The following is a 276,827-nucleotide window of genomic DNA, read 5'->3' as shown; positions in this document are numbered from 1 at the left end:
GGGAAGTCCAGGACAAGGGGTCACAGCTTAAGGATAAGGGGGAAATCCTTTAAAACCGAGATGAGAAGAACTTTTTTCACACAGAGAGTGGTGAATCTCTGGAACTCTCTGCCACAGAGGGTAGTTGAGGCCAGTTCATTGGCTATATTTAAGAGGGAGTTAGATGTGGCCCTTCTGGCTAAGGGGATCAGGGGGTATGGAGAGAAGGCAGGTACAGGATACTGAGTTGGGTGATCAGCCATGATCATATTGAATGGCGGTGCAGGCTCGAAGGGCCGAATGGCCTACTCGTGCACCTAATTTCTATGTAAATGGAGTACTAAGTTTTGGACTGGCAGGTTTGCTATACAACCATCACTTTTGAAAGACATTTACCATTGACAAACAAACAGCATATTTCTGAAAATAAAGCTGAGCCTCTGCGGCTTTTGCCGTCATAGGTCATTATTTCACCAGATCGTAGATTTTGTATTTTTAGACCATTTCTACATAGATACATAGACAACAGAGGCGAGAGCTGTTCATTCAACCCTTCGAGCCAGCACCGCCATTCAATGTGATCATGGCTGATCATCAATAATCAGTATCCCCGTTCCTGCCTTCTCCCCATACCCCTTGATTCCGCTTGCCCCAAAAGCTCTATCTAACTCTCTTTTGAATGCATCCAGTGAATCGGCCTCCACTGTTTTCTGAGGCAGAGAATTCCACAAATTCACAACTCTCTGTGTGAAAAGATTTTTCCTCATCTCAGTTCTAAATAGCCTACCACTTATTGTTAAAATGGCCCCTGGTTCTGGACTCCCCTGACATCAGGAACATGTTTCCTAAATCTAGCGTGTCCAATCCCTTAATAATTTTATGATTCATAAGATCACCTCTCATCCTTCTAAATTCCAGTGAATGCAAGCCCAGTCGCACCATTCTTTCAACATATGACAGTCCCGCCATTCCAGGAAATAACCTCGTGAACGTATGCTGCACTCCCTCAATAACAATAATGTCCTTCCTCCAATTAGGTGACCAAAACTGCACACAATACTCCAAGTGTGGTCTCACCAGGCCCGTGTACAACTGCAGAAGGCCCTCTTTGCTCCTATACTCAAATCCTCTTGTTATGAAGGCCAACATGCCATTAGCTTTCTTCACTGCCTGTTGTACCTGTGTGCTTACTTTCAGCGACTGATGAACTAGAATACCCAGGTCTCATTGCACTACGCCTTTTCCTAACCTGACACCATTCAGATAATAATCTGCCTTCCCGTTCTTGCCTCAAGTGGATAACGTCACATTTATTCACATTATACTGCATCTGCCATGCATCTGCCCACTCACCCAGCCTGTCCAAGTCACACTCCATCCTCATAGCATCCTCGTCACAGTTCACACTGCCAACCAGCTTTGTGTCATCTACAAATTTGCTAATGTTACCTTTAATTCCTTCATCTAAATCATTAATTGCCTTCTCCCTGGAAGGCTCCAGTCGAAGCTGCTCTAAGAAACCATCTCGGAGGCACTCTACAAACTCCCTTTCTTGGGGTCCAGTGCCAACCTGAATTTCCCAGTCTACCTGCGTGTTGAAATCTTCCATAACACCGTAGCATTTCCTTTGTTACATGCTAATTTTAACTCCTGATGCAACTTGCACCCTATCTCCAGGCTACTGTTTGGGGGTGGGGGGGGCTGTAGATAACTCCCACTAGGGTCTTTTTACCCTTACAATTTCTCAGTTCTATCCACAATGACTACATCTTCTGATTCTATGTCACCCCTTGCAAGAGACTGAATTTCATTCCTTACCAACAGAACCACCCCACCCCCTCTGCCCACCTGTCTGTCTTTTCGATTGATGCATACCCCTGAATATTCAGTTCCCAGCTCCGATCCTCTTGCAGCCATGTCTCTGTAATTCCCACAACATCATACTTACCAATTTCTAACTGAGCCTCAAGCTCATCCACTTTGTTTCTTATACTGTACGCATTCATATATAACACTTTTAATTCGGTATTCACCTCCCCTCACACCGGTTCCTATTTCACCTGACCATTCCCTCTTATCCCTCCTTGAACTTTCCATCCCATTAATTCGGGTGTCTTAAGTAACTTGTCCCATAGAAACATAGAAAATAGGTGCAGGATAGGCCATTCGGCCCTTCGAGCCTGCACCGCCATTCAATATGTCCATGGCTGATCATCCAACTCAGTATCCTGTACCTGCCTCCTGTCCATACCCCCTGATCCCTTTAGCCACAAGGGCCACATCTAACTCCCTCTTAAATATAGCCAATGAACTGGCCTCAACTACCTTCTGTGGCAGAGAATTCCAGAGATTCACCACTCTCTGTGTGAAAAATGTTTTTCTCATCTTGGTCCTAAAGGATTTCCCCTCTGTCCTCAAACTGTGACCCCTTGTCCTGGATTTCCCCAACATCGGGAACAATCTTCCTGCATCTAGCCTGTCCAACCCCCTAAGAATGTTGTAAGTTTCTATAAGATCCCCCCTCAATCTTCCCCTTACTCTCTTCCCATTTAACTCCATCCTTATACTCCCAATTTGTCAACCCCTCTCTCCTCTACAAAAGTGCACAATCTAGAACTTTCAAAGACAAACCTGTGTATCTTTTGTTTATGAAATGGATTTCATACTTTTGATAGGTGTAGCTCTGTTAGTACGGGAAAAGTGATGATTCCTTTAACAGAACTTAAATTTGCAAGACAACTTTAACACAACATGCTACTTTTATTTAGTGGTAGGTGTGGCCATTCTATTCCCTTGTCGGTATTAGTTAAGGTCCTGTCCCACTTTCACGACCTAATTCACAACCTTTTTTACTCGTGGACATTTTTCATCAGGCTAGAAAATTGCCCCGACCTACTTGATGCCACGAGTACCTACGGCTAGCATCACGACCTACCTACGACCTTGTGATGACCATGCTGCGAATATGAGTCGAGGGCACACCAAAAGGCTCAAACTCTTTAAGTTCCTTTCTTTCGAGTTAATACCAATGACCCGTTCGTGTTGTAATTTGAGTCATGCTATCAGTAGTTGTGTTTTAGCAGACAAGCTTAAGCATTCATGGGGCCTCGTGGACGGAAATCCAGGTGAGGAACGGGGGGGGGGGGGGGACACCTGTATCCCCCCCCCCCCCCCACCACATGCTTTGAGAGGTGGGGGGGACAATCCACCCCCATGTTTTGTGAAACATGTTGCAGCAAAACCGAAGCCTCTGAAGTCAAGTTGCAGCCACAGCGCCACCACAGCCTCCGAAGTCAGCCAGCTCCATGATGTTAAGTCCACAGGCTCTGCAACCGGAGCCCTCAAGGTTGATTCCAGTTGGAGGCTGCCAGCTCCTAGAATCTAGCAGCCCGGGAGTAGCTGCTGTTCCCAGGTCGGCTCACCTGCCCTGGTAATGGCTGTAGCGCACAGGTCAGCTCACCTGTGTCAGGACTGGCTGTAGCGCCCAGGTCAGCTCACCTGCGTCGGGACTGGCTGTAGCGCCCAGGTTGGCCCTGGTCTGGCTGTAGCACACAGGTCACCTGCATGCCCCGGGAATGGCTGCATTACCCAGGCCGCGAAAACTAATTTTTTTTAAATACGCCTGCTGGCCGGATGATTTTGGGTTAAGGGCCGGATCCGGCCCGTGGGCCGTAGATTGCCGACCCCAGGCCTCGTTGTGTCCCACCCATGTTTTAATAGCAATTTCCGCCCGCCTCTTTTCCCAAATGGTTCTCTTTAGCGGTTAAAGATAATTAATTGGGTAAAGAGGCCCTACAAATGTTTCAACTTTTGCTCAAACACTTCTGCTAACATCACCAAAATGAAACCAGGAACAATTAAATGGTATTAACTCGAAGGAAAGGAACTTATCTTTACATTTAACTTTTCAAATACTTGTTCCAGTGATGCTTGGTTAATGCCATAAGGGAAAGTAGAATTAGGCCAATCAGCCCATCGTCAACTCTGCCATTCAATAGCACGGTCTGATCTACAGTGCCCTCCATAATGTTTGGAACAAAGACTCATCATTCATGTATTTGCCTATGTACTCCACAATTTGAGATTCGTAATAGAAAAAAAAATCACATGTGGTTAAAGTGCACATTGTCAGATTTTAATAAAGGCCATTTTCATACATTTTGGTTTCACCGTGGAGAAATTACAGCAGTGTTTATACATACTGTAGTCCCCCCATTTCAGGGCACCATAATGTTTGGGACACAACAATGTCATGTAAATGAAAGTAGTCATGTTTAGTACTTTGTTGTATAGCCTTTGCACGCAATGACTGCTTGAAGTCTGTGATTCCTGGACATCACCAGTTGCTCGTCCATAGGCCCCAGCTACGCCTGCCTCTTTGTCAGGTACGTCAAACGATCCTTGTTTGAGACGTACCAGGGTCCCATCCCCGACCTCTACATCCGCTACATCGACGATTACATTGGTGCTACCTCCTGCACCCACACACAACTCACTAACTTCATCAACTTCGCCAACCCACCCTGCTTCCTGTAAGGACTCCATCCCCTACTCCCAATTCCTCCGTCTACGCCGCATCTGCTCCCAGGATGAGGTGTTCCACACCAGGACATCTGAAATGTCCTCATTCTTCAGGGAACGGGGGTTCCCCTCCCCCACCATAGGTGAGGCACACACCAGGGTCTCTTCCATACCCCGTAACACTGCTCTCTCCCCATCCCCCCACTCGCAACAAGGGCAGAGTCCCCCTAGTCCTCACCTTTCACCCCACTAGCCGTCACATACAACAAGTAGTCCTCCATCAGTTTCGCCACTTCCAACGTGACCCCACCACTCGCCACATCTTCCCATCTCCCCCCATGTCCGCCTTCCGCAAAGACCACTCCCTCCGTAACTCCCTTGTCAATTCTTCCCTTCCCTCCCGTACCACCCCCTCCCTGGACACTTTCCGTTGCAACCGCAAGAGATGCTACACTTGTCGCTTTACCTCCCCCCTCGACTCCATTCAAGGACCCAAGCAGTCGTTCCAGGTGCGACAGAGGTTCACCTGTATCTCCTCCAACCTCATCTATTGCATCCACTGCTCTAGATGTCAGCTGATCTATATCAGTGAGACCAAGCGTAGACTTGGCGATCGTTTCGCCGAACATCTCCGCTCGGTCCGCAATAACCAACCTGAACTCCCGGTGGCTCAGCACTTCAACTCCCCCTCCCATTCCCAATCCGACCTCTCTGTCCTGGGTCTCCTCCATTGCCAGAGTGAGCAACACTGGAAATTGGAGGAACAGCACCTCATATTCCGCCTGGGTAGCCTGCGTCCGGATGGCATGAACATTGAATTCTCCCAGTTTTGCTAGCCCTTGCTGTCTCCTCCCCTTCCTTAACCCTCGAGCTGTCTCCTCCCATCCCCCCGCCCTCGGGCTCCTCCCCCTCCCTTTTTCCTTCCTTCTCCCCCCCCCACCCCCCATCAGTCTGAAGAAGGGTTTCGGCCCGAAACGTCACCTATTTCCTTCGCTCCATAGATGCTGCTGCACCCGCTGAGTTTCTCCAGCATTTTTGTGTGTCCATTCAAATAATAATCTGCCTTCTTGTTCTTACCACCACAGTGGATAACCTGGGGTGGAAGATTGCAACCTTCACGTGGTCCGTCCTGTTTCGACTAATGCAATCAATTCGACGTGCACAAACAGAAGATCAAATGGAACAAGTTGTCCAACAACTTTAGGCTGTGCACGCCACACGAAAGAAGAAGAAGTGGATAACCTCACATTTATCCACATTATACTGCATCTGCCATGTATCTGCCCACTCACCCAACCTATCCAAGTCACCCTGCAGCCTCATAGCATCCTCCTCGCAGTTCACACTGCCACCCAGCTTTGTGTCATCCACAAACTTGGAGATGATACATTTAAGGGGTAAGTGGTTACATTGAGTGGTTGGCGTTTGGAATATGTGCTACGCTGGTGGTGAAGACAGATACGGTAATGGCATTTAGGAGGCAGATGGATACACAGGGAATGGAGGGATATGGATCACGTGTACACGGAGTAGATTCATTGAAATAACATTCTGTTTAGCATGGACATTGTGGGTGGAAGGGTCAGTTCCTGTGTCGTACTGGTCTTTGTTCTAATTTTTGCCTAATTTGCAGATTCTTTTATCATGCCCTCCACATTTGTCAAAATTATTTATCCTATAAAAGTTAAGGTGCTAGATACTGTGCCCTTGTGACAAATGACAAAATCATTCCAGGCAGCATTTCGAGTAAGCAGCAGTAGAGTTGCTGCTTACAGTTGCTGCCGGAGTCCCGGGTTCGATCCCGACTATGGGTGCTGTCCATACGGAGTATTACGTTGTCCCCTTGACCGCGTGGGTTTACTCCGATCTTTGGCTTCCTCCCACACTCCAAAGACGTACAGGTATGAAGGTAAATTGGCTTGGTTTAAGTGTAAATTGTCCCTAGTGTGTGTAGGATAATGTTAATGTGCAGGGATCGCTGGTCGGTGCAGACACGGTGGGCCAAAGGGCCTGTTTCTGCGCTGTATCTCTAAACTAAAAACAAATTCCTTAAGCATGATCCTTTCCTTCCTACCACTTGCCAATTTTATTCAATTTTACACTCTCCAATAAAATTGCGAGGTATGCCAACTTTGAGCCAGCGATGCTGGGCTGAATGGCCTCGTCCTGCACCTATTGTCTAACTTGCATGATGCTAGTTTGCGTACATGTAATCAAAATTAATTATCACTGGAGACACAAGAGATTGCAAGAGGTTGAATCCAGAGCAAAAAATAACAAACTGCTGGAGAAGCTCAGCCAGTCAGGCAGCATCTGTGGAAGAGATGGGCAGTCGTATCGGGTCAGGACCCTTCTTCAAGTTGATGAACCAGGCCCCTATTTTTCTTCCCACATCCCATCCCCTAATTCCCTCAGGTTACACAAAAAAGCTGGAGAAACTCAGCGGGTGCAGCAGCATCTATGGAGCGAAGGAAATAGGCAACGTTTCGGGCCGAAACCCTTCTTCAGACTGATCGGGGGGCGGAGGTGGGTGGGGACAAGAAAGGGAAAAGGAGGAGGAGCCCGAAGGCTGGGGGATGGGAGGAGACAGCAGGAGGGCTGAGGAAGGGGAGGAGACAGCAAGGACTAACAAAATTGGGAGAATTCGATGTTCATGCCCCCGGGGTGCAGACTCCCCAAACGGAATATGAGGTGCTGTTCCTCCAATTTCCGGTGCTGCTCGCTGTGGCCATGGAGGAGACCCAGGACAGAGAGGTCGGAGACGGAGTGGGAGGGGGAGTTGAAGTGCTGAGCCACCGGGAGGTCAGCTTGGTTATTGCGGAAGGGTTTCGGCCCGAAACGTTGCCTATTTCCTTCGCTCCATAGATGCTGCTGCACCCGCTGAGTTTCTCCAGCTTTTTTGTGTAACCTTCGATTCTCCAGCATCTGCAGTTCCCTCTTAAACCCTAATTCCCTCACTTTGGTTCTGAATTTCAATCCCCACCTTTTCTTCCCCGATTCCACCGTTCACACCCATTCATCTGTTTATTGTACAGATTTATTTGTTGTTTTGTTGCAGTTAATGTAACTAAAAAGCTGCAGCAAGTAAGAATTTAATTGTTTTGGTTCCAGTGCATTTGATATTGAAACTCTCTTGATGAGTTTTTCAACATCTGTATTTTATTATACTCTCATGGTAAATCAAGTGGTAGTTTGCAACTAACTGGGAAAAGCCAGGTGGTTACAATCTGGTATGCATTGCCTTAGAGGGTTGGGGAGACAGTTACCCTCGCCACCTTTAAGAAGCATTTAGACGAACATCATATTAATGAAGGCTCAAGGCCAAGCCCTGGTAAATGGGATTAGTTTAGATTGACAGTTGATGACCAGCCTCTTTCTGTGCTCTGTGATTCTATGAAGATGATTGCAGAGTTAAGGCATAACAGGAAACTAACAATATCTTAAAGTACACCAGTTGAAGATTATGGTTTGTGTGGAGGGCGAAATAAGTATCATTTCCTGTGTTAAGAATTAGACTCTGCTGCTTCATTGCTGGGGTGAGTGTAGATCTGAGTTAACCATCCCCAGTTTATCTGATGGCTTATTCATAGCCGCCTGCCTAATGCCAACGTTTTGCTATCAGAAGACACGTGATATTTAGAGGAATTTAAATAAATGTGTCCTTAAAGTGGATGTGCGCAAAGTGCTGATTGTAATTTTACTTTGTGTGGAAGGCAAATGGGATGTGGTTAACAATGAACATAGAAATGTACACGAACAGGTCTTCAGCACACGATGTCTGTGAAGAACATGATGCCAAGATAAACTAATCTCATCTCCTGGACATGATCTGTAGCCCTCTATCCCCTGCATATCTATGTCCCTATCTACAAACCTATTAAATGCCACTCACTATCTTATCTGCTTCCTCTGGCAGCACATTCCAGGCACACACCAAGATAATTCCATCTCAGACATTTATCCTCCAATGGGGCAAAATATAATGAATGTACTACACGTGAAAACCATTCCACATCTCTGCCAGGTGTTGGCATGTAGAGAGCCACGTTGGATGAATGGTCTTTTACTGATTAACCCATCCTACTCATCGACCACTATGCATGTGTTCCTTCATGTTCCAAGAATACAAGAGTATTTTAGCAGCACAAGATAACATACCAAAGACCAAGCTCAACTTGGAGAAAGGCACAGAAAATCACACACACAAGCTGATTTAAATGGCCATTAATTTACCGCAATTGAACACTAAATCCCTTCCATTTGGCCTATAAATTAATGTCAATGAGATTTAAAAATCATGTTTTATTGTGAATTCTTGTGTGAATGTTCTTTGGACACTTAGGCTATTTAAAATGTTAATCTTTCCTTAAGAAATGGATAGATGTTTAGTTCTAGTACTTGAATTTTGGAATTAGCTACAATTGGGTAACTAACTAATTATATGCTTTAATTTCAGGTCATCCAAGTAAGACTGTTTAATATTTGTTTCAGAATGCTTCAATCTATAATAACTGAAAATTTCTTTCAGTTCTCTTAATTTTTAATAAAGTTATGGGCTTTTGACTGTTCTTGATCTCAGCTTTTGTGTTAAGTCAATGGAAAATCAACAGGGAACAAGATGCTAATTTCCGAGTACGAAAATTGCCATAACTTTTTTAATACTGAAGATATGAAAGTGAATTAGGTGTCAAATTAAACTTCTTTTTATGCTTTATCTGATGGGATAAATTGCAGACTTGATTTTTTAAATCTCAAGATTATGTAACATTGCTACTCCTAGACTGTGGAACAGCATCCCCCTTCCCATCAGAACTGCCCCCTCCATCGACTCCTTTAAGTCGAGACTTAAAATTCATCTTTACTGTCAAGCCTTTCTTGATGTCCTCTGAGGGCTATATGTATGTATTTATGTATGTACTTAATCTATGAACCAATGTTGTATAACGTTAGTACCTCCACCAATGTAAAGCACTTTGGCCAACGAGAGTTGATTTTTTAATGTGCTATAAAAATACAAGTGACTTGACTTGATGTAACACCAAGTACAGGGAGAACATCTGGACATGTTCCTGGCTTTCCCTTCCTCAAGCTCCCAGAGATAGGAATTACCGCACACTCCTACATTCCCCCAGTCTCTACCACACCAGGCTACCAACCTGCCAGTTCATGTTCTCCCGGACATCAACATCGATGGGTCCTACAGTTCCCCCGACCAGCTTCATTCTGTGCCTTTGACACCGGCACCACTGACTCCCGTTGCCTTTATCCTTACACTGACCAGACCACTTGCCCTACCTCCCACTCTTACACCACTCCGCACTCCTCTCAGCCCCCTCCCTCCCTCCATAGTTCCTCCCCTGAGTTTTCCCCCTGCCCTCCCTTGACCCCAACCCGACATGTCTTCACCAACTCCCCAGAACGCACCCTCTCCAATGCCAAACAACTTGTCTTCAGCAGAGCACTGTTCATTGTACACTTGCACCCACACTTCAATGAGTTCCAACCACACCCCTCCACCTCCCCCTGAACACTATCTGCCAGCCTTCTACCCTCTATCTCTTTTTATTTCCAACTGCAACTACAGCATTGACGGTCCCAACTTCTCCACTCACCTTACATACTCCAACCTCACCCCCCTCCAAACACTCTCAGTAACAATTCCAATATTGTTATGGGGCAAGGGTAATGCTGTCAAAGTCTGGCAGGCTGGCCTCTATCTTGCTGAAGCCAGGCACCTCCTCGTACCTACCCCTTGACCATGACCCCACCGAACAAAAACATCAGGCCGCCATCTCTCAAACTGTCATAGAAACATAGAAATTAGGTGCAGGAGTAGGCCATTCGGCCCTTCGAGGCTGCACCGCCATTCAATATGATCATGGCTGATCATCCAACTCAGTATCCCGTACCTGCCTTCTCTCCATACCCCCTGATCCCTTTAGCCACAAGGGCCACATCTAACTCCCTCTTAAATATAGCCAATGAACTGGCCTCAACTACCCTCTGTGGCAGAGAGTGCCAGAGATTCACCACTCTCTGTGTGAAAAAAGTTCTTCTCATCTCGGTTTTAAAGGATTTCCCCCTTATCCTTAAGCTGTGACCCTTTGTCCTGGACTTCCCCAACATCGGGAACAATCTTCCTGCATCTAGCCTGTTCAACCCCTTAAGAATTTTGTAAGTTTCTATAAGATCCCCCCTCAATCTCCTAAATTCTAGAGAGTATCACAGTATCACGAGAGTATCACAGAACATCAGAGGATGAGGGGCGATCGGATAGAAATGTATCAAATTGTGAGGCAAAGACAAGGTAAATACTCTGCCTTTTTCCCAGAGCAGAAATGTCACATACTGGACGCCATAGCCTGAACGTCAGAGGGGGAAAGTTTAAAGATATGGCGGGTGCTTGGAACACACCGCCACATGGTGGGAAGAAGATGCAATAGCAACATTTAAGAGGTACTCAGACAGGCACATAAACAGGCAGGGAATATGATAAGACTATGTGCAGGCAAATGGGGATTAGTTTAGATTGGTACATTGTGGGCCGAAGGACCTTTTCTGTATTCTAAAGCCCCTGTCCCACTTTCACGACCTAATTGGCAGCCTCTGCCGAGTTTGCCCTTGACTCATACTCGCAGCATGGTCGCCACGAGGTCGTAGGAAGTCTTCGTAACTCTTCCTCATGCTCGTCAGTGGTCTCCGCGTACTCATGGCCTCAAGTAGGTCGCGGCGTTTTTTCCAGCCTGATAAAAAATGTCCACGAGTAAAAAATAAAATCGGAAAAAATGGATACTTTTTACTCGTAGGTAGGTCGTGATAGCTCGTGATGGTAGTCGTAGGCCGGTAACTGGCCCGAGAGAAAAATGTAAACATGACATCATTTTATCATGTGATCATAGAAATTAGGTGCAGGAGTAGGCCATTCGGCCCTTCGAGCCTGCACCGCCATTCAATATGATCATGGCTGATCATCCAACTCAGTATCCCGTACCTGCCTTCTCTCCATACCCCCTGATTCCCTTAGCCACAAGGGCCACATCTAACTCCCTCTTAAATATAGCCAATGAACTGGCCTCAACTACCCTCTGTGGCAGAGAGTTCCAGAGATTCACCACTCTCTGTGTGAAAAAAGTTCTTCTCATCTCGGTTTTAAAGGATTTTCCCCTTATCCTTAAGCTGTGACCCCTTGTCCTGGACTTCCCTAACATCGGGAACAATCTTCCTGCATCTAGCCTGTCCAACCCCTTAAGAATTTTGTAAGTTTCTATAAGATCCCCTCTCAATCTCCTAAATTCTAGAGAGTATAAACCAAGTCTATCCAGTCTTTCTTATAAGACAGTCCTGACATCCCAGGAATCAGTCTGGTGAACCGTCTCTGCACTCCCTCTATGGCAATAATGTCCTTCCTCAGATTTGGAGACCAAAACTGTACGCAATACTCCAGGTGTGGTCTCACCAAGACCCTGTACAACTGCAGTAGAACCTCCCTGCTCTTATACTCAAATCCTTTTGCAATGAAAGCTAACATACCATTCGCTTTCTTTACTGCCTGCTGCACCTGCATGCCTACCTTCAATGACTGGTGTACCATGACACCCAGGTCTCGCTGCATCTCCCTTTCCCAATCGGCCACCATTTAGATAATAGTCTGCTTTCCCCGTTTTTGCCACCAAAATGGATAACCTCACATTTATCCACATTATACTGCATCTGCCAAAACATTTGCCCACTCACCCAGCCTATCCAAGTCACCTTGCAGTCTCCTAGCATCCTCCTCACAGCTAACACTGCCCCCCAGCTTAGTGTCATCCGCAAAACTTGGAGATATTGCCTTCAATTCCCTCATCCAGATCATTAACATATATCGTAAATAGCTGGGGTCCCAGCACTGAGCCTTGCGGTACCCCACTAGTCACTGCCTGCCATTGTGAAAAGGACCCGTTTACTCCTACTCTTTGCTTCCTGTTTGCCAGCCAGTTCTCTATCCACATCAATACTGAACCCCCAATGCCGTGTGCTTTAAGTTTGTATACTAATCTCTTATGTGGGACCTTGTCGAAAGCCTTCTGGAATTCCAGATACACCACATCCACTGGTTCTCCCCTATCCACGCTACTAGTTACATCCTCGAAAAATTCAATAAAATTCTTCAGGCATGATTTACCTTTCGTAAATCCATGCTGACTTTGTCCAATGATTTCACCACTTTCCAAGTGGATCATTTTCCACTCAAAGCTAGTCGTAGTTGGTCTTAGGTGTGGAAGACTGAGGTCGAGGGGGGTCATAGGAGGTCGTAGACATAGTCGTAGGAGGTCTTTTACTTCAGTGAGTCAACACCACGTTGACATTTTTTTCAACTTGTCTAGGGTCTTCTAAACTTGTGGATTGGGTCGTCCAAGTGGGACAGGCCCTTAACATTGCCAAGCTCTTCAACTTCACTGGATCGATAAGCAAACCAACGTTAGTATCCTTGCCTAAGCCAACATCCTCAGAATCAAGGTCTTAAGTGCAATGTCAGCTACACTGGGCATGCTTGTCACTTGCAAACCTAACATCAGACTCCCTGATTCTGAGCTGAGAGGACTATCAGATGGATTCGTGAAAAGCTTCAATAATGGCTTAAGGTTTCCTTCTTCAAATGCAACATCTCTGGTTACTCCTGTGAAATTCTGGCCCTATGACCTCTCAAAGTCCAGTAGTCCTGACAAACACCATCATGAAGTATTTGAAAAGGCTGGTTATGGCGCACAATCACTACAACCTCGTAGGTAGCCTTGATCCATTGCACTTTGCTTACCTTCACAACAGGTTCATGATATACACCATTTACCCAGCCCTACACTCATCACGCATAGCTTAATTTTCTAACATCTAGATAACAAGGAATCTACGTCACTCAATTCACTACAGCTTCACCTTCAACACCACAATCCCAAACCCGTGGACCTAGGAGTCAGCACTGGAGTCAACACTGCCACTGGATCCATGAATCCCTGATCTATGGACCACAATCAGTGAGGATAGGTGACGAAACATCCTTCAGTGTGATTCTCAGCACCTTTCAATACATCCACAACTGAGCGCCCAGGGTCCACAACACTCAGCACTGTTGACTAGGAAATAATGCCTCACCAAATTAACTGAGTGCATAGGATGTGACCTAGCTGATGGATCAAGGTGGAGCAACAGACATTAGCTACATGAATTTTAGAGGTCACTGGACCAAGTGCCCCCTTAATGCATGGTGCAGGAAAAATGTTCCCATTGTTGGGTGAGTCCAGAACCAGGGGCCAGTCTTAGAATAAAGGGGAGGTCAATTAAGACCGAGGTGAGAAAAAACTTTTTCACCCAGAGTTGTGAATTTATGGAATTCCCTGCCACAGAGGGCAGTGGAGGCCAAATCACTGGATGGATTTAAGAGTTAGATAGAGCTCTAGGGGCTAGTGGAGTCAATGGATACGGGGAGAAGGCAGGCACAGGTTATTGATAGGGGACGATCAGCCAAGATCACAATGAATGACGGTGCTGGCTCGAAGGGCCGAATGGCCTCCTCCTGCACCTGTTTTCTATGTTTTCTGAAAGGGAGGTGAGGGGGTAGAGAGGGAGGTGGAGGGGCAGAGAGGGAGGTAGAGTCGTGGTGGAGAAGGAAGGGGGTAGAGGGAGAGGGAGTGTAGAAAAGGGGAGGGGGTGTGAGGGAGTGTAGACGTTTGAACTCTCCCTGCCCCCACCTCTCCCTCCTCAACTTCCTTTCCTTGAATCCCCCAATCCCTCCCTCACCTTTTCGAGCGGAACCGATGGAGCTGGGCTTAGCGGGTCCGAGCCCAGCGTGCGGAGCCTAACTGGTCCCAGTGTGGCCGAGTGGGCTGGAGTGCTGGATTGCCCCCTCGCGCAGAATGTGCTCGTGGAATGTGACGTCAGTCGGAATTAAAAAAAATTAGTAACCTGGGAAATATGGGTTTAAATGCGATGGAAAGATATTTATAGCGCCCGCAGGAAAAATGTCAGTAGCATGTGTAAAAATGGGACGGCTGTGGCCTAGCGTTTGGAATTAGATAGGAATTAAGGAGATTAAAAGCTGATACAACTGTGGCCCAGACACAAGACCAAAGGGAAGAGTTTTAGTATAAAATATATAGATAGGGCCAGAATTTCCCAGGATTAACCAGAGATGTTGCATTAAATTATAATGTTTTATTATTAATGTTCAATGTGTCATTCTTAATTGTTACTGTGTAGAGCAGTTACTGCGAGCGGAGCACCAAGGCAAATTCCTTGTCCAGCATCTGTAGTTCCTTCTTGAACTCCTTGCATTACATGCTTGGCCAATAAACCTATTCATTCATTCATTTGCTGAAGGAGACCATGAGACGTTATTGAAGCTTTTCACCGATCCATGAATGCCTTTGACAAGATACCACAAGAAAGGCTAGTCTGGAAGGATAGATCACATGGGATCCAGGGCAAGCAATCCATTAGGTACAACCTTGGCTTGAAGGTAGAAAAGAATGGCGATAGAAGATTGTTTTTCAGACTACAAATCAGTGGTACACGGCAGGAATCAGTGCTGGGTCCGCTGATGTTGGTTATTTGTATCGACAATTTGGATGTGAATGTAAGTAGCACGGTTACTAAGTATGTGAATGACACAAAGATTGGTAAAATAGTGGATAGTGAAGATTATTATAACAGGATTGTTTTCAACCGGGCAAATAAATGGCAGAGGGAACTTGGCAAACTATTCCATCCACCCATTCATGTTCTATATAAAAATTAATTGTTTTACCAAGTTACGTGTCAAATTTAATTGAAACTTAAAGCAGGTACACGCAGTTTTAATGGTCAACAGAAAATTAAAATGTTTTATTTATACATCTTCAAGTATGGAAAATACAGAAAGTGTATCTTCATTCCATTTCCCAGTATAGGATGGAGGATAACCCTGCCATCAATTTCCAAGGTTCCTGTTTAAAAAAGGATAAGAGGTTTACATTAGCACATACATACTTTTTGTATTCCATTCTATTTAATTCCTATGAATTATATTATTTTTAATTCAGCAGTACACACTGGGAACAAAGGAAATGCTAATTAATGACAATCAAGACAAAATGTATAGCCATGTGTATGAAAGAACTGCAGATGCTGGTTTAAATCGAAGTTAAGACACAAAATGCTAGAGTAACACAGCGGGACAGGCAGCATCACTGGAGAGAAGGAGTGGGCGACAGCACATAAGCTTGCTGAATACAAACTAAGCCTTCACAAAAAATAAACCTTTAGCCCATGTGATGTTTTGAGAATCTTGGTTGGTTCCATTGACATTGCACCAGATGAAAATTTAAAGTAATCCCTGCATTCCCTCTCTCTCCATCCCTCCAGCTTCAAAATCGTCTTGTTGAGTCTCATTGTCTGTACTCGTTGTCACCTAGACCACAGCTGACAATGGCCTGTTTCCTTTGTCATCATTGTTTTTTGGCATATTTGTTTTATATCTCTCTACATCACAGCCAATACCTCTGGTTTCCATTTCCCTTAAATCTCAGTCTGAAGAAGGGTCTGAAGGACCCGAAATGTCACCCATTCCTTATCTCTAGAAACATAGAAATTAGGTGCAGGAGTAGGCCATTCAGCCCTTCGAGCCTGCACCGCCATTCAATATGATCATGGCTGATCATCCAACTCAGTATCCCGTACCTGCCTTCTCTCCATACCCTCTGATCCCTTTAGCCACAAGGGCCACATCTAACTCCCTCTTAAATATAGCCAATGAACTGGCCTCAACTACCCTCTGTGGCAGAGAGTTCCAGAGATTCACCACTCTCTGTGTGAAAAAAGTTCTTCTCATCTCGGTTTTAAAGGATTTCCCCCTTATCCTTAAGCTGTGACCCCTTGTCCTGGACTTCCCCAACATCGGGAACAATCTTCCTGCATCTAGCCTGTCCAACCCCTTAAGAATTTTGTAAGTTTCTATAAGATCCCCTCTCAATCTCCTAAATTCTAGAGAGTATAAACCAAGTCTATCCAGTCTTTCTTCATAAGACAGTCCTGACATCCCAGGAATCAGTCTGGTGAACCTTCTCTGCACTCCCTCTATGGCAATAGAGATGCTGTCTGACCCGCTGAGGTACTCCAACTTTTTGTGTTTACTTAAAATTTTAATCTCCAGGTAAATAAAATGCTCTGGATTAGTGGTTCATTGGAACACTCATATTGTCAACCATCTTCATAATCCTGAATTTGAATGGCATTATAGTATTTCCCATCTTATTGGCATGGCAAGTCTTAATATTTAAATATTATTCATATGAAGCCTAATTCCCTCAAATTAAATTTTATATTTCACTTTATTCACAATCTATTATGGGATGTGTACATTATTGGCAAGACAAGTATTTATTAGTCAAACCTAACTCTCCTCAAAACGATGCCATGTCATCTTGAACTGCTGTAGTCATTCTTGTGAAGGTAATACTGACATCAGATGGGATGTTCCAGAATGTAGATCTGACTTGACGTTGACCTCACTCACTAAATTACACTGGTCAGTCCGTGCATTGATAATTCTTCAATCAAATTGGTGAAGGTGTTGCACTGCTGGTGATAAAGTCAGTGGCAATATTTCTCACCTATAGGTTCCTGTTCTCCTGTGTAAGGCCATTTCCATCAAATCTTTACAATAAATATGCAAATGTAATATTGGGCAGTGATTGGCTGCTGTTAGCAAGCCTCACCATGCTCTACCATCATAGAAACATAGAAAATAAGTGCAGGAGGAGGCCATTCGGCCCTTCGAGCCAGCACCGCCAATCATTGCGTTCATGGCTGATCATCCCCAATCAATAACCCACGTCTGCCTTCTCCCCATATCCCTTGATTCCACTAGCCCCTAGAGCTCTATCTAACTCGCTCTTAAATCCATCCAGTGACTTGGCCTCCACTGCCCTCAGTCACAGGGAATTCCACAAATTCACAACTCTCTGGGTGAAAAAGTTTTTTCTCACCTCAGTCTTAAAAGGCCTCCCCTTTATTCTAAGACTGTGGCCCCTGGTTCTGGACTCGCCCAACACTGGGAACATTTTTCCTGCATCTAGCTTGTCCAGTCCTTTTGTAACTTTATATGTTTCCGTAAGATTCCCCCTCATTCTTCTAAACTCCAGTGAATACAAGCCTAGTCTTTTCAATCTTTCCTCATATGACAGTCCCGCCATCCCAGGGATCAATCTCGTGAACCTACGCTGCACTGCCTAAATCACAAGGATGTCCTCCCTCAAATTAGGAGACCAAAACTGCACGCAATTCTCCAGATGTGGTCTCACCAGAACCCTATACAACTGCAGAACCTCTCTACTCCTATATTGAAATCCTCTTGTTATGAAGGCCAACATTCCATTAGCTTTCTTCACTGCCTGCTGTACCTGCACATCAACTTCCAGTGGCCAATGTACAAGGACACCCAGGTCTCGCTGTACCTCTCCCTTAACTAACCTTGAGATAATAATCTGCCCCCTTGTTTTTGCCACCAAAGTGGATAACCTCACATTTATCTATATTATACTGCATCTGCCACGCATCTGCCCACTCACTCAACCTGTCCAGGTCACCCTGCCACCTCCCAACATCTTCTTCACAGTTCACACTGCCACCCAGCTTTGTGTCATCTGCAAACTTGCTAGTGTTGCTCCTAATTCCCTCTTCCAAATCATTAATATATATGGTAAACAGTTGCGGCACTCCACTCGCCACTGCCTGCCATTCTGAAAAGGACCCGTTCACTCCTACTCTTTGCTTCCTATCTGCCAACCAATTTTCTATCTACATCAACACCCTACCCCCAATACCATGTGCTCTAATTTTAGTCACCAGTCTCCCGTGCGGGACCTTATCAAAGGCTTTCTGAAAGTCTAGATACACTACATCCACTGGCTCCCCTTCATCCATTTTACTTGTCACATCCTCAGCAGGCTGCATTACAATATGCAGTCTTCACCTATCACAGACTCGTACCTGTCTCCATAATTCAAAAAAAAAGTTTTTAAATGGTTCCTCATTTTGAAGAAAATTCAATCTGATACATGAACTTTCTTGCTGCGTGTGACTGTCCGAATATTTCTGAGCATGTTGTCCTTTTAGATTTCCAGCTAGTTTTTGTTTTAAATCGCCTGATTTAGGCTGGCATATGACGGTAGTTTGTGGAGTTTACTTTCAATAAGTGATATAGTTAACCATGATATTTCACACACATGTACTTCAAAGACTAAAGTTTCAGATCTCATTCTCAATTTGACATTGGCATTCGTTAGCGCCATAGTGCATACTCACGAAACATGATATCACATGCACTGCATTCTATTCCATCACAAGGTAATACCTTATCCAATAAGTGATTTGTTTTGAGAATTATGGTTGGTTCCATTGACATTTAAAGTAATCCCTGCATTCCCTCTCTCTCCATCCCTCCAGCTTCAAAGTCGTCTTGTTGAGTCTCATTGTCTGTACTCATTCTCACCTAGACCTCACCTAAAACAACAGTATCCAGCAGCAAACCATTTTTTCAATTAATGACGGGGATAATATCACTAACCATTAAAAGATGTACCTTCCTATTATCTTTTACAAAACTCATGGCAAAAACTGAGCATCATTTAAATTGTAATCTCAATGTTCCCCAACCATTTCTCTTTAACCTTGATTACTCCACTTTAAATCTTCTACCCTTCTCTCAAGAAACAAAGCCCCAAACTGTCGGCATTAAAATTGTTCCGCTTACAATTTCTTTTTTCTATTTCAAGAGCTTTTGAAATACAAGTGAATCTGTATTTTTACTTAGATATTACCTTTGCAAACTGGGTTCATTAGCGTGCTTTCTTTGGTTTCACACTTTCAAATATACCAGCATCCCTCATGGCTTCAAAGTCCTTCACGGCATCATATTTCTTGTAGAAGTCAGCATAGGCGTTCTTCCTGGAATCACTTACGAAAAACTTAAAGTTTTAAGAAAAAGGACAAGATTAAACTTTCAGAATTTTACTGATTTAGGAATATTTTACATTGCTATCTATACATGAATGGAAGTTAAAGCTTATTTGTAAGGCTGAAAGGTGTGTGATGGGAATCAATGGTCGTTGTCAATCAGGACAAAAACGAATAGTGATTAATGCATCTTGCTGCTGTAATTCATTCCTTGCTCTTCCTTTACAAAAACTGGCCTCATGCAGTCATTTACTTCTCTACGATACAAATCTGAAAATATTATAAGAAACGCAATGGCGAATTTGAAATTGTGTTTAATTAGATCACATCTTAAGCATCGTCATCGATATTTTGAGTTTACTCACAAACATGTCTCAGTCATTATAAGAATGAGATGAGTAACAAGACCAAATATATTAATGGGAAAAAATATCCTCCTTATTTTTTCTTGTTCCCTCATGGAAATTAGCATCACAGAAAATTCACATAAATGTTTTCATGAATATTGAAAACAATCTCAATCTACCATAAAAGTTTGCAATCCTCAGAGTAAAAGATTGTAATAATTTGCCCCACTGAACATGCACCTTTGCAGAATTGCATTATTCTTACACCCCTTTTCCCATAATTCTGAGAATGATTTTCTTATATATCAGTAGCTATTTGAATATAATTGAAATTGCTTTTAGTACACATTTATGCACCATATTTCCCTGAACATATTTTCCATGTCTCCCCAACTACTTAGCCTGGTCACCAATCCTTATTATCAAAATTCTTCTTAACTTGGAACATCTTTAGACATGAGTGAGGTGCCGGATGCCTGGTAGGTGACTAATGCTGTGCCTCTATTTTGCCAGGAAAAACCCGGTGATGTCCATGATAGGTAGATTACTGGAGAGGATTCAGAGGAATTAGATATATAGGCATTTGCATAGATAGGGACTGATTAGGGATAGTCGACATAGAGGGAGATCATGTCTTACAATTTTGGTTCAGTTTTTTTTTTAAAGAGGTAACCAAATAGGTTGCGAGGGCAATGTCGTAGACACTGTCTATATAAAATTCAACAAAGCCTTTGATAAAATTCCATATGACAGGCTGCTCTGAAAATTCAGATTGAATGGGATCCAGGGAGAGTTAGCAAACCAGATACAGATTGGCTTCATGGAAGGTAGCAGAGTGTGGTGATGGAAGAGTATTTTTTGAGCTGGAGGCTTATGGCAACTGATGTTCCTCAGGGATTGATGTGGAGCCCATTGAAGTTTGTGGTTTAAATCAATGATTGGGATGAAAATGTACAAGGCAAATTTAGTAACTTTGCTGATTATACTAAAGTGGGTGGTATTGTAGACAATGAAGATGTTTATCAAAAATTATAGCAGGTGCGATAAACTTTAATCCCACTCTTTGCCTTCTGACAATCAGAAAAATCTTCTATCCATACTAGTATCTTGCTTAGCAGCCTCACGTGCGGCACCTTATCAAAGGCCTTCCGCAAATCCAAGTAAACATCCACTTACTCTCCTTTGTTTATCCTGCTTGTTACTTCCTCAACAGATTTGTCAGGCAAGATCTCCCCCAAACAAAACCATGCTGACTTTGGCTTATCTTGTGCTTTCAAGTGTCCCAAAACCTCACCCCTAATAAAGAACTCAAAAACCTTACCAGTCACTGAAGTCAGACTGTCCTATAATTTCCCTTTTTTTTAAATATTTCTTCGTTCTCTTCTTAAACTGTAGTTATATTTGTGATGTTCCACTCCTCTGGAATGATTCTTGAAAGATCAGTACTAATAGCTCCACAATCTCTACAGCTACCACTTTCGGAACACTCAGCTGAAGTCCATCTGACTTACACACATTCAGAACTTTGATTACCAAGCCCCTTCTCCTAAGTAATAGCAACTGCACTCACTTTGGACTTTCTGGCACGTTGCTGGTGTCTTCCACTGTGAAAAAGTAGACTTCCACTGATGCAAAAACCCTATTCAGTTCTACCATTTCTTTGTTCCCCATTACTACTTCTCCAGCATCATTTTCCAGCAGTCTATTGTCCACTCTTGCCTCTCCTTTACTGTTTACATATCTGAAAAAACTTTGCCTGTCCTCTTTTACATGATTGGCTAGCTTATCTTCATTTTTCTTCTTTTTTCTCCTTGTATATATTGCTTTTGGCTGCCTTCGGTTAAAAGCTTTGTAATCCTCTAAGGTCCCACTAATCTTTGCTATCTTATATGCCTTCTCTTGCTATTCTGCTGTTTTTTTACTTGCTTTGTCAGCCATGGTGGCCTCATTCACCCCTTAATATATTTCTGCATTTGGATAGACAAAGGTTCAATATGGATGGTTTTGTACGTAGGATTTGCTTGAGATTTTTGAAGTAACTTAGAGGTTGCCAAGGGCTAGGCTGTAAACATTATCTACATGGACTTTAGTAAGGCAATTGATAAGGATCTGCATGATACGTTGCTATACAGTTAGTTCATGTAGCATCCAGGGAGAGCTAGCTACCGAAATACAAAATTGGCTACATGGAAGGAAGCAAAGGGTGGTGGTAGAAGGTTGTTTGTTTTGGACTGGAGACCTGTCACTACTGTTACGCCGATAACACCCAGATCTACCTCGGCACCAAATCCCCCCACAACCCACCCCCCCTCTCCCATATCAACTCCTGTTTGTCAGCTATAAAAACCTGGATGCAACATAACTTCCTCAAACTCAACAGCGATAAGACAGAATTCCTCCTCATAGGCTCACAAAGCCACGCTCAGCAAAATCAATAACCCCACTCTCACCATCGACGGCACCACTGTCTCCCCATCTCCCCAGGCCCGCAACCTTGGCGTGATCTTTGATTCCACCCTCTCCCTTGAGCCTCACATCCGCCATGTCATTAAAACCTCCTTCTTTCATCTCCACAACATCGCCAAACTCAGACCATCTCTCACACCTCCCGCTGCTGAAAGACTCATCCATGCCTTCATCTCCTCCTGACTGGACTATTGCAACTCACTTCTCCTTGGCATCAGCTCCACCTACATCAACCGACTCCAACTGGTCCAGAACGCAGCCGCCCGACTCATCACCCACACCAAATCCTGGCATCACACCACTCCAGTCCTCAAACAACTTCACTGGCTTCCCATCTCCCACCGGATCACCTACAAAATCCTGATCCTCACCTACAAAGCCCTCCACCATCTGGCCCCCCCATATCTCACTGACCTCCTCTCCCCCTACCAACCCTCACGGTCCCTCAGATCCACATCAGCTGGTCTCCTCTCCATCCACAAGTCCAACCTCCGCAGTTTTGGGGACAGAGCCTTCTCCAGGGCAGCTCCCAGGCTCTGGAACTCCCTCCCCCAACTGATCCGCAATTCCGTGTCCCTCACCATCTTCCAGTCCCGCCTCAAGACCCATCTCTTCACCTCTGCCTATCCTTAGCCCCACGTCCCCCTCCCTTTTCATCTGTGCATTAATTGCCTCATATTGTGTTTTGAATTGTATTCTGTCTTTACTTTGTGTACTAGTCATGTCTCTACTATTTATTTCATTCCCCTTACATGTTTTTCCTCTACCTGCTAAATTTTTGTAAGGTGTCCTTGAGACTCTTGAAAGGCGCCCATAAATAAAATGTATTATTATTATTATTACTTCTGTGCCTCAAGAATCAATGCTGGGTACATTGGTATTTCAGGTTTGTATTAACAATTTGGATGAGAATTAGCAAAGCATGATTAGTTACTTGAAAATAGACAAAAATGTTGGAGAAACGCAGCGGGTGCAGCAGCATCTATGGAGCGAAGGAAATAGGCAACGTTTTGGGCCAAAACCCTTCTTCAGACTGATGTAGGGGGGTGGGGAGAAGAAAGGAGAAAGGAAGATGAGGAGCCCGAGGGCTGAGGGAGAGCTGAGAAGGGCAGGAGACAGCAAGGGCCACTGGAAATTGGAGAATTCAATGTTTATGCCGCTAGGGTGCAGACTGCCCAAGCGGAATATGAGGTGCTGCTCCTCCAATTTCCGGTGGTGCTCACTCTGACCATGGAGGAGGCCCAGGACAGAGGTCGGATTCGGAATAGGAGGGGGAGTTAAAGTGCTGAGCCACCGAGAGATGAGTTGGGGAGACTTTCAAGGCAAATGTGTTTTTATAGAGTGGTAGGTGCATGGAGCACACTGCCACAAGAGAGGTGGTAGAAGATGATAAAATAGCAACATTTAAGAAACAGACAACCGGTTGGGGATTAAGTGATACAGACCATGTGCAGGCTGTGATTGGATTAGTTTAATTTAGCATCATGGTCAGTAGACATCGTGGGTCAATGCATTTTATACATTCAATGGATTGTTAAGATAAATACACTTTTACTGGTGTTTGTATGAAGGAACTGCAGATGCTGGATTTAATCAAAGATAGACACAAAATGCTGGAGTAACTCAGTGGAACAGGCAGCATCTCTGGAGTGAAGGAATGGGTGATTTTGCAAGTTGAAACCCTTCTTCAGACTGACATCGGGGGCGGGAGATAGATAAATAAGGATGTGTGAATGTGAGAAAATGGAAAATGAAATGGAGATCAAGGAAAATGTAGAATCATTGTTAACTGGGAGAAGGTAACAACAAAGCAGAGAAGGGTCATTTGGGTCAAAATTCTGGGGTGAAAGCTGCCCAAGCGAAATATGAGGTGCTATTCCACCAATTTCCACTAGGCCTCACTCTGACAATGGAGGAGGAGCTGGTGTTTGGAGTAATAGAAGCACGTATCAAAATGTATTACCTTGAAGAGTCCAGCTACTGAAAATGCCATAGTGAAAGCAACAGCCAAATGAAACCGCAGACGCTTGGCCAGCAGGCCTCTCATGGCAGGTTTGGCAATCGCAGAGGCAGACATGGTTAACCTGGGGGAGAAAGAACAAAACCTGCTGTAACAACCATTACTTCAAGCCAGAATAAACCAACACCACTGGCATGGCACACCTTGCCCCCGCGGGACCTGCCCTCCCTTACAAATGTTGTGAGCCGTTTTGGGCCCCAGATAAGTCATAGAGTAATGAGTGATGGGAGTAGAATTGGGCCATTCGGCCCATCAAGTCTACTCCGCCATTCAATCATGGCTGATCTATCTCTCCCTCCTAACCCCATTCTCCTGCCTTCTCCCCATAACCCGACCTGTACTAATCAAAAAACTATCCATCTCTGCCTTAAAAATATCCACTAACTTGGCCTCTACAGCCTTTTGTGGCAAAGAATTCCACAGATATACCACCCTCTGATTAAAGAAATTTCTCCTCATCTCCTTCAAAAAAGAATGTACTTTGATTCTGAGGCTATGACCTCTGGTCCTAGACTTTCCCTCTAGTGGAAACATCCTCTCCACATCCCCTCTATCCGCGGAAGCATATGCCGGCGTGGAGAGGATACAGTGGTTCACAAGAATGATCCCAGGAATGACTGTTAACCCACGATTCGCATTTGATGGCACTGCGCCGGTACTCGCTGGAGTTTAGGATGAGGGGTGGGAGGACACCTCATTGAAGGTTACAGAACAGTGAAAGGACTAGACGGAGTGGATGTGGAGAGGATAGTTGGAGTCTAGAACCAGAGGCCATAGCCTCAGAATAAAATAACATTCCTTTATTAAGGAGATGAGGAGGTGTTTCTTTAGTCAAAGGGTGGTCAATCTATGCAGTTCTGCCACAGAAGGCTGTGGAGGCCAAGTCAATGAATATGTTTTACGGCGGATATTGAGATTCTTCAACCTTCTGAATTTGTAGTCGGCAGTGGCAGTGCTCTGCATATGGCCAACTTGACATAGAAATATAGGTGCAGGAGAAGACCCTTCGGGTGTCGGAGGGTATGAAAAGGCAGGAGGGGAGAAACAGATCAGTAGGTACACAAAAAAAAGCTGGAGAAACTCAGCGGGTGCAGCAGCATCTATGGAGCGAAGGAAATAGGAAGGGTTTCGGGACGAAATGTTGCCTATCTCCTTCGCTCCATAGATGCTGCTGCACCCGCTGAGTTTCTCCAGCATTTTCGTCTACCTTCGATTTTGCAGCATCTGCAGTTCCTTCTTAAACAGAGACAGATCAGAGACACATTGATTTCACTTGCACTCTATGTGCAATGTAACGAATAAAACGTATTGTATTGTATTGTATTGTAGATCAGTCATGATTGAATGGCGGAGTGGGCTCGATGGGCCGAATGGTCTAATTCTGCATCTGTCACTGATGGAGCCGCTACCCGGGCCTTCACTTCCTGCTCTGACCTCGGCGGCCGCTCCAAGGTGACCGGCCTCGGCCTCGCCCACGGTGGCGGCGGCGGCGGCGGATCCCCGGGCGGCCATGGTGAGCGCGAGCGCTGCCGTTGCCGTTGCCGGGGGCACGTGGCCCGGGGAAGCCAACGCTCACTCGCCCGCCCGCGCGCTCCCTCCTTCACTCACCGGTCGCGTCTCCTCTCCTCCTCCTCCTCGCTCCTCAGCAAGCAGCGCCCTACCGTCTGCGCATGCGCCGACACCGCTCCGTGAGGATTTCCGCCGATGACCAGACGCGCTGTAGCCCGTCACTCACCGGAGTCCCGCCCACTCCTTGCGTCAGCTCGCACTATGAAGCCCCGCCCACCCGTCAGCTCGCACTGATAGCCCCGCCCACCACTTGCGTCAGCTCGCAATGTAATAGTCCCGCCCACCCCCTTGCGTCAACTCGCACTATGAAGCCCCGCCCACCCCTTGCGTCAACTCGCACTATGAAGCCCCGCCCACCCCTTACGTCAGCTCGCACTGTGAAGCCCCGCCCACCCCTTGCGTCATGTCGCACTGCGATAGCCCCGCCCACCCCCTTCCGTCAGCTCGCACTGTGAAGCCCCGCCCACCCCTTGCGTCAGCTCGCACTGTGATAGCCCCGCCCACCGCTTGCGTCAGCTCGCACTGTGCTGTGAAGCCCCGCCAACTCGCTCTGACGCCATCACGTCGGGTTTAACGTCACATGCACAAGTTTTGCTGAGGTTGAGGTCAAAGATCATAGAGCAGAGCTCCTCTATAATCTTTGGTTGAGGTACAGTGGAGAATCTTTGGTGGAGACCCTGCTCAAAGATCGTAGAGGGACAAGATAGACCACTCCTCGAAAAACGCGTAGTATGACGTGTGTGATCGTCGACGCCATTTTTCGAGGCATTTATTGGGCTTCCCCCACACTGTCATGGCGTCCTTATCTAAATTCCATCTCACTGCTCTGCTATCAAGTATTCTAATCGTAAATCTAAACGACCCGACCTGTCATTCTTTAGGTTCCCCAATAAAAAAGAAAGGTGAGAAAATATTTTTATTATTTTCAGTCGATATTCTGTCGTGAAAATGTTATTTTCTGTTCTCCCATCAACGGCCATTGGGAAACATTAGTCGGTACATTAGAAAGTTATTAGACTTATTTTTAATAGTTCTTTACTCACCACAATAATAAAGACAATTTTAACACTTCTGTACGTTTTTGGTTTTGTTTTGTAAGGGATTAGTCTGCACAATATGGCCCGCGGACACATCAGGTCCAGTGACCAGGAGATTTTTCGAGTCCGAGAATGGGCGGCTGTTACCCATTATATTCCTCGAACATAGGGACATAGCAAACAACACTCACATACATACAAGACATCACAAGCCCGCCGTGAAGAAGGGTGCAATCAAATATTATATAACTCTGCTCTATCATCTTTGGGTGCAATGGTGGGTCGGGGGGTTCGGTGGCGGCGGCCGCAATCAAAGATACATGTGGAGCTCTGCTCTATAATCTTTGGTCGGAATGGGACGGCTGCGCGTTATAATGTGCTATCGTTCCACTCTCCCTCTCCCCCTTCTCCCTCTCCCCCTTGTCCCTGTCCCCCTTCTCCCTGTCCCCCCCTTTCCCCTTCTCCCTCTCCCCCTTCTCCCTCTCCCCCCTTCTCCCTCTCTTCTCTCGATCTCTCTCTCCCCTCCTCTCGATCTCTCGCTCCCCTCTCTTCTCTCGATCTCTCTCTCTCTCTCTCTCTCTCTCTCTCTCTCTCCCCCTCTCTTCGCGATCTCCCTCCCTTCCCTCTCTCCCTCCCACCCTTCCATCTCTCCCTCCCTTACCTCTTCGTGAGAGTTGGCAGCTCTGCTATGCCTTGGGTCCAAAAGAGGATAGATAGAAAATACTTAATTGTCTTTGTAAGAAGATTTTAATAAGCTCTTCTACATTTAAGGTAAATTGACATATTAGAGGCAAAACACATTTTCAATATACAGGTCTCTCCACACAACTGAAAACAATTGCATTTAAGTGATATATCATCCATTGTTCAGGCAAGTAGCACTAGGTTACAATAAACTTCCTGCATATTCCAGGAATTCATCTCATAAAAATGGGAGAGGCTTAAATGCATTGTAAAATCATAAATCCATGTTGACTTGGACTAATGCTTTTACTGCTATCCAAATGCCCCATTATTACATCTTTAATAATTGACTCCAGCATCTTTCACACCACCAAAGTCAGGCTAACTGGTCTGTAATTCCCCATTTTCTCTCTCGCTCCTTTCTTGAAAAGTGGGATAGCATTAGCTATCCTCCAATCCACAGGAACTGATCGTAAATCTATTGATCGTTGGAAAATAATAGAAACATAGAAACATAGAAATTAGGTGCAGGAGTAGGCCATTCGGCCCTTCGAGCCTGCACCGCCATTCAATATGATCATGGCTGATCATCCAACTCAGTATCCCGTACCTGCCTTCTCTCCATACCCTCTGACCCCCTTAGCCACAAGGGCCACATCTAACTCCCTCTTAAATATAGCCAATGAACTGGCCTCGACTACCCTCTGCGGCAGAGAGTTCCAGAGATTCACCACTCTCTGTGTGAAAAAGGTTCTTCTCATCTCGGTTTTAAAGGATTTCCCCCTTATCCTTAAGCTGTGACCCCTTGTCCTGGACTTCCCCAACATCGGGAGCAATCTTCCTGCATCTAGTCTGTCCAACCCCTTAAGAATTTTGTAAGTTTCTATAAGATCCCCTCTCAATCTCCTAAATTCTAGAGAGTATAAACCAAGTGTATCCAGTCTTTCTTCATAAGACAGTCCTGACATCCCAGGAATCAGTCTGGTGAACCTTCTCTGCACTCCCTCTATGGCAATAATGTCCTTCCTCAGATTTGGAGACCAAAACTGTACGCAATACTCCAGGTGTGGTCTCACCAAGACCCTGTACAACTGCAGTAGAAACTCCCTGCTCCTATACTCAAATCCTTTCGCTATGAAAGCTAACATACCATTCGCTTTCTTCACTGCCTGCTGCACCTGCATGCCTACTTTCAATGACTGGTGTACCATGACACCCAGGTCTCGCTGCATCTCCCCTTTTCCTAGTCGGCCGCCATTTAGATAATAGTCTGCTTTCCTGTTTTTGCCACCAAAATGGATAACCTCACATTTATCCACATTATACTGCATCTGCCAAACATTTGCCCACTCACCCAGCCTGGGCTATCATTGTGTTACATACGTTAAATTGTACATCACTTTCACTGGTTAGCTGATATGCTGAACTGCAACCCTGTATAACTCGCGCACAGAATAATGTGAATTGTGTAAATCTTATCCCAACGGGTCCCACTTAGTCTATTGATTGTGTATAAGCTGCAAATTTTGTCCTTTGTTTGAAATGTGTAGAATGTGACATCACTTTTATTGATTATCTGATATTCTAAATTCTGCAAATTCTGCAAGCCTGTATATGTCGTGCACAAAATGATGTAAATAAAAATTGTTTTCCTGTTTAAGAAGTTCAATTGAGAATTATTTGAAATTGTGGGGGTTGATACAAAATACTGTTGACCCACAAATGTGTTGATATGAGACATTCACATTTAAAAAATCCATGTCGCAAAAAAAGCAAGAAGGTGCCCATGTTATTTGACCAACTTGCCAGATTAATTTAAATATACACAATACACAATACAATTTATTTGTCACTTGAACCTCATAGAGGTTGTTGGAGCCCCCGGCGTGCGCTAGAAAAGTGCCGCAGCCATTTAAGCCACGCCGGGCGATGATGTAAGGCCCCGCTCCAGGTCATCCTCGACCCCCGCTACTCGGGCGGAATAATTTGCCGTTGCGGAAGCCCCGAAAAGCGGTCTCCCAGCAGGGACCCGCAGGCTCCGATATTACTGTCTGCCAGGCCTGCGGTTGGAGCCTCCGAATCTCCGGGGCTCGGGTCACAGCAGCGCATGGGTACATATGTAGGTATGTATGCATTAGTTTTGCTCCTAATTCCCTTTTCAAAATCATTAATATATATGGTAAACAGTTGCAGCCCCAACACCAAGCCTTGTGGCAAAAAAATCCAGAAGATTAGTCAAGCATGATTTTCCTTTCATAAATCCATGTTGACTTGGACAGATCCTTTTACTGCTATCCAAATGCCCCATTATTGCATCTTTAATAATTGACTCCAGCATCTTTCACACCACCAAAGTCGGGCTAACTGGTCTGTAATTTTCCGTTTTCTCTCACGCTCCTTTCTTGAAAAGTGGGATAGCATTAGCTATCCTCCAATCCACAGGAGCTGATCGTAAATCTATTGATCGTTTGAAAATGATAATATATATAAATATATATGTATGTGTATATATGCATGTATGTGTATATATGCATGTATATGTGTGTATATACGTATGTGTATATATATATATATATATGTTTATATATGTGTATATATGTATGCATATAAATGTATCAATATGTATGTGCATTTGTGTATGTGTGTATATATATGTGTGTATATATATATATATATATGCATATATTTATTATTACTATATAATTATATATATAATTGCCTTTATGGTTTATGTATATCATCTTACAAGACAAATAAATTAATAGTGATGATTTAAATCAAAGTTGCTTCTGATACATGAGAATAAACTATTATCTCTAACTTGCCTCTCACACACAGACACACATTCATATAAATATATTAAATATATATACGTTAAATTTAATTTTTTGCAGTGTGTGTTAAAGCAATACAATGCAAGGGAAACTACACAAAGGAGGGGGCTGTTCCCGCTACAAGATACTTGAGGATCTTTGCTTTGGATCAAAGATTATAGCGGAGCTCTATAATCTTTGCTTTGAATCACAGCGGGTGGAATACCGGAAGTCGAGTGTCGCTGTAACAAATGGCGGCCGTGACGTTCCGTTGCGTACTACACGTCAGTCCATTGAATTTCGAAGGAGTGGTCTATCTTGTCCCTCTACGATCTTTGACCCTGCTGGCCCTGCTTGTACCAGCGTTACAACCACGCGGACACGCACGGCACACACAAGCTTTAATTACAGCCAGTAAACAATGCAAGACAGTAAAAGGGAAAAAACCCAGCACAACTGCATCAAAACACATCTCATTCATCCAAAGTGCCACATTTCTATGCTTAAGGACCATTTATTGGAATAGGGGGGTTGTACGTAAGGTCATCAGGTCAAAGGGCGTGACGCACGGAGCAACTCAATCCATATGGAGGACATGGCAGCTTCTGGCACACACTGTTAACACACGGACGCGTACCTTCGTACCTGTTAAAAAAATGCCCAAATTGTCATTTTTTGCACTATAAATATTTGTGGATGCTGTCATTGAAGGGGGGAAGGTTTGCTCGGAACCCAAACACCAAGGTGTAAGCAGCCGAAGGAGCGCATCCCTCGGGACAGCACCCATTCTCCTCCCCCTAGGTCAGCGCTGTCTGGACTCCGCCCCGTCTCCCTCTGTGGGCCGCACTGTCACGAGGCTGTGGTTCAGCAGCGCCCACACACAGGGCCGGGTGGAGTGGGGCCGAGGTCGGAGCAGGCCCGCGGTTCCAGTCAACGTCAGTTGCAGCAGAGTTGGGGACGGTGCGCTCCTTCCGCCCACCCAGAGTCACTGACCGCGCTGCATCGGCACCCCGTCCTCTTCCTCCTCTTCCCAACCTCCTCCCGACCTCCTCCCGACCTCCTCCTCCTCCTCCCACCCCGGCCGCGGGGATAGACGGCCTGGGGGTCCGCAAGTGTGCAACCAGTCCGGATGCTGGGCTAGAAGCCATAGTAAATGCTAACCTCCAGTAAACCACGTGTACTCCAGGTGGCGTTGCATGGCAACAGTACGGGTCACGGGTCGTGACCTCGGCTGCGTGCAACCTCCCTATAGAGCATAAATTCATTTTAATTTATAAGCCACAAGCAGTTTTATAAAAAAATATCATTTTATAGAATTAACCATATAAACCATATAACAATTACAGCACGGAAACAGGCCATCTCGGCCCTATGGTTATATAGAATTATGTTGTGTTTTCTGCTTCTTTGGAGACATTTCTGTGGTGTAAGAGTGAGTATCAAAATGAAAAGTCATGCATTGCTGGATGCTTATATTAAGCATGCTTGCTTGGAGATTTCAACGGTTCAAACGTCTGTGTATTGTCACGCGTACCAATTAAGGTACTGTGAAACTCGAATTACCATATGGCTATACTTTTTAAAAAAAGCAACAAGACACACAACTACATAAAAGATAGCATAAACAACCACCACAGCATATTTCCCACATTCCTCATTGTGATGGAAGGCAATAAAGTCTAATCTTTCTATTCTCCCGCGGTTGCGGCAGTCGAACCATCTGCAGTCAGAGTGATCGAAGCTCCTGCGTCGGGGCGGTTAAAGCTCTTGCGGCATGGAGCTGCTGAAGTTGGTCTTGAACCAGGGATGGCGAGCTCCACGATGTTATGTCCGCAGGCTCCCGAGCTTGGAGCTCTCGAAGTCGGTCCACAGCAAAGGCCGCCAGCTCCATGCTGTTAGACCATAGTGCGGACGGAGATACGATATGTAAAATAAAAATGGCATCTCCGTCGAGGTAAGAGATAAAATAGTTTCCCCCAACCCCTCTCCATCCCCCCCCACATAAAACAAGCTAATGAACACTAAAACATACATACATTTAGCACACACTATAAAACAACAAAGAAGGAAAGACAGACTGTTGGCAAGGCAGCTATTGCAGGCGCCACCTGGTGGTCAAATTTGGATTTAATTAAGTTGTACTGATATTTTCAGCATTGCCACTCTCAAAGTTGATCAAACCTGTACAACATATTGGGGACACCAACTGAGGTGCAATATTCCACCACTGGCTGCTCTCAGGGCAATGAGATCTTCACACCACAACATTGAACTAGGAGACGTGCCAGTTAAATACCTAACTACATTAATAGGTAGCCCCGTCCCCACCCATCACTGGTACCTCCTCTAGGCAAAAATGTGTAGGTGTTCTCCATCCAATGGTGCTGGGCTTTCACTCATTAATAGTTTATTACTGTCACGTGCACCGAGGTACAGTGAAAAGCCTTTGTTTGCATGCTATCCCGTAGAAGAAGACTATACATGGATACAATCAAGCCATCCACAATGCACAGGTAAAGGATAAAGGGTACAGCAGGTGGGTACCTCAGAATGAAGGAGTTCAAGATTAAAGTTGTCCACGAACACTCCTGCTAGCTGGTCCGCACAGTTCCTAAGGATGTCGCCAGGGACTCCATCTGGGCCATTTGCTTTCCGTGTGTTCACCCCCAGGACTCAGGCCAAACCTACTTCTGCAACAGTGCACTTGAGTCTGTCGGGGCAGATATCATTGCTCTGTTGGCCTTCTGCTCAAAGGGAGCATTGAATGCATTAAGTTCATCAGAGTGGGCCGCTCTATTGCCAGTGATGCTGCCGACTTTGCTTTGTAATCCCTTTCAAATTTCCCCAGCAAATAGAGTACCAATTCTACTCACCCACCCATCCACCAAGCAGAACAGCAGAATGCTAGTTCTTTCCCCCCTCCCTCTCAATCTCCCAAGGATAGCTGGTCCCCTACCCATGCCCTTAGCCATATCTTAGGCTCTTACTACTCTGCACCCTTCCCCCTCCAGCAACAGGCACAGGCACCATTGGTACCCTACTTCTTAACCTAACAAGTGTCTATAAATTTCTGTACCTATGTTTTACGTTACAGCCCAGTTGCATTGGGTTAGGTAAGATGCAAATATTTTTATGCAGAAACTTGAGAACATCATTTAATTTAGAGTTCAGTTTATGTGCAATATCTGAACAAAACCAAGGAACGAATAATTGACTACAGAAAGGATAAGTCAGAAGCCCATTTGCCAGCTTTCAGTGGTGGGCCAGTGGTCTGGGCGTTAATAACTCAGATAACCTGTCATCAGCCCACAACATCGATGTAATCACATGTCATGTCATGTCATATCCTGTGTGTTTGCATCATGGCCTTGAAAGACATTTCCAACACGCAATAATAGAAATGCCTGCAGGGAGTGGTGCGTTTAGACCATCGTGGGCACAGGTTCAGAAACAGTTGAAGTATTTTCTTGCAATAATCGTTTTTTTTTAACCAACCTGCACAATCCTACCTTGGTAACAGACCACTTTTTGCACCACCATGGACTTGTTTTCTAATTGTGTGTTTTTACCCCAATGTCTTTGAGTTTTTTTGCAGTCATTATGTTTTCACTGCTTTGCAGAATTTATATATACAGTAAACCCTCGTTATCACAGACAATGGTATTCGTTATTGCCGATTGTACGCTATAACCAAGTAAAGGATTATCGAGTATTAGAGTATCATTGTATAAGTACAGGTAGTAGAAACAGCAGATGTACAAATGTACACAAAGTGCTGGAAAAACTCAGCAGGTCAGGCAGCATCTCTGGAGACCATGGAAAGGTGATGTTTCAGGTCGATATCCTCCTTCAGACTCTCGGTCTGGAACTGAGCCTTGAATCCAAATTGGTTGAGACAAGGATCAGCTGAGTCATTGGTTGCGGCCTTTGAGTGGCTGGAGTGGAGGTAAGGGCCGGCGGTGGTGGCAGGCACCAGCGTACCCTGAGTAACCCCGCAGGGATACTCTCAAATTGACTGTATGAGTGCAGCGCCATTAACAGTGAAGCCTAGACACCATCCAGAAAACATAACCTGCCTGCTAGCAGTATCATCTACAGCAGCGGCCTCTACAAAAATGCACTGCATTTACTCACCCGGGCTACTTCTGCAGCACCTCCCAAACCCACCATCGCAAAGTTAATGGATACATGGGGACCCTCCAAGTTAAATACCATCGTGACATGGAAACATAGAAACATAGAAATTAGGTGCAGGAGTAGGCCATTCGGCCCTTCAAGCCTGCACCGCCATTCAATATGATCATGGCTGATCATCCAACTCAGTATCCCGTACCTGCCTTCTCTCCATACCCTCTGATCCCCTTAGCCACAAGGGCCACATCTAACTCCCTCTTAAATATAGCCAATGAACTGGCCTCAACTACCCTCCTTACTGAAGTGGAAGGTTTCCACTTCAGTAAGATTGGCCCAATTAGATTAGATGCCCTATGATTTGGACCCACCAGATATTCGCCAGGACGTGCCCTTTGCCAACGCTAATGGACAAGAGGATGGGGATTATGCCCCAAACTCTTTAGCACTTTAAAGAAAGACACAGCACTTCCAAATCATTGAGTGTTTGTTCCTCATTTTTATTTCCTTTTAATAGGAAATTATCTTTCAGAAATTAATAAGCAAATAAAAAAGGATTAAAAGATTAAAATGATTTAGGGAAAAAGTGAAAAGGAAGTTCAGAGGATGTTCTTCAGTCGAGATGGGTTTCGTTTTTTTCAGTGGTCAGCCAGTTTTAGATGGATTTTATTCCCTGCAATAAACAAAGTTACAGTCAATTTACTAGTTCGCAACTTTCTCTACCTGCTATTGCTTTCTTTTGATCATGAACATGCCCTTCCAATTGCTGAGCGGAATTCTACACTTACCAATCTCACCTAGATTGCATCCTTCATTTCTCCCAGCCAATTACAAGCCTTTAATTAATTTCAAAATATACAATTTTATTTTTTGTAATAATTTAAAAGCTGGCATCAGATATTGTGTTACACTTGATGCAGTAAATTGGAGAATATACTAATGTGAAAATTATTTTGTCCAGCATAAACAGTTACAATGGCTGAAGTTGGCAGTGGATCACTCCCATGTCCACTACCACTAGCCTCCAGCCACAGCTACCTTGCCTAAGACCCAACTACTGTTTGACATTGTTACGATTGTAGCAGTTGTTAAAGTTCTCTTGCAATAGCCATGTAACACATCCGGGTTCACAAAAATACATAAAATAATAGAAAATGCAAACGCAGTTCAATGCAGGGTATTGCAACTTCTATTCCTTCTGTATTCTGACATTTTCATTAATAAGGCAGTTTTAACATTCAAAATATACTTCAACGATGTGGATTCCTATCTTTCCTACTAAACACAAAGGCAAACGATCAAAGGTTTTATTCCATCTGAATATATTATTGCAAATGCTTTTTAAAATTTGGTTTGCAATACTCACTAAAGGTCAAGCTGACGGTGGATTAGTCAGTTGTGAAAAAAGTTTAACTTAATTTAGATCTATCATTTCAAGTTGGTTGGTGCAGTGACAACGTTTGAAGAGCCTGTAAAGAAGAAAGTTATTGTTAACTATCCAAGGAATCTAAACTATCGTTACTAGAGGCAATTATTTTTGAAGACTTAGTGTGTGTTAAATGTCTGTGCAAATGTTCTCCGGTTTGTCTTATGTAGGAGTCGGGGTCGGGGAAACTTTTTTTCAGTTTCTTACCTTGCCGGAGATGCGATTGTTTTCCGGGTCACATCTCCGGCCGATCTGCGGCCTACCATCGATGGAGCTAGAGGCCTCCTCAGACTGACCTTGTGCCCTTGCATGGGATCACTCCAACCGCGGCCTGCGGACTTACCATCAAGGGCTCGCAGTCTCGGGTGAGGCTAGTCGGGAGCTCCCAACAGCGCAGAGGCTCGACCAGCCCTGACACGGGGTCCGATCGCCGGCGCGGGGGTGCTGACAACCCCCCTGATGCAGGAGCTGATCGCCCTGATGTGGAGAGCCCGACCACCGGCTACGGGAGTCAAGATCGTCCCATCAACGGAAGGCTCGAGGGCCCCGACCATGGGAGAGCATGGAAGGGAAGAAATTTGAACTTTTTATCGCCTTCCATCACAGTGAGGAATGTGGAGGAGTCACTGTGGTGAATGTTTATGTTAAAATGTATTTTGTGGTGTTCCGTTGCTTTTTATTTGTATCACTGACTTGGTAAATGAAATTCCTCGTATGTTGCAAAACATACTTGGGTAATAAAGTATTATTGTGATTGTGATCTTTAGACACATGGGCAACCTGGTGTGTTTCCCCAATAGCAAGTCTGGGATACATTATTAATGTCCATCGAAAAGGATTGCTGGTACCCTTTCTAATCAGTGATTTGGCTTCAAAGCTGCATTTTCCAGTACATGTAGCATCGTGCCATGTTAGGAGAGAGGATGTTAGTTAGGGGTTTGATATTGGGCTTAGGCAGACTTCTCAGTCCCATGCGCATATGAGTTTAAAAATATTACCTGCAGCTGTAGATTCAGGAATGTTTTGTGGCTGGTCAACTGTGTGTTCTCTTAAAATCAGTGCCTTCTCCCTGTCCAACGCCTCCATATATTTGGAGAAAGACCACGAAAGCTGTAGAGGATAAAATGGCTTGAATTGACTTACAATTAAAAGAGCAATTTTTCATTATGTCAGAAATTAAATTGCAGTTGTCAGGAAACCTATTTACTTTGAACAAGATGAAAGTGATTACCTAAAGAGTGGTTAAGGTGAGCAGCATGAAGGGGAGACTAAAACAGGCAAAGGACAGAGAATGAAATGGACAATTAATTCGACAGCCGAGAAAAATAGGGAGGGCTCGCGAGTGGAACTTCAATTCCCAACCGGGATTGATTGGGATAAATGGTCTGACTCTATAACACCTCCGGGATGGAGGCAAAAACATAGCAAAACTTTCCTTCAGAAAATTAAAATAATTTACATTGAGTCACTAAACTAAATGATACATTGTCAAGAGGTTGGGCCCAATGTTTCCTACTTTCCACTGACATTTATATGTGGTTAAATAGTTGGTATTTACCGTTTACAAAATTAATGGTATCTTTGTTCTTGTGTGGAACCTGCAGCGTGACAAGTGTTAAGATAGTGTGTGGGAAGGAACTGCAGACGCTGGTTTAAACCGAAGATAGACAGAAAAAAGCTGGAGTAACTCAGCGGGTCAGATAGTATCTCGACAGTGAAGCTAACTGAAGTTTCAGTGAACATAGCAGTCCAGAGAATCTCTTTGTACGAGGCTTCACAGAGTACAGCCTTGACAGCTACCCTGTATTATCAGAATAAAAATCTTGTCTCTCTGTACAACCTTGGAAGTTGTTGCTCTGGACAGTCTTTCTTCGCTTGGACAAAGAGTAGGTGACCCACTCCAACCAGATTAAATAAAGAATAACATAACATGTGGCTTGCATTGGTTACTAATACCAAAATATATTAGGATTGGTATTAGAATGCAACATGTACCTTCTTTTGGTTACTAATATATAAGAATATATTATATTTCTATTGGTTATTAGCACATAGTACAAAAAGCAAAAGAAAAAACAGATATTGGAAACTTGGAATAAAACGAATGCTAAAAATGCTCAGGTTAGGCAGTTTCTGTGAAGTGTAAAACAGTTCTTGGTTGTTCTTGGTTCCTTGGTCCTCCAAAATATTCCAACTGGAATTTAAACTGGAGGTGGTGAAGGGAGGGATTAAGCCAGAAAGGGTTATTGGGAAGAAAGTGCTACTTTAAATTTAGTTGCATCTGGTTGGGTAACTATAGTTGGGTGGAGATTATTCCATGCTTTAATTGTGCGTGGGAAGAATGAATTGCTGTACACATCTGTCTTTATAGCTGGGATCACAAATTGGATCGAATGCTTCATTCAACAACCTTTCATCAGGACTTAGAGATAGAGAAAGCAAGTGTATCTGAAGTTGCTGAGTAAACATGGAAACATAGACACATAGTAAATAGGTGCAGGAGTAGGCCATTCGGCCCTTCGAGCCTGCACTGCCATTCAATATGATCATGGCTGATCATCCAACTCAGTATCCCGTACCTGCCTTCTCTCCATACCCCCTGATCCCCTTTAGCCACAAGGGCCACATCTAACTCCCTCTTAAATATAGCCAATGAACTGGCCTCAACTACATTCTGTGGTAGAGAATTCCACAGATTCACCACTCTCTGTGTGAAAAATGTTTTTCTCATCTCGGTCCTAAATGATTTCCCCCTTATCCTTAAACTGTGACCCCTTGTTCTGGATTTCCCAAACATCGGGAATAATCTTCCTGCATCTAGCCTGTCCAACCCCTTAAGGATTTTGTAAGTTTCTATAAGATCCCCCCTCAATCTTCTAAATTCGAGCGTGTACAAGCCGAGTCTATCCAGTCTTTCTTCATATGAAAGTCCTGACATCCCAGGAATCAGTCTGGTGAACCTTTCCTGTGGTAAGAATGTCTTTCCTCAGATTAGGAGACCAAAACTGTACGCAATAGTATGGGGAATGGGGAGTAAAGAAAACAAATGGGTTGCGTATGATAGGCTGGAGAGCAGGGAAAACCACATGACAAAACTGGGGGAGAGTGGTAAAGGTTGCTATTCACAGCTGATCTGTTTGGAGTGTATACAGGAGATAATGAAGAATGAGGGAAGGAGAGAACATGAAGAAGCGAAAAAAAACATGATTCAGGAACTAAAATGCAGGTAGGAGAATTAAAACATTAATGTTGGTTAATTGGTGGGATGGCACATTTATCATTTAGGAGATATTAAATGCACAAGGTCTACACTCAAGAATGAACAATATTGATATGTACAATATTTTTAACAGGTGTGTAAGAAAGAAGTGCAGATGCTGGTTTAAATCGAAGGTAGACACAAAATGCTGGAGTATGTGCAAGTGAACCTCTGCCTCAACTGGAAAGACAGTTTTTGTCCTTGGATGGAGGCGAGGAGGGAGGTAAAGGGACAGCGGTTGCAGGGAAAAGTACCTGGGGAGGGATTGGTTTGGGTGGGAAGGGACGAGTTGACCAGGGACTTCCAAAGGGAACGGTCTCTGCGGAAAGCAGAAAGGGGTGGAGATGTGGCCAGTAGTGGGATCCCGTTGGAGGTGGCGAAAATGTTGGAGGATTATATGCTGTATGCAACGGCGGATGGAGTGGAAGGTGAGGACAAGAGGGACTCTGTCCTTGTTACGAATGGGGGGAGGGGGAGTAAGAGCGGAGCTGCGGGATATCGAGGAGACCCTAGTGAGCCTCATCAATAATGGGAGAGGGGAAACCCCGTTTCCTAAAGAATTATATCTCCGATGCCCTGGTGTGGAACACCTCATCCTGGGCGCAGATGCGGCGTAGACGGAGGAATTGGGAGTAGGGGACAGAGTCTTTACAGGTAGCAGGGTGGGAAGAAGTGTAGTCTAGATAGCTATGGGAGTCAGTCGGTTTGTACTAGATGTCGGTCAATAGTCTGTTTCCTGTGATGGAGATGGTGAGATCCAGAAACGATAGGGAGTTATTGGAGATGGTCCAGGTGTATTTTTTTTTTTTGTTTTTGTTTATTTTATTAGAAGTTAATACAGCACAAAACAGTACAGTGGAACCTAATCTTAGGTGCCAACTATGTAATACCGTAATCCATTCTATGTACAACCTCTAGTTTTATGTTATGAGAAGGAAGTAAGCAGGACAAGAAAAAGAAAACAATAGAAAGAGGAAAAAGTGGAAAAATAGATGGTAGAGAGTAGAAAAACGTGAAGTGTGTATATAAAAAGAAAAAAATAAAAAAGAAAGAGAGAAAGTGGAAAGTAGAAATAGAAGAGAAGGCCCCTTAAAAGAGAATTTTTCAAATCTGTATTCGGAGATGTAGATCTATCCGCGTCATGAACTGAAATCAGCAATCTTTACGGTACCGCTGCATCACATGATTCCAAAAAGTCGATGAAAGGAGACCAACTCCTTAAGAATTGGTCATATTTATCTATTAGTCGGAGTCTCATTTCTTCAAGGCGTGCTATGTCCATCATATTCCTAATCCACATTTTAACAGTTGGTATGGTTGTATTTTTCCAAAATTTAAGTATCAATTTCTTTCCAATTATTAACCCATAATTAAAAAAAACATTTTGGTCTTTATTTAAATTGGTATCTTCTCCTATTATTCCAAATATAATCCATTCTGTTTTGGGTTCTATTCTTGACTTGAAAAGCTTTGTAAATATATCAAATATATCACTCCAAAATTTATTCAACTTTGTACATCCTACAAATGAATGTGTTATATTAGCGTTTTGAAACAAACATTTATTGCATCTGGGAGAGACGTTTGGATAAAATTTATTCAACCTCGTTTTTGAATAATATAGTCTATGTAATAATTTGAATTGAATTAAATTATGTCTTGCATTAATAGAACAGTTATGTGTATTCATCAAATACTTTTCCCATCTATCCTTCGAGATCTTTATCATTAGCTCATGTTCCCAATCTTCCCTTAATGCTTCTGTTGAGGGTGATTCTCTATTTAATATATTATAAAAGTATGATATTAATTTTTGTGAATCAGCCTTAATATTCATTGCTTCTTCTAAAGGATCTAAAAATATAGTTTGAAATCTATGTGTATATTTCTTCATAAAGTCACATACCTGTATATATTTAAAATATTGATTATCCTTCAATTTAAATTTTAATTTTAATTGTTGAAATGATAACAGTTTGTCCAGGTGTATTTGAGTGCAAGATGGAAATTAGTGGTGAAGTTGATGAAGTCAGTGAATTCTGCATAGGTGCAGGAGGTAGCCCCAATGCAGTTGTCAATGTAGCGGAGGTAGAATTTGGGGATAGGGCCAGTGTACGCCTGGAACAGGGATTATTCAACATACCCTACAAAGAGGCAGGCAAAGCTAGGGCCCATGCGAGTGCCCGTAGATACGCCTTGGATTTGGAGGAAGTGGGAGGTGTTGAAGGAGAAGTTGAGGGTAACAGCCAGCTCTGCTAGGTGGAGGAGAGTATTGGTAGATGGTAATTGGCTGGTTCTGCGGTCGAGGAAGAAACGGAGGGCTTTAAGACCCTCCTGGTGGGAGATGGTGATGCAGAGTGACTGGACACCCATTGTAAAGATGAGGGAATGGGGACTTGGAAAACGGAAGTCATTGAGGAGATAAAGAGTGAGAGGTGTCTTGGATATAGTTAGGGATGGATTGGGACAGGATAGACTCGAGTTATGTGGAAATTAGTTTGGTGGGACATGAACAAGCAGAAACAATGAGACCTGAGGTGCCAGGACAGTTTTTTTTTGTGGATTTTGGATATTTTTTACAGGTTTGACGTAGAGTTAGTGGCTCCCCTGGTGGAGAGTGTCTGGAACACACGTCACTGTCTCGAAATAAGGAGCCAGCAATCCAGATCAGAGATGATAAGAAATATCTTTACCCACAAGGTAGTGAATCTTTGGAATTCTCAGACCAAGTGGGCTGTGGAGTCACTAAGTATTAGAAGATAGAGAAGGGTAGATTTTTATAAACTAAAGGGACCAGGCGATGTAGGATGAATGCAGGAAAGCGATATCGAAGTAAAAAATCTGGCATGATCTTAGCCATCTGTGGACAGGCAGAAAGGGCCAACTGGACACGACTTTCTATACCTTAGGTTTATTTTGTGTTTTATGCTCAAAATGTGTACTAAAAACATGAATCAGGAAATAGTCAACATGCCAGGCAGCATTTGTAAAGTTCCAAACAGAATTTGCATTTTGAATTAATGACGTTACATCAGTGCAGTTATAAATGGTACTGGCTGGTTATTGACGTTGGAGCTCCACTCGGGCAGTGTGCCTGAAATGTTGTTGTAAGTAATTACAATGACAATAAAGTGTATTATTATTATTATTATTATTATTATTATTATTATTATTATTATTATTAGAGGTTGTTGATGTCGATATTGAGTCCAGACAGCTGGAATATGTATAATTGGATTCAGGTTCCTCGAGGTTACATTAGAGATGTTCGTCAAAGCAATAACTCAATCTACAATTGGCTTCTCCAACATAGATGAGACCAGATCATAGAAATAAATACAATTCGCCCACTATAGGAGACACCAAGGAATCACTGCTTCACTCTGAGTTCATGGATGATAGGAAGCAAAGAAAAGTTGAAGAACAGGTGTAGCGTCTCTAGTGGTTGCGTGGAAAGTGGTTGTAAGAAGGGGAATGGTTTTGAAAGAGGTAAAACCAGAATATTGCAGTGGGAACGTTTATTTGCAATGCAGATAGGAAGTGGGATAAGTACTTTTGAAATGAGATTCTATGATAAAAGTTATAAATAATGCTTGTTTAAATGATGAAACTTGTGGGATGAAATGTAAAAGACATATTTGTTCAGGGTAGGAGAGGGGTTGAGTTTTATTTTAGGAAATGGACGTACATTTTGGGAATCTTGTCAACTCTGATGACTAGGAAACCAGACGAGGAAAAAGGGAAGACATTTCAAAATGCAATGCAATTGGAGAAACAAGGGAAATGTAAATGAGTCCTTGTAGGATGCAAGTTGGGAAGAGACATTGTAATAGTTATGGTTCACCAAGCATAGAGAATACCCACAAAGATGTGTCAGAAAACCAAGCAATAGCAATATTGTTGTGTTATTTCTTACCTTTTGGCCATAAGTTTGAATCTACAGAGAAAATGTTAAGAAAAAATAGGTTAGCAGATTGGAATTGCAGCAAATTAACAACACACACATGTTTTTCCTGCGTTCAGGTAATGTGGCAATTGCAAATATTGTTATAGACTAAAGACAAACAGATCACTTGTGGGCGGAGCACCAAGATAAATTCCTTGTATGTGAATACTTGGCCAATAAACGTACTTACTTACTTTAATCTGTAAATATCAAAAAATAATTTTGTATCGTATTTTACAGGAAATCTAGTTCGTGAAATGCTTAAATATGTACCAGTTCAATCAACTTTAGCTCGACTGCGGATGGAAAAATCTGTCCATGATGAATCACTGATAGTAATTTTTGGATTTCTGTGCCGCTGTATATGTTAGATAGCCCAGAAACTGCTGTCAGTTCAATAGAGGATTAATGCCAAACCCCAGTAGTTTCACCATCATTGCCACTGCACAATCCCAGGACAATTGGTGCTAAGATTTAAAGCAAGTTTCTACTGGTGGATCAAGATATAAATGAACCAAAAGCTATGTTTGATTCTGAAGAAGGGTCCCGCCCAAAATATGACCTATCCATGTTCTCCAGGGATGCTGCCTGACCCGCTGAGTTACTCCAGCATTTTCTGTCCTTTTTTGTAAACTAACATCTGCTGTTCCTTGCTTCTGTGATTTTACATCTGCTTTGAGTGGAAAATGTGATAGATTTAATACTGATCTTTAGTAGCAGCATAATATGCAGGATCATATTTCAGCACCATAATCATGTATCTTCCATCAAAAGCAGAAAATATTCCACCTAGGTGGCACCAGGTGGTGGGCCACGCCCTATACATAACTTTCAGCTGAGGGGTGGGGGGGTCACGTGCCCCGGTGATGAGAAGTAGGGGTCACAGTGTGGACATGGGTTTCCATGAGTAGTATTTACCCAACCTTCCCTCCACGCATGGCCACCATGTGTCTCCTGATTATTGCTGGAGCGGAATCCGATCCAATAGAATCAGGCTTCATCTCCATACAAATCATGCCATTCCCCCCCACTTCCCAATAAACGTATTCATTCTGTTTCTCTGTACAAAGATGCGGCCTGACCTGAAGTTTCTCTTCATCATATCCTGCTTTTGTTTTCTTGTTATCCTTCCGCCCACTTCCGCCCTTCATAGACGGCTGACTTCCACTGGACCTGCTCTCCACCTCTGAGTAACGTGGATGATCGGTGTCCGCACTGCTTGGGTACCAACTGGTCTGCAAAATAAAATCCCAAAGTCATCTTCAATGAGCCACCTTTTACAGAAGCAGCAGATCGAGTGAGAGACAATAGTATACAGTAACACATTGTAATTAATGTTTAATATACCTCATAGCCACGACTGAAGAATAACAGAACACGAGGAGAGGGGGGTGGGGGCAGGGTGGGTAATAGGGTCCATTATTGCCGATTGTCCACTATAACTGAGTAAGGGGTTATTGAGTAATAGAGTATCGTTGCACTAGTGTGAGCTGATAAATGTGAGGTGCTACACCTTGGCAGGACAAATCAAAATAGGACGTACATGGTAAATGGTAGGGAATTGAAGAATACAGTTGAACAGAGGGATCTGGGAATAACCATGCATAGTTCCTTGAAGGTGGAATCTCATATAGATAGGGTGGTAAAGAAAGCTTTTGGTATGCTAGCCTTTATAAATCAGAGTATTGAGTATAGAAGCTGGGATGTAATGTTAAAATTGTACAAGGCATTGGTGAGACCAAATCTGGAGTTTGGTGTACAATTTTGGTCGCCCAATTATAGGAAGGATGTCAACAAAATAGAGAGAGAGTACAGAGGAGATTTACTAGAATGTTGCCTGGGTTTCAACAACTAAGTTACAGAGAAAGGTTGAATAAGTTAGGTCTTTATTCTCTGGAGCGCAGAAGGTTAAGGGGGGACCTGATAGAGGTCTTTAAAATGATGAGAGGGATAGACAGAGTTGATGAGGACAAGCTTTTCCCTTTGAGAATAGGGAAGATTCAAACAAGAGGACATGACTTCAGAATTAAGGGACAGAAGTTTAGGGGTAACATGAGGGGGAATTTCTTTACTCAGAGAGTGGTAGCGGTGTGGAATGAGCTTCCAGTGGAAGTGGTGGAGGCAGGTTCGTTGATATCATTTAAAAATAAATTGGATAGGCATATGGATGAGAAGGGAATGGAGGGTTATGGTATGAGTGCAGGCAGGTGGGACTAAGGGGAAAAAAGTTGTTCGGCACGGACTTGTAGCGCCGAGATGGCCTGTTTCCGTGCTGTAATTGTTATATGGTTATATGGTTAGTGGTAGAAACAAGGGACTGCAGATGCTGGTTAATACATGAAAGGACACAGTGCTGGAGTAACTCAGCAGATCAGGCAGATCTTTGAAGAACAAAGGGTTGAGACCCTTCTTCAGACTCCGGTGTGGAACTGGACCTGGTATCCAGGTGAGTTAACGGCCCCAGCCTGTTTGCGGCCGGGGGAGAGGAAAGAATCAGCGGAATAACTTGTTGCAGTCAACAGGTGGCCAGAGTGTAGGTAAGAATAAGCAGCGGCGGCAGCAGCTGGTGCGGCGGGTAAACGGCCGAGGAAGCTGCGTGGGCCGGCGGCAGGTCCTGGCCGCATGGTGGTGCGGGACCGCGGCAAGTTCGGTGGTCCTGGCCTCATAGCGACCGGAGGGGCATCTCTCGGTGCCGCAGCGGGTCTCGGGTCTCGTGGCATTCTCCCCATATCCCCTGACTCCGCTATCTTTAAGAGCCCTATCTAGCTCTCTCTTAAAAATATCCAGCGAACCAGCCTCTGAGGCAGAGAATTCCACAGACTCACAACTCTCTGTTGTGAAATAGCATTTCCTCATCTCTGTTCTAAATGGCTTATCCATTATTCTTAAACTGTGGCCCCTGGTTCTGGACTACAACATCGGGAACATGTTTCGTGCCTCTGTTGTGTCCAAACCCTTAATAATCCTATATGTTTCAATAAGATCACCTCTCATCCTTCTAAATTCCAGAGTATACAAGCCCAGCCGCTCCAGTCTTTCAGAACATGACAGTCCCGCCATCCCAGGAATTAATCTTGTGAACCTACGCTGCACTCCCGCAATAGCAAGAACGTCCTTCTGCAAATTTGGAGACCAAAACAACACACATTTAAAATTACCTCTGTCCTTTCAGTTGAGCTCTCGTCCATGAGAAATTTTCTTCTTTTTTCTTTTCCGCCAATTTGACCCTCCAAAGCTGGCAGGATGGCATCAATAGCAAGTTTATGTCGGTACTCAGAAAATGCTGGCCACAGTTGGAATAGAACAGCAAAAACAGCCATCTGAGGAATGAAGCCTCGTTATTTTTGTAATCTAGACAGTTCCAGGCAAATGTTACATATCAAAGCACCTTTGAAAATATGTGTATTAAGTCTTTTCAGTGGCAATATGGCAAAAAAAGAAAGCAATAGATACAGCACCTTTGAACAAAATATGGAGTTTAAGGTCTTTTCATATATATATATCATAGAGAGAAAGCAGATAGATACTGAAAGATAGATACATAGATATATCTGGAGATTTATATATCTATCTTTGATATATATATATAGAGATATATATATCTATATAGAGATATATATCTATATCTAGATATATATATATATCTAGATCTATCTAGATATCTATCTATCTATCTAGATATATATCTATCTATCTATCTATCTATCTATATCTATCTATCTATATATATATATATATATATATATATATATATATATAAAAACTTTTCAGACTCAAAGCTAAGACCAGAACATATGGAAAAGTTGAGCATAGGCAATGAATGGCTATAATTCAGAAAACAGTTGTAGTCAAAGGTAGTTATTTACACTCACAAGATACTGAAAGGAATGTGCCATAAGCTGTGTTCGTAGTTGTTCAACATTTATATAAACAATTTGGAATTGAGAATTGGAACAGCAACTTCAAAATCGATGAGGTGTAATCTCTGCAGAGGATTATGCCGATTTCAAAATAATATGTCGGGTATTTAGGTCTGGAATGAGGAGGAATATCTTCACTCAGACGATGATGAATCTTTGGAATTCTCTATCTCTGAAAGCCGTGGAGACTTAGTCACTGATTGTGTTCAAAACAGAGACCAATAGATGATCCCTGTGTATTAAATAAATCCACTGATGTGGAGATAGGGTGGGAAACGACTAGCCAGTGCCAACAGCAATGTTTTGAGAGGCTAGTTCTGGGGTGGGGAACCTTTTCATGTTGGAATGCCGCATTAAGTTAGCTGTAATCTAGCAAGGCCACATCCATGAAAGTTCAATTAGATATACTTCGAAATGTACATTATTTTGTTAAAATAGCCCTCATGACTTACTAATGTTATAATTGTGGCCGTCAGTCGGGGAGGATTATTTTGTTGAATCTTCATGAACTCTTTGGTATTTTAAATACGTTCATTTTAAGATAAATAATAAAAAATAATAAAAGACGAATAAAAACATATTAATGAAAATAAAAGGTACACAAAAATGCTGGAGAAACTCAGCGGGTGAGGCAGCATCTATGGAGTGAAGGAAATAGACGACGTTTCGGGTCGAGACCCGTCTTCAGGTCTGATCACGGGTCTCGACCTAAAACGTTGCCTATTTCCTTCGCTCCATAGATGCTGCCTCACCAGCTGAGTTTCTCCAGCATTTTTGTCTACCTTCGATTTTCCAACATCTGCAGTTCCTTCTTAAATAAAAATAAAAGGATTTATTCTACAAAATTTGGATTCATTCAAAAGGCCGCATTTAATGGCCTAGAAGGCCGCATGCAGCCTTAAGGCCGCAGGTTCCCCACCCCAGGGCTAGCTTAATCTGAAGATAGGTCCCTTACTGACAGGACTCTTACAAACAAGATATTTGGAGGCTTGAACCACTGATGGAAGCCATTCCATAGGTTTATCTAATTACAAGCAACAATGGATGAGGAATGGGAAGTACAAGCCACCCAGACTTTGCAAGGTTTGCTATGGAATTATGCTCTGCTTGGTTCTAATGCTCATGGAATGGATGATTCCAGTTCAATTGATTGAGTATTGGTTATCATTTGAATGATTCTAACAGGAATGTTTTGGGTCAGGGATCCACGGAAGAGTTCATAGGAAGGGTTCCTAACTCAAAATGTAAACTTGTTTCTCTTTCCACAGATGCTGCTTGAATCGGCTGTGTACTCTCAGCATTTCTGCTCTTGTTTCAAGTCAAGTCAAGTCCAGTTGAGTTTACGGTCATATGCACAACAGGTATGAGGTACAGTCAGAATGAACATTTTGCTGGCAGCAACATCACAGGCATACAGACGCAGCCAACACACAAAACAAAAATTATACAAGGCAGTGAAAAGGAAAAAGACTGTGCCAAGAACAACGCATTATTGCAAAACACAATTAGAAAACAAATGATGATAGTGCAAGAGGTGGTCTCCAGTGTTCTGTGGCTGAGGGAGTTCAAGAACTTGTTAGTTGTAGGAATGTAACTGTTCGTGAACCTGGTGGTGTGGAACTGCAAGTATTGGTATCTCCTGTCCAGTGGTAGTATCAAAGAGAGGGTTTTGCCTCTATGGGGGGCATACTTAATGTAGATGTTGCTTACATGAGGCAGTGCCTCATGTAGATGCTCTCAATGATGGGGAGGGCTGTGTCCATGAAGGACCAGGTCAAGTTAACCACTCTCTGCAACCTCTGGTGTTCCTGTGCATTGGAATTGCTGTACCATTCATTCTGTACAATGAAACTGTGGTGCACAGCACACCGGCTACCTGAGTGACCTTCATATGATTAAAGTGAATGTTGAATTTTGATGGGACCATTCAAATAAAGAAAATCTCTGGAGATGAAGGCTCCAGTGTTTTTTTGAAAGCGCACGAGAAGTCTCAAAAGTCATTGGCAAAAGGAAAGGGAGATGCTGCGAGTGACCCACTGAGAGATGACAGAGCAGCAGTGTGTTGTGGTTAGAGCTGAGACAATGGTACATGGTCATAAACATGCAGACTGCAACTACCAATATCTAGTCATCAAAACAATGAAAATCTAAGCATGTGCAGATTCTAGTAATCTGAAATAAAATCAGAAAGTAACTGGACCCCCCTCCCCATACAGAATTGATTATTTTTGGAACAACAGGAGCCTGCTCTGAGCTATCTATATTTCAAAGACATTTCCCCAATTACGGCCTGATAATGGCAAAAAAAAAACCTGATACTTTAATTTTCGAAAAATGCATCCACCCCAACGCTTAAAATGTGGATCACAAGCATGTCTGAGACGCTACATCTTGAAGATATGAGACTCGTCTTAGCAGGACAATCAGAGCAATTTTTAAAGATATGGTCTCCTTTCATTGATTCATTACAAGTATAGTATGGTGCAACACAACTCTGGAATTAAACCGATTCACAAACAGGGTGATGGGTGTGGTGAGAAATGACGCAGGTATATCAACACATGAGGGTCCCTTTTTTCTTTTTCTTTATTATTTTAGTTTTTTGTCTTCTTATCCTTGTCTAGGCTTTTACTCATTCACTCCTGGACTGCACTATCTGGTAGTCTAGGGGTTTACACATTCACTATTTCTATCACCCTCTTTCTTTCTCGCTCTTTCTCTCTTGTTCTACTTCTTTCGTGTTAAATTTTAAATGGAAGATGTACATTAAATTATTTTGTCCTGTGCCGCGGTTTATACTACTGTACATTGCTTCTAATAAAAATATTTTTAAAAAGTGCTGGAAATACTCAGCAGGTCAAGCAGCATCTAAAGAGGGAGAAACAGTTAATGTTTCAGGCCTGAGCTCCTTCTTCATAACTGGAATAGTGACTGGTACAAATGAGTTGTCTGTTGAAAAGAAGGTCGGGGAGCAATGCGAAAAAGAAAGGGATAGGATGAATCAAAATGACTTAACGGCAACAGTTTCTAGCACATTCAGCTTCTAGGTCTATGTAATGAGATGTTAATACTTTTTAAATCTCTCCCTGCACGGGAGACCCGACCTTTTCTCGTCGGGTTTCCGTTATCGTTGGGGCTGCAACGAGGAGCGGCCTCCAACAGGAAGAGACCGGGGACTGGTGCCGACGACTCACCGTCGCCGTCGCGGGGCTGGCCGAGTCCGGAGCGGGTGGAGCGGTGGAGGAGCGCTGCTGCTGCCCGACCGGAGAGTCGGAGGCTTCAACGGCAGGTGGACGGCGGCATCGGGCACCCGCGGGTCCCTGGAGGGAGACCGCTTTTCAGGGCTTTCGCAACGGCGACTTCCCCCGCCCGAGTTGCGGGGTTGAAGAGCTCCTGGAGCGGGGCCTACATCACCGCCCCCGCACGGCTTGGAATGGCCGCGGGACTCTGCGAGCGCACGCCGGGGGCTCTAACAACCTCGCACCACCCGGCGTGGCTTTAATGCCGGTGACAATCGCCATCGCCAGCCGGGGGCTGAGGGTTGACTCTGACATCGGGGGGGGGGGGGGGGGTGGGGGCTTGGACTTATGTGATGGATGTTTATGTAATATCATGCAATTTAATGATGATGTCTTGGGTCTATCATCTTGTAGTCAAGAAACGGCATATTCGTTTGCACCCAAAATCCAATGACAATTAAATGTATCCCCCCTCTCGCGTACAAAAGTAATAGGACCAGCCTCTCAAGGCGGACAGATGGTCCATGTTCCCTTTGCCTTCTGACTATTACGGACCCTCTGTTGTTATTCCACATGGAATGTCTGATCTGCTGAGTTTTTCAAACATTTTGTTGTTTTTCTATGAAACAATTAATGATGACAAGACCAAAATATGTCTGAATAATCTCCTCACTGGCATGATAAATTGGAACCTTCCCTGAAAGCATTACTGCATTAGAAAAGTGGTCTAGAATTCTGATTTCGACTCTCCTTCATAAAAAGCAGAAATTATTCTTAAGATCATGCATGCATGATGATGTCACATCATCACAGTCAAGGGAATTATTCATATTGACACACAAACACACTTAACACCCTCTCGCGCACTGAGCCTGCCAGAAGAATGGTCCATGTTCTTTACTATTGACCCTCTGTGCGTATTAATGGAATGTCAACTGCACATGTAACTGGAGGGATCCCTTGAAACAATTCCGGTGATGACAGAGGCGCGACTCTCATTCGCAGTGGCCTCTGCAGTCCGTCTGTCTTTTTATTATTTTTTGCCCTTGTTAAAAAGCAAAATTATTTTTTTTTTTTTTGCACACGGGGACAGACACACACACACACAGTGAGATGTGTGATCTTTTTAGTGTAACTACATGTGTGCTGTGTGGGCGGCGCGACTGTGTGCAGCGTGTGTCTGCAGTCCGTCTGTCTTGTGTGTGTTTGTGTGTGTTGTCAATGTAGTTTTTTTTTTGTGACGGTGTGTGTGTGTGTGTGGGGGGGGGGTGGTGGGGAAACTTTTAAAATCTTTCCCCTGCACGGAGAACCCGACCTTTTCTCTGTCGGGTCTCCGTTGTCGTTGGGGCTGAGCAACGTGGAGCGGCCTCCAGCAGGAACAACCTGGGGCTCCAGTCGCGGAGCTGCGGACCTACTCACCATCGTAGAGCTGGCCGAGTTCGGAGCGGGAGGAGCTGGTGGTGGCGCTCGGCTGCGACCCGACCCCCTGGAGATTCGGAGGCTCCAACCGCAGGTCTGGTGGACAGTAATACCGGGAGCCCGCGGGTCCCTGCTGGGAGACCGCTTTTCGGGGCTTCTGCAACGGCGACTTCTCCAGCCCGAGTTGCGGGGTTGAGGATGACCTGGAGCGGGGCCTTACATCACCGCCCGGCGCAGCTTGGAATGGCTGCGGGACTTTGCTAGCGCCCGCTGGGGCTCCAACAACAAGACCCGGAGCGCGGCCTTGCATCACCCGGCGCGGCGTTAATGGCCGCGGGACAATTACCATCGCCCGCCGGGGGCTTTGACTCTGACATCGGGAGGGGAATGGGGAGTGCAGGGGAGGGATAAGTCTTTGCCTTCCATCACAGCGAGGAGGAGATGCACTGTGATGGGTGTTTGTGTAAATTGTGTTGTGTCTTGGGTCTTTTTCTTGTGTGTATGACTGCAGAAACAACATTTCGTTTGAACCTCAATGAGGTTCAAATGACAAATAAAATTGTATTGTATTGTATTGTATTGATTAAAAGACACCATTACTAAGATCCTCTCTATCAACATTGATTGAGCAGAAACTCAAAAGAACAGCCAGATGTGGCTGAAAGATTTGGTCAGAACTTGGATATCTCTGACAATACGTGACTTGTACCCCTAAGACTTTCCATTATCTATAGGGCACAAATCAGGTGTGATGTGGAATATTCTCCATTTACCTGGATGAGTGCAATGTCAACAAATTTGGTTTAGTTTACCAACACTAAAAGCTGGAGGGTGAGCGGGTCCGGCAGCATCTCTGGAGAAAAGGAATAGGTGACGTTTTGAGTCGAGACCCTTCTCGTATATTATTTCAGAATATTATTGTCATGTGTAACAAGGCACAGTGAAAAGCTTTTGTTGCATATTATCCAAAGAAAAGACTACACAGTAAACCTTCACTATAATGGATCACACAAGGGTTCCCACTGGTGTCCGTTATCACCAATTGTCCACTATAACCAAATAAGAGGGTAAATATGTACAGAACTATTGGAAAAACAGCCAATAAACAAATACTACACAAAATACCTTGTGAGGGCGCAGTGGCGTTGTGGTAGAGTTGCTACCTTACAGCACCAGTGACCAGAGTGCAATCCTGACCTCGGGTGCTCCATGCGGCAGTGTGGTTTTCTTCCGGGTGATTGGGGGTTCTTTCCGTGTGGTAGGGACAAGCAGGTTTTTAGTTGGGTGGGTTGTGTGGGTCGCTGGTCAAGCTGCTGCCTTGTGGCGCCATGGGCGGTCAGGATGGGCCTGGGTCTCTGGCACTGTGGGATGGCGACTGCTGATGGTTTGAGGACTCCAGTTGTGCTGCAGGCCTGCACGTCTTTGTTGGGGGGGGGGGGGGAGCCAGAACAACAGGGCAAAACCCACGTTGTCTCAATGTCCCTGTCTTTGCAATGTGGGAGGACAGAGAGAACCTCTATAGTAGTTATGTGGGAGGAAAGATGGAACCACTGTGGTCGTTCTACACTACACACTGAATTGCCCACAGTGTGTAGGATTGAACTAATGTGCTGGACCACTTTCTGTTTACAGGTATTAATGCCACCTGCTGGATGTTCAGGTTCCTACAGCTTTGAGTTACCTTTCCTGTTAGGCAGGAAGTTGTCATAAACCAGGAAGCCCAGCTCAGGGACAGTACCGCATGGTGCAGACTGTAATTCTAGTGTGTAATTTACTGCCATCCCACTGCACCAGTTTGTTAGACGCATTGTCTGTGAGTAATCATGTTTGTGTAACAGCAGCTTTATACGTTATTGTGCAGGATTGCTATTATTAACAGTTAAGAATGTTTCATGTGCCCTGGCTGGTTTCTTACATAACAGCATTGTATTTAGTGGTGGCATCATAGTTTATGTTTCTATACCAAGTGTATAACGTTACTAAATATGCGGTTTCCCTTTCTGCTTGTATGTTACAGTTTCACAGTTGAATACAGTAAAGAATCAACGACATCTCGTGTCTACGGGTCTTTATTGGATTAATTGTTTAACTTGCTAGATAGCTGGATAGGGACATCCAGCGAGTCCAATATAACTAATGTACGGGTGATCGCTGGTCGGCACAGACTCGGTGTTTCCACGCTGTATCTCTAAACTAACTTAAACTAAAATTATTCAAAAACACCATTCGCTCCATTCTGGTGGTCATTCTGTGAAACAACTAACTCGGTCTGCAACAGATTTGGTCCACTATAACCAAAATCAGTTATAAATAATTCAGTTAAGACAAGGGTTTCCTGTACATGATTACAATCAAGCCATCCACAGTGCACAGACAAAGGATACAGCATACAAGGTAAAAGGTCTGATAAAGTGCAATTAATAGGAATTCAAATGAGGAGGATGGGCGGTCAGGACCACACTCTACCTGATGAGAGGGACCATTCAGTAAACTGCTGGGAAGAACATGTCCCTGAATCTGGAGTTACGTGTTTTCAACTTTCTGTAACTCTTGCCTGATGGGACAGGGGAGAAGAGGGAGTGACCTGGGGTGAGACTGGCCCTTGATTAGGCTGGTGGCTTTGCCGAGGCAGCATGAAGTGCAGACAGAGTCAATGGAAGGAAGATGGGTTTGCGTGATGGTCTGAGTTTCATCCACAACTCTCTGCAATTTCTCGTAGTCTTGAATGGAGCTGTTCCCAAACCAAGCTGGGATGCATCCCGGTTAAATGCTTTCTACATAATAACTTCCAGAAAACCTCAAAGTAGCTTCAAAGAAGAACTTCAGTAACATTAGCAAATTTGCAGATGACCCAAAGTTGGGTGGCAGTGTGAACTGTGAGGAGGATGCTATGAGAATGCAGGGTGACTTGGACAGGTTGGGGGAGTGGGCAGATGCATGGCAGATGTCGTTTAATGCAGATAAATGTGAGGTTATCAACTTTGGTAGCAAAAACTGGAAGGCAGATTACTATCTAAATGGCATTAAGTTGGGAAAAGGGGAAGTACAACGGGATCTGGGGGTCCTTGTACATCAGTCTATGAAAATAAGCATGTAGGTACAGCAGGCAGTGAAGAAAACAAATGGCATGTTGGCCTTTATAACGAGAGGAATCGAACATAGGAGCAAAGAGGTCCTTCTGCAGTTGTACAGAGCCCTAGTGAGTGCAGCGTAGGTTTACAAGGTTAATTCCCGGGATGGAGGGACTGTCATATGCTGAGAGAATGGGCTTGTACACTTTGGAGTTTAGAAGGATGAGAGGGTATCTCATTGAAACATATAAGATTGTTAAAGGCTTGGACACGCTAGAGGCAGGAAACATGTTCCCAATGTTGGGGGAGTCCAGAACCAGGGGCCACAGTTTAAGAATAAGGAGTAAGCCATTTAGAGGAAACACTTTTTCTCACAGAGTGGTGAGTCTGTGGAATTGTCTGCCTCAGAGGGCAGTGGAGGCAGGTTCTCTGGATGCTTTCAAGAGAGAGCTAGATAGGGCTCTTAAAAATAGCGGAGTCAGGGGATATGGGGATAAGGCAGGAACGGGGTACTGATTGCGGATGATCAGCCATGATCACATTGAATGGCGGTGCTGGCTCGAAGGACCAAATGGCCTACTCCTGCACCTATTGTCTATTGTCTATTGAAACTCGGGTTAAAGAAGCACACTTGGGTGGAACCCCATCCACTCCCCAAAACATTCATTCCCTCCACCACCAAAGGACAATGGATGCTGTATATTTCATCTACACATGCACTGCAGTTTCTTAACTAGTCAGCTTTACGGGAACACCACCATCAGCAAGTTCCTCTCTCAAAGTTGAACTCCATCGTGACCTGGAAATTCATTGCCTGTCCTTTTTCATCACTGGTACAAATCCTGAAACTTTCTACCCAATTGTAAGAGTATCTTGCAATTGGGTAGAAAGTCAATGGGAACCCTTGTGTGATCCTTGATGGAGACTGCGAGTGCTCGGGAGGCCCCGACCACGGGTGAACATCTGGGAAGAGCGGCGGGGAGGATGGCTGGACTATGGTACCCCTTCCTCAACTTTGGTGCCACTGTGGGGTTGTGTTGTGTCATGGACTTCTGTGTTTGTGCTTTTTTTAAATATTTTTTTTTAATATGTTTCATTTATTTATTATTTATTTTATGTTACTTGATTGTAAGGAAAATCCATTTTGTTATCTCTTATGAGATAATAACAATAAATTGAATCCAATCCAATCCATTATAGCGAAGGTTTGCAAAAACCAAGAAAGAGGCTGACCAAGGAAAACGTACAGATGGGCATAAATGCTGCTCTTACCAGTAACTCCCAGACCTCAAAGAATTATTTATAAAATAATATTTTCACTGATTCAAGATAAATATCAGACATTTGAAAGTACAGTAGTTATTATTGCTTAATCATTTTAATCAGATGCTATTATCTTGTGTATTATTTACCTTGTACTTTTGAACCTCGAGCCAAAACACCACATTATTCTCCATTAAATTTCCCTTCGGTGACACAAACCTCTGGAACTGCTGAACTGTTACTGGATTTAACAATGCTTTACGGAATGCAATGATTTCTTTCGAAGAGGTGGCCCATTTGCTTGTTATGTGCTGCAGGAAACAAATGGTGACTGCATTGGTTTATGCCATCCGACTTTCACAAAGCATTTCTCACACCAATATTCTTTTCATGAGCAAAGGTCACATCGTTTTTCAAAAAATCTACTCCTCAGCCGATTTCGTTCCCGCATCGCAAATTCGCACCATTTCTGAAGACCTTGATCTTGCATATTCTCATGAAATGGCAATTAGTTCATCTCTAGGACAAAAAACTCACCTTCATTAATTCCCGCTTCTTCCTACTTTTCTGTAACATTTGGTCTTCCACCACATCTTCCATTTGTACCTAGAGAATAGGCACCAAGCAACAAAATGTTAGGTCATGTATTTATAACTCCCAACTCAAAACAAATGATGCATTTTCCTACGTTTTTTTAAATGATTTCACACATAAAGGATATGTTTCAGCTGTGAGTCAGTTGGTATTTCCACATTCACAACTTATTTAATTGTATAGGGATTCCAAATTGCATAGTTTAGGCGTTGAGTTGATTATTGTTAAGTTTACAGTGAAAAACGTTGTTTTGCAAGCAATCCTAACCAATCAGATATACCCTACCTAAATACAATCAAGTCAAACTCAAGGACAATAGATAGAGCAAAGGGGAAGAATCAGAGCAAAGAATATAGTTCTCAGCATTGTGGGGCATCAGTTCCACAGACAAAGTCCAAAGTCTGCGATGGGGTAGAGGTGAATCATTCAGTATCCTAGCTTATGAAAGGATGGTTCAAAAGCCTGATGACGGAGGGGAACAAGCAGAGTCTGGTTGTGGGCTCTTTTGAGCTACTGTATCTTTTGCCAGATGGGAGTTGGGAGAAGAAGGAATGACTGGGGTGGGACTTCATTCATTGTGTTAGCTGCTTTTCTGAGGCAGGGTGAAGTGTAGGTGGAGTCGATGGTCGGAAATCTGACTGGTACGTGTGATAGACTGCGCTACATCGACAACCTGTTGCAATTTCTTGCGGTCATGGGCAGAGCTGTTCTAAACAAATGCAACCCAACGGTATGCTTTCTATGGTGCTTCTGTAGAAGTTTGTAAGCGTCATTGGAGATGTTGTGTTGTTGGGGCTTCTTGGCCATCACATCAATGTAGTTGGTCCATGACAGATCATAGGTAACATTAAGGCTCCTAAGGAACCTGAGGTACTTAATGCTTTGAAATGCAAGTTGCTCCTAGTGCATAGGAAATTAATGAGAAAGTGGGATAACAGAACTTGTATAAAGGGAATATTGATTGGTGGACCAAACAGTCTGTTTCCATTCTGTATTTCTAAACCAAACTATAGAATGGACACAAAATGCTGGAGTAACTCAGCAGGACGGGCAGGGTCTCTGGAGAGACGAATGGGCAATGTTTCGGGTCAAAACCCTTCTTCAGTCCGAACCTTCGATTTAAACCAGCATCTGCAGTTCTTTCCTACATAGAATCCCTCAGTTCAGTAGCTGGCCTTTCAGCCTATTGTGTGTCACATCTGTTTTGGAAAAGTAATCCAAGAAGTCTCCCTCTTGCCTTTTCATCACCATAGGAAAGTGACTTGTTCTGGAAGGCATCTTGGTCAGCATGTACTAATTGGGCTGTGGGCCAATACCATGCAAGTCTGTGATTCCATGACCTTAATAACATTTCTTAATCTAATTACTCCTTCCATGAAAGGCAACTCGTTAAACTTTCCCCTTACATTTCAAGTATTACCATCCTCTATATCAATGAACCAATTCACTCTTCATTTAGGATTTTTTAATCATAGGCATTAAAATCTCCGCTGCAGTGCACACAAGATAATTTTCAAAGTATCTCATCCCAGATATCACCTGGGATTCTGTAATGTATCTTCTCCATAAATGCTATATTCAATACACCCACTGCAGTCCAACCCAATAACGTTTTAACATCCCTGCCTTTCTTTTGCACTCATTATGGGAGGAAATCAACTTTGGCTATGTACGAAATTACCATTTTTGCTCTGCTGAGCGTTTCACCCTAAAGCCTTTATGTAAACCCACTTTCTCTTTGATTTTTAAATCCAATCTCACTTTGCCTGTTTCTGTGAATTTCTATAGCAACATTGTGCCATTGTTCTCACTCGATTGAGTGCTTCACAGTAATCAACAAAAAACATAAAACTGCAGATGCTAGAAAGCTGAATTAAAACATAATGGTGTAATGATGAACTGGGTCAAGCGGCATCAATGGGAAGAGGCAAAATTAACATTTCACGTCAATGCCTTTTACCAGATTGACTTCTGATGAAAAGTCACGAACATGAATGTTAAGTCTTCTTTCTCCACAGATGTATCCTGATCTGCTTAGTATTTCCAGCATCTTATGTTTATATTTGAGAGTTTTGGTTCAGCTAAACAAAAAATCAAATATTGTTCCATGCGACTTTATCGATTAACTAACCATGTATATTATTAACCATATAACATATAACAATTACAGCACGGAAACAGGCCATCTCGACCCTTCTAGTCCGTGCCGAACACATAATCTCCCCTAGTCCCATATACCTGCGCTCAGACCATAACCCTCCATTCCCTTCCCATCCATATAACTATCCAATTTATTTTTAAATGATAAAAACGAACCTGCCTCCACCACCTTCACTGGAAGCTCATTCCACACAGCTACCACTCTCTGAGTAAAGCAGTTCCCCCTCATGTTACCCCTAAACTTCAGTCCCTTAATTCTCAAGTCATGTCCCCTATTAATTTCACTTCTTCCAGCAATGCTTTACTGTTTCAAGTGATGTGTGCCAAGTATGTTAAGGATTTAATTTACATGTTTAGTAAAAGTTGACAAGTAACACTGCTTTACATTTAACACAATCTGCTTTAACAGGAAGGCCAGACGATGGATTACTGTACCCGTTTGTGGTGCCTCTCAGCGAACTCTTTTGAAGCCAGGAACTTGGGCAGCCATTTTCTTTCCAAACGTGCTTTTGCATAATTTTGCATCTCAGTTCCAACCACCAAAGACAACAGGTCATGCAGCAGCTTGTCCCGTCCTCCAGCCAACACCACCACCTGGAGAACAACATTAGATTTAGCATGGTTTTTGTTTATCCCAACATTTATTAAACTCAGTGCTTCAAATCCTGAAGCTGGAGATGACTTAACAAATCTTATATTACTAAATCTCTGATCTTGACCGCTTTTGGCCCACTGTGCTGCGATTTCCGACAGAACGCCGCCACCTACGGCCGTCATTTTTGGCCACCTCGCTCAGAGCCCCCCTCCGCCTTACGGGTGCAGAGGAATTTTCTCATCGATGACAAATCAGAGAGATATTAATGTATTAAAAAAATTCACCATTCTCTCTGCTGCCCCTGCTGGAGGGAGGGGAAGGGATTATAAAACCAGGAAGTGGTGTGCCTCACTCAGTCTCTGCAAGATTGATGAAGCCAAGGGTCACATCTCTCTGAGCTCTGAATAACACTGAACAAATGTCTACACAACTGTGAGTACCCTCAATGTGGTTTGAAAATGAAAATATGGTTTGTTTGAAGTAAAAAGGCACTGTCTGCAAATGGTGGCTTGGGTGCTTTGACTTGAAGTTGAAAGGCACTATTTAATGCAAATGGTGGCGGGTGATTTGGCTTGAAGTTGAAAGGCACTACCTACTGCAAATGGTGGCATGAAGTTGAAAGGCACTATTTAATGCAAATGGTGGCGGGTGATTTGGCTTGAAGTTGAAAGGCACTACTTATTGCAAATGGTGGCTTGGGTGCTTTGGCTTGAAGTTGAAAGGCACTACTTACTGCAAATGGTGGCTTGGGTGCTTTGGCTTGAAGTTAAAAGGCACTACTGCAAATGCACTTACTTCCTGTTTGCACTGCATATTGATTTTAGATAAAACGCTACCACTTATGGCTGTGATTTTTGGCCATCTTACTCAGTCCCCCCTCCGCTGAGCAGGGGCAGAGAATTCTTCCCATTAATGAAAAATAAAAGTGTTATTAGTGTTTAAAAAATGTTGAGAATCTCTCTCCTGTCAATCACGCCCTGAAAGCCACACCTTTTCCGGTGGGAGTGGGAGGGGTTATAAAACCCAGAAGTGTGGGTGTGGCTCAGGCTCTGCATGATGTGGGAGGGAAAGGTCATGACTCTGAGCTGTGAATCAACTGAACACACTGAATGTCTACTGAACTGTGAGTTTGGTGTTTTATGTGGTTTTATGGTGGATTCACCCTGCATGAAATGTATGAAGCTGCATTTGAATTTGGTGGCCTTGGACCCTGCTTGAACTGGAATGAAACTGCACTTGAATTCAGTGGCCTTGCACCCTGCTCATAGTGGTAACAAACTGCACTTGAATTTGGTGGCCTTGCACCCTGCTTGAAATGGTAGGAACATGGATTTGAATTTGGTGGCCTTGCACCCTGCTGGAAATGGAATTTCAAGGAATAGTCATGTCAACTGCCAGCCCACCAGCCGTGAGTGAGCTGCCAGCAGATCAGGCTTGCGGGACTGAGCTGCCACCCCAAGAACCCATACCAGCACTCCAGAAAGCCCCCCCACTGGTCACCAATATTGGAATTGGTGGAGAGGTGGAAAATTGCGTTGAGGGACCAACCCCCCCGTTTGAACATTCCCACTTAGTCTAGTAATTAACTAAAATAATAGCTTAAACTACTTAAATTCATTAATTAAAAATAATGAATTAAAAATTTAATTAACAAGACATACCTTTTTAATTTCACATTCATTATAGTAGGCATGAGCACTTTAAAGTTGAGTGCCAGAATCAAATACCCAACCCATCAGCTCATTACATGTTGCCTCTTTCAGGAAGTTATGGACTTGGACCCCAAGGTCCCTCTGCATACAAATGCAGTTAGGGGTCATTTCATTGAATATTTTCCCCTTACATTCGACCTGCCAAAGTGCAACAACTCACACCTGCTTGGATTAAACTCCATCTGCCATTACTCCACCAATTTCTATAGCTGATCGATATTCCGCTGTATACCTTGACAGACTTCCTCGCAGTCCACAATTGAGGAACCTCAGCAACCTTGGTGTTATCTGCCAACTTATGCCCCTGTCCCACTTAGGAAACCTGAACGGAAACCTCTGGTTTTTGTCAGTCTCCCTACCTGCTTCCACTACCTGCAACCACCTGCAACCTCCGGGAACCGCACGGAAACCTTGGGTGGGGCGCAAAGTCTCCAGAGGTTTCCGTTCAGGTTTCCTATGTGGGACAGGGGCATTACTAACCAACACATCTGTGTTTGCGTCCAAGTCATTTACTTATATCACAAACAACAGAGGTCCCAGCCCAGATCCCTGTGGAAATCTACGGGTCACAGACCTCCAGCTTGAATATTGTCCTTCCACCACAACCCTCTGTCTTCTAACAGTAAGCCAGTTCTGAATCAATATGCCAGGTCACTGTTACTTCTGTGCATCATGATCTTCTGGATCAGCCTACCATGGGAGACTTCATCAAAGGTTGTACTAAAATCCACATAGGCGACATCCACCACCCTAACCTCATTGATCAACCTTGTCCCCGCCACAAAATACTTGATCAAGTTAGTAAGACAGAACCTGCCACGTACAAAGCCATGCTGACTGCCCCCTAATCAACCTGTTCTCTTTGAAATTAGAGCAAATCCGATCCCAAAGAATCTTCCCCAATTGCTTCCTACCACTGACATGGGGCACATCGGCCACCCCCTCTCACCAACTGCCGCATCTTCCTTCGTTTTATCCCCTTAACCACCGCCACCCCCCTCCTATTCCCATCACCCTGTCCACTTGGCCTCCCCCCCCCCCCCCCCCCCCCCTCCTCCCCCCCCCCCCCCCCCCCCCCACCTCACTCCCTTCCACTGGTGTCTCCTCCACCTTCTACCTACACTCCTACAAACCTGTGCATCTTTGGAATGTGAGGGGAAACCGGAACACCCAGGGAAAACGCACACAGTCACAGAGAGAAAGTACAAACTCCATGCCAGCAGCACCCGTAGTCAGGATTGAACCCGGGTCTCTGGCACTGTAAGGCCACAACTCTACAGCAGTGCCACCCTCCCTGTACTGCCCTTAATTTAGAATTAAAACTTTCAGTCTATTACCTCTTCCTGTTGTGCCTTTGTGGCTGGGCTTGTGGGTCCAAAGAAATACTTATGATTCAGATATTTTTTGATAATGTCTTTGGACATTTCATTTCGCATTTTCTTTTCTCCCGAATAGATATTTCTATATGCCTCAACGTCCAACCAGCACTTGAGATCCATGCTGTGGGAAAACAATTCACTTTATTTTTTATCAGCAACTATGCATTAACACAATCTATTTATATCAAATTTATTAACAGCAGTTTTTATTATAAATGCATCAAAATAAATTTAAGTGCAACACTGAAGTAATTATAACACATTACCTCTAAAACTCTACACTTGGAATCATAGTGTCACAGAGTTATACAGCACGGCAACACTGAGTCTGTACTGACCATCATCCACCCATTTCACACTAATCTTACATTAATCCCATTCTTTTAAATTCTCTCCTCATTCTCTCAACATCTTCCCCAGTTTCTACCATTCACGTGGATACTATGGACAATTTACAATGGTCAATTAAGATACTAACTCAAACAAGAGCACATGGAGGAAACCCATGTGGTCGCGGGGAGAATGTGCAAACAACGCACACAGCACCCAAGGTCAGGTTTGAACATTATGGCATTATTTGCCTGGATAACATGCAAAGCAAAGATATTCACTGCATTCCAGTACATGTGACAATAATGAACCAATACCAATAAATGGACTAAAATGATGTTTTACTAAGCAAAAGGATTCTGAAACCTAGAAGACATGACATTGGCCAGATTTTTTTTCCTGTAGTGATTCCAATGATGAGTTTTGATATCCTTTATTACAGAAAAAACTTATGGACACTTACCCCGCTAAATTATCTTTAAGGAATTCCTGGAAGTGTTCAAGTTGCATGCGATTCCGTAAAAGACCTTCGAATGTGTAATCACGAAATTCCAGAGGAACCAATTTCCAATTGGGTGTGTTTTTCAGATCACCTGCAGTTTGCAGAATGGCTGATGGGATTGGAGTAGGAAAATCCTAGGACAAGTAATAACAAAGTTAAATGGGGAGATGCAGTCAATGACAAAAGGTATTATAGTAAATGTTTTGGCTCATCTACAAGAATTTGGCATTCTGAATTATATTTATCTTATTTAACCTATGTATTTATCTGTACATTGTATTCATTTCTGCAGAGAGAAGTTGTCGCAGAAAGTAAACATGGGAATAATTTGCTGGAACCCTCAAACTTGGATTGGGAATATTTGATGCACGCAAAATACATTCACTGAATATTTGGATTGAAACAATCTTTTTTAACTCTTTTCAACGTTTTGGTGGAATGCTGTTGTTTCATATTTTGGAGCTATAACAAAAGTCATTGCTGGGCACGCGAGATGTGGCTGCAATGGTGCAGGCAATGCTTCGATGGTTGAAGCATTAGACTAAATAGTGGAAGCCTTTTGCATGCCTCTCACCTGAACAAAAATCTCACCTTGCTTCATCTTGGTTGACTCCTACAGATTTTGGATTAGAGTCTTTCTCAGTTCCCCTCGTAAAGGGATTTGCCTCAGTGCAAAAGACAGATTTGGTTCTCTGACACGTTGTGTCTTTTAGGAACAAATCTCTGCAGTTTGAATAATTACCCAGTATTTTAAACTATCATCAGTCTGCTGTCTGTCTGGTCCATATATAAACTATAAACTCATTATGTTACAGCCATAAATTCTCAAAGAGTCAAGGCCTGATGTCCAAGGTACATTTTTAACAAACATGAGTTGGCAGAATTAACCTCTGCTTTAGGCATCAGCAAACTGCAGATTAGTTAATACTGTAGATTGATTAATACTGCAGCTATCCTATGTGACAATATGGAATGGAGGAAATGCATAAAACTCCATGTTTAAGTGTGATAATCAATGAAGCTTCTGCAATGGAAGTCCTAATCCATGAAATTTCACAACTGCACATTTGGACGTTTTGCCTGCAAAATCATCCCCAAACTGCAGCAACGATAATGTGCCAATCCTACCACCAGTCCGACTGATATTGAGCACAATACATATGAATCTGATGTAATTTTAACAACAAAAATGTGCATTTCTACAACACCCTGCCTGTTCAGTGCTTTGGCAATTCATTTTCCACCTCCTCATAACCTAAATTGTGCAGAAATGTTGGCCAAAGCTTTTTGAGAGCATATCGCCATCCACACAATGCTGAGAACCACTGAAGATTTTCCCTTAGCCTGCGTGCAAATGGTGATATAAACTTGCTGAGGGTTTACCTGGCAAAGTCCTTTTATATGTGGGAGGCCAAAACAAACCCCATCAATATACGAACAGTCAGCAAAGCCATTTCTGTAACAGTTATCGTTCATCGAGTCCTTGAATGTGCTTCATAGCTAAAGGATTTGAGTATAGGAGCATTCATAGCAAAAGGATTTGAGTATAGGAGCAGGGAGGTTCTACTGCAGTTGTACAGGGTCTTGGTGAGACCACACCTGGAGTATTGCGTACAGTTTTGGACTCCAAATCTGCGAAAATACATCCTTGCCATAGAGGGAGTACAGAGAAGGTTCACCAGACTGATTCCTGGGATGTCAGGACTTTCATATGAAGAAAGACTGGATAGACTTGGCTTGTACTCGCTAGAATTTAGATATTTGAGGGGGGATCTTACAGAAACTTACAAAATTCTTAAGGGGTTGGACAGGCTAGATGCAGGAAGATTGTTCCCGATGTTGGGGATGTCCAGAACAAGGGGTCACAGTTTAAGGATAAGGAGGAAATCTTTTAGGACCAAGATAAGAAAAACATTTTTCACACAGAGAGTGGTGAATCTCTGGAATTCTCTGCAACAGAAGGTAGTTGAGGCCAGTTCATTGGCTATATTTAAGAGGGAGTTAGATGTGGCCCTTGTGGCTAAAGGGGTCAGGGGGAATGGAGAGAAGGCAGGTACAGGATACTGAGTGGGATGATCAGCCATGATCATATCGAATGGCGGTGCAGTCTCGAAGGGCCGAATGGCCTACTACTCCTGCACCTAATTTCTATGTTTGACATTCAGAAGCACATAAAGACTATGCACCATCAATAATCTTAACACTTAAATTAGTGTCAGGGGTTATGGGGAGAAGGCAGGGGAATGGAGTTAGGAGGGAGAGATAGATCAGCCATTCGTGGTAGACTTGATGGGCGAGTGGCCTAATTCTGCTCCAATCATTTATGATCTTAAAACAAACATGATTAGTTAAAATGCACCATAATTTACTCTTCCCATTCTTACTTGTATCCATTCTTCTCCTTTCATATGCTACACCAGACCTGACCAAACTTGCTAGCACCTATGAAGTCAAGCGCCTGCAGCTCACTGCAGAACTGTTGGCAGTTTGCCATCCCAATGAGATTTCTTTGAGAATGCCTGGATCATTCATTTCAGCTTCAGGAACTGGAAGTATTTTAGCCAAGAGCTCTTGGCTCAAAACCTAGAACTATAACTAATCCTGGGGAAAAAAGTAACTAAAATAATGTACTGCTTCTTTGTAGCAGGTTAAATTTCAGAACGCTATAAACACTGAACTTGTGTTCGCACAGATCAGCCATCCTTTCCAAACCAACTGCACACTGATGGCTCCTCCACTGCACTCTTACTGATAAGAAAATTTAACCTATCTTATTTTGATAAAATGGTGTCTACTTGTTACTATTAATGGTGATTTCACTCATGGTCACCACTGCCACTGCTCATTCTTCACTTTCTCCAGAAAGTATCTAGCCAACCCCATATAAATATAGGAATTCAGATATTTAAAAAAATTAAGAAGTTCCATTTTATTTTCATTGATTATAATGGCTTTTAAAAAGCAACAAACTAATTACTTTCAGAAAATGGTGAAAATACTCAGCAGATAACAAAGTATCAGACAATGTTTCAGGGTATTAGCTTACATTTGTATATGTGGCATGTTTTATCTTCAGCACCTTCAATTATTTGCTTAAGATTTAAATACCTTGTGGGGGAAAACTTTCCTTTGCAGTTCCCGAAGTTTTTTGATATATATTGAATCTAAATGTCGAACCTCATCTATCAACTCCACCTACAAAATAAAAGATCTTCACATAGCGTTAATGCACAAACACTAACAGATCTGCACGATAAGCAAATTGCCAACTCGAAGAAACACATAATTGCTTATATAATTGCCACACAATCATGACTGCATGTGGCACACATCACTTAGAAACATAGAAATTAGGTGCAGGAGTAGGCCTTCGAGCCTGCACCGCCATTCAATATGATTATGGCTGATCATCCAACTCAGTATCCTGTACCTGCCTTCTCTCCATACCCTCTGATCCCCTTGGCCACAAGGGCCACATCTAACTCCCTCTTACATATAGCCAATGAACTGGCCTCAACTACCCTCTGTGGCAGAGAGTTCCAGAGATTCACCACTCTCTGTGTGAAAAAAATTCTCCTCATCTCGGTTTTAAAGGATTTCCCCCTTATCCTTAAGCTGTGACACCTTGTCCTGGAATTCCCCAACATCGGGAACAATCTTCCTGCATCTAGCCTGTCCAACCCCTTAAGAATTTTGTAAGTTTCTATAAGATCCCCTCTCAATCTCCTAAATTCTAGAGAGTATAAACCAAGTCTATCCAGCCTTTCTTCATAAGACAGTCCTGACATCCCAGGAATCAGTCTGGTGAACCTTCTCTGCACTCCCTCTATGGCAATAATGCAACCTTTGCATTAAATTATGAATCTTTCCATTTTTACATGGCACCTGTGAAGATCAATTGTTAGATTGATAAAATGGATATCCAAGTGTGAGCTGTTTGACGTTGCATGAAAGAAATAACAAGAAAAGGAGCAGGCCATATTACTTCCCAGGTTTGCTGCACCTTTGAATAAGATCATGGCTGATCTTTGTCACAGCCCCTCTTTCCTGTCTGTTTTCTGAAACCCTTGACTCCACATGGACCAAGTTTATCAATGTTGGCTTTGAATGCAAGCGATCTCCAGGATGGAGAATTCTAAAGAGTTATGACCATAAAACCGGAAATTCCTCTATCCCCATCTTCAACGGCTAGCACCATATTCTGAAATAAGGATGTGATTTACAGCAAAAAGGCAGGCTACAAAGAAAGGTACGTGTGCACCAGAATCACTGGAGAGAATTTTCAGATATTAATATAATATGTGTTTGAACTCATGTGAATGACTATGTGTTCACACACAGAGAGTGGTGAATCTGTGTAATTCTCTGCCACAGAAGGTAGTTGAGGCCAGTTCATTGGCTAAATTTAAGAGCGAGTTAGATGTGGCCCTTGTGTCTAGAAGGATCAGGGGCTATGGAGAGAAGGCAGGTACAGGATACTGAGTTGGACGATCAGCCATGATCATATTGCATGGCAGTGCAAGCTCGAAGGGCCGAATGGCCTACTCCTGCACCTATTTTCTATGTTTCTATGTTTCAAACTCAATTCTGTTGTGCATACTGGCTAAAGAACCAGGAATGCATTTGGAATGCAGTGAGTAGTCTCGATGTTGAACTCATGCTAAGATGGTGAGGGAAGCTAATTCAATTATAACTTTTAAAGTGAAATTAGCTGGAAACCTGTGGCGGGGAGTGGAGTTGTGGGAAAACGAGCTGGGGTTCAGGGCTAATCTAATTGTTCTCACACAGCTGCATGTAAGGTGCAAGAGGCCATGCAACCTCTTTCCACATGTTACAGTTCCATAACCCTTATTTCCGTCGGTAACTAAGTCATGTAAAACTTTACGCTTAAAATGGGTTCAAATGAGTGATTGGACCACATTGAAAAGAGTATAGCCATGGTATTTTTGTTCCAGTTTCTCTCCAATTGAAAATTATATCCACAGCATAAGAACATTCAGAAACGTGCAGTTGTGGTTTTTGGATGTTTGAAGGGCAGGAAATCAATTACTGCCCTCCGTCCCCCAAGAGGCCTGACACTGCGGTCTTTTGAAAAGGCCAGTGGCTTGGAGCGATCTGCCAACATGTCCACACACAATTGCTATTATCGGATATTAGGGAAGGGATCAGGAGATTCCCGCAACCAGGAGCAGTAGCACCCGTTGGCCGAGTACAGTTTATCAATTCTCCTGGCTAGGAACATATTTCTGAAGAAAGAAGAACAGGAAGTAGGAATTGTATATAAATTCCACAGACTGCGCTTTAAACTAATTATAGACCACTTATTACAAACTCATTTAAAATGATGATAGGATGTATGGTTTTACCTTTTCATATTTTGTGTTGTCCATATCAAGCATTTTCATCCAAGGAACCAAAAGCAAGATGAGTATGTGTTCTTCTAACTGATCAAACAGTTCTTCAAACGGCGGCTCCAGTTTATTATAGATGCTTTTCCTATTTTCAATATCTATTTTGACATCTGCAGGGGCCCCTTCAACTGTGTATGTAGCAAAAATGAACTAACACAGGAGAAAAAAATTCATTAAAATAATCAATTGCAGTTGAGGGTTTCCAAACAGTCAGTTCCAGTTTTCACTGAAGAAGGGTCTTGACCCGAAACGTCAGCCATTCCTTCTCTCCAGAGGTGCTGCCTGTCCCGTTTAGTTACTCCAGCACTGGGGTGGGAGATTGCAACCTTCACGTGGTCCGCCCTGTTTCGACTAATGCAATCCACCCGACGTGCACAAACAAATAGATCAAATAGAACAAGTTGACCTACAACTTTAGGCTGTGCACACCGTACGCAAAGAAAAAGACTCCAGCATTTTGTGACGATCTTCGATTTAAACCAGCATCTGCAGTTCCTCCCTCGATAACGTTCACTGATTCCCTACATCCAAATTTCCTTTTCATAATAATTATATAGGTGACCCTTGGATTGCAGAGGATAATTAAAGTTCAAAGTGGTATAAGATATCTCGTTACCTCCTTCGCAAATCTGTCAAGGAGGCAAAGAGGGAGTTCTGAACCAAACAAGAGTCCCAAGAAAACCACACGGACTCCTGTCAATTGTGACAAGGCATGCATGCTGTAAAAAGCTGCAGTGAAGTTGGACAGTATTGTTGGCAACAATGTAACCATCCCCAACAAACTCAATGCATTCTTTGTTTAAGAGGGAACTGCAGATGCTGGAGAATCGAAGGTTACACAAAAAAGCTGGAGAAACTCAGCGGGTGCAGCAGCATCTATGGAGCGAAGGAAAGCTCACTTTAAACAATGGTAGTGGAATGATGGCATCAGCTCCAACAACCTCAGGGTGTGCCCGCGGTCACTGTTGCAGACGGAAGGTCGACTTTCCCCGAGAGTAAAACCACAGAAAGCAACTGTCCCGGATGGAGTCCCAGGACTCGACCTCAAAACCTGTGCAGAGCAGCTGGCAGAAGCATTCATAGACATCTTTAACCTCTCCATATTCCATTCTGTGGTTCTTGGAAGAAGACCATCATCATCCTGGTGCCGAAGAAGAACAAGGTGGTGTGCCTGAACGACTACCATCAGCTGGCTCTGACATCCTCCATTATGAAGTACTTCAAGAGGCTGGTCATGGCACACATTAACTCCAGCCTCCCAGGCACCCTTGATCCACTGCAGTTTGCCTACAGGTCCACAGCAGATGCCATCACCCTGGCCCTACACTCATTGCTGGAACATCTAGATAACAAGCACATCTATCTCAGACTCCTATTTATTGACTAAACTCTGCCTTCATCACCATAATCCCAATTAAAGTCATCAAACTCCTGGTCCTAGGAGTCAGCACCCCCCCCCCCCCACTGCCTCAGGTTCCTTGACAGTCTGACCTTTTGACCACAATCAGTGAGGATGGGTGACACGATCCCCTCCATGATAATCTCAACACCAGTGTCCTGCAAGAATGGGTTCTCAGCCCTCTATTATATTCACAATAAACTCATGACTGTACAACCAAATGCTGCTCTAACTCTATTTACAAGTTTGCAGATGACACCGCATAATGAGCAGAGCCTTGAGCAATGACGAGCCAGAGTACAGGAAGGAGATAGAGAGCTGAGTAACATGGTCTCAAGACCATAACCTCTCCGTCAACGTCAACAAGGTGAAAGACTACCCATTGACTTTAGGACGAGAGATGGAGTACATGCCCCATTCAGCATCAACGGTGCCAAAATACTCGAGAGCCTCAAGTTCCCAGACATAAATATCACTAACAACTTGTCCTGGGCAAATGACATTGTAGCTACAGCCATGAAAGATCAACAATGTCTCTACTTCCTCAGAATAAAGTCATAGTCATACGGCATGAAAACTGGCCCTTCAGACAAACTGTGCACTCGGACCAACAAGTCCCATCTGCATTAGTCCCACCTACCAGTGCTTGGCCCATATCCCCCTAAACCTATACTATCCGTGTACCTGTCCAAATGTTTCTTAAATGTTGCGATAGTGATAATATTGGCCAAATAAATATGTCACAAAATGGAGGATCTCTGCATTTGCAAAGCCTGCTTGTCCTCTTTCTGTGAAAAGCTGCAAAGCCATGAGTCTTATGGCTCCAGGGTGTCTGCACCCTGGGAGGAAGTTAAGCACAGGGTGATGTCCAGATGTCCCCTCTATTGTTAATGTGTATGAGGGTTTTGCAGAAGAGCTGAGCTGGATTGCAAATGCATGATTAGGATTGGTTATAGAATGGGGTGTTGTAAAGTGTCGTTAATTATATTGCAGAGTGTTTGCACTGTTATCTTGTGATTGACTAAAGTGTGGAGCCTTGTTCAAATTGTTTATACTACCTGGGGAAATGTTTCTTTACTTTGGTGAACTGCCGTCCAACTAGAACTTTCTGTGGAAACAATGTAATGGGGTACTTTGTGATTGGGTTAGGGAACTGTCAATAAATGTATTATATGATCTTTATTTGTGATCGGCTTGTAGGGGTTGCCCCCGCCCCCCCCCCCCCCCATGTATTTTTGCACCACGGGACTGACACAGTATAAAAGAGGGAACACCACATGGATGGGAGTTGATCTTCTGGAAGTGCACTTGGGACTGTGTTGACTGTCTGGAGGTGTCTACTCACATGAGGCTGAAGGGCTTGGAAGAGTAGAGACAAGGATCAGACCCGCGGTTGGTTGAGTATCGTATAGGAAGTTTGTTTGTGAGTGAGATTAAGGATTAGTTGATCCAGTGCTTGACTCAGTGTTTTACTAAGGGGGTAAGCTGTAGAGAGCATAATTACAATAGTGCCTGCCTTAACTATCTCCTCTGGCAGCTCATTCCACACACACACATACATCATCCTTTATGCAAAAAATAAGAAAGTTTGGCTTGTCCCTAATCCTGGCAAATGTAGGTCCCTTGCAGTCAGAAACAGGTGAGTTGATCATGGGGAACAAGGATATGGCGGACCAATTGAATAACTACTTTGGTTCCGTCTTCACTAAGGAAGACATACATAATTTGCCGGAAATAGCAGGGGACCGCGGGTCAAAGGAGTTGGAGGAATTGAGTGAAATCCAGGTTAGCCGGGAAGTGGTGTTGGGTAAACTGAATGGATTAAAGGCCAATAAATCCCCAGGGCCAGATAGGCTGCATCCCAGAGTACTTAAGGAAGTAGCTCCAGAAATAGTGGATGCATTAGTAATAATCTTTCAAAACTCTTTAGATTCTGGAGTAGTTCCTGAAGATTGGCGGGTAGCAAACGTAACCACACTTTTTAAGAAGGGAGGGAGAGAGAAAATGGGGAATTACAGACCAGTTAGTCTAACATCGGTAGTGGGGAAACTGCTAGAGTCAGTTATTAAAGATGGGATAGCAGCACATTTGGAAAGTGGTGAAATCATTGGACAAAGTCAGCATGGATTTACGAAAGGTAAATCATGTCTGACGAATCTTATAGAATTTTTCGAGGATGTAACTAGTAGCGTTGATAGGGGAGAACCAGTGGATGTGGTGTATCTGGACTTCCAGAAGGCTTTCGACAAGGTCCCACATAAGAGATTAGTATACAAACTTAAAGCACAAGGCATTGGGGGTTCAGTATTGATGTGGATAGAGAACTGGCTGGCAAACAGGAAGCAAAGAGTAGGAGTAAATGGGTCTTTTTCACAATGGCAGGCAGTGACTAGTGGGGTACCCCAAGGCTCAGTACTGGGACCCCAGCTATTTACAATATATATTAATGATCTGGATGAGGGAATTGAAGGCAATATCTCCAAGTTTGCGGATGACACTAAGCTGGGGGGCAGTGTTAGCTGTGAGGAGGATGCTAGGAGACTGCAGGGTGACTTGGATAGGCTGGGTGAGTGGGCAAATGTTTGGCAGATGCAGTATAATGTGGATAAATGTGAGGTTATCCATTTTGGTGGCAAAAACAGGAAAGCAGACTATTATCTAAATGGTGGCCGATTGGGAAAGGGGGAGATGCAGCGAGACCTGGGTGTCATGGTACACCAGTCATTGAAGGTAGGCATGCAGGTGCAGCAGGCAGTAAAGAAAGCGAATGGTATGTTAGCTTTCATTGCTAAAGGATTTGAGTATAGGAGCAGAGAGGTTCTACTGCAGTTGTACAGGGTCTTGGTGAGACCACACCTGGAGTATTGCGTACAGTTTTGGTCTCCAAATCTGAGGAAGGACATTATTGCCATAGAGGGAGTGCAGAGACGGTTCACCAGACTGATTCCTGGGATGTCAGGACTGTCTTATGAAGAAAGACTGGATAGACTTGGTTTATACTCTCTAGAATTTAGAAGATTGAGAGGGGATCTTATAGAAACTTACAAAATTCTTAAGGGGTTGGACAGGCTAGATGCAGGAAGATTGTTCCCGATGTTAGGGAAGTCCAGGACAAGGGGTCACAGCTTAAGGGTAAAGGGGAAATCCTTTAAAACCGAGATGAGAAGAACTTTCTTCACACAGAGAGTGGTGAATCTCTGGAACTCTCTGCCACAGAGGGTAGTTGAGGCCAGTTAATTGGCTATATTTAAGAGGGAGTTAGATGTGGCCCTTGTGGCCAAGGGGATCAGAGGGTATGGAGAGAAGGCAGGTACGGGATACTGAGTTGGATGATCAGCCATGATCATATTGAATGGCGGTGCAGGCTCGAAGGGCCGAATGGTCTACTCCTGCACCTAATTTCTATGTTTCTATGTTTCTAATCACTCTAACCAACTTCTACAAAATCACCATTGTAAGCATCTAATCCAGATGCACCAGAGCTTAGTTTGGCAAAGTTGTGAATATAGTCCAGTCCATCACATAGACCAGCCTCCCCACCATTGACTCCATCCACATTTCACACGTCCTTGGTAAAGTAGCCAACGGAATGAAGAACCATTCTCATCCTAGTCAATCCCTCTTCTCCCCTCTCCCATCAGGCAGAAGATGCAAAAGCTTCTATGCACGCACCACCAGACTCAGGAAAAGCATCTTCTCCAATGTTATTAGACTACTGAACAGTCCTTCCATGAGCTACTGTGTAATCCTCATCTTCCAACCTACCTCATGCGGACCTTGATATTTTCTCTGTATCTGCAATGCCATAAAGCTGTAACACTGTATTTTGCACTCTGGTGTTTTTCTCTGTGCACTGCCTAATGTACTTGTAAATGGCTTGGTTCTACTCATGAACAGTGTGGTTTGATTTGACTGGATAGCAGGAAAACAGCTTTTTATTGCTCAGGCTTTATCTGGTGCTGGTGAGGACACATTTGGAAGATTTGAGCAGTTTTGGACCCCATATCTGAGGAAGCATATGCTGGCCTTGGAGTGGGTTCAGAGGAGGCTTATGAAAATGATCCAAGGAGTGTTTGAAGGCTCTGGGGCATGTACTTGCTGGAGCTTTGAAAGATGAGGGGGGGGAGGGTCTTATTGAAACCTGCCGGATAATGACAGGCCTACGGATAGAGTGGATGTGAAAAGGATGTTTTCTGTTATGGAAGAGTCCAGAAGGCAGAGCCTCAAAACAGAAAGACATATACCTCCAAAATGGGGATGAGAAGAAATGTATTCAGCCAGAGGGTGGGTATTTGATTGTAGAATTAATTATGGGGAGGGTTTCCAGGTAGCTTGATTTCAGTTTGAGATATTTTTTGAAATGTTAATGTCACCTTTCTTTCAGTGACCTATTTTGTTTTGGTGCAGGATGGATTTCAAACTCGCCCCCAAATTAATCCAGCAGTCTGCTCACCCTTCCATTTATGATCCGAAGATATTCCTTAACTTCAACTCACACGTTCAGAGCAGGGTCACTAAATATTGAAGCAATACATATTTCATAGCTTACTTGCGCTTGTCTCTTGAGCTTAAATGGTTGGAAGATATCCGCATAAAAAAGTGTCTGATATTCCTTCAGCTCAAACCACAAGTCCACACCATTAATCCATAGCTGCAAGGCAAGTGGAAATCGAATTAGTTCGTATACTTCAAACTGGGAATGGCTGGAGTGAAACAGTTTCTAAAATGTAGAAAAAGAGGGATCGAATGAGAAAACAATAGAAAGAGTGTGATCCTGTGGAAGGAAAGAGATACCCTTGAATCACAAGGTGGATTATGCGGAATGCTGTAGATGTGGTTGGAAGAGATGCAGGTCAATTTCACTCTCGGGTTTGTTTACATCTTTGGATAGTGTTTCTGGAAGAGGTGAAAGGACACCACAAATCTGTGCACAAATCTAAGGTTTGTTTTACTTACCTCGTTTCCTGTTTCTTTACAGAAATTAGTGAAGTAGAATCCAGTTCTGCTTTCATTGTGTAGGGCGTGCAGCAGGTCATCTATTTTGTGGTCACACAGCGCCTCATGATATTTTGTGATCTGCATCTAAAGAAATACACACAAGCAGGATTCTGTAATTGAACGTGCATTAAGCTGGTGGCAGCCTTTGTGTTTTCCCATCTTTATTTTAATTTTTAGTCTGTTTAAAAGTATGTTTTGGAGGATCTTGTTAGTATTTTCTATGTGGGGGAGGTGGGTAGGGTAAGGGGGAAACTGTTTCCCAGTCATTTCTCATAAACCCCTGTCTCATGGTGCGAGTCCACACACGAGTGATCCTGAATTTAATGGTAATCACGTTGAATTAACGTAGCGGGAACGTCGGAACTCGTAACGCTAACGGCAGGTACTCAGGAAACTTGTTAACTCGTGAAAATCTTTCAACAGGATTTCTACAAGTTAAATTTACTCTTGAAGTAAAAATTTCAAACTTTTAAACTCGTTGTAAGAACGTAGATGCCCGTGAGTTTACCGTAGTGACCAGTGAGTCTACCGTGGGAACTCAGCGGGACAGGCAGCATCTCTGGAGGGAAGGAATGGGTGACGGGATGATGTTTCCCAAATTCTGCTGCGTCTTTGTGTTACTCCAGCACTGTGTGTTCACTTCTTGTCAACCAGCATCTGCCCTTCCTTGTGTATGACATTATTTGTATCCGTGGCAGTTGATTGTCGCTCCCTTCAGTTTTCCCAGGGGGTCAGGACGGGACTGGAGTTGGGAGGGAAAAGGTGGGGGGGGGGGGGGGGGGGGGGGGTAGAGGGGGGGGGGGGGAGGGGAGTGGGAGTGGGAGGAGGAAAGGGCAGATGCTGGTTGACAAAAAGTGAACACACAGTGCTGGAGTAACACAAAGACGCAGCAGAATTTTGGAAACATCATCCCGTCACCCATTCCTTCTCTCCAGGATGCTGCCTGTCCCATTGAATTCCCACAGTAGACTCGCGAGTCGCTACGGTAAACCCACGGGGCATCTATGGGGCATCTACGTTCTTACAACGAGTTTAAAAGTTGAAAATATTTACTTCAAGAGTAAATTTGACTCGTGGAAATCTTTCATCCTGTTGAAAAATTTTCACGAGTTAACAAGTTTCCCGAGTACCTGCCATTAGCGTTACGAGTTCCGACGTCCCCGCCACGTTAATTCTACGTGATTACCACGAGTTTGATTTGTTTTAAACTCGGGATCACTCGTGGGTGAACTCGCACCGTGAGACAGGGGTTTAAACCCGTGCAGAATATGCGTGGTCCAAGCACCTATAGGTGACACTTGGGGCTCACACCCAGCATGACAACTATTTAACTTTTGCCAGATCCATTTGGGTCAAAATGCTACCAGTCATTTCTAGGATGGATCTAAAATCAAGTCAGGTAAGTTTAGGAAACAATTTTAATAATCTTCAAAATAGTATATTAAGCCCCAAAGGGCTTTCTAATTGATCAGAAAAAAAACTTGGCTAATGGTGCAGCAGGAACTCCATTATTGCCACTGTTCCAATTACAAATCTTTGTCCAAGTAGTGCATTTCAAACTATTTCACTGAATCTCAATGAAAAATGCTATAATTCAGGAGTTTAAACATTGACCTCAAACTGCTCTGGATATCTGTATGTGATTTTCCTCAGTGTAAATATATTTACATTTAATAGTTTTTTTCCCCATTAGTAATAAGTTACTTTGCAGTTCTTAAATTTCTCAAATATTTTCTGTTAGTTTTGTCTTTAGACCTTAGACATCGTGGAAACATGCCCTTCGGCCCACCAAGTCCATGCCGACCAGCGAACCCCTCACATGAGGGACAATCTAAAATTTTACCAAAGCCAATTAACCTACAAACCTGTACGTCTTTGGAGTGCGGAAGGAAAATGAAGTTCCCGGAGAAAACCCAAAGGAAGAACACAGGGAGAACATACAAACTTTTTATAGTCAGCACCCAGAGCTAGGATTAAACCAGGGCCTCTGGCACTGTCAGGTAACAACTCTATTTTTTCCCACTAAAGTACTTACTAACATCTTTAAATTGCGGAGGTCCTTTGCTTCACGCAATCCCAGATCTTCAAAAGGTTGCATAGATTTTGGGCTTTGGGTCAAAGTATCACAATTTGAAGGGAGAAAATGTCTGGAAAGAAAATTAATGATAACATAGGAAAACAAATAGCATAAAATATACCTTGAGGAATCTTTTGCACAGGTAGAAACCAGAACCAGCAGGTGTTGTATCATTTATTATTGACATTGCCTTATTTTATTGAGATAACATTATAAGAAACAGTTCACAATAAAGAGGATATGTGAAACTCTACCAGTCTGGTATGCTCATTATAATGGGGCCAAATTATCGATTTGCTGAACTATTACAGGTTTCTAATTCTCCTGTTTAAATTGGTTAAACAGTATTGTAAATACATTTCCTACTGAACACAATAAGTTTAAAGGGGCCGTGGAAAATGTGGCTCTGGTCAGTTTAAAGGGAGCACAGGAACTGGGGCCTCGTTAATTGGATAGGCATGTGGAGTCACAGCCCTGTAGAACAGAAGGACATGCAGGAACTGCAGCTCAAACAAGTTGTAAAGAAGCAGGTCAGACATTACCAAGTGAGCCAGATGCCAAAGATGCCATTGAGGTTTCCAAACATTTTGGATGGCAGATTATCAGAGTTTTACTCTATTGAGATTAAAAACATGAAACTGCTCAATCTATTTAATCTGTCCATGGAAGATTCTCTGGATCTTCGGTTCGATCAAGAGGAAGAGGTTTTGTTGGTTGAGCAGATTTGGCCGAGGACCTGTTTGGCTTCACTGGTTCTGGAGATAACCTCTTAGTTCAGGCAATTGTTACTATGTTGCCTGAGTTTTTGATCTAATTCACATTTTTTCCCTGTATCCATGAATAGAGAAGCATAACGTAGGTACATTGAAATGGAGTGCAAGTGAAAAGAAGATCTGTGTTTAATGATTTTGAAGGAGCAAGGAACTACATCATAAAATCTGTCAATAATGATTTGAGATTTATCGCATCTGCAGACCATTAGGGCGCCAAGTGTGCCTTGAAGTGATATATATCCAGTATATTTAAACAATTTGGTAGTGTCCTCGTGTTAAATCAGAAAGATGGGGTTCTTAAGAGGTTGGACAGGCTAGATGCAGGAAGATTGTTTCCAATGTTGGGGAAGTCCAGGACAAGGGGTCACAGTTTAAGGATAAGGGGGAAATCCTTTAGGACCGAGATGAGAAAAACATTTTTCACACAGAGAGTGATGAATCTCTGGAACTCTCTGCCTCGGAAGGTAGTTGAGGCCAGTTCATTGGCTATATTTAAGAGGGAGTTAGATGTGGCCCTTGTGGCTAAAGTGATCAGGGGGTATGGAGAGAAGGCAGGTACAAGATACTGAGTTGGATGATCAGCCATGATCATATTGACTGGCGGTGCAGGCTCGAAGGCCCGATTGGCCTACTCCTGCACCTATTTTCTATGATTCTATGTTCCATTCCAAAGAGTCACACACAGAAATCCAGGTTGGCATTGTTGGAGGTACAAGAAATGTATTAACGTTACATCAAACTGAAAAACACCTCTCATGATGTCTCAAGCCTCATGCCAAACTTCACACATTCTGGCCAATCTTGTCACCAATCTGCCCATGACCTTCTGAAGAAGGGTCTCGACCCGAAACGCCACCCATTCCTTCTCTCCAGAGATGCTGCCTATTATACGATACAGCTTTATTCATCCCCACAGGGAAATTGGTCTGCCAACAGTCACAACACACAACAGGTACACAAAAACTTGAAATTAAATTTAAATTAAAAGTGAAAAAAACGACAAGCGGCTGGCTGATGTGTGCACAGTGCCTTAAGTCAGAACGAACGAACAAACAAACAAATGAACACAGGCTTATCTCCTGGGCAGAGGATTCTAAACCTAGAGTGCCACCACCCCAGGTCCCCCTTTGTTCTCCCACCGTCCCTCAAGGCCGTTGCCCCCATATCGGATCCTCTATTGTTCTTCATGGCAGTCCCCCACACACCGGGTCCCCATTGTGTTCCCATCTGCCCATGACCTTGATGCTATTCTTGATAGTATCCTTTAATTCCCGTTTCTACTGATAAAAATCACCTTCAAATGCACTTAGGTATAAAGTCTATCAAAGCTTCACTGAACTACTGATAAACAATTCTCCACTCGAGCATGAAGTAACAACTCACTCCTTTTCCTCTTGGTCAATGCGAGGGGTGTCGACTGAATTCTGAGGGCAACTCTTCCTTGGAGATTGTCTTTTTATTGGAATTTTTCTTTGGGATGGATGAAGGTTGTGATTCTTAGATGGGCATTTCTGTTAATAGATGTAAATAAATATTATCAGAAATGTAATTAATATCTGAAAGCAATCCTACAATAAAAACAATTAAAATGAGCATTTCTTGCCTTCATTAGTTTTTTCCCCCATGAATTACTTCATTATCATAGGTATATTTTTATTGGGGAAATTAAAATCATACACTGGCAGGAAAAGTGTGGTCATTTTCTAGCCATTTATAATTTAATTGACATTAGCTGCAACTTAATAATATTGCATATTTTAATATATTTCCGTATGGCATTGGTCCCATTGAGTCTATGAGGACTCACAGAGCAATCCCAATGCCCCCACTATTTTTTCTTTAATCACACTCTCCAAATTCAACAGTTATAGGAGTAGAATTAGGCCATTCAGCCCATCAAGTCCACTCCGATCCCATCTACAGTGTTGCCAATTAACCATCTTTGGGACGAGGGAAGAAACTAGAGCAGTGACAAAAATCCACACAATCACAGGAAGAAGGTGAAAACTTCACTCCTGAGACCACCAGAGGTCAGGATTGAACCTGGATTGCTGGAGCTGTTAGGCAGCAGCTCTTTTAGCCTCACCATGATGTTGCACAAGGCGTTGAAATGTTGTTCCTAGCCGTTAGGGGCAAGAAATTACCCTTGAGGATTCGAACTGACTGCACACCATAATGGACATGCAGAAGATGTCAGCCCACCATTCTTAATATGGCGAGATTCAACAGTAGGATCTCATTGCAAGGATAAGCATTTGGCTTCTCTTTGTGGGAGATGTTGCTGTTGCTCTGGTTTGAGGAGGTTTTAAGATATTTTCTCCATAGGATCAAGCTGGAAAGGGTACAGAGAAGATTTATGAGGAAGTTGCCAGGACTAGGGTCTGAGCTACAGGAAGAAAAAATATGACAACCCGCAATGCAACATGTTGACATTGATTCATATGCATGAATTAACATTGTAATAATAGGTAGTTGTCCATGGCAAATAGTAACATTGATGTACATAATTTGATTTTTTTTTTAAATATAACTTCAGAAAAACTCTGAATTCCACAAATTCAAATGATACTAACCTCCTTAGGAAGGCAAACTATCTGGATTTGATCTAAGGGTGTGATAGGAAATGGGCCGACATCAGATTTAGGTCTCAGCTGACGGTCTTGCCAATCTTTCAGTATAATTCCAGCATGTCTTATTGAATATCCTTGGTTAATACAATACCGTGGTCCCCTAAAACAAAAATAAAAAACATGTGGAGATGCTAATGGCCTCGTAATAGTATAAGGGGTACATAATTGTATAAGGGGTAAGAGCGTTGTAAAAACAAGCCTGAAGGCTTTGTGTCTCAATGCAAGGGGTATTCGTAATAAGGTGGATGAGTTGAACGTGCAGATAGCCATTGATGATTATGATATAGTTGGGATCACGGAGACATGGCTCCAGGGTGACCAAGGCTGGGAGCTGAACATCCAGGGATATTCAATATTCAGGAGGGATAGAGAGAAAGGAAAAGGAGGTGGGGTAGTGTTGCTGGTTAGAGAGGAGATTAACGCAATGGAAAGGAAGGACATTAGTTTGGAGGATGTGGAATCAGTATGGGTAGAGCTGCGAAACAATAAGGGGCAGAAAACGCTGGTGGGTGTTGTGTACAGGCCACCTAACAGTAGTAGTGAAGTTGGAGATGGTATCAAACAGGAAATTAGAAATGCTTGCGACAAAGGCAAAGCAGTTATAATGGGTGACTTCAATCTACATATAGATTGGGTGAATCAAATTGGCAGGGGTGCTGAGGAAGAGGATTTCTTGGAATGTATGCGGGATAGTTATCTAAATCAACATGTAGAGGAACCAACGAGAGAGCTGGCTATTTTAGACTGGGTATTGAGTAATGAGGAAGGGTTAGTTAGTAGTCTTGTTGTGCATGGCCCCTTGGGCAAGAGTGACCATAATATGGTTGAGTTCTTCATTAGGATGGAGAGTGACATTGTTAATTCAGAAACAATGGTTTTGAACTTAAAGAAAGGTAACTTTGAGGGTATGAGACATGAATTGGCCAAGATTGACTGGCAATTAATTCTAAAAGGGTTGACGGTGGATATGCAATGGAAGGCATTTAAAGGCTGCATGGATGAACTACAAAAATTGTTCATCCCAGTTTGGCAAAAGAATAAATCGGGGAAGGTAGTGCATCCATGGATAACAAGGGAAATCAGGGATAGTATCAAAGCAAAGGATGATGCGTACAAACTAGCCAGAAAAAGCAGCATACCGGAGGACTGGGAGAAATTCAGAGATCAGCAGAGGAGGACGAAGGGCTTAATTAGGAAAGGAAAAATGGGTTATGAAAGAAAACTGGCAGGGAACATAAAAACTGACTGCAAAATTTTTTATAGATATGTGAAAAGAAAGAGATTAGTTAAAACAAATGTAGGTCCCTTGCAGTCAGAAACAGGTGAGTTGATCATGGGAAACCAGGATATGGCGGACCAATTGAATAACTACTTTGGTTCCGTCTTCACTAAGGAAGACATAAATGATCTGCCGGAAATAGCAGCGGCCCGCGGGTCAAAGGAGGTGGAGGAATTGAGTGAAATCCAGGTTAGTCGGGGAAGTGGTGTTGGGTAAATTGAATGGATTAAAGGCCGATAAATCCCTAGGGCCAGATAGGCTGCATCCCAGAGTACTTAAGGAAGTAGCTCCAGAAATAGTGGATGCATTAGTAATAATCTTTCAAAATTCTTTAGATTCTGGAGTAGTTCCAGAGGATTGGCGGGTAGTAAACGTAACCCCACTTTTTAAGAAGGGAGGGAGAGAGAAAACGGGGAATTACAGACCAGTTAGTCTAACATCGGTAGTGGGGAAACTGCTAGAGTCAGTTATTAAAGATGGGATAGCAGCACATTTGGAAAGTGGTGAAATCATTGGACAAAGTCAGCATGGATTTACGAAAGGTAAATCATGTCTGACGAATCTTATAGAATTTTTCGAGGATGTAACTAGTAGCGTGGATAGGGGAGAACCAGTGGATGTGGTGTATCTGGACTTCCAGAAGGCTTTCGACAAGGTCCCACATAAGAGATTAGTATACAAACTTAAAGCACACGGCATTGGGGGTTCAGTATTGATGTGGATAGAGAACTGGCTGGCAAACAGGAAGCAAAGAGTAGGAGTAAACAGATCCTTTTCACAATGGCAGGCAGTGACTAGTGGGGTACCGCAAGGCTCAGTACTGGGACCCCAGCTATTTACAATATGTATTAATGATCTGGATGAGGGAATTGAAGGCAATATCTCCAAGTTTGCGGATGACACTAAGCTGGGGGGCAGTGTTAGGTGTGAGGAGGATGCTAGGAGACTGCAAGGTGACTTGGATAGGCTGGGTGAGTGGGCAAATGTTTGGCAGATGCAGTATAATGTGGATAAATGTGAGGTTATCCATTTTGGTGGCAAAAACGGGAAAGCAGACTATTATCTAAATGGTGGCCGATTGGGAAAGGGGGAGATGCAGCGAGACCTGGGTGTCATGGTACACCAGTCATTGAAGGTAGGCATGCAGGTGCAGCAGGCAGTAAAGAAAGCGAATGGTATGTTGGCTTTCATAGCAAGAGGATTTGAGTATAGGAGCAGGGAGGTTCTACTGCAGTTGTACAGGGTCTTGGTGAGACCACACCTGGAGTATTGCGTGCAGTTTTGGTCTCCAAATCTGAGGAAGGACATTATTGCCATAGAGGGAGTGCAGAGAAGGTTCACCAGACTGATTCCTGGGATGTCAGGACTGTCTTATGAAGAAAGACTGGATAGACTTGGTTTATACTCTCTAGAATTTAGGAGATTGAGAGGGGATCTTATAGAAACTTACAAAATTCTTAAGGGGTTGGACAGGCTAGATGCAGGAAGATTGTTTCCCGATGTTGGGGAAGTCCAGGACAAGGGGTCACAGTTTAAGGATGAGGGGGAAATCCTTTAAAACCGAGATGAGGAGAACTTTTTTCACACAGAGAGTGGTGAATCTCTGGAACTCTCTGCCACAGAGGCCAGTTCATTGGCTATATTAAAGAGGGAGTTAGATGTGGCCCTTGTGGCCAAGGGGATCAGAGGGTATGGAGAGAAGGCAGGTACGGGATACTGAGTTGGATGATCAGCCATGATCATATTGAATGGCGGTGCAGGCTCGAAGGGCCGAATGGCCTACTCCTGCACCTAATTTCTATGTTTCTATGTAAGTGTGAAAGGTATAAATTTTGCTTGAGTTTGAGCTGTAATACTATCAATACTCCGTAATCCACAACTATTCATTTTCACCTCAGTGTTTATTCACAGAAGACGTAATAGGAATTTGAGTTGGGGAGTCAGACACATCTCTGCTGCAGTCAGTGACACAGATCTCTGGCAAACAATTCTCAAGCAGACTCTTCAAACAAGGATCCCAGCCACAATCACCCCCAAGGTATTTCAGCAGGTTGCCATTCAAAATGAATGGCTGGAAATTCCAGAAGAGATGCAACTGGTACCATGAAACTCAAAGAAACTGCAGATTTCAGAAATCTAAAATAGAGCAGAAAATGCCACAAACACTCAGCAGGTAGGTCAGCAGCATCTGTAGAAATAAAAACAGTTACCGTTGCAGTATGTAGAAATAAGGAACTGCAGATTCACAGAAGGATGCAGTGATCTGGAGTAACCAAGCAACTCAAGTAGTGAAGAACATGGATAGGTGAATGCTTCAGGTTAAAAAAAAGGTCTCAGCCTGAAATGCACCTATCCATGCTCTGTAGAGATGCTGTCTGAGCTGCTGAGTTACACCACGACTTTGTGTCCTTTTTATTTTTTATTTTTTTATTAGAAGCAATTGTACACGGATAAATCGTTCGGCATCTACAATTATACAATTATTGTACAGCTTCATTTTTTTCAAATGTTATCATAACAAACACACAGTAGATAGAGAACAAAAAACAAAAAGAAAAAAAAAAAAAAACGAGTGGCGGGCAGCCAGAATATCAGTCAGAGTGCAAGATCAAAGTTCGCTCAGATTAAAGAGATAGCACAGCAGCAAAATAAACAAATCAGACAGTTATGCCTCATCAAGCAATATCAAAAATGGTTTCCACACCTTCAAAAAATAATTTTGTGAATTCCCTTTGTTAAAACGAATCTGTTCCATCTTAGCAATAGAAAGCATTTTGTTGAGCCACCTCTTGAAACATGGGGAGACTGTGTCCTTTTGTGTAGTTACCATTTCAGGTCTGCATTCCTCAGCCATGACTTTGAGGTCCCAGGCTTGAAATGTTCATTATTTCTTCTTCTGTACCTGCTGTCTGATTAGCGGAGTATTTTCATTACTTTCTGGGGTTTTTTAAATTCCTACTGGTTCCATGTATCAGATCACAAGAGAGGGGATGGCACCAAAATTCTTCTCCACTTTTAAACTCCAATTTCAAGAAGTAGTCCTTAAAGAGTCACACCCTGACCAGCCAGCATTCAACCACTGAGCGGTGATGGTAAATGTGCGTGCTGCAGTGATGTGTTGGCAAAATCCTCATGGGGTGCAGAGGAACCCTACAGAAACTTGTATAGACCTCTGAATTAGCAGAGTGCACAAAGGTAGCTTCTTGTCTTAAATTTAACAATAGAAAAATAATAGCCGCAAGAAAAGAAGAAAAAATAAGAGACTAAGGAAAGTAGTGATGTGTAGGCCCCAGAAGTTAACAATTAATAGTTTGTGGATAAATGGAGCGAAAGAGCCCATAGAGATGTAGAAAAAAAGAGAAGACCAGAAAGGAAGAGCAAAAAAAAAAAAAAAAAAAAAAAAAATAGAAAAAGAAAAGGAAGAGAAAAAAAAAACAGAACAGGAAAAAAAAGGAAAATATCTACTTCGTATCTTTCCACATCCCTCACCCAGTTCTGAAACGGTTAATATCCAGAGATATGTTGCACCATATTCTACGTAATAAATCGATGAAAGGAGACCATATCTTTAAGATTTGTCTTTAGAGGCCACAGATGAACCTCGTCAGAACTGTGAGCAAAGAGTTACTAACATGGAAAATTCAAGACATAATTACTCCAGCTGTTGAAATGAGCTTCACATGAGGGAGCATTCTAATCCTGCTTTATAATTGGCAGTAACAAATTCCCTGATTATTGTTTATGTTTATTTCATAGCAGCAGCAGCAGCAGCAGAGAGATTGTCGACGCTGTTTTAATGGGGGAGAAACAGTGCAGACAAATTTCTGGATTGGGTAATGCAGCATTTATTTACAACAGTGGTAGGATTTAGAGGGTGAACTGAATATTTTACTGTTTAGGTCGCAATCTACAACAAATTGCTTGGGTGTCCTTCTTGTATCTGGTTTACCTATAGTACATAAAGCCACCTAGACATAGAAAAATACAGCACAGGAGCAGGCCCTTCGGCCCACTGTGTTTGTGCCAACCATGATACCCAACTAACTACAATCTACCTGTATATGATCTGTATCCCTCTATTCCCTGTCTGTTTATGTGTCCGTTTACACAAAATTATAACATATTTCTATCAGGTTGTCCCTCAGAATTTGACAATTCAGAGAAAACAATTCAAATTTGTCCACCCTCTCACTATAGCTAATACGCTCCATCCTGTCCAACAGCATCGAATACTGTTACTGTTATTGCTGCTATTACTACAATGGTCCTACCTGCCTGAGGATATTTGTGTTTAAGAAGGAACTGCAGATGCAGGAAAATCGAAGGTAGACATAAATGCTGGAGAAACTCAGCGGGTGCAACAGCATCTATCGAGCGAAGGAAATAGGCAATGTTTCGGGCCGAAACGTTGTCTATTTCCTTCGCTCCATAGATGCTGCTATGGTCCTGGGCTTTTATCACCTCCAGCTTTTCAACCCACCAACTCCCGACTTACAGTCTGAAGAAGGGTTCCAATGTGAAATGCTACCCATCCTTTTCCTGGCCCATTGAGTTACTCCAGCACTTTGTGTCTACTTTTAGCATAGAATAAATACCAGGATGCAACTTCCACATGGATTGCATGCAAATGGCACAGAACGTTCACGCAAAAACAGGCCTTACAATGACCACGAGGCCTGAACCCACCCAAGGGAAGGTTCCCTTTAACTTATTGATGGATTTATTTGCTCCGACCCCATATACACACCCTGTTCATGAAGTTAACTTCCTCCCTTGACCTCCCTATATCCAAAGCAGCCAATCATTATTTCCCACCTGCCCCCTTCCATCCATCCATCCGATGTCTTCCACTGAAACCTCCAGGCTTTGATTTTCTTCCTTCTGATGGGATTTTGGCTCTCAGCTAACTAGATTGGCCTCTGACCATGATGTGTCCCTCCCAGAGTATATGACCTAGATTCTGGAACTGAACAGGAGCCAAAAATACCAAAAGATACTTCTGCTATCAGCTCAGTGACGATCACCCCATAATCTTGTTTAAATATAAATACTTATTCAAGAAATCAGCCTGCAATTAGAAAGATTGTGTTTGTACTCACCAATAGAGAAGCAGAGGTGCCACTATATCTGACTGAATTGTGCACAATTGTTCCACAGTCCACTCTGAGATAAATGACAGGCCTAGTCTTGCACGTATCTCAACGTTCATAGAGTATTCACCTCCACTGAACAAGTAGCGGCTCCGTATCTTGTTCAGATAGCTTTAGATAAAGAACAGGTATACATAAACAATATTTCCTGCAGCATTATTTTCTAAATCAAAGCTGAAAATTTATTAACAAATACCATTCGCCACAAAAGATGATGAACACAGTTCCAGATTAAATTCTATCCTCGTTGAATCCTGTCTGCATGTTTTTTCTTCTTCTTATTATTATTATTATTATTATTCAGATAATAACAACAAGACATTTCTCAGCAACTGATCATTATTATCTAAATGGTGGCCGACTAGGAAAAGGGGAGATGCAGCGAGACCTGGGTGTCATGGTACACCAGTCATTGAAAGTAGGCGTGCAGGTGCAGCAGGCAGTGAAGAAAGCGAATGGTATATTAGCTTTCATAGCAAAAGGATTTGAGTATAGGAGCAGGGAGGTTCTACTGCAGTTGTACAGGGTCTTGGTGAGACCACACCTGGAGTATTGCGTACAGTTTTGGTCTCCAAATCTGAGGAAGGACATTATTGCCATAGAGGGAGTGCAGAGAGACTGATTCCTGGGATGTCAGGACTGTCTTATGAAGAAAGACTGGATAGACTTGGTTTATACTCTCTAGAATTTAGGAGATTGAGAGGGGATCTTATAGAAACCTACAAAATTCTTAAGGGGTTGGACAGGCTAGATGCAAGAAGATTGCTCCCAATGTTGGGGAAGTCTAGGACAAGGGGTCACAGCTTAAGGATAAGGGGGAAATCCTTTAAAACCGAGATGAGAAGAACTTTTTTCACACAGAGAGTGGTGAATCTCTGGAACTCTCTACCGCAGAGGGTAGTCGAGGCCAGTTCATTGGCTATATTTAAGAGGGAGTTAGATGTGGCCCTTGTGGCTAAGGGGATCAGAGGGTATGGAGAGAAGGCAGGTACGGGATACTGAGTTGGATGATCAGCCATGATCATATTGAATGGCGGTGCAGGCTCGAAGGGCCGAATGGCCTACTCCTGCACCTAATTTCTATGTTTCTATGTTTCTATTTGTATAGATTTGCACTGTTGAAAATCCAATGAGGTGATACTTCAACAGATAGTCTGTCAACCTATCAAAAGTGCATCAGAATTGCACAGAAAATATTGTAAAGAAACTGACTATTAATACTTCTCACCAGCCAACTTACCTATTTGTATAGACACATAGAAAATAGGTGCAGGAGTAGGCCATTCGGCCCTTCGAGCCTGCACCGCAATTCAATATGATCATGGCTGATCATCCAACTCAGTATCCTGTACCTGCCTTCTCTCCATATCCCCTGATCCCTTTAGCCACAAGGGCCACATCCAACTCCCTCTTAAATATAGCCAATGAACTGGCCTCAACTACCATCTGTGGCAGAGAATTCCACAGATTCACCACTCACTGTGTAAAAAATGATTTTCTCATCTCGGTCCTAAAAGACATCCCTCTTATCCTTAAACTGTGACCCCTTGTTCTGGACTTCCCCAACATCGGGAATAATCTTCCTGCAACTAGCCTGTCCAACCCCTTAAGAATTTTGTAAGTTTCTATAAGATCCCCCCTCAATCTTCTAAATTCTAACGAGTACAAGCCGAGTCTATCCGGTCTTTCTTCACATGAAAGTCCTGCCATCCCAGGCATCAGTCTGGTGAACCTTCTCTGTACTCCCTCTATGGCAAGAATGTCTTTCCTCAGATTAGGAGACCAAAACTGTACCCAATGCCCCAGGTGTGGTCTCACCAAGACCCTGTACAACTGCAGTAGAACTGCCCTGCTCTTATACTCAAATACTATTTTAAAAAAAACTATTATATCTTTCCCCCTACACGTTAAACATATGTCCTCTGGTTCTCGATTACCCTACTCTGGGTTAAAGACTGTGCATTTACCCCATCTATTCCTTTCACTATTTTGTACACCTCTATAAGATCACCCCTCATCCTCCTGCGCTCCAAGGAATAAAGTCATAGCCTGCTCAATCTGTCCCCACAGTTCAAGCCCTTGAGACCTGGCAACATCCTCGTAAATCTTCTCCATTTTCAAAAAAACACGAGAGAAATGAATCTCTGACCAACCTTTGCTTCTTTTTTCCATCCTTGGTCGCCTTTAGTCGTTCAATATCCATCCATAGCCACCAGTACTTTTCACCAGCCGTTCCCTGAAGAAACTCTTGGAATCTTTCAATGCCATTTCTGCTCTCGAAATTATAAATGTGATGTGGCATCACGTAGCAGTAACCTTTGATATCATCCTCTTCATTAGAAGAATCGGACACTGTACTTCCATTTCCCAAGCCTTTAGATAAACCTTGACTCTTTACATTATTCACTGCAGGTGAATTCTCTACATTTTCTTGGGCAGCTTGAGAAACATTAGAGTCTAGTTGTGCATTCCCATCCAAATGTTGTTTTGTTTCATCGCGCAAGTTGGCCTCAATACTCTGACTTGTTGCTTCATCAGTTGTGATCTGCTCTTTACGGCCTGTTATTTTGCCACGTGGGGCAATTTCTTCTTTGACCTTTGGCTTCTCTTCGCTCACAAGTAGAAATTCAGTCTCTGGAGTGCGTTGAAAGGAAACTATCTCTGTTGCGTCCAAATACTTATCAGGAATAGATTCAGAAACGGTGTCATCCACAATTCTGGGTCTTGAAAAGCTGCTGGTGCAACTTTCTTCACTTTTAATCTTTACTTTGCTTAATGTAATATGACTTTTTTCAAGTTCTATTTCCTCCAAAACTACATCCACTAAGGATTTATCTATAGGATTCAATATTAAGAAATATAAATCATGAAATCATTCCACAATAAATATTATTGTGTAGTACATCAACTAAAGGGCTCGTCAAGATCCCTTGCTCTTGTTCAATGGTGCTATAAACTCTAACTTTTCATGTATTTATCCATTTTAAAACATATTATTGAAACTGTATTCACTGCCTTACCAGGCAATAAATTCCATATCATAATTCATTGTTCATGTTAAGTAGTCGCAGTAGCAGGATAAGGCCATTCGGCCCATTGAATTGACCATCATTCAATCATGGCTGATCTATCTTTCCCTCTTAATCCCATTCTCCTGCCTTCTCCTTAACCTTTGACACCGTTACTAATCAAGAAACCCAAAAACACCCAGCCTAGGGGTGACATCCATCTGGTGCAGGTGACTTATCCACCTTCAGACCTTTCAACTTCCCACTCTACAAATTCCTTTTCTTGGGATCCATCCCAACCTGATGTTCCCAGTCTACCTGCATTTTGAAATCCCCTATGACCACATAATATTGCCTTTCTTACATACGGATTGTATCGACTGATGTAATTTGTACACAACATCCTGGCGACTGTTCGGAGGCCTGTATACAACTCCCAATAGGGTCTTTTTAACTTTGCAGTTTCTTAACTCTAGCGACACGATTCTACATTTTCTAATCCTATGCCATCCTTTGTTAAGGATTGACTTTAATTCCTAACAGCAGTGTCAACCCACCTGCTCTGTCCACTTGCCTGTCTTTTCAATCGGATGTGTATCCTTGGATATTCAGCTGTCAGCTCTGATCCTTTTTCAGTCACGTCTCTGTGATGGTCACAACATTGTGCCCACCGATTTCTAACTGTACTTTCTGTTCCCACTTCAAATTCTTCTGCAGACGAGATGTCCTGACCCGGGCACCTGGCCGGCAACGCAGCCTTCAGGACTCTTGGTCCTTGCAATGGACAATCGTGTCTATTCCATTGACTATACTATCCCCAATAACAACTATGTGTCTCTTTCCTTTCCCCTCTTCCACTCCCTGATCCACGGTGCCGAGGTTAGGTTGCTCATCCTTCTTACAACCCCGACAAGCGGCCGTACAGCGCTCTAGAATTTAAAGAGCCTGTCCCACTTGGGCGCAGATGGCGCGCGAAGATTGTGTACATCCCAGAATCCTGGGGCGGCGCGCGTCACCGCCTACGTCACCGCCTACGTCACCACGCACCATGCCGCGTAATGCGCACCCTACGTAAATGATGTCATGTAAATGACGCGCAAATGACGCCCAAGTGGAACAGGCCCTTGAGTCCCGCTATATAAGCTCAAGGACCAATCCTCCTTCAATACTGGCTCTTGGATCCCCTCTCCCGTCTCACTCAGTCATACTCTGCTTGGCCTGACCCCTGACCAAATTGGAAGCAGTTATTCTAACAGGTGTGACTAACTCCAGAAACACTGTCTAGGAGATTATCCCCGTCCCTGCTGTGCAGCAGCATTCGAAACTCAGGTCCATTAACCATATAACCATATAACAATTACAGCACGGAAACAGGCCATCTCGACCCTTCTAGTCCGTGCCGAACACATAATCTCCCCTAGTCCCATATACCTGCGCTCAGACCATAACCCTCCATTCCCTTCCCATCCATATAACTATCCAATTTATTTTTAAATGAGAAAAACGAACCTGCCTCCACCACCTTCACTGGAAGCTCATTCTACACAGCTACCACTCTCTGAGTAAAGAAGTTCCCCCTCATGTTACCCCTAAACTTCTGAAGTCATGTCCTCTTGTTTGAATCTTCCCTACTCTCAGTGGGAAAAGCTTTTCCACGTCAACTCTGTCTATCCCTCTCATCATTTTAAAAACCTCTATCAAGTCTCCGCTTAACCTTCTGCGCTCCAAAGAATAAAGCCCTAACTTGTTCAACCTTTCTCTGTAAATTAGTTGCTGAAACCCAGGCAACATTCTAGTAAATCTCCTCTGTACTCTCTCTATTTTGTTGACATCCTTCCTATAATTAGGCGACCAAAATTGTACACCATACTCCACAATTGGCCTCACCAATGCCTTGTACAATTTTAACATTACATCCCAACTTCTATACTCAATGCTCTGATTTATAAAGGCCAGCACACCAAAAGCTTTCTTTACCACCCTATCTACATGAGATTCCACTTTCAGGGAACTGTGCACAGTTATTCCCAGATCCCTCTGTTCACCTACATTCTTCAATTCCCTACCATTTACCATGTACGTCCTATTTTGATTTGTCCTGCCAAGATGTAGCACCTCACACTTATCAGCATTAAACTCCATCTGCCATCTTTCAGCCCACTCTTCCAACTGGCATAAATCTCTCTGTAGACTTTGAAACTCTACTTCATTACCCGCAACCCCACCTATCTTAGTATCATCTGCATACTTACTAATCCAATTTACCACACCATCATCCAGATCATTGATGTACATGACAAACAACAGTGGACGCAACACAGATCCCTGTGGCACCCCACTCGTCACTGGCCTCCAACCTGACAAACAACCATCCACCATTACTCTCTGGCATCTCCCATTCAGCCACTGTTGAATCCATCTTGCTACTCCACCATTAATACCCAACCATTGAACCTTCTTAACCAACCTTCCATGAGGAACCTTGTCAAAGGCCTTACTGAAGTCCATATACACAACATCCACTGTTTTACCCTCATCAATTTCCCGAGTAACATCTTCAAAAAATTCAAGAAGATTAGTTAAACATGACCTTCCAGGCACAAATCCATGTTGACTGTTCCTAATCAGACCCTGTTTATCCAGATGCTTATATATATTATCTCTAAGTATTCTTTCCATTAATTTGCCCACCACTGACGTCAAACTAACAGGTCTATAATTGCTAGGTTTACTCTTAGACCCCTTTTTAAACAATGGAACAACATGCGCAGTACGCCAATCCTCCGGCACTATTCCCGTTTCTAATGACATTTGAAATATTTCTGCCATAGCCCCTGCTATTTCTACACTAACTTCCCTCAATGTCCTAGGGAATATCCTGTCCGGACCTGGAGACTTATCCACTTTTATATTTCTCAAAAGTGTCAGTACTTCCTCTTCTTTGATCCTCATAGTTTCCATAGCTACTCTACTTGTTTCCCTTACCTCACATAATTCAATATCCTTCTCCTTGGTGAATACCGAAGAAAAGAAACTGTTCAATATCTCCCCCATCTCTTTTGGCTCTGCAGATAGTTGTCCACTCTGACTCTCTAATGGACCAATTTTATCCCTCGTTATCCTTTTGCTATTAATATAGCGGTAGAAACCCTTCGGATTTACTTTTACCTTACTTGCCAAAGCAACCTCATATCTTCTTTTAGCTTTTCTAATTTCTTTCTTAAGATTCTTTTTACATTCTTTATACTCCTCAAGCACCACATTTACTCCATGCTGCCTATAATTATTGTAGATCTCCCTCTTTTTCCGAACCGTGTCCAATTTCCCTTGAAAACCATGGCTCTTTACAATTTTTACAATTTCCTTTCAACCGAACAGGGACATAAAGATTCTGTACTCTTAAAATTTCACCTTTAAATGTACTCCATTTCTCTTCCACATCTTTCCCATAAAACAAACTGTCCCAATTTACTCCTTTTAAATCCTTTCGCATCTCCTCAAAGTTAGCCTTTCTCCAAACAAAAATCTCAACCCTAGGTCCAGTTTTGTCCCTCTCCATAATTATATTGAAACTAATGGTATTGTGATCACTGGACCCGAACTGTTCCCCAATGCATACCTCTGCCACCTGACCCATCTCATTTCCTAACAGGAGGTCCAGTACCGCCCCTTCTCTAGTAGGTACTTCTATGTATTGCTGCAAAAAACTATCCTGCACACATTTTACAAACTCCAACCCATCCAGCCCATTTACAGAATGTGTTTCCCAGTCTATGTGTGGAAAATTGAAATCTCCCACAATCACTACCTTGTGCTTACTACTAATATCTGCAATCTCCTTACATATTTTCTCTTCCAATTCTCGCTCCCCATTTGGCGGTCTATAATACACCCCTATAAGTGTTGCTACCCCTTTCCCATTTCTCAGTTCCACCCAAATAGCCTCCCTAGACGAGCCCTCTAATCTATCCTGCCAAAGCACTGCTGTAATATCTTCCCTGATAAGCAATGCAACACCTCCACCCCTTGCCCCTCCAATTCTAGCACACCTGAAGCAACGAAATCCTGGAATATTTAGTTTCGAATCACAGCCCTCCTGCAACCATGTTTCACTAATCGCCACAACATCATACTTCCAGGTGTCAATCCAGGCTCTAAGTTCATCCACTTTTCTTACAATGCTCCTAGCATTAAAATATACACATTTAAGAAACCTACAAGAAGGAACCCTTTCTTATTCTCTGTTTATTGTCTTTTTCTTCTCTCTCCCCTACATTTTGGATCAGAGTGCTACCATTCTCTGCTTCACACCCTGCCTGCTAGCTTTCCCAATTTGAGTCCCTCCCCCCAACCATACGAGTTTAAAGTCTCCCCAGTAGCCTTTGCAAATCTCCCCGCCAGGATATTGGTCCCCCTTGAGTTCAAGTGCAACCCGTCCTTTCTGTACAGGTCGCACCTTCCCCAAAAGAGGTCCCATTGATCCAGAAACTTGAATCCATACCCACTGCACCAGTCCCTCATCCACGCATTTATCCTCCACCTCGCTCCATTCCTACTCTCACTGTCGCGTGGCACAGGCAGTAATCCTGAGATTGTTACCTTTCCAGTCCTTCTACTTAACTCTCTACCTAACTCCCTAAATTCTTCTTTCAGGACCTCTTCTCTTTTTTTACCTATGTCATTGGTACCTATATACACCACAACCTCAGGCTCCTCTCCCTCCCATTTCAGGATTTCTTGGACACGTTCAGACACTGTTTAAAGACATGGATTAAAAACATTATTTATGTTGTTTCAGTCCTTGTATCAATCATCTTGAATCCAAATGCTGTGACAACCAAGCCTTCTGTCATTGGAGATTATTTCTTCTCACTTAACCCATCAGAACTGATCGAGATTTTGAACAGGTCTATTAAACCTTTCCCGAACCCTCAATGTCCTTCAGATACGAGCGCTCCTTTTCTGAAATTTCTTTAATTTTATATTAAAAAGTCAAGTGTTCAACAAAATGCTCCAAAATTCTTAATAAAGGTGCAGGTGATTGGCACGTTACTGGAGGGGGAGGGATATATTCTCGGAAGACCCCGTATGGTGCTTTTCTGTAATAGAAAGCCACGTCATCTGCACATTAGTCAGGAAATGTGAGTGGAAAAATAAAATTAAAGTTGACACGTACATTATGCCACAGTGATTTTTTAATTCCATATCCAATTACCATTTTATTCCAAAGGGGAGGCAGAGGGAGAATCCCTCATTTAATTTAAAAACATGGATGTATAATTGACGAAATGCAAGATGGTGGAATTCAGCCGTGCTGGACTTTTCCTCATGAATGTGGATACAGTGGGTGGAATGGTCTCCTTTGATGCCATGACTTTTCTATGATCTTTTTGTGACATGCCATGATGTCTGGGAACTCCTGGAACACTTACCTTTTTTAAGTTTAATTTAGTTTAGTTAGCTCTAAGACTGCGCCACTGTGTAGCCCTTCTTGGTCAATGGCAGCTGCAGGAGGTGACATTCTGATATTAATTAACTTCTGTGGTTTGATTCATTGTCATAAAAATTGAAATGTACATCCCATCATGTCTTACCTTTGATCTCAACATCTGAAACTCCAGTGGGATAAGCCTCTGACACTTCAGTCTGGCTGCCGGAAGCACTTGCTGTAATCGTTTTGGACATGCTGCTCTAAAGCAAGATTAAAAGTGGTTGATTGTTTGGTACATGGAAAGTACTCATCTAATGGCAAAAAGCAGGAAATCAGAAGAGCAATAATCCAGTCAGAGAATAGATCCTGACCCGAAACACCATCTGTCCATTTCCCTCCGCAGATACTACCTGACTGGTTGAATTCCTCCCGGAGTTTTTTTTTTCCTTATGCAATAAGCAACATGATGTGTTGTGAAGTTTTTGACTTATTGACCAACAAACCCCAATCGGAGGGGATAGGTGACAAATCATCCTCTATGATAACACTGGTGCTCGGCAAGGATGCCTACTCAGCCCCTTTCTTTGATGCTTATAACACCCACGATTGTGCAGCCAAATAAACAATCCAACTCAATTTACAAATTCGCAAACGACACTACCATAGTGGTCCGGATGTCAAATAATGGCAAGACTGAGTACAGGAAGGAGATTGAGAACCTCATAACCCGGTGCCAGGGAGCTTCTTCCCTGAGGCCATAAGGACTGTAAACTCCTATCTCACCAGGGACTAACTTTACTGTACCAATTTACTGCTTTTTAAAAAAATTGCTGCTTTTTTCCCCTTTTTCCTTCTGCCCACAATATTTAATATGTAAAAGAATATGTGATTCTGTTCCATTCTGTTTGTAGTTTGTCTGGTTGTTTCTTTGTTTGTTTTTTGCACAAAGTCCACAAGCATTGCCACTTTTCATTTCACTGCACGTCTCGTATGTGTATGTGACGAATAAACTTGACTTGACTTGAAGACCACATCCTCAATGCAGCAAGATAAAAGAGCTTGTGATCGACATCAGGACGCAAAGAGGTACATTTACATTGACGGTGCCAAAGTAGAGATGAAAGCTTCAAGTTATTAGGAGGAAATATCACCAGCAACGCGTCTTGGACCAGTCACATCGAGGCAATGGGCAAGAAAGCACACCAACCCCTCTACTTCCTTAAAAGGCATAGGACGTTCGGCATATTCCCCAACAACCCTCACCAACTTGTAGAGATCCTGTATCTGTATACTATGGGTGGCTTGTTTGCAATCATGTATAGTCTTTTTGCTGACAACAAAAAGCTTTATGGTTGTACCTCGGTAGGCGTGACAATAATAAACTAAACTAAACTAAAATAAAATAAACTAAGATCTGTATCTTTACTTACTCCTTATGAAGGACACATTGTGAAACATGTCCCTTATTCCAGTCAACAGAAATCATTTTATTTCCCTTCTCTCCTTCTACCTGTCAACATGCATTTGTTTCTTTTTGACCATTGAGAAAATCTATCTATCATTGGCAGAGGATGGACAGGAAAGGAAGAAGCTTCTAAGTCATTAAACTGCGGCTAGATGTAAACTGCTTTTGTAAAGAAACAGTGCTATTGATATAGTAGAAGGTTCACACATTATAATGTGATAACAAACATTCATTTATCATTTGTGCTACATTCTGCCATATTTCCTCAGGATTAGTGATGTTCCTGGCTCCTGGGACACCACAATAAAGAACGGGAGGACTGAAATGTGCAAGAACATGATATTCAGGTGTGTGTTTCTTGTTTTATAAAAGAAGATGTCAGTACCTAAGTGGAACAAGCTAGCATGGAGGTCAGGAAGGCAATTTGCAATTTAGTAACAAAAGGATCAAGTACTCAGGAAGTACGTTTTGCGGGTGAGATGAGTTGCAATGGACAATAGGGGAGATAAAAAAAAAGGAGAAAGAAAGGCACAAAAAGCTGGAGTAACTCATTGGGTCGATTCAGGGCAAAGCAAGGGAGACCAAAAGTGAAATTGATTTAGTATCAACCAGGAGGAGAGGAAGTATCTCAGGCAAGTGAATGCTTGGATTAAACCAAGTAATAGGCAAGAACACTTTGTATGTATTGATGGGAGTCTGGGTGGAAGTTGCAAGGAAGAGAAATAGAGAAACATGGTTGCTAATGGCATTTAGGCGTCCCAAGCTTTCGGTTAGTAGGAGTTTTGTCTTCGGACTCTTTCGGATCATTCGCGTTTCGGCCTCGTTTCTATTCGGTTCTTTGGCTTCGGCTTCTTGTCTGCCGGCGCCACCTCCGCACACGGTGGGTTCAGCTTCCCCACGTCGACCACATCTACACTAGTCCCACCTGCCTACATTTGCCCATATCATTCTGAACCTTTCCTATCCATGTACCCATCCAAATACATTTTAAATGTTGCTATCGTTTCTACCTCGACTATGTCCAGCTCACGCCATACTCACCATCCTCTGTATGAAAAAGATTCACATTAAACTTTCTCCCTCTCACCTTAAATCGATGTCCTCTTTCTTGATTCCCTACTCTGGGTAAAAGAACGTGCATCTACCCTATCTACTCCCCTCATGATCTTATGCACATCTGTACGATCACCCCTCATCCTCTTCAAGCAATAACCTATCAGCTTGTCCATTCTCTCTCTACAGCTCAGGTTCTGGCAACATCCTCATAAGTCTTCTCTGCTCTCTTTACAGCTTGAAATATTTCCATAGAAAGCATGTTATATTATCCAGCAAATGTTGTGTTTTTCGTTAAATGATTATAGATGCAATAATTTGTCTCTACCTTACTTTCATTCAATATTGAGAATGGCTTTTAAAAAAAAATCAAAATTAAATAAAATTCCACATGCCTTCCCTCATGTCAATATGAAATATCTCTGATATTAATTGAGGAACAATATGGACAGATGTCAAGTTCTGGGACTATTCATCCCTAAAGTAGAACAGTTGGGCATTGACCTTGTTTCTGTTAGTGGGATCTTGCTGTGTACACATTAGCTGCCCTGTTTACTACTCACAAAGCTGTGCTACATTAAGTGCAACATCTTGAGGTTATGATCGAATCTGTGTAAATGCAAGTTGTATTTTTGCGTAACAATCAAGTAGCTTCCAATGTGCCATTTGGTTTCCCCAAGCAGCATCTGCTCGAAGCAGATCAACGCTGGTTGTGGCTAATTCAATTCATAACATCATCTTTGACATTATACTTAAAGTCATTGTAACAAACCATTATTTTTTGTTGAATTTTACCCTGTTATGCAATTTCATTAAAATTAAGTATAACTTCAAGGTCAGAGATGTAAGATATGCTTAGCAACATAGTAGGGATGTGCCATCAGCAAACCTACCTCAAGCTGCACTGATATCAGGGGACTTTCATCCCAATATTTGAAGTCTGTAAAACCATCTTCAACCTGGATTTTTTCTTCTTTTTCCACAGTTTCCATTTCTTCAACTTGGCTTTCTTTTCTTTCCACAGCCCAGGGGCGATACATGGGATCTATCTGATGCATGCCAAGTCTCGGCCCGCATTTTACTTGAGACAGCAACTTTGCTAGCCTGTGTTTGACAACAGAAGCAATAACATGAGCAGGCATTGGATATCCAGTGTTGGGTGGGCTTCGACTGTGATAATCATTGCAATCATGACCCTTGACAGATTAGGAGCCCATTCAGTTTGTTGCATCCATGCCTGTTCTCAGACGAATCTCATCAATGCCATTCTCCCACGCTTTTTCCTGGTGATCTGTTTCCTCCAACATGACCATCTATTCTACTCTGATTCTCCCGACACCCATTTACACTACAGGCAGTTTCCAATTGATAATTAGCAATTAGACCAGCACATCTTTTGGAGCTGACCAGAGCACCCAGGGAAATCCACATGGTTGGTTAAAGGGGGAACATACACATTCTACACGGTCAGCATTCAAGGTCAGAATCGAACCCAGGTCCAAAACTTATACAACTATCTTTAAAACGTTATTCTTTGGGTGAGGAATAATTGTATGGAGAGGGGGCATGGCGCTAATAGCCAGAATTTTTATGTGGCCGAGAAGGAGTATTTTAAGATCTAGCCTCTGAAAAACCTAGTGACGAAGGGACATGTTCTGTTCTTTGGTGATGAAGGATTCTGTCAAATTCCCAAGTGGTGTAGAACTACCAAAGTATTTGAATGAGGTGTGAAACTGAAGCACAGATGTTAGGGCAGCCTGGGGAGTATGAGCCAGGAAAATGATGAATGATATGTTGAGGATGTGTTTCATTATGTAACAAAATAATTGAATGCATTTAATTATGAAATATTAAAGTCAAATCAGGAAACAAGCATTATCAGAAATAGTCATTTGGTCCCAGATTGAGATTTGCACGTTAGTAGATTCCCAGAGTGGAGTCATTACAAAAAGTAACATGAGATTGCTGGTCCCGCATATTAAACCTTATCATAGGATCACTATATGTAATTCAGCCTATAAAGCACCTCAGCCCTCTACTCCAAATGTACATATCAGTCACCGGCACATTACAGCCCGTGGCAAATATAGAAGGCAGCATGCTCAATAATTCACAGCATTCACCTGTAATCAAAGTAGCAGTCACTCCGAAGGAACGCTGGAAGCCTCTCATTTTTTATCCATACCATACCCTGCTCCGGATCAAGGGTCTATAATTTGTAGAAACAAAAACCGAGATCAGTATAGTTTAATGTTTATTGAAACAAAAAGAAATACCATTACATATAACATATAACAATTACAGCATGGAAACAGGCCATCTCGGCCCTACAAGTCCGTGCCGAACAAATTTTTTTTCCCCTTAGTCCCACCTGCCTGCACTCATACCATAACCCTCCATTCCCTTCTCATCCATATGCCTATCCAATTTATTTTTAAATGATACCAATGAACCTGCCTCCACCACTTCCACTGGAAGCTCATTCCACACCGCCACCACTCTCTGCGTAAAGAAGTTCCCCCTCATATTACCCCTAAACTTCTGTCCCTTACTTCTGAAGTCATGTCCTCTTGTTTGAATCTTCCCTATTCTCAAAGGGAAAAGCTTGTCCACATCAACTCTGTCTATCCCTCTCATCATTTTAAAGACCTCTATCAGGTCCCCCCTTAACCTTCTGCGCTCCAGAGAATAAAGACCTAACTTATTCAACCTATCTCTGTAACTTAGTTGTTGAAACCCAGGCAACATTCCAGTAAATCTCCTCTGTACTCTCTCTATTTTGTTGACATCCTTCCTATAATTGGGCGACCAAAATTGTACACCATACTCCAGATTTGGTCTCACCAATGCCTTGTACAATTTTAACATTACATCCCAGCTTCTATACTCCATGCTCTGATTTATAAAGGCTAGCATACCAAAAGCTTTCTTTACCACCCTATCTATATGAGATTCCACCTTCAAGGAACTATGCACGGTTATACCCAGATCCCTCTGTTCAACTGTATTCTTCAGTTCCCTACCATTTACCATGTACGTCCTATTTTGATTTGTTCTGCCAAGGTGTATCACCTCACATTTATCAGCATTAAACTCCATCTGCCATCTTTCAGCCCATTTTTCCAAATGGCCTAAATCACTCTGTAGACTTTGGAAATCCTCTTCATCATCCACAACACCCCCTATCTTGGTATCATCAGCATACTTACTAATCCAATTTACCACACCTTCATCCAGATCATTGATGTACATGACAAACAACAAAGGACCCAACACAGATCCCTGAGGCACCCCACTAGCCACCTGCCTCCAACCCGATAAACAGCCATCCACCATTACCCTCTGGCTTCTCCCATTCAGCCACTGTTGAATCCATCTTGCTATTCCTGCATTTATACCCAACAGTTGAACCTTCTTAACCAACCTTCCATGAGGAACCTTGTCAAAGGCCTTACTAAAGTCCATATAGACAACATCCACTGCTTTACCCTCGTCAATTTCCCTAGTAACCTCTTCAAAATATTCAAGAAGATTAGTCAAACATGACCTTCCAGGCACAAATCCATGTTGACTGTTCCTAATCAAACCCTGTTTATCCAGATGCTTATATATATTATCTCTAAGTATCTTTTCCATTAATTTGCCCACCACTGAAGTCAAAGTAACAGGTCTATAATTGCTAGTTTTACGCTTAGAACCCTTTTTAAACAATGGTCATAAACATTAAAGATCTGAATGGATTATTAATTCACAAGGGAACACATTTGTACTGTAAATGGCCAATGAATACAATCTGAAGTTCAAGATCATCTTTAATCAGTATTCATATTATAGCGGTACAGCAGGTTGTTAATTGTTAGAACATCGTAACCACTTCCAAGACTGACCAGCGTAGGAAGTGGGTGTTAGTATAAATCGTACAGTAGGGTGGGGTTAGTGATGCTATCCTACCATGATTGGTTCTCATGCATAAACCAATCTACATGTATCATTTACAAATCTTGTCCTATATCAGGTTCCTATCCTTGCAGAGTTCTGATTCACAGCAAATATAAAATTCTCATCTCTCGGTTTAAATCCTTTCAGAATCATACCACCCACTGTATCAGCATTGAATTCTGAGGGATTGTATAATATTAGAGGAATATTATACAATCCCTCAGAATTCAATGTTTTGCAGCTAGTCTCCTATGTATTCTCTTCTCCTTCTCAATGCAGAAACTACGCTTTTAGTTGATAAGGTCTTTTAAATTCGCCTCAGTACATCTCCACCTTAGAATTATACTTAAGGACCGTAAAATATATATTCTAAAAAGATAGCTTCCATATCACATGCTAAAGTAAAACTGTTGAACTCCAGTAACCCAGCACTTTGGTGCTGCTGGGCTGGGTGGTTTTCAGGATGATTACATTTTATTGGTTTCAATATTCCTTCACACTTTTAATTCCCATTTTTTATGATTATAAGATTTTTTCCAGTGAACTAGGTAAGTTAAAAGTGGGTGCAGGAAACAGGGTCCTGGTAAGTTGAAGGAGAGCACAAGAACCAGGGCCATATTGAGTGGGAAGTACCGCAATTGGGAAGGTAGTAGAACTGGGGAAGTCCGGAACAAGGGGTCACAGTTTAAGGATAAGGGGGGAATATTTTTGGACCGAGATGAGAAATACATTTTTCACACAGAGTGGTGAACCTCTGGAATTCTCTGCCACAGAAGGTAGTTGAGGCCAGTTCATTGGCTATATTTAAGAGGGAGTAAGATGTGGCCCTTGTGGCTAAAGGGATCAGGGGGTATGGAGAGAAGGCAGGTACAGGATACAGAGTTGGATGATCAGCCATGATCATATTGAATGGTGGTGCAGGCTCGAAGGGCCAAATGGCCTACTCCTGCACCTATTTTCTATGTTTCTATGTTTCTATCCTCTATTATGTCCATTTGAGCTCTATTCTGGAAACATCCCCACCATATCCACTCTATCTGGGCATTTCATTATTCAATAGGTTTTAATGAGATCCCTCCTCATAACTCCAGCGAGTACAGTGTATGGCCCTTTTTATTTGTTCTTTTTCTGGTATACGGATATTGCTGATAAAGCCAAATATTTACTGACCATCCCACATAGAGAAGGCACTGATGACTGCTTTCATCCACTGCAGTCTTTCTGTGCAGTGTTTCTATGTTTCTATGGGGTCCCGGTGAGAGAGAAGATAGCACTGCAGATAACATCTTGTGAGCTAGATGCCAAACCAGCCAGACTTTCAAATCATTGGGTGGTGGATTAGCAAAGTTTCACTTATACTGCAATACACTATTGAATTTTGGATTAGATCATAAGAACTCCAGCCAGAACATAGTTTTAGTGGAGTTATAGATGGAAGATAATGGATTATCTGCCCATTCCAAACCCCTTTACTTTAGTTACTTCTAGTCATGTTTATTCTAGTTACTTCAATGGAAAGTAAATTGCATAAGATCAATAACGAGTAGCCAACAAGCTCTATAGCTTTGTGGTTCTACAGACGCTAGGATAAACTCTATACAAGCGCTAAATTATTACAATTTCCGAAAAAGGGTAAAACAATTTCATTTTTATTGAATGTTTTTTGATATTATTTTTCTTAATTTTAAATATTTCATATATAAATGTGCCAGTGATGTAATGAAAGTGTCTTTAATATACCTACCATTACAATGTATTTATCATCAAATTTTTCATCCAAATTTGCGATTTTTTGTTCTGGTTGAGAAGAGTTTCTTCGAGATTGAATTGTTACATCGTAGATGGGGTCAGCAGGTTCAAGGGCATGCACCATACTTTTTAACTGTCTCAACAGATCTTTCTTCGCGTTGTCAACAATTTCAAAGGTCTCTGTAACCTTGTTGAACCACATTGGCATTGGAAAGTGCTGTGAAGCAAAGAAAAGTGGGTTTAGGTTTCATTTGAAAAGAGAAATTATCTTCTTCCAAGTTGGCTGCCAACTCACCAGAATTGACTTGGACTCTTCAGGAAACTAAAATTGAATTCTTGGCCATTGTTACAACCAATCCAGAAAAAAATAAACACCAATAGATTCTATTTCATAAGCATTACATTTCTCCTTTATTTTATTTGAATAGTTTTAGCTCAATAGTTATAAAATATTTAGACCTGTGAATCTTCACAGGCAGCTGTACAATATTCAGTTTAATTTGTAATCCTTTGTCATTTTTTTTTAAAGGCTAGAAAAGATTAAATTCACATTGAGGGGGTCTGTGAAAAAGTTTTATTTGAAATGGGAATCCTTTTTATCATACTTTGAGGGTCTAAAATAACTACCTATGGACTGAGGGCACTTGACAGTGCCTTTATTCTGTTTTGTTACATTATTATTGTTAAAATGTGCATTTGATTTTGTGATATACTTGTATTGTATTGTATTGTATTGTATATCTTTATTGTCATTTCCTGAGTACTCACATACCCAGAGGAAACAAAAAAACGTTGCTCAACCAGTGTCCATTCAGTGTGCATTAAAAATAAATAGAAATAAAAATACATGTATCATGAACAAATTTAACACTCTACTAAACATTCAACAGGCGTTCTGATCGGCAGCGGCACAACAGTGGCTCTGCTGCAGTGTGTCCAGGTTGATGGTTTGTGCGCGATACTTTGGCAGGGGGCAAAGTCCATTTATCAGTCTTATAGCCTGTGGGAAGAAGCTGAGGAGCATCCTGCTGGTTTTGCAGCTAATGCTCCTGTACCTCTTCCCAGATGGCAGGATGGAGAAAATGTCATGCGATGGGTAGGGGTCTTTGATGATGGAGATGGCTCTGCTGATACATCTCTTCCTGTATATGTCCAGCAGGAAAGGGAGTGGAGCACCAATAATCCTGCTGGCGGTCTTCACAATCCTGTCTAGTTGGTGCCGTTCGTTGTGAAAATTGTGAAAACACTAGCTGCCAATGGGGTGTTTAGGGAGGGTGGGTTAGGGTTATTTCTTTATTATTATTTATAATAAACAAAATGGAGGGAAATGTAATGCCATACATCAGATGTATTGTAATTTTTTCCCCCCTCCAATAAAAATAATTAAATAATTTGTAATCCTTCAACAAATGGATCATGACTGTTCATAAAAGTCATGAAGACATTCAGGCATGGCTAGTAACGTGGCAAGTAATACTTGGTCTCATCACTATCTGCTAACTTTGTGATACGTGCACAAGAACATCTAGATCCTCTATGCGTCACTCATTTGCAGTTTCTTTCCATTTGGACAACAGATTGCCATTTGGTTACTCTTACCCAAGGGAACGATTTCACACATTGAATTCCATATTTCATGCTTTAGCTCACTCACTTAATCCATCTACATCCCATTGCAGTGTCACAATAACATCACAACTTGCCCTCCCGCGTATTTCCCGGTTATTAGCAAGTTTGCTGCAAGTAATGTCATCTGCAAGTAATCTCCTCCCCCTCCTCCAGGTCATTACATACATAGTAAAAATGCATTGACTGATTAATCGTACGAAGAATGCTGGAATTGTTTGTTACAGAAGTGGTAAGAGGCCACTTAGAATATTACAGTAAATACAGCAGATTTAGCATGTAAAGAAAAGTGTACTTTGCATTTCAGAAGGCCTTTGAAATGATAGCACACAAGATTATTAAACAAACAGTGTGAGCAGCATTGTTTAAGAGGGAACTGCAGATGCTGGAGAATCGAAGGTTACACAAAAAAGCTGGAGAAACTCAGCGGGTGCAGCAGCATCTATGGAGCGAAGGAAATAGGCAACGTTTCGGGCCGAAACCCTTCAGACAGTGTGGGCAGCATTGCCGGTTATATATGGCTTGAACCGAGGATTGGTTACAGGTTGGAAATCTGATATCTATCTATCTGTCTGTCTGTCTCTAAAACTCTGATCTTGTTATCTTCTGGTTTGCACGGTCTTTCTATTTGCCCAAAACGGTATGCGATAGCGCTACGATTTTTCGCCAGCTCGCTCAACTTTCTCCTGTGCTGCGAGTGCACCAAGTTTCGTCCCGATTGGTACCATAATGTAAAAGTTAAATATACTGCGCAGATCGATCTCTTCTCAACAGGCCCCACTTAGTCTAGTTAGGATTACATTTGTCATTTTATGGGGGCCCTGTACCATCATGATCCGAAAAGTGGCTCATTTGGTGTCATTGGATTGGTCGTGGAGTCCCAGGACACAATTTATATTAACGATTTATATGTGGACATCATATTTTGTTTTGCTGATGAAACACAGGTGGTGACAATGTTGGCCGTTGGTAGAATGCAGAGATGCTTCAGGGGTATATCAACATGTTAAGTGAATGGGGATGAGCATGGCAAATATAATAGAAAATATATAGTTGTCCACAGAGACAGAAAAGAAAGCAATATATATATATATATATATATAACAATACACATGTTTATACAACATATATATATATATATACATATACATATATATATATATACACACATATATATATATATATACATATATATATATATATATACACATGTACACACACATAAATATATATATATACATATATATATATATATATATATATGAGTGTATATATATGTATATATATATATATATATATATATATATATTTAAATGAATGACCATCCAGATAAAACAAACAATCTGGAAGGCAAACGTAACACTGCCCTTTTTATAAAGAAAGTTTGAATACAAGCATAGAAATATCTTGCTCATAGCATCTTGGAGATTGATAAGACAGTACCTGGAACATAATATACTTTTCTCCCTGTCTAAAAAAAGATATACTAACAATAGATGTGCAGCAATAATTCACAAGATTATTTTTAATGATGGTGGTTATGTCATGTAAAGAGAGATTAAACAGATTAGACATTCCGTCTTCAATTTAGGATGACAGAAATTTAACTGAAAAATTGAAAATTCTTAAGATTTGATAAGGTGGATACAAAGATGATGTTATCCTCCGCCCCTGGGCTACCTAGACCCAGAGTCACATTTAGGAGTAAGATGAAAAGGATTTTCTTCACCCGGGGATAAATGAATTATTTAAATTCTCTGCTCAGGAAGTCTGAGATTGGGCATATTCGAGAGATTCCTAGACAATAAGAGAATTAAGGGATATAGGGTTGACAAAGGAAAGTGTCGCTGAAGCAAAAGAACAGCTATGATCTTATTGAATGGTAGAAGGGTCTTGAGGGGCTAAGTAGTCTATTTCTGCTTTTATTTCTTATGCCCATATTATGTTCATTAAGAAATGTGTGGAGGACTGCATCCCAACAAAAACCTTCCAAGAGTTTCACCATCAGAACCCTTGGATGAACTTTGAGATCCGCACTCTTCTGAAGTCCAGACACCGGGCATTCATGTCTGAAGATACCGAGGTCTACAAGAAGACCAGATATGACCTTACTAAGGCCATCAAAAAGGCCAAAAGGGACTTCTGCTCCAAGCTGGCAGATGAGACAGATGTTCGGCAGCTGTGGCGGGGCCTGAATGCAATCACCTCCTACAAGGCGAGATCAGGAGGCAGCTCGAATGTCGGCGAAACTGACGAGCTCAATGCATTTTACGCACTCTTTGATAGGAAGAACATTGATGAGCCCCCATTCGCTGTGATGGTATTTCAGTCACAGTCACAGAGGCCGACGTCAGAAAATCCTTCAGAGGGGTGAACCCTCGAAAAGCACCTGGACCTGATGGTATACCCAGTCGTGTTCTAAAAACCTGTACGGACCAACTGGCTGGAGTTTTTACGGACATTTTCAACCTCTCACTTCGGAGGTCTGAGGTTCCCACCTGCTTTAAAAGGGCATCAATTATACCAGTGCCCAAGAAGAGTAAGGTGACGTGCCTCAATGACTATCGACCAGTGGCACTAACGCCAGTGGTGATGAAGTGCTTTGAGAGGTTGATCATGGTGCAAATCAACTCCTACCTCGACAAAAACCTGGACCCACTGCAGTTCGCTTACCGCCACAACAGATAAATGGTGGATGCGATCTCGCTGGCCCTCCACTCCGCTCTGGACCACTGGGACAACAAAAACTCATATGTCAGGCTGTTATTCATTAATTACAGCTCGGCATTTAACACAATCATCCCCTCCAAGCTGGTTACCAAGCTCTCAGAACTGGGTCTCTGCGCATCCCTCTGCAATTGGATCCTCGACTTCCTCATTCACAACCACAGTCTGTCCGTATTGGTGGAAATGTGTCAGCCTCGATAACAATCAGCATGGGAGCACCTTAAGGCTGCGTGCTCAGCCCCCTGCTGTACTCACTCTATACTCATGACTGCTTAGCCAGTCATAGTGCAAACTCTATCATCAAGTTCGCTGACGACACCACTATTGTGGGACGTATCACTGATGGAGATGAGTCAAGGTATAGAAGTGAGATCGACAGTTTCACCAAATGGAGCCAGCACAATAACCTGGCTATCAACACCAGCAAAACCAAGGAACTGATTGTGGACTTCGGAAGGGGTAGGATGGGGACCTATAGTCCCGTCTATATCAACGGATCAATGTTGGAGAAGGTCAAGAGCGTCAAATACCTGGGCATGCATATCTCTGAAGATCTCTCCTGGTCCGAGAACACGGATGCAATTATAAAGAGAGCACATCAGCGCCTCTACTTCCAGAGAAAATTACGGAGAGTCGGTATGTCAAGGAGGACTCTCTCTAACTTCTACAGGTGCACAGTAGAGAACATGCTGACTGGTTGCATCGTGGCTTGGTTCAGCAACTTGAGCGCTCAGGAGCGGAAAAGACTACAAAAAATAGTAAACACTGCCCAGTCCATCATCGGCTCTGACCTCCCTACCATCGAGGGGATTTATCGCAGTCGCTGCCTCAAAAAGGCTGCCAACATCATCAAGGACCCACGCCATCCTGGCCACTCACTCATCTCCCCGCTGCCTTCAGGTAGAAGGTACAGGAGCCTGAAATCTGCAACATCCAGGTTCAGGAATAGCTACTTCCCCACAGCCATCAGGCTATTAAACTCAACTCAAACAAAACTCTGATCATTAATAGCCCAATGCACTTTATCTGTTTATTTATGTGTGTTTGTATAGATATTCATTGGTATATGGTCACACTGATCAGTTCTGTTCTGTATTTATTTATGCCTACTTTTTTTCTGCTGTGCTGAAGCAAAGCAAGAATTTCATTGTCCTATCTGGAACACATGACAATAAACTTTCTTGAACCTTGAATCTTGAATCTTGAACAGATTAAAGAAAACTCTTAAAATGTGCCAAGTGTGATTGAAATATCTATCTCAATACAATTTCTATAATTTACAGTAGATCTCAAAGGTGAGCCATTCACAGATTAGTTTTTAAACCACATGTAAATATACCATCTGTTTATGAAAAAACTTAACGTGACATATAATAACATTCTGCAGCCTTATGGTTGCCATAAAGTAGAATTCGCCTGAAGTTGTAAAAGAGGACACTTGGAATTCTACAGCCTTCTTCGTAACACAGGAGTTGTGATTATGTTTCTGAACCAACAATCTAGGCCATTAGATTGGAGATAGACACAAAGGCTGGAGTTACTCAGCGGGACAGGCAGAATCTCTGGAGAGAAGGAATGTGTGGCGTTTCGTGTTGAGACCCTTCTTCAGACTGAAGAAGTTGTATTACACTGCCCTGGTGGCAAGGACTGGAAAAATAAATACTGGTCTGATCAGCAATGATTCATAACCCTGAAGAAATTTTGAAACAAGATCCTGCAAATTCTGTATCATGAAACTAGACACTGCAGCAAGTTAGTCAGCACCTGTAATTCCATTTTGTGAGTATCCTTTCAGGTTTATAGAATTTGGTATTATTATTTTTTTTTTCATACTTTAGATGGGCATTACTTACATTAAAAGCTGTCCAGTACAGAACATCATATGTTTCTTAGAATGAGTTCAGTTTCAAAAAATGCTGCTAAGTGAATTCCTCCAGCCTCTGACAGCTGCCAACAGAAGGTTCAAGACTGGCGGCTTCATTTCCAGTAGAAAGGGAGTGTACATCGCAAGATAACTCAATAGTGTGTAGGAAGGAACTGCAGATGCTGGTTTACACTGAAGGTAGACACAAAATGCTGGAGTAAATCAGCAGGACAGGCAGCATCTCTGGAGAGAAGGAGTGGGTGACGTCTCGGGTCGAGCCCCTTCTGCAGACTTATGAAGAAGACAAATCAAGTTGTGTTTCAAACACCTTGGTGAATAGATAAGAAAACAACTGAACCCACAAAGACAATAGTTCATTTGTTCTGTGGGCCCAGCAAGGAAAAGGCAGAAGAGTGAAATCATAGAGTGGGGTTCAGTGTAATGAATAATTCCAGTGTCTGCACATTGAGGAAAAAATGTCCACTGTCAGTTTTTTTCATACCTTTAGTGGTATGAAATTCTGCAATCAAAGTTTATTTAAATAGCCACACAGGCATGAAGACATAAGCTGCAGATTACTATTATCACACACATCAGAGATAAGCAAACAAAAATGACCCAAATATATTTATCCTAAAAGGCACAAGAACAAGTTTTCATTGAAAGCCTAAATACAGCTCAGCAGCTGCAACAAGTTGGCCTTTTTAATATGCACCAGGAATCTGTATTGGATAGTTCAGTTAAGTACTTTCAGTGTTCTGCTTCTCTTAAAATAGGACAACACCATTTGTTCCATGGATGGCCGGGCAAGTTATTTGTTTATAACTTGAAGAAACATTGGTGTTGGCACTGGCTTGAGACAAGTCTCTTTGCTGTGGAAACGACAACATGACCACGGTCAGGAATGTCCTATTACTGTTATTTATGTAGCGGTATAGCAGTCAGACTTCCTCAAATGAATTCAAATTCATTTGAATGATAAATTACTCTTTAGTAAAGCTTCTCATTTAACAAACATTTTTTAATTTTTCTAAAACTGCTATTAATTTGAAGACCTTTGGTAGTTTGTGAAATGCAAGTCACTGCAATTTCAGAATGCTTTGGTGTTATTTTAAATCAATAAACCACTTACCAGCAGATCAAGGAACATATTGAAATAATCCACCAGGAGATTATCAGTTAACAAATAGTTTTCCTAGAAGAAGAATATTAGATATGGTCAATGTTTGGTATAATGGAAGATGACATTGTACAGTAGTTTCTCAGTTTTAAAAAGGACATTTATGTAATGTTAAATATTTCTCAGCAAAATGTTAAAGAATTATATCAGTGTGGCATTTTAATTGCCAATATGTATTGTTGTACATTAGGCTGCACATCTTACCATAATCAGAAAGAAAGGCAGCATCCATTAATCAGGCCAATTTTCAAAATAAAAATCCTTTCTGGAATAACTTTTTTTACCAATGATATCTCCGTGGACTTAAATAAATCAAATGATCATAGATTCATATCACATGGAAGATGACAATTTAGTCCACTGTATTTTACCAATTCCTTTAGATATCTATACAATTAGACCCAATCTTCTACCTTTAATCTCTATCTTTAATCTATTGTCCTGTAAGTAATTCTATTTTATATTTTTCAGGCTCTGCTAAAGGATATTTGATTGATTTAATGTATAATCGAGGGCTTTCCACCACTGGAGTATCTATCCAAGAGCAGTCCTTTCTTTTCTCTTTTCCCCTTGTATCTTCCCTTTCCTCTGGAGTCAACATCCTATGCATCCCCAACACTTCACCTTCCTTTAAGACCATTATGGAAACCATCTTTGTAGTACGATACCTATTATAAAATGCCGTGGCTGAGCATTATATTTTCCATTGATCTTCTAAAGTGTTTGGGATGCTCTACGGATGCAAGTAAACATCAAAATAGATTTAAATTACCCATTTCTCTTGTGAACTTCCATTGTAGTCTTCACAAGCATTTTCATACTATGTAAAGTTTAATTTTCTACTGAATGGTAAAACCACACAGAGACAATTTAACAGGAATGGGATGTGTTTTATATTGAAATATTTTCACAATATTAACTGCAAAGAAAATAAATAGACTCATTGGACAGACTTGTTAGAGCTGCAATGGTTCCTCTTGGGACAAACACAAAGATGAATATTCCATTGCCTGAAGGGCCCCTTCACGGGATAATTGAGTTTCATTTAAAGTTCACCCCTAATAAATATACTTACAAATTCATCCACGATTATATCAGGAGGCTCTGAAAAACAAAATAAAATTCTAGATCAAGTAAACATAAAACCATCTTGATAATCTCTCGTCAATTTAATTAAAATCAGTTGGTGTTTAGACAACAGACAATAGGTGCAGGAGCAGGCCATTTGGCCCTTCGAGCCAGCCAGTTTACTGGAGAGAATGGCAGGTTTGCTGTTTGGAGTTGATGATTTCTTATTGAAGGTGGACACTGGCTTGAGCCTTGTTTCTCTGTTTAGATACCACCTGGCATTATGGGCATCTCTGCGTTTGTTCCCATCAGCTGCATTTTTGCTTCTTAATCACCGGCCTGTTCTGAATTACATCATTCTTTTTCGCTCCATAAAGGCTGCCTGGCTTGTGGAATTCTCTGAGCATTACACTACTTTGGTGTTCCATATTTCAAAGTGCCAGCAAGTTCTTCCTGCTATTTGCATCTCCACAAGTTGCCATATATTTGCCATTAACTAATCTTCAGCACTCTTTCCTAATCAATTCCACCCAGCCATTTGTCCTCCCTTCATTTCCATCACATCACATATAGTTTTCTATCTTTCCTGCTTCTCTGCAATTTTAAATATGCCTCATTTTTTTTTCCAGTTCTGTAGAAAAATCATTGATTTGAAGCATTATTTATTAAGTAAAAGCAAATCATAGATGTAATGGGGCGGAAGATTGTAACTTTCACGTGGTCCGCCCTGTTTCGATGAATGCAATCAATCCGGCGTGCACAATCAAATAAGATTAAATAGAACAAGTTGTCCGAAAACTTTAGGCTGTGCACGCCATACGCAAGAAGAAGATAGATATCTATATTACTAAAAGTCTGATCTTGACCGCTTTTGGCTCGTTGTGCTGCGATTTCCGAGACAACGCCGCTACATACGGCTGTCATTTTTGGCCACCTCGCTAAGAGCCCCCCTCTCCCTTCCAGGATTTTTCCCATCGATGAAAAATCAGAGAGATATTAATGTTTTTAAATAATTTGCCATTCTCTCTGCTGCCCCTGCTGGAGGGAGGGAGAGGGACTATAAAATCAGGAAGTGGTGTGCCTCACTCAGTCTCTGGAAGATGGAGGAAGCCAGAGGTTGAAGAAGTACAAATGCACTGCTAATGGCCCTTTGGGTTGAAGAAGTGAAAATGCACTGTTAATGGCTCTTTGGGTTGTTGAAGTACAAATGCACTGCTAATGGCTCTTTGGGTTGTTGAAGTGAAAATGCACTGTTAATGGCTCTTTGGGTTGTTGAAATGAAAATGTACTGCTAATGGCTCTTTGGGTTGAAGAAGTACAAATGCACTGCTAATGGCCCTTTGGGTTGAAGCAGTGAAAATGCACTGGTAATGGCTCTTTGGGTTGAAATAAAAATGCACTGCTAATGGCTCTTTGGATTGAAGTAAAAATGCACTGCTAATGGTTGTTTGGCTAAACTTGACAACTTCCAGTTTGCACTATATTGATTTTAGGTAAAACGCTACCACTTATGGTTATGATTTTTGCCCATCTTACTCAGTCCCCCTCTGCTGATCAGGTGCAGAGGATTCTTCCCATCAATGAAAATTAAAAGTGTTATTAGTGTTTAAAAAATGTTGAGAATATCTCTACTGTCATTCACGCCATGAAGGCCACACCTTTTCCGGTGGAAGGGGAAGGGATTATAAAACCCGGAAGTGTGGGTGTGACTCAGTCTCTGTATGATGGGGGAGGGAAAGGCCACAACTCTATCTGAGCTGTGAATCAACTGAACACACTGAATGTCTACTGAACTGTGAGCGTGGTGTTTTGTGTGGTTTTATGGTAGTTTCACCTTGCTTGAAATGGTATGAAACTGCATTTGAATGTGGTGGCCTTGCACCCTGCATGAAATGGTCTGAAACTGCATTTGAATGTGGTGGCCTTGCACCCTGCATGAAATGGTCTGAAACTGCACTTGAATTTGGTGGCCTTGCACCCTGCTCGAAGAGGTAAGAAACTGCACTTGAAATTGGTGGCCTTGCACCTTGCTTGAAATGGTTGCATTTGAATTTGGTGGCCTTGCACTCTGCTTGAAATGGTAGGAAAATGCATTTGAATTTGGTGGCCTTGCTCTAGTGCTTTGACAAGTCTTGCTGATTTGACAAGTCTTGCTGGTGACTCACGGCCAAGGAATAGCCGTGAGTCAGCTGCCAGCCCACCAGCCGTGAGTGAGGTGCCAGCACAACAGGCTTGAGGGACTGAGCTGCCACCCCAAGAATCCTTTGGCCTACAATGTCCATACTAGCCCTCTGGAGACCAGTAGTCCCTGCAGCCAACAACACCCATACCAGCTCTCCAAAAAGCTCCCCCCCCCCCCCCCCCCCCACCCCACCCGGAATTGGTGAAGAGATGGAATATTGCGTTGGGGGACCAGCCCTCCCATGTGAAGATAGGACCCAATGGGTCCCACTTAGTCTAGCAGTTTGATAAAAATGTTGACATCTCCACAAGTCATACATTTTTTATTTTTTTAATCAGATATACCAAAATGTTTCAGTAGGCCAGAGATGCTACCTGGCCTACTGAAACATGTCAGTATTTCTGATTTTTTAAAATGTTATGACTTGTGGAGGAGTCAACATTTGTATCAATCTATATCTATGATTTGCTTTTGTTCATCTGAACACAGGTGAAGATAAGGTCTCCGATAACAGTCCACACTTCTAGTTGAAAGGTTTACGAAACAAATTATTAAATGCATAATTATTTTACCACATCGACCAGTGACTGAGAAATCAGCAAGACTTGTCAAAGCACTAGAGCAAGTATTGTAAGAGTGCTCAAAATTAACAAAATACATACATTTGCAGATTTGTTGAAGAATTGCAAAATCATACTGCATTTCATGGTAGGTTATGAGTGGAAGGTTCTGAACAAGATTATGATTTGATTGAACTAAGCTCAAGGGAAGAGCATAAGAAGAGAAAGAAAGAAAATGATAAGCATAGATTGTAACATATGATAGAATTTGTGTGGTGATATCACCCAGCTAATTGGGTGGTTCCAGCATGAGTTGAAGAATGCCAGTGGAGTTGCCAAATTGGACCCGTTCCCCAAGCCACAACAAATCCACAGCAGACGCCATCACCTGGGCCCTACAGTCATCGCTGGAACAACAGCATAATCACAACCAAACTAATCTCCAAGCTCCTGGTCCTAGGCATCAGCAGCCCCCTCTTCCTGACCCAGAGACCATAATCAGGGACAGGTGACACAAGATTCTTCATGATAATTCTCAACACCACAAGGATGTATTGTCAACCTCTGAACTATACTCCCTGTACACCCAATACTCTGCTCACAAATTCTGCTCTAATTGCATTTACATGTTTGCTGATGGCACCACTGCAGTGAGCCAAATTTTAAATAATGATAAGAGAGTATAGAAAGGAGATAGAGAGCTTAGTAATTTGGTTCCAAGACAGCAACCTCTCTCTCTCTCTCTCTGTCAGTAAAATGAAATAGCAAGTTATTAATTTTAGGTAGGGAGATGGAGTACAGCCCCCCAATCAGCATCAATGATGTGGAAATGGAGATAATAATAATAATAATAATACATTTATAGAGCACTTTAAAAACAAACATAGCTGCAACAAAGTGCTGTACATCACTAATCATTGACAAAAAAATTAATACACACCAAAAATAACAATCAAAAGAAATAGTAGGAAAAGACATGTAAACTAAAGAAACATCAAAAACACCACAAACAGAAGCAAAGCCTCAGGCATGGTCAAAAGCCAGGGAGTACAAATGTGTTTTAACACTGGATTTGAAGATGGACAGAGAGGGGGCCTGTCTGATGTGCAACGGCAGGGTGTTCTAGAGTGCCGGAGCAGCAACAGAGAAGGCTCTATCCCCTCTGAGCCTCCGACTAGACCTCGGTACCTCCAGGAGCAGCTGACCAGCTGACCCGAGGGACCGGGCAGGAGCGTATGGGTGGAGCAGTGCAGAGAGGTAAGGCGGGGCGAGCCCATTCAGAGATTTAAAAACAAATAACAGTATCTTAAAATGAACTCGAAAGTGCACCGGGAGCCAGTGGAGGGAGGCCAGAATTGGCGATATGTGCTCCCTCTTTCGAGTCCCTGTTAAAAGGCGAGCAGCAGCATTCTGAACCAACTGGAGACGAGTCAAGATAGTCAAGTGCATCAAGTTCCAAGGTATAAATATCACCACCAATTTGACAATCTACACTTCACGTTGCCTTGAGAAATCAGCCAATAGAATCAAGTACCTTTATCATCCCCGCCTTTTTCTCTTCTGGCCTCTCCCATTGGGCAGAAGATACAAAAGTTTGAAATAGTATACCATTAGATTCAGTAGCAGTTCTTCCCTGCTTTAACAGAGTACTGAATGGTTCACCTATAAGCATGGATGTGGTCCTGATCTTCCAACCCACCTCATTGTGGACCATGGACTTTTTTCCCCCCATAATTTTAGAATGCTGTAACACTATACTCTGCACTGGTATTTTTCTTTGTGCCACCTGTTGTACATGTATGGCTGATTGTACTAGTGTGTAGTATGATTTGCTTAGACTGGATAGCACAAAAAAAAATATTTACTACATCTCAGTACAAGTGACAATAATAAACCCATACCAAGTAGACTGGATAAGATGAAATAGATTAACAGATAAGACTTAGATCAGCAGTGGCAGACATCTAACATAGAAACATAGAAAATAGGTGCAGGAGGAGGCCATTCGGCACTTCGAGCCAGCACCGCCATTCATTGTGATCATGGCTGATCGTCCCCTAACAATAACCCTTGCCTGCCCTCTCCCCATATCCCTTGACTCCACTAGCCCCTAGAGCTCTATCTAATGCCCCTGTCCCACTTAGGAAACCTGAACGGAAACCGCGGGAGACTTTGTGCCCCCACCCAAGGTTTCCGTGCGGTTCCCGGAGGTTTTTGTCAGTCTCCCTACCTGCTTCCACTACCTGCAACCTCCGGCAACCACCTGCAACCTCTGGGAACCGCACGGAAACCTTGGGTGGGGCACAAAGTCTCCAGAGGTTTCCATTCAGGTTTCCCAAGTGGGACAGGGGCATTACTCTCTCTTAAATGCATCCAGTGATTTGCCCTCTGTGGCAGGGAATTCCATAAATTCACAACTCTCTGGGTGAAAACGTTTTTTTCTCACCTCAGTCTTAAATGGCCTCCCCTTTATTCTAAGCCTGTGTGGCCCCTGGTTCTGGACTCGCCCAACATTGGGAACATTTTTCCTGCATCTAGCTTATCCAGTCCTTTTATAAGTTTCTATAAGATCCCCCTCATCCTTCTAAACTCCAGTGAATACTAACATTATATTTTATAAATCTCAGCTGATATATTAGAGTGAGAAAGGTCTTACCTAGGATTAAAAGAGGTAATACAAGAGTAACAAATAATATGGTAAGAGTTTGTACAGTTCCGTGAAAGGGGGGAAATAGTCAGATTAATTGGTCACTGGGGAATTAATAAGCAATAATAAAATGGCAGCGATCCTAAATATGTTGGATTTGTCTTGATGATATCAAATCTTTAACTTTCTAAGATGCTCGCCATCCTGTACAGATTAGTAAAAGAGCTTGCGATAAATCACAGAATTATCACAGTGTCAATTGAATGAAAGATTATATTTCCCGTTTTACAACCAAACTTGTTCTTCAGCATTCAACATCCAACTCTCCAGCTCGCGTTGGATTGAAGTTCGGGTGAAAAGGGACAATTGTACAAACGGTGGGACTGAGAGATCGGATTCAACAGGAGCGTCCTCTGCCCAACATACCTGTTGTCAATTTGTCTGATACGTTTCCTGGTTCCATCAGCGAAGACGTGCAGAGGACGAAATTAACACAAGTTCACCCTTGGCCGTGTGTTTTTCTCCCCCCAGAACAAAAACAAGGAACTAGGAGACGGGCGATTTCAGCTTTCAATTCTTCCTTTGGAAGGTTGGTGGCAGGAACTAACTACATGTAATTTTCAGCAAAAAGAACAACTCAGAGCTGGGAACATCGGTGATGATGGAGTTGCCCAATGAGAGCAGCAGTTGTGTGTCGACTTGGGTTGCTATGGAGGTAGACACAAAAACTTTAACCACGAACTAAACAAACAATGCTGGCGTAATCCCCGTCTTTAACTTGGACACCACATTTCCCCAACCTGCTCAAATAACTTAACAACTTTAACGCACATTGGACCGGACAAATAGTTAAGACAGTAGCAAACTTTAGCCTTTGCTACTGCCAGCGGCGACTACATTCTGTCCCGTTATTGAGACCATGGGTCAGTTCTGGAAAACATCCTCGGTCATCTCTGCTGATATTTCCAATGTTGCTTTCGCTTCCTCCGAGAACATCAGCAAACAGTCAAACGTCACAAAGCAGCAAATCACATCCCAAATACGCGAGCTAAGACGTTGCTGTTGAGGGAGAGGAGAAAGGGTGAAACTAAACAAAAACAACCTTTACATTTTGACATTTCTTTCAACCCTAGTGAATCAGATTTAGGCTTGGAAACGTCACCCGTGCCTTCGCTCCAGAGATGCTGCCAGGGGCGTTGAGCTATTCCAGCATTTTATGCATTCTTTAGGCTTGATACATTATGCTTTTGTTGGTCATTTGCTTAACAATTCTGAAACACGAGGGATACGTCTAAAGAGAATAGGATGAACGCAAATTGGACGTTGAGCTGAAGCGCCTGCTCCATGCTGCATGACTCTATTAAATATGTGTAAGCAAAAGAGAGGAACTATGTTGCAAACAAAGGAGTAGCAAATTGTTTCAATTGTAAATCATGCTCAATTGACAATTGACATAAGGTAGCAAGAAAAAGAAAAACGGGAAAGAGCAACATTACTCAAGACAATTATATCCTCATTGTATTGATAATGTGGTCAATTTCAATTTGGTTGCATGTGTCAACCTCAAACTGTCTTAACCTGAAGCCATGGACCTAATCTGAACTTTCAATGCTCCCTCCCCAAGCCATTGACATGTCCCTATTCCACTCCGTTTCTGGGACGAACCTGAGGTAATCCACTTGTTTCTCCAGTTCCCCAACACGGTCCTTCAGGAGCTGTACCTGGATGCACTTCTCACATTTGTAGCAGCCAGAGGCACCAGCGATGCCCTTGACCTCCCACATACTGCAAGCATCACGCTGAATCAGCTTGCTTGACATCTCCTTCTTTCATCTCTGCCTCTCCAGCGTTTTGCATAGCCTCGTCTCCTCAGACTCCTCGCCAAAGACTTGCACTTTTCTCACTGCCGCTCCCTAAGAGGCATCCTGCTTACATTGACTGATAGATTGCCTAATTTGCCAATTTACAAACCAAATTCCTCAGTTTTAAACTGTTTACCCCCTCTGACTCACTTCTAACTCTCGTTCCACTCGGGCTAGAGCCAATTAGTGCTTTCTCCTGCTTCTCTTTGTTGCTGTTGCTTCAAAATCCACGGGAGCTCTGAGTAAAGTCTGCCTGTGCTATGCCTCTCTTTTCAACTGTTTTCCCCCTCTGACTCACTTCTAACTTTCCTCCCACTCAGGCTAGAGCCAATCAGTGAACAGAGATATCAAAAAGGAAATTGAATGAGATTATGGAAATAGTAATAAACCGTACATGGGGTAATGGAGTTGCATGTTGGAGTCTCAAACAGCTTTATGTAATAGTGACTTCATAACAATGGTCAGACCACAAAATGAACAAAAAGGATCATAATAGGTCCAGTAGATGTGTTGCATAATTAGCATGGAAATCCAAATTGCAGTACAAAAACTTTCAGCGACACATCATTTTTTTTGGGGGGAGGAAGTTGGTTTAATTAATGCAGAGGGTAATGAATGACTGCAAGATATTAGTACATTTGCAGAATGGTCAAATAATAGGCAAATCAACTTCAATGAAAGCAAGTGTAAGTAATACCTTTCAATGTTAAGATACATTTAAGGAGGCATTTTCTCTTTGGAAAACAAGTGCACCTGAAATAGATGAGGAAAGAACTGGAGTACAAGGTACGCAGCTTTACTACGAAAGTCAGTAACTGCTGGTATGACAATTCTAATGTACAAGAATGCAAAAGGCTGCAGAGAGTGATGGACGGCCAAGCCCATCACAGGCACAGCCCTCCCTCCACTGAAAGCATTTACATAGAAGCTGCCTTCTTAAGGCAACCTTTATCATTGGGCTATGCCTTCTTCTCATAGAAACATAGAAAATAGGTGCAGGAGCAGGCCATTCGGCCCTTCGAGCCTGCACCGCCATTCGATATGATCATGGCTGATCATCCAACTCAGCATCCCATCCCTGCTTTCTCTCCATTTAGCCCTTTAGCCACAAGGGCCACATCTAACTCCCTCTTAAATATAGCCAATGAACTGGCCTCAACTACCTTCTGTGGCAGAGAATTCCACAGATTCACCAATCTCTGTGTAAAAAATTATTTTCTCATCTCAGTCCTAAAAGACTTCCCTCTTATCCTTAAACTGTGACCCCTAGTTCTGGACTTCCCCAACATCGGGAATAATCTTCCTGCTTCTAGCCTGTCCAACCCCTTAAGAATTGTGTAAGTTTCTATAAGATCCCCCCTCAATCTTCTAAATTCTAGCGTGTACAAGCCGAGTCTATCCAGTCTTTCTTCATATGAAAGTCCTGCCATCCCAGGAATCAGTCTGGTGAACCTTCTCTGTATTCTCTCTATGGCAAGAATGTCTTTCCTCAGATTAGGAAACCAAAACTGTACACAATACTCCAGGTGTGGTCTCACCAAGATCCTGTACAACTCCAGTAGAACCTCCCTGCTCTTATACTCAAATCCTTTTGCTATGAATGCTAACATACCATTTGCTTTCTTCACTGCCTGGTGCACCTGCATTCTTACTTTCAATGACTGGAATGCTAACATACCATTTGCTTTCTTTACTGCCTGCTGCACCTGCATTCTTACTTTCAACGACTGGTGTGCCACGATACCCAGGTCTCATTGCATCTCCCCTTTTCCTAATCGGCCACCATTCAGATAATAGTCTACTTTTCTGTTTTTGCCACCAAAGTGGATAACCTCTCATTTATCCACATTATACTGCATCTGCCATGCATTTGCCCACTCACCCAAACTATCCAAGTCACCTTGCAGCCTCCTAGCATTCTCCTCACAGCTAACACTGCCCCCAGCTTCGTGTCATCCGCAAACTTGGAGATGTTGCTTTCAATTCCCTCATCCAGATCATTAATATATATTGTAAATAGCTGGGGTCCCAGCACTGAGCCTTGCGGTACCCCACTAGTCACTGCCTGGCATTCTGAAAAGGACCCGCTTACTCCTACTCATTGCTTCCTGTTTGCCAACCAGTTCTCTATCCACATCAATACTGAACCCCCAATACCGTGTGCTTTAAGTTTGTATACTAATCTCTTATGTGGGACCTTGTCTAAAACCTTCTGAAAGTCCAGATATAACACATCCACTGGTTCTCCCTTATCCATTCTACTATTTACATCCTCGAAAAGTTCTATAAGATTAGTCAGACATGATTTACCTTTCATAAATCCATGCTGACTTTGTCCAATGAATTCACCACTTTCCAAATGTGCTGCTATCCCATCTTTAATAACCGACTCCAGAATTTTCCCCACCACCGATGTTAGACTAACTGGTCTGTAATTCCCAGTTTTCTCTCTCCCTCCCTTTTTAAAAAGTAGGGTTACATCAGCTACCCTCCAGTCCTCAGGAACTACTCCAGAATCTAAACAGTTTTGAAAAATTATCACTAATGTATCCACTATTTCTGCGGCTACTTCCTCAAGTACTCTGGGATGCAATTTCTCTGGCCCTGGGGATTTATCGGCCTTTAATCCATTCAATTTACCCAACACTACTTCCCGGCTAACCTGGATTTCACTCAGTTCATCTCATTTAACCCCCGGTCCCTTGCTATTTCAAGTAGTTATTCAATTGGTCTGCCATGTCCTTGTTCCCCATGATCAATTTGCCTCTTTCTGACTGCAAGGGACCTACATTTGTTTTAACTAATCTTTTCCTCTTCACATATCTATAAAAACTTTTGCAGTCAGTTTTTATGTTCCCTGCCAGTTTTCTCCCATGGCTACCATTGGGTGGTATGTACAGAAGACTGAAGTCCCATCATCAGGTTCAGGAACAGCTACTTTCCGACAACTATCAAGTTCTGGAAATATTGCACAGGAATTCTTTGCAAACAGAGACCACAATTCAGAAGGCTGGTAAAGGTAATCACGGAAAATGACAAGGTTAGAAAATGACAAGGTTAGATCTATAGTTAAAGTTTTAAATTGGGGGAATTTAATTTCAAACTGGGCTGACTTCAATAGCATAAGACAAGACTTGCAGAAAGTAGATTGGGACAGCTGCTAATAAGGTGGAAGCAAAGGCCAGGTATAGAACATTGTTATCAAGGGAACCTTTAAGGCTTAAAGGAAATAAGAGTTAGAAGGGCAAAAATGAATAGATAGCCCTGGTCAACAAAATTAAAGAGGTCCAAAATTGTTAATGAATATTACAAAAGTGTAGCAGTGGAAAGAAGGCCTCAGGGCCAAAAAGGGAAATCTTTGTTTGGAGCCAGGAGAGGTTCTGTCCAGAATAAATACATCCACATCAATATTCACCTGGGGGAAGGGAGATGTATAATCTGAAGAGTGTGGAAGGAGAAAAAGTGTTAAAAAGATATTGACCCATAAAATTCTGAAGGCCTGATGAAGTCTATCCTAGGAAAGGCAGTGGTTGCTTGGGCTCGGACAGGTTTTATTTTTTGTACCATCTTTAGCTATGGGTGAGGACTGGAAGATTGGTTGGTAGCTAATGTTGTTCCCACACTCAAGGAGGGACAACCCAGGAAACTACATGTCAGTAAATCTTTGGGATAGAATTCATGACCACACGAAAAAGCAGAGCGACGAAGGAGTCTGGTTTATGTGCATGGGAAATCCTACGTCAACATTAAAAAAATAAAATTTAAAAAAAGGGGCATTACTTGCTCCTTCAATTGATGGTGGCAAGGAAGTAAACATGGTATACGTGGACTTTAGCAGGACTTTTGATAAGGTCTTACACAGTTAGCTGGTCCAAGTACTTGGGCACATGGGATCAGATGTTTTGCCAAATTGGATCCAAAATTGGTTTTGTGATACGAGATAGAAGTTTATTTCTCTAACCGGAAGTCTAACCAGCGGCATACAGGAGAGATCAGTGCCGAAACCTTTGTTACACGTCATAGAAGTGTCTGGTCTGATAAGCAAGTTTACTGCCAACACAGATTGGCACAGTTGTAGATAACAAGGACAGTTGCCCAAGCATACAGAGGGACATAGTCTGGAAAGTGCAACACAGCAATGACAGAGAGAATTTAATTTAGACAAGTGAAGCAACATATTTTGGATTATCCAACATAGTAAACTACATGGTCATTAGAAGGCTTGATGTACAAGAGGGATATTTAGGTACAAGATCATAGAAAATGGCAACATAGGCAGATAGAATAGCAAATAAGGGTAAATCTACCTTAGACAGGGCTATTGAATGCATGGGTTGGGACATCATATTGCAGCTGTACAAGAGAAAATTATCAGGGGCATAGATAGTTGTAGTCGTTCACAAAGGGTAGCAAGGATTAAAAGTAGAGGACATGTGTTAAAAGTGCAAAGGGAAAATATTTAAAGGAGACCTGAGGCGCATGTTGTCATTGATCTTTTTCACTGCATGTTTTCACTTAAAAGACTGATATTTAAAAACTAACACCAACACAAAAATCATTCCTGGTTAACCAATATTAAGTGTGTCCACAGGTATCGACAAACCCAATGCAAGCTTATTCAAGTTTGTCCACATCAAAATGTATATGGGCCGCATTTCTTCTTCTTGCATATGGCCTAAAGTTGTCGGACAACTTGTTCTATTTGATTGTGCACGCCATGTTGATTTCATTCGTCGAAACAGGGCGGGCCACGAGAAGGTTGCAATCTCCCACCCCTCAGCCCCATTTGAAACAAGTTCAGTTCTGCCCGAATATAACAAAAACATTTGTAGAAGTGAAATGCTTGTGCAAGCATTTCACAAGTTGGCAGAGAGTTCTTTAAAAAACAATGAACAATTCAGCCTATGAAGAAAATACATTCACACCATTTTATGAAAATTTTATTAAGCATGTAACAAATTAAAATCCACTCAAATGTCTACTAACTTTTTTAACATGTATAAAACTATATACAAAAAGGTCCAAAAGAATTTGGACACACCCGTTGCCTTGATTTTACGCACAGTCAACACTTTAAAACAGTACTTCACGTACAGAAATAATGGTGAACATTGGATTCCAAGTTCAGTGATTCAATAAATGGAGTCCATTGCCCAAAGCAACTAGATTATTTGAAAAAGGAAGCTAGGAATGGGAAGAAATCTTCAATACGGAATGTAAAGAAAACTTTTTCCAGTCCCATCATAAAATCCTGACAACATTGTTCCAGCGAGATGTCAATTCTCCCTGATCTTGGTTGCTTTTTAACAGAGAAATCTTAAAACACAATGATTTTGATGCAAGCTACCTATCTATCATTCCTATCATGACGGTGTTTGAGGTTATTCTGAAAAACCAACCCAAGAGTAGGGAAAATAAAAAAAACTAAAATCAGATGTGCAAATTAGAACAACCAAGAAGAGAAAACTTGTAATCTTAGCCCACATAGTTTCCTCCACTCATTAATTAGAAAATTATTGTACAAATTGATAGTAGTTTAAAAGTATCTTCAAGGTGTATAAAGGGAGAATGGTTGAGGGAATTCTCACTGTCCTAAATTTACATATACAAGTTTACTACTTTAAAATTTATAATCTTCTTAAGTTCCTCTTGCTTTTAGCACTTCCTGGCGTTCCTCCTTTGTTGCCAAAATGCTTGGCAGACTTGCTGCCACATTCCCTGGATCCATGAAAAACACAAAAGCATTGTGTGCAGAAGTCAAATGCACAATCTTCTCGACTGCAGAGGCCTCTTTTCTTCATTGGATTGTATCTGGCAGGGGACTGGCACCGTGGACATGGTTTTAAAGCCTCATCGTTAAACAGTGTTTTGGCAACCTGAGGGCAAGAATATATATTTTTTGAAGATTCTAATTTTCTCCATTTAACATTCCCCAATTCTACTTTTGGGGAATGGAGGATTTAGTTTAGAGATACAACACGAAAACAACCCATTGGCCCACTGAGTCCACATCAACCAGTGATCATCATTGCTTTTTGCATATCTTTCATTTGTTCTATGTACCTTCTATATCTCTTGTTTTTCTCTCTCCCGACTCAGTCCGAAGGACTCGACCAGAAACGTCACCTGTTCCTTTGGTCCAGAGATGCTGCCTGATCCACTGAGTTACTCTAGCTTTTTGTATCCATCTTCAGTGTAAGCCAGCATTTGCTGTTCCTTCCTTAAGGGGTTGGACAGGCTAGATGCAGGCAGATTGTTCCCGATGTTGGGGAAGTCCAGGACAAGGGGTCACAGTTTAAGGATGAGGGGGAAATCCTTTAAAACCGAGATGAGAAAAAACTTTTTTCACACAGAGAGTGGTGAATCGCTGGAATTCTCTGCCACATAGGGTAGTTGAGGCCAGTTCATTGGCTATATTTAAGAGGGAGTTAGATGTGGCCCTTGTGGCTAAAGGGATCAGAGGGTATGGAGAGAAGGCAGGTACGGGATACCGAGTTGGATGATCATCCATGATCATATTGAATGGCGGTGCTAGCTCAAAGGGCCGAATGGCCTACTCCTGCACCTAATTTCTATGTTTCTATGTTTTTATTTTTCTGACACACTAGTTCTAACTTATCCGCTTCCAAATCCAGATAGGGGCAATTTACAGAGGTCAATTAACCTACCAAATGCACGCTTTGGAATGTGGGCGGAAACCCACGTGGTCACAAGGAGAATGTGTAAACTTCTGAGACCGCACTCAAAGTCAGGATCAAACACTGGTCTCTGGTACTGATAGGCAGCAGCTCTACCAGCTGCACTATGACGTCACACTATTTTGTGATGTTACCATGAAGAACAAATATTAGAAAGTTATGCAAAACTGTTAAAACTGTGCACAATATTATCATTTCCATTACAAGGTTAACAAAGGCAACAATTAGGAAAATAAGAGCAACTGCAAATGTAACTAAAGATCAAATCCTAGAAATTGATCAAACTAATTTTCTTCTCTGCTTGGGGAATAACCACAATTTATATTTAACCTACACTTTAGAACCAAAGATTAGTTACTGAAAATGGACAGATGCATAAATCAAGGTCACTTTATTTTTGAAAAGTGCTGATTCTTAAGCAGTTCTACCAAAGCTACTGAAAGGATCTTAAAAAAGAACTTAATGGTTTATACCAAATCAGCTTGATCGACAAATTATTTTTGTGTTGTCCAGATGTTAACTCTATGGAAATTCCCAGCAGGGTTCTTTACACTTACCTGCAAGAATTCTTCTCGTTTACTACTGGACTTGGAAGCACTACTGCATCCACCAGGTGTTATCCCCTGTTGAGATGAGAGAGTTGGAGTAAACATAATCCTTGCTTGTGCCTGAACAGATTTCAAAGCAGGACGATCTGGGAGATTACATCTGGTTTCAGCATCAGCGGCCCAAGGTTGATTATGCTGTTGAAAAGTATTATTTGGATTTTATAATGGTGATAAGAAATTTAAATGTAACTTTTTCCATTAGTTAAAAAACCTAAACATTTAGATTTAGCCAACACATTTCCTGTAGAAATATCAAACAAATTGGACAGCTAAACGTTGCAATAGTGGGAGAATAATGATTCCTTGCCAAGTTGGATGCTTACAAATTTGCCAAATTATTGCAAACTGCATTAATTGAAGAATCAATCCAAGAGTAGGTAATTTCCCAAACCACTGCTCCCGTCGCCCACTATATCCATGCTTAATAACCTAGTTGAGAAATATTTATCATGCAACTCATGTTCAAATATTCAGGACATTGATACAAACTCTCAATATAAATTGTTTACAAAATCATTGGACTGAGCTCCAAGTAATTTAAATATATATTTGAGCTGCATAAAATTTGCCTGATTAGGCAATAACATTGTTAGCCTCAACAATTCTGCATCTGGAGCACAATAACTACTTCATGATAAACCATATAACAATTACAGCACGGAAACAGGCCATCTCGACCCTTCTAGTCCGTGCCGAACACATAATCTCCCCTAGTCCCATATACCTGCGCTCAGACCATAACCCTCCATTCCCTTCCCATCCATATAACTATCCAATTTATTTTTAAATGATAAAAACGAACCTGCCTCCACCACCTTCACTGGAAGCTCATTCCACACAGCTACCACTCTCTGAGTAAAGAAGTTCCCCCTCATGTTACCCCTAAACTTCAGTCCCTTAATTCTCATGTCATGTCCCCTTGTTTGAATCTTCCCTACTCTCAGTGGGAAAAGCTTTTCCACGTCAACTCTGTCTATCCCTCTCATCATTTTAAAAACCTCTATCAAGTCCCCCCTTAACCTTCTGCGCTCCAAAGAATAAAGCCCTAACTTGTTCAACCTTTCTCTGTAACTTAGTTGCTGAAACCCAGGCAACATTCTAGTAAATCTCCTCTGTACTCTCTCTATTTTGTTGACATCCTTCCTATAATTAGGCGACCAAAATTGTACACCATACTCCAGAATTGGCCTCACCAATGCCTTGTACAATTTTAACATTACATCCCAACTTCTATACTCAATGCTCTGATTTATAAAGGCCAGCACACCAAAAGCTTTCTTTACCACCCTATCTACATGAGATTCCACTTTCAGGGAACTGTGCACAGTTATTCCCAGATCCCTCTGTTCACCTACATTCTTCAATTCCCTACCATTTACCATGTACGTCCTATTTTGATTTGTCCTGCCAAGATGTAGCACCTCACACTTATCAGCATTAAACTCCATCTGCCATCTTTCAGCCCACTCTTCCAACTGGCATAAATCTCTCTGTAGACTTTGAAACTCTACTTCATTACCCGCAACCCCACCTATCTTAGTATCATCTGCATACTTACTAATCCAATTTACCACACCATCATCCAGATCATTGATGTACATGACAAACAACAGTGGACCCAACACAGATCCCTGTGGCACCCCACTCGTCACTGGCCTCCAACCTGACAAACAACCATCCACCATTACTCTCTGGCATCTCCCATTCAGCCACTGTTGAATCCATCTTGCTACTCCACCATTAATACCCAACCATTGAACCTTCTTAACCAACCTTCCATGGGGAACCTTGTCAAAGGCCTTACTGAAGTCCATATATACAACATCCACTGCTTTACCCTCATCAATTTCCCGAGTAACATCATGATGAAATGATTTACAATATTTAAAGTGAAAACTAGATCCTCTATATAACTCAGTGCATTTCTAATTTTGATGGTACCAATTACATGACCTATATGTTGCCAAATCACAGATTTTTCTATATATAATCTTTAAAAAGTGCACATAAATCACATACCACTTGGTGGTTTCGACTTTCATCAAGATACTGCTTCCTTTTGAGACATAGTGCCTGGTCTTGTTTGACGATTTTCTTCCATATTTTGCTCACTTTCCAAACTCTTATAAAAAACAATGATTTGATTTGCAAAACAAAGACAAAACCTGTGTAGTTAGGGTAGTGGATAACCTGCAGCGTTGTCAGATACCACATTTAATGTCAAGTTCCTGCACCTGGATTTCAACAGGCAAAATGAATGCAAAACGACAGCCACATAATACTTTACGTATTGCATTGGTGTAAAAATGCCAAACAGCTAGTGTGGCATCCTATCAGGTGTTAAACATTCATTTATTTTTAACTATTTTAAAGTGTGTGGAAGATTGCTATTACTACCATTACTAATTATCTTCACCATCCGAAACATTAGTTTTTCCAACATTAATCCACCAAATTCATTTCAGAAGTCAAATGTTTAAGGAAGTGTTACATTGATAGGACATAAATAGTAAAACCCTTCCCAGTCGGAAGTTATATATATATTTTTAAATTCACTTAACTTGTATCTCCAAAAACATGTCTCTTCAGGATCTGTGGCAAATGGATTTGGATAGCCACTAATCAGGAATCAGTGTATCAGTCCACGACTTATGACCGTCACATGTTCAATGTAGTTATTTTAAGTGTTTGACTAGAGTAAATTTGGGTTTACTGGTGGAGTAGACGAGGGGGGAGGGAAACAAATGGGAAGGTAGAAAACAGGGTATTAAGCCGTCTCAGGGGTTGGACAGGCTAGATGCAGGAAGATTATTCCCGATGTTGGGGAAGTCCAGAACAACGGGTCACAGTTTAAGGATAAAGGGGAAATCCTTTAGGACCGAGATGAGAAAAACATTTTTCACACAGAGTGGTGAATCTCTGGAACTCTCTGCCAGAGGGTAGTTGAGGCAGTTAATTGGCTATATTTAAGAGGGAGTTAGATGTGGCCCTTGTGGCTAAAGGGATCAGGGGGTATGGAGAGAAGGCAGGTACAGGATACCGAGTTGGGTGATCAGCCATGATCATATTGAATGGCGGTGCAGGCTCGAAGGGCCGAATGGCCTACTCCTGCACCTATTTTCTATGTTAAAGTACAAAATAGATGTACCTGTTAAAAAGGGTACCTGTGTGGATTGAGAGATTATTTTTTTGAGGTACAAATGAACACATCCATTCCATCCTAGTTGAAGAAACCATATAGCAAAAAGCAAAGTCTACACCCAAAGTATTCTAATATTATTTGAAATCTTTCAAAGTATTTGAAAGATTTCATTGGACAGGGTGCAGGGAAGAGTAAATAGGCTAAACATTTGGAGAAACATTTGCTTGAATTTTATGAACCTTACCTGCAGATATCTTCTACAGTTAAGCAATACAAAATTAGAGTGAGAACATGTGTCAAATTCCGGTTGAACAGTTCTTTCAAAATATCCACTTTTTCCAAACCCATTTTTCTCCCAATTAATCTACATAGTGGTGGCATAGATACACCCAATGGCTTTTCCTCTGATCCACTCTGGCCCTTAATGATATCTTCCAGTCTTTTCCTTTTACTCACGCACAGTTCCTGTATTAACTGCAATGCAGGGGTACGAGACAAATTCTCAAATTTTAGCAGTGGGTCCTCACAGTTATTTTCTTCAAAGACCAATTCCTCATCTTTGTTGGGTAATTTGAGTTTGTAATTTGACCCCTTATGAATTCCTTTGTGTTCTTCTTCCGTCTCAGACTGCGAGCCTCGCTCACTGAGAGTTGATAATCGCTTCGTTCTTTCCAATTTTCTGAGAGATCTCTTGCAGTCCGTCATCATTGGGGTTTTCTTTTGATTTTTCACCAATTCTTGGAAGGAATTTTCATTTGAGAAAGAATCAGATGATTTTTCCAAGCTAACTGAATTGTACCCACTGTCCTCTGTTGAGACATCCAATTTGTCATGTGAAGGGGTTCTTTCTAACATCCTTTCTGTGGGCATGTTTGGTTTGAAATGAACTGGAGTAACAAACTGATCACCTCCAGCTACTTTCAGTTTTTCATGTTTAGATGGTGTTACAAAGGATCCAGATGAGCTGTATTCACTGTCATCTTCACAGTAAGAGAAACTGCTTAAGTCAAGTTTACTGAATGCACTTGATTGATCAGAAGTTGGACATTCAGGCATTAACCCATTTTTACCTTTTAAATCATCTATTGTGGAAGTTCGCTGCTGTGCAAACAAATACCTTTTAGTTCTACATAAAGTACCACATTCATCATTATTTAGAGTACTGGTTGATAAAGCTTCAAAATTCAAGTCCCCGGGAGAATTCAGTAAGCTATCTGAAAAGGGGAATATATCGCATGTTCTGGTACAAGACCATTCTTCACTATCTGCTGCAGTGGGCTGAAGAGTTTTGTGCAATTCTACATTCTTACCAGAGGAGAGATGGGACTCGAGGAGTCGTCGCCGTAATGTGACAGTCTTGCTAGTTAACTTGGGCGTTTCAAACAAAATTGGTGAAATAGAATTGTTTCTTTTCCCTTCATGTTGCTTTTCAACAGAAAGGGACAATGCCCTGTTGGTACAGAACCGTCTTTCCTTGTTCAGTACAGGAGAACCATCAGCAGTATGTGAACCTAGCTCTTGTGTGGCACCATTGGAATATTTAGTCGAGTGCATTTTGCTTACTCCATTATGGCAACTCTCTATTAATGACCCATGCCCAACAGATTTAAACTTTGTTTCAGGATCAACTGCTTGGGGGTCAGAAATGGTCAGCCGATCATAAGAGTGCTTCAGCAAACTCAACATCTTGACACGAAGGCCTGTACAATGCCACCAGCCGTCCTAGAAACAAACATCCATACTTTAAAAAATAATCTGCTTAGTGCCAGAAATTAATTTAATTTTGAATTTGTTTACTTATTAAAACAGTAGTCACTTTCTTAAATTTATATGCACAATTCATATCACATCTTTAATCAATCTTTCCTGTACTAAAGAGAAATCAAGTTCAACATTTTAACAAATACTGGCTTTCCAATATTAATACGCATTTAAACAGCACAGCATAATTTCCCATGTTAGGAATAGGAATACTTTATTGTCACGTGTGACTAGGCATCGCAAGATTCTTTGCTGCATACACAATGTATATAAATGTTATGGCCTCTTCCAGGATCCCCCACTAAAGATTTGATTGACAGTTGCATTTGGCCCATTCTATGGAAAGTGAACAAAAAAAGTCACACACGTGACCAGATGTCATCACAATGATATAAATTAAAAAATTATTGTAATAGATTAAGCTTATTCATTGCTATTTTCCTACCTACAGAACTATAATGCATGTCTGCTAAAGATATGATCATTCTAGCTTTTTAAAATTCACAGAGTTTGTATAATGCTTCCGTGTGGCGTCATACACGTGACCAGTCATATTTTACTTCTGACCACAACTAACTAACAATCAAAACATCTTGTTTGTTAGCGAGTCTGTCTGTGTGTCTGCGAGTCATGCCCTGAAATACGCCAAAACAATACACAATAGCGCTACAATTTTTGGACCACCTTACTCACAAATTTCTTTCAGATTGATGTTATATTTTACAAGTTATTCACATTTTTAACTTTACAAAATCCAGTTTAAGAAAGAATCACTGGAACACTGCAGTGGCAATTATAGCTATGACATCACATTGGGATCTCATTTACATTAAAAAAAAAATCACTGTCCCCGATAAAAGCACGCTGGACACAGACATGGACCCAGAGCCGCACTTTTGGCTTAAGACTTCAGCCTCAAAAGGTGACTGACTGACTTAGTTATTTTAAAATGCTGCTCGGGCAGAGCCATGGGAGGGAGAGGGAGAAGCCTCCCCGCGGGCCCGGAGCAGCAGCCCCCGCGACCCTGCACCAGATCGAACCACAGCCCAGGGCCCTGCGGCTGGACGCAGACACTGACTGGGCCCGGAGCTGCGCTCCTCCCTCCCCCTCCAACAGCTCCAGACCGGAATCTTGCGTTGGGGGAACGAGGTCCACCTGGTCCCACTTGGGGTAGGGAAGAGAGAGGGGTTATGGACAATGTTAACAAAGATAGGACTCCCAGTCCAATGATTTGTAACATTGTTGTAAGGAGAGGGAGGGAATGAGGAGAGAATTGTTGTTTAGTGTTATTTAAACAGATACCGGGAGGGGAGAGGGATTAGGAAGGGAGGGAGCGACTGAGGGTAGGGGAAAGGAGAGGGGGGGGGAAAGAGGTGAGGGACGGGAAAGAAGAGGGAGGGTGAAGAAGGGGAGGGAGTGCTGGGGGTTGAGGGAAAATGAGCCACGCCTGCGCAGTTGGGGGCTATCGGTGAGTGGTGGAATATTGCGTTGGGGGAACAGGTTGCGTTGGAGGAAACGGGTGAGTGGAGGAATATCGCGTTGGGGAACGGGTCCCTCTTGGTCGAGTAACATATAAAAATTTCACTTGATAAACAAAAAAAAATGAACCATACATACAGTACAAAACAATACCTGTGATGCTTACTGAGAATTAGGAGAGATATTCCACAATTTTCCATCTTTCTGGTCACACATGTGACTAAGAATGGGCCATTTACACCCTGAACAATACTGTAAGTTCTATAAGGAACAGCGATCATATTGGGACAGGTTATAAAAAAGGGCACAGTAATCTAGTCTAGATTCATTGCAGGACCACCAAACTTAGAAGGCTGAAAATTGATCTGGACAATGTAAATTGGAATCTAAGACTCACATGCAAAGTCAACAATGTACAGGCTTTTAATAAAAGATTGTTCAGGAACATTGCTACAAATTGAGTCAAAAGCCTATGCTCTGGATGAAACAAATCAGATAAACCACAAAGATCCATTAACTAATTCTTTCTCCTTCTGAGCCACCAGCATTTTGTTTTGAAATTATATTTGCCATTTTCTAAAAACAAAGTTCTGCAGATTCTGAAAATCAAGTGAAACCAGAGATATTAGAAGATGAACGTAAGAGAGACAAAGTGAGAGTACAATTAAATACAACACTTGCTTATCAAACATAGGTCCTTTTTCGTCATAGGTCTGAAGAAGGGTCTATACCAGAAATGTCTCCAGAGATGCTGCCTGATTTACTCCAGCATTTTGTGTCTATCATGGGTCCTTTTTGTTGGTTGTTGCACAGTACATTCAGACATAGACCCAAGTAGAAAAATAACATTGGTGCCATAGGAGTTCTGGACAGTGAACACTGCCTACGAGATCCTCTATATCAGAGGGTATTGGCATGGTCAGGTCTCCCATCTACATCTCGTTGGGTATACTAGAACTTGTTAGACACCCTGCAGAGCACAATTCTCTTCCAGGCTGGCATTGTTTAATGTTTATATGGACGAATTGTCAAATCAGTTAAATAGGCTAAAAACTGGCTGTCTTGTGGGCAACACTATTGTTAATCATCTGATGTATGCAGACGACCTGGTCCTGCTCTGTCCATATAGTGCTGGGCTGCAGCAGATGCTGAAGGTGTGCTCTCAGTATGGCCTTGATTATGACAAAGTATAACGCTAAGAAAAGCCGCATAATGGTAGTTAGAAGCGCTGAGGACAGGGAATCAACTTTTCCGACCTTTTATTTGTCAGACAGTCCTCTTTGTCAAATTAAGTAACCATCTTGCAGTCGTGTAGTCCGTGCCGAACACATAATCTCCCCTAGTCCCAATACCTGCGCTAGGTCCCATCCATATAACTATCCAATTTATTTTTAAATGATGAACTGCCTCCACCACCTTCACTGGAAGCTCATTCCACACAGCTACCACTCTCTGAGTAGTTCCCCCTCATGTTACCCCTAAACGTCAGTCGCTTAATTCTCATGTCATGTCCCCTTGTTTGAATCTTCCCTACTCTCCTAAATACCTAAATACTTAGGTCATGTCATATCTGATGACTGGAAGGATGACAAAGACCTCTACCGACAGCGCTGTAAAATTTATCTTCAAGCCAACATGCTTATAAGGAAGTTTTATATGTGCTCTGACCATGTGAAGTGTTCCCCGTTCAGAACCTACATCACACCGTTATATACTGCTCAATTGTGGTCTAAGTATAAGAAAAAGAGTATGCAGAGGCTTAAGGTAGCATACAATGATGCAATGAGGTTGCTACTTCGTGTCCCTAGGTGGCATAGTGCCAGTCAATTGTTTGTGTCCACTAGAGTGCCAACCTGTGAGGCACTCTTAAGACAGCTGATGTTTAGTTTTATGTGTCGCCTGAACAAGTCAGAGAAGCACATCATTGAAGCCTTAGTCAGCTCTCTGAAAAGCTGCTATAGATTCACTTCTAGGCTAAGACGGCATTGGTGCAATAGCTTATATATATTTTAGGCTAATATGCAATTTCTTAATGTATCTTTGTAATTCTTTGTACTGTTTGATGTGTATATGGACCTATGTCTGAAATAAAGCTTTAATAATTGACACTATCTGGAGTTCTTCCCAACCTTTCAGATGTATAGGTTAATCCCAGGTACGGTCTATGTACCATCTCCAAAATCATGCCACATTTTTTATTGTAGATACACATGCCCCAAGACACTTCCAGTTACTCAAGCCTGATACAAAAACCTATCTAACAATAGTCGGCGATCCGTTATAATGCAACAACTTTCGCTATATCGATAAGGGAAGACCGCAGAGGCATAACTCGAGCATTAAACGGACTTTTAAATGTGCAAAAGCAATTAGCAAAATGAAACTAGAAAACACTAACAGGCGTTAAGATCGATTTCGTGAAAATTTAAAGCAATTTCGCGCGGAACTTTTGCGAAATGTCGCCAAGTACAGAATATTACTACACCATCAGCAGTTCGTTTATCCGATAGGAGTGCAATACTCTTAACTAGGCTGGGATGAATACACCACTCACAAAGGGCAAGATAAAAACCGAAAATACCATGGTACACTCAATGTGTAACTGAATTTTTTAAATGACAAATTCCAAATGATAGTCACCTTTCAGATTTAAAGTCGCTCCAATGATAGCCTTGCACACGCATAATAAACGCCCGTGTAGTCACACCGGCACGGTTGCTGTGACCGGTGAGGAACACCGTGGGTTGAATTGTTACACTGGGATCTCGAGCAGGGGGGGCCCGGAGGAGGGAAGCTGGTGCTGCAGAGGGAGTATCTGTTACACTACTAACGTGTCGACAGCGCGCTCTTGCCCTCCAATACCCGCCCCATCGTCTTGGGAACCAGATGCTACCATCACGCGAAGCCCTTTTTGCAAGTTCCCTCGTTTGGATTTGAATTTTGCGCCACTGCAACGCGACCTAGCCGTTTGCATTTGCCCGCTAAACGAGGTTTAAATGACCGCCAAATGAAAAGCAACTCTCTCTCTAACACGCCGTCCTTTAATAAATGATTATAGCACGGACCAATAATTTTAAAAAAACCCGTCGGTTCCTGTTTGGTCAACAATATCTAGCTTTGTCACCCAGCGCGCCGGTCAAAACCGTTGTCCATTTTGCCCACATAAAACTAGCAGAAATTGTTTCCACCGACACCGTTTAAAGAGACTCCCACCTTGACTGACAGTCCAGTTTTCTTTTTAAATGAAAATTACACATGCCGGCAGAAAGCAAGACGATAAAAGGGCGCTTCCGTGTGTAGTGGTTAGTGGCTCATAGGGTTCAGTATCCAACTATTCGCGATTGTCATGGGACCATTTGGCAGAGGGGATCATAGAAACATAGAAAATAGGTGCAGGAGTAAGCCATTCGGCCCTTCGAGCCTGCACCGCCATTCAATATGATCATGGCTGATCATCCAACTCAGTATCCTGTACCTGCCTTCTCTCCATACCCCCCTGATCCCTTTAGCCACAAGGGCCACATCTAACTCCCTCTTAAATATAGCCAACGAACTGGCCTCAACTACCTTCTGTGGCAGAGAATTCCACAGATTCACCACTCTCTGTGTAAAAATGATCGTCTTATCACGGTCCTAAAATACTTCCCTCTTATCCTTAAACTTTGACCCTGGTTATGGAATTCCCCAACATCGGGAATAATCTTCCTGCATCTAACCTGTCCAACCCCTTAAGAATTTTGTAAGTTTCTATAAGATCCCCCCTCAATCTTCTAAATTTTAGCGTGTACAAGCCGAGACTATCCAGTCTTTCTTCATATGAAAGTCCTGCCATACCAGGAATCAGTCTGGTGAACCTTCTCTGTACTCCCTCTATATCAAATGTAACATTTCCAAGTTTATTGAAATTAAGGAATGCGAGTAATGACGAGGATGTATTGAGCTTTCAATGAGCTATGGACATCCCGAGTGGGATGCAGTACAGCAGGTGGGAAAACAATATGATAAGATGAGGGGCTCCTTCTGAATAATCACAAGGCCGTTTATACTAACTGGAGAGAGAGCATATGTTAATGTTTGTGGTTTCTTTTCTACATACAAATCACTGAAAGCTAACGACAGGACTACGAGCAATTAGGTAGGCAAATAATAAATTAGCCATCAGCATTAATAAGACAGTCATAAGCATTAATTCCATTGCCCAGAACTTGGCTCATAACCCTTTCTGCCCAAGCTTAAATGCTGTCAACAACCCAGCCTGAAGCCATTGTCTCAGGCAGCGCATTCCAGGTACTCTTCTCTGGAGGGAGGTCCCTTTCAAACGCCCTTGAAATCTCTTCACCCTTACCCCAAACTTCCGAGTGTCCTCTAGTTTTATCAGCCTCTGATATGGGGAAAAGTTTCCTGCAGTCTACCTCATCTAAACCACCTCAATTTTGGATATCTCGATCGTGTTCCCTCTTCCTCTGGACCAAGAAGAATAGACCTAGCTTCTCAAGTCTCTCCTCATAACTAAATGGCTCCATGCTTAGCAACCTTTTGGTGAATTGCCTCTGCACACTCTCCACATCATGTCGTTGATGAACAGCACTGCATACTGAACTCCAGCTGAGGTCTGATCAAAGTTTTGTAAAGTTGGACACCCTCGGTGCATTTGAAGTCAGTGCCCTGACTCAAGACCAGTATTTTATACTCTCCTAACCACATCTACCCAGATTAGTACTGCCAAGGATCAATCGACTTGTACTTCAAGGTCCCTTTGTTTCTCAATTCACTATGATGCTACCGTTCATGGTAAATGCCCTAGCCTCATTAGCACTCCCAAAATAAATCCCACGTTTGTGTGGATTAAAGTACATCTGCCATTTTCCAGCCCATTTCACCAACACATCAATATGGCTCTGAAACTTTCCATATGATCACTGCTAATCGTCTTGTCATCTGCAAATTTGCTGGTCTCACCTCCCAGGACCAAGTCTTTTCTGTAAAAAACATTGAGGACCCAGGCATCAATTGTTGTGAGGCTCCACCAATCACAGGCATCAAATTGCAAAAATAACCATCTATAACATCACCGTCTCCCATTGCTTGGACCTGCTGTACCACTTTTCTGTACTCCATCCTCCAAGTTAGTTTAAACCCTTCTCAACACCACAAGATAAATTCCTGCAAGGATTCAATTCAATGAACTTTATTTATCCGTTAGGAACTTCATTTGTGAAGAACATCAGTGGGTGTAGTTCACATACCCAGCAACACAACACAATATACCACACACATCACATACCAAGAGTCCAACAGTGGTCAGTAGGTAAAACTTGCAAAGCACAATACATGAAGAATAGGCAATAAAAACATTAAAATAATGTTAAAAATGTATATATAAATAAATGAATAAGATAAATAGATCAACTATTCATGAGTCTAATGGAAGTTGGCACAAAACTCGACATGGCTCTCTTAGTCCTCAATACGAGTGACCTGTATCTCTGGCCTGAGGGTAGAAGACTGTATTGGCGGTGCAGTGAGTGAGTGGTGTCTGAGGCTATTTTTGTTCCTTTTAGTTTAGTCCTTCTATTGTAAATACTGATCAGTGGTTCCTGCTCCAGTCTGATTATTTTACTGCTCATATGATTTTGTTTAGTAGGTTGGGATGGATATTGAATAGTGACCCAAGCCAGGTTGACAATTTTTTTTTTAAATTCTTTATTTCGAACAGAATAAAATAATAAAACGCAAGTGTGAAACAGCATACAAAAAAACAAAACAAGAATATTTATAAAGTGTCAAACAATATCTATAAATAAATGAAATCGTATGTGTCCGAAAAGGAGCAGGAAGAAGCCAAAGCTTATTAATTCCCACCCCTTATTCAACTGCTTATAATTATCTTATACAAATTTAGCAGCTATATATACACCATATGCACAGCTATATGTACACCAAATTATTTACATACTAATCAAATATTTACAGCCATACAAAAAAAGGGAAAAAAAATAAAAAACCCTCATGTACTTGGTATGTTCAAGATATCCAACATTATTGAAGGTTATTACTGATTCAATGAAACATTTGTGAAAAACTGTCAGGACTGACTGGTGAACCTGAAGTCTGCGGAGTTTCCTCAGGAAAAAGAGGCGCTGCTGACACTTAGAAAAGATAGTTTCACTATTTAGTTGGAAGGTGAGATTGTGATCAATTATTGTGCCAAGGTGTCTGTGTGACTCGACCCATTCTATTGGCTGGTTGTTGACTAACAGAGTGGGGGTGATGGAAGGACCTTCACGGAAGCTGTAGCTGTACCTGTGAGTTGGTGATGTCCATGATCACAGTGTCATCGCAGTATTTAATGTATGTTATACCTGGGTTAGTGCTCCTGCAGTCGTTTGTGTATAGTGTGTACAGAACCGGTGAGATTACAGAGCCTTGTGGGGCTCCCATGGATGCCGACTTGGATGAACTGAGGTGACCGTTAACTCGGACCCTCTGGTGTCTATCTGTCAAGAATGAGAGGATCCAGAGGATCAGGCGCAGGTTGACATCCATCTGTAGCAGTTTTTATCCCATCAGGTGAGGTTGCACGGAGTTAAAGGCGCTAGAGAAGTCCACAAAGACCAGTCTAATGAATGATTTGGGCTTCTCAAGATGGTTATTGGCGCCATGCAGCAGCATTAGTACAGCGTCATCCACACCCCTGTGCCGTATGTATGCAAACTGAAAAGTGTCGGCATGCATACTGACCTCTTCCTGAAGCTGGGAAAGACTTAAATAAGCCTTTCATGACCAAAGATGATAATGCCACAGGCCAGTAGTCATTTTCACAGGTGGGATTGCTCTTTTTGGCTACAGGACAGATGTTTGAGGATTTCCAGAGTGACGGGATTGAACGTTCTGACAGGGAGCGGTTGAAGAGATGACTGAAAACACCAGCCAGCTGGCTCCAGCAGGCCTTCAGCAACTGGCCACAGATCTGGGCAGGTCCTGGTGCTTTGTTCGGCTTTATCCTCCTCAGCACGAGTTCAACCTCCCCCTGTCGCAGCTCCAGGTTTACTTGGGTAGGTAACATTGAAGTGAGCTCAGCTATGAAGGGTAGCCAATGTAACTCTGCTTTTTAAGAAAGGAGGGAGAGAGAAAACAGAGAATTATAGACCATATAGCCTCACATCGGTAGCGAGGAAGATGCTGGAGTCCATCATTAAAGATGTTATAGCGGCACATTTGGAAAGCAGTTACAGGATTGGTCAAATTCAGCTTGGATGTATGAAGGGGAAATTATGCTTGACTAATCTTCTGGAATTTGAAGGTGTAACAAGTAGATTGGATAAGATAGAGCCAGTGGATGTGGTGTATCTGGACTTTCAAAAAGCCTTTGTCAAGGTCCTACACAAGAGATTAGTGTGCAAAATTATAGCCCATGGTATTGGGGGTAGGGTATTGACATGGATAGAGAACCAGTTGGCAGACAGGAAGCAAAGAGTAGGAATTAACAAGTCCTTTTCAGAATGGCAGGCAGCGCCTAGTGGGGTGCCGCCAGGCTCAGTGCTGGGACCCGTTATTTACAATATTAACGATTTAGACAAGGGAATTAGACATGGATGACACAAAGCTGGGTGGCAGTGTGAACTGCAAGGAGGATACCATGAGGCTGCAGGGTGACTTAAATAGGTTAGGTGAGTGGGCAGATACCATGGCAGATACAGTATAATGTGGATAAATGTGAGGTTATCCTCATTGGTGGCAAGAACAGGAAGGCAGATTATTATCCGAGTGGTATCATTCAGAAAAGGGGAGGTGCAACGAGACCTAGGTGTGCTGATACATCAGTCAGTGAAAGCAAGCATACAGGTACAGCAGACAGTGAAGAAAGCCAATGGCATGTTGGCCTCCATTACGACAGGATTTGAGTTTAGGAGCAAGTAGGTCCTGGTGAGACCACACCTATTTTGGTCTGGAGTATTGTGAGCAATTTGGTCTCATAATTTAAGGACGGACATTATTGGTATTGAGGGAGTGCAGCGTTAACCTGGTTAATTCCTGGGAGGCAGGACGGACATATGATGAAAGAATGGGTCGACTGGGCTTGTATTCACTGGAATTTAGAAGGATGAGAGATCTTATAAAAACATAAATTTCTTAAAGGATTGAACAACTAGATGCAGGAAAAATGTTCCAGATGTTGGCAGAGTCCAGATGGGCTACTTAGGACTGAGATGAGGAAAAACGTTTACACCCAGAGTTGTGAAACTGTGGAATTCTCTGCCAATTCATTTGATACTTTAAATGATGGAGTTAGAGCCAGCTCTTAGGACTAAAGCAACCAAGGGATATGCAGGAAAAGCAGAAATGTGGTACAGAATATGATCAGCCATGATCATATTAAATTACGGTGTTTGGTTTGTCCAGCCACAGGAATGCCACATACAGCCAAATTAAACATGCAAAAACTAGTTCCAGGGATGAGGAACGTTAATTTAATGACCAAAATGAATAAAGTACCTAGCAGGACAGTCACCACGTCGTGCAAAGAACCTGAATTAGCGCGTTTGGTCCTCAGAACAGAAGCACAAGTAACTCTTCAAACATCGCGAAGGACCGATAATGTATTTGCGACAATGTCTGCGCCCACAAAGCCGATAGATAGCTCCCTCTAACCTGCTCCCTATCAAGTCACCTATTCCTTCGCTCCATAGATGCTGCTTCACCCGCTGAGTTTCTCCAGCTTTTTTGTCTACCTTCGATTTTTCCTGCATCTGCAGTTCTTTCTTAAACTGCTCACTATCAAGGTATCAGTGAAAGACATTTAATACGTCCAATGTTCGTGATGAGAAGGCTCCCCAGTACCACTCTGGTCACTGAGCAGCAGGATATACTTACACAGGGGCCGTCGCTGTCAGGGGGGACGAGGGAATTAGCCTGCCGGGTTTTTAAAGATAACAATGATCTTTGCTCATTACGGCGCAGCTGGATTGCCTGGCGCTGCGGCCAGTCGCCCCGCCCCCGCCATTGACCAGCGGCCCCGGTGCCGCCATTGACCAGCGGCCCCGGTGCCGCCCCCACCATTGACCAGTGGCCCCGGTGCCGTCATTGACCAGTGGCCCCGGTGCCGCCATTGACCAGAGGCCCCGGTGCCGCCATTGACCAGAGGCCCCGGTGCCGCCATTGACCAGTGGCCCCGGTGCCGCCATTGACCAGTGGCCCCGGTGCCGCCATTGACCAGTGGTCCCGGTGCCGCCATTGACCAGAGGCCCCGGTGCCGCCCCCGCCATTGACCCGGTGGTCCCGGTGCCGCCCCCGCCATTGACCAGTGGTCCCGGTGCCGCCGCCATTGACCAGTGGCCCCGGTGCCGCCATTGACCAGTGGGACCGCCATTGACCAGTGGCGCCATTGACCAGTGGCCCCGGTGCCGTCATTGACCAGCCGCCCCGGTGCCGCCCCCGCCATGGCCCGGCGGTCCCGGTCGGGCCATGGGCCAGTGGTCCCGGTGCCGCCATTGACCAGTGGTCCCGGTGCCGCCATTGACCAGTGGCCCCGGTGCCGCCATTGACCAGAGGCCCCGGTGCCGCCCCCGCCATTGACCAGTGGTCCCGGTGCCGCCATTGACCAGTGGCCCCGGTGCCGTCATTGACCAGTGGTCCCCGGTGCCGCCATTGACCAGTGGCCCCGGTGCCGTCATTGACCAGCGGCCCCGGTGCCGCCATTGACCCCGGCCCGGTGCCGTCATTGACCAGTGGCCCCGGTGCCGTCATTGACCAGTGGTCCCGGTGCCGCCATTGACCAGTGGTCCCGGTGCCGCCATTGACCAGCGGCCCCGGTGCCGCCCCCCCGCCATTGACCAGTGGCCCCGGTGCCGTCATTGACCAGTGGTCCCGGTGCCGTCATTGACCAGTGGTCCCGGTGCCGCCATTGACCAGCGGCCCCGGTGCCGTCATTGACCAGTGGTCCCGGTGCCGTCATTGACCAGTGGTCCCGGTGCCGCCATTGACCAGCGGCCCCGGTGCCGCCCCCCGCCATTGACCAGTGGCCCCGGTGTCCGTCATTGACCAGTGGTCCCGGTGCCGCCATTGACATTGACCAGCGGCCCCGGTGCCGCCCCCGCCATTGACCAGTGGCCCCGGTGCCGTCATTGACCAGTGGTCCCGGTGCCGTCATTGACCAGTGGCCCCGGTGCCGCCATTGACCAGCGGCCCCGGTGCCGCCCCCCGCCATTGACCAGAGGCCCCGGTGCCGCCCCCGCCATTGACCAGTGGCCCCGGTGCCGCCATTGACCAGTGGCCCCGGTGCCGCCATTGACCAGTGGCCCCGGTGCCGTCATTGACCAGAGGCCCCGGTGCCGTCATTGACCAGCCGCCCCGGTGCCGTCATTGACCAGCGGCCCCGGTGCCCGCCATTGACCCAGAGGCCCCGGTGCCGCCATTGACCAGTGGCCCCGGTGCCGCCATTGACCAGAGGCCCCGGTGCCGCCATTGACCAGTGGTCCCGGTGCCGCCCCCGCCATTGACCAGAGGCCCCGGTGCCGCCATTGACCAGAGGCCCCGGTGCCGCCATTGACCAGAGGCCCCGGTGCCGCCATTGACCACTGACCAGGGCCCCCGGTGCCGCCCCCGCCATTGACCAGAGGCCCCGGTGCCGCCCCCCCCGCCATTGACCAGAGGCCCCGGTGCCGCCCCCGCCATTGACCAGTGGCCCCCGGTGCCGCCATTGACCAGAGGCCCCGGTGCCGCCATTGACCAGAGGCCCCGGTGCCGCCCCCACCATTGACCAGTGGTCCCCGGTGCCGCCATTGACCAGCGGCCCCGGTGCCGTCATTGACCAGAGGCCCCGGTGCCGTCATTGACCAGCGGCCCCGGTGCCGTCATTGACCAGAGGCCCCGGTGCCGTCATTGACCAGTGGTCCCGGTGCCGCCATTGACCAGAGGCCCCGGTGCCCGCCCCCGCCATTGACCAGTGGCCCCGGTGCCGCCATTGACCAGGGGCCCCGGTGCCGCCAGTGGCCGGTGGGACCGACCAGTTGTCCCGGGGGCGCCATTGACCAGTGGTCCCGGTGCCGCCATTGACCAGCCGCCCCGGTGCCGCCATTGACCAGTGGCCCCGGTGCCGCCATTGACCAGTGGCCCCGGTGCCGCCATTGACCAGTGGCCCCGGTGCCGTCATTGACCAGTGGTCCCGGTGCCGCCCCCGCCATTGACCAGTGGCCCCCCGGTGCCGCCATTGACCAGTGGTCCCGGTGCCGCCATTGACCAACCGCCCCGGTGCCGTCATTGACCAGTGGGTCCCGGTGCCGCCCCCGCCATTGACCAGTGGTCCCCCGGTGCCGCCATTGACCAGTGGCCCCGGCGCCGCCATTGACCAGTGGTCCCGGTGCCGCCATTGACCAGTGGTCCCGGTGCCGCCATTGACCAGTGGTCCCGGTGCCGCCATTGACCAGAGGCCCCGGTGCCGTCGCCATTGACCAGAGGCCCCGGTGCCGCCATTGACCAGAGGCCCCGGTGCCGCCCCCGCCATTGACCAGAGGCCCCGGTGCCGCCATTGACCAGAGGCCCCGGTGCCGCCATTGACCAGAGGCCCCGGTGCCGCCATTGACCAGAGACCCCGGTGCCGACATTGACCAGTGGTCCCGGTGCCGCCCCCGCCATTGACCAGCCGCCCCGGTGCCGCCATTGACCAGTGGTCCCGGTGCCGCCATTGACCAGTGGCCCCGGTGCCGCCATTGACCAGAGGCCCCGGTGCCGCCGCCATTTTACTGACCTCCCCGCCGGCGATGAGCTCCGCATTCGAATTTCGTATCCAACGCCTTTATTTGTCGGACAGGGCGGCCAATCAGCAGCCGCCTTGTTGCCCGACGCCCGGAAGTTGCGCGCACGCGCTGGTAGGTGGGGGAAGGTGTGCGCGCTCCCGGTGTGCGTGGCGGGCGCGGGCGCGGGCACGGGCACGGGCCGGGCTGGTGCTGATCAAAGACTGAACCGCAATCGCAGGCGGTAAGTCAACGTTTAACAAACTGTTAGACAGGTACAGGGAATAGGACAGGTTTGGAGGGACATGGACTAAGCGCAGGCAGGTGGGACTGGTGTAGCTGGGACATTGTTGGCCGGTGTGGGCGAGTTGGGCCGAAGGGCCTATATCCACACTGTATCACTCGTCTATGCCTCTAGATCGGCGAGGTCGAGGTTCCCCGGGATAGCGATGGGGACTGGGAGGGGATCGATGTGTGCGGCAGACAGAGGCTTGTGCAGAGCCGTGAGTTGCCGGCGCTTCTCCTGGAGCGGCTCCAGGCTTTGATCACATCAGTGTATGAAGGAACTGCAGATGCTGGTTTCAACCGAAGACACAAAACGCTGGAGTAACTCAGCGGGTCAGACAACATTTTTGTAGAAAAGGAATAGGTGACGTTTCGGGTCGAGACCCTTGTTGTTGATTATATGATGTCGATTAATATGATGGGATGTTTATTATAGTCACGCAACGGGCACCTCTGCTCACGCTGTCATAAGTAATTGGAGCAGAATTAGGCCATTCAAGATCAAGATACAAGATCCAATTTATTTGTCATTTGGACCCCTTGAGGCCATTCGGCCCATCAATCATGACTGATCTATCTCTTCCTCCTAATCCCATTCTCCTGCCTTCTCCCCATAACCCTTGATCAGGAATCTACACTCCACACAGTTACTCTATTCCATCCCGCACCTGGAAAGCCTCAAAGTCCTCTGTTTCTTCCTCGACCACAAAACCAGCCAATTTCGTCTACTCCGCCAAGCAGAGCTCGTCCTTACCCATAACAACATTTGACTCCTCCCACTTTCTCCAAATCCAAGGCGCAGCTTTGGGCACTCACATGGGCCCCAGCTATGCCTGCCACTTTGTAGAGTATGTCAAACAATCACTGTTCCAGGTGTATACTGGCCCTATTCCCGAACTCTACATCCACTACATTGACGACTGCATCGGTGCTGCCTCCTGCATCCATGCAGAACTCACTGACTTCATCAACTTCATGACTAATTTCCATCCTGCACTCAAGTTCACTTGGACCATCTCCGACATCTCCCTACTGTTTCTGCATTTCACATTCTCTATCACAGGAGACAGACTATATATATAACATATAACAATTACAGCACGGAAACAGGCCATCTCAGGCCTACAAGTTCGTGTATTGAGCGACACATACTACAAACCTACTGCGATAGCCGCCACCTTCCCACCCTGCATCCTGTAAAGCCTCTCCCCTACTCCCAATTCCTTTGTCTAAGCCGCATCTGCGCTCAGGATGAGATTTTCCATACTAGATCATCACTCGAGATGTCCTTATTCTTCAGGAAAAGGGGGTTTCCCTCTTCCATTATAGATGAGGTTCTCACTAGGGTCTCCTCGATATCCTGCAGTTCCGCTCTTGCTCCCCCTTCTCCCCCATTCGCATCAGGGACATAGTCCCCCTTATCCTCACCTTCCACCCCATAAGCCGTCGCATACAGCATATAATTCTCCAACGGGATCCCACTACTGGCCACATCTTCCCATCTCCACCCCTTTCTGCATTCCGCAGAGACCGTGCCCTCCACAACTCCCTGGTCAACTTGTCCCTTCCCAACCAAGCCACCCCCTTCCCAAGTACTTTCCCCTGCAACCGCAGGAGATGCAACACCTGTCCCTTTACCTCCCCCCTTGACTCCATCCAAGGACCATCAGGTGAGGCAGAGGTTCACTTGCACCTCCCCCAACCTCATGTATTGTATCCGCTGTTCTTGATCTCAGTTTCTGTACATCAGCGAGACCAAGCGCAGGCCCGGCGATCATTTCGCTGAACACCTCCACTCAGTCCGCCTTAACCTACCTGATCTCCTGGTTGCTCAACCCTTTAACTCCCCCTCCCACTCCCAATATGACCTTTCTGTACTGGGCCTCCAATGTCAGAGTGAGGAGCAGCGCCAAATGGAGGAACAACACCTCATATTTCGATTGGTTAGCTTACACTCCAGGGGCATGAACATTGACTTCTCTAACTTTAAATAGCCCTTGCTTTCCCTCTCTCTCCACCCCCTTCCCAGTTCTCCCACCAGTCTTACTGTCTCCGACTGCATTCCATCTCTGTCCCGCCCACTCCCCTGACATCACTGAAGAAGGGTCTCTACCCGAAGCGTCACCCATTCCATCTCTCCAGAGATGCTGCCCGTCCCACTGAGTTTCTGCAGCATTTTGTGCCTACCTTCAAATTAAACTAGCATCTGCTGTTCTTTCCTCCACTCCTTCCTAATGGGGCATCCTTTAATTCTGAAGCTATGACATCTAGTCCTCGACTCTCCCACTAGTGGAAACATCCTCTCCAATCCACTCTCTCCAAGCCATTCACTATTAGGCACAGTCCATACCTTGCTTAATCCAGTTTGTCTGAAGAAGGGTCTCGACCCAAAACGTCACCTATTCCTTTTTTCCAGAGATGCTGTCTGATCCACTGAGTTTACTCCAGCATGCTGTGTCTACGGTTTAAGCCAGCATCTGCAGTTCCCAGTGCTTGTTCTTGGCGTTACGTGTACTTTCCAAATACATGATTGTTGAGAGGGATCAATAGTAATAATTAGACTAAGTGGGACCCGTTGGGTCCCAGTATCACGGGAGGCCTGGTTCCGCAAAACAACCCGTTACCCAATGCAATATTCCACCACTGACCCGTTCTCCCAATGCAACCCATCCCCCAACGCTATATTGCACCACTCACGCATAGCCCCCAACTGCGTAGGCACGGCTCATTTATCCTCATCCCCAGCACTCACCACCCCCTCTTCACCCTCTCTCCTCCTCCCCTCCCCAATCCCTCTCTCACCTCTCCCTCCCTCACCTCTCCCTCCCTCTCATTTCCCCTACCCTCAGACACTCCCTCCCTCCATAACTCCTTGCCTCTTCCTACCCCCCTCCTATCCCTGCTATCCCCCCCCTCCTCACCTCCCCCTATCCCCGACTATCCCACTCCCTGACCTCCCCCAGTGCCCCCCTCTCCCTCTATTCCCCCTCCTCCCCCACTCTCCTCACCTCCCCCACTTTTCCCCTCTCTCTCCCTACCCCTTCCTCTCCCCCAATTTCCCTGCAGCCGTGGTGGGGGAGACGATAGACAAGTTACTGTGAGGAGGGGAGAGAGGAATTTATGAGTGAGGAGGGACAGTCCGGAGCGTCGCCATCGCGACCGTAGCATTGACTGGCAGGAGAAGAGACAAATCTGCATGACGCTGACTGCATATTATCCAGTCAAAACATGCTATACGTGCACACGATCAAGCCATACATAAGTCCAACAAGTAGTGTAAATAGGAAAATACCAGAGTGCGGAATATAATACAACATTACCGTTTCAGAGAAAGTGCAGATAAAAATGATGCAGGTCGGGAGATATTCCTTGGTTCTGCCTAGGGTCCTAACATTCATTGTATATGCCTTAACTGTGTTGGTTCTCTGAATTACATATGCCATTTCTCAGCCCATTTGCCGAATCATCTGTATTATTCTGTAACAATCAACAACGCCACCAATTTTTTATATCATTTTGCATAACTTAAAATAGACACAAAAAGTTGGAGTAACTCAGTGGGACAGATAGCATCTATGGAGAGAAGGAATGGGTGACGTTTCGGGTGTCTGAAGAAGCGTCTCAACCCGAAATGTCACCCATTCTTTCTCTACGGAGATGCTGTCTGTCCTGGTGAGTTACTACAGCTTTTTGTGGTCAATATCTTTGGTTTAAACTAGCATCTGCAGTTCCTTCTTACGCATAATTTAATGATCCCATCTCCTACATTGGCATTCAGATTGTTAATGTATAAAACAAACTGCAATGGTCTCAGTACTAATCCCTACAAAGCTAGGCAAGAATTCCTCACATTTGGCCTTCTAACTCTATAAGATACATTGATCAATTTTATTTTTCCAATGTAGTTGTGGGCAGATGGACATAACTTTCTATTTTGAGTTTGACCTTCCTGATTTCATATGGCAATTAGATATTAGTAGATGTTATACTGCTCTCTCATACTAAGCTAAGTAAATAAAAAGGTAAAATGCAACATAACCTGAATTTACTTGAGTTCCAAATGTATTATATTTTGAGTGACTTTGTTTCATATTTTGAATTTCATGGAAGACAGATAAAAATTATTCCAGTATCCTGCAAATGTACTACAGTAACTACTATTAAACAGATTATCTAATTATTTATCCCATTCATGTTTGCAGGAGAATATTGTGTGCAAATTGGCTACAACTCTTCCTATGTTATAATATTGCCAAAAAATATTTAACAATATATTTAATTGCGTGTAAGGTACTTAGGATATTGTAAGATTGTGAAAGGTACTGTATTGGTGCACACCTATATTCCCATCATTATTTTAAATGATTTGCAGCTTTGAATTGATTTTGCTTCGGAATTTTCATTTGCTGCATCAACAACTATTAGTAACAAATCATTTGAATATCACTGGATCTTCAAATCTTTTACAATGTTTTTGAAAGAATATAGGTACAGTAGGCCATTTGGCCCTTTGAGCCAGCACCGCCATTCAATATGATCATGGTACCCCATTCCTGCTTTTCCCCCTCATATCCCTTGATTTCATTAGCCCCAAGAGCTAAATCTAACTCTCTCTTTAAAACATCCAGTGAATTGGCCTCCACTGCCTTCTGTGGCAGAGAATTCCACAGATTCACAACTCTGGGTGAAATTTGTTTTCCTCATCTCAGTCCTAAATGACCTACCCCTTATTCTTAAACTGTGACCCCTGGTTCTGAATTCCCCCAATATGGGGAACATTTTTCCTGCTTTTACTGTTGAATGAAGTAGGCTGGATATCTAATAACTTAACATTCCACCAGTGGTGTATTATTGGTTTGTTTTTCCAATGCATTTAATTTGTACGTCTGATCAAGCAACATGCTGATTTTTAAACTAAAACTGATCAATCTTTTATTCTCTTTTAGTTAAGATTATTGAGCCTCAGAGTTTGTGATATTGCTCGGATAGAAACATTCTCTTCATATTCTTACATTTATTTATTTGCCTCCTTATGGTGTATTTAGCATCATGACAATAGCAATTAAACTATGTAATTCTGAGATTAATGAATCACTTCTGTTGGTATTGACTGATTTCATACAATTTTTACTGTTAAGAAAGTAATAACTATTGATATCTTTGTCACCTCAAGAGGTTTTTAATACTGTTTTATGTGGTTGGTTGACTTCCAGCTTAAACTAAACAGCATATACAAATGGATGTCCAGAAGGATTTGCAGCCTCCAAAGCAACAACCCATGGTCTATATTTGCGGAGGTAATCCATGATCACAACTGATGTATTGAATGTCAACAATATATTTTACTGTCCTCCAACCTCATCTACTGCATCTGCTGCTCTAGGTGTCAGCTGATTTACATCGGGGAGACTAAGCTTAGGTTTGGCGATCGTTTCGCCGAACACCTCTGCTCAGTCCGCAATAACCAACCTGACCTCCCGGTGGCTCAGCACTTCAACTCCCCCTCCCATTCCCAATCCGACCTCTCTGTCTTGGGTCTCCTCCATTGCCAGAGTGAGCAACAGCGGAAATTGGAGGAACAGCACCTCATATTCCGCCTGGGGACCTTGCGTCCGGATGGCATTAACATTGAATTCTCCCAATTTTGCTAGCCCTTGCTGTCTCCTCCCCTTCCTTAACCCTCTAGCTGTCTCCTCCCACCCTCCCATCCGCCCGCCCTCGGGCTCCTCCTCCTCCCCTTTTCCTTCCTTCTCCCCCCCACCCCCCATCAGTCTGAAGAAGGGTTTCGGCCTGAAACGTCGCCTATTTCCTTCGCTCCATAGATGCTGCTGCACCCGCTGAGTTTCTCCAGCAATTTTGTGTACCAACAGAATATGTAAACATAGTACTCTGTATTATAATTTTGATGCATGTCATTGTATATATTATGTCTTGATTGGTGAATATGTTAAGTTTGTGACTTTATTTGAAGCAGAAATAATATGTGAATGCTTCATTGAGCATAATTCCGACTGGTAACTATGCACTTCGTCCGAGCACATTATCGCACATGCAAGCAGTCTTAAATGACCACCTAAACTGTCATTTGGCAACCTAAAAAGCTGCCTAGGTTGCCCGGCTAGAAACAGAGAAAAAAAGTTAAGAGACCTGTAATTAAGGATATATGTTATAGTTGATGTGTGCTGTTCAATGAGAGAATGCAAAATAGCAGAATAAACCCATGTCCAAATTTACATGCACCATGGTTGATCATTTAATTGTATTGTGAGTTTTCATAAGTTAGGTGCATTGAGCGATAAAGAGCAATCCTTTTCACCTATGGTTTTAGTGGCAATGTTACACCATATAAATTTGTAGTTGTTTGCTACTCAGTATTGCTGTAATGACGGTCCTGAATTTTAAAGAACTATAAAGCAAACGGTACTGCTGCAATTAGAATATGCTGCAGAATAGGCTCTTGACAGGAAATGAGTGACTGTGAAACTCCAAGACTGTTGATTCAGAAACTGCTCCCTCAGACTGGATAATTGGCATGTGAAGAAGGGAAAAAGGCAAATTATAAAGTAGTAAACCCAACACATTGGGAAGTAACTGGGCTCTGCATAGTTAAAGATAGGGCAAACTACTTTCTGAAAAATGTTAGTTGATTTGAAGACCCACAATGGAGTTTGAATACCCACTAAATTTAATTGCATTTTTCTTTAATTTGTCAATAGGGGGTCGACATTATAAGAATTTCTAAAGTGTCTCTTATAAAAAATATTTGCAGACGTTGAAGCTCGCTAAATTATAGGAATGAAATTTGGAACACACGTTTCCTACAAATATGAATGAATGTAATTAAAATTAAAATTCCAAATTTAAAGAAATGAACCCGTTATGCAATATAAAGAGTTGGATCACAAGTTGGCCATGATCTCCTTGAATATTTTGTTAAAGCAATACATTAATGCACAGATTGAATTTAAGTTAGTGTTATTGAATATATAATGAGAATTAGGTCGTGGCCAAGAGCCAAGTAGTTTTTGTATTCCTAAATTCCACTCAGATCTATTTAAGCAAGCTATTTCTTGATCATTGTCTTGCATAGACCTCACTATCTGCGAAAGTAGATCCAACAATTGAGACGGTGGAATGTTCTCAGTCCTGTGTAATCTATCCTTAAAAAATTGATGCCTGATACCATTGAATGAGTTTTCCAAATGCCTGATACGACAGAAGTAATGTTTCCTGATAATGATATTAAATCAGAAAACCAAGTTGGAAAATATTCTCACCTGTTGGAGGGAGACATTTTGATTGGCATTTCTTCAGTGATAGTTGATGACATTTAAGCTAAACATAAATAGTTCCCACTATACATTCAGTGACAGAAAACTGGATAGAATCTGTGCATTCTTTAACAAAATATGCTGTTGTAAAAGTATAATGCCTGTGATAAAGAATTCTAATTGATTCTGTTAAGGAACTAATTAAAAACTGTATGTAATGTTCTGTGTCATTTATTCAGAATTTTGTGACTGGAATTTAATGAATTACAACATATTTGTATCTCGATTATAAATGTCTCGTGATCTGGAAAGTTATAATCTTTGCCTTGAATATGATGCCCACAGTAGTATCTATTTCATAAAACCAATCATTTCTAAATGTTGTGGAGCATCAATGTGACCACCGTCACTATTTAATGAGCTGTTTATAAAACTAACTTTTTAGGAGATTATTTTTGACACGTTGTTAAGAAACTTTAGGGATCTTTTGTTGTTGCAAATATTACTGCTTAAAATCAGAGTTTTAAATTGGCACCAATATCAGTGAAGAGATGTGCCAGTCTATTCCAAACCATTCTTCCAGCTGCATAATATTTTTCAAAACCGGAATCTATTTGCTATACATGTAGAAAGAACTGCAGATGCTGGTTTAAATCGAATGTAGACACAAACTGCTGGAGTAACTCAGCGGGACCAGCAGCATCTCTGGAGAGAAGGAATGGGTGACGGTTTGTGTTGAGACCCTTCTTGAGACTACTTACTATATGTTACTTATATGTAGATACTTATACATATACAAGCACAGTTTATTAGATGATGCTGACACAGATATAAATGTGTGATAAACAATGAGATGTTATTTTCTTATTTCAGAATGTCACACTGAAAATGAAATTAAAGCTAGAGATCCAATCCGATGCAGAGAATGTGGTTACAGAATAATGTACAAGAAGAGAACAAAAAGATGTATCCTTAAGCAAAGTGGTATACAATTTTATCTGCTTGAATATTCGGTCCATTTTACAAGGTTTATGCAGCTATTATGATGTTGTAAGCTGGATTTTTATAATTACATTTTCTCAGATTTTGTTACTGAAAGCTAAGTTTATGACACTTCTACTGAATTGTATGTGATGTATAAACAATATTATTTGAACACATCAAAATTTAGCAACAACATTTTTGGAATTTTTGTCCGTGTGCAAGTGATTTGTGTCCTCGTGATGTACAAAATAAGGATTCAGAGCCAGAGGGGATAGAGTTTGAAGAGACAATTGACAGGCATGGGACTTCTGTGAGTAGATGGTGAGGGAGGGATATTGTGGCTATGGGCTACATTCAATTTTTTTGTAGAAGAATGGACTTAGCTGTAAAAGTTTAAGAAGTAATATTGAGTCGCATTTGTTGTCATGCAAAATGTCATTGACAATGAAGCCAGAGTAGAGAACCATTGAAGCAAGTAATGGAAGAACTCCCCATAACATGAGGTGACAATCAATCCAAGGAATTGGGGGTTTTAGTTCAAGAATTGGGTTACAGGGTAGAATTTTAAATATAGGATTATCATAATTGTACGTGAAAACCTCACACATTTTTGAAGGAGATGCTATATTGTCTTGTGTTGATTTTAAGTAGATTGAGGAAATTCGCAATGCTCTTCATGTAGAAGTTAATCTGTTTTTGCAGTACAGGAGAATTGCATGTTGCCCAGAGGGAGTAGAAGCAGATTCATGCAACAGTTTGCCTTCATTAAAATTTTTTTAAAGGATTTGGGGTTGAAATATAATAGCTGAGGTTTGTGATGGTGAAAGGGGATAATAGAAGTGATCGGCTTTAAAATGGCAAAAAAAAGGGGAAATAATAAAATGATCATTATGTCCTGCTGTGGATGGCCAGGCCAGTCACAAATCAACTTGTGTTCTGGTCGTTAGACCAAAGAGATGACTGCTATGCCAGCAGGAGTTGTGATGACTGGAAACTCCTGGGAATCTTATGAATTTATATATGGAAGCAAAATGATTATTAAAACAACTAATAGAATTTCTTAAATGAGAATAAAGGCGAGGACAGAAGCAGAAGGATCTAGAGAGAAGGTTGGGCTAATCGTAAACGGAAAATCTTGAGGTGATAGGAACAGCATTTGGCCCATCAAGTCTACTCCACCATTTAATCATGGCTGATCTATCTCTCCCTTCTAACCCCCATTCTCTTGCCTTCTCTTCATAACCTTGGACTCTCGTACTCATCAAGAATCTCATCAATCTTTGCCTTAAAAATATCCATTGACTTGGCATCCACTTTCTTCTGTGGCAAAGAATTCCACAGATTCACCACCCTATGACTAAAGAGGGTTGTAAGCAAGATAAGGAATATTAACTGAATAGGAAAAGTAAATGCTGAAGTTAGTCTTTGTCAAGTAACAAAGTGAAACATTGAGATGCTTCAACTTGGGAAAGACTTGACTGTTACCTATTTTTTAACTTCCAAGTTCCTTTTGCTTGCTAATCAGAATGATAATAATTGTAGCATTATAGACAGACAGGAAAAAGCTGGTAGAACAAAACTAAAACATTTAAAATATTGAAATTTATGTCTAGTAGTATTTCAGTATTTTTTATGCTTAAACAAATAGGTGCCTGTATATGTAAGTTTTCCAAATGAACTAGCTGAAAATTTAAGTATACCAAGTTGTGGTATATTGTTAGTTAAGAATTAATTTGTTCAGTTGTGGGAAAACGGTAGCGATTAAGAATAAGGAATGTTAAATAATGTTATTTTTATAGATGAATTTCATTGTTTATATTTTATTCCTTAACCTGAATTTTCAGTGGTTGTTTTTGATGCCCGATGAAATTCAACGTTTTTAAATTTGCATTTTGGAAAGCATTCAACAATTCACAAGTTTCACATAGCAGTTCTTGTTTCTTTACAAATCTTTTTTTCAAAATTTTAGAAGAGAGGCTGTTTCCTTAAGTATTCATTCAATGCTTCATATTGTGCAGTATTTTTGTTTGATAAAAATAAATATTTAATTGTACTAATAACCTGAATGTTCAACTTGTGCAGCATTTTTATTTGATTATTTGTTTTACCAATTATGTGAAAAAGGAAATCAACTTACAATGTACTTAATTTAGAGAAACAGCGTGGAAGCAGGCCCTTCGGCCCACCTGGTCTGCATCGACCAGCAATCCCCGCACATGAACTATCCTACACACACTAGAGACAATTGTTACATTTACCAAACCAATTAACCTACAAACCTGTACGTCTTTGGAGTGTGGGAGGAAACCGAAGATCTTGGAGAAAACCCACGCAGGGCCGGGGAGAACGTTCAAACTACATACAGCAGCATCCGTATTCTGGATCGAACCCGGGTCTCCGGCGCTGCATTCGCTGTAAGGCAGCAACTCTACTGCTGCGTGACTGTGACTATTTCTTCAACTTGTATATTTCCAATATATAACTAGTATTACATTTTAACAATGCACTGATGAAAACATGCAGAACATAATTACTGCATTAAATGGGGTTGATTCAAAACAGATTGGGCAGCTCCAGTTGGTATCGTGCAGTAATCAACCACAAAGACGTATTCCTTCACAACCAGTCACTATGCTTGACCATTCTTTGCCATTTAGTCGGGGAAGCAACCTTGACCCTTGCATTTTGCAGTCCCTTTCCACAAAAAAAGGACAAACTGGGCAAATTTTGTTAATTATCAGTCAAATGCTGGAAGACATTGACAAGAGTGTTATTAAGCCAAACATACTTGTTTGCAACCTGTTCAGTTCAACTATAATTAGGATCACATTAGGGAAATGTAGTATGCTCTTTGAACAGGGAGAAAGGATTTGAATTCCTGGCGTAAAATGAATAACTGGTCAGGACATACAAGGAAGCAGGTTTCTGCCAGCTCACAACTCAAGTTAAGGTTGTACTTATTGAAGACAGATAACCTGAGCTCCACGATATCATTGTGGGAAATCTTTTAAAGAAGTCGCCTGGGTCCAAACCGTTGTTCACCAACTTCAGAAGCGTTTTTCTTTTTGCATGTAAAAACCCACTTGAGAACCATAGGCGATATAACAATTTTACAGCCAGATTTATCACTTCTGAAACATTTTAGATACCAAAGAAATCAAGAAAAAACACAAAGAATGCCTTACTGTTGATGAAATGCAGTGAGCAAACACGATAATTCCCAATATTTTCAATCTTGATATCTGCACGGCCAATGTTTGCCAACACTTTAGCTGTTATCCCTTCTGCTATCGCTTCTCTCTACCATAATTTCTCCTCATTTTTGGAATTCTGAAGTAGGATCAATGTCTCTCACGGTCACCCCTATTTCCACAATTATTTACAGCACAAAAATTGACAATTTTGGTGTTTTTTAACAGGTAAGAGAATGTACGCGTTTCGTGTATTAGCAGTGTATGCTGAGCCTGCCATGTCCTCCACATGGATTGAGCTGCTCTGTAAGTCACGCCCGTTGACCCAATGGCCTTATGTCCAACCCCCTAGAGTGCCAACAAAAATTCTTCATCAATGTAATCCTCAATTGCTTTTTTGCCTATTTGGTGCTAAATGTACAACTTTCAACTATTTCTATGGTTGTTAGATGAAAGTAGCTACACTATTTTCACAATCTTGAGTGAGACATTAATTGCACAATAATACAAGTTACTATTAAATTAGATGACTGGTGCAGTCATCCAACTGGTATTTTGACTGGTTTTCATCTTCCCACTAATGGCTTTGATTTAATTGTTATTATTCCTGCTGCTAAATCGATAATATTTAGATTGGAAAACATTTCCATTTGCAGTAAACGTGTACCAAACACTTCCCTCACTTTTTTTTTTATATAGCTACGGAAACTTCCAAAATATTCAGCCAAATCACTTCTGCACTTAGAACTGTCCACTCTCTTGAGCTCTAATTTCCACACTTTGGCAATATACTTTCCCTGTGTTGTTCACTCGTCTCACTTCCGACATGCGAACCCCACATCTTCAATGCCCGTGTGGTATCTGGATTTTCCCCATCAAGTGGCAACAACTCTACATATATAGATATTCTAAAAGTAGTAAGAATACATATAAAGGGAGACGAAAGATATAGATGGTTCTCATGAGAAATTAATGGACCCATCTATATCTCTCCTTCTGAACCTTCTCTCGTTCTCCTTTCATCTGATTCTCAGTCTGATGAAGGGTCTCGACCCGAAATGCCACCTATTATTTATCTCCAGAGATGCTGCCAGACCCGCGGAGTTACTCAAACCTTATGTGTCTCATGGTTTAAATCAGCACCTGCAGTTCCTCCCCACACAATATAGATTGGAGTTTTGAAATTACCGTAATTTTACCTCGATTGGAGAAAGGCTGAGTGAGTGGTAAAGGGGCAAGTGCGAGACAGCAACATCATGCAGCGAACAACTGAGTCAAACACAGTCGGCTGATATTGTCCAAAGTGCATCCTTGGTGCTGCTGGTACGATGCTTAGTTCTGGTTTGCTTAAGAAGAAAGTTGGAGTTAGTGGCTCGGGAATAGCGTTTGTGCTCCGAATTGAAGGTACTTACTCAGACCAAATCTCTGTTGGGGAGAGAGAACAAAAATCTTGCTGATATATATAGTCTCTGTTTTGTGTTAGACACAGAATGCTGGAGTAACTCAGCGGGACAGGCAGCATCTCTGGATAGAAGAAATTGGTGAGGTTTCAGGTCGAAACCCTTCTTCAGACCGATTTACAGCAATTACTGACCATTTCTGTTTACCGAACGTTCAGTTTTTACAGACGACTCATTTTAATTTAAGCATTTTACAACCTTTTGATCTCGATGTTAAGTTAAAGAACATTTGATAAGAACCATTATTCTTTTATTTTTCCCTGATAAGTTACAAACGTTTTTCCTGTATCATATTCTCTAACTTTGTCTTTTATCTCTTGATGTCCCATTACCCTCCCTTTTTGGCACTTAAATCTTTCTTGTCTGCCTTATGTAGAATCAAGGACTCAGAAACAGCTTTATTCCAAGAGCTATAGCAGCTCTGAACCGGCCCTCCTGAGTGCCCCCCCACCCCCCCCCCCCCCCCCCCCCCCCCCCCTCCCTGGACTGTCTCCATCGGATGGTTACGACATAGAAACATAGAAATTAGGTGCAGGAGTAGGCCATTCGGCCCTTCGAGCCTGCACCGCCATTCAATATGATCATGGCTGATCATCCAACTCAGTATCCCGTACCTGCCTTCTCTCCATACCCCCTGATCCCTTTAGCCACAAGGGCCACATCTAACTCCCTCTTAAATATAGCCAATGAACTGGCCTCAATTACCCTCTGTGGCAGAGAGTTCCAGAGATTCACCACTCTCAGACACACAGCTTATTTATTCACCATTCAGACACACAGCTTATTTATTTATTTTACTTTTCTTTTTCATCGGTTGGAGCTGCATACTAAATCTCGTTGCACTGACGTGCAATGACAATAAAATATATTATTATTATTATCACAGGACTTCAGCTGTTGCATTATTTCCCTTGGCTCTTTATTAAAGAACTTTTAAACAAAGATCTTATATCTTATATTTGCTTTTAAATGTCTCGCACCAGATGAGATGTCCGCTATAAGATATTTGCTTCAGACTGAGTAACTCAACTCCAGCATTGTGTCTATCGTCTATCTCTGACTGTTTGGGGACTTGCTGCACATTGGAGAAAGCAAAGAGATACTAGAGGATGAAAGTGAGTCAAGTTTCCCGCCCATGACGCACTGAGATCCGCTACTTCCGGCCGCTGTCTGTCTGTCTGCGTGGAGAGACTCACTCTGGGGCAAGGGATCAGCTTTGAGTTTTCGCTGCGAGAGTGAATTCAGGTACAAACTCAAATACCCCTCTGTTGACCAAAGTGTCGAGCGTGTATCCTGTTGAAAGAAGTACATTTAAAATTAAAATGCCATACTTGTTCGTTTTTCACCGGCATTGGGTTTGGTGGTTTCCATGGAAACGCGTCGCGCAGAGTAGAGCGGTTCCCTCTTTAAAAACCCTTCGGCTTATTCTTGGTTTCAATTTATGATGGGGAACACACAGAGCATGAAGGAGCGCCGGACACTAAACTGCAGACGCTAAAATATGGGTAGGGTATCTGTTGCAAAACAAAACGTCGATGCAGTTATCCCAAACGCCAAACATGTTCACAAAATGGCAGCTATAACCTAACATACCTGAGACCAGCGTGGTGTTTGGTACCTGCATGTACAATAGAGAACAGTTCCAGCCAAAGATCTGTGCTCTGCTCTAAGATCTTTGGTTCCAGCATTGAATGGGTCTATCCAGCGCGTTAAGTTTGCAGGAATGTTACAAAATTGTGAGATTTTAAAAATCAAGCCTGTAATTGATCCCATCAGATAAAGCATAAAAATAACTTTAATTTGATACCTAATTCATGTTCATAACTTCAGTATTAAAAAAGTCATGGTCTTTCTCATACTGGGAAATTAGCATATTGTTCCCTATTGCTTTTCCATTAACTTAACACAAAAGCTGTGATGAGGACAGTCAATTGACATAAAAGCCCATAATGTATGTTTTTATGGGGTAGCAAACCGGCTAGAATCCGAAAGGCGATACTGCAGTCTCCTAAGAGTGACGGCGGTTTGGCACTTCCTGACTTTAGGCGATATTATTGGGCAGCTAACTTGCAAAAACTCCTGTATTGGATGAATGATGATTGCGACCACCTACCGACCTGGGTACACATGGAAAAGGCGAGTTCACGTCTCCCGTTGCGGTCTGTCCTATGCTCCCAACCCCCTTCCTATAACATCTGTGGGTGCAGGCCCAAATTGCGTCCCTCTCACGCAAGATATGGAGTCATTTTTGTTTCGTTTATCCTACCATATTTGTGTGGATGTGTATGTATGCGAGTGTTGTTTGTCCCCATTTGGTTCCGACCTGATTCGGGTGGGTTGAAGGTGGGTAATGGTAAGGGTTTTGAGGGTCGCTTGCATACTGTTGCACAATTATGCCTTGACTGTCACTGTCTGTTATCATTGTATGTATGCAAATTGCTGTGAAATTCAAATAAAAAGATTTAAATGAAAGCCCATAATGTAGCGGCACCAAACGTGGTCAGGAAAAGGGCAGACGTCAGGCTGTTTCAAACAGTCGTTTTTATTCAGTTGTTACAGGTACTCCCTAATGGGGGACCACGAAACTTGTTTCCTCTTTAAATTTGCTTACCTGCAACAGCTCCCACCCGACATCCGCCTGCAGCTCACCAGGAGACAACAGGTAGCTGAGCTTGAGAGAACAACCTCGCTCAGCAACAGCAGCAATGACAATAATGTTAGCGGATCAAACTTACCTGTAACAACGGAATAAAACCTACTGTTTGAACCAGCCTGACGTCTGGCCTTTTCCTGACCACGTTTTGTGCTGCTACAATAACTTTCTTAAAAACTAGACTTAAGTGTCAAGTCAAGTTTATTTGTCACATCCCACATACAGTGGGACCCAATGCCAGTCACACGGGAGGCCTGGTCCCCCCCCCCCCACGTAACCCATTCTCCAACACAATATTCCACCACTCACCTGTTCCCCCAATGCAACCTATTCCTCCAACGCAATGTTCCACCACTCTGGTAGGGAAAGGGGTGTGGGGGAGGGGGGGGGGGGGCGTGAGTGGGGGGGGGGGTGTGTGGGGGAGGGTGTGAGGGAGTGGGCTGGTGTGGGGGAAGGTGGTGTGGTGGGGAGGGGGGCTGTGAGGGAGGGGGGTGTGGGGGAGGGGGAACCTTCATAACCGTTGTACTATTTCACCGATCGGAACAAAACTTGTTTGACTTGCAACAGAGGAGAATGGCGAGTAAGGGCACAAAATCGTTGTGCTATGGGGGATCGTTTTTGCGCAAATTTAATTACAATGCAGACAGGAAGTGGTCAAGATGAGAGTTTTAGTAATATACTAGACTAAGTGGGTCCCGTTAGGTCGCATGTTCACACGGGAGGGGTGGTCCCCCAACGCAATATTCCACCTCTCCACCAATTCCAATATTGCTGGCCAGTGGTGGAGGGGCTTTCTGGAGCACTAGTATGGGTGTTGTGGGCTGAAGGGACTGGTTTCCAGAAGGTTAGTCTGGACATTGTGGGCCAAATGGATTCTTGGGCTGGCAGCTCAGTCACTCGGGCCTGGTGGGCTGGCAGCTCAGAAATTCTGCCCAAAACAGGTGAGAGACTGTGAGGGAGAAGGGCGAGAGGGTGGAGAATCAATTTTAGACATTTTTCATCTTTTTCAGCAGATCTCGGCAATTAAGGAGGAAAGTCCATCCTGGCCTGGATCTCACAGGGAGCAAATGAAGGGAGGGAGAAAAATACTGGGATGAGGATTAATACTTGCAGGAGGAATACTTACTGATGGGCTGAAAGGACTCCTGGGCTAGTACAGGCCTGATTGGCTGAAGGGGCTCTTTAAAAAAAATCTGAGTGCAATCTCAGTGAACAGTTAAAGGCACTTTTTCTGGCCTGGCACGGGCATGGCCTGCTCCTCCTGGGCTAATACAGGCATTTTGGGCAAAAGGGATTGGTTTCTCGGCTAATAGGGGCCTTGTGGGCTGAAATTAGTGGTTTCAGGCAGGCCAAACAACTAATTTCATTTCATTTCCAATTGCATTTTTAAGCACAGGGCAGGCTCAAGCCAAACAGCCGATTGCATTTTCACTTCATTTCCATTGCCACTACACTTTCAAGCACAGGGCAGGCTCAGGCCAAACAGCTGATTGCATTTTCACTTCATTTCCATTGCCATTTCAAGCACAGGACAGGCCAAACAACTCATTTCATTTTCATTAAGGGCTAACAAATCTTTTATTCAAGTCCATTGCATACTCACAGTGTTCTGTAGTTTCCCAGCTCAGACAGAGAGTCATGCCTCTCCCTCGCCATCATGCAGACAGACTGAGCCATGCCCGGGTTTTATAGTTCCTTCTGCCGGAAGGGGCGTGGCCTTCATGGTTGTGATTGACAGGAGAGAGAATCTCAAGATTTTTGAAACACTAATAAGTCTTTTATTTTTCATCGATGGAAAAAATCCTCGGGGCCTGCACAGCGGAGGAGGACTCTGTAAGATGGCCAAAAAATCACAGCCATATGTGGTAGTGTTTTTTTCTAAAAATCAAAGCACAGTGCAAACAGGAAGAGGTCAAGATTACACTTTTAATTTTATAGATAGATGAAGAGAACTGAAGGAAATTTTCAGTTATTATAGATTGAAGCATTCTGAAACAAATATGATACATCTTACTTTGATGACCTGAAATTAAAGTATATAATTAGTTAATTACCTAATTAAGTAGCTAATTACAGAATCAACATTTGTGACAGAAATAGTAATACACTCCCAGACTGCCTTGAAAATTCAAAAATGTGATATTCTCAAGATCAGAACTTTAATATTATTGTAACGTTAAAACAAATAGTAAATACCCAACAAAAAATTAATATTCATCAGTGTCATCAAATCAATTAAATTCATCTAAATTCAATTACTAGATCTAAACTCTATTGCATTCTTAAGAAAAGGCTAAAAATATATTTTAACTAATCAAAGTATACAAATAACAAATTGATCCCATTCACACAAGAATTCACAATATAACATGATGTTTAAATCTCACCTTGTCATGAATCTCTATGCCAAATCAAAGGAATTGAATGTTTAATTACCATAATTCTGTTCTCTGGTGGTTAAAACACTGCAGCAGGCAAGGGCTGTTTTGCACAGACATGTGTGCAAAATCCACAAACATCCACTCTCAGGATAATCAAAATAATAATTTTTTGCATAATCATGTCATAAGAACATCTAAATTATCTATATTTTGTGTTATTGTCTGTCCATGATCAATATTATCACACTAAATATCTGACTAAAAACTTCCACAGTACATAGATTTTCATCAGATATGCAGTATGAAAATATTGACCCTGGATAGAAAATTACACAAAATATAAATGATTTAGATGTTCTTATGACATGATTGTGCAAAAAATAATGATTTTGATTATCTTGATAGTGGATGTTTCTGGTTTAAGATGCAGAGATCGGATTGTAGCCGTCGCCATGGTTTTGCGCACAGTCAGACAGGACACGGCCGATATGGGGGACTAAATAACATATTTTGCATCATCAGATTAAAATAAAATTACACCAAAAACTAGATAAAATAAACTGCTAACAGTACATACCATTTGCTGTGTCCTGAACTTGCGATCCGTGATTTAAGGCGTTTTAATCTGTTGATTTTCATCCAGCGATTCAATAGTTAAACAACGTTTAAAAAAAAAACGGGAACGGGATCACAGAACAAAATTTCCTCATAAGCTTGTTTTACGAGGAAATCCCTCCCTGACAACCAATAAAAAACCTGCATTTTACTAAACCCCCCACCCACACATAGAAACATAGAAATTAGGTGCAGGAGTAGGCCATTCGGCCCTTCGAGCCTGCACCGCCATTCAATATGATCATGGCTGATTATCCAACTCAGTATCCCGTACCTGCCTTCTCTCCATACCCTCTGATCCCCTTAGCCACAAGGGCCACATCTAACTCCCTCTTAAATATAGCTAATGAACTGGCCTCGACTACCCTCCGTGGCAGAGAGTTCCAGAGATTCACCACTCTCTGTGTGAAAAAAGTTCTTCTCATCTCGGTTTTAAAGGATTTCCCCCTCTCGAGTTGCACGCACAGGCAGTGAGCAGATCAAGAGCGCCACTGATGGTAGGAATTTGTAACAATGCTAACATTTGTGTTGCCTTCTTTGCAAAAGCAGTCCAGTTACTTAAGATAAAATAGGAGCAGGCCATTCGGCCCTCGTGCCATGCAATGCAATACGATCATGGATGATTTGTAATCTCATCACTTTCCTGCATTGTCTATTAATTATTTTTCTGTTTTTGTTTTGCGTTTCCAGTTGCTGTGTTCTTCCAGTTGCGCTAACTTTGTGGTCTTGCTATATGCACCCCTTTAGCCACATCATCTTAAACTGACAGGGTCTATTCTTTGAAAAATTATTAACCTGAAATACATGTACTATTCATGTGAAATACATTTACACATCTTACCTTGTGTACTTTCCTGAAATTGACCTGAAGTACATGTGCTATTTAAGTGAAATACAAATATACATCTTACCTTGTGTACTTTCCTGATTTTAATCTCTCCAGCGCTGACTTTTATTCCACTGCGTGTAGAATGAAGCTGATTGGCAAAAGAACCAAAAGTGGCATGTAAAGAAAGCTTTACCACATGTAGTGAGTGGATACTGCATAGAATATTACTACAGTTGTAATACTGGAAGGATATTTAATTTTAGCATTTGATATAGAGTTGGATAGATATCTGACAGGATAGAATTTGCAAGGCTACAGTGAATTCTTAAAGTATTCAGACCCCTTCACTGTTTCCACATTTTGTTACGTTGCAGCCTTATTTTAAAATGGATTAAACTATTTTGTTTAATCATCAATCTACACACAATACCCCAGAATGAAGAAGTGAAAACAGGTGTTTAGAACATTTTGCAAAGTAATTAAAAAGTAATAATTGAAATATCACATTTACATAAGTATTCAGACGCTTTGCTGTGATACTCAAAATTGGTCTGAGGTTCATCCTGTTTCCACTAATTATCCTTGAGATGTTTCAACAACCTGATTGGAGTCCACCAGTGATAAATTAAATTGATTGGACATGGTTTTGAAAGGCACACATTGTCTACCCCTCCCACAGTTAACAGTGCATGTCAGAGCAAAAACCAAGCCATGAAGACAAAGTAATGTGTAACCAACCTGACATCCCGGTGGCTCAGCACTTCAACTCCCCCTCCCATTCCCAATCTGACCTCTCTGTCCTAGGTCTCCTCCATTGCCAGAGTGAGCAACAGCAGAAATTGGAGGAACAGCACCTCATATTCCGCCTGGGGACCTTGCGTCCGGATGGCATTAACATTGAATTCTCCCAATTTTGCTAGCCCTTGCTGTCTCCTCCCCTTCCTTAACCCTCTAGCTGTCTCCTCCCACCCTCCTATCCGCCCGTCCTCGGGCTCCTCCTCTTCCCATTTCCTTCCTTCTCCCCCCCCCCCCCCCCCCACCCCCCATCAGTCTGAAGAAGGGTTTCGAGCCGAAACATTGCCTTTTTCCTTCGCTCCATAGATGCTGCTGCACCCGCTGAGTTTCTCCAGTAATTTTGTGTACCTAAGACAAAGTAATTGTCCGTAGACCTCCGAGACAGGGTTGTGCCGAAACACAGATCTGGGGAAGGGTATAAAACAATTTCTGCAGCATTGCAGGTCCCGAAGAGCACAGTGGACTCGTTCGACTCCCGTTTTTGTTTTCGTTTCTCAGTTCTGGAGAGGAGTACTGTGGCGCCACCTGGTGGTTAGGCCATTTACTGAGCAAACCCTCGGCACTTGGGCGAGCTGGGTCACGTGACTGCTTTGCGGGAAGGAGTCGTCACGTGGTTAAGGGATGTGCCCTGGCATATATTTTAAACCCTGGGGAAAACTCCCCAGTCGCGTGTGTGCTGTTCTCTGTATTGCTTTAATAAAGATCACTTTGATTCACAAGTGTGGCTCGCTATAATATAGTGTAAAAACAAACCAAAGCCCAGTGTCCAGGTGTAACCCGCTCAGTTTGTAGTTTGATCCCAAGCCAAACTTACAACCTATCTGATATATCACATACTGCCTACTTCCACCAACAGTGCCTAACCCCAAAGCTACCTTAGTTTATTTATTATTTATTATTTATTAGCCTGAAGAAGGGTCTCAACCCGAAACGTCGCCTATTTCCTTCGCTCCATAGATGCTGCCTCACCCGCTGAGTTTCTCCAGCATTTTTGTCTACCCAAAGATATATATTTTTATTTGCTGCTGAAACACCTTTCCTTCCCCTTGTTGACCCAAGTTATGCATGACTATTCCTGTACTGGTCAGCCTGACCTTGCTCTTTCTATTTTATTTAATTTTGGCATCAAAAGCCTACTTCCAATGTCTTAATTCATTCCAAGCTTCATTGCTTGCTGATCTGTGCCAGCTCTTTGCCTGTCAATGCTTTAGTTATAAAATCCTAGCCTTTATTTCCCAATCCCACACAGCCTCATTCAGCCTTATCTCAATAATCTCTTCTAGTGCAAAAAAGTGTTTGCATTTTTTACACCTCCTTTTATTCAGGTCTTTTACACATTCTTAGTTTGAATCAGTCTATCACTGCTGTATATGTTTCCACTTGCCTTGGCCATAATAATCATGACATGAAGTTAGGCACTATTGTAGTGGAAGTTGCTTCTTAAAATCTAACTCCTTGAGCCTGGAATCTTCTTTTGTGATTTTCTCTCAGCAATTATATCATTATTGTTGTGTATCTTGTTAAATATATTGGTATGTTCTATTGCATTTTGGGAACTTCATAAGTGCAAGTGGTTGTTGATGAGATAGTTTGAGTTTTTCAACTAAATGCTTCTTGAGTTTACTGATATATCACATGGCTATGATTTTATGTCCCAATCTGTATTTTGACACCAGAAGAAATAGTTTATCAACTTCTTTCTCGTTTAAAAAAAATGATCAAATTAAGCATGTTAATCAATTTGCCCAACAGCATTCTAGTCCCAAAGAAATTTAAACAGAGTTATGGCAAAGTGTATATAATTTAACCTTTTAAGAGTAGGAATTTTTCCTAAGGTGTCATTTCCAAATATGAAAGCTGTAGTTGGGAAACTGTTAGTGTTTCATAACATTGAACTTCTGATCCTCACTTTTGAATCCAACATTGTCATTGTCTTAGCTTTATGATCAATTTTAATGCCTTTAATATTAGCTTCCAGTTACCATTATACATTGACATCTAAATTCCTTTATTCCTGGACACCCCTTTACCTCTCATTAAAGGAAGTATTATTTACTTTATTAATTTTTTCTTAGAACCAAAATGTGTGATTTAAAACTCCTTGTATAAATCTTAATCTGCCAATTCAATGGTCACTGAGAATCTAATTAAAGTTGCCACATTGTGAATGTTTAAAAAAAATCTGCAGATGCTGAAATAAAAACAGAAAATGCTGGAAAACTTTGCATGTCAGGTAGCATCTGTGGAAAGAGAAACAGTTAACATTTCAGTCAATAATAATCAGTGTTACAAAGTTACATTTGCAAAACCTATCGTGCCCCCAAATCAGTATCATCTGCAAATTGAATATATATATATATATATATATATTTTTTCAATCATGTTATTAATATGCATGATATGCATTCAAAGGGCCGAATGGCCTACTCCTGCACCTATTTTCTATGATGATACAAAGACCCCAATATTAATTAATTAATTAATTAATATTTTTCAGTGTCACTAATGATAAGACTATCTTGATTCGAGAAATTGCAATGCAATCTCATGGGCAAACGAGATGCACCAATGATTATTAGCTACGGGCCTGGTGTGGGACATTGCAACCTTCACGTGGTCCACCCTGTTTCAACCCAATGTGCACAAAACAAGTTGACCTTTAGGCTATGCACGCCATACGCAAGAAGAAGAAGAAGAAGAAGAAGCTATGGGCCTGTTGCAAATTAATTTACATGGTAAGATCTTGTAAGTAAGATCTTGACCGCTTTTGACACTGCGATGTGATTTCCGAGAGAACGCCGCCACTTACGGCCGCCATTTTTGGCCATCTCGCTCCGAGCCCCCTCCGCCGGACTGAACCGGAGGATTATTCCCATTGATAATAAATCAGAGAGATATTAATGTTTTTTTTAATCTTGCCATTCTCTCTGCTGCCCCTGCTGGTGGGAGGGGGAGGGACTATAAAACCTGGAAGTGGTGTGCCTCACTCGGTCTCTGCAAGATGGAGGAAGCGAGAGGGTCACGTCTCTCTGAGCTCTGAATAACACTGAACACATGTCTACTCAACTGTGAATGCCCTTAATGTGGTTTGAAAATGAAAATATGGTTGGTTTGAAGTAAAAAGGCACTGCAAATGGTTGTTTGGGGGGTTTAGGTTGAAGTAAAAAGGCACTGCATATGGTTGTTTGGGGGGTTTGGGTTGAAGTAAAAAGGCACAGCAAATGGTTGTTTGGGGTGGTTGGGTTGAAGTAAAAATGCACTGCAAATGGTTGTTTGGAGGGTTTGGGTTGAAGTAAAAAGGCACTGCAAATGGTTGTTTGGGGGTTTTGGGATGAAGTAAAAAGGCACTGCAAATGGTTGTTTGGGGGGTTTGGGTTGAAGTAAAAAGGCACTGCAAATGGTTGTTTGGGGGTTTTGGGTTGAAGTAAAAGGTACTGCAAATGGTTGTTTGTCCAAACTTGATAACTTCCTGTTTGCACTATATTGATTTTAGAAAAAACACTACCACGTACGGCTGTGATTTCTGGCCATCTTACTCAGCCCCCCTCCGCTCATCAGGTGCAGAGGAATCTCCCCATCAATGAAAACTAAAAGTGTTTTTAGTGTTTTAAAAATGTTGAGAATCTCTCTCCTGTCAATCACGCCATGAAGGCCACACCTTTTCCGGTGGGAGGGGGAGGGATTATAAAGCCCGGAAGTGTGGGTGTGGCTCAGTCTCTGCATGATGGAGGAGGGAGAGGTCACGACTCTGTCTGAGCTGTGAATCAGCTGAACACGCTGAATGTCTACTGAACTGTGAGTATGGTGTTTTATGTGGTTTTATGGTGGTTTCACCCTGCTTGAAATGGTATGAAACTGCATTAGAATGTGGTGGCCTTGCACCCTGCATGAAATGGTATGAAACTGCATTTGAATGTGGTGTCGTTGCACCCTGCATGAAATGGTATGAAACTGCATTTGAATTTGGTGGCCTTGCACCCTCCTTGAAATGGTATGAAAATGCACTTGAATTTGGTGGCCTTGCACCCTGCTTGAAGTGGTTGAAAATTGCACTTGAATTCGGTGGCCTTGCACCCTGCTTGAAGTGGTAGGAAACTGAACCTGAATTTGGTGGCCTTGCACCCTGCTTGAAGTGATATGAAACTGCACGAATTTTGTGGCCTTGCACCCTGCTCGAAGAGGTAAGAAACTGCTTTTGAATTTGGTGGCCTTGCACCCTACTTGAAATGGTAGGAAAATGGATTTGAATTTGTTGGCCTTGCACTCTGCTTGAAATGGAAATTCAAGGAATATCCGTGAGTCAACTGCCAGCCCACCAGCCGTTAGTGAGCTGCCAGCACATCAGGCTTGTGGGACTGAGCTGCCACCCCAAGAATCCATTTGGCCCACAATGTCCATACTAGCCCTCTGGAGACTAGTAGTCCCTGCAGCCAACAAAACCCATACCAGTGCTCCAGAAAGCCCCCCCCCCCCCCCCCCCCCCCCCCCCACTGGCCATATTGCGGCGGGGGCCAGCCCTCCCGTGTGAACATGGGACCCAACTTAGTCTAGTAACATTATGGAAGTGTTATAACAAGATTACATAAACAGGCATATGTTAAATGGTAGGTACACAAAAATGCTGGAGAAACTCAGCGGGTGCAGCAGCATCTATGGAGCGAAGGAAATAGGCGACGTTTCGGGCCGAAACCCTTCTTCAGACTGATGGGGGGCGGGGGGGAGAAGGAAGGAAAAAGGGAGGAGGAGGAGCCCGAGGGCGGGGGGATGGGAGGAGACAGCTCGAGGGTTAAGGAAGGGGAGGAGACAGCAAGGGATAGCAAAATTGGGAGAATTCAATGTTCATGCCAACCGGATGCAAGCAACCCAGGCGGAATATGAGGTGCTGTTCCTCCAATTTCCGGTGTTGCTCACTCGGGCAATGGAGGAGACCCAGGACAGAGAGGTCGGATTGGGAATGGGAGGGTGAGTTGAAGTGCTGAGCCACCGGGAGTTCAGGTAGGTTATTGCGGACTGAGCGGAGGTGTTCGGCGAAATGATCGCCCAACCTCCGCTTAGTCTCCCCGATGTAAATCAGCTGACATCTAGAGCAGCGGATGCAGTAGATGAGGTTGGAGGAGATACAGGTGAACCTTTGTCGCACCTGGAACGACTGCTTGGGTTCTTGAATGGAGTCGAGGGGGGAGGTGAAGGGACAGGTGTTGCATTTTTTGCGGAAAGTGCCCGGGGAGGGGGTGGTATGGGAGGGAAGGGAAGAATTGACAAGGGAGTTGCGGAGGGAGCAGCCTTTGCGGAAAGACATAGGGGAGATGGGAAGATGTGGCGAGTGGTGGGGTCACGTTGGAGGTGGCGGAAATGGCGGAGGATTATTTGTTGTATTTGCCGGCTGGTGGGGTGGAAGGTGAGGACTAGGGGGACTCTGCCCTTGTTGCGAGTGCGGGGATGGGGAGAGAGAGCAGTGTTGCGGGGTATGGATGAGACCCTGGTGCGAGCCTCATCTATGGTGGCAGAGGGGAATCCCCGTTCCCTGAAGAACGAGGACATTTCCGATGCCCTGGTGTGGAACATCTCATCCTGGGAACAGATGCGGCGTAGGCGGAGGAATTGGGAGTAGGGGATGGAGTCTTTACAGGGGGCAGGGTGGGAAGACGTGTAGTCCAGATAGCCATGTGAGTCAGTTGGTTTGTAGTGTATGTCGGTCAGAAGTCTGTCCCCTGCGATGGAGATGGTGAGGTCAAGGAATGGTAGGGAAGTGTCGGAAATGGTCCAGGTGTATTGGAGTGCCGGATGGAAGTTGGTAGTGAAGTGGATGAAGTCAGTCAGTTGTGTGTGGGTGCAGGAGGTGGCCCCAAAGCAGTCGTCAATGTAACGGAGGTAGAGGTCGGGGATGGGGCCCTGGTACGTATTGAACAAGGATTGTTCAATGTACCCGACAAAGAGGCAGACGTAGCTGGGGCCCATGCGTGTGCCCATAGCTACGCCTTGTGTTTGGAGGAAATGGGAGGAGTCAAACGTAAAGTTGTTGAGGGTGAGGACCAACTCCGCTAGGCGGAGGAGAGTGTCAATGGCTGGGTATAGGTTGCTCCTCAGGTCGAGGAAGAACCGGAGGGCTTTGAGGCCATCCTGGTGGGGGATGGAGGTGTAGAGTGACGTGGCTGGGTATAGGTTGCTCCTCTGGTTAAATGGTGGTGGAGTAAAGGGATGAATGGTGAGAGTGGGATAGTTTGACAGGTCGATAGAATAAATTGATAGTTGTGTGAAAACAATATAAAATGGCAGGTCCAGGAGGTAGGTTGGGGCTTGGCGGGGGTGGGGTGTATGGAGGGAAGAATAGGTAGGAAGAGATTGGTCTGACCCATACACAGATTAGAGTACCTGGTCATTGTTAAGGTCAAATTGAAGGTTGATTTTTGGTCTCTCTGTACGTATCATATTCAATTGAAGCTGAAAGCCAACGCATCTGCACCAAACAATAGACCTTGTATTAAATTGAAGAGGTGCAAGATAAGTTCTGTGAAATTCAAAGCAAGGATGTTTAGCTATAAAAATGTATAAAACATGAAAGCGTTAAGCATACCAAGATGTTTTCCAGCATTATTATATAGCTTTATTGTAGATCCTATATGCTCAAAACTTTTTCGATTCTGGAGTAGTTCCTGAGGATTGGAGGGTCCCTAATGTAACCCCACTTTTTAAAAAGGGAGGGAGAGAGAAAATGGGGAAATACAGACCAGTTAGTCTAACATCGGTAGTGGGTAAACTGCTAGAATAAGTTATTAAAGATGGGATAGCAGCACATTTGGAAAGTGGTGAAATCATTGGACAAAGTCAGCATGGATTTATGAAAGGTAAATCATGTCTGACGAATCTTATAGAATTTTTCGAGTATGTAACTAGTAGAGTGGATAAGGGAGAACCAGTGGATGTGTTATATCTGGACTTTCAGAAAGCTTTTGACAAGGTCCCACATAAGAGATTAATATACAAACTTAAAGCACACGGTATTAGGGGTTCAGTATTGATGTGGATAGAGAACTGGCTGGCAGACAGGAAGCAAAGAGTAGTGGTAAACGGGTCCATTTCACAATGGCAGGCAGTGACTAGTGGGGTATCGCAAGGCTCAGTGCTGGGACCCCAGCTATTTACAATATATATTAATGATTTGGATGAGGGAAATTAATGCAACATCTCCAAGTTTGTGGATGACAGAAAAGCTGGGGGGCAGTGTTAACTGTGAGGAGGATGCTAGGAGGCTGCAAAGTGACTTGCATAGACTGGGTGAGTGGGCAAATGCATGGCAGATGCAGTATAATGTGGATAAATGTGAGGTTATCCACTTTGGTGGCAAAAACAGTAGACTATTATCTGAATGGTGGCCGGTTAGGAAAAGGGGAGATGCAACGAGACCTGGGTGTCATGGTACACCAGTCATTAAAAGTAGGCATGCAGGTACAGCAGGCAGTGAAGAAAGCGAATGGTATGTTAGCATTCATAGCAAAAGGATTTGAGTATAGGAGCAGGGAGGTTCTACTACAGGGTCTTGGTGAGACCACACCTGGAGTATTGCGTACAGTTTTGGTCTCTTAATCTGAGGAAAGACATTCTTGCCATAGAGGGAGTACAGAGAAGGTTCACCAGACTGATTCCTGGGATGTCAGGACATTCATATGAAGAAAAACTGGATATACTTGGCTTGTACTCGCTAGAATTTAAAAGATTGAGGGGGGATCTTATAGAAACTTACAAAATTCTTAAGGGGTTGGACAGGCTAGATGCAGGAAGATTGTTCCCGATGTTGGGGAAGTCCAGAACAAGGGGTCGCAGTTTAAAGATAAGGGGGAAATCTTTTAGGACCGAGATGAGGAATACATTTTTCACACAGAGTGGTGAATCTCTGGAATTCTCTGCCACAGAAGGTAGTTGGGGCCAGTTCATTGGCTATATTTAAGAGGGAGTTAGATGTGGCCCTTGTGGCTAAAGGGATCAGGGGGTATGGAGAGAAGGCAGGTACAGGATACTGAGTTGGATGATCAGCCATGATCATATTGAATGGCGTTGCAGGCTCGAAGGGCCGAATGGCCTACTCCTGCATCTATTTTCTATGTTTCTTTGTTAAGCAAAAGTATATTTCCTTTTTGTATTGTGCCTTTTTATGACCTTGATTGTGAACTTCCACTATAGGTAAAAATAGCACACGATACTGGAGGCCAAAATTTATTCTTTCCAGCAATGAGCTCGAAATTAGATGCCTCTCCAATGTATCAAGGAACCACCAAGACATATAACCTACCCGTTGAACACTTGGATTACAGCTACATAGAGAAATGCACTGATGTGAAGTATCTGGAAAAGATTTTGATAGTGTTAAGGTACACACCCATGATATATTTCCTATTTTGAAGTATGACGTGCAATGTTGCCTTATATATGTGTATAGCTTGCTTAGCACTATCCCACATAGCTCTGCTTCGCTATAGCACCCTTTTATTTTACAGCCCTATTCGATTTCATTTTAAAGATAAACAGGAGTTAGCATAAAAACTCCTAAAATTTCACTCTTTTAATAAATTATACAAATATTTCTCTTCTTTGAGCCAATGAGTTACATGTTGCACATTTTTAAAACTCATTTGCATTGTTTTTTCTTACCAAACTGGGTGCAGGTGAGGATCATATAGGCAGAGGGGCTGTAATTTATCTCGCCACCACTCTATCTATCCTGCACGCTCAGGGATAAGTTGTTGTCTACACTTCATGAACCTTCTATCTTCTTTATTCTGTCTCATTGTGTTCAAGATCTAGCCCACTACAGTGTTGCCTCTCATACATTGCTGCTTCTTAAATGCAATTATGATGCTCAATGATGAAGAATTTATTTGGGAATTGTAATAAATTAATATTCAATCATAAAATCATGTCGGCTATTTGCTAGTATATATTTTTACTCCTGCCTTTAACTTGTGTATTAATGCAATTTTGCATTCAAAACGTAAGTTTCATACTCTTTTTGTGTATATCTTTCAAGGTCAGGGGAGGAGGGAATTTATCCTGATCTCATAGAATTTTGTGAAAAAAAAGTACAAGAGCTAGATCCCAAAAGTCGAGCCCTACGTAAAAGCAACTTGCCAGCAACTGCTGCAAACTTCACCAGAGAAGAATGGCATGAAATTACCAGGGATTTTAAGGTATAAGCTTTCTTTAAATGAATAACAAATAAACATTTAATTGAGGTTGAAGGTAAGTAAAAACACAACATTTTACCAGTTTACAATGATCACTTGCCTAGTAAAATAATTTAGTTAATTCTGTTGCTTTTGAGAATCTCTTGCTAATTTTACAAATGACATTTAAAAATACAGCTAAAATAAGATTCTGAAGGCACTTGACAAGGTTCCACATGGTAGCCTGCTCTGGAAGGTAAAATTGCATGGGATCAAGGGAGAGCTGGCCGACTGGATAGCAAATTGGCTTCATGGAAGGATATTGAGTATAAAAGTTGGGATGTTATGTTATAGCTGTACAAGGCGCTGGTGAGGACATATTTGGAGTATTGTATTCACTTTTGGTCACCCTGCTGCAAGATGTTATTAAGCTGGAAAGAGTGTAGAGAAGATTCATCAGGATGTCATCAGGACTTAAGGGAGAGGTTGAACAGGCTAGGACTGTATTCTTTGCTGCATAGGAGGATGGGAAGTGATCTTATAGAGGTGTAAAAGATCATGAGGAGGAAAATATAGGATAGATGCACAGAGACTTTTACCCAGAGGACATAGGTTTAAGGCGAGTTTGGAAAGATTTAATGGGAATCTGAAGGGCAACATTTTCACACAGAGGAAGGTAGGTATATGGAATAAGCTGCCAGAGGAGTAGTTGAGGCAAAAAGCATAACAATATTTAAAATACATTTGGATGTGGATAGGAAAAATCTAGAGGGATCCAAGCCAAATGCAGCCAGGTTGGACTATTGTAGATGGGGCACCTGGGCTGGCATGGGCAAGCTGGGCCGAAGGGCCTATTTCATGCTCTATGACTATTGAATTCTGCCTTGTTTGCAAAGTGATTATTAATTATTGCTAGTAATAATGTCTTAATTTATAATCAATATTTGTGATGAACAAACTATATTTAACAGTGTTACATGAACTATTATCTTGGGTTCTCGTGTAATTATTTCTTATAAGTTGAAGAAAAATACTTAACACAGAGTTGCTAATTGGATCACTGGATAAAAATAGCGGACTAAATATGCCTGTTGTCTAAGGAATTGCAAGCTTTTTCCATGGTTCATATTCGAGTCCTCAGAAAAGACCGTGATATAATCAAGAAATCGCATGTTACCCACCACCATTGTCTCATAATCCATTGTATTCAAATGATACTCGTAAATTCTAGAGAGAACAACTAATCTTTCAGTTAGAGTTCAGGACATTGTTTAACAGTTTTATATGAATGATGTATTTATTTCATATTTTCAGCATTTATTCCACATTCCTCTGTAACTTTCCATAATTATTGTGCACGTGCCAACCTCAGTCTGACCGTTGTTTGCATTAGAAACCTGCTTTCACCTTGAACCATCACTCTTTTTATTTATTGTCTCCTGCTTTTCATACTTTCACAGCCATTCTATGTTTTTCTCTCGTTCCCTCCTGCATTTTTCTACATCTTAAAACTTACTTGATCTCCAAATGTTTCCTATTGATATTTGGAGGGTCATCTAAACGAAACATTAATCTTATATTGATGTTGCCTAAACTCTTGAGTATTTCTATTTTTTTTGTTTTCATCAGAGGTATGCTACTTTGTTCCATTAGCTGTCATAAAGTCTCTTAGACAGTTTATCACAGGCATTCATTGGGGGTTTGAGCTGACAGCAATGTACCTACATCTTCTTTAACCAGATGTGCATCAATTATTGAAAGAAACTCCAATGTAGCTCTTAGCTGGTGAATGGAACTGACTCAGGAAGGAGGAACAATAAGCAATACTAGTGCCTGGTTAGCACTACAAAACATACCCCTACATTGCTCAAACAAAAACGATGTGGGGGATGGTAGGGATCTTACTCGTTTAAGTAATGGAAATTTAAATGCATCAATTAGTTCTAAAATTCCATCCAAAATGTAGCATAAATATGATTAGTGGATTAATGGTGAAACAAGTTTAAACTGGCATAAATTTCCTGACTCATGAAGTTTCAAGAGAAACTTTCTCCAGTCTGGTGGAAGATGTCTAAACAAAAGCAATCATTTTTTAGAGATACTAGTGCCTGGTTAGCAGTTTTAATTGTAATACAAAAACATATCCCTACATTGCTCAAACAAAACTAGATGGTAGGCGGTTATCATATCTATATACTTTTAAAACTCTGTACTGATACTGATGTTTTTCAGACAGAGGTGGGGGCCTGTTGCATTTGTTCCATAAAGCTGTCGTCCACCATCATCGAGAGTCCCCAAGCTCAGCTAATCATTCAGTTCCTCTTGGTTAGATGCTACAGCACGCGTAGTAATGGAAATGTAAATGAACAGTTTCCCTACAACAGCTTTGCAATCCATCAAAAATCATTGGTATCATTAAAAACCTGGACAAAGTTCTCCACCAACTGGCTGAATGATCAAATTGGATAATGGTGAAACAAATTTAAACTGAGAAGGCATAATATTTCCTGTCACATCATGATTTCAGGAGAAACTTTCTCCATGGAAGATGTCTAATTAGTGTAATAGAAAATGTGGGGAGTAATGAAGCTTTCAATTTTTTAGAGAGCAGCCAGTCCTTGTGAATTAGTTTATATCAGAAAGTAATAGAAAGAAATGTGAATTCCACATCTGAGTCTGTGGTTCACAATGTCCAGGAGAGGCTGATCTGAAAGCCTTCCTCTTTAATGATTTACTGTGTTAGAAATATATGTGACTGCTCTCAAAGGTCATTCCTTTCTCTTAGCAGATCATAACTAAAACTCCCATACCTAGAGTTCATAAAGTGTGATTTTTATTGGACTGAAATGTTAACTCTGATTCTCTCTCCACAGATGCTGCCTGATCTTCTGAGTATTTCCAGCATTTTCTGTTTCATTATAGTATTTATTGTTTTGCTTTTCCTCCTAATACAACAAGCTTCTAAATTGTCCTGAGTGTAACTTGCCTCTTACGTTAATGTTTTTTATGAGTGTTTTGGTAGAATTTAAATTAAAGTTATGGTTACCTGCTTCTTCGGTTATCATATCTATATACTTTTAAAACTCTGTGTATGTGTATGTGTGTGTGTGTGTGGATGTGTGTATGTCATTTTGCATGCGAAACGTGTCCTCAAAAACCAGATGCAAAAACGCAGAGATTTTTACAATTTCGGTAGGGATTTAACACGAGTTCAGAAATCCACTCCTTGGTCAATTATTTCCCCAGATTTTGAATAAAATTGTTCACAAAACTAAATTTCAAAAATATAAACGCCGCTCACCAGCTGCTGACGTCACAATGCCTACATGCCCACCAATCCAGGCCCACCTGTGACCTGGCCCCGCCCCCCCCGCCGCTGTGGATTAAAGGCGCAGAAAGATCGAGAAAGTTCTGCAGAACAAACAGTTCCGTTCCGCTATACCTTCTTTGTTCTACAGATCTCGGGGCAGCGACTCCTCACGTGCTGAACTTCTCCTCATGTTCTGCAGCTCCGTTCCACTACCGCTGAACTTTCTCCTCACAGGCGGCGCAGCTCGCGAAGCCCCACCCGCCTGCGCGCCCCTCCCATCCCCTGCGCACTCACTCCAGCTGTGGGTTTCCAGAGAGTCAGAAGCCGGTGCTTCTTTGCTGTCAACGCTCGCTCCTGGGTGAACGCATCTTGCCTTAGCGGGTTTAAAGGGCTGTTGTCAGCTGGCAGTTATCAATGGCTTCGGGCGTCGAGAGGCTGAATTACGTGTCCCCCCCCCCCCCCCCAACGACGCGCGCTGGCATTTGGCTCTCTGACTCCTTCTCAAACTAGCAAGTTCTGCAGATCAGGAGGACAGACGAGATCCTTGGGAGGGGGAGTGGGGGGATTGAGGGAGAGTAGGGTGGGAGAGGGGGGAATGGGGGAGGTGAGGAGGGAGAGTGTGGGAATAGAGGGAGAGGAGTGGGCGTGATAGGGAGTGGGGAATAGATGGACTCCCCCTCACACTCCCCACTCTTCCCCCTCACGCCCCACTCTTCCCCCTCTCTCCCCTACCCCATCTCCCTCCTGTCCGCCCCTCCCCTACCCCCTTCCGTCCACCCCCACCCCCCCCCTCTCTAGACGAGCCTGCGAGTTGGGGGCTATGCGTCAGTGGATAGGGCGGTTATGGGGTAAAAGGAGAAAAGTAATAATATTAATATAATATCAAGGGGGGTAGTTAGCGTGTGTGCGGGGGGGTAGTTAATGTGTGTGACACCGCAGCCCCCTCCCCCACCCCCAGCCCCGCAACCGCTGAGGGGACGAGACCCAATGGGTCCCCCTTGGTCTAGTTTATACAAAAAATACGTTGGAAATTTTGTTTTTGTTTGCATTGTGAAAATATTATAAAGTTAAACTGTGAAAAACGATAGTGTTTCAAGAACTGAAACATGATCACACTCGGCAATTAAATAATATTGGATTATATAATACTATCTGCATTCATGACCAGGGTGCCTTAAGAGAAGTTAAGGGGATCTGTGGTGTTGTCAAATTGAGCTGCTTTTTATTACTTGGCTAACTAGAGGGCAGAATTGGCAGAAGGATTAGAGTAAATTTCCAGTGCACCATTCCAGCAACCTATCTGGCAGATGGGCATTCTATGATGGAACAGGAAAAATAACAGAATTCTCAGTGGAAAAAAAAGTCTAAAATTACAAAAAATGAATTACTAAATAAAAGAATTCCAATGACATTCTGATAATCTTCTATCTGATTGTTAAATCCAATTCAGCACCCGGCTTCCTTTAATGCACAGGGGCACTAATTTCCATGCTCCCTTTAAACCTACTGGGTTAATTTATCATACTACTGGTAACAAATTATGATTAAGTGAATTAAATAACCTCCAGCACTGTAGGTCTAGCACCATTGAAGTATTGAGCAGCCAGATTAATGGAGTTTTACTGTAGTACTTTAAAATTCAGGATATCAATAATGTTATTATACAAACCTGGGTAGATGCTGGGGCCGTTCTTTGTGGGGATACTTGTTACTGCAATAGAGGATTTGGCTGAGGCATAGGGATCAGCAATGAAAAAAAATATCCTGCATAAATAATTGGAAGAGTTAAGTGGCAGATGGAATATACAGTAGATACAAGATACAAATAATTTATTAGCCAAGTATGTAAGAACATACAAGGAATTTGATTTGCATACAGTCATACCAAAAAAGCAGCAAGGCACACAATAGTGTAGCAAAGTGTGAGGTCATGCATTTTGGTAGTAGGAATAAAGGTGTAGACTATTTTCTAAATCGGGTGAGAATACAGAAATCAGAGGTGCAAAGGGATTTGGCAGTGCTGTTGGAGGATTTCCAAAAAGTAAATCTGCAAGTTCAAAGTTAAAGAAAGGTAACTTTGAGGGTATGAGACGTGAATTGGCCAAGATAGACTGGCAATTAATTCTTAAAGGGTTGACGGTGGATATGCAATGGAAGGCATTTAAAGACAGCATGGATGAACTACAATAATTGTTCATCTCAGTTTGGCAAAAGAATAAATCGGGGAAGGTAGTGCATCCGTGGATAACAAGGGAAATCAGGGATAGTATCAAAACAAAAGATGAAGCATACAAATTAGCCAGAAAAAGCAGCCTATCAGAGGACTGGGAGAAATTCAGTCCAGCAGAGGAGGACAAAGGGCTTAATTAGAAAGGGAAAATAGATTATGAAAGAAAACTGTCAGGGAACATAAATACCGACTCCAAAAGCTTTTATAGATATGTGAAGAGAAAAAGATTAGTTAAAACAAATGTGGGTCTCTTGCAGTCAGAAACAGGTGAATTGATCATGAGAAACAAGGACATGGCAGACCAATTGAATAACTACTTTGGTTCTGTCTTCACTAAGGAAGACATAAATAATTTGCCAGAAATAGCGGGGGGGGACCGGGGGTCAAATGAGATGGAGGAACTGAGTGAAATCCAGGTTAGCCGGGAAGTGGTGTTGGGTAAATTGAATGGATTAAAGGCCGATAAATCCCCAGGGCCAGATAGGCTGCATCCCAGAGTACTTAAGGAAGTAGCCCCAGAAATAGTGGGTGCATTAGTGATAATTTTTCAAAACTCTTTAGATTCTGGAGTAGTACCTGAGGATTGGAGGGTAGCTAATGTAACCCCACTTTTTAAAAAGGGAGGGAGAGAGAAATCGGAGAATTACAGACCAGTTAGTCTAACATCGGTGGTGGGGAAAATGCTAGAGTCAGTTATTAAAGATGAGATAGCAGCACATTTGGAAAGTGGTGAAATCATTGAACAAAGTCAGCATGGATTTATGAAAGGTAAATCATGTCTGACGAATCTTATAGAATTTTTCGAGGATGTAACTAGTAGAGTGGAAGGCTTTCGACATAAGAGATTAGTATGCAAACTTAAAGCACACGGTATTGGGGGTTCAGCATTGATGTGGATAGAAAACTGGCTGGCAGACAGGAAGCAAAGAGTAGAATGAAACGGGTCCTTTTCACAATGGCAGGCAGTGACTAGTTGGGTACCGCAAGGCTCTGCTGGGACCCCAGCTATTTACAATATATATTAATGATTTGGACGAGGGAATTGAATGCAACGTCTCCAAGTTTGCGGATGACACAAAGCTGGGGGGCAGTGTTAGCTGTGAGGAGGATGATAGGAGGCTGCAAGGTGACTTGGATAGGTTGGGTGAGTGGGAAAATGCATGGCAAATGCAGTATAATGTGGATAAATGTGAGGTTATCCACTTTGTTGGCAAGAACAGGAAAGTAGACTATTATTTGAATTAGGAACAGGGGAGGTGTAACGAGACCTGGGTGTCATGGTACACCAGTCATTGAAAGTAGGCATGCAGGTGCAGCAGGCAGTGAAGAAAGTGAATGGTATGTTAGCATTCATAGCAAAAGGATTTGAGTATAGGAGCAGGGAGGTTCTACTGCAGTTGTACAGGGCCTTGGTGAGACCCCACCTGGAGTATTGCATACAGTTTAGGTCTCCTAATCTGAGGAAAGACATTCTTGCCATAGAGGGAGTACAGAGAAGGTTCACCAGACTGATTCCTGGGATGGCAAAACTTTCATATGAAGAAAGATTGGATAGACTCGGCTTGTACTCGCTAAAATTTAGGAGATTGAGGGGGGAAACTTATAGAAACTTACAAAATTCTTAAGGGGTTGGACAGGCTAGTTTCAGGAAGATTGTTCCCGATGTTGGGGAAGTTCAGAACAAGGGGTCACAGTTTGAGGATAAGGTGGAAGTCTTTTAGGACCGAGAGGAGAATTTCTTTTTTCACACAGAGAGTGGTGAATCTGTGGAATTCTCTGCCACAGAGGGTGGTTGAGGCCAGTTCATTGGCTATATTTACGAGGGAGTTAGATGTGGCCCTTGTGGCGAAAGGGATCAGGGGGTATGGAGAGAAGGCAGGTACAGGATACTGAGTTGGATGATCAGCCATGATCATAGTGAATGGCGGTGCAGGCTCGAAGGGCCGAATGGCCTATTGATGCACACATTTTCTATGTTTCAATCGGTATGAAGGAAAGCAGACTCAATGCTAGCATTTAGTTCAAAATGGTCTGTATATAAAAAAAATGTAATGTTGAGGCTCTATAAGGTAAGGCTGCATATCTAAGGAAAGATGTGCTGGCTCTGGAGGTGTACAAGAGGAGGTGTACAAGAATAATCCCAGGAATTAGTAGATTAACCTATAATGATTGTTTGTTGGCACTGGGCCTGTACCCGCTGAAGTGCAGAAGAATGAGGGGGGACCTCATTTATGCATTCAGAATAGTGATAGGCATGGATAGAGAGGATGTGGAGAGGATGTTTCCACTAGTGTGAGAGTCTAGGACTAGAGGTCATAGTCTCAATATTAAAGGACATTCTTTTAGGAAGGAGAAGTGGATAAATTTCTTTAGTCAGATGGTGGTGAATCTGTGGAATTCTTTGCCACAGAATGCTGTGGAGGCCGTCAGTGCAGCCATCTTTAGCTTAAGCTTGTTTTGGGAGCTAGTCCCCTTCAGTTTTCTCTTCAGCATGTAAAAGGCATGCTCAATTAGGTTCAGATCGGGTGATTGAATTGGCCACTCAAGAATTGACCATTTTTTAGCTTTGAAAAAGGTCTTTGTTGCTTTAGCAGTATGTTTGGGATCATTGTCTTGCAGTAGAATGAACCACTGGCCAATGAGTTTTGAGGCATTTGTTTGAACTTGAGCAGATAGGATGTGTCTATACACTTCAGAATTCGTTATGCTACTATTGGCCAAGTCAATCACCCGGTCTGAACCCAATTGAGCTGAAGTGAAAACAGAAGGGAACTAGCCCCAAAAACAAGTGTAAGCAAAAGATAGCTGCAATACAGGCCTGGCAGAGCATCACCAGAGAAGACACCTAGCACTTGGTGATATCCATGAATCGCAGACATTGCATGCAAAGGATATGCAACAAAATATTAAACATGACTACTTTCATTTACATGACATTATGGTGCCCTGAAATGGGAGGACTATGTATAAACACTGCTGTAATTTCTACATGGTGAAACCAAAATGTATAAAAATGGCCCCTATTAAAATCTGACAATGTGCACTTTAACCACATATGATTTTTTCTAATACATATCTCAAATTGTGGAGTACAGAGGCAAATATATAAATGAAGGGTCTTTGTCTGAAACATTATGGAGGGCACTGTAATGTTGCTGAGCGTGATACCAATTTCATCTCTTATGTACCTGCATGTAATTCATATCCTTCCATTCCCTGCATATTCATATACCAATCCAAAAATCTCTTAAATGCCATAATCCTATCTGCCTCAACCACCAACCCCAGCGGTGCGATTCAGGCACTCACCACCCTCTGTTAAAAAAAACTTGTCCTGAACATCTTCAATTCAATTCAACTTTAATGTCATTGCACAAATACAAGTATGGGTACAACGAAATGCAGTTTAGCGTCAGTCCACAGTAATAGTGCAATATAGAAATAAAAATACAGAATAAGCAAACAATGTGGACGGAGAGACTGGAGAAATCTATCGGCGGGACTCCGAGTTCAGCAATGTGATAGTGTTGTTGTAGAAGCTGTTCCTCATCCTACTAGTACGAGACCTGAGGCTCCTGTACCGCCTCCCTGATGGGAGGAGGGCAAACAGTCCATGGTTGGGGTGGGAGGGGTCTTTGATGATCTTCCCGGCCCGTCTCAGACACCGTTTTCGGTGGAGGGCATCCATGGCAGGGAGCGGGGCACAGATGATGTACTGAGCGGTTTTCACCACCCGTTGTAGTGCCTTCCTGTCTGCTACGATGCAACTACTGTACCATACCGTGAAACAGGTGGTCAGGATGCTTTCGATGGTACAGCGGTAAAAGTTGGTCAGGATCTGGGGGGACAGGTGAACTTTATTGACCCTCCTCCGGAAGTAAAGGCGCTGCTGCGCCTTTTTGATCAGTTTAGAGGTGTTGAGGGACGAGGACAGATCCTCCGAGATGTGTACCCCGAGGAATTTGTAGTTGGAGACGCGCTCCACCTCAGTCCCGTTTATATGGATGGGGGTATGTCTGCCTCCTTTGATCTTCCTGAAGTCAACAATAATTTCCTTCGTCTTCTTGGAGTTGAGGACGAGGTTATTGTTGGTACACCAGGTTGTCAGGTGCTGAACATCATCCCTGTAGGCTGACTCGTCGTTGTCACTGATCAGTCCTACAACCGTGGTGTCGTCGGCAAATTTAATGATGGCGTTGGAGCCATTAACCATATAACCATATAACAATTACAGCACGGAAACAGGACATCTCGGCCCTACAAGTCCATGCCGAACAAATTTTTTTCCCCTTAGTCCCACCTGCCTGCACTCATACCATAACCCTCCATTCCCTTCTCATCCATATGCCTATCCAATTTATTTTTAAATGATACCAATGAACCTGCCTCCACCACTTCCACTGGGAGCTCATTCCACACCGCTACCACTCTCTGCGTAAAGAAGTTCCCCCTCATATTACCCCTAAACTTCTGTCCCTTAATTCTGAAGTCATGTCCTCTTGTTTGAATCTTCCCTATTCTCAAAGGGAAAAGCTTGTCCACATCAACTCTGTCTATCCCTCTCATCATTTTAAAGACCTCTATCAGGTCCCCCCTTAACCTTCTGCGCTCCAGAGAATAAAGACCTAACTTATTCAACCTATCTCTAACTTAGTTGTTGAAACCAGGCAACATTCTAGTAAATCTCCTCTGTACTCTCTCTATTTTGTTGACATCCTTCCTATAATTGGGCGACCAAAATTGTACACCATACTCCAGATTTGGTCTCACCAATGCCTTGTACAATTTTAACATTACATCCCAGCTTCTATACTCAATGCTCTGATTTATAAAGGCTAGCATACCAAAAGCTTTCTTTACCACCCTATCTATATGAGATTCCACCTTCAAGGAACTATGCACGGTTATACCCAGATCCCTCTGTTCAACTGTATTCTTCAATTCCCTACCATTTACCATGTACGTCCTATTTTGATTTGTCCTGCCAAGGTGTAGCACCTCACATTTATCAGCATTAAACTCCATCTGCCATCTTTCAGCCCATTTTTCCAAATGGCCTAAATCACTCTGTAGACTTTGGAAATCCTCTTCATTATCCACAACACCCCCTATCTTGGTATCATCTGCATACTTACTAATCCAATTTACCACACCTTCATCCAGATCATTGATGTACATGACAAACAACAAAGGACCCAACACAGATCCCTGAGGCACCCCACTAGTCACCTGCCTCCAACCTGATAAACAGCCATCCACCATTACCCTCTGGCTTCTCCCATTCAGCCACTGTTGAATCCATCTTGCTATTCCTGCATTTATACCCAACACTTGAACCTTCTTAACCAACCTTCCATGAGGAACCTTGTCATTGTAAGGTTTGTACATTATAATTGTACATAATTAGGGATGCAGTCATGGGTGAAGAGGGAGTAGAGGAGAGGGCTGAGCACACAGCCCTGTGGCACGCCGGTGTTAGTGTTATAGTGGAGGAGGTGAGGTTGTTGACCCTAACAGACTGGTCTGTTGGTGAGGAAATCCAGTGTCCAATTGCAGAGGGAGGTTGAGATGCCAAGTCCGCTGAGTTTGGTGATCAAGCTGGCGGGGATGACTGTTAAAGGCGGAGCTGAAATCAATGAACAGCATCCTGATGTAGGTGTTATTGCTGTCCAGGTGGGTCAGGGCAGAGTGTAGGGCCGCCGATATGGCGTCCTCTGTAGACCTGTTGGTCCGGTAGGCAAACTGATGGGGGTCCAGTGTGGGGGGGAGGCTGGCTTTGAGGTGAGCCAAGATCAGCCGCTCAAAGCACTTTGCAATGACAGGTGTGAGTGCCACTGGGCGGAAATCGTTGAGACTCTCTGTAGTTGATTGTTTGGGCACTGGCACAATGGTTGATGTCTTGAGGCAAGTGGGGACAACACCCTGGGCCAGTGACAGATTGAAAATGTCAGTGAAGACCAGGGATAGTTGTCCAGCACATGCCCTGAGCACCCGCCCAGGGATGCCATCGGGGCCGGCAGCTTTGTGCTCATTCACCTTGCTCAGTGCATTTTGTACAGCAGCGGTGGAGAGACTGAGGGGTTGTTCATTCGGGGGTGGAGCAACTTTGATGGCTGGAGTTTTGTTGTCCCGGTCAAAGCGAGCATAGAAATGGTTTAGCTCGTCAGGAAGGGAGGCGTTGTCTGGGGTGGGGGGGGGGGGGGTATTGAGTACAAGATAACCTCCCTGCTCTTGTACTCAATTTTCCAGATTGAGGCATACTGTATATGTGTCTAAATTATTAAAAGTGGGAAGGCAGGTTAATTGAAACATATGGGACCCTGGGTTTTATCTTGTTTTCATTTTGGAGACATTGTACGTGGTTCAATTATCTATTATATAGGAGGGAAGTCAAGGTTAACCTTTATAAACAACGTTTGTTCCTCCATAACTGGAGTTTGATCGCATTTTGGGAACCACACTTAAAAAGATGTTTAAAGAAATTAGAATGATTCTAGGATGAGAGATTTGAGTTATTTGGAAAAATCTGAGAAGTAAGTATTATTATCCTTGGAACAGAGGATGTGAAGGTATTTAATATGAAATAATGGCAGTCATTGGAGTGAAACCAGAGGATATCAAAGGAAAGTAAGAAGCAAAAGAACTGAAGACGACATAAAGAAGAATTTATTTTAAACAGTAGGTGTTAAGGATGTGGAATGTGCTGATGGTGAAGTACCAGAGTGTATAGCAGAAGCAGATTCGATTGGGATGATTGACAGGCATTTTGATCGGCATTTGAAATGAAAATATTTGCAGAACTATAGAGAATTGAAAGTTTAGAATCTTAGAATGGTTATTAACAGGAAGAGAACTATTCAACCCATGTGTATCAGAGTGGGACTAATTGGTGTACTCTTTAATTAAACTGGCACAGACTCAAAGGGCTAAATGGCCACCTTCATAGAAACATAGAAATTAGGTGCAGGAGTAGGCCATTCGGCCCTTCGAGCCTGCACCACCATTCAATATGATCATGGCTGATCATCCAACTCAGTATCCCGTACCTGCCTTCTCTCCATACCCCCTGATCCCCTTAGCCACAAGGGCCACATCTAACTCCCTCTTAAATATAGCCAATGAACTGGCCTCAACTACCCTCTGTGGCAGAGAGTTGCAGAGATTCACCACTCTCTGTGTGAAAAACGTTCTTCTCATCTCGGTTTTAAAGGATTTCCCCCTTATCATTAAGCTGTGACCCCTTGTCCTGGACTTCCCTAACATCGGGAACAATCTTCCTGCATCTAGCCTGTCCAACCCCTTAAGAATTTTGTAAGTTTCTATAAGATCCCCTCTCAATCTCCTAAATTCTAGAGAGTATAAACCAAGTCTATCCGGTCTTTCTTCATAAGACAGTCCTGACATCCCAGGAATCAGTCTAGTGAACCGTCTCTGCACTCCCTCTATGGCAATAATGTCCTTCCTCAGATTTGGAGACCAAAACTGTACGCAATACTCCAGGTGTGGTCTCACCAAGACCCTGTACAACTGCAGTAGAAACCTTGTACAACTGCAGTAGAACAGTTCCTTGCAGGAACCTTTCTGTGATTGTATTATTTCCATATAAAATTGCTCATTGTGGTTGTTCAAAAGTAGTGTTTCAAAGTAGTATTTAGTGTGAATGGGCAGTGGAATATGCATGGCTAACAATAAAGTATCTTATCACAATTCAGCTTTAGGAGTTTTACTGTCAAAAAATTTAAACAGCTATTTTTTAAAAAAATTCTAACATTTTCTCCCCAAGAATATTGCAAGATATGATATTATTTGTGTACCCTTTTCTTGGCTAGAGTTGGACAGATAAAATGAAGCAAAATGAAAATGAAGAAATATGCAGGAAAACAGTGGCTGGAGATTTTATTTCAGAAAACCAAGCTCCTGTTCGTGGGTTCAATGCTTCACTTCATTCCCATCAGGTAGAAATAAAAGTTTTATAAATTTACTTTCTGTATTCTGATATTTATTCCCATTTTTTTCTTTGGATTTTTATTAGATATTTATTCCCATTGTTTTGTTTCTTTGGATTTCTAAGATTCTGTTTTTGGCTACAGTTAATGTAGGTAGCACTTTTTAATCAACAAGCATGTCCAGATTTGATATTTTGATATTCATACAGAATTGCATTAAAGTAATTTAAATCCATAAAAATGTAAACAAGGCATTTTTTCCCCTCGGCCAACAAGAAGATCGTTGATAAAGTCCTGAGTGTAAATCTTATATGTTATTAATAATTAAATGACTTGTACACACACGATCTAAAATTTAAATTTATGTGATGCACAGTATCCTCCAAGAGGATACTGAAGGCGGCACGTTGGTTCAGCGGGAGTGTTGCTGCCTTACAACAGCAGAGACCCGGGTTCGATCCTGACTATGAGTGCTGTTCTTATGGAATTTGTACATTCTCCCTGTAACCGTGTGGGTTTTCTCTAGGTTCTCTGGTTTCGTCCCACACGCCAAAGACATACAGGTGTATAGGTTAATTTGGCTTTGATAAAAACAATTGTAAATTGTCCTTAGTGTGTAGGATGGTGCTGGATTGCGGGTTGGTGCGGACATGGTGAGCCGAAGGACCTGTTTCCATGCTGTATCTCAAAAGTAAGTGTAAGTAAGCCAACACCGATGACTTCTCCTGTGCAGACACCCTCAGCATTGATGCTTTGGTTACACTCTGTCAGTTCTGATGGGTTGGCCATTTTATTCATTTCTGACATCAGACTTCTGTAGATTAACCCTTATTAATTCATGCCATTTATAACCTTCACCACACAAATATGCATGGCACCCTTTACATGGCATTACAGTACTACACAACGACTCTCTCACTCGCTCGGGCATGAGTTAGTAAGCGAGACGCAAACAGCTGGCTGTTAAAATGTTCCAGTGTATTTGATTAAATAAAGTTGGACTCTTCATCATGAATGTGTTTTTATTTATTGAGCCCCCAATAAACACGGTGTCAGAGTCTTGAATCACGTCTCCAACTATTTTGCCTGAATTTATTTTAGTTAATTTTTTTACATCGAATATGGATAGTTCCTTACGCAGACCAGATCCTTTGGTATTCGACAGTAATCTTGCTGAACGGTGGCGCATCTTCGAGGTGGAATTCAGGATTTTCATTGATGCTGCCCACCCTGAAGCTACACCCATTATTGCGTCAATTCTCCTCAATGGGACGAGGCTGCCCTGTGGGCACAGGATTTCCACTAAGGCCCAGAACATACCGATCCGGTAACACATGTTGTGACCCCAGCAGAATTCATCAGAGACCCGGCCTGCCTCCTCTGAAAGTTCAGAGACCTGTGGCCAACTTCGCACCAACGTTATCATGGAGCACCACAAGTTTTTTTTTCCCGCAGCCAACAAGAGGGTGAAACGGTTGAATCCTACATTGGTGCCCTCAAGAGCATTGTATCCAGATGCCACTTCCAGCACCGCAGCATGCTCATCTGCGACATCCTGAATGATGTGAGAAATTAATTACTCCGGGATGAGGAGCTTACACTTGATACAGTTGAACGTGCCTGCCGGGTTGCAGAATACACTGATACCCATACCAAAGCCTTGGGACTGGGGCCACACTCTGCCTGTTATGTCCATGCCTTCTATAGGTCCCCACAACAAGCATTAACCCCTTAACAATCGCCTAAACCTCCAGGGAGGGTAACTGATCATCTAGTCAATAACTGTGGTAATTGCGGTGGTTCACACCCAAAATTTTGTGAGCAATGCCCCGCTTATGGCAAATCTTGTCTATTGTAAAAAGAAAGGCCACTTAATCTGGTGCTGCCATGCCCGTGTCAACAGGGCCCAGTCACAACAATCTCTCTATGCACTTGAACCCACACTCTCCCATGAAGCACTGACAAACAGCAGAACCACAACCGCAGCACGTGCAAGAAGTCAGCCAAACACATGCATTCTTGTATTCCTGACTCTGTGGCTACAGAGAGTGATCCCACGACAACGCTCAGTATCAACCACACCAGGATTGCTGCTAAGATAGACATGGGGCAAGATGTAACGTAATCTCGCTGATAGATCTCAAAATAATTCACAACAATGAAACTGTTCCGAAAACAAACAAGTTACACCCATTTGGTGGGGGGGGATTTATAGCCAGTGGGTACGGTTACACTACAATGCCATCTAGCGTCTCAAGTTCGATTTGAGCGTAGCTGTTCAGTGTCGGTCATGGTAAGGGAGGCAAAGGCAACTGGTCAGGAGCCCTTTCCGTCGTCTTGTAGGCAAGCAGCGCCCAGTCCATACTGGGAGGCATCACAGGTGAGGGTGATGGGTAATTTGGCATCAAAGTATGCGAGGGTTGGAGCGCAAGACATTAGTTGTTTGAGGGTTTCAAACGCCCTCTGCTGGTGTTGGTGCCAGGACCAGTGTGTATCCTTGTGGGTCAGTTGTCGCAGCGGGGCTGATAGCTCGCTGAAGTTTAGGGTGAATTTCCCAAGGTAGTTTACCATGCCTAAGAGTCATTGTAGAGCAGTCACGTCCATAAGTGCTGGCATTTTGTTGATGGCAATGATTTTAAACGGGCCTGGCTTAAGTCTGTTGTTGGTGAACACGTGGCCCACATAAGTCACTTTGTCGTCCCAAAACCTGCATTTGAGAGGGTTGAGTTTGAGATTTACCTCCCTGGCACGATCCAGGACCTGTTTCAGGTTTGAGTCATGTTCTTGTGCGTTGCGCCCGGTGACCAGCATGTCGTCTACAATTATGTGACATGGGTAGCTATCAAAGAGTTGTTCCATAGTACACTGGAAAACCTCACTGGCTGAATTGATGCCAAATGGCATCCGTAAAAATCAGTAGCGTCCGAAGGGCATTGCGAATGTGGTTAACATGGAGGATGCATGGTCTAGTGGCATTTGCCAAAATTAGTTATTTGCATCTAGGACAGAAAAAACTGGCTTTACCCAGGTTGGCAGCGACTTCTTCCACCGTCCACATTGGGTGGAGTGGCCGTTTGATAATGAAAGGACACAAGGCGGACATCCCAAAGTCTCTTCCACGTCGACATTGTCCCGCATTGGGGTGGATGCTGTTCTGGCCAGACATGGCCATTCAATCAATCAATGATAATGAAAGGACACAAGGCGGTCATCCCAAAGTCACTTCATAACAAGTACGTCGACATTGTCCATGGGGGCCTTCCTGGTGCAGTAATAACCCTTCAACATGCGAAAGGAATGCTGTTCTGGCCAGACATGGCTAACTACATTCTAGAGAAGATTGCTGCCTGCCACATCTGCAATAGCTTGACCCCGCACCAACAGAAACAACCACTCCTCTCGTACCCCACGCTGGACTTACCCTGGTCCACAGTAGCAGCCGACATCTTCGAGTGGCATCTGCAATATGGCCAGCAATACCTGGTTTTAGTTGATTCCTACTCAGGATGGTTTGAAATCGGCCTGCTCAGTAGCCCGACCTCAGCCATGGTCATTTAGAAACTAACTCGTCACTTCTCTGTCCACGGAGCTCCCCTAAAGCTACTCTCAGACAACGGACCTCAGTTCTCCAGTCAGCTCTTCACGAATTTCGCGAAAAACTGGGACTTTCACCACATTACCGGTAGCCCCGAGTACCCGCAGTCTAACGGCCTGGCTGAGTTCACGGTAAAAAATGCAAAGGAACTAATGGAACACTCACACAGGGCCGGCTCTGATGTTTATCTCGACTTACTCAGCCTACGGAACATCGTCCGTGACCCTCTCCTGGGATCTGCAGTCGAACAGCTCATGTCACGGCGAACCCACTCCACTCTGCCTATGGCCTAGCAACTACTAGAACCACAAGTTCGTGCGCCGTCAGTCATCTGGCCTCTTTCTGAGTCTGTGGTTCCCACTTTGCCTGATATGTCATCTCGGAGCATACGGAACTGAAGAAGAAATAGAACACAATATTGTGAAATTAGTGTTGGTTATACTATTACTATCACTTGTACCTATAATATTATCTTCAACAAATTAAATATCTAAGGCATTTAAAATGAACTATTATTAACAAATAAAGTTTGATAATAAGGTAAACTTGGATTCTGCCAAAATTGGGCAAGTAAAAATAACTGATGTTTTTCTTTCCAACAAAGTATAAGAATTTGATTAGATCTTTTACAGATATCAAAATAGTTTGATCTATTACTGGACTACTTCATAAAATCAAGGTCTGATTCAATCAAGTCTGTAAAATTGTGTTCAAATTAAGTTACTGCTTTATTTATACTATTTGGAAAGAAAACTTAAACCAAATATATATATATGGCAGATAACTGAAAAAAATAGTAATTCTTAAGTTTACAGACATTATTAATGCCCCTGGCCAGATTGTGGACGACAAGGTTCTGTGAGAAAGAAATGTTTCTTTTATTTGGTTTTGATGGTGGTGTCATGGGTTGTGGGAAAGGTGCATATGTCTCACAGGGCAATCATACCAGTTTGATAACAGCACAAGAAAACAACAATGTAGACATACCTTGAGAAGATTTTGCAATGAAGCAGTCTGAAGAAGGGGGTTGACCCGAAACGTCACCCATTCCTTCTATCCAGAGATGCTGCCTGTCCCGCTGAGTTACTCCAGCATTTTGTGTCTACCTTCAAGAAAACAAGATGGCCAACAGCTGCTTTTTGCAGAAATTTTCAGATGACACAGCTGTTGTCGGCCTCATCAAAGGGGGCAATGAGGAGGAGTATAGAGACACAATTAACAACTTTGTGGAGTGGAGTGCACACAATAACCTCCATCTCAACACCGCAAAAACGAAGGAGATAGTTGTGGATTTCAGGAGGGGGAGGAGGAGGACTCAACCAACACCAATCACCATCAGGGGCACTGAGGTGGAGGTGGTCGCCAACCACAGGTACCTTGGTGTGCAGCTTGACAGTGAGCTGGACTGGAAGAGTCATATGGAGGCGGTGTACAGGAAGGGACAAAGTCGACTGTATTTCTTAAGGAGGCTAAGGTCATTCAACATCTGCCAACCCCTACTGTGCAGTGTCTACCATTCAGTGGTGGCCAGTGCTCTGTTTTTTGCTGTGGCCTGTTGGGGAGAAGGCGCCCGCATAGCGGACAAAAACAGACTGGACAAGCTGATCAGGAAGGCCGGCTCAGTGGTCGGGGCAGAGCAACTAACGGTCCAGCAGGTGGCGGAGGCCAGAACTCTGAACAAACTAGGCTCAATAATGACCAACCCCACTCACCCACTCCACGCCCTGAAGGTGATCAAGAGCAGCATCTTCAGTCAGAGACTGATTGCACCAATGTGCAAAACGGAGAGATATAGGAAGTCTTGTATACCAGCTGCTATAAGGTTTTATAATGCATAAAAATAATTTTGGATTTTTTTAGTATTCATTCATTGTATTTTAACTTATGGAAGCTATCTGAGGAAATGTGTGGTGTTCTGTCTGTCTTGAAGCTGTTGTGGCACTGTAATTTCCTGTAAAGGATTATTAAAGGTTATTCAATTCAATTCAATTCAATTGTCAGATTTAATAAATAGTGTAATTGAACCATTCATCATTTAAATTTTACACATGACAGACAGAAAAATGTCAAAAGTACACATCTAGTTTAAAAAATGTAAATGTTTCTGTGAAGACTGAAAATGACACAAAGCTTCTCTGATGAATGAATGTACTGTGCTACATGGAGGTATAGAGATGTAGAGAGATAGGAATATTCCAGGATTATACACTGGTCAACATCTTTAATTGATTTTAGCTAAAACTATGAGACTACAGTAGCTGGGTTCAGTATTCTAGCTGGAGAGAAACCTAGAATTCCTCCCACCCCTCTTTTCTTCATGATATTCAATTCAAGAGGCCATGCAAGAAAAAGCATGTATAATGCCTTTGGTTATAAGATTCTATATGTGGTGCAATTGGACTATAAGTGAAACTGATGTTTGCCAGTTGTATTGTTTATTTTTATAGAATGGATCTGGTGAAAAGAAACCAACTGAAAAGAAAAGAACTACACCCAGAGATTACAGAGAATGGGACAAGTATGTTACTCATTGTTTAATATTGGACATACGCCAAAGTCAAAGTAACTTTATTGTCAGTTCAATTATGCAACAGTAGTTACACATAGGATCGAAATTACGTTTCCCCATGCTCCAAATGTGCAAGTAATATTAAAAACACAGACAGACAACATATCAATAAAAATAGACAATAGACATACATTATTTAAAATATTAAAATATTCACAGTATGCCACAATGTAGCAAAACCTTTGAGGTATTTTAAACAGGGTGCAACAATGAAAGGTGCAATATAGAAAAAGTGCAAATTCCGTACTGGAGACATTGAGCCAAAGTTATTTTCACAGTTTGTTGTCTTTGTTTGGGTACTGTTCATGGAATTTTCTTAAGTGTGTTGAGTAGTCTGATGGCCTGAGGGAAAAAAGCTGTTTTTGAATCTGGTGGTTTTGCTCCGCATGCTGCGGTAGCGCTTACCGAAAGGTAGGAGGGTGAACAGTTTGTGTGCTGGGTGAGTGGTGTCTTTGATAATATTGCTTGCTCTCTTGTGACAGCGAGAAGGGTATAGGTCCTGGATTGCTGGTTGGGGTGATCTGGTGATCTTCTCAGCTGTCCTCACCACTCTCTGTAGGGCCTTCTGGTCAGAATAACAACAAATTGAGCAAAGGATAACATTTTGTAGGGTAAATGTTAAATTAAAAACCACGCCACAAGTCTGTATGAGCAGGTAAAAATAATCATGACTGATCTGACTGTAATCTCAACTCTGCCTTTTCTTACACTACCTCCTTTACCAAGAATTCAGCCACCTCAGAAGGTTAGATATTCAAAGACTTATTTTGCCAGTTCCAAACACTGCCTACTCTGAAAGAAATTTCACTTCATCTGCTTTACATCGAATGTTGCCTTATTTTTGCACAATAACCCCTTGTGCTAGATTATTCTGCAAAAGGGAATATTCTCTGCCTATCCTCCCCTTCGGATCTTATATCTTTTAATTAAATTGCCTTTCACTCTTCCAAACTCCAGAGGATACAAATCTACACTGCCTGATATTTTCTGACAAGATGAGCTGCCCATCACTGGTATCAGACTGATAACCCTTCTCTGAACTGCTTCCCATGCCCTTAAATCTTTATTTTAATAAGAACCGTGTACACAATAGATGTGGGCTCAACCATGCTCGCTTGTGGGGAAGTTGGAACTATGAGACAGGCTACACTTGTATCCTCTGAAGCATGACCTCAATGTTTTGTATTCAATTGCTCTAATACTAAACAATAAGACCTTAATTATTTGCAGAACCTGCACATTAGCCATTTAGGAATCATGTACATTTATTTGCCAGATCTATCTTTATTGTAGCTTCATTACAATTCTTCACAATTTACTTTCCTACTTGTCTTTATGTCATCACCAAATTTAGCCACCATGACCCTTGGTGCCTTCATTCAAATCATTGTAAAATGTTGAAGTCCCAGCACCACTTCCTGTGGCATACTACTTGATAGATCTTGTAAGCATAGGAAGTCAATTTATTTCTTAATGGTTAATCTTGTAGTCTCAGTCTTTGCTGTTTGTTATATTTTGTACAATCTTCTAACCTGACTTTGCACCAGTATATACTTTTTCTTGAAGCAAACTTTATCTTTTTTTACTTGACCTCTGGGTCCTTCCTTAGAACATGTCTTTCTCATTGAAATATATCCTCTGTGTTTTGATAGATTTGTCAATGCTTCATGATTGATCCCCTCAGCTGAATTTGCTAGATTACTTTGCTCTGCTTTCGTGCCCAGATAGTTTCCATAATGTAAGTTTAAAATATGAGTCATGGACACCTAGGCTGGATTTGTCCATCTTATTTTTCCTGTCGGTATATGGAATAAAATTGGCCATATTATCCTTGTACTTAAGATAGACACAAAATGCTGGAGGAGCTCAGCGGGGCAGGCAGCATCTCTGGAGAGAAGGAATTGGTGACGTTTTGGGTCGAGACCCTTCTTCAGACTCAATATCCCTGTACCTTTCTGACAAGCTCCGATAATCACTTTTTTTTTAAGCTAGTATTTCGTATTGAGCGGTTGCTTTTGGGAAACTTGCACTACAAGAGACTTCTTGCCATTATTATTTCCAACATTCACCTCAACTGCTTCCATATCGTGGTTTCCTAACCTGAGGTCATCCACTTTCATTTATTAGCATTGCCACTCTTCCAACTTTTCTTAGCTTCTTGTCCTTCCTAAACATCACGTACCTTACAATATTCAGGTCAACCGGTAACTATGTCTCTGTGTAACTGTAATGGCTGTCATATCATAACCATATAATCATATAACAATTACAGCACGGAAACAGGCCATCTCGACCCTTCTAGTCCGTACCGAACACGTATTCTCCCCTAGTCCCATACACCTGCGTTCAGACCATAACCCTCCATTCCTTTCCCGTCCATATAACTGTCCAATTTATTTTTAAATGATAAAAACGAACCTGCCTCCACCACCTTCACTGGAAGCTCATTCCACACAGCCACCACTCTCTGAGTAAAGAAGTTCCCCTAAACTTCTGTCCCTTAATTCTCAAGTCATGTCACCTTGTTTGAATCTTCCCTATACTAATTTACTTATATTTATGTTCTTAGTTCAAATGCTATGTGTAGAAAAACATTAGTTTTGTCACATTACATCTGTTTTGAAATAAGGCACAGTAATCAAATGAGTGAGAAAATATTATTGCAAGTTACAGATCTGGAATCCATGTGTGTTATTGATTCAAACTTAAATGTGTGTTAATTGATTCAAATTTGCATGCATCTTTTTTGTTTTTGAGGAATAATATGATTTGTCTCAAGTTAAAGTTCATGTTCTGAATTTTGATGCTAGATTTGATGTGGAACACGAATGTGCCAAAATTGATGAAGGCAAGCAAGAAATTAAATCTAAAACTATTATCAACGATTCCATTTCTGGAATTGGGATGAAAATTGACGCAACAGGTAATTATTGTTTGATCAGAGAAAGTCATATACTTGCATGCATGGCTACTTCGTTAAATGTCTTGTGTCTTGTTTTTGCCCCTCATCTTGGAAAAGGTTTGAGCAACAGTCCAGAATTAGAAACTAAGACTAAGAACGTAATCAGGATTTGTATCTACATTGTAGGTGTGAAAGAGCATCAGAACCACCTAAAGACAGATAATCTGACTTTATGTTAGCTCATGTTTTTTTAAATACGAGTATTGCCATTAGGAACTTGTAAAACAAATGCCATAAAGACATGGCTCAAAATTTATGAAACATATCTTATTCTTAATGTTTTCATTGCCATGATAACTTCACCCTACCCATCCTCATGCAGTTAGACGTTTGAATATAACTTCATTTCCTCAGGCATGACTGACCAAGAAAAAGAGGTTTTAGCTAATCGAGAAAAGGATAAAGGTAATGAAGCTTTCCGCGCTGGGGACCTCAAAGAAGCTTTGCTTTATTACACCAGGTACTTTCATATATGCTTAATTAAAAAAAAATATATATATATTATGTGTATTAATATCATGCACCTCAAGCACAGTTGGGATGTTTACTTGACAACAGGTGGACAAGCATATTTAATTTAACAATACAAATGCGTGTAATATAACGGAAGTAATGTTAAGTTGGTGGCGGCGCCTAACGGCAGCGGCTCGACTACAGTCGTTCGTCTTTTTTTAATTTTTGTCTTGTTAAATGTATGTTTTGAGCTTAGTTTTTATTATTTTTTAGCTGTGTATATGTGGGGGGTGGAGGGGGGATGTGGGGGAAACCGTATAATCTCTTCCCTGTACGGGGACCCGACATTTTCCCTGTCGGGTCTCCGGTGTCGGTGGGCCTAACATCGAGGAGCCGGCGGCGGCCTCCATCCGGGACTAACCTGAGGGCTCCAGTCGCGGAGCCTGCGGACCTGACATCACGGAGCTGGCCGACTTCGGAGCGGGAAGAGCTGTGGTGGTGCGCTTGGCTGCGACCCGACTTTGGAGCTTCGGAAGCTCCAGCTGCAGGCCTGGTGGACAGGAACATCGAGAGCTCGCAGGTCCCTGGTGGGAGACGGCTTTTCGGACCTCCCTCCCGCAACGGCAGCTTCTCCCGCTGGAATAGCAGGGTTGAAAGGACACGGAGCGTGGCCTAACATCGCCCGGTGCGGTTTAGTGGCCATGGGGACTTACCATCGTCGCTGGGGGCTCTAACATCGGAGCCCCAGTTAGCCTAGATGCTGCAGTTGGACTGCTGGACCGCTGGTTGGCCTGCTTGATCCGCAGGGTTTAAAGGACAGGGAGCTGGGGCCTAACATCACCCGGCGTGTAGCTAAATGGCCACGGGACTTACCATCTTATCAAGCGGGGGGCTTTAATATCGGAGCCCCAGTTTGCCTCGATGCTGCAGTTGGACCGCGGGAGAAGAACAAAGGGAAGAGATAAGACTTTGCCTTCCATCACAGTGAAGAGGTGTTGGAGACTCACTGTTATGGATGTTTATGTAAACTGTGTTAAGTGTGGTCTTGGGTTTTTTTGTAATGTAAGAAACTGTAGTAAATGTAATTTTGTTCAAACCTAGGTTTGAATGACAATAAATAGCATCCCATTCCATTTCCATTCCATTCCACACTCCAAAACTCTGGTTAAAAACAATAGACAAATGTAAGATTGTCTACTTTGGTAGAAACACACATATTTTTGCTTTGAATTAATCCTGAATAAATGCTACTTGACCAGCACGAGAGTGATCTACTATTTGATTATTGAGGAGAAGGTTTGGAAGCTTGTGAGTTCACAAAAGAGTACAATGAGGTCTTGAAACATATTGACGTCATGAAAGAAGAGATGGTGACGATCTTGAGGCACGTAAAGGTGGTTAAAACTACTGGGCATGACCAAGTGTATTGTAGGACATTATACGAAACAAGAAGAAAGTGCTGGGGCCCTGGTAGAGATTTTTGTATCTTTGTTAGCTACGGGTGAGGTGCCAGAAGACTAGAGGGTGGCTTGTGTTTCACATGGTAAGCTTGTCCAGAAGGTTAGATCACATGGGATCCAGGGTGAGCTAGCCAATTGGAAATAAAATTGGCTTGGTGGAAAGAATCCGAGGTTGATAGTTGCAGGATGTTTTTCAGAATGGAGGCATGTGACCTGTGGTGCGTCGCATGGATCAGATCTGGATACCCTCTTGTTTGTCATATAGATTAGCAATCTGGATGAGAATGTAGGTAGCATGAGTAGTAAGTTCGTGGATGGCAGCAACATTGGTAGTGCAGTGCTCAGTGACAAAGGTGTTTAAGATTACAACAGGACATTAATTAACCAAGAAGGTGGGCAAAGAAATGGCAGATGGAATGCATGTGTAAGTGCAAAGTGATATATTTTGGGACGTTAAAAGAGGACATGACATAAATAAGTGAATGGCAGGGCCCTGGGGAGTGTTGAGGAATGGAGTAATCGTTCCCTGAGTGAGAACATGTTTAGACATGTTGGTGAAGAAGTTGTCTGCCTTCATCGATTGGGAGGGACATTGAGTAAAAGAGTTAGAACATCATGTTGCAATTGTACAAGACATTAGTAAAACTGCACTTGGAGTATCGTGTGGAGTTCTGGTCACCATTCGATAGGATGGTAAAATATAATTAATTTAGAGTGGGTGCAGGAAAGATTCACAAGGATGTTGTCAGTACTGGCAGGCTTTGGTTATTAGGACAGTGGATTTGATGAACTGCTTTTCCTTGAGTGGAAAGTCACATAAAATAATGAAGGGCATAGATAATAGATAAGGTGAATGTGCACAGTCTTTTTCCTAAGGTAGGGGAGTTCTAAACTTGGTTAACTTGTGAGGGAAAGATTTAAAGGGACCTGAGGGACATGTTTTTCAGACACGCTGTCAGTGGAAATAGTCGAGATGGGCACAATTACACTTTAAAAGTAATTTGGTCAGGTATATGGATAGAAAATGTTTGAAAGAATACGGGTCAAATAGAGGTAAATGGAACAAGCTCTGATAGATGCCTTGGTCAGCATGGACAAATTGGCCAAAGGGGCTTTTTTTTCTGTGCTCTATTTTTTGAAAATGCTGGTGAGAGGGCCTTGATTGAATAATGCTGGTGAACTCTCTGCCACAGAGGGTAGTTGAGGCCAGTTCATTGGCTATATTTAAGAGGGAGTTAGATGTGGCCCTTGTGGCTAAGGGGATCAGGGGGTATGAGAGAAGGCAGGTACGGGATACTGAGTTGGACGATCAGGCATGATCATATTGAATGGCGTTGCAGCTCAAGCTTTTAGCTACTCCTGCCTAATTTCTAGTACGTTTTTGAATCACTGAAATTAAGTGTGGTCGTAGCAAGCTTTTAGCATGTAATTTCAATGCAAGAGGATCGGAGTACTGTTTTAAATATATCCTATTACAATGTACTCGGATGAGACTATTCCTGGATTATATAATGTAGATATCTGTTTCTCTATCCAAGTAAGAATATACTGATTATAGGGAGAGGACAACATAAATTAATTGGATTGATTCCTGGGGTGAAAGTTTTATTTTATAAGGAGGGATTAAATACACTGGGTCTATACTCTTGTTTAGAAGAATGAGAGGTGATTTCATTGAAACGCGTGTAATTGCTGTGGGGCTTGAAAGGCTAATGCAGGATGATGTACTCCCTGACTGGATTGTCTTGAAATGGGGGTCACAGTTTCAAAATAAGGTCCACTATTTAAAACTAAAGGTCAAAAAAAACTTTTCAACTAGTGAATTGTAATTCTACTCAAGACGGCCATGGATGGCACTCTATATTCAAACAGAGATGAATAGACAATAGACAATACGTGCAGGAGTAGGCCATTTGGTCCTTCGAGCCAGCACTACCATTCAATGTGATCATGGCTGATCATCCCCAATCAGTACCCCGTTCCTGCCTTCTCCCCATATCCCCTGACTCCACTATTTTTAAGAGCTCTATCTAGCTCTCTCTTGAAAGCATCCAGAGAACCTGCCTCCACCGCCCTCTGAGGCAGAGAATTCCACAGACTCACCACTCTCTGTGAGAAAAAGTGTTTCCTCGTCTCCGTTCTAAATGGCTTAGGGCCTGTCCCACACATGTCCTTGGCACGCAAATTACGCGACCTCGTGGTCGCCTTGAGCCGAGACGGTCGAGCGAAGGTCGGGCGCAATTCCATGTGTACGCACAGCCGTCTCGAGCGCGTGACGTCATTTGAAGATGGACACAAAGCTGGAGTAACTCAGCGGGACCAGCAGCACCTCTGGAGAGAAGCAATGGGTTACGTTTTGTGTCGAGACTCTTATTTCAGTCTGAAAAGAAGGGTCTTGACCCGAAACGTCACCCATTGCTTCTCTCCAGAGATGCTGCCTGTTCCGCTGAGTTACTCCTGTATTTTGTGTCTATCTTCAATTTTCTTGGCCCCGCTCTGGGAGTAGGAGTGGGGGCGGATCCGGACCCCAACGGCCGTGAGCCCCAGGCCGAGCTCGGCTCGCCTGCTTCTGCTGCTGTTGGAGGTGAGACATTGCGTCGCGCCAGGTTCTTGGGCCTATCCCACTTTGGCCGTCAGTTCCGCGACAGGCCATTGGCACGCAAAGATTTTGTTCACTGCAAGAATTTCGGAGCCCCCCGCAATGTCAGGACCGGCCCCGCACAACTCCATACCCCTCCGCGCTTCTAAGTGGGACCAGCCCCGCGCGGCCATACGGTGCCCATACGCCTCAAGCGACCATGAGGTCGCGTAATTTGTGAGACAAGGACGCGTAAGTGGGACAGGCCCTTTGCTGCTTATTCTTAAACTGTGGCTGCTGGTTCTGGACCCCCTCAACATCGGGAACATGTTTCCTGCCTCTAGCGTGTCCAAGTCCTTAACAATTTTCCAAGCCCTTAACACTCCTGTTAGATTTGTGTATATTCAAGGAATTGGGATTTGTGAATATTCAGGGAATTGAGAGAAAAGCAGATTGGATGACCAATTCCAGCTTCTGTTTCTTAGACAGGATCTGTCCGTCCAGCGGTATCTGCTTGTAGGCAGGAAGATAAGAGACTCACCACCACTGTTAGTTTCGAATAATGCAGCTTGATTATTTTTTCTTCTGAGTTTTAAACATCGTGCACTCAGGTTGATAGCAACAATCAGTTACACCTAAAATGAAAACTGTGTTGATTTGGAAGGTAACCATGTTGCTGTGATAGAATTAAGTCAAATTGTTTGGGATCTACCCTGCATGCACTTATTTATCTATAGTAAGAGTTAAAATAAAATATTCCCTGCAGCTCTGCCATGTATGCTTTAACGGTGCAGATAAGAATCTACCTGGCTATCCTATTTTTTATAGACAAAATTATTAAATATCAGAATATATTCTGAATCTTATTTTTGTTTAATTTCTATTTATGGCCTTTTAATAAAATGATCTTAAATTATATTTCTAGTTATCCTGTGAGATTATTGTGAAGATAGAGTGAACAAAATATGAACCCTGCCATATAGTCATCTGATTCATTCAAATCGCTGGCCTCAAATGATTCAGACCTCACAAGATAGTATGTGAAAATATGATACAATTGCACTTGCTTTGTGTTGTAGTTGATAATACTATGTAGGTATGTTACAAAACGTACCTTCAGCGGCGCTGCAGTTCTACCACTGCCCGTGTGCGCGACTTTGGTGCCTTTGAGAGGGGGGCGGGTTTAAAATGCGATTGTTCTGCAGCCTATTCAAATCGATCTCTGTCAGGCTGTTTAGTTGCTAAAGAAAAATCGCTTCGACTGCCGTTTTATTAAGTTTATTAAAATTAGCGCTGGATAATTTAATTGTTGGAGTAAAATTAAAATCATCTTCAAATGCCGTCAACGCCGACAACGGGACATATCTCACGTAGGGGACAAGGCAAGGTATGCCGTTTATTTTTTCATATAATCTTGCTTCTTAGGATACCTTTAATCAAAATTTCATGTTGCGAAAATGTCATTATGTAAATATACGAACCGGCAGTATTTTTCCTGCCGATATGGGTTTTAAATTCACTGCAACCGCAACGTTCCAAACCAGCGCGTTCCACAAAATCCCACTCGCAAGATGATATAAATGCCCATTAATTTACCGGAATTAAACACTAAATTCCTTGCATTTAGCCTATAAATTCATGACAATGAGATTTAAAAATCATGTTATATTGTGAATTCTTGTGTGAAGGTTATTTGGACACTTAGGCTTTTTAAAAATGTTAACCTTTTCTTAAGAAATGGATAGATGTTTAGATCTAGTAATTGAATTTTGTTATTAGCTACAATTGGGTAACTAACTAATTATATGCTTTAATTTCAGGTCATCCAAGTAAGATTGTTTCATATTTGTTTCAGAATGCTTCAATCTATAATAACTGAAAATTTCATTCAGTTTTCTTAATTTTTAAGAAAGTTATGGGGCTTTTAACTGTCCTTGGTCACAGCTTTTGTGTTAAGTCAATGGAAAAGCAATAGGGAACAAGATGCTAATTTCCGAGAATGAAAATGGCCATAACTTTTTTTAATACTGAAGATATGAAAGTGAATTAGGTGTCAAATTAAACTTCTTTTTATGCTTTATCTGATGGGATAAATTGCAGACTTGTAACATTGCTATACTATGGTGCTCTGGAGTGTAAGTGTTTTAGCATTGTGCTTTATTTTACCGGATGAAGAAGAGGAAAGGTTAAGTAATAGGAAATTTGGTGGGAAGGGAGGTGTTTTTGTAAATGTAGTTATGCCTCAAGGATGGTTTGTTGGCTCCGAGGTGAAGTATGAGGGACATAAATGAAGAACAGCAGAAAAATCTGTGGAGAGTGTGACTTGCCAGAGATCATGACCTGCATAGGCATATATGACATTAGCAAGCAATTAAACAAACTCTCAACTGCATCTTTTATAAATACAATTCAATTCAATTCAATTCAATTCAACTTTAATGTCATTGCACAAATACAAGTATGGGTACAACGAAATGCAGTTTAGCGTCAGTCGTAGTAATAGTGCAATATAGAAATAAAAATACAGAATAAGCAAACAATGTGGACGGAGAGACTGGAGAAATCTATCGGCGGGACTCCGAGTTCAGCAATGTGATAGTGTTGTTGTAGAAGCTGTTCCTCATCCTACTTGTACGAGACCTGAGGCTCCTGATGGGAGGAGGGCAAACAGTTCATGGTTGGGGTGTGAGGGGTCTTTGATGATCTTCCCGGCCCGTCTCAGACACCGTTTTCGGTGGAGGGCATCCATGGCAGGGAGTGGGGCACCGATGATGTACCGAGCGGATTTCACCACCCGTTGTAGTGCCTTCCTGTCCTGCTACGGTGCAACTGCTGTACCATACCGTGAAACAGGTGGTCAGGATGCTTTCGATGGTACAGCGGTAAAAGTTGGGCAGGATCTGGGGGGACAGGTGAGCTTTCTTGAGCCTCCTCAGGAAGTAAAGGCACTGCTGGGCCTTTTTGATCAGCTTGTTGAGGGCAATCAATCATTTAAATAATCGCTGTTTTGGCACTAAGTGTGCAATATTTCTAATTGTATATCAGAAGAACCTTTTTTCCACTTCCTTCGGATATGTGTACTTATTCATTATTTTATTTATTCCCCCCTCCCCCTCACATAAATCTAGAAGCATTTCAGTGATACCAAATGTCACTGCATTTAACAATCGAGCTCAAACAGAAATTAAGCTTCAGGAATGGCAGAAGGCCCTTAATGATGTTGAAAAAGTATTGGAATTAGATCCTGGCAATTTGAAAGGTGAGTAGTGCAAACAGAAAATACATCAACTGATAGCAAATTGGAAGGACATTCGGTCTCTGTCCCTTTATTATGTTGACAGGTTGATGCCAACAGAGAGAGTGAGAAGTTGGGTTGTTTGTATAGATTGATTTCCTTCAAAGAGCAAGTGTCTCTGACCTCACCAGGTAATTGGTATACTGAGGGCAGCATCCGTTTTAGGGCAATTTTTTGGACAACTGACAGCATCCACGGCCAGCTCAGTCCAAATACAGGTAACTCCCTGAATGAAAAGGTTGCCCCTAAGGTCTCTCTTACATCTCTCCCCTCTCATCTTATGCCTATGCCCTCTAGTTTTAGAATTCTCTATCCTGCAAAACAGACTGTGAGGGTTCACCTTCTCCATGTTCCTTATCTACACCTCAATAGGTTATCCCTTACTTCCTTCCCTCCAAAGAGAAAAGTCCCAGCATATCCAACCTTTTCCTAAACTCAAGTTCAGGTAACATCCTAATGAATCTCTTTAGCACCCTTTCCAACTAAATGGCATCCTTCCTATGGCTGGGTGACAGAATGGCACACTGTAATTTTGGTTTAATTTTACCAATGGCATTTACAGCTGCAACATTATGTGACATCATTTGGACTCATTACTATCTCCCAACGAAGGCAAGTCTGCCAAATGCCATCTTCACCACAATATCCATCTGATTCACCCCTCTAGGGAACCGTGCACATGTACTCCTAGATCCCTTTGTTCTGCAACAGTCTTAAGGCTGACCATTAAATGTGTGAGTCTTGACATACCAAAGTGCAACACCTCACCCTTGTCAAGAGTTAAATTCCATTATCTATACCTCCCAACTGAAGTAGATCTTGTTGTAAACTTAGAAAACCATCATCACTGTCTACTATAGCACATATTTTGATGTCATCTGCAAATTTACTAACAACTGCATTGTCATCCAAATCATTATTGTATATAACAAACAGTGTCACGGGGTTGGGACGCCCCGGAGTGGGGCCGTGCAACGCCCGGCGCGGCTTTAATGGCTGCGGGACATTCCAGCGCCCGCCGGGGGCTCCAGCATTGTGACATTTAGACCTGGAGGGGGGGCCGTACATCGCCCGGCCTAAAATGGTCGTGGGACTTATCATCGGCGGCCTGGGCCTTCAACCGGGAGAAAAACGGAGAGCAGGGGAGAGAAAATACTTTGCCTTCCATCACAGTGAGGAGGAGATTCACTGTGATGGATGTTTGTGTGAATTAAATTGGTTGTGTGACTAGTAGGAATCGTTTTTGTTTGTATGGCTGTAGAAACAGAGTTTCGTTTGAGCCTCACTGAGGTTCAAATGACAATAAATGTTGACAATATTGACAGTAGCGGACCGGTGCCAACCCTTGCGGCACTCCGCTGGACACAGATCTCCAATCAGAAAAACAACCCTCAACAGCTATATTTTTTTTTCACTCCTTCTTGCAAGCCATTTTGAATCCATTTGGCCAGCTCACCTTGGACCATGCGATGCATCCTTCCAGACAGTGGGACCTTGTCAAAGGTGATATTGGTGCAGAGGAGATCCCAATGATTCAAAAACCTGAACCTCTGACTCCTGCATGAGGTCCATAATCATGTATTCATCTGGTTCATCTGGTTCTTGATTCCTGCTTGGTCCTACTCTGGAATAAATGTGCATTCAATCTGATCTCATAGGCAATCGTATGCCCAGGGAGGGAATTGAACATGAACATTTTAAATTGTGTCATTAGGTTATTAGAAATTAAAAAGTTAAAGCATTTTCCATTGAAATCTACGGGCAAACTATACAGTAGGGAAAACATAGAAACATAAAAAATAGGTGCAGGAGTAGGCCATTTGGCCCTTCGAGCCTGCACCGCCATTCAATATGAACATGGCTGATCATCCAACTCAGTATCCTGTACCTGCCTTCTCTCCATACCCCCTGATCCCTTTAGCCACAAGGGCCACATCTAACTCCCTCTTAAATACAACCAATGAACTGGCCTCAACTACCTTCTGTGGCAGAGAATTCCAGAAATTCACCACTCTGTGTGAAAAATGTTTTTCTCATCTCGGTCCTAAAAGACTTCCCCCTTATCCTTAAACTGTGATTCCTTGTTCTGGACTTCCCCAACATTGGGAACAATCTTCCTGCATCTAGCCTGTCCAACCCCTTAAGAATTTTGTAAGTTTCTATAAGATCCCCCCTCAATCTTCTAAATTCTAGCGAGTACAAGCCGAGCCTATCCAGTCTTTCTTCATATGAAGATCCTGACAGCCCAGGAATGTCCTGACATCCCAGGAAGTAGGCTCTTCAGCCCCACTTGTCAATGACAAACAAACTGCCTAACTGAGCTGGCCCCACTTACCTGCACCTGGCCCCTATCCCTCACTTGGTTGTATAATTTCAACTGGGTGCAGATCAGTAATTTATGTGTCAAATAACCATGTACTTTTACAGGACACTTATACCTGGTGGGATTGCTTTGACAAAGACTTCATTCTGAGCTATTTGTGAAATGATGTGCCTGAACCCAGCTGCCAGGTGTTAGTAACATTTGCTTACAAAGATGCCTCATTGGGCCAAATTGTGCTCACCACAATGTCTAGCAGTTCTCTGGGAACCACCATCCGTTCCATCTTACCAATCAGTTTGCATCTGACCTCTTAGCTTGTACAATGAAATATTTTTTTAATTAAATGTTTTTATAATGTTTTAATTATTTAAATCTATATGAATTATATACTATTACACAGGTTGGAAACGGGCCCTTCAGCCCAACTCAATCATGCTGACCATGATGCCTTCTCGAGCTATTTGCATTTCCCTGCATTTGGCCAGTAACCATTCCCATTCACGAAACTATCCAAGTATCCTAAATGCTGTAATTGTCTATTTACCATCCACCCTCTGTGTGAAAAATTTGCTTTGCATGTTTCCTGTAAATCTTTTATCTCTCACCTGTTGTCAAGACATTTAAAGAGTCTAAGTCTTTTGACATCAGTGAGTTGTCAAAAGACCATCAAGGTGCACTAGATCTACTGACGAGCCTTAAATGCTGCTTCAAGCCTGCTCCACTTTCATTGGTTGAAACTCAGGAGTACGGAGGGTCAGATTGTCAATATTGGCTAAATTAAAGAGGTCACAAAATGGAGGATCTTTGCATTTGCAGGGCCTACTTGGCCTCTTTCTGTGAAAGTTGCAAGATGGACCCTAGATGGAAGTTGATGATAAGGAGAGGTAAGGATGTCCTTACTTTGTTAATATGAATGAGGGTTTGCAGAAAGAGATAAGAAGGTCTGCAAATGCATAGTGGGGATTGGTTATAGAAGGGGGTGTAAAAAGGTATTGTTAATAATGTTGCAGAGTGTTTGTGCTGCTATTTGATGATTGGTTAAGGTGTGAAACCTTGTTTGAATTGTTTATACAACCTGGGAAAATGTTGCATTACTTTAGTTAACTGACTTCCTTCTAGAAGCTGCTGTAGAAACATTGTAATGGCGGCACTTTGTAAATTGGGTTAGGTAAGTGTCAATAACTGTATAATGTGATCGATATGTGCGATTGACTTGCAGGGGCTGCCTCCCCCATGTAGTTCTGCCCCACGGGTCTGATGGCCTATAAAAGAGTAGACCTCCATGAGAGTCGGAGTCGGTCTTCTGGAGGTGCACTTGAGATCGTGTGACCTGCTGGAGGTGTCTGCTCGCACAAGGCTGAAGGGCTTGAACGAGTAGAGACAAGGATCGGACCCGCGGTGGTTAGGTATTGTATAGGGAGTTTGTTTGTATTTGGGTAGAATAAAGATTAATTGTTCCAGTGCTTGACTCGGTGTTTAACTGAACTAGTCTGGGGAGTAAGCTGTAGGAGCAGAATTACAAGATTAGCCAACCCTACTTATTTAGACCAGGTTGGTGGATGCGGGTAGGTAGCATGGACAGTAATTTAGGGGAATGAGCCAGATCCAGGGTGATCTGGGACAGTATATTTTATTGGGAAAGATAATTTGTTACCATGGTTTCTAATTTCATTGCCTCTTTTAATGTAGAGATACTTTCTAAGGTACACACAGGAACTTAGCCATTCAAAAATGTACACAAAGTAAAAGGAGATAGTAAAATAGGCGATTGGAAAAGTGATGGGTTTTAATTTAGGTTAGAGATACAGCATGGAAACAGGCCCCTCAGCCCACTGAGTCCATGCTGACCATCAATCACTAATTCTATATTCCCCCTTTCTTCTTAATTCCCTATGCACTAAAGAGGCCAATTAACCTTGGGAGACGCCAGAGAGTAATGGTGGATGGCTGTTTGTCAGGTTGGAAGTAGGTGACTAGTGGGGTGCCTCAGGGATCTGTGTTGGGTCCACTGTTGTTTGTCATGTACATCAATGATCTGGATGAAGATGTGGTAAATTGGATTAGTAAGTATGCAGATGATACTAAGATAGGTGGTGTTGTGGATAATGAAGTAGATTTCCAAAGTCTACAGAGAGATTTAGGCCATTTGGAAGAATGGGCTGAAAGATGGCAGATGGAGTTTAATGCTGATAAGTGTGAGGTGCTACATCTTGGCAGGACAAATCAAAATAGGCGTACATGGTAAATGGTAGCGAATTGAGGAATGCAGTTGAACAGAGGGATCAGGAATAACTGTTCATAGTTCCCTGAGGGTGGTAAAGAAAGCTTTTGGTATGCTAGCCTTTCTAAATCAGAGCATTGTGTATAGAAGTTGGGATGTAATGTTAAAATTGTACAAGGCATTGGTAAGACCAATTCTGGAGTATGGTGTACAATTTTGGTCGCCCAATTATAGGAAGGATGTCAACAAAATAGAGAGAGCACAGAGGAGATTTACTAGAATGTTGCCTGGGTTTCAGCAACTAAGTTACAGAGAAAGGTTGAATAAGTTAGGTCTTTATTCTCTGGAACTCTGAAGGTTAAAGGTCATTAAAATGATGAGAGGGATAGACAGAGTTGACGTGGACAAGCTTTTCCCATTGAGAGTAGGGAAGATTCAAACAAGAGGACATGACTTCAGAATTAAGGGACAGAAGTTTAGGGGTAACATGAGGGGGAACTTCTTTACTCAGAGAGTGGTAGCTGTGTGGAATGAGCTTCTAGTGGAAGTGGTGGAGGCAGCTTCGATTTTATAATTTAAAAATAAATTGAATAGGTATATGGACAGGAAAGGAGGGTTATGGTCTGAGTGCAGGTAGATGAGACTAGGGGAAAATAATTGTTCGGCACGGAATTGTAGGGCCGAGATGGCCTGTTTCCGTACTGTAATTGTTATATGGTTATGTGGTCAACCTCCAAACCCGCACATCTTTGGCATGTTGGGAGGAGGAAACCTGGGGGAAATTCACACAGTTACAGGGAGAACGGCAGGTAACTAGAATGTGGATTCTACATGCCATAGCTGCAGTGTCGCTGATGAAGGGAATAAGTGCTTAGGGTGATGGTTGCATTGTCATGGATTGCGTCAAGCTTGTTGGAGTTCTCATCCAGGTGGAGAGCATTCCAACATTCTCCTTGTCTTGTTGGTGGAAAGACTTTGGTGTGTCAACAGGTGAATCAGTCATCTGCACCTGGGTTAGGTATGTATGTATGTATATGCAATTGAATATTATGTAGAGGTAGTCCAGCTCTAGTTTGATGGAGATGGCAATGAAGTAATAATTGATGGTAAGATATCAATGTAAACATGATATAGATAACAACATTATAATCTGCAGAGTTTATGGATTTCTAACAGTGTTTATTAATATAGTTCATATCATATTGATTTTTTTTACAGCATATCAGCGTCGTGCTACTATTTATAAACATTTGGGCAAGCATCAAGCAGCAATAGATGACTTGAAGAAAGTGTTGCAAGCAGAACCAGATAATTCCATAGCAAAGGTAAGAACGAAGAATTCTTCAGTCTGAAACAGAACTGGAACTAAATCATACTTGACAACATGATGGAGAGAAATATGTATACAAAATACATAACAATTATATGGTTAAAATTAGGAAGAATATAGATTTTCTTAAACTAAATTCCTCTTCACTACATTATGTTTGGTTTCATCAGTATTTCAGAACACTGTTCTGTAAATATGGAATCCTTGACCTGGGAGAGTGCAATAAGTTTTCTGTACTATTCTCTGGAAACAGGTCTTCTAAGAATCAAATCACCCCCTCCCGGGGTACCTTCCCCTGCAGCCGCAGGAGATGCAACATCTGTCCCTATACCTCCTCCCTCAACTCTGTCCAGGGACCCCAACAGTCCTTTCATGTGAGGCAGAGGTTCACTTGCTCCTCCTCCAATTTCATCTACTGTATCCAGTGTTCCAAGTATGGACTCTTATATATCGCTGAGACCAAACACAGACAGGGTGATCATTTCGCTGAACACCTTTGTTCAGTCTGCATTGGCCAATATGATCTCCCGGTTGCCGAGTACTTTAAAGGGCCTGTCCCAATTAAGCGACTTTTTAGTCGAGTGCAGGAGACTCTGGTGAGTCTCCTTCATGGTCGCGAGGAGTTCCCGCAGAGTGTGTGTGTGTGTGTGTGTGTGTGTGTGTGTGTGTGTGTGTGTGTGTGTGTGTGTGTGTGTGTGTGTGTGTGTGTGTGTGTGTGTGTGTGTGTGTGTGTGTGTGTGTGTGTGTGTGTGTGTGTGTGTGTGTGTGTGTGTGTGTGTGTGTGTGTGTGTGTGTGTGTGTGTGTGTGTGTGTGTGTGTGTGTGTGTGTGTGTGCGCGCGCGCAAATTGGAGGAGTAGCACCTCATATTTCGCTTGGGCAGCTTACAACCCAGTGGTATGAATATTGATTTCTCTAACTTCAAATCCTTGCAACCCCTCTCTCTCTCTGTCCCTCCTCCACCCTAGTTGTCGTACTAGCTTCAATGTCGTCCTCTTGAGTTTTATTGTCTGTATAACTTGTTACCACCTACCCCACCGCCAACAATGGACAATTGTGGGCTCCACCTTTCCTTCATCATTGTTGCTTTTTGCACATCTTTTATTCATTTGTCCTATGTACCGTCTATATTTCTCTTTCCCCTTTCCACTGGCTCTCATTCTGAAGAAGGGTCTCGATCTGAAACGTCACCTATTCCTTTTCTTCAGAGATGCTGCCTGACCTGCTATCTTTGGTTTAAACCAACATCTGCTCCTGCACAGCCTAGAGTTAACTGTGTGCCAATTCTTTAGTGGACTACAGTACATATAATATCACTCCATCAATCCGAGTAAACCTTCTTCTACAATGTGTTCTAGTGAAACTTGCATTTATTTGTTTGATTGGGTATTGTCAACGGACAGATAGTTGAAGTAAAATGTAGATGATTCGCATCATCTGCGGAAGTAAAAGCAAACAGTTCAATGTGATTAACTGTCCTTCCACATATTCATTTGCAGAATTTGCTTCAGGAACTTGAGCAGAAGCTGGAAAACTTAAAACCTCGTGTGAAATCCCAGAAAAAAGGGAAAAAGATGGTTATCAAAGAAGTAGAGGACTCTGATGATGAAGAGGAAAGAAAATATAAAGATAGAAATAAAGGTGCGTATGGCCGTCAGATTTATATGAACCTAGTCTATTTTTTGCTCAGCATTTTCCTGATGTATATCCACTACATACTAATATGGAAACCCAAGCTGGCCTTGCTTTACTCTAACCAAATGGACTGGCATGGTCTAAAACAGTTGGAATTGTTTGTTTCTTTCATGTTTTCACACTTACCCCTGGAAAATAGTTTGACGTTATAGCATTTTTTTCCCCCGGTTGATATACAATCATTAAAGCCACAGCAGAAACTCTCCAATCATGTTCATCACCAAGGTTGTACCAGTATGGTTAGCGAACTGCAACCAAAAGGTCTTGTGCACTCCCAAAACTCATATATTTTGGAAAACTTGTTGAAGTAAATGGGCAACAGCTGCCAGAATCTATGTCACCAGTGTGGATGCCAATCCTCAACCCAAAGGCTAAAATGTTTACCTACTATCAAGAACATTCTAGATAGTTGAGGAAGAAGAGTTTCCGGACTATTATTAAGAGTATTCCGATGATACAAGTTATCAAATAAGGCAAATAAATTAAGAATATTTGGAAAAGATGATGACCACATTATCCAATATCACAATCTTTGATTATTAATAAGTTAGTCAGTCTGGATTTTGGTGGAAAATGGCAGCAGATCTGAATGTATTTTTAAAATCTTAATTTGTGGCAAGAAATTTCAAACTTCATTTGTCATTTGTTTTGATGATGTTTTGAAAATTTAAATCAGATTTGTGATTTCTTTAAGACTGAAAACATGCACACAAAATATGAGATAACCATATAACCATATAACCATATAACAATTACAGCACGGAAACAGGCCATCTCGGCCCTACAAGTCCGTGCCGAACAACTTTTTTTCCCCTTAGTCCCACCTGCCTGCACTCATACCATAACCCTCCATTCCCTTCTCATCCATATGCCTATCCAATTTATTTTTAAATGATACCAATGAACCTGCCTCCACCACTTCCACTGGAAGCTCATTCCACACCGCTACCACTCTCTGAGTAAAGAAGAAGCCCCTCATATTACCCCTAAACTTCTGTCCCTTAATTCTGAAGTCATGTCCTCTTGTTTGAATCTTCCCTATTCTCAAAGGGAAAAGCTTGTCCACATCAACTCTGTCTATCCCTCTCATCATTTAAAGACCTCTATCAAGTCCCCCCTTAACCTTCTGCGCTCCAGAGAATAAAGACCTAACATAATTAAACCTATGTCTGTAACTTAGTTGTTGAAACCCAGGCAACATTCTAGTAAATCTTCTCTGTACTCTCTCTATTTTGTTGACATCCTTCCTATAATTGGGCGACCAAAATTGTACACCATACTCCAGATTTGGTCTCACCAATGCCTTGTACAATTTTAACATTACATCCCAGCATCTATACTCCATGCTCTGATTTATAAAGGCTAGCATACCAAAAGCTTTCTTTACCACCCTATCTATATGAGATTCCACCTTCAAGGAGCTATGCACGGTTATACCCAGATCCCTCTGTTCAACTGTATTCTTCAATTCCCTACCATTTACCATGTACGTCCTATTTTGATTTGTCCTGCCAAGGTGTAGCACCTCACATTTATCAGCATTAAACTCCATCTGCCATCTTTCAGCCCATTTTTCCAAATGGCCTAAATCACTCTGTAGATACGGAGCCTAAAGAATATTTTCCATTTTCTTATCTGAAAAACCTAAATGATGTATATCCAAGGAACACCAAGGATCATGAGAGGAATAAAGCAGAGGAGGTATTGAAGCATATAGATGCCCGGGTAAAGGGGAAGCGGGGAAGGGGTGGGAGAGACTTAAAGGTGATTTCATTGACAATGGAGGGAACTGATCTTCAGCAAGCAGTTCAACCAGAAACAGATACGTAGGATGATACAGAAACAGGTACAGATCAATCTGAAGAAGGGTCTCGACCTGAAACGTCGACTATTCCTTCACTCCATAGATGCTGCCTCACCCGCTGAGTTTCTCCAGCTTTTTTGTCTACCTTCGATTTTTCCAACATTCCAACAGTTCTTTCTAAGTAGGATGAATGATGAGGCTGGGAGAGGATTGTAGGAGGGAAAATGTTAATGGTGAAAAAGGAGTAACAGGATTTGATCGGAATGATGGTAAATCTGGAAGAAAATTTGTTGGCCTGAAACTTGTACATCTTCTCAGCCGAACCAACTGAGCTTCAGTTTCTCTTTAATTCATCTCCACAGGGTGGCACTGCATTACTAAAAGCATTTTGCAGGTACTACTATAGGCAGTCCACAGATTATGACAGGGTTCTGTTCCTGAGAACTGTTCCGTAATCTACACAGTTCATAAGAGTAGGAAATGACAAAAAAACTCTGTGTGGGAGAGGATCACAGAAACAGCTGTGAGGGGAGAGCGTGTAGCCGCGGGAAGAATGTCCGCCAGCTGGCCTCACTGACTCAATGTGTGAGTAAGTAAATTTGCTTGGCACTCCCAGCTTTACTAGGCTCGTACAGCCTCTGATGGTTGTGGCTCTTGGTGGCCGGGGTGTGGAGGGAGAAAGGAGATGGAAATGTCCTGTTACCACCTGGCAGAAGATGCCTGCAGCTCCACAGCAGCCAGAGAATCCACCCCATGCATCCCGTCGGTCTCCAAATTAATCAATTATATGTACAGAAGGTTGTTGTACGGTACAGTGTACATATGTCCAGTACGTTGGCCGTTCGTAGCTGGGGGAAGATCTGTATTTGCTTTTCCATTGGTGCCATAATTATTTCTATGTTTCTATTTCCACCATCTATCTAGTAAATGAAATTAAACAATTGACAATGAAATATTTGTTTAAATTCATCTCTTTAATACTCATTTAGTACTTTATTTGCTTTGGTCACAACTTCTTTAGAAATCCATGCACTCCAAATGGGTCCGTAGAACTATTCAACTTTGATCTTGATGTTTGGAGTTCAAACACTGGAGGAGTGTTTCAACATCTGGGATAACACAAACACAAGACTGAAGGAAAGACCAGTAATCTATGTGTGGAGCCAGAGGACGTGGTCTTAAATGTGTGGAGCCAGGGGAGAGTGATCTTAAATGAATATTTCTCAATGTTATTTAGTCAGGGGGAAGGAAGTGGAGGTTGGAAAGTTCAAGGAGGGGTCTGTATCGGGAAGGAGAGAGTGCTTAAAACATTGGTGTACATTTAGTAGATAAATTCCCAGGGTCTAGTGGGATCTATCCCAAGATGCTAAGATAAACTAGGCGAGAGATTGCTGGGGCTCTGACTGAGATTTCTTGCAACTTTATTAGACAAGTTGTGAGGGACAGGATTTATATGTACTTGGAGGAACTGATTCGGAGGAGGCAGCAGAGATTTTAGCAGGGGAGATCATGCCGCATAAATCTGATTCAGGTTTTTGAGGAAATAACGAAGAAAACTGATGAAGACAGAGGTAGTAGATGTGGTTTACAGGGCTTCTGACATCGTCCTCCATTGTAGGTTATCCAGAAGGTTAAGAAATCCAAGGTCAGTTCTGGTTGATATGCTGCAGGATGGATATGGCACCAATAGAGAGGGTGTAGAAGAGATTCATCAGACCATTTCCTGGAATTGAGGACTGTAGTCTTTTAGGGAGATATTGGATTGCTTTGGTTTATTCTCACTGGGATGTAGGAAGCTGAGGGGTAACATTATAGGGGCTTATACAATTATGGGGAGCATGGATAGGATAGTCTTTCCCAGGGCAGGGAAGTCTAGAACTATAGTGCACAGGTTTAAGGTAAGAGGGACAACATTTGAAGAAGATCTAAGATGTATGTGTTTCACACAGAGGATGGTGCATATCTGGAACTAGTTCTCGAATAATTACAATGCATAAAAAGTACTCAAAATGGAAAGGGACACAGGCCTAATACAGGAAATTGGATTGGCATAGATAAGTATCACAGTAGGCATGGTTGAGGTGCATGTGATCTCATTTCTGTGATGTAGATTTCCATGAATCTATGAGTGCTGTAATGTTGGAAGTATGGTGCATCACCACATTATGAAACGGTTGCTTTCCTAAAAAAACATCTGTATTGTGATTTTCCATAACTCAAACTGATATTTCCTATTGAATTCAATGTTATAGGTGGTGATACATCCCTATGGGAAGTTCTTGTTTCAACAGTAATACTCCATTGGGTACAAACTATGCAGGCAAGGGAATTCTTATTATATTGTAGGCAGAAGAGAAAGGGATTATTTTTTTAATTAAATAGATATAGATGTTACATTATTTGATCAATTTTCATTGTTCAAGTATCAATAGAAGAGATTGCTTTGGAGACACGAGTCTGCATCAAAAATCATTTTAAAAAAGTGCTAGAAGAACCCAGCGGGTCAGGTAACATCTTGAAGGGAAAAGGACAGATGACTTGTCAGTCAGAAGAGAGGTCCCGACCCAAAAAGTCTGTCTATTTCCCTCCACAGATGTTGCCTGGCCTGCTCAGTTTCTCTAATAGTTTGTTTTTTGGAGGAGATTACAAAGCATTTCTAAAGCAAATCTCTTAAATGGCCACCAACTGTGTGTGACCTGGCATTAGAACATACAGACTAATGAAAGGCTTGGATGGAGTGGATGTGGAGAAGATGTTTCCACGTGGGAGAGTCCAGGACCAGAGGTCATAGCCTCAGAATTAAAGGACGTTCTTTTTGGAAGGAGATGAGAAATTTCCTTAGTCAAATGGTGGTGAATCTGTGGAATTCTTTGGTACAGAAAGCTGCAGAGGCCAAGTCAGCCTAGACCAACTAATGGGAAAATTTGTGGACATATTTAATATTTAATCTTTCACTCCCCCGTTCGTGATTAGTACAGGTGTCAGAGATTATGGGGAGAAGCCAGGAGAATGGGGTTAGGAGGGATAGATAGATAGATCATGATTGAATGGCGGTGTAGACTTGATGGGCCAAATGGCTTAATTCCACTCCTATCACTTATGACACGTGGGGAAAATAGAGCATGAAAGAAAGCTTGCGGGGAATATAAAAATGGACTGTAAAAGCTCCTATAGATATGTGAAGAGGAAAGGATTAGTGAAGCCAAATGTAGGTCCCTTGCAGTCAGAAACAGGTGAATTTATAATGGAGAAACAAAGAAATGGCAAACCAGTTAAAGGAGTACTTTGGTTCTGTATTCACTAAGGAAGACACAAACAATCTCCCAGAAATACAAGGTGACTGAGGATCCATTGGGAAGGGAATCCACATTAGTCAGGAAATTGTGTTAGGTACACTGTTGGGACTGAAGGCAGATAAATCCCCAGGACCTGATGCTTTGCATCCCAAAGTACTCAAGGAGGTGGCCCTAGAAATCGTGGATGCATTGGTGACCATTTTCCAATGTTCTATAGACTCTGGATCAGTTCCTGTGGACTGGAGGGTAGCCAATGTTTTAAGGAGGGAGAGAGAAAACAGGGAATTATAGACCAGTTAGCCTTACATCGGTAGTGGGGAAGATGCTTGAGTCGATTATTAAAGATGTAATAGCAGCGCATTTGGAAAGCAGTGACAGGATCAGTCAAAGTCAGCATGGATGTATGGAGGGGAAACCATGCGACTAATCTTCTGGAATTTTTTGAGGATGTAACAAGTAGAATGGATAAGGGAGAGCCAGTGGTTGTGGTGTATCTGGACTCTCAAAAATCCATTAACAAGGTCCCAAACAAGAGATTAGTGTGCAAAATTATAGCACTTGGTATTGGGGGTAGGGTATTAACGGGTCCTTTTCAGAATGGCAGGCAGTGACTAGTGGGGTGCCGCAAGGCTCGGTGCTGGAACCCCAGTTATTTACAATATATATTAACGATTTAGACAAAGGTATTAAATGTAACATCTCCAAGTTTTTGGATGACACAAAGCTGGGTGGCAGAGTGAGCTGCGAGGAGGATGCTATGAGGCTGCAGGGTGGATAGGTTGGGTGAGTGGGCAGATGCAGTATAATGTGGATAAATGTGAAGTTATCCATTTTGGTGGCAAGAACAGGAAGGCAGATTATTACTTGAATAGTGTCAGATTAGTAAAAGGGGAGGATGCAATGAGACCTGGGTGTCCTTGTCAGTCGCTGAAAGTAAGCACGCCGGTACAGCAGGCAGAGAAGAAAGCTAATGACATGTTGGCCTTCATTGCGAGAGGATTTGAATTTAGGAGCAAGGAGGTCCTACTGCAGTTTTACAGGGCCCTGGTGAGACCACATCTGGAGTATTATGTGCAGTTTTGGTCTCCTAATTTGAAGAAGGACATTCTTGCTATTCTGGGAGAGCAGCATAGGTTCACCAGGTTAATTCCCATGATAGCGGGACTGATATATGATGAAATAATGGGTCGACTGGGCTTGTATTAACCGGAATTTAGAAGGATGAAAAGGGATCATAGAAAAATATAAAATTCTTAAGGGATTGGACAGGCTAGATGCAGGAAAAATGTTCCCCATGTTGGGGGAATCCAGAACCCAGTGTCACAGTTTAAGATTAGGGAGTAGGCCATTTAGGACTGTGATGAGGAAATACTTTTTCACCCAGAGAGAGTTATGAAACTGTGGAATTCTCTGCCACAGAAGGCAGTGGAGGCCAATTCACTGGACGTTTGACTGCAGGGAAAACAGACCTAGCCGATCCAATCTCTCCTTATAACTCAAGTCCTCCTATCCAGGCAACCTCCTTCATCAAGGTCTTGACCCGTAACGTCACCCATTCCTTCTCTCCAGAGATGCTCCCTGTCCCGCTGAGTTACTCCAGCATTTTGTGTCAAACTCCTTCATCATACCTTTCCTGCAGTGTAGTGACCAGAACTGCACATAATGGTGCAGCCTAACCAATGTTATTAATAACTGGAATGTGACATCACAGCTCTTGTGCCTCGGTTGATGACGGAAAACATGCTATAAGCAAGTATTTCTTCACCTCCCTGTCTATCTTTGTTGCCATTTTTAGGGAACTATGCACCTGCATCCTTAGATCTCTCAATACTCCCCATGGCCATGCCATTAATTTGTCCTGCCCCGGTTTAACTACCCAAGATGCATCTCCTCGCACTCATGCAAGCTAAATTATATTTCCTTGCCCGTTTTCCCAGTTGATCTATAACCTGTTGTAAATATCAGACCACCTTCTTCACTGTCCATGAAACCACAAATTTGAAATCATCTGCAAATTCACTTATCTATACTCTCATCCAAATCACTAATGTAGTTGTGAAAATAAGAGATGTAACACTGAGGTTCCACAAAATGCTGGTCTCGCTGTATTTGGAGTACTGTTAGCAAATTTGGGCCCCATATCTGGGGAAGGATGTGTTGGTTCTGGTGAGGGTCGAGAGGGAGATTACAAGAATGATTCCAGGAATTAGTGGGTTGGCATATGATTAGCGTTTGACAGCACTGGACCTCTACACGCTGGAATTTAGAAGGTTGAAGAGGAAACTTACAAAACAATGAAAGGCATAGATAGAGTGGATGTGGAAAGGATGTTTCCACTGGTGGGAGAGTCTAGGACCAGAAGTCTCAGAATTAAATGGCGCTCTTTTAGAAAGGAGGTGAGGAGGAACTCCTTTAGTCAGAGGGTAGTTAATCTGTGGAACTCTTGCCACAGAGGGCTGTGGAGCAGGGCTGGATTTACGTATAAGCTTGACAAGCTTAAGCTTAGGGCCTCTAGATCTAGGGGGGCCTCGCAGAGCCGGATTTACCACTAGGCTTCATAGGCTAAAGCCTAGGGCCTCAAAATCTAGGCGGCCTCCGGCCAAGGAAGGACACCTGTCGTTCAACTCTGGACGCCCCTCTCTATCTCTATCTCTCTCTCTCTGTCTGTCAATCTCCGTCTCCGCCCGCCATCAGTATCCGTGTCCAGGCCGCCGGTTCTCCGCTCTCCGCTTGCTCTTCATCCGCAGACACGGCAGGCCGCCTTGCACATGCACACTGCTATGGCCAGCACATCCTCCCCCCTGCACATGCGCACAACCACGGCCAGTACATAATCGGCCGCCCTGCGCATGCGCACTGCCACGGCAACTGGTCGGCGCTGGGCACTTTCTCCCTCGCTTTGAATTGTGGGAGATCTGGCCGCCATTGCTGTCCGGTCGCCGCCTAGCTGCGACTGCTGAAAACCAACGCAGAATCACTCCCTGACCCTGGATCTGGAGTAACTTCCTGGAGTAACTCTTGCTTCTGGTTTCCTGGTCTTCCATGAATATTCTAAATGGAATTTAAACTGGAGGTGGTGGAGGGCTGAACAATAACAGCCTATTGCATTTTATCTGTTTATTTATTGTGTATATATATATATGGTCTATGGTATATAAACACACTGAACTTTTATGTCCTGTTCTGTATTATGTTTACATATTCTGTTGTGCTGCAGCAAGCAAGAATTTCATTGTCCTATCTGGGACACGTGATAATAAAACTATCTTGACTCTTGACTTGGACTTAAGCAAAAATGGGTTCTTGGGGGAAAAAGGGGTACCTTAAATTTAGTTGCAACTGGTTGGGTAACTATGGTAGGGTGAAGACTATTCCATGCTTTAATTGTGTGGGGAAACTCCATGGAGCAGCCAGCAACTCTGGATAGAAGAAATTGGGTGACGTTTTGGGTAGAGACCTTTCTTTAGACTCCCTCTGGTTGTAGTGGTTTTAGTTTAATCCCCCCCACATCCCAAAGACACATTGGCTTTGTAGGTTAACTTGTCTCTGTAAAATTGCCCCTAATGTGTAGGGAGTTGGTGAGGAAAGTGGGATAGAACTTGTGCGAATGGGTAGACAAAAATGCTGGAGAAACTCAGCGGATGAGGCAGCATCAATGAGCGAAGGAAATAGGCGACGTTTCGGGTCGAGAACCTTCTTCAGACTGATGTGATGGTGGGGGGTTGGGAAGAAGAAAGGAAGAGGCGGAGACAGTGGGCTGAGGGAGAGCTGGGAAGGGGAGGAGAAAGCAGGGACTACCTGAAATTGAAGAAGTCAATGTTCATACCGCTAGGGTGTAAACTGCCCAAACGAAATATGAGGCGCTGCTCCTCCAATTTACAGTGGGCCTCACTCTGACCATGGAAGAGGCCCAGGACAGAAAGGTCAGATTCGGAATGGGAGGGGGAGTTGAAGTGCTGAGCCACCGGGAGATCAGGTTGGTTATTGCGGACCGAGCGGAGGTGTTGAGCGATGCGATCGCCTAGCCTACACTTGGTCTCACCGATGTAGAGCAGCTGACACCTAGAGCAGTGGATGCAATAGATGAGGTTGGAGGAGGTGCAGTTGAACCTCTGCCGCACCTGGAAAGACTGTTTGGGTCCTTGAATGGAGTCAAGGGGGGAGGTAAAGTGACAAGTGTAGCATTTCCTGCGGTTGCAAGGGAAAGTGCCAGGAGAGGATAAATGTGAGGTTATCTTTGGTGGCAAAAACAGGAAAGCAGACTATTATCTAAATGGGGGCCGATTAGGAAAAGGGGAGATGCAACGAGACCTGGATGTCATGGTACACCAGTCATTGAAAGTAGGCATGCAGGTGCAGCAGGCTGTGAAGAAAGCGAATGGTGTGTTAGCATTCATAGCAAAAGGATTTGAGTAGAGGAGCAGGGAGGTTCTACTGCAGTTGTACAGGGTCTTGGTGAGACCACACCTGGAGTATTTCGTACAGTTTTGGTCTCCAAATCTGAGGAAGGACATTATTGCCATAGAGGGTGTGCAGAGAAGGTTTACCAGACTGATTCCTGGGATGTCAGGACTTTCATATGAAGAAAGACTGGATAGACTCGGCATGTACTCGCTAGAATTTAGGAGATTGAGGGGGGATCTTATAGAAACTTACAAAATTCTTAAGGGGTTGGACAGGCTAGATGCAGGAAGATTGTTCCCGATGTTGGGGAAGTCCAGGACAAGGGGTCACAGCTTAAGGATAGAGGGGAAATCCTTTAAGACCGAGATGAGAAAAACATTTCTCACACAGAGTGGTGAATCTCTGGAACTCTCTGCCACAGAAGGTAGTTGAGGCCAGTTCATTGGCTATATTTAAGAGGGAGTTAGATGTGGCCCTTGTGGCTAAAGGGATCAGGGGGTATGGTGCGAAGGCAGGTATGGGATACTGAGATGGATGATCAGTCATGATCATATTGAATGGCGGTGCAGGCTCGAAGGGCTGAATGGCCTACTCCTGCACCTATTTTCTATGTATCTATGAGAGGTGGTGGTTTGGGTGGGAAGAGACGAATTGACCAGGGTGTTACGGAGGGAGTGGTCTCTGCGGAAAGCCAACAGGGGAGGAGATGGGAAGATGTGGCCAGTGGTGGGATCCCATTGGTAGACAAAAAAGCTGGAGAAAATCAGCGGGTAAGGCAGAATCTATGGGGCAAAGGAATAGACGACGTTTCAGGTCGAGACCCTTCTTCAGATTGATGTGAGGGTGTGGTGGCGGGGTGGGGCGGCGCACGAAAAAGAAAGGAAGAGGCGGAGGCAGTGGGCTGTGGGAGAGCTGGGAATGGGAGGGGAAGGAGGGAGAAAGCAAGGACTACCTGAAATTAGAGAAGCCAATGTTCATACCGCTGGGGTGTAAACTACCCAAGCAAATATGAGGTGCTGCTCCTCCAATATGCGGTGGGCCTCACTCTGGCCATTAATGAGGCCCAGGACAGAAAGGTCGGATTCGGAATGGGAACGAGAGTTGAAATGTTGAGCCACCGGGAGATCAGGTTGGTTATTGCGAACTGAGTGGTGGTGTCGTGTGAAGCGATCGCCAAGCCTGCACTTGGTCTCACCGAGGTTGATCATATTGCTGAATAATCCAAAAACATTTTTGTTTGGAAGTGGAAAGAAATAATAGAAATTGCATTAATTGCAATGTGTAAAAAGAGTTGATACTGTGATATAATTTTGCTGCATGTCATGTCTTGATTGGTGAATGTTTAGTTTGTGACTATTTGAAGCAGAAATGATATGTGAATGCTTCATTGAGCATAATTCCGACTGGTAACTACGCACTTCGTCCGAGCACATTATTGCACGCGTCATGCAAGCCGTCTTAAATGACCACCTAAACTGTCATTTGGCAACTTAAAAGCTGCCAAGGTTGCCTGGCTGACAACAGAGAAAAAAAATTAAGTGAGAGCCCTGCAAGGTATATAATATTTTTGACACTGTCATAGGCCTTTCTTACATAGTCAAGTCAAGTCAAGTTTATTCGTCACATACACATACGAGATGTGCAGTGAAATGAAAAGTGGCTATGCTCGCGGACTTTGTGCAAAAAACAAACAAACAAACAACCTACAGACAGAATGGAACAGAATCACATATTCACATATTACATATTGTGGGAGGAAAGAAAACGGAAAAAAACAGCAATTTAAAAAAAGCAGTAGAATGGTACAGTAAAGTTAGTCCTTGGTGAGATAGGAGTTTACAGTCCTAATGGCCTCTGGGAAGAAACTCCTTCTCATCCTCTCCGTTCTCACAGCATGGCAACGGAGGCGTTTGCCTGACCCTAGCAGCTGGAACAGTCCATTGCAGGGGTGGAAGGGGTCTCCCATGATCTTATTGGCTCTGGAGTTGCACCTTCTGATGTATAGTTCCTGCAGGGGGGCGAGTGAAGTTCCCATAGTGCGTTCGGCCGAACGCACTACTCTCTGCAGAGCCTTCTTGTCCTGGGCAGAGCAGTTCCCAAACCAAATCGTGATATTTCCGGACAAGATGCTTTCCACAGCCGCTGAGTAGAAGCACTGGAGGATCCTCAGAGACACTCTGAATTTCCTCAATTGCCTGAGGTGGTAAAGGTGCTGCCTTGCCTTACTCACCAGTGCTGCAGCGTGTGATGTCCATGTCATATCCTCAGAGATGTGGACTCCCAGATATTTAAAACAGTTCACCCTATCCACAGTATCCCCATTTATCCTCAATGGAGTGTACGTCCTCGGATGATGTGCCCTCCTAAAGTCCACGATCAGCTCCTTAGTTTTTTTGATGTTCAAGAGGAGGCTGTTATCCTGGCACCAGAGTGCTAGATCAGCCACCTCCTCCCGGTAGGCCTTCTCATCGTTGTCTGAGATCAGGCCCACCACCACAGTGTCATCAGTAAACTTGATTATCGAGTTGGAGCTGAACCTAGCCACACAGTCATGTGTGTACAGGGAGTACAATAGGGGGCTGAGGACGCAACCCTGGGGGGATCCTGTGCTCAGGGTGAGGGACTTCGATGTATTCCCTCCCATCTTGACTACCAGGGTCCTGGCGGTGAGAAAGTCCAGGACCCAGGCACACAGGGAGGTGTTGAGCCCCAGTTCCAGCAGCTTCTCAGCAAGTCTGGTGGGGACTATCGTCTGGAAGGCTGAACTGGTCAATGAACAGCATCCTCACGTAGCCCCCCTTCTGGCTGTCAAGATGAGAGAGAACAGAGAGCAGAACTGTCACAACGCACTGTAGTCTCGAAACAACCCTTCAGTAATTTTCCTTGCCCTCCATTTGCCATCCACGACAGATAGCACAATGGGCTAAGAGTTCGGCTGGCGACCAGAAGGTAGCCGGTTCAAATTCCGCTTGGAGTGCATACTGTCGTTGTGTCCTTGGGCAAGACACTTCACCCACCTTTGCCTGTAATGGAATGTTACGGCGGCAGGCGCGGGCACACCGCGACGCCCTGTGTCTCCCTTTCAAGGGAGATGCTAAAAATGCATTTCGTTGTCTCTGTACTGTACACTGACAATGACAATAAATTGAATCATTTCATTTCATTTCAGAATAATAGTGTTTTAAGTCAATAACTCGACACTAGCACTGGCAATAAATAAATAAATAAATAAATAGCGCAGCTTTCCAGCCCCTTATCTCATTGGCCACGCTCGGCTGCAAATCGGTGTCAATCTGGTGGACCATCTTCCTCTAGTCGTGGGGGTGGGGGATTGGGAGGGGCCTCACAAGTGGAACAGCTTAGGGCCTCTCTTCATCTAAATCCGGCCCTGCTGTGGAGGCCAAGTTAGTTGATATTTTTAATGCAGAGTTAGACAAGTTCTTGATTAGAATGTGTGTCGAGGGTTATCGGGAGAAGGCAGGAAAATGTGATTAGGAGGCAGAGATCAGATTGAATGGTGGAGTTCAGCGTGACAGGCAGGGAAAAAGATTGTCTATGATCTTACTGAATGATGGAGCAGGCAGGCGAGATTAAATGGCCTATTCCTGTTTCAGTTCCGTATCCGGCACCATTTTGTCTCATTTTCACCTCAAGCCTTTGTCACTTACTCCACCCATTTGCCAAACAAACCCTCCACAGCTTTAACCACTTATTATGACTTTGTCCTGACCCCACCTTTCTTTTCCAGCTTTCTTTCCCCTACTGGAATCAGTCGAAGAAGGGTCCCAATCAGAAACATCACCTATTTATTCCGCCCACAGGTGCTGCCCGACTCTCGGAGTGACTCCGGCACTTTTGTGTTTTACTTAAGATTCCAGCAACTGCAGTTCTTTGTGTCTTCATTTTGATTTATTCATTGAGTACCATGAATTTAGATTTATTTGTTCTACTGCAAATGCAATAATCAGTTCAGCTCCTTTATTCCACTGTTATAATGTGCATTCATACTCATCTGAAAATACTTTCTACAGAAATTTTATGTAGTCAAAGTGTTAATAAATAAATACATTGGCAAAAGATCTTGCAGTATTTGCCAAAGCACTTAAGATCTTCTTTGGGTTTATTTGTAATTTCTTTACATTGCATTCAGTTGACTCACCAGAAATTTAACAAACAGCTCCTTGCCAGTGCTGACTTTGAGGTAAGTGCTGCTTTTACATTTCATGAAAATTAACTACATTTGTGACGTTGTTTTGCAGATCAACTGATTGTAAACTTTGCTGAAGGTCTCATAGTTTTGACATCGTTTTCATTCTGAATGTCTTGCTGTTGCCCCATTAAGCTTTTGATGCAATTTCTTTACCTTCCCCTTCTTAAAAACTGCAGTAGTTCTTTCCACTGATGCAATCTAGCCTGTAATATGTGAACTTCCTCCTAGATTCTAGTACACCGGTGAATGTAGAGACATCAAAGCCAAAAGCTGCCATGGGGAATGCACAGAAAAAATGTTCACCTAGTCGACTTAGTCAAACTAAAGGGAAGAAAAGTGGCAATGCTGCAGAACAAGAAAGCATGAAAAAGAATCATGTAACAGCACTGAGGAAATCGGATCAAACTAAAAGTCAAAATGTCAAGAATGCTACAGTTTCAGTGGCAAGCGAAGGTCAAGAATCTCTGAGAATTGACTCCAGCCAGCTTCTTACCCCTCTGTCCAGTTCAGAGACAAAGAAAGCAGGGGACAGCCCATGGACACTGCCCACTTCAGTGTCAAAGCTTAAGAGCGAAGGAAATCAGCTGTTCAAGAATGGGCAGTTTGGAGATGCAATGCTGAAATACACTAAAGCTATGACGGAGCTGTTTGAATCAGGTATGATAGTGGCCTTTTAATATATTGATTGATGCACACTGCATATATATTTGCATTCATCCTAGACACATATGCAGAATTGTAGGAGTAAAGTGTGTTCATGCTCGGATGTTATAACATGGATTTGTTTCTAAATACTCTTTTTATCATTCATAGTGTAAATTCAATGAATGTTTTCTAATGGTTAGGTTTAATCAAAATTGCATAATCATAAAGCAAATCATTTTTTTTGTGGAGATTTTATATCTTATTTTTGCCCTTGGTATTCTCAATACATAGAGCAAAGGCAGAATATTGTTAAGAGGAAGTACAGTATATATATATATATATAGTTTTACTGAGGAAGTTCAGTAAATATATAGTTTTACTGTAGAATAAATACAGTAAAAACACGGCCATTTGTTCCAGGTGTTACGTATACATGTGCAATGTGTTTTTGTTTCTCTAGCCATCTGTCATCAGGAGTACTCTAGATTTGATTTTTAAAAAAACAAAGTGAAGCAATTATATGCTAACAAGTAGGCCCACGTTTAATAGACAATAGACAATAGACAATATCTACTTTGTGGTAAGGACGGCGTGACTGGATTCTCCAGGTTAAAAAGGGGAAAAATTAAGTAAAGTTTTATGCTAGTTGGTTACAACCTGTATTGAAATGTAATAAAGAAAGAATTAGATTTAGCTGGGTAGTTAACTATCCATATCCATCTTGGAGGAAAAACTAATGAGTAATTATAATGAATTGACATCATGTAGGCCGAGGGCCTACTGTTACTTTTTGGATCTAATTTCACCGCGAGTTAGCAGCTGCTTCAAGGGAAAAACAAATCATGGGGAGGTGAACTTGAAACTATGCTCAAGATTTGTGATATTAAATTGGGGTGGAGTTGTTTGAAGTTCGACTATTATAATTATTATAAACCAGTGAATTACTTGCTTGTAGGAACATGTTATAAATCTGTGTGGATGGGTAGCTCAGTAATACATATTAAGTTATGGCGTAAAACAAACTGTGGAGGAAGTCAGTGGATCAGGCAGTATCTGTGGAAGGAACTGGACAATTGACATTTTGGGTTGTAACCCTTCATCTAGACAGCAGTTTGTTTTTTGCTCCAGATTCCAGCATCTAGAATCTCCTGTGTCTCCGTTTTACTGCCCACTGCAAGGTCTCTTCAAGGTATGTTCACTTTGACAAAATCTTTGTCTGAGTCGAGTTGTAGGGGCTCAATCCGAAACATCGTCTGTCCATTTTCCCCCACTGCTGAGTTCCTCCAGCAGTTTGTTTTTTTGCTGCAGATTTCAGCATTTTGAGTTTTCTTATGTCATGATTGACATGCTAATTTGCTGTGTCACACATTGTGAAGTTGATTTTTTAAAACAATATACTTCAAAACCCAATTAATGCGAGGGGAAATTAGAATATTTCCTTTCCCCATAATTCTTTACTGATCTTGGTAATAAATAAATTGCCATAATTGCCAAAATGATTCTGTAGTTAATAATATTGTCATGCCCATTAAAAAAAGCCCTAGGTTCAATTGTGTGTGTTGTGCAAGAGACCAATAAGAGTGGTATGAGTGGCCAAGAGAAAGGATTACTAATGATCTACCTACTTCTTTTGCTGAAAATGTCTATGAGAAATTGGATAGTTATATGGATGGGAAGGGAATGGAGGGTTATGGTCTGAGCGCAGGTATATGGGACTAGGGGAGATTATGTGTTCGGCACGGACTAGAAGGGTCGAGATGGCCTGTTTCCGTGCTGTAATTGTTATATGGTTATATGGTTAAGTTGGTGAAAGAAGAACCAAATTCATCCATGATGGTTTCCACTGTCAAAAGAGCTAATTGAAATGAATATGGAATTAGGCAAAGTCGATACCTTCACAAAAAGAGAAACAAATGGAAATAAATGCAGTTTTTTGTGCTCTCCTTGTAAGGTGTGGATTGCCCAGAAGAACTAAGCATCTTGCACTCAAATCGAGCAGCATGCCACTTGAAGGATGGAAATTGCAATGAATGTATAAAGGATTGTACAATGTGAGTATAATGCTATTTATGATAGGCTTTTTGTCATGGACTAACACATAGCTTCATAGATATTGATAGAATTTAAGCCATGACAATTGCCCTAAGTCATTGTTATGTCATATTTTCCATGCTGGAATCACAATAAAGGTTATATCAAGCAGTGTAATCTCGTGTATTAAGTTTGGGATCTCGTGAGTCACAGCAACCCTAGGCATCTTTAAAACCATAATCCCTGTCTTGATCCACGTTGTGAGGGGAGTATCAGTATCAGCCATACTTTAATCAAGTAAATGAATGGCCAAATGAATGTGCTTGTAACTGGCCAAACAAGCACTGATTGGAGTAAAATAGCTTGGACAGGCAGATTGGTCATTTGGTAGGAGGCTCTGTTGCTGCCTTCCCTCTCATTGTCGTCCTACAAAAGCCAGCAGAATTCATCACCTCCAAAAGAACCAGCCTTGACTTTAACTTGTTTGCGTGTGCAATTAATACATTTTGTGTTATTTTACATTCATGTTTCTTTATATTAACTCAAATTAATTGACTACGAATAAAAAAGTAAACATTGTTTATTGGTGTACTCGTAATGTGTATGTAAAAAACCATTCATGGATAATAAAAGATAGGAAATCATGCAACTCATAATTTTGAATTTCAGTTATCATTTATAAGATTGTGATGTTCTTGCAGCATGCAGACCTGCACCAAAAGTACTAAACGGTAAAATTGAGCAGTCATTTATGCCCTGGCCAGCTGAATTGTGAGTGGTTTCCAATACACTGAAGGATAAGTGCAGCAAGTGCTTGGGATTAAATCATCTGCAAATTCTTTCCATTGCACACATCTTCAGGCGTAAAAATATATTGCCTTTCTTTAAGCGTGAATGGTCATGATTCTAGGAACTCCTTCCGAGAGATGTAACTTTCTGGGAATAGCACAATTGCCTATATTTTTGGCCAATAATGCAAATATTGTAGAAAGTATAAAGAAAATAGCCACACGAAGGACTGCAGATGTTGGAATCTTGAGTTAATAAAATAGGCTTCTGGAGGAATTCAGGGTTCAGGCAGCAATTCTGTGGCAATATTGACAGACAACGTTTCGGATCGGGACCATTCTTTAGACTGCATAAAAAGGTCCTGACCCAAAACGTTGTCAGTTCATTTCCCTCCGTTGTCTAATTCGTTGAGTTCCTCCATCTGCTTGTTTTTTGCTCAAGTATAAAGATAACATTTGTTTCATAAGTTAAGACAAGATGAAACCAGTTTAGTTCAATGCCATAGTAATAAAATTGTAAATGCAGCAAACTTAATTTCAGTCGCATACCACAAATTTTAAAGAAAGGTCTTAAAGATGCTGATCAGCACTGCCTCCTCAGCCTCAGCCAAAGCCACCCCCGGCCTGCAACGCCACCCCGGCCACTTCTAGGTCCAACCGACTGACTTTCACTGCCAGGCCGGGCTGCCAACACCACCCACAGCCCGCACTGCCTCCCCGGCTGCTTCCAGGCTGGTCCTACTATCACCAACGCTGGCCCACGTAGGTTCCTCTGCTGCTTCTAGACCCAGCACCTGGAACTGCCACCGCTGATCCTTACATAGAAACATAGAAACATAGAAATTAGGTGCAGGAGTAGGCCATTCGGCCCTTCGAGCCTGCACCGCCATTCAATATGATCATGGCTGATCATCCAACTCAGTATCCCGTACCTGCCTTCTCTCCATACCCCCTGATCCCCTTACCACAAGGGCCACATCTAACTCCCTCTTAAATATAGCCAATGAACTGGCCTCAACTACCCTCTGTAGCAGAGAGTTCCAGAGATTCACCACTCTCTGTGTGAAAAAAGTTTTTCTCATCTCGGTTTTAAAGGATTTCCCCCTTTATCCTTAAGCTGTGACCCCTTGTCCTGGACTTCCCCAACATCGGGAACAATCTTCCTGCATCTAGCCTGTCCAACCCTTAAGAATTTTGTAAGTTTCTATAAGATCCCCTCTCAATCTCCTAAATTCTAGAGAGTATAAACCAAGTCTATCCAGTCTTTCTTCATAAGACAGTCCTGACATCCCAGGAATCAGTCTGGTGAACCTTCTCTGCACTCCCTCTATGGCAATAATGTCCTTCCTCAGATTTGGAGACCAAAACTGTACGCAATACTCCAGGTGTGGTCTCACCAAGACCCTGTACAACTGCAGTAGAACCTCCCTGCTCCTATACTCAAATCCTTTTGCAATGAAAGCTAACATACATTTCGCTTTCTTTACTGCCTGCTGCACCTGCATGCCTACCTTCAATGACTGGTGTACCATGACACCCAGGTCTCGCTGCATCTCTCCCCCTTTCCCAATCGGCCACCATTTAGATAATAACTGTGCTCTGGCTGCCCACAGGCCGTGACCAATGACTCTGCTGATCTTCACACCTCCCCCAGCTGCCAACAGGCCGGGACCTTCAACTCTTCTGGATTACAGACCACGAGTGTGAAGGGTCTTGATCCAAAACATCATCTATTCATGTTCTCGAGAGATGCTGCCTGACCTGCTGCGTTACTCCTATTAACCAACACCTGCAGTTCTTTGTTTCTACTAGTTATACAATGATACTCTACTATTTAGTAATCCCTTACTTGGATTATAGTGGACACTCACCAATAGCACTGAAACATTGACAAAACAGCAGGAAAATAGAAACAAGCAGGTATGGCAAAATGGATTAAGCATGCCACTGAATTAGAGATTTGGTGAGTATACAGAACGGAGGATGAGAAAGTATTATAGAAACAGATAAAAGAGAAAATTAAACAATGTACAGAAGCTGCAGAGGTTGAACTGGGAAGGGAAAGACGATATTATAGAACCTGCAAAAAAAACACAGAGAATATAGTAATTGAAAGATTTTATTAATGAGTTAGGAGACAAAGCTATTACTGCCATGCAGAAATGGTATTTAGATGTTATTGAATCTGAATTGTCTGTGTTCCAAAGAAAATTTCAAGTGCCTTTTCTGTTTATAGATTATACATTTTGCATGTTTTAATTACTGTTACAATGATGTTGCAGTTCTCTTTTTTTCACCTAGGCAGGAAGTGAGGGAAGGGGAAGTGTGGAGAGAGATTCTCCATGATTGGCGAGGAGTGAGAGAGAGCTTATTTGGAGTCTCTGCTTGTGGTAGGAAAGGCAGTGAGTGATGATCAAGGTGTGGTGACATGAGGGTAGAATATCTTACATATGGCTATATTTTAGTTGAACAAACATATGAAAAAGGGAGTGACGTTATGAGATTAAATGAAGAGCGGGAGGATGCTTGTGTGGAACATTTTTGATGAAGAGTAAAATTATCCTTTAATTTCTTATATTCTCTATGGAACATCACAATGGACATCTGAAATATCCCATAAAGAGAGTGTATTTTTTTTTTCCTAGGGCTTTGGAGCTGCAACCATTTTCTATAAAACCTCTTTTGCGACGAGCTATGGCCTACGATTCCCTAGAGCGATATCGACAAGCTTATGTGGATTATAAAACAGTCCTTCAGGTGGATACTAGGTTCCAGGTTGCAAATGACAGTGTGAACAGGTAGGAACAATTGTATTAGATAAATGTAAATATTTAGAGAATTATTTTAATTGGATATATAGACAACAAAGGAAATGACCTTTGGCCGAGAAATTCATTCACACAAAGAACACATTTAGCCTGGGTAGCTTAAACACATTAGTATAAACATTGATTTTTTGCCATTTCTGGTAACCCACAGCCCTGAGTTCCTTTCCAACTCTCCCCAGGTTTTCCCTCCCTTTGTCTACCTTCACCTCCACCACCCCCCCCCCCCCCCTCCCTTCTCTAACCTTGCTCCACATCTGTTTCTGCTTCACACCTACCAGCTCCTTTCACCTTCTCTCTCACTATATATTAGCCATCTTGATTCTTCTCTTCTTCCTCCCCCGCCCACCCTTGCCTTCATGCATGGAGCTACTAGGTCTCTCTACCTGTATTTCCTCTGAAACTGTGTTACTTCCATGCCCACAAGTAATTTTAGTTCCTTGTCGTCATTGGGATACCTGGTCAGTCCATAAATCATGCCTCCCCAGTTCCGCTCCCCCTCTCCCCAGATGGAACAAGGCGCGAGTTCCCTAGTCATCACCTTTCAACCCACCAGCCTCTGCATCCAACACATCCTTCTCTGACATTTGTGTCACCTTCAACGTGATCTCATCACCAATCACATCTTCCCATTCTTCCCCTTTCCACTTTTCGCAGAGATCAACTTCCTACACGACCCCTTGGTTCAGTCACCCCTTCCCACCAAAACTGCTCCCCTCCCCAGATCCTTTCCTTGTAAATGCTGGAGATCTAACACCGATCCCTACACAATACAATACAATACAATACAGTACCATTTGTTTGTCATTTGAACCTCACATGAGGTTCAAACGAAATTTGGTTTCTGCAGTCATACAAGAAAAGAACCAAGACACACCAACACAATTTACACAAATATCCATCACAGTGAATCTCCTCCTCACTGTGATGGAAGGCAAAGTCTTGTCTCTCCCCTGCTCTCCATTCTTCTCCCGATGTCAAAGTCAAAGCCCCCGGCGGGTGCTAGCAAGTCCGTGGCCATTTAAAGTCGCGCCGGGCGATGTAAGGCCCTGCTCCAGGTCTTGATGTTGGATCCCCCGGCGGGCGCTAGCAAGTCCCGCAGCTGTTTAACCGCGCCGGGCGATGTAAGGCCCCGCTCCAGGTCACTTTCAACCCCGCAATTTGGGCGGGAGAAGTTGCTGTTGCTGGTGCTCCGTAAAGCAGTCTCCCACCGGGGACCCGCGAGCTCCCGGTGTCACCATCCACCGGAGTCGGGGCGCAGCAGCACGCCATCACAGCCCTCCACGCTCCGAAGCCGGCCAGCTCCACGATGGTAGGTCCGCAACTCCGCCAGCTCAGTGACTTGAGGCCCCAGGTCTTTCCGGTTGGAGGCCACTCCACGGTACTAGGCCCCAACGACAGCGGAGACCTGACAGGGAAAGGGTCGGGTCCCCGTACAGGGAAGAGATTTAAAAGTTTCCCCACCCAACCCCCCCCACCCCCCACACAAACACATTTAAAAACCCACTACAAACTATACCCTCAATGGGACAAAAAAAACAAAAAAACAGACGGACTGCAGAGGCCTCTGCGACGTTGGTCGCGCCGCCCACTGGCCCACCACACCACATTCACCACCACACACCATCACATCCCTACACCACCTTGCTCATCTCCATCCAGGGACCCCAGCAACCCTTCCAGGTGTGACAGAGGTTCACATGCACTTCTTGACACCTGGACCACTGCAGTCGGTGCTCCGGAGGTGGCCGCCTTAACATAGGGCGTAGAACACTTTGCTGGACACTTGCGTTTTCAGTCGCCAAGGCCTGCTAGATCGCCCGGTTGCTAACCATTATAACTCTGCTTCCCATTCCAATACCGTCTGTTCTGTTCTGGGCCTCCTCCATTGCCAGAGTGAGGCCACCTGCAAATTGGAGGAACAGCAGCTCAGATTGGCGAGTAGATTACAACCCAACGGTATGAACATTAAATTCTCCAATTTTAAGCAACACCTTCCCCCTTTCACTTTCCCTTTCCCCCTCCACCCTCAGTGTACACCCATTTCTCCCACCATTCCACCCCCATCCCCATCCCCAACCCCTTCCACCTATATTCCTCACTCTGACTTTACATCCCACATCTCTTCCCTCCTTTTCTGACAACCTTCTGTTTCCATTTTACCTCTAGCTTTTGTCCACCTGCCTGCCAATCAAATCCCCCCTCACCCATATCCACCTATCACTTGTCCTGCTTTGTTCCACAGCCCATTTCTTTTTCACCGTTCTCACCCCTACTACAATCAGTTTGAAGAAACATAACCTATCCATGTTTCCCACACATGCTGCCTGTCCCACTGAGCTACTCCAGTACTTTGTATTTTGCTCAGGATTGCAGCATTTGGAGTTTTGTGTGCCTCGTTTGTGTGATGTTTGACAGCTTTATCCTTGGAGGTTACGATCACAGTCATTGTCTTTTACTTCTGCATTTCATTTCAAGCTGCTGCTGATTTCTGCAATATCGCAAGGTTTGCTGTTCACAGCTGCATTGGGCATGTCACATAGATTGCATTTGGCATGTCACCTAGATTGCATTATTGTGGAGAGAAAAATGTGAGCCCACATGATTTTGGGATATGCCTGCATTGCTGGCTCCTCCACAATTTGGGTTTTTCAAGATTGTAATCTTATCCTTGTATAGATCTTCTTGGTAACCTCATCTCAAGAACTCCTTCCTTGAAGGGTCTCCATGGCCAATCTGTAGCCTGAACTTAGCAGGCTATACTGGTAGCTCTGACTCCTGAGAGCACCCTCAAACTCCTGATCATTGCTCATCTAATCATTCAATAGCAACATTCCCCAATAGCTAGAAGAATGTTGTTTGGATTGTGGTAAAAGCTGGCTGAAGAGATCACATCTATGGGACCAAATCCTAACAATCACAAGAACTTGCAATAAATCAATAAAGAACATAAATAAAGTTAAAACTGATACAGCACAGTGTTACACAGGGAAACCTGACGACTATTGCATGAACATAACAAATAAATCTCTTAACCGTATGTGACTTCCACAAACTGCATGAGGAGGCCCACAATGCAGGGATTTGTTTTTTTTTTTACCATTTAAAGTTGGAAATGCAACTTTTAGACTTTTGTCTACATTTATATCTTAATTCAGCCATCCCATCACCTTAAATAATGACTTACAGATAAAGATCTACCTGCTGAACCTGCAGTTAGGTGAGATCTAGCTTAGGAACAGCAACTCTGAATTCTTTGAATAGAGAATATTAGTTGTGAAGGCTCATGTATGTTTTTTAATAGAGTTTTTTTTAAAGCTTTTGATTTCTTGATGTTTCAGTTTTTTAAATCATTTTAATTATATTTTAATTATTTTGAAACTTCTTTCAAGAGATTCAATTACATTCCTGGTTTTTGCTGTTTTTACAATTAGCGAAATCGGGGAGTACGACTTACTGTATTGATTCATTTGTTTTGTGGTTGGTGCTTTTTCCAGTACTGCAGCACAGGCCCATAACTCTAAGGATGGGAACAGTGCTTAGTTTTGCAGGTCTCCTTGTGTTAATTTATGTAGCCTTTGCTCGTACATCAGATGGAATCATAGACAGAAATTTCCAGCAGATTTTTTTTTTTTTACTCCAGTTTCCAGCAACTTCCTCAAGAACTTATGCTGGAGCCTCAATTTATTGCAATTTATATGATGAATGAGCTGAAAGAAGGTGCTGAAAATTTGGTTGTTAAATTGTCTGATGAGAAAGGACGGAAAGTAAATTGCAAAGAGGATGTAAGGAATCTACCAAAATATATAAATAGGTTATGTCAGTGGAGGTTAAAAGAGCAGACAAATATATTTTCCATTTTGGCAGGGAAAAAAAAAGCATATTCTCAAATGGTGATAGATTACTGAACTCCGTGATGCAGAGATGTAGGTATCCTACTGCTTGATTTATGTGATTTATGTAGGTGCAAAAAGTCATGGAAAAGCTATCATAATATCATTAATTGTGAAGGCAACTGAGTACAGAAGTAGGAATATCATGCTTCAATTGGTGGATAATCGTGCTTCAATTAAACAGGGCATTTGTGATTCCAAATTTAGACTGTGCACACTTGATCGCCTTATTTTTAAATATATATTGAAGCATTGGAAGCAGTTCAGAGAAGGTTTACTTGACATGATTGGCAAGTTGTCTTTTAAGGAAGTGTTGGTCAGGCTATGCGTGCATCTGTTGCAGTTTAAAAACTGAAAGGTGACTAAAAATAAAAATGCATGATCACAAGGATTCTTAACAGGATGCAGGTAGAGAGTATGTTTTCTCTTCTGAGAGAACATTATTTAAATCAATCATTCTTTATTATCACATGTATCAAGGTACAGTGAAATTATTTTTTACATACAGTTTAGTAAATTATTACCATACGTAAATACAATCCCAGATTAAATAAAGAGTGCATAGAAACAGCCCACTGTGACTATGTGGAAGAGTTGTCAAGTTTTGGCACCATTTTCAAAGTCCCACCTGCAACTGGGCATAAAGGCCCGTTGCAACTGTTGCCTCCATTCGGATCGCCCAGTGAACTGGGCGCCCACTCCCTCTCCTCACCCAGCCACCATTCAGCCTTTGTACTCAAGGGGCACCTCTCACAGCCGACCTTGAGGTCGCGGAAAGTAGTCTGCCAGTCTTCTTACCGGCACTTTGTTTTTGCGTCCTCTGCCGTCGCCAACTCCCTCCACCCTCCGGTTCTCCGGTCTTTGGGAACGAGCAGGTGCTTTCCTCCAGGCAAGTTCTGCACCGTGCGAGCCAGGTTTGCTGCGGGGTTTGGCTGTGGCCCAACAGGTCCTTGTGCCACATGGACACTTAAAATAGAGGTTAAGCAATCCAGAGAATCATGAATCTTTGGAACTCTATTCCCTTAAATGGCAATGGAAGAGGTAGACACATCATTTATAACAAAGGTGAAATGTAACCATGGATGGACAGGAATGTAGGAATCAAGATTGTGATCAGATCAACAATCAGTTTAAGAAAAAACTGCAGATGCTGGAAAAATCAAAGGTAGACAAAAATGCTGGAGGAACTCAGCGGGTCAGGCAGCATCTATGGAGAGAAGAAATAGGCGACGTTTCGGGTCGAGGCCCTTCTTCAGATGGTTCGCCTATTTCTTCTCTCCATAGATGCTGCCTCACCCGCTTAGATCAGCAATCAGAGCAGGTTTAGGAGCTGAGCATCGTTTTTTTTGTATATCATTGTATACTGAGTACATTCCAGTAATGTAATATGATATTATTCTTTGACTTCCACCTGAAACAAGCCCATCGACAGCAGTTTGGCCTGATGGCACTGCCTAAAGCTAGTGTAGTGTTGTGTCCTTGTCTAAATGCAGCTGTTGAGCAATGAGTACAAAATAGGTATTCTGATTTTGCTAATTGGTCGTGAGAATGAAAATAAATATGCTAACACTCTGGTGCCAAAATTAAAAGAAAAGAATCTCTGGTCAAAGTAATCATTTGGCCATTTTAGCACCTAACAAAAAAATAGATAGAGCAGTGTCATAAATATTGGGCTATTTATATTTCAGAGATGCAAATGATACTATAAAAGTGGTGTGGGAGCCCAGCTGATTCACACAGCCTCCTTGGATAGCCAGAGATTTTCCAACTCTCCAAGTTTCAGCTGAGGGAGAAATTGAAAGGGTCCCACGTCACTCAAGTATGTAGCTGGAAGGGAGTTTGGGAGAATGTTATGGTCAGGGTGAAATAATCCAGGGAACAAGTCACCCATGCCTTTTCCCGGATTGAAGAGGCTGAGATCTGTCAATTAGACTGGACACAAGATCAGAGACAGCAGTCATTTAAGTGGGAATTGTTGACCTGGGGAATGGTGTTTAATTATGATCCTTTTTTTTATCATCAGTTTAATGGATTTTAACATAGAACAGCACAGCACAAGAATAGGCCCTTCAGCCCACAATGACTGTGCTGAATATGAAGAGTATTTTATTGTCATATGTCCCTAAAGCACAACAATGAAATTCTTACTTGCAACAGATATGTAACCAAAGTAAACAGCATAATATATGTGTCGGAACGAAGTGCAGATGCTGACTTATATTGAAGATAGACACAAAGTCTGAGCAACTCAGCGGGTCAGGCAGCATCTCTTGAGAAAAGTAACAGGTGGCATTTGATTGATTATTCTCACATGTGACATGTTACAATGGAATTCTTTGTTTTGCATACCATACACAAAGTATGCAAAGAGCCATGTATAGTGCGCCAACATTGATCTCTCAACGTGATGCCAGATCCGCAACTGACCTCCGGCGCCCATCGTGGACCCGTCCGACCACGGGCACTGGAGTCTGAAATTCTTCAGAGTCTGAAGAAGGGTCCGACCCAAAATGTAACCTGTTCCTTTTCTCCAGAGATGCTGCCTAGCTCCATAATACATAAACCAAACAAACAATAATAGTGCAAAGCCAATAACAATGCGCCCAAGCCTATGTAGTTTGGAATTTATTTGGAGTTTGTAGTGTTTGATAACCTGTGTAAGAAGGAACTGCAGATGCTGGTTTAAACCGATAGACACAAAAAGCTGGAGTAACTCAGCGAGACGGGCAGCATCTCTGGAGAGATGGAATGGGTTACATTACATGGGTAAATTGTATTAGTAAGTATGCAGATGATACCAAGATAGGGGGTGTTGTGGATAATGAAGAGGATTTCCAAAGCCTACAGAGTGATTTAGGCCATTTGGAAAAATGGGCTGAAAGATGGCAGATGGAGTTTAATGCTGATAAATGTGAGGTGCTACACCTTGGCAGGACAAATCAAAATAGGACGTACATGGTAAATGGTAGGGAATTGAAGAATACAGTTGAACAGAGGGATTTAGGAATAACCGTGCATAGTTCCTTGAAGGTGGAATCTCATATAGATAGGGTGGTAAAGAAAGCTTTAGGTATGCTAGCCTTTATAAATCAGAGCATTGAGTATAGAAGCTGGGATGTAATGTTAAAATTGTACAAGGCATTGGTGAGACCAAATCTGGAGTATGGTGTACAATTTTGATCGCCCAATTATAGGAAGGATGTCAACAAAATAGAGAGAGTACAGAGGAGATTTACTAGAATGTTGCCTGGGTTTCAACAACTAAGTTACAGAGAAAGGTTGAATAAGTTAGGTCTTTATTCTCTGGAGCGCAGAAGGTTAAGGGGGGACTTGATAGAGGGCTTTAAAATGATAAGAGGGATAGACAGAGTTGATGTGGATCAGCTTTTCCCTTTGAGAATAGGGAAGATTCAAACAAGAGGACATGACTTCAGAATTAAGGGACAGAAGTTTAGGGGTAACATGAGGGGGAACTTCTTTACTCAGAGAGTGGTAGCGGTGTGGAATGAGCTTACAGTGGAAGTGGTGGAGGCAGGTTCGTTGGTATCATTTAAAAATAAATTGGATAAGCATATGGATGAGAAGGGAATGGAGGGTTATGGTATGAGTGCAGGCAGGTGGGACTAAGGGAAAAAAGTTGTTCGGCACGGACTTGTAGGGCCGAGATGGCCTGTTTCTGTGCTGTAATTGTTATATGGTTATATGGGTGATGTTTTGCGTCCAGCTTTTTGTGTCCATCTTGTATTTAATAACCTGATGGTTGCAGGAAATAATTTTGCCCTGTACCTCAGCATTACAGTTTTCAGGCTCCTATACCTTCTTCTCGATGGCAGAAGTGAAGTGAAAGTGTCCAGGGTGGTGTGTGTGTGTCTGATGATGCCGGCTGCCTTTTTGAGGCAACAACGTCTGCAGATCCCTTCGATGGTTTGAAGATCATAGGGTGGGTAGTGTTCACTACTTTTTGCAATCTTTGTCATTCCTGGGATGACAGCAATTGCCGAACCAGACCTTGATGCAACCAGTCAGCATGCTCTCTACTGTACACCTGCAGAATTTCAAGAGAGTATTCGTTGACATACCGAATCTCCTCAATCTTCTAACGAGGTAGAGGCGTTGATGGGCTTGCTTTATAATTGCATCAATGTGCTGCATTCCGGACAGATCTACAGAGATGTGCACGCCCAGTAATTTTCGGTGCTGATGGTTATTGAGAAGGAAGTGTTTGAATCTTCCCTATTCTCAAAGGGAAAAGCTGATGTACATCATCTCATGTCTATCCCTCTTATCATTTTAAAGCCCTTTATCAAGTCCCCCCTCAACCTTCTGCGCTCCAGAGAATAAATTTGTAAATCCATGCCCCACCAGGAGGATCTCAAAGCCCTCCGTTTCTACCTCGACCGGACGAGCAACCAATCCTCGTCTACTGATACTCTCCTCCGCCTAATGGAGCTGGTCCTTAATAACCCTTAATAACTTTTTGTTTGACTCCTCCCATTTCCTCCAAATACAAGGCGTAGCTATGGGCACGCGCAGGGGCCCCAGCTACGCCTGCCTCTTTCTAGGGTACGTCGACCAATCCTTGATCAAGACGTACCGTGGCCCTATCCCCGAACTCTACCTCCGCTACATCGACGACTGCGTTGGTGCTACCTCCTGCACCCATACAGAACTGACTGACTTCACCCATTTCAACACTAACTTCCATCTGGCACTCAAATACACCTGGACCATTTCCGACATTTCCCTCCATTTCTTGACCTCACTATCTTCATCGCAGGTGATAGACTCCTGACCGACATCCACTATAAACCCACTGACTCCCAAGGCTATTTGGACTATACTTCCCCCACCCTGCTTCCTGTAAGGACTCCATCCCCTACTCCCAATTCCTCCGTCTATGCCACATCTGCACCCAGGATGAGGTGTTCCACACTAGGGCATCGGAGATGTCCTCTTTCTTCAGGGAACGGGGGTTCCCCTCCTCTACCATAGATGAGGCTCTCACCATGGTCTCTTCTATACCCCGTGACTCTACTTTCACTTCCCATCCCCCCCCCCCCCCCCCACTCGTAACAAGGGCAGAGTCCCCTTTTCCTCACCTTCCACCCTACCAGCCGTCACATACAACAAATAATCCTCCGTCATTTTCACCACCTCCAACGGGATCCCACCACTTGCCACATCTTCCCATCTCCTCCCCTTTCTGCTTTCCGCAGAGACTGCTCCCTCCGTAACTCCCTGGCCAATTTGTCCCTTCCCACCCGAACCACCCCCTCCCCGGCCTCTTTCCCTTGCAACCGCAAGAAATGCTACCCTTGTCGCTTTAACCCCTCCCGTCCCTTGACTCCATTCAAGGACCCAAGCAGTCTGTCCAGGTGTGGCAGAGGTTCACCTGCACCCCCTCCAACCTCATCTATTGCATCCGCTGCTCTAAATGTCAGCTGCTCTACATCTGTGAAACCAAGCGTAGGCTTCGCCAACACCACTCGGTCCGCAATAAACAACCTGATCTCCCGGTGGCTCAGCACTTCGACTTCCCCTCCCATTCCGAATCCGACCTTTCTCTCCTCGGCCTCCTCCATGGCCAGCGTGAGGCCCACTGTAAATTGGAGGAGCAGCACCTCATATTTCGCTTGGGCAGTTTGCACCCGAGCGGTGTGAACATTGACTTCTCCAATTTCAGGTAGTCCTTATTTTCTCCTCCCCTTCTCAGCTCTCCCTCAACCCACTGGCTCCACCTCTTCCTTTCTTCTTCCCGCCTCCCCCACCCTCACATCAGTCTGAAGAAGGGTTTCAAGCCGAAACGTTGCCTATTTCCTTCGCTCCATAGATGCTGCCTCACCCGCTGAGTTCCTCCAGCACTTTTGTCTACCTTCGTACTATTTATGGTGTGTTGTTTGGGAAGTCGAGGATCTATTTGTAGAGGAATGCGCAGACGCCCAGTTCCGTGAACTTGGTAACCAGTTTGGAGGGGATGATGGCATTGCCAAGTCAAACAAATCTCCTCTCCCAGCACATGATTAATATCCCTCCATTCTCTACAAATTCATGTGCCAATCTAATAGCCTGAACTACCACTATTTTGTCTGTTGCCACCACCACCCCTGGCAGCGGGTTCCAGGCACAGGGTGTCCTCCCCACAGTCCAGTGATGTGATGGTAAATCAATTAACTCCTACAGGATTCTCTTTAGTGTAGGTAAATGGCAAAATAATTAAAAAACAGAATTAATGGGCACAAGAGAAGAGAGTGCAGGATTATAGAGAAATAAAGAGAAGGAGAAGGGGACTGTTATGATTGTTCAACTAGGATCCAGCATGGACCTGCAGTGTTGCATCTCCTTTCCAAACAGAATTGTGGGATCATGTTTACAGAGAAGGCCTTAGCTGTTTAATGGCAGGGGAATGGGCAATGAATGGTAGCCTTCTGAGCTATGTTCAAGTCCAAAACATGATTAAATCAAAAAGGAAGTCTGGGAAACAGCAGTGCTCTTTCAATGGTGTAACAATTTATTCTGTCAGGCCTGACTCAGAACCAGAATGGAAGAAACTCATCAGGAGATAAGTCATGGCTATGAACTTCACTGAGGTTGACTGATCAAAGGGATGACATGAAAAATGGGGCCATGTTTCTATTGGGAGTTTGATTGAGCCTATTTGAACCTTCTGAAATCTTATGCATATTATGCAATATTCTCGTGAAGGAAGTCTTGCTGCCCACAGAAGTTGAAACTGCACACATGATAAGGCTGGCGATGAGGAGATTAGGGGGGCAGTGGGGTGGATGGCCAAAGTACTCTATTACAAACTTGAAGAGAATGCAGAAAAAGGAAGAATGTGTGGCTCAACTAAGCTGCTTTATAAATTTAACATCAATTAAATCATTCGCACAAAATTTAAAGAAACGAGAATAAAAGAAAGTGTATGTTCTGCTCCGGATTTGTGACATTTTGACCTTAAAGAAAATGCTGATGGAAATATTTACATGAATATTGCAGAAATTAATGACATTAGGAATGCTAAGGCCCTTGCAGTCTTTGACTGCTGCCAGTCTGCAGGGAGAATTGATCAGGCTGAAATCCCATGACACAGACTCATTGTATTAGAATAAACAACTGCAGCGGTTGCTTGACAATCAGCCAAATTCAAAAATTGCTGACTGACTCTGCAGGATAATACTTATCACGTTGGCCTCACAGCAGCATTGAATTGCTTTTAAACTCCAGTATTTTTTCCCAATAATCAGAATGATTTTAAGTATGTATTGAGGAAATCTGGAGCTCATTGTTCAACTATACATTTGAGAAAGCCGGATCCCCATTACAGTAAAGAGGCGCTCATGCGGAACAGCAACATTCTGAAGAGCTTGCAGGGAAAAACCCATTCCTAAATGCTAGAATCATTCAACAACATGAAATATAGCCTCATTGTCCTATTTACATCTTCCTTGTGCTCTTCACAAATACGCCTCACATTTTTCACATAGCTTAGAAATGCCATTGCGACACCCAGGCATACCTTGCACATATTTGAAATCCTGGGCAAACAAGTTAATAATAAACCAAACATGGCAAAAATCTACCGTGGGTTTTGTTTCCTCATAATCTGCTTCAATTATCTTGTAATGCAAGAAGTTTTAAAACTAGTCTGTTGCAAAATACAGATTTTACTTCGGAGTCACATGGGTGACTACGTGAAGAACCCGCTCAGCGCACATGCGCGGCATTAACGCCAGCAGTGCAACAGCGGCTGCAACGGGAGTTAGGCGCTCCCGCTACAGAATGAAACGGACCGTCAGGTGAGTACCCTGAGGTCGGGTTTCTATTACAGGGGAGCCTTTTTCTGCTTGTGTTTTACAGGCAGAGAAAAAGGCTCTGGAACAAAACTGTCCCCCGTTCAAGGAGGAACGTTTTCCGTCAGGGAGGGGGGCAGCAACAGGCGGTAGGAGCGTTTGCCCGGTGTTCCGCTATTCTCCGACACCGTGCCGAGCCCAGCCTGCTAGTACCTGAGCAGCGGGCTGGATGCATAGCCACCCGAAGAAGCATCCGGCAGGTGTTTTCCCGATTTTGGACGGGACGTCTCTCCACCCGCACGGGGGGAGTGAGAGCCGCCTGAGCTGCTGGAGCGCCTCTCGGAGCAGGTGCTCCTGCGAGACACGCTACGTGAGGGGCAGTCTCGCTGGAGGGTTCAGGCATACCCTGCACAGTGCCTAGGCACTGCCCATCGCTTCCTCCTTAGTGTGGTTAGCTTTGGGGTGACCAGGGCTGGGCTGGTCATGAAGAGGGGGTCGCTGGCTGAAGAAATCGGGAGTATGCCAGGGGTGCAGGAACAGGAAGAGCTGCTGGGTGTGTGTGGACCGCTACGTGGCTACCCCACGTGCAGGAAGGCCATTAGAGCCTAAAAACTAATGGCCAGCGTTGACCACCTCTCCGACAGGCACCTACAGGAGCAGGTGGTTAATGAGGCTTTAAGATGTACAGCTCCAATAAATTATAGTCCTTCAAAATGCCGGCAGTCAACAGCCAAATCTGGGGGCACAAATACTCGGACCAGGAGCTGATACTGCAGCGGATCCTCAGGCTCCTGACGTCAGCCATCACACCATTTGCTCGTTTTTCTGTGGACAATACGGAGATGACCACTAACTAACAAATCACTCTCGCACTGTTGTGCAACACGCAGAGCGAGATAAATTACCTCCGTATATAAATCATAAGACCTGCCCTAAATCCCGAATTTGGGTTGTGCTAAACCCCAGCCACTGAGTCACACTCACTGCTCTTTGGCGAAAAACCTCATGTGAATAAAAACTTTCGGCCTCATGCGGGCAGGCCCCAGGACGAGCAAACCCCAAAAATACAATACCCAAGCAGCAGCACCCCATCACGTCCACCAGCCGACGTCTACCATATGGGACTGGTGAAAGCTCGGGGTCCGCATTTGTTTTTATGCCCGGGAGTCTTTTAGACCACAGCCCAGAGCAGGATCCCATGGAAAATGTGCCATCCCCCAACATCACCGCCACGTCAGACAACGCGCCAGACTCGCTGGGCTGGGAAGAGACAGAAGAAATGCCCATATCCATGGAGGTAGGTGGGTCTGGTGCCTACAAAAATATGTAAAATAAGGAATCTAATTTCAAAGGATACTTTATGGCAAGCATTGGCCTCAAATAATGCTTACTATTCAGTACCCATTCAAAAGGATCTACGCAGATACCTAAAATTTACCTGGATGGGGCAACTATGCCAGTTAAAGCATTACCCCATGGGGTAACGCAGCTCAAGGTTATTCATTAAGATACTAAAACCAGCCCTGGCAAAACTAATAAGAAGACCATGAATTGGCCATGTCAGCTGTTTTTCAGCTACAAAACAGTTTTTGAAACCCTGGGGTTTGTTTTACATCCAGATAAATCAAAGTTGAAGCCATCCACTATCATGGACTACTTAGACTTCACAATTAATTCAGTCCATATGACTGTAACTTGCCAAAAGACAAAACGGTTGAATTGGCACAATTATGCCACAATTTAATGGTCAACAAGCAACCAACTATTCGACAAGTAGCAAGAGTAATTGGGAAAATAGTAGCAGCATTCCTGGCTACACAATTCGGACCATTGCATTATAAAATCTACAAAGAGCAAAGGTACAGGCATTAAAATATCATGCAGGTCATTATGATCGGGTCATGAAATTACCCACTGAAACTATATCAATACAGTTGGCATAGTTTCAGCCCTATCATTATCTAACAGGTGGTAGATGGACTAACCTAAAGTCATCATTACTACTTACACGGGGCATTAATTATTTAGCAATGTTGGGTGCCTTTTATGGATTAAAAGCATATACATCAAATATGCATCACTGCATGTACGGTTACAAATGAATAATACTACGGTGGTGGCCTACATTAACCACATGGGAGGCATAAAATCGTTATCATGCGACAAATTGGTCAACACAATTTGGCAATGGTGTGTCAAAAAGACATATTTGGCTGTCAGCAACTTACCTATCGGGTAAGCTAAATACAGTGGCAGACACCAGGTCACGCAAATTCAATGACAACATCGAATGGATGTAAAACCCAAAGTATTTGCAAAAATTATCAAGCTATATGGCACGCCAGATATCGATTTATTTGCATCAAGGCTAAATCACCAGATAACTATGCATGTTGCTTGGGAACCAGACCTGGAGGCAGCAGCGGTAGTAGATGCCTTCACGCTGGATTGGGGAGATTCCTTCTTCTATGTTTTCCCTCCCTTCTGCCTCATCAGTCAGGTACTACAAAAAACTACAGATGGACTCTGCATCAGGGTTTGATAGTACCCGACTGGCCTACACAGCCATGGTTCCCAGTACTGCATGACATGTTTGTTGAAGTCAGAACAAACCATCAACACCATGTCAGCATCCCTTTCGAACATCCACTAAGAAGCAGTACTTAACCAGCATCAAGAAATGGGAGAAGTACTGCCAGGAAACAGGGACCACGTACACAACAGCAACAGTCACCAACGCACTGGAGTTCCTGGCCTACCTACACCACAAAGAGGAATCAGCTACAGTGCCGTCAACACAGCAAGGAGTGCCCTGTCTGCTTATTTGAAACCAGCACCAGGACAACAGCCGATGGGATCCCATCCACTGGTGGTCAAAGTAATGAAGGGCATCTATAACATCAAACCCCTAGACCAATGTATACCCATTTATGGGATGTCAGTGTGGTCCTGACGTACCTCAGGGGATGGCCACCAGCCAGATCCCTCAGCCTCGAACAAACTACCCTGAAAACGCTCATGTTGATGGCACTTGTATCCACTCAGAGGGTCCAGTCACTACATTGATTGCGACTGGCCAACATGGTGACCACCCCAGACCAGATCTCGTTCATCATCCAGGGTCTGGTAGAACAGAGCAGGCCAGGTATAGCCAATCCAGTTGTGGTGTTCCGGGCTTACCCGCCAGAGCCGCGGTTGTGTGTCATGACCTATCTACTATATTATATAGACACAACCTATAATATCAGAGGGAGTGAAAAAGCCTCATGGGTCAGCCACAAAAAACTTCATGGCCGGGTAACGAGCCAAACCATTGCAAGATGGCTCAAGCAGGTACTAAAGGCTGCCGGAATAGACACTAACTTGTTTCAAATCTCATTCCACCAGGGCAGCGTCTACATCAACGGCCGAAAGAATGGACGTACCGGTTGACCATATTCTGACGACAGCAGAATGGTCGAGGGAAACGACATTCAGAAATTTTTACAATAAGCCGTTGACGAAACCTGACTTGTTTGCAGAAAAATTTTACAAACTGCAAAAATTTAATTTAAGCCCGAGGGAGCAATTAATTTGTTATTGTTACTAAATACCATATTTGTTTCTCGAAAAACAGATTCATTGGTTGGTTACGATAACACACTTCCTCCCTCAAGAACTTCGGCAGTGAATGAAATAAAACTGTTACACGGTTTGAAATCACAGAGCTTTGAAGCCTTCACGTAGCCACTCATGTGACTCCGAAGTAAAATAGTAAGATTAAACGAGAACTTACCAGTTTGAAGTTTGATCTGTATTTTATGAGGAGTTACGATGAGGGATTACGTGCCCTCCGCTCCCACCCTCATAATATAGGTCAAACTGATAACTGATGTCTCCTTTTCTTTACTATGTTTACTTCAATAACTGTGTCTATTTGTGATTCCACACCGCTGCTTGGAAGTATGCCGCGCATGCGCGCTGAGTGGGTTCTTCACGTAATCCCACATCGTAACTCCTCATAAAATACAGATCAAACTTCAAACTGGTAAGTTCTCGTTTAATCTTACTATTTTAACTCAGTAGAGAGGCATGTAAGTTAACTAGTTGCTTAGAAACATAGAAAATAGGTGCAGGAGTAGCCCATTCGACCCTTCGAGCCTGCACCGCCATTCAATATGATCATAGCTGATCATCCAACTCGGTATCCTCTACCTGCCTTCTCTCCATACCCCCTGATCCCTTTAGCCACAAGGGCCACATCTAACTCCCTCTTAAAGATAGCCAATGAACTGGCCTCAACTACCTTCTGTGGCAGAGAATTCCAGAGATTCACCACTCTCTGTGTGAAAAATATTTTTCTCATCTCGGTCCCAAAATATTTCCCCCTTATCCTTAAACTGTGACCCCCTTGTTCTGGATTGGTATGCAATCGTTAAGATCATTATGCAGGCAGGTGCCCCTGGATAATCAGGGTGCCCTTTCTATCTCATTGTGGATAATATAAGTTTGTGTGTTTTCAACAACTTGGAGAAAGTTTGCAAGAGGCCAAAAATATAGTTTGAAATCCTGACAAGTATCATCATCAACCACATTCATTTCATAGTTTGGAGGCGTTGGCTTCCTCAGAGATAACATTATCATTTATGGTTCCCTCAAACATGCTTCTACACTACAGGAAGCTGCCTCAGCAGTCAAAGTGACTGCAGATGTAACATGGTCTTTTGATCTAACTACAGCATACTGCTGTTTCTCTTTGCATAGGTCATTCCCATACTTTCTCAACAGCATAAGTCTCTATTCCACTCTTCCCAGCGCTTATCTATTTTCTCCCTAGCTGCATCTACGCTACTTGGCCTAACTGGTCCCAATGGTACACAAGAAAATCACATAATATAGATTGTCTCCAACTATGCATGACTCTGTCTCCATCTCCTCAATTCTAACCTTGCAAGGCAAAGATGCGTGTGCCTGCAATAGAATGGGAAGTGGATTACAATGATGTCCATATAAACTGTTTTGTACAGTCTGAAGAAGGATCTCGACCCGAAACGTCACCATTCACAGGATCTTAAATGGTCTGTGAACTCTGCTGTAGTTGTAAAAAAGGCGCAACAGAGACTTTACTTCCTCAGAACACTGAGGAAGGCCCATCTGTCTGCTAAACTGCTGGAGTCTTTCTACCGCTGTTCGGTAGAAAGCATACTGACTTACTGCATAACTGCCTGGTTTGGGAACTGTTCAGCAGCTGACAGAGCAGCTCTCCAGAGGGTGATAAAAACTGCCCAGGGTATCATTGGACTCCCCCTGCCCCCTCTGGAGGACATTTACCACTCCAGATGCCGCAGCAGGACCTGTAATATCGTGAAAGACATTACACATCCTTGTCACCACCTTTTCACACTGCTGCCCTCAGGAAAAAGGTACAGGTCGCTAAAGTCACGCACTGCCAGACTCAAGAACAGCTTTTACCCATCAGCAATCTTGGAACTGAACTCTGTCTCGGGAGCGGGTTATGGGGAAGGAGGGGGGGTGGGAGACAGTGTTAATTTATGTAAATGTGAATCCATGGGTGGGTTTGGGGAGGGAGGGAGTGTAAAAAGTATGAGTATGTGAATGTTGAAGTTCTTTTAAATGGAGAGACACAGTAATCTCGTTGTATGTGACACATGCAATGACAATAAAGCATTCTGATTCTGATTCCTTCTCTCCAGAGATGCTGCCTGTCCCGCTGAGTTACTCCAGCATTTTGTGTCTATCTTCGATTTAAACCAGCATCTGCAGTTCTTTCCTAAACTGTTTTGCACTTTTGTTTAATAAATAATAAGAACATGGATATATAATTACAAAATAAGGGGCCAAATCATTTAAAACTGAGGTGTGTACAAATTTGTTCTCTGAGGATGGTGAATTTCTGGAATTCTCTGCCCCTGATAGTGATAGAGGCCAGATCATTGAATATATTGTGGAGATAGATAAATATTTGAAACATTGAGGATTATGGGGAACTGGCGCAGAAGAGTTGAGGTAGCCTAGATATTATATAAAATGTATGAACTGTTTGATGTTAAACCATTTGATTTATGTAATAAATAAGACTGAATGGTACAAAAGTAAAATTAACATGTTCAAGCAGGATTAAAGATTTTTAAAATATTTTAACTCAAGAGACTGAACAAATGCATTTCCAGATAAGATAGATCATAAATGAATTGCGTCAACATTTATTAAGTAGAATTCTGAATTACACAATAATAATGGCTAATTTGTGCTTTTGAGACATAAAATGTGGGTAATTTTAAACCCATGAGAGAAGAGAGAAACAGATTTTAAATTCCAAACATCTTGTATCTGATGCGAACCAGCCGTCATCTTTATTTTTAAAATGCTGGACATGTGATCAGCTCACTAGATCTGGTCTATAATTTAAATATTTAAATTAGATGACATGCCCCAAATTTAGCCAGTTTTACTTTCAAAGCAGGCGGGCACAGTCACGTAAAGCTCAGATGAAGAGAACCCTGAGTGCAACTGGTTTTGAGCCATGGAGTGTTGGAGTAATTTCCTCCATCCTCACTTCTTCTTCTTCTTCTTCTCACGTATGGCGTGCACAGCCTAAAGTTGTAGGACAACTTGTTCTATTTGATTGTACATACCGGGTTAATTGCATTCGTCGAAACAGGGCGGACCACGTGAAGGTTGCAATCTTCCACCCCTCCATCCCCACTCTTCCCTCTACACATTTAGACACAGCTTGTGACCTACCAGCATTTATTAACCTCCAATTTCTCTCTTGCCCTTGATATGCTGTCTGCAATTTTATCTTCCAAATGCTACTTCCAGCAGTCTAGGGTCTGCACTTTTCTGAAGGAATCCCCATCTCCCACACCCAACCCTGTCCGTAGCCAAAGATGCTCGTTCACCCCATAAACTAACATGCCCTTTCTATCTGTACATCCATGGCGGCTCTCTTATGTCCCTCCCCTCCCTGGTCCTATTCTGGTGCTGAAAGATTTCCAACCCAACAGGAAACCACCTGGTTAATCCAGTTACACAAAAAAGCTGGAGAAACTCAGCGGGTGCAGCAGCATCTATGGAGCGAAGGAAATAGGCAACGTTTCGGGCCGAAACCTGTTGTTGATGCTGCTGCACCCGCTGAGTTTCTCCAGCTTTTTTGTGTAACCTTCGATTCTCCAGCATCTGCAGTTCCTTCTTAAACATTGGTTAATCCAGTTAGCAGTCCAGAGCATTAAGCCACAAAATGTAAGTGACTTACTAAATTTGAGCAGGGGTTGTGTTGTATTGGTGAGGGGCCGTCGGAGAGTGCCACAGAAGCAGTTGTCGGGTAATGACAACAATCCTGGAGAGAAGGGGAATAGCAAGGACCTGTGAAAGATCAGATGATGTATAAAGTATAAAGAACAACAACAAGGAAACAAGCAGAGCACATCTGTATGACAACTACACACTGGCAAGCAGCCATAGGAGAAGTGAAAGAACAGTAAACAACTTCCCAAGAACCTGATGGTTGTGAAATTAGAACCAGGACTCCCAAAGCCTCCTTCCTCTCTCCCAAATTCAGAGTTGGGATGAGACCCTTTACATTGTCTGAACAACAATTGGAGCAATAGCATATATCCATTCTGCCATTCCTGACAATACTGATGAGAGTTTATTGAATCATGGCATTCTCTCCTTCATTTTAGTGATATTTTATATTGCTATTTGGAATATCTGAAAGCCAGTTTACATTGCTATTCATTTCACAAGCTTATAAACCTGTGAAAACATGTTACTTCAAACAAGCAAATGCTTTCTGTGAGCAATGTATGTCTAATTAAAAATACTATGTGTAGATCTGGGCTTGGAAATTAAATAGCATTGTGCAACATTTGTGCAATACAAGATGAAATCATTTAAAAAAGCCCAGTGGTGTGCGTTAGAGTGGCACATCAGTTTGTTGCTGCTGCTGATGCACAGCTTCAGAGTTTTAGGTTGATGTTTGTGGAGTTCTCACTGCGACTGTGGAAACAAAGAGTAGGGATTAACGGGTCCCTTTCAGAATAGCAGGCAGTGACTAGTGGGGTATTGCAAGGTTTGGTGCTGGGACCGCAGCTATTTACAATATACATTAATGATTTGGATGAAGGGATTCAAAGTAACATTAACAAATTTGCAGGTAGACAAAAGTGCTGGAGAAACTCATCGGGTGAGGCAGCATCTATGGAGCGAAGGAATAGGTAACGTTTCGGATGGAGACCCTTCTTCAGAACCGGTCTGAAGAAGGGTCTCAACCCGAAACGTCACCTATTCCTTCGCTCCATAGATGCTGCCTCGCCTGCTAAATTTCTCCAGCACTTTTGTCTACCTTCGATTTTTCCAGCATCTGCAGTTCTTTCTTTAAACAATTTGCAAATGACACAAAACTGGATGATAGTGTGAACTGTTAGGAGGATGCTATGAGGATGCAGGGTATCTTGGACAGGTTGGGTGAGTGGACAGATGCATGGCAGATGCAGTTTAATGTGGTTAAATGTGAGATTATCCACTTTGGTGGCAAGAACAGGGAGGCAGATAATCATCTGAATGGTGTCAAGTTAGACAAAGGGGAAGTACAATGAGATCTGGGGGTCCTTGTTCATCAGACACTGAAAGTAAGAATGCAGGTACAGCAGGCCGTGAAAAAAGCTAATGGCATTTTGGCCTTCATAACAAGAGGAGTTGAGTACAGGAGCAAATAGGTCCTTCTGCAGTTGTACAGAGCCCTAGTGAGACCACATCTGGAGTATTGTCTGCAGTTTTGGTCAAAATTTGAGGAAGGACATTCTTGCTATTGAGGGAGTGCAGAGTAGATTCACGGGGTTAATTCCCGGGATAGCGGGACTATCATATGTTGAAAAAATGGATCGACTGGGCTTGTATACTCTGGAATTTAGGATGAGAGGGTATCTTATTGAAACATATAAGATTATTAAGGGATTGGACACGGGGATTGGAGTCCAGAACCAGGGGCCACAGTTTAAAAATAAGGGATAGGCCATTTAGAACGGAGAAGAGGAAAAACTTTTTCACCCAGAGAATTGTGAATCTGTGCAATTTTCTGCTTCAGAAGGCAGTGTTGGCCAATTCTCTGGATGCTTTCTAGAGAGATTTAGATAGAGCTCTTAAAGATAGTGGTCAAATCAAGGGATGGCGATTGTGGGGAGGAGGCAGGAACGGGTCTTGGGGTACTGATTGTGGATGATCAGTCCCGCATTCCCATGATCACAATGAATGGCGGTCAGCAAGCAGCCGGCCGGGCGGCAACCTCTCCACCGCTCCACCGGTCCCTGGCTCGAAGGGCGGCAGAATGTCCTACTCCTGCACCTATTGTCTATGTGATTTTTGCACCATTAATGCATTCTGGGAAATCGGGTCTTGATTTGATTCTACTAAATGCATGTTGTGTATATGCATATAGGCTGCTGGGAATGCACATTGATATCAAATAAAATATGATGCAATTTTTTCGAATAACTGTGAACAAAACCTCTTATGTTGATGGAGGGTTAAAGTCTACCTTGACAATGGATTTAAAGTCCTGATGTTACCAAGGCCGCAGTTGGAAAATTCTGGGCCTTTTTCTACGCTCTCTGTCAAAGACAGCTCCCACCATGCCCCTTTCCCCTTCCCCAATCTTGCCACCCACTCAGCAAACTCAGTGCCCTGGAGTCCTTTGATCATCTCCCACACAATCAAGGTACACAAAAATGTATTTTTAAAATGGAGATTGACAGACTCTTGATTAGTAGGGATATCAAACGTTATGCCTACTGCCCTCCATGCGATCCTCCCTCCCTCTCTCCTTTTACTTCTCCCGTGAACATTTCCACCCCTTCCTTATCAGGCTCTGACTTATTTCTGAGTACCCAGTCTTGATGCAGTGTTTCACCACAAAACATCAACAATTCCTCTCTCCCCCTCCACCCCTCTCCCTAACCAAGAGAGTCTTGCATAAATCTGATCAGATGTCCTGCACAACACCGGTTTATTATAACATTTCAGGCATTTTACTATTTCTAGAATATCTCGCATTTTAACCTACGACTTTCCTAGTTTTATGTTAAGAATTTGGTTAGCACTGTTAGAGAATTTGCATTAGAGACTTTTCTAAAAATTCTCCCTTGACTAATTAAAATTATTTTCAGTGACTGTGTGATTGCCTTTTTAGGATAACTAAGGCATTAATAGAAGAAGATGGATCAAAGTGGAGAGAAAAGTTGTCACCAATCCCAGTGGTCCCTGTCTCCGCACAAGTCCATAGAAGGGAAGATGATTCTCTAGCCACTGTAATTGGAAACAAGTCCCAGATTACCTGTGGAGACACAAATAAGATTCCAAATTATAATCATAGCACAACAGATCACAACCTAGGTATGAAAGTAACTATTTGATATTAAAGTATTTGATATTTGAAATCATAACCTCAGAGTGCAGGTTGGTTACAGACCTACGGTAAGCATTATTATCGCACCTGGGATGGAAGGCCTTGCAGGTGTGTGGGGCAACCTTCAGCTAAATCTTCCTGCTTACATTGGCCTCAGCCAATGACTGATAGTACAGTCGCTAACCATGTGCACCTTGGATCAGTAGCAACGCATTCAATTCTGAATCCCCCACTGTCAGGTGGCAAATATGAGTAGAAACTGTGCAGGCTATGACGAAAATATGCGTTTCGGGCCGAAACCCAGGTTTCGGCCCGAAACGTTGCCATCTATGGAGCGAAGCTGAAATGCAACGTTTCGGGCCGAAACCCATTGGGTTTCGGCCCGAAACGTTGCCTATTTCCTTCGCTCCATAGATGCTGCTGCACCCGCTGAGTTTCTCCAGCACTGTACCGCTGCTGTCTACCTTCAATTTTCCACCATCTGCAGTTCCTTCTTAAACGTATAAATGTCAGGCTGTTGCTCCAGTACACTACTGCAGGAGTAATATGTTGTCGGAAGTGCCATCTATGATTTAAATTGAATTATCAGACTCTGATTTATGAGATTAAAAATTCATGTAGCAAATTCATTCAGCCAGAAGTGCCAAGGAAATGATTCATCTCAACCGCTTCCTAAAACAATTGTAGGAGAAATCATATCCTTATTATTATCCTTATCGATATCCTTTTAATAATCATAAACATTATTATCCAGTTATTTTGCTCTAAATCAGTAAATTGATGGAAGGTGTCATCATCGATGTTGTCAAGTGGCACTTCATCAGCTTATCAGTGCCATTTTGGGTTTCACCAGGACCATTGGGTTCTAAACCTCAAGATGGTCCTGGTTAAAATGAGGACCGAGGAGATTACATTCCAGAAGTTAGGCAAGAGAATGCCTAGCCTTGACATTTTCACCCCATTTAATGGAGTGCAGTTCAAGAAGTCCTAGTAAAATCAAAGTCAAATAGCATTAAGGAGAAAACACTGCAATGTTGGAGGCATAATTTGCATAAAGGAAGATGATAGTGGTCATTGGTTCTACCATCCTGTCCCCAACACATTATTGAAAGAATTCCTCAAAACAGTTTCTCAGGCCCAGCCACCTTTAGCTTTATTAATGATCTTCCATTTGTCATAAGGTCTGAAATAGGACGTTCATTTACAAATGAAAATATATCAAATCTATAATTCAGCCCCTCAGAAAATGAAATGGCCCAGGCCTGTGTATAGCAAGACCTGGGCAACATATAAGCATGGGCTAATAGTTGGCCAGTAACATTTGTACCACAAAATTCCCAGGCCATGACCCTCTCCAACAAGAGAGATTATAACCACCTGTACATGATGGTCAGTAGCATCAGCACCAACATCATTATAAAAAAAATGTAGCTGGAGCCCTCGTATAATGTCTGTCGCTACATGAATCGCTCAGTAATTCACCCGAGCCCTTCTATCTTAAAGGCACCAAATCAGATATTCTTCAACAATATTCATGAAGCTTGATATTATCCAAGACAAAGCAATCTGCTTGTTGGTGCCACAACCTCCATCATTGTAATGCGGCTGCACAACATGCACTCTATAAAAACGCATATATAAATATAATAAACTTTCCAGTCTGGCCTGTAAATGTTTTGCTCTTCCTTCATCATTGCTGGATTTAAATCATGGAACACCCTACCATTATGGAAATAATTTCACAAGAAAGATTGCAGCGGTGCGAGTAGGTGTCCTGTGGCAATATGGATTTGTAATAACTGATGATCTGTGACGCCCACAATATTACCGAATAGTAAAAGGCTTGGGTAGAGTGGATGGGGAGAGGATGTTTCCACTAAGGATAGTCCAAGACCAGAGGGCACATTCCAAGAATAAAAGGGCATACTGTTAGAAAGGAGATGAGAAGGATTTTATTTTAGTCACAGGGTGGTGAATCTGTGGAATTCATTGCCACAGATGGCTGCGAAGGCCACATCATAAGGTATTTTTAAATCGGACATTGACAGATTCTTGATTAGTAAGGCCGTCAAACATTATGTGGAGAAGGCAGGAATATGTGCTGAGAAGGAACGATAGATCAGCCACGAATGAATGGCAGAGTCGACTTGATGGACTGAATGGCCTAATCCTGATATGTTATGAAATTTTGAATCTGAACAATAAATATTAGAAAGATTGAATTTTAGACTCTTAAAGTAGGGTGAGAGGAGGAGCCACGGGGTGGATTAAAGGTTCTATAATATGTTCACATAACTAATTCATGGCCACCATCAGAGGAGTGAAACACCTTAAGGTAAATTATCCAGATACTGAGTATTAAATAATACCCTATATTTAGTTATTTGCATGCACCTTCCCAAGGTAATAATGAGAATATGAGATATTCATATTAAACAAATTAAGATCCTTAATCCCACATGCACTATTATTGTGCATGTATTCAAAATTCCAAATATAGAATAATTTACAATTGTTAATTCTTAAACTTTACAGCGACTGCTTGGATTTAGATAGGGAGGAATGCTTTCTTTATTTTTTTCAATAGTAAAAATTATTGAGAAATAGTTTAATGTATAAAATATGCATATATAATGATCCGTCTTTGTATTGTAAATATCTGAACTTTCTAAAGTTATATATTGCATGGTTTTTAGAGCTCAAACCTTTCTTAATCAAAATTTGTTTTTTCTTGCATAAAATTCTTGCAGGTAAAAATATAGAAGAGCATTTCATTTCCTTGAAGCAGGAAGGGAACAGTTTTGTGAAAAGTGCACAGTACAAGGAAGCCATTGCAAAGTACAGTGAATGCTTAAAACTTAAATCTAATGAATGCACGATTTACACAAACAGGTAAGCAAGCATATCTACAAAAATGTGTTTGTACGTAACCTGCCTTTACTCATACATAAGAAGTGGGATGTAATGTAATGTAATACAGCTGGGATGTAATGTTAAAATTGTACAAGGCATTGGTGAGACCAAATCTGGAGTATGGTGTACAATTTTGGTCGCCCAATTATAGGAAGGATGTCAATAAAATAGAGAGAGTACAGAGGAGATTTACTAGAATGTTGCCTGGGTTTCAACAACTAAGTTACAGAGAAAGGTTGAATAAGTTAGGTCTTTATTCTCTGGAGCGCAGAAGGTTAAGGGGGGACTTGATAGAGGTCTTTAAAATGATGAGAGGGATAGACAGAGTTGATGTGGACAAGCTTTTCCCTTTGAGAATAGGGAAGATTCAAACAAGGGGACATGACTTCAGAATTGAGGGACAGAAGTTTAGGGGTAACATGAGGGGGAACTTCTTTACGCAGAGAGTGGTAGCGGTGTGGAATGAGCTCCCAGTGGAAGTGGTGGAGGCAGGTTCGTTGGTATCATTTAAAAATAAATTGGATAGGCATATGGATGAGAAGGGAATGGAGGGTTATGGTATGAGTGCAGGCAGGTGGGAGTAAGGGGAAAAAAAAAGTTGTTCGGCACGGACTTGTAGGGCCGAGATGGCCTGTTTCCGTGCTGTAATTGTTATATGGTTATATGGTTAGGAGGTAATCCATAAGAATAGCACGAAAATTTACCGTAACGCTCCCTGACAGCTTGAAATCTGTCCAACTGGGTATTTTAGGTTCATTAGGTAATGGGTTTAAGGTAAATAAGCTGCTCTCCTTCAAGTGATTAATCCTTTTCATACAAGCCATATTTTCTCTTGAATATTTAGACAAGGAAATGTAACAGGAGATTCAATTTTGAGCAAGGAATGAAACCCTATTTTCACTTTTACCTAATCTGAAGAAATATTATACCTTCCATAAGGTTACATCCTGTATAGATGAGATCAGGAATGCAGCAATGTGTAAGGAATATTCTTGTAGTTTTTTATTCCATTGCATTTGGAAGGCCCCCCTCCCTGCCAATATTTAAATACAGTATGTTTAAGAAGGAACTGCAGATGCTGGAAAATCGAAGGTAGACAAAAATGCTGGAGAAGCTCAGCGGGTGAGGCAGCATCTATGGAGCAGAGGAAATAGGCAACATTTCGGGTCGAAACCCTTCTTCAGACTGATGTAAGGGTGGAGGGGGACAGGAGGGGCGGGAAGAAGAAAGGAAGAGGCAGCCCACTGGCTCTCCGTCTTCCTTTCTTCTACCCCCCCCCCCCCCCCCCACCCCACCCTCACATCAGTCTGAAGAAAGGTTTCGACCCGAAACGTTGCCTATTTCCTTCGCTCCAAAGATGCTGCCCCACCCGCTAAGTTTCTCCAGCATTTTTTGTCGATTTAAATACAGTAGTTGGGCAAGAAAGTGAAGGAAATTTTTTTATTTTGATAAATTTGGGACAATTAGTCAATAACAAACAGCTTAAATTTATAAAGTTTGTTAATGTCAAAAAGATGTTATTAATTATGAGAGAGAAAGTTGGAGATGATGGCCTGTGGTGGTAACATTGCCTGTATTCTGAAATGGAAGTGAGCCATCCTCCATCTCAAAGGCCAGCCTAAGAAAAATAAACAGAGTTTTAATTTCACGATGAAGGTGCTGGCTAGTCTTTATGTATCCTCTTGATTTTTCTTACTCGTTGCTTATAACATTTGTATTAGCTGAGAATTTCTGAAAATCTTTCAAAGCATGTCATAGAAAAGTATCAAATCAAATCAAAACTGATCTATTGTTCTTTACTTTTCCTAGAGCATTGTGTTTCTTGAAACTTAATCAATATGAAGAGGCAGAAGCAGATTGTAACACAGCTCTGCAGGTGGAGCCCATGAGCATAAAAGCATTGTATCGAAGGGCTCTGGCTTATAGAGGATTGAAAGTAAGACAGCGGATTAGTGACATCAAATCAATACTGGAATTGTATGCACTACAAACAATAATAGTAAAGAGGTCTTTGGATAGAAATGGATTATAGCAATGATCTACATCAACTGGTTACATTATTTATGGCAGAATTAGACAACCATGTTCCTTAATTCAGGGCCAATATGATATAAAAAAACATCCCACCAAGCCCATATCGTGTTTAAAGTTGACACATTCATGGAAACAGACGTTGCATACTTGGACCACGTCATGCCAGAATTTGAAGGGGAAAAAATGATTTTTGAGGTGCCAGCAGACAAGAAGCACAGTTTCAAACATAAATACCAGCGGCAAAATAATTGAATTTGGACTCCCTTTAGTCAGTGACTGTTGAGTAATGCACATTGTTCAGGTATGTTTTCCCGTGGTCTAATAATAGTTACTCTTGTAACTATGGGCACATTTAATTACATTGTCATTCCGCATCTTTATAAAAGGTCGGCAGGTGATCTTAGACCCTGCCTAACCTGTTTTACCTATCTCCCAGTCAACTTCCTGCCAACCCACCAGAGCTATTGCTGTTGTGTTGAACTTTCCATACAGCCCAGTGCCAGAGTAGAATCTACAACCTGTGACCTGGATTAGGGGAAATAACAAAATGTATGGAAACTTTGTTCAGCAATTTGGGTCATAATTCACCAGATTAGCGTCTGGTTCTCATTAAGGCCCTCCTTTTTGTACTGACATGCCTGAAGATGTTTTTTTGCTCCACACCCATTTAAATGAGCCCTGTGACTAACTTTCAGCACTCAGAGTTCCATTCAATCCTTTATACTAGTTCCCCCGCTCAGTCCTCTTTCTTTCTGCACTAGGGTGGTCAGAGACTATGATTTAATATGATATTCCGTTTAAGCAGAATCCTCTGAAAATCTACCGATATTAGCTGGGCTCAATAGACAATAGACAATAGGTGCAGGAGGAGGCCATTCGGCCCTTCAAGCCAGCACCGCCATTCAATGTGATCATGGCTGATTATCCCAAGTCAGTACCCCGTTCCTGCCTTCTCCCCATATCCCCTGACACCACTATCTTTAAGAGCCCTATCTAGCTCTCTCTTGAAAGTATCCAGAGAACCGGCCTCCACCGCCCTCTGAGAATTCCACAGACTCACCACTCTCTGTGAGGAAAAAGTGTTTCCTCGGCTCCGTTCTAAATGGCTTATCCCTTATTCTTAAACTGTGGCCCCTGGTTCTGGACTCCCCCAACATCGGGAACATGTTTCCTGTCTCCATCGTGTCCAAACCCTTAATAATCTTATATGTTTCAATAAGATACCCTCTCATCCTTCTATACTCCAGAATATACAAGCCCAGCCGCTCCATTCTCCCACCATATCACAGTCCTGCCATCCTGAGAATTAACCTTGTGAACCTATGCTGCACTCCCCAATAGCAAGAATGTCCTTCCTCAAATTAGGGGACCAACACTGCACACAATACTCCAGGTGTGGTCTCACCTCTTGTTATAAAGGCCTTCCCAACTTGACACCATTTAGATAGTAATCCAGAACAAGGGGTCACAGTTTAAGGATAAGGGGGAAATCTTTTAGGACCGAGATGAGAAAAACATTTTTCACACAGAGTGGTGAATCTCTGGAATTCTCTGCCACAGAAGGTAGTTGAGGCCAGTTCATTGGCTATATTTAAGAGGGAGTTAGATGTGGCCCTTGTAGCTAAAGGGATCAGGGGGTATGGAGAGAAGGCAGGTACGGGATACTGAGTTGGATGATCAGCCATGATCATATTGAATGGTGGTGCAGGCTTGAAGGGCTGAATGGCCTACTCCTGCACCTAATTTCTATGTTTCTATGTAATCTGCCTTCCTGTTTTTGCTACCAAAGTGGATAACTCATATTTATCCACATTAAACTGCACCTGCCCACTCACCCAACCTGTCCAAATCACCCTGCATTCGCATAGCATCCTCCTCACAGTTCACACTGCCACCCAGCTTTGAGTCATCTGCAAATTTGTTAATGTTACTTTGAATCCCTTCATCTAAATTAGTGATGTATATGGCATATAGCTGCGTTCCCAGCACCGAGCCTGGCGGTACCCCACTAGTCTCTGCCTGCCATTCTGTAAGTGACCCGTTAATCCCTACTCTTTGTTTCCTATCTGCCAACTAATTTTCTATCCAAGTCAGCACTCTACCCCCAATACCATGTGCCCTAATTTTGTCCACTAATCTCCTATGTTGTGATCTTATCAAATGCTTTCTGAAAATCCAGGTACACTACGTCACTGACTCTCCCTTGCCCATTTTCCTAGTTACATCCTCAAAAAATTCCAGAAGATTAAGGGCCTGTCCCACTGCGGCAACCTAATTGGCGAGTTTAGAAGTGTTTGCCCTCGACTCATACTCGCAACATGGTCGACACAAAGTCCTAGGAGGTCTTTGTAAATCTCAAAGTCAACTCTTCCAAAGATTGATTAACTTACACTAGTTTCCTGGAATCAAAATTTAAATATCATTTGTATAAAAGCTTTTTGATATTCCTGTGGCAAATCTAAAACAAAATTGTAGTTTAAATTGCAATTATGAGATCACGACACTTTCAACTCTGTAAAATGATTTTTTTCCCCCCCCAGAACTACACAGCCAGTATCGATGATCTCAATAAAGTACTGGAACTTGATACACATGTCACTGAGGCACAGAAAGAATTGCTGGAGGTATCTGAAATTTTGGAAAAAATAGGCAGAAGCGGATCTCTCACTAAGACCTGCAATCAAGAAAAGCAGAGAAAACATATACAGATACAGGAGGTATATGTTTCATTCGATATCACCTGATAAAATGGAAGGATGCATTTAATTCACCCAAACATGACACTTTACATTAAGTGGATTCAATCTACTATAAAATCACTAGAAGGAACTGCGTAACATATGTAGTCAAGAGGCAGACATGAAATATACTTGAAGATAAGAAAGCTATCAAAAGAAAGACCTAGACGGCTGCAAATAAGGTCTATTGGGGAAGTGGAGGCTATTTGTTCCAAATATCTGAGGCCTGGCCCGGCACGTGAGATGTCGCCAAACGAAAGTGGACACTCTGGGGAGGATAATGATCAGCACCCAGCTCCCGCTGTGAGTCCGCATCACACTGCCAGCTCCAGCCCTCCTCCTGTGATCCTCCTCGCTAGTTCCTGCCCGCCTTCCCCATGATACCCACCTCTCCCCCATGGCTCTTTCTCCGAGCTCTCTCTTCCCCCCCTCCCTCGCCCACAAACCCCTCTCCCCCCATAACCCCCTCGCCCATACACACCTCTCCCCCCACGATCCCTGTCTTTTCTCCGACCTCTCTCCCACCTGCCCACACACCCTTCACCCACAATCCCCCCCGCCCCCCCCTACCCACACAACCCCCTCCCCTACAACCTCCCCGCCAACACACGCCCTCCCCGCCCACACACCCCTCCCCGCCCACTCAGCCCCCTCCCCCGCCCACACGCCCACCCACCGCTGCCCACTCAGCCCCATCCCCGCCCACCAACCCCCTCCCCGCCCCCCACAACCCCCCCCCCCCAGCCCCAGCCCCGCCCACACATCCCCTCCCCTGCCCACACAACCCCCCCCGCCCACCCACCCCCTCCCTCACACCCCCCCCCCCCACCCACACACCCCACTCCACCCACACCCCCAACAAAATCCGTTTCCACCATTCACCTGTTCCCCAATCGCAACCCGTTCTCTCAACACAATCAATCCTTCCCACGTGGGTGGGGCAGTGGGCGCTTCCCGGAGCCAATCAATCCTTCCCACGTGGAGAGGAGGGGGTAAAAATATCACTCTCTCCTTACTCCCCTTGGTGCTGCTGATCGCATTGGCTCTCTTTCACCTCTCCTTCCCTCTGCTTTTCCATACCCTCAGTCACTCCCTCCCTCACCTCTCCCCTTTCGCACTCCCCCACCAAAGACAATGTTTAAATAACATTTCTTCTCCTCCCATCCCCCACTCCGTCAACTCTCATGACTCTGTATTGGCAGCAGAGATCACATTGTGATGTCATTTTCAGTTTTGGAATGTTCACTGCAGCGTGTGACTGAGATCCCATTGTGATTGGATGACTGAGATGCCATTGTGACATCATCACTGGAAGCTGCTGGAAAAGTCTTCCACCCACAGGCAGTCATTATTTTCAACGTTAGCTTTTTTAAAAAACTTTAAATATCAATAACGTGAAATATAACATCAAAAGTGAAGAAACCTGATACTAACGACCACGGGGAAAAAGCAGAGTAAGATTCTGCAAACATTTTTGCGCTATTGTATATCATTTTGGCGTAGTTCTGATCTTCCAGACAGACAGACAAACAAGACGAGACTTAATATTTAGATGAACGATCAAAATTGTACATAAGAAGCAAAATTGTAGGTTTACCAAATAAATTTAAATTTAACTTAATGTGCATTTTTATCAATACTTTCACTTTTTGCTATTTTGCTTCAATTACGTAGAAATAAGGAAGTTTATTATTTTTTGTGGAATGCTAAAATATTTGCCACTGCTATTTGTTCCAGATTCGAGTGGAATGCCAATTTTAAAAAGCAGGCATATTAATATTTAAATTTAAATATTTTTCTGGGCATTAAGTTTAATCAAAGTAACAAAAGATTTTCTCATTTGGGTTAATCCAATATCTCTGCTTTATTTTGGGTCTTCAAGAAAGTGTGGGCATTAGATGAGTGCATTTCTACTTTCAGAAGTCAATGGATTCTCAGCCAAATAAGCATTCTTATACTGTGGATTGTGAGTTTGGCTAGCTGCTCAAACTTCCATAATTAGAATAGTCACTTGGAATACTTTGACTAAAATTATTTAACTCAATGCAGACCTTCCTGATGCATTTTTATGGATGAGTGTTTAACCCAGGATATCAAATTATTTTCTTAGCTTAACTTTTAACATATGGGTTCAACGAAATAGACACATCTTAAAACTATAAACATAAAATGAAACTGCAGATGCTGGAATTCTGAAAAAAAAGCAAAATGCTGGGGATACCCTGCAGGTCATAAAATATTTGACGAGAAAAAAACAGAATGAATATTTCAAGCTGATGGATGACTCTTCATTGATTTATGTTGTTCTGCTTTTCAAATTTATTTTTTTCTAATCTATGGATTCTCACCTCTGATTCTTTTTCAATCAATTCAGCGCTTCCCAGGACTAGCTTCACTCTCTTCTTTAAATTTGATAATGTTTCCGTAAATGTCGATCTTCTGTGAAACAATATTAAGTTATTGTTGATACCAGAGTGCCCTGCTGTGGTATTTCATTCCATGGGTAAAAGTGGTAAAGCTCATTGATATGTAGTGGTCAGTATGCCTCATTCATTAACGCGCAATGTTTAAGAAAGAACTGCAGATGCTGGTAAAATCGAAGGTAGACACAAAATGCTGGGGAAACTCAGCGGGTGAGGCAGCATCTACGGAGAGAAGGAATTGGCGACGTTTCGGGTTGAGACCCTTTTTAAGACTGATGTCAGGGGAGGGGGTAGAACAAAGAAAGAATGTAGGTGGAGACAGTATAGTGGGTGAACTGGGAGAACTGGGAAGGCGGGGGAATGGACAGTGAGAGAAAGGGCTACCTGAAGTTAGAGAAGTATAAGTCAATCTTCATACCGTTGGCGTGTAAGCTACCCAAGTGAAATATGAGGTGCTGTTCCTCCAATTTGCGCTGAGCCTCACTCTGAGAATGGAGGAGGCCCAGGACAGAAAGGTGAGATTGGGAATGGGAGGGGGAATTGAAGTGCTGGGCCACAGGGAGATCAGCTAGGTTAAGACGGACTGAGCAATAACATACCACATCCGTAGAATTCTCCCCTCTGTACTCTGGGCTGGAATGCGTGGTAGAGGTAGCAGGTGGGGAGTAATAACGTTACTGCCTTTATATGTAAAGTTCTTAAAGGCCATTTCTGTGATTGCTTTCCTATCTAGACAGTATTAAAATCTACCTATTGACCTTATCACTACATATAAGCACTCGACCTTTCAAAATCCAGCGAGTTTGCACAGTAGAAAACAATCATACATTGTTGCCATGTCTCCCACAGCATTAAAGGTTTAAATTTCTTCCAATAAAAATCCTGCAATAGCAGAAATTTTAGACAGTGAAAGCAGTACTGAGATCGTGAGACAAGCATGATGAGAAGTCCAAATCTTAATCAGGCAGTCCGCTTGTAGGTTCATTCTCTGTCATTTTGTCCACCTTTCTCAAATACAATAATCTATCTTTAAACAATATTTTTGGCATCTTTAAGTTTCTTCCAGTTTTTGTTGATATGTAATCTTTCAGTTTTTTTTCCATTTTTATCTCTTAAAAGGTCGCTGATAGTGATGAAGAGGAGAATGAAGTCAAAACTACTGAGTGTGAAAATATTCCGAATCTTAATGTTGGGAAAGAGGATTCTGTAATAAATGACTGCACTTCACATAGAAAAGAAGCTTTTGAAAATTCTTATTCGCCTTCAAAAAAAGGATTGTTAATTTCAAGCCTGCGAATGCATCTGAATTTTGGCAAGCACTGAATGATTTACAGGCTGAGAACAATCTTTTTGGATGTGCAGAGTTGCTAAGAAATGTAAAACCAGAAGATTTACCATCCATGATGAGTAATAAACTGGAAGCTGATGTGTTCACTATGATTATTCAGGCTTTGAAGGAACATCTTTTAGAAAAGTATCCCAATCTTGTGTATCAGCATCTTGTTCACCTGTGCAAAGCAGAAAGATTTCAGGTATGTGTTGCTTAAAGTATTGTTATTTTAAAAATTGCTTAGAATTTACTGGTGTTAACATAGAAACATAGAAAATAGGTGCAGGAGTAGGCCATTCGGCCCTTCTAGCCTGCACCACCATTCAATATGATCATGGCTGATCATCCAACTCAGTATCCTGTACCTGCCTTCTCTCCATACCCCCTGATCCCTTTAGCCACAGGGGCCACATTTAACCCTCTTAAATATAGTTTGAATTATATGTCTGAAAAGACACATGTATTCGGATTGTCACAAAATTCAAAGAATGTCTTCAAAAGATGTCTTCAAGTACTTTATTCCCGATGTTGGGGAAGTCCAGAACAAGGGGTCACAGTTTAAGGATAAGGGGGAAATCTTTTAGGGCCGAGATGAGGAAAACATTTTTCACACAGAGAGTGGTGAATCTCTGGAATTCTCTGCCGCAGAATGTAGTTGAGGCCAGTTCATTGGCTATATTTAAGAGGGAGTTAGATGTGGCCCTTGTGGCTAAAGGGATCAGGGGGTATGGAGAGAAGGCAGGTACAGGATACTGAGTTGGATGATCAGCCATGATCATATTGAATGGCGGTGCAGGCTCGAAGGGCCGAATGGCCTACTCCTGCACCTACTTTCTATGTTTCTATGTATCTATTTTAATTCAATTACATTTACATTCACTAGTTTACAGTTGGAACTGTGTGAACGTTGTAGTTTCCCACAAACAGCGATGGGAGCAGATAATCATCAAAGATTATAAAGGATCTATTTGATAATCATTACCAAAGATAGGTCAAAATGCTGGAGTAACTCAGTGGGACAAGACAGCATCTCTGGAGGGAAGGAATGGGTGACGTTTCGGGTCGAGACCTTTCTCCAGACATGACGATTGATGGAATATTACATTAGTTAGTTCATCATGGATGACTAAAAATGTATAAACAGATGCTAAATAAACATTTAAATAGAAATACTGGAAACGAGAATAATCTCCCAGCTCTTAGAAACATAGAAAATAGGTTCAGGAGTAGGCCATTCGAGCCTGCACCGCCATTCAATATGATCATGGCTGATCATCCAACTCAGTATCCTGTACCTGCCTTCTCTCCATACACCCTGATCCCTTTAGCCACAAGGGCCACATCTAACTCCCTCTTAAAGCTCTGTACCGCTCTCCTTTTATATCCTTTTATTCCTTTCTCCTTCATATATTTATCTGACTCACTCTTGAAGCATCTGAGCCTCAACCACTTATTGTGGCAGCAGTTTCCATTTTCTAACCCCTCTCTTCAAACCAACATTTCTACTGAAGTCTGTCCTGGATGTACTTGTGACTTTATATTCCCTATGTCTACCCTCTCAATTTTGATAATTTTTAAAAAGAGTTCACTGCACACTTGATCATTGTTACTTTTTTGCATGTCTTTCATTCATATGTTCTACATCACCATCTGTCCCTCTCATTTCCCTTTCCCTGGTTCACACCCTGAAGAAGGATCTCGACCCGAAATGGCACCTATTACTTGTCTCCAGAGATGCTGCCTGAGCCACTGAGTTACTCCAGCTTTTTATGTCTATGGTGATTAATGGTCAGTGTGGGCCAAAGGGCGTGTTTCCTAATGCCCCTGTCCCACTTAGGAAACCTGAACGGAAACCTCTGGAGACTTTGCGCCCCATCCAAGATTTCCGTGCGGTTCCCGGAGGTTTTTGACAGTCTCCCTACCTGCTTCCACTACCTGCAACCTCCGGCAACCACCTGCAACCTCCCGGAACCGCACGGAAACCTTGGGTGGGGCGCAAAGTCTCCAGAGGTTTCCGTTCAGGTTTCCTAAGTGGGACAGGGGCATTAAACTACATTTTTTTTTTAAAGATAGGGATCAGAATCAAAGAGGATGTCGCCCCCCACCCAATAGTCAATGGGAGATGGAGGAACATGTGTATATAGGCACATATTAGAGAGATGCAATAAAATGAGGGTTTTGGTAATGGAGAATTTCAGTTTCTCACATATTAACTAGGATTGGGAAAGGCTGAGAAGAGCTGGTACATTTTATGCATTGTGTAAATAAACTAATGTGAGAAGAAACATTACTGGACTTTATTTTGGCGTATGTATCTGATCAAGTAAAGGGAGTGTCTGTGGAGGATCATTCTGGAGATAGTGACCATAACTTTTTCAAGTACCCATGCATTCCCTCTTCTCCCCAACTAGTTGTCCTACTACTGTAGTTCCACTGTCCGTATCTTTGTAACACTTTGTCACCACCACATCCCCAGCCGACAATGGGCATCATGGGCTCCATCCTTCCTTTGTCATTTGTTACTGGCCCTGCTTTCTTCTTGCCTTTTCCTATCTCCAGTTCTGTCCCCTCACCTTTCAATCTGAAGAAACGTCCCGACCCGAACCGTCAGCCATCCTTTTTCTCCAGGGATGCTGCCTGACCTGCTGAGTTACCTTGTGTGTATCTTATACATAGATACATAGACAATAGGTGCAGGAGTAGATCACTCGGCCCTTCGAGCCAGCACTGCCATTCAATGTGATCATGGCTGATCATCCACATCAGTACCCCATTCCTGCCTTCTCCCCATACCCCTTTATTCCACTAGCCCTAAGAGCCCTATCTGACTATTTTGAATGCATGCAGTGAATTGGCCTCCACTGCCTTCTGAGGCAGAGAATTCCACAAATTCACAACTCTCTGTGTGAAAATTTTTTTTCCTCATCTCAGTTCTAAATGGCCTACCCCTTATTCATAAACTGTGGCCCCTGGTTCTGGACTCCCCCAACATCGGGAACATGTTTCCTGCATCTAGTGTGTCTAATCCCTTAATAATTTTATATGTTTCTATGGTCCTCTCTCATCCTTCTAAATTCCAGTGTATGCAAGCCCAGACGCTCCATTCTTTCATCATGTGGCAGTCCTGCCATCCCGGGAATTAACCTGGCGAACCTACGCTGCACCCTCAATAGCAAGAATGTATTTCCTCAAATTCAGATCTTTGGTATAAAACAGCATCAGCAGTTCCATTCTACACATTCTATATATTTTAAAGTGGTTATGGAAAAGGACAAGGATGAACCAGTAATAAAGATCTTAAATTGGGGGGGAAAACATTTTATTTTAACATAGCGATATGTCTTCCTCTTCAAGACAGCCTGATAATGCATGTGTGCGCCTAACATCAGTTGCATGAAGTTACTAGCAAAACATCTAAGGGAGAGGATTAATTCATGAATGATAGGGTTTTGAGGAGGAAATTCAGGAAACGTTCCCCTATATATGAGGTCGATGAAACAAAAGGACATAGATTTGGGCTAAGAGATTTAGAGGGAATCTGAGGGTGGTCTTTTTTCCACCCAGAGTGTAACTACTTGGAACAAACTGCCTGATTGGGGGAAGCTGGGTCACTGATAGGATTTAACAAGTGCTTAGAGCACTTGAATCGGCAGAGGGCCATAACCAATTGCCGGGACATGGGATTAATTCAGAAGGGTGACCACTGTATATCAACCAGCCATGAAATATTAACTCCTCCTGACACTTTTTAGATCCTCCCCTCCCCCACTCTTTCCAGTGCATATAGCAGAAGGATGCAAAACAAGTACAGCATGATGTTTCTGATCTTTTCCCCCATCTCCCTCTGAGCACCCTTCTTCCAAGCACAAAGTACAAAAACAGACATCTGGCACTGTTAATCTCTGTAATCGGAATGATTATTCCAATGGTTCCAGAGAGCATGCTGACCGGTTGCATCGTGGCTTGGTTCGGCAGATTGAGTGCCCAGGAGCGAAAAAGACTACAAAAAGTGGCAAACACTGCCCAGTCCATCATCGGCTCTAACCTTCCTACCATCGAGAGAATCTATTGCAGTCGCTGCCTCAAAAAGGCTGGCAGCATCATCAAGGACCCACATCATCCTGGCCACACACTCATCTCCCTGCTACCTTCAGGTAGAAGGTACAAGAGCCTGAAGACTCTGAACATTAATAGCCCGTTATCTGTTTATTTGCACTTTATCTGTTTTATTTATTGATGTGTGTATATATTTATACAATGGTATATGGACACACTGATCTGTTCTGTATTCATGCCTTCTATATTCTGTTGTGCTAAAGCAAAGCAAGAATTGCATTGTCCTATCTGGGACACATGACAATAAACTCACTTGAATTTTGAATCTTATTCAAGAAGTGGGATGTAATGTAATGTAATACAGCTGGGATGTAACGTTAAAATTGTACAAGGCATTGGTGAGACCAATTCTGGAGTATGGTGTACAATTTTGGTCGCCCAATTATAGGAAGGATGTCAATAAAATAGAGAGAGTACAGAGGAGATTTACTAGAATGTTGCCTGAGTTTCAACAACTAAGTTACAGAGAAAGGTTGAATAAGTTAGGTCTTTTATTCTCTGGAGCGCAGAAGGTTAAGGGGGGACTTGATAGAGGTCTTTAAAATGATGAGAGGGATAGACAGAGTTGATGTGGATCAGCTTTTCCCTTTGAGAATAGGGAAGATTCAAACAAGAGGACATGACTTCAGAATTAAGGGACAGAAGTTTAGGGGTAACATGAGGAGGAACTTCTTTACTCAGAGAGTGGTAGCAGTGTGGAATGAGCTTCCAGTGGAAGTGGTGGAGGCAGGTTCGTTGATATCATTTAAAAATAAATTGGATAGGCATATGGATGAGAAGGGAATGGAGGGTTATGGTATGAGTGCAGGCAAGTGGGACTAAGGGAAAAAAGTTGTTCGGCGCGGACTTGTAGGGCCGAGATGGTCTGTTTCCGTGCTGTAATTGTTATATGGTTAAGTGTCAAAATAGTGGTTGCCCGCAGTTTTGGTGTAGAGTCTGAAGAGTCATTTCTCCTTCACCTTAAGTGTTTCCCTTATGATTTGATGGCATTTCCCATTTATCCCAGTGGCCTGATTCAACCCAAAAAAATCCGTCTTGAGTTGACAACTTGCAAGATTAAGTTACTCGTCTAATTCATCAAACAGGTATTAGACTCACTATCTTCAAAACAATAGGACTAACATTAGAGGTTCAGGAAGACTTCTGGATATTTCCAATGCATGAAATATCATGCTAATGAAAAGAAGGTGAACTATACACTAAACACATGTTGAAATGATGCACATTGTCAAATGCACTTATAAAATTAAATGACAGAGAAGTTATTATAGCTTGTATTTAACCTTCTTGAAACTAATTTGCGACAAATAATTGAAATATATTTTATTTTTGTGCAGATTGCATCAGTGATCGTTGGTAAAGGGAGGGAACAGGAGCAACAACTCTTTAGTAGTCTGTCACAGATGAAGAGCAATGAGTTCACCTCTGAAGATGTAAAGAATCTAGCAAGAAAATATGATATATAATATTTTCAAAGAGCCAATTTAATATGGAACTCAGGTGGCTTGGACCTACGGAAATTGTGTGGCTTGCAATCTGCACACTTTTCCACTCACTTCTACATTCTTAATTGTTAATTCAAACTAAAAATGTGACCTAAAAATCTTTGACTGTCCCACCCTATCCATGGTATGTTTCATCCATCTAATAGAATTAATTGTTTGATAATCTGTCATTGTTTACTAAAAGAGAAACTATCATTCTCAAAGCTGTGACCTCAATTCTCAAAAACCAGCAAGACCTATCAATACGTCAAGTTGAATATACGCTTTTGTTTTCCCATCGACAGCACAAGAACAATTGTTGCTCACTATCAATCCTCTTATGTTTGGTACGTTAGATTCTGAAGTTTACACATTTCCGACTATCTTTATTTAAATAGACTGCCTTTGGTCATTAGAATAAAATGATTTTTGCTTGTGGATTGCCTGGTGAAGAATACTAATATATTCATGATTGAATATTAATTAGGGGTACTTTCTCAATCTATGATGAAACCTTCAACTTTAAATGCAGAATGCAGTAAGTTTGTACTTATATGCAGCTATATTATAAGATGTTGCCCGTTTAATGATAAAAAATGTATGCACTGTGATGCAATCTCCTACAAAGTCAAAAGGCTGCAAAATATTGCTTCAGCCTCTTATATTTATGCACTAAAAGAATAAACTGTATTGATACTTCTGTTCCAAAGGATTTGTTGTTTAAATGATTTGCAAGATGGTATTTCTAATTTCACCGTGTGCACTCGACCTGCCAGGGCTTCCAGGATCTCTTGGTCCTGACACCCGCACCACAAAAAGTCCCAACCAGAAGCTTCACCTATCCTCATTCTCCAGAGAATGCCGATGGACTGGCTGAATTAATCTAGCATTTTGTCTTTTTGTTATGAACCAGCGTCTGAAGTTCCTTGTTACGTCTTTCTAATTAAGAGCCCTGCTTCCCCCCAAAATTCCCATACTATGATGTGTAGGAAGGAACTGCAGATGCTGATTTGCACTGAAAATGGACACAAAATGCTGGAGTAACTCAGCAGGAGAAGCAGCATCTCTGGAGAGAAGGAATGGGTGACCTTTCGTGTGCATCATGATGTGGAATACAAGAATATTTGGTTCTGATGTTTAGTCATTTCCCAGTGGTGCAACATAATGAAGGAAGAGTTGAGTCATTACAACCCAATTGTAATTTAGCTCTTAGGGCTTTCGAGGGATATGGGGGGGAAAACTGAACAGGATACTGATTTTGGATGATCAGCCATGATCATATTGAATGGCGGTGCTGGCTCGAAGGGCCTACTCCTGCATCTATTTTCCACATCAGGGTAACACTGTTGGACAAGCAGCTGGCCTGCTGAAACAGCCAAAAAATAGTGAGAAACATAGAAACATAGACAATAGGTGCAGGAGTAGGCCATTCAGCCCTTCGAGCCTGCACCGCCATTCAATATAATCATGGCTGATCATCCAACTCAGTATCCCGTACCTGCCTTCTCTCCACACCCCCTGATCCCTTTCGCCACAAGGGCCACATCTAACTCCCTCTTAAATATAGCCAATGAACTGTGGCCTCAACTACCTTCTGTGGCAGAGAGTTCCAGAGATTCACCACTCTCTTGTGTGAAAAATGTTTTCCTCATCTCGGTTCTAAAAGATTTCCCCCTTATCCTTAAACTGTGACCCCTTGTCCTGGACTTCAGATACACTTTCTTTCCAAAACAAGTACTTAGAAATGATAGGTACACAAAAATGCTGGAGAAACTCAGCGGGTGCAGCAGCATCTATGGAGCGAAGGAAATAGGCAACGTTTCGGGCTGAAACCCTTCTTCAGTCTGTACTTTCGATTTTCCAGCATCTGCAGTTCCTTCTCAAATACTTAGAAATGATTGTGATCAGATTAGTTATATAATCATACTGCTCTAGGTAACTAGATAAACTAAAGTAACATTGCTTTGTAGGAACAAAGCAGGAAGTAGCCAAAGTAATAGGCAAAAGATAGACACAAAGTACTGGGGTAACTCAATGGTCAGGCCGTGTCTCTAGAGAAAAACAATGGGTGATGTTTTGGGTCAAGACCCTTCTACAGACAAAGTAGAAGGGAGGGAACTGGAGGAAGTAAAGGCCAGAACAGAGCAGGGCCTGCAACAGAAGACTGGAGGTCCAGCCAGCGCTACTTTGTTCTGGCCATTTCTTACTATAGTCCCTTCCCCTCTAATTACAGTCTGATAAAAGGATCCCGACCCAGAACATCGCCCATCCTTTTACTCCAGAGATGCTGCCTGACCTGCTGAGTTGCTCTTTGTGTCTATCGTCAGTATAAACCAACATCTGGAGTTCCTTTCTGCATAAAAATAAAAGTCAGTATTGATGCTGTGATACTTTGTATTCAGTTTATTTGTGCACTCCATATTAAATTGCAAGATATTATTTTGTTATCCCAGTAATGTTTGGAAAACCACACTGAAAATGGAAAAATAAAATAAATACCTTCGAGAGTTCCCTTTCAAACATAGAATTGGATATTGCTCCCCCTCCCCCTAGTCACAACAGGGACAGAGTCCCCCTTGTATTCACCTTTCAATCCACCCGCTGTGGCATCCAGCACGTAATCATCCAATATTTTTGCCACCTCCAATGGGAACCCACCACTAGCCACCCTTCCGATCGCCACCCCCTTCCGCTTTCAGCAGAGATTGTTCCCTCCGCAACTTCCTGGTAACTCATCCTTTCCACCCAAACCGCCCCTCCCGAGGCACTTTCCCCTGCAACTGCTGGAGATGCAACATCTCCCTATACCTCCTCCTTCGACTCTGTCCAAGGACCCCGACAGTCCCTTCAGGTGAGGCAGAGGTTCACTGGCACCTCCTCCAACCTCATCTACCGTACCTGCTGCTCTAGGTGTGGGCTCCTACATATCAGCGCGATCAAGCGCAGACTGGGCGATCATTTTGCTGAACACCTTCGCTCAGTGTACGTGGGCCTAGTCGACCTCCCGGTTGCTAAACACCAGTGAGGCCAAACGAAAATTGGAGGTACAGCACCTCATATTTCACATGGGCAGAATGAATGCTAATTTCTCCCACTTCAAGTAACACATGATTTCACTTTCTCCGTCCCTCCCCCCTCCCTAATTCCACTAATTTCACGGTCCTCCAGATTGATTTTACTGTTTATATGCCTCGTTGTCACCTTCCCCTCATCCAACAAATTTAAAACACCACTGCAGCACCAATAAATTGCAAAACACAATCTTTTGTTTATGTTTTATTTACAGATATACTGAATCCCCACTAACCACCAATTACCCGTACACTAGTGTTCAAGAAGGAACTGCAGATGCTGGAAGATCGAAGGTACACAAAATTGCTGGAGAAACTCAGCGGGTGCAGCAGCATCTATGGAGCGAAGGAAATAGGCGACGTTTCGGGCCGAAACCTGACTGAAGAAGGGTTTCGGCCCGAAACGTCGCCTATTTCCTTCGCTCCATAGATGCTGCTGCACCCGCTGAGTTTCTCCAGCAATTTTGTGTACACCCGTATACACTAGTTCTGTGTTAACTCACTTTTGCACCCACTAGGTTTTTACAAAAAATTTACAAAACGCAATTTACAAAAAACAATTCACCTACAAACCTGCACATCTTTGGAATGTTGAAGGACACATGAGCAGCCGGAGAGAAAAGACAGTCACAGGCAGAATGTACAAACTTCGTACAAACAGCACCCATGGTCAGGATCAGCCCTGGGTTTCTGGTACTGTAAGGCAGCAACTCTACTGCTGTGCAACTGTGCCACCCCTAAAAGCTTTTTGTATTCAAGATAGTCACATGAGCAACATGGAGCATCCAGGATGAGGCGTTTCAAACCAGGGCATCCGAGATGTCCTCATTCTTTAGGGAACGGGGGTTCCCCTCTTTGACAATAGATGAGGCTCTCACCAGGGTCTCTTCTATATCTCGTAGCTCTGCTCTCACTACCATCCCCCCACTCGTAACAAGGACAGAGTCCCCCTTGCCCTCACCTTCCTCCCTACCAGCTGTCACATACAACGGATAATCCTCCGACATTTTCGCCACCTCAAATTTCGCTTGGGGAGTTTATACCCCAGCGGTATGAACATTGACTTCTCCAATTTCAGGTAGTCCCTGCTTTCTCCCTCTTTCCCCTCCCCAGCTCTTCCACAAGCCCACTGTCTCCGCCCCCACCCCCACATCAGGTTGAAGGGTCTCGACACGAAACGTCACCTATTCCTTCACTCCATTGATGCTGCCTCACCCTCTGAGTTACTCCAGCATTTTTGTCTACCTTCAATTTTTCCAGCATCTGCAGTTCTTTCTTAAACATTTAGATACATTTGTTCATCTGTTATTGCCATGCCCAATATATTGAGCAAAACAGTAAAACCACCTTAGCGATCCAATAATATTATTACTTAATTGTCAAATGTTTCTCAGTAACCTCTGCTTGTTATGCTTCAATAACATTAACCAGAAACTGTGTTTGGATTTCCATACGCTTGCTCAACTCAGTCACATCCATCTACCCAAATCCAGGCTTCTACCGAACATGATGATTGTGACGGCTTCTGAAACAATGCCCAGGTTAATTGTCACCTTCCCTGGTGCATTGTAACGTCTTCATCTTTGCCATCAGCCCAACAAGCCCCACATCAATATTTCCCAAGTCAATATTTTTCAAGGTGCTGCCTTTCTGAAAATGCTATTCTGTGGGATTTTTCTAATCTTAATCTTTCTAATGTTGCAGGTACAACATAATTACTCTGCCATCTATCAAATTTTGATGCATGCATCAATGTGATCAGCCATGATCACATTGAATGGCTGTGCTGGCTTGAAAGGCCAAATGGCCTACTCCTACACCTATTGTCTATTGCATTCATATTTTAGGTTTTAGGTTTGTGTCCACTTTGTTTCAGATTATTTAAAGATAAATTATGTTACTGCTCCAATCTACCTTTCATTCTTTCATAATCTTTAAAGAAAACATCCCTGCTTACACCAAGTACCAGATGGAATATAAATATTTTCTGGCTGAAGTAGCACCTCATTTCCCCCTCAACATTGTAATGCCATACTCACTAAATTTAGTGTTTGCACTCTGTAGAAGCTCCATTCAGGATATAGAGCACAGAAACAAGCACTTTGGCCCAATTTGCCTCTGCCAACCGAGATACCTACTCTGCCTGCATTAGGCCCAGATCCCTCTAAACTAGTCTGAAGACCTGAAACG

The 276,827-nt window shown here is 42.9% G+C and overlaps 5 protein-coding genes and 1 long non-coding RNA gene across 7 annotated transcripts; 3 read left to right on the top strand and 3 right to left on the bottom strand.

Moving 5' to 3' along the window:
• Positions 1–15,287: 15,287 nt before the first annotated feature.
• Positions 15,288–26,069, bottom strand: LOC129696732 (cytochrome c oxidase subunit 6C-1). The gene is made up of 4 exons (XM_055634867.1): positions 25,912–26,069; positions 24,247–24,367; positions 19,335–19,481; positions 15,288–15,461 (listed from the first exon to the last, which is right to left on the bottom strand). The coding sequence occupies exons 2-3, from the start codon at positions 24,358–24,360 to the stop codon at positions 19,353–19,355; spliced, it is 243 nt and encodes an 80-aa protein (XP_055490842.1). The 5' UTR covers positions 24,361–24,367; positions 25,912–26,069; the 3' UTR covers positions 15,288–15,461; positions 19,335–19,352.
• A 27,286-nt stretch (positions 26,070–53,355) lies between these two features.
• On the top strand, positions 53,356–65,438 carry LOC129696730 (uncharacterized). The gene is made up of 3 exons (XR_008723391.1): positions 53,356–53,559; positions 63,439–63,538; positions 63,645–65,438. It is a non-coding gene; the product is annotated as an uncharacterized LOC129696730 (long non-coding RNA).
• On the bottom strand, positions 56,032–120,706 carry LOC129696727 (regulator of G-protein signaling 22-like). The gene is made up of 21 exons (XM_055634862.1): positions 117,995–120,706; positions 112,187–112,215; positions 111,064–111,126; positions 103,710–103,931; positions 100,150–100,235; positions 98,920–99,130; positions 95,672–95,768; positions 89,223–89,904; positions 87,019–87,180; positions 80,584–80,740; positions 79,394–79,521; positions 77,196–77,307; positions 75,119–75,244; positions 74,712–74,813; positions 68,719–68,913; positions 66,461–66,547; positions 63,314–63,486; positions 62,479–62,641; positions 59,270–59,428; positions 56,618–56,686; positions 56,032–56,391 (listed from the first exon to the last, which is right to left on the bottom strand). The coding sequence occupies exons 1-21, from the start codon at positions 118,029–118,031 to the stop codon at positions 56,200–56,202; spliced, it is 3,252 nt and encodes a 1,083-aa protein (XP_055490837.1). The 5' UTR covers positions 118,032–120,706; the 3' UTR covers positions 56,032–56,199.
• A 3,641-nt stretch (positions 120,707–124,347) lies between these two features.
• LOC129696728 (F-box only protein 43-like) lies at positions 124,348–144,989 on the bottom strand. Of its 2 annotated transcripts, none has more exons than XM_055634863.1 (5): positions 144,865–144,989; positions 130,123–131,600; positions 128,756–128,858; positions 126,686–126,871; positions 124,348–125,306 (listed from the first exon to the last, which is right to left on the bottom strand). In XM_055634863.1, exons 2-5 carry the CDS (start codon positions 131,562–131,564, stop codon positions 125,058–125,060), a joined length of 1,980 nt encoding a protein of 659 aa, XP_055490838.1. In that variant the 5' UTR covers positions 131,565–131,600; positions 144,865–144,989; the 3' UTR covers positions 124,348–125,057. The 2 variants fall into 2 exon arrangements, with proteins under 2 accessions (XP_055490838.1, XP_055490839.1); XM_055634864.1 differs by lacking the exon at positions 144,865–144,989 and adding an exon at positions 135,759–136,029.
• On the top strand, positions 144,960–155,450 carry polr2k (RNA polymerase II, I and III subunit K). Its single transcript, XM_055634865.1, has 4 exons — positions 144,960–145,094; positions 150,349–150,432; positions 153,280–153,372; positions 155,235–155,450. Exons 2-4 carry the CDS (start codon positions 150,372–150,374, stop codon positions 155,255–155,257), a joined length of 177 nt encoding a protein of 58 aa, XP_055490840.1. The 5' UTR covers positions 144,960–145,094; positions 150,349–150,371; the 3' UTR covers positions 155,258–155,450.
• A 3,565-nt stretch (positions 155,451–159,015) lies between these two features.
• Positions 159,016–271,672, top strand: LOC129696726 (sperm-associated antigen 1-like). Its single transcript, XM_055634861.1, is given in 20 exon segments — positions 159,016–159,286; positions 173,493–173,680; positions 174,337–174,496; positions 187,842–187,967; positions 194,001–194,071; positions 196,933–197,045; positions 197,439–197,544; positions 204,704–204,834; positions 210,633–210,739; positions 212,242–212,383; positions 226,380–226,808; positions 228,748–228,847; positions 232,261–232,413; positions 254,313–254,515; positions 257,279–257,420; positions 259,251–259,377; positions 262,016–262,192; positions 265,756–265,911; positions 265,914–266,168; positions 271,420–271,672. Coding segments are annotated over 19 exon segments (2,967 nt in total). The 5' UTR covers positions 159,016–159,286; positions 173,493–173,540; the 3' UTR covers positions 271,549–271,672.
• The last annotated feature ends 5,155 nt before the right edge of the window (positions 271,673–276,827 follow it).

This window comes from Leucoraja erinacea, chromosome 4 (assembly GCF_028641065.1).
Source record: "Leucoraja erinacea ecotype New England chromosome 4, Leri_hhj_1, whole genome shotgun sequence".
In the NCBI taxonomy this organism is placed as follows: Eukaryota; Metazoa; Chordata; class Chondrichthyes; order Rajiformes; family Rajidae; genus Leucoraja; species Leucoraja erinaceus.
This window is presented reverse-complemented; position numbering and strand designations above follow the sequence as displayed.

Bases quoted from the DNA above. Each gene is read 5' to 3' on its own strand.
- LOC129696732 (XM_055634867.1), bottom strand. From the start codon at position 24,360: ATGTCTGCCTCTGCGATTGCCAAACCTGCCATGAGAGGCCTGCTGGCC. The intron at 19,482-24,246 runs GTAATACATTTT...TAAAACTTTAAG, and splicing joins CAGTAGCTGGACTCTTCAAG to TTTTTCGTAAGTGATTCCAG.
- LOC129696727 (XM_055634862.1), bottom strand. From the start codon at position 118,031: ATGGAACCAGGAAACGTATCAGACAAATTGACAACAG. The intron at 79,522-80,583 runs GTTAGTATCATT...ATCTATTAACAG, and splicing joins TAGTTTGCCTTCCTAAGGAG to AAATGCCCATCTAAGAATCA. The intron at 77,308-79,393 runs GTGAGTTGTTAC...TTTTCTTTCCAG, and splicing joins ATTGACCAAGAGGAAAAGGA to ACATTTTCTCCCTTCAAATT.
- polr2k (XM_055634865.1), top strand. From the start codon at position 150,372: ATGGATGTCCAGAAGGATTTGCAGCCTCCAAAGCAACAACCCATGGTC. The intron at 150,433-153,279 runs GTAATCCATGAT...TTCTTATTTCAG, and splicing joins CATGGTCTATATTTGCGGAG to AATGTCACACTGAAAATGAA. The intron at 153,373-155,234 runs GTATCCTTAAGC...CTGAATTTTCAG, and splicing joins CAAGAAGAGAACAAAAAGAT to TGGTTGTTTTTGATGCCCGA.
- LOC129696728 (XM_055634863.1), bottom strand. From the start codon at position 131,564: ATGTTGAGTTTGCTGAAGCACTCTTATGATCGGCTGACCATTTCTGAC. The intron at 126,872-128,755 runs GTATGTGATTTA...ACTTTTCAACAG, and splicing joins AAAGTCGAAACCACCAAGTG to CATAATCAACCTTGGGCCGC. The intron at 125,307-126,685 runs GTAAGTGTAAAG...TCTTGCCCTCAG, and splicing joins AACGAGAAGAATTCTTGCAG to GTTGCCAAAACACTGTTTAA.